Here is a 288,358-nt window from a genome sequence, read left to right on the forward strand (position 1 = left end):
AGGAACTTATTAGAAATGTAAATTTTCAAGGCCTGATGCTGACTGGTGCCAAGCAATTTGTGCCTGCAAGCCCTCCAGGTAATTTGGATGCAGGCTAATGTTTGAGAATTACTAGTATTGATATTTACCATAATTATTTAAAACTTTTTACTCTTTTTAAATATAAGATTTTAATTTACTGTTTTCTCAGAAAGAAGAAAATACATTAATAACACAAAAGAGAGAAGTTTATGTGAAGAGTAATCTAGTGCAATTCTACTATTTTTCCAGAAGCATATACCATTATGAACATGCAACATTACTTCTAGTTAGCCAATAGGAAAAATGCTCTAATGGAAGGTTAGGGAATAATTTATTCATAGGCCAGTTAATAAGACCCTGGAATGCTCTTGCCTAGAGCAAGTTTTCCAACCATATTTCCTTGTTCTGGTTTGTTCTGCTCAGAAAGGCACCTTTCTAAGACATAATTAAGACCTTTAGCCATATCATACCTTTTAACTCAGGAATGTCAGTTCTAGAAATATAGAGGAAACGAAATTATGCTCAAAGACTTTCTCCAAAGCATTGTAAATAATAAGGTTAAGGGGGACCTGAAAGCAAGTTAAATGCCCCAAAACTAAGAAATGACTCCATAAATTAGAGCATCAATAGGATGAAATATTGCCCAATCATTAAAATGATTTTCATATGAGATTTTTAAAAATATGGGGAAATGCTTACTTTATATAACATCATGTGTGTACATGTTCCCTCTGTTTCTCTGTCTCTCTTTCTCTGTCAATTGAAAAAGATAATGGGAAGCACCAAAATATTAATACTGGTTATCTGAGTAGTAGGACTCTGAGTGATTTATTTTTTTATATTTATTAGTGTTTCTAAAGTTCTCTATAATAAGAGTATACTTACTCTATTAATCAGAAGAAAACCCACAAATACAGTAATAGAGTTTCTACTCTGTGAACTAGGGTCTTTAAATAACAATCAGTATGCTTTCAGAAGACCATAAATGTGGGAGACAAGTAGATATCTTTTTCTCTCCACTCTGCACTGCTTTTTTCTCATCCCAGTCCTCCAACCTTTTTATTTCAACTTTCTTCACATCACTGTGCCATAACCCCATAACTAGACATACCAAGAAACTGAAGTGTAATTATTCAATATTTTAAACATTTAAAATTGGTTAAATAGTTTAATTTATCTTAGAACACATAAAAAGGAGGCAAAATAGCCTAATGGTTAAGAGAACAGGCTTCAAAATCAGACAAATGTAGGTTTGAATCTTAGGTTGCCACTTATAGGACCTCACACAAGTTTCAATTTCCTTAACTGTAAAATGAGAGTACCGCCCTTCTTACTAAACTCCTGCGAGGATGAAATGAGAGAATGCATATAAAGCATAAGATAGTAGTAGGCACTCAATAAAAGGTAACTGCTGTTACTGTTCTGTAGTTAATGCTACAGTTGTTTTTAGTAAACAGCCTTTAAATTTTAATTTTCCTGTGGGAAAAAAGGCTTAGTGGAGTACAATGGTTATTCACAGTCTTTTGGACTTCTCAGACCACTAAAATTTCAAAAACAATTGGGGAGACCTATATGGAGCCATCAAAATATTCTTTACAAAGTGAGAGCTATTAAAACCCACCAACAAATTTATCAGGACTACTTTTTCATATAAGAAAAAGCCCTGAACATCCCCTAAAAAAAGTGGAAGACAGCCTCAGAGTTAAAGAAATCGTTCCCAAAAAAGGACAGTTGGCAACTGCATGACAAAATTATCCTTATTTTTTTTTGTTTTGTCACATACCAGTAAACACTTAAGGACCAACACCAGTATGCAAACTGGTAGCCTGATTCTTCATCCATAAATTACGTTGCTTTATCTACCTCATGGGATATTCATTCAACAAACACTAACAACTTGCTATTAAGCAGAGGAATTCAGGATCAAATAAAGTGTATAAAAACACCATACACAGTGCCTTGTATATTACAAAGCACCATTAAAATATACAATATTTTTAAAAATAAATAAATAAATAAAATATACAATATTGTTATTACAAAAAAATACAAATACTATAAATTGATTCCTAAGAGAAAAAAAAAGTTTTCCATCCACTTGTTTTAAGGGCTTAATCATTTTCTATATTCATGCTATCACAAAAGACATTAAGGAATTATTAGAATGAAGATTTTCCATATTTTTTCTTTAGAAAATAGTCATATTTGTGATGTAGCTCATGACTCTACCATTCTCTGCCTTATGGGAACTGAGGGTGTTACTTTTCCCTCAGATGGTATGACTCTCAAGGGAAAGTTATTAAGCTAGAAATTGCTGCTATAATTACCAGATTGTAGAATCTGAATACTAAGGAAGAAAATTTAACATGATCTAAAAGTTAGGTTCAGACACAGAGCAAATTTTATTTTCTTAGTTTTGAAAGTATTATAAGATTTTCCAGTGCTAAAATTTACTTTCAAGTATGATGATCAAGAAATAACAAGACACCAAACTTAGAAATTAAACAGTTTTTAATTTTCTCTGTTGTTTCTTGATCCACTGAAAATAATTTCTCAATGCAACACATTTAGGCAGCTTTTTTGTCACTTTCTTTGGGTTCTACTTCTTTAGGCAATAATGACTCGATCTTTAGTAACAAACCTTCACTTGTTGAACTTCGAAGGAAAGCACGTACCACAAAGGGTCCTGAAAACAAAAACAAGAATCAATTTTCATTTTATTCCATAGATACCTAATGAGCAAATACAAACATACAACAAGAAACTTTATAGGACTCGTGTTATATTTTCACTTGAAAAGTACTGATATTACTGAACTATTATTTTGAATTATAACAAAGGGAAGATCGCTTCATTTCTAGAGTAGAAGACAAACTAGCTGTACCATAGTATATTAGAGATTTATAGATGAAACTACACATATTCACTAATAATTCATTTCTCTCTTTCAGAAGGTGATCACCTAGAATTTATTTCATTGCGAAGTCCACAGTAAAGGGAACAGGTGATGATATTTACATTTGATGGCAAGTTTCTAAATATTTATTTAAAACAGTCAGCGCAAATGCTAACTGTGTTACCATTTAGTAAAATTCCTTAAAAATTAAAAAGCCTTTCATAAGAACAATGTTAAGGGATCCTCAGTTAAAATGGCAAAGAGAAGATAACTACATTGCTTTTAGAGATTTACTGTTCATCATTCTACTCCTGATATAGGTTCAGAGGCTCCTATACTCAAAACAAAGTTCTCCATGAAAGAGAAGAATCTATACACATACAGTCACTAAGTACTATGGTCATATCTAGCACAACAGAATTAACAAATGTATTTATTCACCAGTGTGTTTAACTCCCAAAGAAGGTTAAACATAATGTGAGGTTGTGTTTTAATTATACACTTGGTTTATAAAATGAAACATGACAGATTCCTATAATGGTAAGCCTGTAAGTGCATAGTCAATTGAGGGTTACAGACTCTTGCTTGCTTTCAACCAGTGGAAAGAGAACACGTTTGTCTGAGGAAGGACTGTGAATGGCAGGTAATGCAGCGGGTGCCACACATGTTCCTAGCCTATGACACAGCTTCCACATCAAGTTTCACTGTTCTCCACGAATCACCCCATTTATAAATAGTGATTCTGTGGCATGATTAAAAACCTTGTTTCTTTTCTAAAATAAATAAGATTAAGAAAGCCAGCTGCTAGTACCAGTGACAAAGTGAATGGTCTGGCTTCAAAATATCATCTGTCTCATAAATGACTTTAGGTTCTGCTTAAACACTACTGTAAGTTTAAGGCAATCCGTTACAGTTTTCTTTCAAACTTTATTACATTTAATGGTAGAAATAATGTGGGAACTTATAAAGGTTTCACGATGTATTCCTTATTAATGTTAAAGAGGTCTCCTCTCCAAACAACTACAACTTCTTAATAAGATCATTAGGAATCCTTTGGAGAATTAAGTTGTATTTCTTTAATCCCTGGAAGTATTATTGTTATTGCAGTTGCATATTAACTGGATTGTTTTCTTAATATTTTACATTTTTAAAGTATCACAGAGCTACAAGGAAGTCTACCCCAGAGAACCACTTACCCAAATTCAGCGGTCTTTGCCTACAGACTTCACTGATGACTGCTTGCAGATTGGCAGCTATCTGGTCACTTGACATATCCAGCTGAAAGAAAAGGATATATAACATTAATGATGTGAAAGTGAGATGATAATACAATTTTTGGTAGCTGTATCAGTAGTTGTTCCAGACAGTGTTTTCAAATATTCAACTAGCGCAAATTATGTATTAGGAGACCCTACTGTGAAAGAAAAAAACTTCCATAACTTTTTTCAGAATACAACATTAACATGTCTTTACACGTCAAGACTTAATTACCTTTTAGAACACATTATAGCAAAGTGTTTTAAAGTTGCTCCACTTGTGATTCCTTGAATTCCAAGTAATTTCCCCACAGCATATCCTGGGGCAGAATACACCATTCCTCCCACCCTTTCCCTATCACCAAGGAATTAGTGATATTTTTTCTTCAAGTTATTTGTTTATTTTTTTAAAGAAACTAAGAAAATATTTAGAAGTTAATGCTTTCAAAAGTCCAAAATGAAACTACTTGACAACGCACATTCACGTAACATATCCCACACAGAGACATTTTCAAGATGCTATGCTAACACTCTAACTCTGCAATAACAATTATCCTGCTACTTAGTAAAAGCTACAGTAAGTAAATATATAGTGAATGAGCCCTATTCATAAAACACCTAAACCCAGCATACATCTTTGGAAAGTCCTTGAGTTTATCATTCAAATTCAGTGCATGTTATTCTTCTTAAATATACCAGTTAAAATCAGTTCTATTGCATTCCTATGTTTAGAGGATTTTGCACTTTGCCAAATGAATCCAGTTTTTAAAATTCATATAAAACTTATAATAGTGTAATTGGCAAAACTTAGACAGTAAGAGTTCAAACAAGAATTCTATTTTCCAATGACTCTTGAGACCATTGTGAGAAATGTAGTACATAACCAGAAAGAGAATTCCTCCTGAAACAAATTATTCTCATCATCATCAGACAACATTTATTTGACATTCACTTAGGCATGATGCAGTACCAAACCCTAAATGAGAAGGTTTGGGCATTACTGGAGGAATTTTCACTTTATGCCAATCCACAAGTGGGAGTTTGGAGAGAGGAAAAAAAATCAAGCAATGCTTATTCTCCTTATTAAATCCATAGAACTTATAGACTTTAAGTTGTATTGAAGTAAGTAGTTCACTGACAGACAGGGCACCTTACATTTGCTACGGTAAAAAAAAGAAAACAAAACAAAACACCAAGAGTATCAACATGTGTCCTTTCATTCCTCTCTTAATTCTCCACTTTCCCTCAAAATGTCCTCCTTTCTATTATCAACTGAAGTAACCAACACAGCTCTGAGGAGTTCCTTTACCCTTTGTAAAGACCTATACCTACCTTAGATTTGGGAGAGCAATAGATACAAGAAAAAGCAAGAGGTCCAATATATCTTCCTTGATAGTTACAAGCTATACTGTTGGACTATGTATACTAAACTTCTCAGATTTTTGTAACTGTACTTTATGCAGACTTATATTGCCACTCCTACAATAAGCTAACAACATAGGCTTTAGAAATGCAAAACAAAAAAACAAACAACAACAAGAACAAAAAGAAATGCAAAACAGATGCCTTCAATGGTTTCATTAAGTTTTAAAATATACAAATTGTTTTAAAATATAGTTTACACTTTTGTCCAAATTTTAGCACCTCTAATTATCAGTACTATGTCCTCTACTGAATCTTAACATATATTTTTAGCCATAATACCTCACTTTACTTTTTCTTTTAGATATTTTGTAAAATTATGAAAAAGATATATTTTATGGGCATAACTTTGATTACACAATTGACTACCGATGACAAGATAGCTACGTAAAAAAAAATGTATGCATGCATGCATGCATTTTATCAAAACTTGCATAGGAAATTTATTTGGGCCGACAATGATCTAGAGACAACTCAGGAAAGCAACATTTACAAGCTTCTCCATCTACATCTCAGTTGCTCTGTTCTACCAGTAGTGCTTTCCACACCGTAACATTCTGTGGCCTGACAAAGGTAAGGAGGACCATTTTGAGGGTATATTATCTGTTAGATTCTCAATAGCAGAGCATTAGACTTGGCAAAGCAGGAAAAAAGTGGGGGCGGGGGGAGTGGAACGGCTTGACCTTGAAGGCGATATTGAACTATATTGAGCACTGTATTTGTGTGTGTATATATGTGTGTATTTGAATATATAATAGTCACAACAGTACCTATGTTTAGCTAAAATGATTGTCCACCACAGGGCAAAATAGTTATTCCTTGTTCTGTAGCATAAATGCTTTTAAGAAAAGACTGATTTACTGAATCCTCCCTTCTGCTTAACATTCTTATTAATATCAGAAATAATTCCCTAAGCAGACTAGATGGAAGACTTCCCAAATATGTCAGGGTGGTGGCTCAATCGATACAGCTGAATTATACCTCTTTGCTTTAACTCTCAGATTTTCCTCTTTCTATGCAATTCCTAACCTTTGCTTTCAGTCACTCTCTACCATTACGAGAAAACTAAAAAACTGTGGTTCTTAACCATTGTTTGTCCCTTTGAGATGCAGACATATGCAGGACAAACTATAGTCATGAGAGTGTCTAAGACAGTGATTCTTAAACTTTTTTCAGGTTATCAAAACTTGCTCCAGAAAAATGCACACAGGCACACAAAAATTTTAGCCTATGCTTTTAGGGTCTTCAAGGATTCTTTGATTAAAAGAAAGGGGAAGAGAGAAGAAAGGCTCCTGAGGAAAGGGGCTCAAGTTAAAAGGGCTACACTTTGAGAACCACCAGTGTCGCTGTTTAATTCGGCTCAAATACTTTGAAGGACTAAGGACAACAGTATGGAAAAAGGATTCAACTTAATTTTCTACATTTTATAGAGGACAGAAATAAAAAAGAAAAAGCAAAGTATGTGTGCACAGTTTTTAAACAATCATATGTTCCACCTAAAGTGGCCAGCTTCTGTCACTGTAAAAGTTGTAACAGCCTCTAGATGACTGATCATCTCTAGCTGGGAACTGCAGAGAGGACTGCTGCTTTGGATAAGCACTTGTTAGAACACCTGACCTCCAAAACCCCTTCCAAGTGCAATGTTCTAGGGTTACAAAAAGGGTAGCCTGGCAATGGTTTCTGCAGGTGGGCCAATACTCAATTCCCTTGACTCCTGAAAGTCTAAACCAAGAAAAGGAAGACAAGACAGTCTGTGTATCTCCTATACAACATTAAGTAATAGTAGTAGTAGAAGTAGTAGCAGCAGCAACGGCAGCGGCAGCAGTAATAATAATAGTAATAATAATAATAATACTAGAGCAGCTCTATTTATTGGGTGCTTACTCTAAGCCAAACTCTGTTCTAAGCATTACATAGATATTCTCATTCATTTCTCCCAAGTATCCTAAAGATGGGAACCATTATCATTCCTTTTTTTTTTTTTTTTTTTTGCGGTACGCAGGCCTCTCACTGTTGTGGCCTCTCGCGTTGCGGAGCACAGACTCCGGACGCACAGGCTCAGCGGCTATGGCTCACGGGCCCAGCCGCTCCGCGGCATGTGGGATCCTCCCGGACCGGGGCACGAACCTGCGTCCCCTGCATCGGCAGGCGGACTCTTAACCACTGCGCTACCAGGGAAGCCCTATCGTTCCTCTTTTACAATTAGAAACTGAGACTTAGAAAACTCTGTAACTTATTCAAAAGCACCCACATGATAAGGAGTGGCTCAGCAGCTATGTGCATGAGCTCTAAAGGCAGAGAAATGTGACTTTGAACCCCATTTCCACCATTTACTAGCTTGTAACCCTGGACACAGCTAGTAAGTGTTGGTAATCCTTAATGAAAATTAAAGTGTCAGTTGTCTGGGAAACACAAATGAGTTGGTTATAAACTAAGGGGAGAAAAAGAGGAAACTAAGTGAAATACTGAAAGGGAAAGAATTTACATTTAAGTGGGAAAAATATGAATTTTTCTTTTCACCTAATGAATCCTTTCCTACTTTCCCAGTTTTTAGATGTTAACAGCGTACAATTCAGCAACATTTACTTGGCCTTCACTCTTTGCTGAGCAACATGCTGGGGACTAGGAACAGAAAGATGAGTAAGATACAAACCTTAACGTCAAGGAGCTCACCATCTGGTCACTAAAATACAACATGACAGGCGCTACTCTAAACAAATGAACAAAGTGCCACAAGGGTAGAGAGGAAGAATTGACTGACTTTGGCAGAGAACGCTTCACAAAGGTTATATTTAAATTGAGTCTTAAAGGATGAAGAATTCTGAAGGACAAAGAGGATCTTCTAGGCAGATGGAGCAGCAAGAGGTAATGTGAGAACAGGTGGATCATGTGACCAGAAGGCAGCTCACTATATCTAGCCCAGGGTTGCAAACTCAAATGGCTACAGTGGCCACAGCAGGTAACATGCATGATTGAAGAGGACTGGGTTTGAGTGCATATGCATACAGGACCCACGGGACACAGGCTGTGCATAGGTGGAGAGCACTGCTCCATAGGGAAGAGGCAGCAGCCATTGAGTGCTAACAGAATGTTACACTGAGGGCTCTGAGGCCGGTTTATCAGAACTCTTGACTGGTGAAGAACAACCAGAAATCTGGATTTCTATGTGACATTATCTAGTGTTTAAATGCTGAATCAATAAAACAAAACAAGTCTGGGGGCCAAACTCAGCCGGTAAGCTGCCAATTTGTAACTCTAGACTTCAAGCTGCATCACTGAAAATAACAGGAAATCCTGAATTTGAACTTGACATAGTGATTTGACACTAAATTATAAAAAGATTTGAATGTAAAGCTAAGATTTTAGAACATATTCTGTCAACAGTGAGAAGCTACTTAATGTTTTTAAGCAGACAAATGGTATTTCTGGTTTACGTTTTAGAAAGAATTTTAGAGGAAGGGTGTAAAACAGGAGTTGGCAAACTTTCTCTGTAAATGGTCAGACAGTAAATATTTGGGGGCTTTGCAGGCCTAATGGTTTCCGTTGCAAATACTCAATTCTGCTGTTGTGGTGCAAAAGTCATCATAGACAATACATAAACAAATGACCACAGCTGCGCTTCAAGAAAACTTTACTTACAAAAACAGGTGGAGAGCTGGAAGTGGCCCACAGGCCACAGTTTGCACACCTCTGGTGTGGAAGATAGACCAAAGGATGTCTGAGAAAGTGAATGGGCAAAGGAAACCATTACTTTTTGCTAAAGCAGAAAAGATTTTTGTTTTGTAGTGTTTAACAGAAAGCTTTGTTGGGTGCTGATAGACATGGTATCCTATAATGCATCTACTATGCAGATGAGGCAAAAAAATGTTTTGTCAAGCTAAGAATTGCATTGCCATTTAAAATAAAAGTAGGAAAAATGCTTAGCAACTGTTTCAACAACTGCCGTAAATTTTATATACACACTTGAAACAAGATGTTGCATGGGGCCTTTCTGGAAGTTTCTTCAGGACTGATGACCAGGGCCTAAATCTGAAAGCAAAAAAGGCATGTAGTGCATGCCCTATATTTTACAGAAAGATGCCAACAATTAAGGCCAAAAAGTTCTCACCATAATCAACCACCATGCTAAGGAGAAGCAGGCCAAGAGGCAAGGCTCCAAGAGGCTCTTGTGTAGAGACTGGGGGCACTGCCAGAAGAAGATACTAGCTTGCTGAACATATGCTTGAAGGACATCAAATAAGTAAGAGCTGGTCACTGGCCAGAGAAGTGGCAACAACCAAAGTAGGGACAACAAATACAGGCAGATAAGACGGGGCAGTTGCCTCTTCTCCCTTATTCCCTTTGTTAAGCCTCTACCACAGAAGAGTTAGGCCTGGAACAGGGGGTAGGGAGTAGGGATTCGGTATTCAGTAGGAGTAGGGATTCAGTATTTAGAACTGAATCAAGTCACTGCAGCACTCTACAGTCTAGAGTGGGAGAAGGTGTGAGTGAAATTTTACTAAGCCCTCCCTGCTTCAGATCACGAGCTATAAAAGCCTGGTTCCAAACTGAACAAGGAAAATCTCTGGACAGCAGATCACAGTTTTGAACTGAACCTCACTGCACTTTTAATTACTGAGAGCCACTAGAGTTATGCCTGTCACCTAACATGCCTGTGCATAACAGAGAAGAAAAATTGTACATGGCACACTTGGAATCAGGGGATGGAGAAGACTATTTCATGTTTGTACTCCATTAAATTCAGACTTTTCAATAGAGCTGTACATTTACACATAGACTGTATTCTGTGCACATGAGAATTTATGTGAATTTATGTTCATAGGAATCATGGTTATAATAATGAGTGATACTGCAAACAATCTAAATGCCCAAGAAAAAGAGTAAAATTGAATAAATTAAGATATATCCACAATACAGCTATGAAAATAATACTTTGTAAGAATTTTAATGATTTCGGAGAATATTCAAGGTACAGTATTTAAGGAAAAGAGAATAGAAAAGTCAATATATGACAGCAATTACATAAAAAATAAATGCATAGTACCTTGGAAATCTCCTCCCCTTTCCTAGAGCCCTGATGATATGCCTGCCTCCTACCCCTTAAAATTCATTTACTCCCCTCCCCTGAGGGAGAAGGTGTTTTTTTTTTTTTTTTTGCGGTACGCGGGCCTCTCACTGTTGTGGCCTCTCCCGTTGCGGAGCACAGGCTCCGGACGCGCAGGCTCACAGGCCATGGCTCACGGGCCCAGCCGCTCCGCGGCATATGGGATCCTCCCGGACCGGGGCACGAACCCGTATCCCCTGCATCGGCAGGCGGACTCTCAACCACTGTGCCACCAGGGAAGCCCCAGAAGGTGTTTTTAGGGCTCGAGGCTTCCCTTTTCCATTCCTTCATCAAGGTTTCTGAATAAGGTTTCTGCTCTGCTACACACACACACAAATACATGCATAGAGAAAGAGCAGTAATGAAAAGCACTAAAATGTTACCAATTGCAATTTTAAAATAACGTTTATATTCTTATTTATGCTATTCAGTATTTTTCAAATATTATCACGTGCATGTTATCACCTGTTGATAAAAAAAAAAAACCTAGTTTTAGTTTAGCATTTTAAACTATAAAACCAGTCCTTTAAAATGCTATAAATGGGGCTTCCCTGGTAGCGCAATGGTTGAGAGTCCGCCTGCCGATGCAGGGGACATGGGTTCGGGCCCCGGTCCGGGAAAATCCCACATGCCGCAGAGCGGCTGGGCCCGTGAGCCATGGCCGCTGAGCCTGCACGTTTGGAGCCTGTGCTCCGCAACAGGAGAGGACAAAGCAGTGAGAGGCCCGCGTACCGCACACACACACAAAAAAGATACTATAAATGACAAGGCATACTTTATTTCTTCACGTTTCCCTGAAACAAAATAAAAACCATTCTCACTTTTGGTACTGAGGGATAGACCCAGACCTCCACATCCCCCCACCACCATGGGTCCTAACAGCTAATTATGTTGTTACAGGCTTATATATATATTTAATTATATTTTTTGAATTGAAAGGCAGTAAAAGTAACCTTTTTGGGGGTGTACAGTTCTATAAATTTTAACTCCTGCATATATTTGAGTAACTACTACCACAGTACTGGACACAGAATCCAAAAAATCCTTCCTCATCCCTCATGTGGCCTCTTTTAGCCACTCCTAATCCCTGGCAACTTTTCATCTCTTTAAAAATGTCATACAGGGCTTCCCTGGTGGCGCAGTGGTTGAGAGTCTGCCTGCCGATGCAGGGGACGCGGGTTCGTGCCCCGGTCCGGGAGGATCCCACATGCCACGGAGCGGCTGGGCCCGTGAGCCATGACCGCTGAGCCTGCGCGTCCGGAGCCGAGCCTGTGCTCCACAACGGGAGAGGCCACAACAGTGAGAGGCCTGCGTACCGCAAAAAAAAAAAAAAAAAAAAAAAAAAAAGTCATACAGATGGAATAATTATATGTAACCTTTGTTTTCTTTCCTCCATAATTTAAAAAAATATGGTAAAATATACATAAAATTTACCATTTTAACCATTCTGAAGTATACAGTTCAGTGGCATTAAGTACATTCACATTGTTGTACAACTCTGACCATCATCTATCTCTAGAACTCTATCTCCTGCATCTAAAAGTCTGCATCTAAAAACCCATTAAACACTAACTCCCCATTCCCTTCAACCCCCAGCCCCTGACAACTACCATTCTACTTTCTGTTTCTATGACTTTAACTGCTCTAGGTACCTCATATCACATTTGGAATCATATAATATTTGTCCTTTTGGACAAATATTTGGTGGAATCATATATTTGTCCTTTTGTGACTGGCTTATTTCATTTAGCATGATGTCTCTAAGTTTTATTCATGTTGTAGCAAGTGTCAGAATTTCCTTCCTTTTTAAGGCTGAATAATATTCTACTGTATGTACATACGCATTTTGTTTATCCGTCCAGCCTTAGATGGACACTTGGGTTGCTTCCACCATTTGGCTATTGTGAACAATGCTGCTATGAACATGGGTATACTTATACCTCTCTGAGTCCCTGCTTTCAATTCTTTGGGGCATACATCTATAAGTGGAACTGATGGATCTTATGGTAATTCTGTTTAAAGTTTTGAGGAACCGCCACACCATCTTCCACAGCAGCTGCACCACTTCACATCCCCACCAGCAATGCTCCCCATTCTCGCCAACACTAATTTCTGTTTTTTTGGTAACATCCATTTCAATAGGTGTAGTGCAGTATCTCATTTGGTTTAAATTTGCATTTTCTTGATGGCTAATGATGCTGAGCATCTTTTCATGTGTTTATTGGCTATCTGTATATCTTATTTGGAGAAATGTGTGTTCAGATACGTTGCTCACTTTATTTATCTTTTTATTATTGAGTTATAAGAATACTTTATATATTTTAGATATAAGTCTCTTATCAGGTATATATATATAGTTTGCAGATATTTTCTGCCATTCAGTGGCTTGCCATATCATTCTGTTGATAGTGTCCTGTGATGCACAAAAGTCTTGTTTTGATAAAATACAATTTATCTCTTTCGTTACCTGTGCTTTTGGTGTCAGTATTTAACCTTTTGAGACTACTTTCACTCAGGTTACAGTATGTAACCTTTTGGGACTGACCTTTTGTTGTGTCTATCAATAGTCCATACCTTTTTTTATCACTGAGTCATACTCCATTATACGGATGTACCACATTTTTTTTTTAATCCATTCACACATAGAAGGATAACTGAGGTTTTTCCATCTTTTGATGATTATCACTACAGTTCCTATAAATATTTGTGTTCAGATATTTGTGTGAACGTTAAGTTTTGATTTCACCACAAATGTTTCAACTCTATGGGAATGGAATTGGTGGACCTTACAGTAAACCTATGTTCAGCTTTACAAGACACTATCAAGCTGTTTTCTAGAGTGGCTGTACTATTTTGTATTCCAACCATCAATGTATGAGAGTTTCTCCATAATCTTGCCATTTTTTAAAAAAGTAATTTTCTGCACAATACTTCCTCCTTTCCTTTTGAGATGCTGATGATATGAAAGTTAGATCTTTGTTATCGTCCCATAGGGCCTTGATGGTCTTTTTTTTTTTCCTATCTTTCATCTCTGCTTTTTAGATTTAATAATTTTTATGATCTACCTTCAAGTTCTCTGACTCTTTCCTCTGTCACCTCCATTAATTTCATCTCCAGAAGTTAATACATAATTTTTATGAGATCCCTTTCCTAAGTACCCCACCCCTTGATATCCCCAGTACTTTCTGGTTTCCTGGGGCTCTCCTTTTCAGCACTCTGCCCAGAAAGCTGAGGTTTTATTTACATTTTGCCTCTTACTTCCTCCAACTGTTTCGGCAGTGGGAGTCAACTGGCAGGAAGACAGAGAAGATAAGAAAAGGGTACATGCCCCTACCTCTTGAGACCATAGATCCTCCAATCAGAAAGTGAGGCAACCCCATTCCTCAATTTTAGATACCTGTGTCTTCCTCTGCACCCATTGTCACTGTTAGGAGCCATGATCTCTATTTCCCAAGCCTGAGGTAAGAGGGCTTCTCCTAGAGCTCTCCTGGGGCTCTCTGCCTGCACTGATGTCTACTTCCCGGTTTCAGGCTATGTTGAGACCAGGCCATGTGACAACACAAAAGGAAAAATGGCAAACTCACCGCCAGTTTGGTGGTACTTCAAATTCTGGTCTTCCCTAATTCACCTGTTACTATTGACTTTTCAGAGTCTTCAAATAGCTGCTCCATGCATTCTGTCCAGGTTTTATAATAGGTGCACTCACTGAGAGACACAGGGTGTCATATGATTATTACACCATCTCACTTGGAACCAGAACTTCCCAGGCTTACGTTTTATATATTTATATTTTAGGGTTGGCAAACATTTTCTGTAAAGGACCAAAGAGTAAATATTTTAGGCTTGGAGGGTCACATATGATTTCTGCTGCATATTCTTTTTTTATACAACCTCTTAAAAGATCATTCTAAGCTCACAGGTGGTACAAAAACAGACCATAGAGCCATTGTTTTCCAACTCCTGTATTAGAATACATTATTTATCTCCAAGTATACAAAAATTCATGCAAAGACAAGGTGTAGTATGATTTATGCTTTACATCACTTTAACAAATCAATATCTTTACCAAAATCTATGGGTGCTATAAAGCAAAAGCAGCCTTCATCATTGCTCATGATAAAGTTGTCTGAAAAATCTGTAATTTTGTGTTACATTTAACATATTTAATAATTCATAATAGGATCTTATAGATGTTTTATTGTTTACTGTAAATACTATATTACTAAATGTTATTATTTGTTTAGAAGTATCACTAATGAAAATCACAGGGAATTATCTTTCAGATCCATTCAATTTCTTTTACAAGGATTTGGATAAAGACAGAATTCAGTAAAAGCTATCATACTTAACACTGGTTTTTAAAATAAAGCTAACAAAAGAAAGCTGTGTGTGCAGTATACTGACAATTACTTATTAACAAATGGGTTGGCAAACAAAGGAAAGCGAGTCAGTTTACTTCCCTACTGCATGTTATGTCACATATTTTTCATCATGTGTTATTCTATTGATCAATGATCATTACATTGTTGAGTTATTGCAATGAATTAAAAAGCAAAGTTAGCTGTTTCTCTCAAATGGTATGGTTTTTCTTATGCTATTATTTATATCTGATTGAAGGGGACAGTCACACTTCCAATCCCAAAAGTTCTGGGAAATTATCATCTGATTTCATGACAGTATAGATAAGAAAACTAAAAATGATAATAAACTATTTTTAATTCTAATATGCCTACTGGTAAAAACGCTGATAAAAATCCATACAATGGATATACCCTAAAATACTACAAAGACTATTCATCCCAGTTAAATAAATATACATCTCTCACAATAAAGCATCAAGCAAAATGCTGGCCCATATTGGGTCCAGGATAAACATCATTTTCTCCTCTTTCTTAGCCCCATACTTCTAGAAATCTAAGATCTACTGCCAGTCTACTTCCTTTATTTTTAATGAGAACTTAAAAAGTACAGAATTTGACTTTTATATTCTACAGTTTATTTTCCACCTTTAAACTTCCTTATCTATGACACAGTACACTGCAATACACCAAAAATAGTGCAACGAAAGAAAAGTTAATCATCAACTGGAAGAAATGGAGGAAAAGGAGGAGGGGAAGTGACAATGAGCCATGAGCCAATGAGCTGCCTCCTTGTATCAAACTATTGTTTGTATCTAACTGATATAAGCAATATTCCTTGCTTGCCACTTTCTCAACTTGTGGATCTAGATGCTTCAACATAAGGCTTCATTTTCCATGCGCTATACTACTCACATCTTGTTTAACTGAACTCCAACACATTCACTTTTCCTGTTCTAACATGTTCGCTAAAACTGAAGGCTCTGATTTCAACACAAGATTTTACTATGTTTATATTCCCTTGCCCTGAACTTGTTTATTTTTGTTACCATATACATCATCTTTTATCAGCTGGCAAGTTGAAAATATCCTTGCCACAAAACAATTCACTATTACACAAGCAAAACATAGTGATACACACCTATGAATGGACCATGTCTACAACTTTAAAAAGAGGGGGGAAAAAGCACATCAAAGACACTGCCTTTATATTAAGTATGTCAAAGATCCAAGTATATTTGAAACCCAGACAAGAAACACTAGTCAAATCAGGTCTTGGCATGATTTATCATAAACAGAAATCTGAGATGTCCTATCCTCTGTTTTTTTTTTTCTTGTAAGAAAATGGTTTGATTTGCCAATAGCATTATTATTTACAAGTCTTCAAAATCTGGATATTTACATGATTGTAAAAGGGTTCCAGTTGTTTTTCCTTTAATGCTATGATAACCATTCATGTCAAAGCTAGGCTATTACATTACATTTAAAAGATGTTCTTCAAAATTTCAATTATATTTAATGAAGTTTTTAGAAGTCTTCCTCAATCCAAATTATTTAAGAATTTATGTTCTAATTCCATATTAATACATTAAAAGAAATAGCAATAGTTTCTAAATTAAAACAGAACAAGTGGCATACACATTTTGAAAGTATAGTTTCTTTAGAATACTTTACTCTTTTATTTACTTAAGTTGATTTCACAGGATACTAGTAGGAATCTGTCTTGTGATATAAGAAAATAAATAGGAAAAGTAGGACTCCACTCACAGGAGGAATCAATGTTTCATAATAAACTTACTGACGCCACTGATTTGGAATTAGTAATAATTCAAAGACTGTCAAATATGTTTTAAAAGTTTTATGATGTAATGAATGTGAATGTAATGAATATGATGTAATGAATGTGATATAATGAATGTGAATTAAGATTACAGGAAAGGGGCTTCCCTGGTGGTGCAGTGGTTGAGAGTCTGCCTGCCGATGCAGGGGACATGGGTTCGTGGCCCGGTCCGGGAAGATCCCACATGCCGCGGAGCGGCTGGGCCTGTGAGCCATGGCCGCTGAGCCTGCGCGTCCGGAGCCTGCGCTCCACAACGGGAGAGGCCACAACAGTGAGAGGCCCACGTACCGCAAAAAAAAAAAAAAAAAATTACAGGAAAATATTTAAACATCTTTAAAGAACATTTACATTAAAAACACTGTTTAATATAAACCACTGATTTGTTAATTATATAGCATAATTAACTGAGGCAGCATCTATCAAGCAACATTTTTGGATTAGATACTCTATGTTATCAAAGTTAGTTGTATTTCATTGAAAAACTAGTCTGTGGTATTCACTTTCAACTAATTCACATTAATTTTCCCAAAAATTTAATTCGATTTTTCATGTCTTTCCAATATGTAGGTGGATGAACAAGGAAGTAGGGAAGAGTAGAGAAAAAAAAGGGATACAGAAAAAGAAAATAGAAAAGAAAAACTTCAGAGAGCTATTAAAAGAAGGAAAAAATAAAAGGAAAGAGAAAGAGGGAGGAAGGAAGAAGGAAGGGAAAAGGGAGCCTGAAAACAAGTATCAAAAACAAACTACATTAAAAAAAGAAACCTACAAATAATAACAATTATTTTTAAATCATGTCAAATAATTTTCATCAAAGTACCAGAAATGAACTACCTCTTCATCTGGAGACTGAAAAAGTAAAACCACCATGAATGTTCAAATGGGAAGGAAAATATTACAAAGCTGCTCAAAAGCCTATTATAATTATTCTTGAATTAATCCTCATCTAATCTCCTGCCTAGATGGGTGGCCAGAATTCTGAGAGCCAGGTAAGGGAAGAGGACTGGGTGGCGAGGAGGGAAGGATTTCTCAACATTCCATATACATATATTCACTTAATCTCCCTGTTTTCAATTTTCTCAACTCCTGATCTCCCCCAGTAAGAGACCTTTGTTTTAATCTTTCCCGCCATCCGCTAGCATGGGAAAGGGCAGTTACCCAAGGTCATGAAATACGTAAAAATCTTCAAGAGTTTTCAACTAATCCTATTTGAGAGGGTTCTTGCCCCATCCCCACACATACCATTAACACTCAGTTCCAGAGATATCTAGAGCCAGATCCTAGCCTTTTTAAAGATCCTGAAATTTAAATTATATTAATATTTTGGCTTTCTCCATTGCTGACTTAAGATTTGACATTTTCTAATCAGTTACTACTGTGGTATGCATTCAATCCATCTTTACCTAGAAGCCTCAGAGCACATGTTATTTTCAAGTGTCCATGTGATACTTGGAAAAAGAATATTAATCTTATACTACGGGCCACAATGAAAGTCTCAAGGAGTTTTTTAGAAGTAGAAACTAAAAAGGATGCAGTCTTCAACCATAAGGCAGTCAAACTAGAATATAGTAAAAAAAAATTTTTTTTTGCGGTATGCAGGCCTCTCACTGTTGTGGCCCCTCCCGTTGCAGAGCACAGGCTCCGGACGCGCAGGCTCACTGGCCATGGCTCACGGGCCCAGCCGCTCCGCGGCATGTGGGATCTTCCCAGACCGGGGCACGAACCCGTGTCTCCTGCATCGGCAGGCAGACTCTCAACCACTGCACCACCAGGGAAGCCCAGGAAAAGTTTTTAAAGTCAAAAATTTTTAAATACTCTCCCAAATAAGAATAAAAAGTCCCATGGCAGATTATTTAGAAAATAATGACAAGAAAACTAAATATCAAACATGTAATTAGAGGCAAATTCACAAATTTAAACTCTTATTAAGAAAAAAAAAACAACTCACAAACCTCATATAAAACTTAGAAAATTAGAAAACAACAAAACAAATCTCAAGATAATATAATAAAGAAAAAGAGCAAATCAATAATTTATAAATAGAAAAAAATAGCAATAAATTCTAAAAACTATACTAAAAAACAAAAGTACTTTAAAAAACATACACAGGATAGCACAGGGAACTATATTCAATATCCTGCAATAAACCATAATGGAAAAGAATAGGAAAAAGAATGTATATATATGTATAATGGAATCACTTTGCTGTAGAGTAGAAATTAACGTATTGTAAATCAACTATTCTTCAATAAATTTTAAAAAACATATACAGAAGAATGTCCTATTCTTAGGCTATGCATATAAAATATTTGCATATTTTATATGCAAATAAAAGTGTTATGATGAATGAAGTGCTATGATGTCTGCAACTTAATTTTAAGTGGTTTAGAAAATATAAAAGAATATCTACTATTTTCTCTAAGCAAACTACTTATCCTAGTTTTTCTAAGCAAATTGGTGAATCTAGGTGATGAGTATATAGGTGTTTGTTATACTATTCTTTCAACCTTTCCATTCATTTAAAATTTTCCAAAATAAAAAACTGAGGAAAAAGATATGCTGACATTGAGGGTATTTAAAAATAAGATCTTAAGCTCTTTCAAGTAAGAGCTTAACTAAGCTTTATTAAGCAATAAATTCCAAGAAAATGTGTAATGTTTCATTATTTTCTTACCTAAAATGTTATGAATGTGATTTAATTTCTCTTTAGATTTTCTTTTCTAAAGTGCTATGAACCAAGGAGTCCCCAATGCTCTAAGATAAAATGAAGATAGATCATCAAGATTCCTGATTTTATGGTGTTTCAGAAAATATTACAGTGAAAAGTCATTTTTAAAAGCTTGTATATACATGTATACTTGAATTACTTTGAAGTGAAAAATTAAACAGAAAAAGTTGATTGGACATGATCCTATAGAGATTTTGTAAGCATTTAAGTATAAAATATGTAGATGTTTTAATTGTGTAAATATAAAAGCTGGTATGCAGAAGTCATTCTTCTTTGTACCTATTTATTTTTAATGTTCTATAAAGTGAAATGTGAAGTAATATTTCCCTAGATAAATGGTTTTATGTGGATTTCAATCATATTCTAACTCAAATATCTGCATAAATATCAGCTTCAATAAAAAAAAAAAGAAAAAGTTGATTGGAAATATAGCAGGTCCTCAGTAAACATTCTTTTGAAAGTGTGGAAAATCCCACTAAGTTTCTGTGCTGACACCAAAGCATTTATAAAGGGGCCAAAACTACAAAAAATGATCTGAAACTGAGTAGATTTTATAGTACACCGCACCCTTTAAAAAGTCCACTGTGCATTATAACAAAAATCTACATTTTTATCCTCAAACTTTATCTAACTTTATTAATCCCAGAAGATTTCTAGTTTAGACTTGATTTGAAAATCAAAGTCTAAAACCCATGGAAACTACAGTAACTATTTCTACACATGTGAGATTCTATTGAACTGGATTCAGACATAAAAGTTAGTTGCTACTTGAAAACATATACAGAAACATGGGTCAAATTTTACAGGCTCTTTTAGGAGTGTATATAATAGGCCATGAGAGTCATAATTTATTATGGCATGAAATACTATATAGGTTAAATACATCAAATAGGCACATTCCAAATTTTCCTTTAAACTACAGTTTATGTCCTTTCTTCTTGATAAATGAAGAAAAGTCCTACAAGTCCTAATGTACCATATTTTACAGCTGTAGAATTTTTTTCCTAGTGAAAAGTTCTATCTCTTGATCTCCACCACTCTCAGCAAATGAAACCTAACAACAACACTATCACCTTTGATTTTAAAATATGTGAAGCAGTCAATATTTTTTTTTTTTTTTTTTTCTTTTTGCGGTATGCGGGCCTCTCACTGTTGTGGCCTCTCCCGTTGCGGAGCACAGGCTCCGGATGCGCAGGCCCAGCGGCCATGGCTCACGGGCCCAGCTGCTCCGCGGCATATGGGATCCTCCCAGACCGGGGCACGAACCCGTATCCCCTGCATCGGCAGGCGGACTCTCAACCACTGCGCCACCAGGGAGGCCCTGAAGCAGTCAATATTAACAAAAGTGAAAGAAGGAAGAGAGAGAACATTTTAGTTTTTGACAAATATAATGATATTATGTGTGCCTCTGTAAAATGGGAAAGTCAACATTAATAGAAACTTGGAAAGAACTTTTACCTTATAATAAAGGACAAGTTAAGAAAACCAATCAACAATGGGACTGGCTTACAATTACACTTACAAGTGATCTGGAAAAGTAGGCTGGAGGCCAAGATTCTTAAATCAAACAAGCAATCTATCAGTGAGAAAAAGCATGTTTCTGAGAGCCTCATAGCTGACATAAAATGGATTTGTGGTATGTTATAAAATACTAACAGACACCCTTTGAAAATTACTTCAAAGTCTTTATTCTGGCAGGTTTCTGCTATAATATCTGGACACTGTTTAGTTTTTTTGTGTAATGTCAAAATATACACCTGACTAAGCATTCCTATAATGAATAAAGGACAAGATTCTTAATTCTGACTCTCATTTTGTGAAATCCCAGGAATGAAAATTTTCGCTTTCAATATTACTTCTAAGGACTGTTTGAAAAGTTTAGTGTAAATTAAATTTTTATAAAATAAAATACTGATTCACCATATATAATATATATTTTTATAAGGGTGTTTAGGCTGTAACATTTCTGGAAGGACAGGATAAAACTATTAATAGGAGTTCCATAAGGAAACAATTACAGACAGATGGGATTTAGTGTTCCCTTATACATTTTTGTAAACCGCTTTAATTTAACCAAGTGAATACATTAATTTGAAAATTTTTAAATGTCAACAGGTTTATCTGGGCAGCAGAATTATAACTATGCTATTGTTTTCTAAATATTAAACTCAGATTAATCATTTGTAAATTATCTAATTACTACCTGAAATTAAACTGCTATTTAGAATATATATACTGAGACATATTATGTCTCCATTTCATTTTTTGAGAATCTGCCTTAGTTTCATTTCTATTTCGTGGAAAGAGTCATAATTTAAATTTTTAAAAAACTTAAGGTCCAGTTGAAGAAATGTGCTTTTTCTCCCCTGTAAACTTTATTTTTAGTTTTATGCTTTAAGACATTTCCCTTGAATCTGATCACTTAGCAACTCACTTTTATCCTAACCAACTTATTCTTCATGCCAAGAGAGAAAATAAATGGTGATTGCATAACAGCAATATAAGAGACTGAAAAATAAAATATTCCAATAATAGTCTGTTCTGTCAGCATGATGTTCAATATATCAATATATCATCTGAATGACATTTTCACTGATACGAGTATTTTATCTGATAGTGCGTGTAGACATAAACAATTTCATGAATATGTAAACTATAGGTACAAATGGTAGGAAAGATTAAGAAGGAAACTAATTTACCTGCAAGTAATGCGGACAAATGTTAGATACTGGCTGGCTATAAGAGCATTAGTAAAGTTCTGATATACAAAGGCAATAGTGGTTGAGTTCTAATACCCAAGATGCTAATCCTCAAGTCAGATAATTAAGAAAGATCATTCAACTGATTGTATTTATCACTTTGATACAGAATAAAACCCAGCTTAAACTACTCAAGATCAATTTCACATTACAGCAGTATTAGAACTGGATCCTGAAGCAATGCGGCAGTACAGAATTAAAACAAGGGAATTCTAGGTGATTTAACTAAACTAAAGTAAGATAGTCTCTCCCATACAGGCAAATAAAAACACAAAACTAATACATTTCACTCTCCCTCAAAACATCTTTCTAGATTAGGAGTCAGCAAAAATTTTCTCTAAAGATCCAGACAGTAAATATTTTAAGCTTTGTAGGCCACATATAATCTCTGCAAATTCTTTGTTTTGCTTGTTTTTTAAAACCATTTAAAATTGTAAAGACGATTCTTAGGTCACAGGTTATAAAAAAAAACAGGCCACAACTGGATTTGGCACATGGCCATACATCGCTTTTGACCCTGCTCTGGATAGCCCCCTTTTATCCAAAATGAGGCAGACCCTGAATGGGCATGTAATGCTGTCAGTGCCCCTTCATCTGCACACTCATTCTAAATCCAATCCTTGTATCATACAGGTGGCAACAACAGAAACAAAGCAACAACAAAAATAAACCTTTAGTATTTCCAACTATATAATAAGAATAACATCACTCGTGGAAATCGCCAACTTTTAAGGAAGATATATTACTTTGCTTTGAAATCTTTTTAAAAAAATGTTACCTCTGATAATTATAAAAATAAATATTTTTATGGAATAGTTATATTGTATTAGATACAATTGTAGACAGATTTTTATTCCTTTTTCAACAACTTTATTGAGGTATACTTGATAACTTTATAGAGGCATATTTTGCATATGATGTTATTCACCATTTTCTAATTTATAATTCAATGATTTTTTAGTATGTTTATCAACCAATACCATAAATCAGTTTTAAAACTGATGATCCCTGAGGCACATTTACTGTTAATGCCTGTTTCCTCCCAACCCCTCGCCCCAGGCAACCATTAATCTACTTTTTGTCTTTACAGTTTCACCCTTTTTTTGGACATTTCACATAAATGTGGTTTTTGCATCTGTTTTCTTTCACTAAGCATAATGTTTTTGAGGTTCATCCGCATCATAGCATGTATCCATAGTTTGTTCCTTCTTATTGCTAAACAGTATTCCAAGGGATATGTTGCACATTTTTAAAGTGTCAATTTATTAAGTTTTGACATATGTATACACTCAAACCATCACCAGTCAGGATAACAAACATGTCAATCATATCCCAAATTCCTTGTGCTCCTTTGTAACCCCTCCTCTCCACCCCATCCCAGCCACCTTGTCCCCAAGGCAACTACCAGTCTAGTTTCTGTCACTATATATTACTTTGCATTTGCCAGAATTTTACATAAATGGAATCACACAGTATGTACTCCTTCTTGTCTGGCTTCTTTCATTCAGCATGATTTTTTAAAAATTCATTCATGTTAAAGCATGCATCAATTGTTTCTTTTTATTACTGTATTAAAGAATATTTAATTGTATAGACATAACAAAGTTTGTTTATACATTCACCTGTCAATGGACACGTGAAATGTTTCTGGGTTTTGGCTATTACAAATAAATCTGATATAAGCATTTGTTTACAAATCTTTGCATAACCATATGTTTCCATTTCTCCTGAGTAAATATCTAAATGTGAAGTAGTGGGATCATACAGTAGGTAGGTATTAAACTTCTTAATCTACCAAACTGTTTGCCAAAGAGGGTGCATCATTTTACATTCCCACGGCAGCATATGAACATTCCAGTCGCTCCACATTCTCACCAACGTTGGTATGATCAGTCTTCTTAATTTTAGTTATTCCAATAGATGTGTAATGATATCTCATTGTGATTTTAATTTGTATTTCCTTAACAACTACAATAATGTTGAGCACCTTTCAATATGTTTGTCATTTGTCTGCCATGTGTTTGTCACCCCTTAGTGAGGTGTGTTCAAATCTTTTTTTTTTTTTTTTTTTTTCCAGTACGCAGGCCTCTCACTGTTGTGGCCTCTCCCATTGCGGAGCACAGGCTCCGGATGCGCAGGCTCAGCAGCCATGGCTCACGGGCCTAGCCGCTCCGCCGCATGTGGGATCCTCCCGGACCGGGGCACGAACCCACGTCCCCTGCATCGGCAGACGGACTCTCAACCACTGCGCCACCAGGGAAGCCCTGTTCAAATCTTTTGCCTTTTAAAACTGGATTGTTTTATTGTTGAGTTTTAAGAGTTCTTTATATATCGTGGATTTATCAGACAGATGATTTACAAATATTTTATCCCAATCTGCAATTTACCTTTTCATTCTCTTAACTGTATCTTTTAAAGAGAAAAAGCTTTTAATTTTTAAAAAGTACAATTTATCAATTTGTTCTTTTGTGGATCATGCTGTTGGTGTCATATCTAAGAAATTAGTCCCTGACCCAACATTTCCTTCCAGAAGTTTTATAATTTTAAGCTTTACATTTAGGTCTTTGACACATTTTGAGGTAATTATATATGGTATGAAGTGTGGATCAAAGTTCATTTTATCAGATACAGATACCTAATTGTTCCACTGCCGTTTGTTGAAAAGACTTGTTTCGCCATTAAAAATGCTTTTGCATCTTGTTTTAAATCAGTTGTCCATGTGTGTTTTGTCCTTTTTTTTTTTTTGGACTCTCTATTCTACTCCATTGATTGTTTTGTCTCTTTTGACATCAACGTCACATTGTCTTAATTCCTGTAGCTTTGTAAATCTTGAAATCAGATAGACCTCCAACTTTGTCCTTTGTTAAAGATGTTTTGGCTAGTCTAGATCCTTTGTATTTTCACATGAATTTTAGAATCATGTCAATTCTACAAAAAACCTTAATGGGATTTTGACTGAGAATGTACTGAATCTATACATTATTGTGGGGATAACTGACACCTGAACAATATTAAGTTTACTAATCCCTGAACATGATTCATTCCATCATTTATTTAGATCTTCTTTATTTAATTTCTCTCCACTATGTTTTGAAGTTTCCAGTGTATGGATCTTCCACATCTTTTGTCAGATTTATCCCTAAGTATTTCATATTTTTTAATACCACTATAAATGGCATTCCTTAGTTTTAAATTTTAATTTGTAAATGTTCATTGCTGTTATATAGAAGCAAACTGATTTCTGTATATTGATCTTGTATCCTTCAACTTACTTAACTCACTTCCTTGTTCTAGTATCTAGATCATGTCATCCTTTGAAAAATGAGTTTTACTTCTTCCTTTCTAATCTGCTGCCTCTTTTTTTTTTGCCTGACTACACCAGTTAGAATCCCTAGATTAATGCTGAACAGAAGTGGTGAGAGTGGATATCCTTATCTTGTTCCTGATCTTAGGAGGAAAGCATTCAGCCTTTCATCACTATGATATCAGCTGCTGCTTTTTCTTAGATGCCCTTTTTCTGGTTGAGGACATTAACTTCTATTCCTAGTTTTCTGAGACATTTTAGTCAGGAACAAGTGTTGGATTCCGTCAAATGTTTTCTCTGTATCTACTGAGATGATCACATGACTTTTGATTTTTAGTGTGTTAATGTGGTAAATTATAATGATTGATTGTTGAATGTTAAACTAACCTTGAATTCCTAGGATAAGCCCTACTGAGTCATGATATGCTATTCTTTTTATACATTGCTGGATTCTATTTGCTAAAGTTTAGTTTATAATTTTAATATCTACATTCATGAATGATGCTGGACTGTCATTTCCTTTGTCTGGTTTTGGTATCAAGGTAATGCTAATTGCTTTAGGTGGGAGAGTAAGTCAGGTCCCTGTTACTCCATCTTAGCCAGAAGTAGAATTCTGTCTAATAGTTATTAGGTCATTATCTCATCTACTCCTTCCTAATCTATAAAGTATATATCATTATCAACATCATTTTACATATAGGGAAAATGAGGAATGGGGGAAAACTGAGGCTCAGAGAGCAAGGTAACACAGTTCTAATCTGGAACTAGGATTTGAATCCACACGTATGAATCTAAAACCCATTCTCTTAACCTCCTACTATACTATGCTATTTAAATAGTACTCAGAAAAGATTCTCTTGAGGCACACAGATTAATTTCTTTTTCATTAAGAAAAAGCTTTATATCTCTAAAAGACCCAGGTAGTCTGGTCTGGAGCCCATGTCTTAATCACTATGGTATTTGTTAAAAATAATGAATGAGATGCCATGGTTTCTTATACACTGAGTTAGGATCTATATAAACTATTAACACTACTCAATATACTGAAAACATTACTTAAGAAAAAAGATACATCTAGGAAGAAAGAGTCTTATAAAGATAATTTACAGACCTAAACAGTCCAACTAAAACAGTAACAATAGGTGTTATCATTCTAAAATTTTATTTCATCTTTGATACCACACTGTGAAATAGATATTACTATATAAGTTTTATAGATGAGGAAATTTGAGACACAACAACATTAAGTAACTTGTTTGGGAGGAGGGGCAATATAGGAGTAAGGGGTTAAGAGGTACAAACTATTATATATAAAATAAGCTACCAGGATATATTGTACAACATGGGGAACATAAACAATATTTTATAATAACTATAAATGGATTATAACTTCTAAAATTGTGAGTCACTATATTGTACATCTGTAACTTATATAATATTGTACATCAACCATACTTCAATTAAAGAAACATTTAAAAAAAAAAGAAAAGAAACGTGTCTAAAATCTGCCATCCCTTAAGTAGCAGAACAGGTATTCAAGCCCAAGTCTCTACAGCTCTAGAATAGTCTCTTAAAATTTCTATTTGGTTTTCTGTTTGTGTTTCACATTGCAATGTTGCCATCTCTGAGAAACAAGACACACTGCCAAGGGCCTTTTGGGAACAAGGAAATTCCAACATCAGATTCAAGCAGAGCTCAACGCCAACTGAATTAGAGATAAGCTTTGATGATAATGAAGGCGAAGGGGAGTTTCCCAATCCTTGACTGGATTAAACTTGCTTTGCCCCCTTTCTAAAGCAAGTTTTCCTTCCATAAAACTAGATAAGTTCCTTTTATATATTTCTGATGATTTACAATAGGTACAGCTCAATGAGTTTGGACTACTAGTGGTGGGCTATAATGCAGAATTGCTCTCAGGAGTAGGATGGGAGGAGGAATAATAGCTCTTCAAATAACTCCAGTCATGAGGCAAGACAGGCTAAAGAGCTTGGACTCTTGCGGAGACTCCCAAGGTTTAAATACCAAGTATGCCTCATACTAGCTGTGAGACACTGGAAAAATTACTTAACCTCTTTGGGCTTCCATTCCTTTACCTATAAATTAGGGATGATAATTTACCTCTTATAGGGTTCAGGATTAAAAGAATATATGAAAAATGTCTGGAATAGTGCTAGCACTTGGTAGGCACTGTTTAAATTTGGCTAACAATATTATTATTATTCCTATAGTTACTGCACAGGAAAAAATTACATACATTAAATAGGCACGTTAGAAATTCTGTAGGATTAAGAAATATTAGCAAAAGACTATATCTTTTGAAACACAGTCCTATAAAAATCTGATTTAGCTATATTAGTGTCCCAAAAATGGCTTTGGAAATTAATTTCCAGCATCTTCTATAAGTGGGCAAACAGCTTTTAAATCACAAGCAGGGATAATCAGAAACAATTCATTAAAATAAAGCAAATTACTCAATTCCATTAAAGTAGCATTAAATACTTACTATGGACTCAGCATCATGTAATACTCTATAAGGTACATGTAAGATATAGACGCAACTCCCAAAATGCTTAAAATATTAGCAAAAATAACATAGAATAGACTAATAAGGCAAAGTACAAGTAAATGTCAGAGAGTGGCACATAACTCTAGAAAAGAAGGAATTCTAAGGCACCACTAAAATTTATGAATTCAACTCATAAAAAAATTATCTATGTATATATTTAGTGCCACTTCTAATGCTACTGACAAGGACAAGTTCAAAGGGCTGGTATGTTATAAATTATTAATGAATCACTTAAGCAAAAAATAAAAGGGGTTACTGAATAATTTTCACTATAACTTACTGTTCCTATTTTGGTCTCCAGAAAGTTCTCCCTTTCTTCATCTACCTTAATTTCATGTCCAGTTTTAAATAATTCAAGCATTTTGGGGATGTCTCGGCCAATGGAATCTGGTTATAAAAGGAGAAAATTCAAAGTTATCACTACATCTAAACAAGTAGCAAAAATTACTGAATAAGAGAAACATTCAACCAAGTTAAGATATAAAAAATGATTTGTGGCAGAGAGACTTTAGGGTGGCCCATTTCCTGGTGTTCATGCCTTTGTGTGATCCCTTCCCCTTGCATATGGATGAGAGCTGCAACGTGCTTCTAAGCAAGAGACAGTATGATTATGCATACCTGATTACATTACATAAAACTGCAATGCCTATCTTGGAGGAGTCTCTCTTCCTACTGGCTTTGAAGAAGCAAGCTACAATGTTGTGAGGTGGCATATGGAGAGAGCCATGGGTCAAGAAACTGAGATCCTCAGTCCAGAAACCTGCAAGGAACTGGATTCTGCCAAAAAGCCACATGAATCTGGAAGGGAACTTTCCCCAGTCAAGTCTCAGATAAAATCACAGCCCCAGCTGACACCTTGATTGTAGCTTTATGAGACCCTGAAGCAGAGAACCTAGCTTAGATGTATACATATTCCTGACACACAGAAGCTGAGATAGTAAATGTGTGTTGTTTTATGCCACTAAATTTGTGATATTATTGTTGTACAGTAATAAATAACTAATAAATAAGTATATACAATGATGATGCTTATACTTTAGAAACACTGATGACAAATTAAAATAAAACCTATAAAATAACCCATGATAAAAGCTGACAGTGGAGTCTTGAAATCTTTGAAGTACTTTTTACTTACCTTTGTGTGAAATTTGTCTGACCTGCCTTACCATAAAGAAGGGAAGGAACTAGAAAAGTAGCAAGATCTAGCAGTAGAAATAATACGTCAGTGAGTGGTACAATCTGGAAGCAGCTCATTGCTGCACAAATGGTTACAGAAGCTGGCAGGAAGAAAGAGTTAAGATTTGAGACTTTATTGGATTCGAATGTCACTTTGTCCTCCATTAGGGTGGAAAAAAAGATGCAACTGAATAAAGAAAGGAGAAAAAAGGAATCAAGGTAAAAACTAAGAATTTTCAAAGGATAATGGAGGAGACTCCAAACATAAACTATACCTTCCTAATCTTTAATCATTAACATTTTAACTCAAATTCAACACATAAAGATAAATATATTTTTTAGTTTTACTTTAAACTTTTTTAAAATTTGTTTTTTATTGAAGTATAGTTGAATTACAATGTTGTGTTAATTACTGCTCTACAGCAAAGTGACTCAGTTATACATATATATATATTCTTTTTCATATTCTTTTCTATTATGGTTTATCACAGGATATTGAATACAGTTCCCTGTGCTGTACAGTAGGACTTTGTTGTTTATCCATTATATATACACCAGTTTGCATCTGCTAATCCCAAACTTCCAATCCAACCCTCTCCCATCCCCCTCTCCCTTGGCAACCACCAGTCTGTTCTCTATGTCCCTGATTCTGTTTCTGTTTCACAGATAGGTTCATTTGTGTTATATTTTAGATTCCACATATAAGTGATATCATATGGTATTTGTCTTTCTCTTTCTGACTTACTTCACTTAGTATGATAATCTCTAGTTGCATACATACTTCTAATATTCCACAATACCATAACTTAACCTGAAAAAATTTCAATTTTGTACCTAGAAAGTGTAATTTATTTGGAGGGTAAGAAATACAATAAGGAACATACCACTAGAGACACACCACTCTCAGTGTGTCTCCAGCAGCTCTTCCCATGATAAGTCAATATGAAAATCTCATTATATACAGCCACTACGGAAAACAGTATGGAGGTTCCTCAAAAAACTAAAAATAGAATTACTGTATGATCCAGCAATCCCACTCCTGGGCATATATCTAGACAAAACTATAATTCAAAAAAATACATGGGGACTTCCCGGGTGGCACAGTGGTTAAGAATCTGCCTCCAAATGCAGGGGACACAGGTTCAAGCCCTGGTCCAGTAAGATCCCACATGCTGCACAGCAACTAAACCTGTGCGCCACAACTACTGAAGCCTGCATGCCCTAGAGCCCATGCTCTGCAACGAGAAGCCACCACAGTGAGAAGCCTGCACACCACAACGAAGACTAGCCCCTGCTCGCCGCAACTAGAGAAAGCCTGCGCACAGCAACGAAGACCCAACGCAGCCAAAGGGGAAAAAAAAAAAAAAACACAATAATGAGAAATCCGGTAATAATGGGAAGTGGAGATTAATATTTTATATAGGATGGTTACAGAAGGCCTCTCTGTTTAAGGTGATATTTGAATAAGAACGTGAGCCAGGCAAATTAGCAAAGAGCATTACAGACAGATGGGACGATGAGTCCAAAGACCTGAGAAGGAAGAACACGTAGTGCGTATAAAGAAGGCCAAAGAGGCCACTATGGCTGGAGTAAGGGAAATGAAGGAGAGCAACAGAACCAGCTGTAATATATCAATAATTCATCTATAATAATTATAATCATACCTAATCATCATTGGAGTCTTTCATACATAAGTAGTTTTTAAACTAACACATGAGAGAGGGAAATTTAGAAAAATTTCAAATTGGTTACCCTGCAAAAATTCCCTGTGTTTTAGCATTTTTCTTTATATAATCAAATTGTTTCAATAATGCAAGCAATACTCTGAAGTACAGCATGTCAATCTATGAGTTAAAAATAATTTACATTAGATTTCAATAATTTTATATCCATTAGTCTCAAATATGATACAATACCAACTTCCATACAGAAAGCAGTGTCCTACTCAGTAGATGTGAATACTCTTTGGACAAGTCTGCTGGAATATCCTTTTGACAAGACTCCAACTGGAGCACTGATGTTCAATCCTAAGAACTATGTGTTAAGAGGAACACACAGTAGTGGTTCCAGTTTTCTAATTATATCCCTTACCTGCCAACAACTTAGTATGCTTTAAAAGAATTCAACTATTTCCACATATGCCATTATACCTACTATGGCTTAATATGCATAATAGAAAACTGATTCCATTAAGTCTAGATATTTTTCATACTAGTATTTTTTGTTTAGTAAATGCTAAAAAATAAGATTAGGAATAAAGAAAATCAAAAAATATCAATAAGATATATCTATATTAGATATGAAAGAATTTCAGAGGGCATTTGTATTGCGGAGAAAAAAAAGCTAAGTTGACATGCAAAATGAAGGCCAATTTCTTCCAAGAAATTTTAAAAAGCAAGTTTTAAATGTTTTTTTTTTTAATGAGATAAAAAAAGAAATACTCAGAAAACAAGCTAAATGTGCACTGGAAAAATAGAGAACTTGCCTATAGTTACGTAAGCAATTAAAATAAAACAAATAAAACTGCAGCATTAAACATGCTGCAAAATGTGCACATTCAATCCAGCCAAGTTGGTTACACCCACTCCCACTAGAAAAACAAAATGTAAGATAAAATGGGAAACTAATGAGCTCAGCTGCAGGGGCTTGTTTGTTTGTTTTTTAATTCCATCCATTTGCTCAAAACGTAATTTCTGTTTTACCCTTACGTCTTTTGTTGGATGTAAGGGGAATCAAATGTTCCTAAACAAGATTCTGAATAAGCTCTAAAAATGCATAATACAAGCTTCATTTGTTCTAACGCACATCTGGTGTATTCTGTTTTCACATTTTTGACAGGTTAATCATTTGTCTTCATGTTTAAAGAACACAAATGTTTTGCCAGTGCTGTTAAGCAGATCGTGTGGGGCTGAAAAGAAAAAGTTAGGGAACGAGAAAAGTCTGCCTGGTTTTCCAAGATGATTTGTTAAGCAAATTGGGGGGGCTGGGCGGGGATAACATACCTAGGTAACTTGACCATGGTATACACAAGCTATGATTCATTATGAAAGCAGAAACAAAGCTCACTACTAAAAATAAACATTTTCAAAAGAAACTTTTCTTATCTGAAATAAAGAAATAAGTTATCTGAAAACCTTTCAGTCCCAAATTTTGCAATGAAAATGGTAATAAGAAACCTCAACGCTAAAGAAAATTGGGGCCAAAAGAGTTATTCAAAGAATGGATAAAGCAGCAAAGGTAACCAAAATTAACTTCTGTGAAAAACCAGTTAACCGTGCAAAGCAAGGAGTGAGCTGAATACAGATATATTCAGTATTCAGTTTCAGTTTTAATTGACTTTATTTAATATTGTTTGGCTTTGTTGAGCTTGAATTTAATTAGAAAAAAATATGAGAATTATTTTCAAATTCAACTGCAACTCTGGTTTAATTTTTAAAATAATGTTCAATTTCAGGTCCTACTTAGGAAAGAATGTACGTGTGCTTCCATGAAAACAAACACTACTGTACTGGAAATCCGTAATAAAAAGTGTCAAACCTCAGTTCAATATCTCAAAAGGATGTGTTATTCAATGCAGGCTATCAAGAATAAACAAAACACTGGTACAACAAAACTGAAGAGTACATTTGAATTTGCTTACAGCATAGAACATGATCCATAATTCAGATGAACATTAGTGGCTATCATGTATGAAGAATTTTCACAAGATTTTTTTTTAGCTCAACTAGAGTTAAAATTTGAAGACCAATCTACTAAAATGATTTTAAAATACTTGCTTTTACCTTATAAAATTGTATTTGAAATAACATCTATCTATAGCAGATATCCAGCACCATCTAAAAGAAACAATGTCTGCAAATGAACTTACTTTTCTTCCCAAATCTACTCCCTGTTTCCATTAATGACATCAACTTATTAGGAGAGATCCCAAGGTTTAAATCTCAGCATCATTTGACTCTTCTCTTTCTCTCTCTCAACATGTCCATTCCTAACTACTTAGTGCAAAGTCCTATTATCTTTGACATCTGTCCTCTTCACTCCAGTCTCATTATGAAGACTTTAGTTTAAACATTCCTTTATTAGTCTCTGGCGATTGCACCTGAACTGGTCTCCCTGCCTCTACTTTTGATTCATGCCAATACATCTTACAAACTCTTGCTAAATTAAAGCTCTGAAGAATCCCCCACCTTAAAAACTTCTAAGAGATTCCTGTTGAATACAGAATAAAAGTCCAAATTTATTAGGATCTTATTCAAGATTCTGCTCAACATGGCATCAATCTACCAGTACAACATATTCTCTTTCATTTCATAGGGGTACCATTCACTACAGCCAAAGAGAACTAATTGATATTTATGGGATGTAGCCGATAATTTCTAACTTACTTCAGTGTCTATGATTAACAGATTCTTTCCACTTAAAATAATATCCCCCTTAATCTGCTCACCAAATTATTCAAGGTACAGTTTAAATGTCACCCCTTCAGGGTGCCTTCTCTGATTTCCCCACCTATGTATAAATTCCTCCTCTACTGAACACCTACAGCACCTTGTGAATTTATCATATAATACTTCATACTTTATAACACGGCTATTTATGTAGCACCCTCACTTCTCTTACTAGGTTTCATAAGGGGGAAATATCCACAAGGGAAAAGTTGCTCAAGGGAAATAACTGCAGAACCATACACAGTAAGCATTCATACATATATGTTGAATGCTAACATAAATGAGCGCACATGTTATATTGATAAAGAGGTATAAAATAGTATGATGATAACATACGTACTGGGTATTATGTTCCACTAATTTAAAACTAGAATATGGCCTAAATTTAAAGATCTGGTATTATAAAGTAACTAGGTCTTCAAATTAGATTAAATCACCAGTATTAATGCCAAAGGAAAAAAATATTAAATCCATATGTTCCTATATAACCCAACACTCAAACACAAGAACATATTATTTATTCTACACATATATTAGCAATTTTGTTTTCTAACTAAACATATATATTAGAAAGTTGTTGATAGCATATTGAAATAGTAAAAGAATTCTCCCTTACTTCGAGTAAGCTTAGGAAATCTTTTTTTCAGTTTCTTCCTTAATGGATTAAGCTCCGGCATTATTTCTGGAACAGCTACATAAAAGTCTGGTTGAATTTCATCATCCAAAATCTAAAAATCAGGGGGGAAAAGATAACCTTAGATTGTATAAAAAGCTTTATCTTTCTAAAAATAAAGTCTAATGTAGCAATAATTTCCCTTATAATTTAGAAAAGAGCTATTAAGCACAATTCTTTAACCACAAGGGTCAATTGAACACATTTATCAATTATGAAAACCATCAGAAGCAAAACATTTTCTGATGTTTTCTTTTAAAAATAGCCACATCCATTAAAAACAAACAAATAAACAAACATTTAATGGGCTTAATTCTTCCATGGCGTTATGTCAGGCAAAGTGTTACAAGCTAGAACATATCACTGATGTGTACATGACTCATACAGTCCCACAAAGTTGAATTCATATGTCCATCAAAACTGAAGAAATATGTTGAAAATTTTGTAATAGATCACACGTAAAATTAATAACCACTAGCTGCCAAATCACTAGCAACTACACAGCTTTCCTAAATTTGGAGCATCAGGAGAAATGAATCTATCGTTATTTTCACAGAGAACTGAAACCAAAATTCTCTTTGCCTCCAAAAAATAAGAGGAGTGGAATAGTCAAAGACAAGTTTACTTATAGTTTATTATCCATACTCTATTTCCATTCTAAGAGCAAAGAAAATAATTTCAATTTTTAAAAGACATTTTAAATTAATTCAGGCAGGCACCCAAAGTAATTGTTTTACTCCTACAGTATACTCCATTTAAAAATTCAGTTGATTATAAAATGAAGCAACTTTTTAGAACAATACTGCCTGGACAACAAATATTTTGCCAATGATTGTTTTGCATAAAGTCTTATCACAGTATGTCATTCAAAGCCTTGGTTTGGGGTTACACACTGAACTGTAAAAACCTGGACTCTGGCAAAATTAAGTGTGATTCTGGAATTTGATCTTCCTGTTACTATTTCTTCTTTTTACAAATTCTTTACTCCCTAAACAACATACTGTGCTCCCTTAAACAATAACAACTTACTTTAAAAGAGAACTTATAACATGCCAAGCATTCTGCTAAGCATCATACATGGTTTAGTTCATAAGGTCTTTACAATAAATCTATGAAGAAAGTACTATTGACCACACATTCCAGATAAGGAAATGGAGGGCTTAAGGAGGACGAGTCAATCTTTGCACTTCTAAGAGGTAGACCCAGAACTGAAACACAGGCAGTGTGGTTCCAGAACCAGGGCTCTCATCACTAGAAACATGAACGCAGAGGCAATTTTGAAATGTCAAAGAACTGTATGTGACATTTCTACTCCAACACCTTCTAATACTGATTCTAAAACATGTTCCTTTGAATTAAATTTAAAATTATGTTTGAAAGTTATGCTATAGTTAACCTTAAGATCATATCATTGAATAATATAAAACTATATGGATGAAAATCATGCATGCTCTAGAGACAAGTAAAAATGAAACTATTTAAAAATCCCTCAGAACCAAGCATTCTTGTGATATTTCAAAAGTACTGTAATTAAAGCAAAATGAATTTAGTAAATAAAGTCTTACCTAAGAAATGACTAAAAGTTCAGTAAATTCATCCTATATTTACCTATTATAAGCACTAAGTAAAATAGTATTGATATGTAAACTAATTAAAAAATACAAGAATGTGTAAAAAAAAAATTGCAGCCATGATACTATTTACAAAACTGTACCGAATTTACTTCACAACCTGAATACCTTTTGAAAATAAAATGGATGAGTTTTAAAAGATACCAGGGGGTAATCTGCAAGAATATATTGGTTTTGATGCCTTATATAGGTGGCGTTTTTCCCTCTAATAATAGATCATCAGTGGGGCACCTAAAGAGAAATTCTGTACCTGTAATATTTTACTTACCAAATAATTTCAAAATGTACCTGGTTTCCTTATTTGGGTTACTTTTTTCAAAATATTTTATTTAATGAACTTAATGATACAGAATACTTTCTGCTCCCATACCATTTCTTTCTTGAGAAGTAACTTCTTACTTAACATTTAAGAAGTGGAGATATCTATTCAAACTAAACTGTTGCTATGACAGTTCTATAACATACTCTTATGCTTGCGGAAGAAAACAGATGGAAGGCAGTACACAAGTTTAATAAGAATAGTTAGTTCTCTGACTCCGGGGTCCAAGCTACACTCTCAAATTCCAAAGAATTTGTGGTACTGTTTATTTTTTAATATTAAAAGAATGTTAATAATCTTACTAAATTAAAATTTATGATACATCAGAGAGAATTGGGTACCACCCACTGACTTTGACCTAGAAGCTGTATGAAAGTACATCTCTTCATATTTTCCATTAGTTCTGCTCCCAAAAATCATTCTAGAGATTCCCCTTAAAAATCCAGAATCCACACCAAATTTAGAGAACTACTGGGGTAGAAAAAAACACGCTACAAGCACTGTTGTGCTTGGTCCAGTTAATGGTCCAGTTAAAACTTCCCCCAAATCGAAATCTGGATACAGGACAAAAGATAAATTTTCATATCACTTTCTCCCATTCTAAAAACAAAACAATAAGTATTCCACAGTCTAAAGGATTAGATTTAGAAGAGATTTTAGAGAATGTTAGGGAAATCTTTTGTATTTCAGAAATAACTCCCAAAATTCAACAGATGTGCCTCTTCTCCCCACGTCTTTTTTTTTTTTTTTTTTTTTTGGCCATGTGGGATCTTAGTTCCTTCGTCAGTGAAAGTGAGGAGTCCTAACCACTGGACCACCAGAAAATTCCCCTCCCCACCTCTTAAAAAAAAAAAATGTTGTCTTTGTTTCAAACGGGCTCCACAAATTCTATGTTATTTTCTTAAGGCAGGCTATATAATCATTTTTTTTGCCTCCATGCTAAGCCTACATTACTTGAACTGATGAAGTTGGGGAGGTAAAAGTTAAGAGTAACTAGAAATACCATATTATAGAGGTCAGATACTATCCTTTGTGATCTACTAAAGCAAATCACACTTTTCACTCCAAGAAAGCAAAACAAATATTTGACCTTCAAAACGTGAATAGAGATATCCATGAGTGCTACCTTTTGCGCTTCATCTCAAATCTCATATTCAAAACCAGAAAGAGTCATACTGCCCTTTCCAGCCTACCCACAGAACTCTCACAAACATATAGGAAGCAAAGAAAAAAAAATCACAATATAAATCAAGCATAGTTAATATCAGAAAGTCTGGATAGTTTTTTCTTAGCTTGATTTTGAGACTCAAAAGAGTAGGAAAAATTTCCCCTGTTCTGTAAAGCTCTACTAACCATTTATCAAAAGATATGAACAGAGTGGTTATGTTCCACATGTAATAAATCAATAGATGTCAAAGATAACAGAACAATTTCTATAACTAATGAACATGAAAACAATACTGTACCTTCTGAATCAGATTAGTTCCTCCTGCAAATGCAGCTCCATTTTCTTCTGCTATTTTTATCTCTGATGCATTCTACCAAAACACAATAGTATGAACATCAGTCTTTAAGCAAATTCAGTCTGCTTTCAAGTATTTGTCAGAAATAATACCACAGTTCAAAATAAAAACTGGTTTTTTTTACTTTTAACTGAATGTGCATCAATTTTCAACTAGATGCATCAGAGATATTACATCCAGAACAAGTTTAGTTTAGAGGTGATTAAAGTGTTTCTTGACTTAACATACGAGGAAACACATCAAAATGGCACATTAGGAACCCACCAAGTGGTCCTTAGTCTCCAATGCTATCAATACATCATCTTCCAAAAGTAAAAGATTAAAATATATTTAGTTTTGCTAATTTAAATGGAGACATTTTATCAAACCAATATACAAGAGTAAAAATTTTTTTAATTTAAGAAACGAGAACCAAAATTTAGCCTTTTGTCTGAAAATTCAAAAGAAAAATGCACAGTATTAGGGTTTTTTTTTCTATATGTTCCATTCATGTCATTTGGTTTTACTGTGAAAACATATCACTCCCTTATTTCCTCAAGTTTTGTGGCATTCCAAGAGCTATATTCTCTACTTTCCTAGGAAAAGAGTAAAGAATTTCTTCATTGAAAGTGAGACAGATAGAGAGGAATCAAAACACCTTGCAAAACAAATTCATGAACATGTTATAAACAAATGTTTATAATACAAAAAGAATGACAAAGAGCTGTATTACTACACTTGTTATCGCCTTGACTTTCTTGACTTTCCAGACTAGACCATTTTAAAAGTGTGGTGTGTATGTCTTCACAGCACTAAATGGGCCCACTGCTTTAACGTCAATGTTATTCTTGTTTGAAGAGCTTCAGTAGGAAGCAGCAGCTAGTAGGATAAATTCTATACTTCTCTTCAGTTTCTTGTGAGAAACATAATATAGTAGATGAATAATGATGAAGTTAATGTTGTGGCTTAGCTCTTTCTCAAGCTAATAACATAACCTCAAATAAGTCATCTAATTGCTTTGAGCTTCATGTGGGGAAAATAAGTCTAAAGGAATGCTAAGGTTTCCTCTAACTACTCATTCAGTTATTCTAATCATTGACTAATGTGATATGTAAAAAAAATTAAGCGATATAAAGAGTTGACAAAGGTTACTCACCCCTGTAAATACAGCAACTTTGCTGGTCTCTGAAACAAATGGGTATGGCAAACTAAGAACACTGGCAAACGGCTCCACTTTTTTCTAAATACACAACAATGGAAAAACAACTATGAAAAATTCATTCAGCTTTTCTATATCTGAAATATTCACTGGTTACACTTTAAGGCATAAGAGATTACATTTCTTTTGTAAGAAATCCTAATAAAAATCTAAATCTCTCTCCCCAGCTCCATACTCCCATGGCACTTGGCTTCTGTCTCTACATCATTCATCACAGTCTCTCACATATTAACAGATGTGTTTGCACAATCCGTATCTTCCCAAGCACCTAGTACAATGCTTTCCACGTGATGGATGCCAATAGACGTTTGCTACCCTGAATTACATTCAAAAGAGCATGGAATTTTTTTAATACCATCAAGCAGGACATGTATATAGCTATGCATATTGAACAATATCCAGCTGATCTGCTCAGTAGGTCACCCCTAATTTCCATCATTGGCTCTAAACCATCAGGTAAATCAGATGATATTAACTTTAAATCCAAGATAGATCGCCAAACCTGAAAGGCTCTTCTGAGTGGGTCTATTTTGAAATTACCTGGACCACCCACCACTTTCAGATATATTTGGGAAGCCAGTTGGAAAATCCCAAATAGATAATGGAATGCATGTGAGGCGCCCTAATACAGGTGGAGTTTCTACAGGGCCGCAGAACTAATATGTTCAGTCACTGGGTCAAGGACCTGTCTAGGCCTATGGCTCAGATCCCTTAGGGAGACATCACAGGGAAACAAGTTCTAGGCCCATAGTTTTGGTGCAGCCTTAAGGTCTGGAAGAAAGAGAAAAGGAGTTGCTCCCTAATTAAACTGATTGAAAGATTATATTTTTAGAAAAGCTTTGCACAGAGATAACCTCCTGAGATTTCTTTTCAGACAAGAAGGCACAAACTCTTAAGCACACTTTATATCAGACATGCAACTCAGTTTTACTGACTGGCATTCCTTTGCCATTAACATGTCACAACTGACTTCAGTAAATTTTTCAATGGCAAGCAATCACAATAGCATCCCCTGGGGGAATGCTGGCTTGTTTTACAAGCACTCTATCAATAACAAAAAATGTCTCAGGAAAACAACTGTACCCTTCCAATGTTATTAGTTTACAAGTGGCTTCCATTTATGAAATGAAACCTGTGGTCCTACAAGACTTCGTTATAAACTACATTAGTGGTTGACTGAGAAAGTGATTATCTTGGACAGTACAACATTTTAAAATAAAAGAACAGTAACACTATGGTATAAAATAAAATTACAACAGGGCTGGTATGAACTAAAATAAGAACTAAGAAATGAGACAGACCTTGGTTCAAATCCTAACTCCACCCCCTACTCTGTGACCTTGAGCAAGTTACCTCACTTTCTGTGTCTCAGCTTCCTCTTCTGAGATTATTATAGAATTAAATGAGCAAATGCATGCAAAGCATTTAGCACTGTGGCTGGTACATAGAAAGTTTCCAGTAAATGTTGATCATTATTATTAAACTCTTACCAAATCCTTCACTATCATCTGATTTAATCCTCACTATAACCAAATGAACTAATAAGCATTTTATCCCCCTTTACAAAGAGAGGAAAAAACTAAGATTTAGAGAGGTTAAACCAGAAGCTCAAAGAGCAGGTAACTGGTGATGCCAGGATTCTGGCCTGTACTGTAACTCGACTCTAGAGCCTATGCTCTTAAGCACTATGCTGGACTGCCTCCTTCTACATGCTTAATTAATTGTTGTCATTGAAGTTGTTAAATTGTATTCAAAACTACATATCTTCTAGTTTGACCCAAAAAAGACATTCTCGGAATAAAAATTAAAATATCATCTCCAAAAAAATCAGACTTCTTAAGTGAGAAGCTTATAAAATTTAGAGCTGTAATGGACCTCAAATCTAATCTAGTGTTTTTCCCACTTTTAGAATTTTATAAACAAGTCTTCCATGGAACTGCAATATATAAACAGACAAAGTTCTGGCTGAGATGAGAGTAAGGGGCTTGGAACTCTACCCAAACTTAGTCTCAACTTTAGGATTCTAAGGAACACATCTGAAGGCTACTAAGCTAATCCAAAGTCCTCATTTGCAGAGAAGGAACAACATACCCAGGCAGCCTAAGTCATTTTTCAAAGTTACAGCAATACCTCAATTAATTTTAACACTACTTTTATTGAAATTTATACCGGTGACTTTCAGATGAAGAGGAGATATATGTTCATCAACTCTGAAGAGTACATTCAACATTTTATTTTATATTTTGAAAATTAAGACAAACAAACATATTTTTCAACCTAAAGTTCAGAAAGAGCACAAGATTTTCTAAAAATTATTACAGGAGACAAAAATTGTTTAAATGAAGAAACAGCAATTCTTTAGACCACTGTTCACAAATAAATTTTAATTGAGTCTACATACCTTCTTCCCCAGTGTCATATCCAGTGTCAAATCAAGATAGACACCTTGCTTTGGATTAGTAAAGTCCAGAACTTGAAATTTCTTAAGTAAGTGAATAGCTTTCTCCACCTCGTATATCTGCCTTGGATATAAGCGTTTTAGGTAGACATCATCTTCAGGTTCACCTTCCATAAAGGGATATGACTTTATTTTTTCTATCTCATCTTTTTTCTCATCCGACGCTTTTTCTTTGGCACCTTTTTTTGTTTTCTTTGCAGGCCTTAAAAAAAAAATTCAAGATCAGTTATCTCAATATGTAGTCCAAGAGACTTACAAAAAAGGCAATGGGGCTTCCCTGGTGGCGCAGTGGTTGAGAGTCCGCCTGCCGATACAGGGGACGTGGGTTCGTGCCTTGGTCTGGGAAGATCCCACATGCCGCGGAGCGGCTGGGCCCGTGAGCCGTGGCCGCTGAGCCTGCGCGTCCGGAGCCTGTGCTCCGCAACGGGAGAGGCCACAACAGTGAGAGGCCCGCGTACCGCAAAAAAAAAAAAAAAAAAAAAAGGCAATGTACATTAGACCAAAAAAAGACAAAAGATAAAGTTTATTTTAATTCAAAAGCATAGATTATTTTATAGTTTTTCTAGTGCAACAAATATTAAGTGAACTTTTGAACTGTTTGCAATTGATACAAAGTTGGATAAGGCATTGATGTTGCTCTCCAGAAACTTAAGAGGAGACAGACATGCAAAGAGATAATTTCAATATGATGTGGTAAATACTTTGAGAATGTTATCAGGGCCATAGGGAAAAGACATTAACCCTGCGTAGGAGGAAGGGAAGAGTTCTGAAAGAGATGACCCCAAAATCAATTCTTGAAGGATAAGGAAGAATTAGCCCAGATATATACCCAAGAGAAATGAAAATATATGACCACACAAACACTTGTACACAAATATTCACAGCAGCATTACTCAAAAGAGTCAAAAAAGTAAAACAACCCAGATGTCCATCAACTGATGAATGGATACACAAAATGTGGTATATTCATACAGCAGAATATTAATAGGCAATGAAAGGAAATGAAGCACTGATACATGCTATAATTTGTATAAACCTTAAACACATTATGCTAAGTGAAAGAAGCCAGTCACAAAAGCACCACATGTTGTACGGTTCCATTTATTGCAAATATCAAGAATGGGCACATCTATAGAAACTGAAAGTAGATTTGGTGGTTGTCTAGGGCCAGGGGAGAGGGTTAAGGAAATGGGGAGGCACTGCTAATGGGCATGAGGTTTTGAGGGAAGATAATGAAAATGTTCTAAAACTGACTGTGGTGATGGTTGCACAACGCTGTGAATATACTAAAAACCACTGAACTGTATCCTTTATATGGGTGAATTGTTTGGTACGTAAATTATATAGCAATAAAGCTATAGAGTTGTCCAGGCAAAGAAACAATGTAATAAAAGTACTGAGGCATGATAAACAGAATGGTACATAAGGGAAGCTATTATAAGTTCTAGCTGACTAGAGCAGGGGTTGGTAAACTTTTTCTGTAAGGGATCAGAGAGCAAATATTTTATGAGCAAAAATATTTATGAGCAAAAATTTCAACTCTGCCACTGTAATGTGAAAGCAGCCACAGCCAATTCAAAAATGAATGAGTGTAGCTCTGTTCCTATAAAACTTTATTTATGAACACTGGTTTAAATTTTATAATTTTCATGTGTCACAAAATACTGTTCCTTTTTTCCTTTTTTTTTTCCAATCACTTAAAAATGTGAAAAACATTCTCAGCTCATGAAGTGTATAAAAATAGGTGGCAGGCCAGATTTTCTGGCCCACTGGCCATATTTTGCTGACTCCTGAACTAAAGGTAAAGCAAAAGGCAGGAAACAGCAGCACATGAGGCTGGCAAATCTAGATCACAGAGGGCCTCCTCTAGAAGCAATGAGAAGCCACTGAACAGGAGTGGGATCTGTATTTCAGGTAGAGTATTCTGGCTGCAATATAAGGGATGGATCTGAAGGAAGCTAGATTGGAGACAATTAAGAGACAACTCGCTCCCTCTCTTCTTAAGGAGGTATGACAGCCTGAACCAGAGCAGTGATGGTAATAGGCTGGACAGATTACAGAGAGATATTTTACAAGGTAAATATTGAAGATAGGGAAAGGGGAAAGAGAAGACTCTAGAATACTTTGTAGGGTTCTGGCTTGGGTGACTAGACATAGAGTAGTATCATTAACTAAAACCAGAAATAAAGAAAGCAAAACAGGTTTCCTGTGAGGGAGGTAGTCACAGAGATGAGCTCCGTTTGGGTAAACAGAGTTTGAGTGTGGGGTTAGTTGCATCACTGGCCCCAATTCCTTACTCCCTCTCTCTATTCAAGTCCCTCTGCTAAGTGACTCTGCAGTTCCTCCCAATTAAAAGGGTGGAGTATATTTCTCAGTGCCTTGATTTGGTCATGTGACTAGTAGACCAATAGAATAGAGCAAAAGTGAGTTTCTATGCTCTAAGCTTAAGACATAAGAGGCTTCATCTGTTTCCACTTGTAAGTTTGTATTTCTGCCATTTTCAGAAGAACAGGACCCGGGCAGCCCAAGGTGGGAGGATGCAAGAAGTGTGAAACACAGCTGCCCCACAGAGCCCCTAGATTAGACAATTCTCAGCTGACCTGCAGCAGACTCATGGATGCACAGCAAGCCCAGCCAAGGTCATCAGAGACACCCATCCAAACCTAGCTTAGATCAGCTCACCCAGAGATGTGTGGGCAATGATAATTAATTATAAGGTAGTTTGTTACATAGCAAATGCTAACAAGATGCTTACAAACTAAGAAAATATGTTCAACAGAAAATTACAGGTAAGAGTTTGAAGTTAAGAAGTCAGAGCTAGAGGTGATATATTTTCTCAGCATTAATCCAAATCACACCTTTAATCTTTTAACCATAAAAGTTTTAAATTAGTGAAATAATATTTTAGAAAGATGTCTGGGTTCTAAGGTAGACAGAATAATGGCTTCCCAAAGATGTCCGTACTTACCTGGCAAAAAGGACTCTGCAGATGGGATTAAGGTTAAAGAACTTGAGATGGGGAGATCATCCTGGACTACCCAGGTGGGCCTAAATCACACAGTCCTTGAAAGCAGAGAAACTTTCCCCTTTCTCATCCGCATCTGATAGATATGGGAGGAGACAGGAGAAATTTGAGCATGAAAGGGACTCAATATGCCATTCCTAGCTTTGAAGACGGAGGAAGGGGGAGCCATGAGCCAAGGAATACGGGTAGCCTCTTGAAGCTGGGAATGGCAAGGAAACAGATTCTCCCCTAGAGCCTCTAGAAAGGAACGAAGCTCTGATGACTCCTTGATTTTAGTCCAGTGAGATCCATGTCAGAATTCTGACCTACGGAACTGCAAGATAATAAACTTGAGTTGTTTTAAGCCACGAGGTTTGTGGTAATTTGTTACATCAGCAACAGAAAACTAATATGGGGTCCTATAAAATTTATGCAAAAGAAATGGATGACAGTCAAATGATATTTTAAAAAAGAACCTCAGAAACCAATCCAACATATAATTCCATTCTCACTTATAGCACTGGATGAATCCTTATTACCATAGCTAATAAGAGTATCCTCCCAACTAATAAGCAATTTGACCGAATAGCAGATAATGACAGTGCTTCTTTTTAATGGGACACAGGTGCCCTACCACTGGACCACTGACAAGTCTAAGTAGGTGCCCGAGTGGATGATGCGACATGTCCCAGTGGTATTTGGGAGGACACCACAAAATCCTGAAACCTTCCAAACTGGAGAAATCACATTTTATATTTAGTAAAAGAGCAGTGAGGCCAATAGAAGAAGGAGCCTAGAGAGCCTGTTTTAGTAATAAACTCTCTAAGATAAACAAAGGAATAAATATTGTAACTATAACCTACAGATTTACTTTATGTAAATGCTGATTTCACCACTATATTTTAACCATGACTGAACCTGTCCATTTAATTTGTAATTAGTAATATGAAGTTCCCAGGGGCTAAAATATGATTTTTAAAGTAATAAATATTTGCAAAACCCAATATAAGTCTGATACATAATGAGACTGAGTTGGGATATACAGCAGTTTACTTATTTATACTTTAGACCTTGTTTCACAAAATATTTGAGATGGTTCAGTCAAAATATTAAGTTAAAAATAGAACACTATTTTAGTAAAAAAAAAAAAGTACATCATTATAACACAGAGCAAATAGCACTCTAAGGAAAACACTGTCTTCCAAAATTAAAAAAAAACTGCAATTGAATAAAATCTGTCAATAATAATTAATTTTATAAACCCACCACCTGTTGTTTTCCATGATGCTCCAAAAATTGTCTGCTTTTATTCATAAGAATCACAGCCAGAAGAACTCTGTTGTTCATGCAATTATGTAAGGCCCTATCAGGAGAACTTAAATACTATGATTCTCAGAGAATAAAATAATCATATTAGAAAGGTTTTGGGGAAGGTGAGGGAGAAACATCTGGCAGTCTGAATTAGAGAGGACAGAATTTAGCTGTAGTTACCTGGGTAACTAAACCACACAGACTAAATGAGTAATAAGAGACTGTTTTCAGATAATAACTTTCTCCCTGCTTCACCTGTCTCCTACCTCCAAGAGAATGAAAGGAAAAAATAATTCCACGGTCATACCCAAATAAAACAAGATAAGAAAAAAATCAGTGTTATAATAAAGCTCACTTCAAGATCCTTGAAGATCTGTGACCCCAGAGATCCAAGTCCTTTTAAGGCTGAAGAAGCCTTTACTTTGAGGAATTGGGGTGGAGGTAGGAGGGTACACAACCTCAGTCAAACTAAACTGAACTAAACAGAACTAAAGAGAAAATGCCTAGGGCATATAACTATTAATGGAATGCCAATGTTTGGAATTCTTACTTCTCAGTGTAATCACATAAATAAAATCACAAACACCCACCTCTGATGCCGGTTTATTCATTAAACTTAAATGCAGGGACTTCCTGGTGGCGCAGTGAATAGGACTCCGCGCTCCCAATGCAGGGGGCCCAGGTTTAATCCCTGATCAGGGAACTAGATCCCACACGCGTGCCGCAACTAAAAGTTCGCGTGCCACAACTAAGGAGCCCACCTGCCACAACTAAGACCCCAAGCAACCAAATAAATAATTATAAAAAAAAAAAGCTAAATGCAGAAGTTCTGCTTATACCTAAAATGTAAAAACTGACAGAATAAAACCTAGTCAATAATAATACAAATAAAAGCTGGAAAGAGCATTAACAATGACAGAGTCAGATAAAGTCACAACTTTTCTTGAACGCGTCACAGAGCTGAGATCGTAGGGCAACCAAGTAGGTCTGAAATCTCCCCACAACCCCACTCCATATGCATATATCCAGGAGGGTCTCACCTGTAGCAGAGAATAAGAGGAAGGCAAGCAGGCAGGAAAAAAATCAGCTAAACTTTTAGCACTAACGTATAAACCCCCTGAGAGATCCAGACACGAGGGGAGTTCACACTCATTGCGTGGGCCTTTTCCACAGACCTCCACCAGGTGCTCCCGGGAAAGACGGGAGCAGGCCAGGGGACTAGGGAGCCTCCTTCAAGGGTGCAGTATGGAGAAGATCAGCTACTACAGCGGGAAAGGCAAGTAACCCTGAAGCCCTCTAGGGCACAGGTAAACACCCACTGTATGTAGGGAAACAAAAGAAGAAAAAAGCACTAGAAAGAAGAAAAAACACTAAAACTTCTATCCTCGGGGGTAGGGCAGGAAATAGTCCTGAGTGCAGTATCATCTACCAATAAAGCTATGGAAGGGCCCAGGCACTATGGCACAAGACCTCCAATAGATACATACCATGGGGGGAGGGAGAGAAATACTGAGAAAACCTCATCCCCAAGGACCAGCAACACTGGGACTACTTAAGACAATGGCTGAATTTGGAAAACACAGAATCCCTTCTGCACCCATCACTAGCCTGACAAGCACTGAGTAATAAGCAATAGCAGTCTTCTACTTGGGGAGGAGCAAGAGTATGGAGAGTGACCCCCTTCTGAGGCATAGCTGCACAGGCAAGGTTGAAAACTGGGCACGGAACAGCAACACTGAGAAAAAAAACCTTCTAGCAACCCAGCCCCCACCCTAAGCACAAGGTAACAGTACAGAAATCCGAAGCTGGTGGTGGTAACCATAGCAGTAACAAAACCAAACCCCAGCTCAACTTTTGACTGGATTGACTTAACACTGTGACAGAAGAGGCATGTCCATTTCCAGGCATAAATAGTATGTACTTTAGTCTCAACTGTTCGAACAAAATATCTAGCAGTCAATAAAATATTCTGGGATATACAAAGAAGCAAGAAAAAGAACCTGTTGTCAAGAGAGAAGCAAAACCAGAGTCAGAGATGCCACTGGCAAACCATGAGTATATACACATACACGGAGAAGAGAGGAGATTCAGAGTGACAAGAGAGAAGAGAGAAGCAAGCACAAGCCCCTCTACCCTGTCTCAGGTCCTGATAAAAAATCAGCCATGAAACAACTATTTTTTTTAGTATATTATAAAGTCAATATATTAAAAAATTAAAACCACAATTAAAATTGCGAATACTATGATTCTCATCAAGCTACTGAATAACTCATTGTTAGACACGGAAAAAATTATCTGCTAATAAATTTTCAGGTTTTTTTTAAACATGCATATTTCTTTTTTTTTTTTAATTAATTTATTTTATTTTTGGCTGTGTTGGGTCCCTGCCGCCTCGCGGGCCCTCTCCAGCTGCAGAGAGCAGGGGCTACCCCCCGCTGCGGTGCACGGGCCTCCCACTGCAGCAGCCTCTCCCGCCTCGGAGCACGGGCTCTAGGTGTGTGGGCTTCAGTAGTTGTGGCACGTGGGCTCTAGAGCACAGGCTCAGTAGTTGTGGCACACGGTCTCAGCTGCTCCGCAGCATGTGGGATCCCTCTGGACCAGGGCTTGAACCCGTGTCCCCTGCACTGGCAGACGGACCCTCAAACACTGCGCCACCAGGAAAGCCCCATGCGTATTTCTTATGCTACAGTTTTTAGGTGAGTGAAAACTCCTTTTAAAGTTGTACTGGAATATGGGGAAGACATAAAATGAGAAATTTCTATAGGATAAAAGAAAACAACACTTAAAGATAAAACATTCTCAAAGTAATTTGTCCCTAATAAACAAATAATTCCACAAAGCAGAAAGAAAAAGACAAACAGCCCAATAGAAAAATGGGCAAAAGATATAAATTAGACATACAATGAAGAAACACCAATAAAGATTGATGATATCCAGAGTTGTTAAAAATGTGGGCACTCTCACTCACTGCTGGGTAGGGATGTAAATTGGTACAACCAATACTCCTCCAAATTCTCAAAAAGAATCCAGGTACTACTCAGACTCAAAGGAAGCCTCCATTCTAGCATCATTTCTGCCTCCTCTCTCTTCATCCTATATTCAAGCTATATCATTCACTTTCATCCTTCTGCACCAGTGAAATACCTTTCTCCCAATTCCCCTGCAAAATCCTATCTATCTTTCAAGACTCAGCTCAGGGCTTCCCTGGTGGCACAGTGGTTAAGAATCTGCCTGCCAATGCAGGGGACACAGGTTCGAGCCCTGGTCTGGGAAGATCCCACATGCCGCGAAGCAACTAAGCCCGTGCACCACAACTACTGAGCCTGCGATCTAGAACCCGAGAGCCACAACTACTGAGCCCGCGTGCCACAACTACAGAAGCTTGTGTGCCTAGAGCCTGTGCTCCGCAAGGAGAAGCCACCGCAATGACAACCCTGTGCACCGCAACGAAGAGTAGCCCCACTCGCCGCAACTAGAGAAAGATCATGCTCAGTGAAGACCCAATGCAGCAAAAAATAAATAAAATAAAATAAATAAATTTATTAAAAAAAAAAAAGACCCAGCTCAAATACTTCTTGCCATATTCTCCTCCAGGAAGAATTAATTGACCTTTCATCTGTGATCCCACAGTACCTGGTCCATTCCTCTACTACAGCACTTAAGACATATTAAAGTTATAGTGCAGATATGTGCTAATTTACAATGTATAAAGAGCTCCTACTAATCAACAACAAAAAAAATAGGAATAGGACATGAACAGAAAATTCACAGTAAGGAAAATATAAATGGCTCTTAAACAGATAAAAAGATATACAACCTCAATAATAACAGTAATAAAATATAAATTAAAAACATGATGATACCATTTATTACCTATCAAATTGGCAAAGTTCAAAAATTTTGACTACATTGTATATGGGAAAATAGGCATTCTAACAATAGTTGCTGGTAAGGACATAAATTGGCAAGATCTCTATGAAGGCAATTTGGTATTACCTATCAAAATTATAAATGCACACATCTTTTGATTCAATTCTATTTCTGAGTTCATACTACAAATATATTCATAATATTTGACAAGATCTATGTACATGATTATTCAATGCAGGATCATTTGTAATAGCAAAAGGCAAATGTCTTTTGGAAAGACATTTCCAAAATGTGTTTCAATAAGGGAATGGTTAAGTAAGTTGTGGTATATTCACACAATGAAATGTTATACCCATGTTCACTGTAGCAATATATACAATAACCAAGACACGGAAGCAATCTAAGAGTCCACTAATGGAGGAATGGATAAAGAAAATGTCATATACACACACACATACACACACACACACACAGAGGAATATTATTCAGCCATAAAAAGAATGAAATCTTGCCATTTGCAACAACATGGATGGACCTTTCTCTTATGCTAAGTGAACTAAGTCGACCAAAGAGAGACAAATATCATATGATCTCACTCATATGTGTAATCTAAAAAAAAAAAAAAATGCACTTACAGATACAGAAAACAGATTGGTGATTGCTAGAGGCAGGGGGAGTAGGGTGTAGGTGAAATAGGTAAAGATGGTCAAAAGGTACAAACTTCTGGTTATAAAATAAATAAGCCATAGGGATGTAATGTACAGCATGGTGACTATAATTAATAATACTGTAATGTATATCTGAAAGTTGCTGAGAGAGTAGATCTTAATAGTTCTCACCGCACAAAAAAAATTTGTAACTCTGAATGGTGATGGACGTTAACTAGACTTACTGTAGTAAGCACTTCCCAATATATACAAATATTAAATCATTATGTTGCATACCTGAAACTAATATATGTCGATCATATCGCAATTTTAAAAAAATGACTAAACAGCTCCATCTGAAACAATCTCCAAGATACACTGTTAAGTTAGAAGCAAGGAAGTGAGATGCAGGGTGTATAGTTAGACAGGAAACTATTTTCCTCTACTCACAACAATTCTGACACTAAATGTGTGGATTTTTTTCCCCCACACCCTCCAATTATCCAACATCAGCTGGATAGCCTGTAATTCAACACAATTCTGACACTATTTGGATTAAACATCATATCCCACAAGTTAAGGGTTCTGTCCCACAAGACTGCCCCTACTTCAGATGCCAACTGCAAGTCCGGGCCTCCGGTACTTTTGGTCAACAGCTATATATCGGGGGGGCCCCAGGATCCCCCTCCTCAGGCTTCATAATTTGCTAGAATGGCTTGCAGAACTCAGACAAATGCTTACTTAACACTTACTGGTTTATTACATAAGAAACGATATGATAAAGGATACAGATGAACAGCCAGATGAATAGGTACAGGGGACAAGGTCCAGAAGGGTCTGGAGCGCAGGAGCTTGTGTCCCTGTAGGGTTTGGGTGTACCACCCTTTCAGCACATGGATGTGTTCAGCAACCCAGCAGTTCTCCAAACCCCATAGTTCAGGGATTTTTATGGAGGCTTCATCATGTAGGCATGAGCAATTATGAACGCAGTCTCTAGCCCCTCTCTCCTCCCTGGAGGATGGAAGGTAGGCCTAAAAGTTCCAAGCTTGTAATCACAGCTTGGTCTTTCTAGTGACCAGTCCCCATCCAGGAGTCGACCAAGAGTTGCCTCACTAGACAAAAAGACACTCCTATCACCCAGAAAATTAAGGGTTTTATGAGCTCTGTATCAGGAACTGGGTCAAAGACCAAATATTTTTGAAAAATGCTCCTAGCATCCCTATCACTCAGGACATCACAAGGATTTTATGAGCTCTGTGTCAGGAGCTGGTGGCAGAGCCCAATATAAATAGTTCTTATTATGTCACAGAATACTAGCTCCAACACTTACTAGCTCTGTGACCTTGGGCAAGTTACATAGTCTATTGGTTCCTTGCTTTCTGCCTCTAAAAAAGAGCATAACAATGGCCGCCACATAAGGATGCTCTAGGTATTAAATTAGTTATTGAACGTTAGTATTCAATACATGTCAAGTATTATTATAATAAGTCATGCCTCTCCTTCAGGACTACCAGGTCAAAGAAGCAGAGATGATAAAGTTTTACAACTATATATCCCTGTATGTCTTTACAGAACCAAGCATATTGGTTTTGTTTTTTTAAATTTATTTATTCTTGGCTGCATTGGGTCTTCATTGTGGTGCGTGGGCTTCTCAATGCAGTGGCCTCTCTTGTTGCGTAGCACGGGCTCCAGGCACACGGGCTTCAGTAGTTGTGGCTCAAGGCTCTACAGCACAGGCTCAGTAGTTGTGGAGCACGGGCTTAGTTGCTCCATAGCATGTGGGATCTTCCCGGCCCAGGGATTGAATCCATGTGTCCTGCACTTGCAGGAGGATTCTTAACCACTGCGCCACCAGGGAAGCCCCCCAAGCATATTGTTTTTTAATCAAAGATTTAAATGATAGCAAATGAAATAACTAAAAAAACAAAACAAAAAAACTTACCTTGTAGCAGCAGCAAAATGTCTGTTGGGCACCAGAACGTACACAGAACAAGGATAAAGAGACGTCTGAGAAGCCATCTTGGAAAGACTATGCCTTTGCTGATGTATCAAGACTTGAAAGAAAAAAAACATGTAAAATATTAATATTAATCACTACATACATAGTTTTTACATTCTCAGTGTTTTCTAAAACAAAAATATTCAACATTTGTGAGTTAACCACAATCTTTAAAAAGTGTAAAAATGGAAACTGTACTTCTTGAAACTAAAGCCAAGTAAACATATCTAATTGAAGAATTCTGTCCTAATTTATTTTTAACTTAGTCTAGTTCAGGCTCAACAAAGTATGTTAGCTCTATTATTATAGATTACAAATACGTATCCTGAATTTTTAATTTAAATTTTATTCTTCTTCGTTTTTTTTTCTTGTATAGATAATACATTCATGTTGCCCAAGGTACTTCTGAAGGATAAGAAAGTGGAGGGTACTATCTTACCAGAGGTCAAGATTGTTATAAAGCTATGGTAATTAAGACACTTTGGTATTGGCACAAGTATAGAAAAATAGACTAATGAAAAAATAAACATCCCAGCAACAAGCCCATGTACATATGGATACTGAAATATGACAGAGATGTTACTGCAAATCACTGTGCAAAGAATTCAATAAGTGGTGCTAAGGCAAGTGATTATCAACAGGGAAAAGAGTATATTTAGATCCCTGTTTCACACACACACATACACACACATGCACACACAATCAATCAAATCTAGATGGACTAAGGACTTACATGTGAATGGCAAAATTTAAAGGTTTTCAGAATATAGGAAAATATCTTTATGACCTTTGAGAAGGGAACAATTTCATAAACAAAATCCAAAAGCACTAACCAAAAAGTGACTGCGTTAGTGTTAAGAACACCTGTTTATCAAAAGATACTTTAAAGAAAGTGAAAAGACAAGCCAAAAACTGGGAGATTATAATAGTAACATACATACTGGACTAAGGATTAATATCCAGAATATATAAGATCAACCCAATTGAAAAATAAACAAAAGAGATGAATAGACTTCTAAATGAAAAGGAGATACAAATGATGCATAAACACGTAAAAAATGTACAGTCTCGGGCTTCCCTGGTGGCGCAGTGGTTGAGAGTCCGCCTGCCGATGCAGGGCACAAGGGTTCGTGCCCCGGTCCGGGAAGATCCCACATGGCCACAGAGCGGCTGGGTCTGTGAGCCATGGCCACTGAGCCTGTGCGTCTGGAGCCTGTGCTCCGCAACGGGAGAGGCCACAACAGTGAGAGGCCCACATACCGCAAAAAAAAAAACCCCAAAACCCCAAAAAACGTACAGTCTCATTAGTAATCAGGTAAATGTTAATTTCAACCACAGTAACATATCATTTTACTGTGCTACTTAAAGAGTGGTCTGTGAGCCTGTTACAGCCTATCTGTTACCAAATTAAAATTACCCCAGCATGTAAATCAAACACATCACTAAGTAAGTATATTATTTAGTGCAGCTGACAAAATTTTTTTTCCACAAGACTTTCTCAATGAAGGAAGAGTGCTTTGATCTTATTTTGGACAGGTAACAGTTTGTAGATGAGATAATTTAAGTAGCACTGTTTTACATGTAGCAAATTGGCAAAACTTTTTTTTTAAAGTCCTGTATAGCTGAAAATATCACATCAGGATAAATTTTACACATAGCAGTTAAGAGTATGAATTGGAATACCATTTTGGAAAACAATACGGCATTACCCAAAGAGGATGGGCACGCACACCTCAATGATGCAGCAATTATACTCCTGGGCATGTACCCTAGAGGAACTCCTGCACACGTGTACTAAGAGACATGCACAAGAATGATCATCACATCGTTGAAATGGCAAAACTGAAGAAAAGAACCCAAGTGTGTATCTACAGTAGGATGGATAAATAATTTGTGGTATATTCCTATAATGGAAAGCTACAGGACTGTAAAAATGAATAAACTATATGCCATATATATAGATGGATCTTACAAACATAATTTGAGCAAAAATGTCACTGGCAAAAGAATTCATTTGGTATTATTTAAATTCAAAAACATGCATAAGTAATCAATATTGTATTTAGGAGTGTGTGTGTGTGTGTGTGTGTGTGTGTGTGTGTGTGTATGTTAAAACTATACAGAAGGGGACTCCCCTGGTGGCACAGTGGTTAAGAATCCTCCTGTCAATGCAGGGACATGGGTTCGAGCCCTGGTCTGGGAAGATTCCACATGCTGTGGAGCAACTAAGCCCGTGCACCACAACTACTGAGCCCACGCACAACTACTGAGCCCACACACCACAACTACTGAAGCCCATGCATCTAGAGCCCATGCTCCACAACAAAAAAAGCCACCGCAATGAGAAGCCTGCTCACCACAACAAACAGTAGCCCCCACTCACCACAAGTAGAGAAAGCCTGCGCGCATCAACGAAGACCCAATGCAGCACCCCCCCAAAAAAAAAAACTATACAGAAAAACAATGAATAGAAATTTAGGAAAAGTGCCTTACCTCTGGGGAAGAAGCAGATCAAATAAGACAAAAGTACTTGGGCCTTTGAAGGTATTGATAATGTTCTTTTTTTTTTAAGCTTACTAGTAAGTATCCAGAATTTTAAGTTATTATTCTTTATATGTTATAAATATCTTTTGTATGTAGAAATACTAGGAAAATGTTTTTATTTAAGGATTACAAAAGAATATACAAAAGTAAAGTCTTCTTCCAACCCCTAAAACCCAGCTTCCCTCCCACGTTAGTAATTTCTTATGCATCTCTCTAGAAATATTATTTCCCTACTCTTTTATTAAATGGCAGCACACTCTACTCACTGTTCTACACCTTTATTTTTCATGTAAAGGTATTAGAGCCCATTTTCACACATATATTAGATATAGATGTACACACATTATTTAGAGATGTGTATATATAATCTCATGTACGCCTTTCACAAAGGTACATTTATACATATGTACTACAGCGATAATTTCATATCAGTTCATAAAGACTTCATCTCTTCAGAGCTGCAAAAGTACTACACTCTGTGGTTGTATCATAATCAGTGACCAGCCATTAGCCATTTATAATATTTTGCTATTATAAACAGTGCTGCAGTAAATGACCTTGTACAAACATCATTTTGCACACATACAAGTATATTCATAGGATAAATTCAAGGGAATTTGCTGGGTCAAAGGATATGAACGTTTGTAATTTTGATAAATACTGCTCTCTACAATAACAGTGCCATACACATTTCAAGCAGCAATGAAAAGGTTGCCTGTTTCCATACACTCATGCCAACATAGTATGTTACCAAACATGTTGATATTCGTCAACCTAGTAGATGAAAGATGGTATGCAGAGTTGTTTTAATTTGCATTTCCTTATGAATTAGGCTGAATATGTTTTCATGTTTGGTCATCTATATTTCTTTTCTGTTTAATTGGGCTTAAACTCAATTTTGTTTTCTTTTTTTTTTTTTTTTTTTTTTTTTTGGCTGTGCCATGTGGTTTGCAGGACATCAGTTCCCCGACCAGGGACTGAACCTGGGCCATGGCAGTGAAGGCCCAGAATCCTAACCACTAGGCCACCAGGGAACTCTCTAAACTCAACTTTTTAAATTAGTGCTCTACAGCTAGGTTTTCCGGTAAAATAACTGTTAAAATCTAATATCTTAAAATCCACTCATTATATAAACCAATAGCATGTAAACTGTAAGACTTGTCTACACATCAAATGAATTCATTTCATGAGTTAAGTTTCCAAGTGCAGGGCACTGCGCACGCAGAAGAGCTACCGAGTCCTCGCTGTGGTCTACAAGGCCCTATGTGAGCCGGCCCCTGCCTATCACTCCATACCACTCTCTTACTTGCTCACTATGAACCTTCTTTCAGATCCTTGAATCTCTAGAATCCCTCAAGTTAATTCCTCACTCAGGGCCTTTACAGTTAATGTTACATTTGACAGGGGTGCACCAGCTCCATATCTTCCCCTGGCCTACTCCTTATCATCAGCTCAAACGTCATCAAAGCCACATGCCTAACAACTCAATTTCATCTCTAATTCTAATCTTCCAAAACAAAGTTGAAGTATAAGAAAATCACCAAAACTGTGAATTCTGTGAACACATGGGTCCGACATTTGGGACAGTATAGGAAACCTGTTTATTACTGTCGCACAAAAGCCACAACCGGGGCTTTAATGGCTAGGAAAAAGAAGAGAAATAGACTAATGAGATCCAGTTCCTGACCTCCAGAGTCTCAAATTTAGTGGGCTATGCTGGTATGCAACAGTCTAAGAGGAGATTCTCCACATTTTTTTTTTTTTTTTTTTTTTTTGCGGTACGCGGGCCTCTCACTGCTGTGGCCTCTCCCGTTGCGGAGCACAGGCTCCGGACACGCAGGCTCAGAGGCCATGGCTCATGGGCCCAGCCGCTCCGCGGCACGTGGGATCATCCCAGACCGGGGCACGAACCCGTGTCCCCTGCATCGGCAGGCGGACTCTCAACCACTGCGCCACCAGGGAAGCCCAGATTCTCCACATTTTTAAAGAAGCCAGCTACCTTGAAAAATCACATATGGTAAATGAAGGAAGGGCAATTATCCACTCAAGATTTGGAAAACACTTCCAAAAAATAATTCTAATTGTACTAAACAAGAACCCCACAACCCTGGCAGGATCCTCAAAATAATAATTCTCTTGAATATATCAATTGCAACCTGCTATAAAATACTCAACCACTACTTTCAGAACCCCCAGTCATGACAACCAGAAATTAAAATTTTCAACAAAAATCAAACTGCTCCAGACTAAGAAAAAATAAACTACAAAAATACCACTACTTAAATAGCACTGCTAGGCCATGATATCTGTATTTTCAATACTTCTGTAGTCAATTTATCTGTAGTATTTTATTATATTCCTTTAATATATTTCTTCTCCTCTCACTGTTAGCAAATAACCTCACTCGCTACTTCAGAGAAAACAGAAGCCCTCAGAACTTCCTCCACTACTTAGGAACGTAACTGAATCTGCACTCATTCTCAAAAGTTATCCTCACCCCTACCTCGTGGCAATGCGATGGAAATAACTCCATCTCCTTTGCTAGCTCATTCTCTTAAACATGATCCTGAAAGGTTAGAGTTCCCCAGGGCTTCTCAACCTAACTCTATAATCCTCACTTTCCCCAGGAGATCTTATCCATCTAGTCTTTGCCTTCCCACCATAAGCACTGTAGTCCAGGCCACCATCATCTACTACATGGAATACTGCAACAGACTCCAAACTATTCTACTACTCTTGGCCCTTTCCATTTCTTTTCCACCTACTAGTAAGAGGAATGACTTAAAAACGAAATCTCGTCATACCCTTACAACACTTGGATGGCTTCACCTTGCTCTCTGAATAAAGTAAATTCTTAAAAAGGTCCTCCATGAGCTGCTTCTAACCTATTTAGCGAGCTTCATCTAATACCATTCTCTCTCATGCTTGCCACACTTCAAATACACTGGCCTCCTTTCAGTTTCTTGAACACACCATGGTTTTTACAAACTTCAGATTTTCAAATATAATCTTCCCCCCATCTGTGACATTCTCCCCTACTACTTCCCACTCCCCCTTCCAATAGCTAATTTGTAACTATCCAATGATCTTTCAGGGACTCTGCTTAAGCTACTCCTTCAGAAAAGACTTCCCTGAAGACTCAGAATAGATTAAGGTCTCTCATATACACTCTTATAACAACCTGTACTTTCCTTCACAGCACTCAGGACAACTGTAATTAAAAAAATAATTATACAATGAATGTCTGCTCTTCAATAGATGATAAGTACCATGGCCAAGGAGTGTATATAACTTTTTCACTATTCTGTTCCTAACACAAAACACAGTGTTTGGCAAATGAAGACATGATAAACATCTGTTGAATGAAAGAAGGAAATGTCAACTAATGAGAGCAAAAAACTGGATTCAAATCACTTTAATATTCATTACAACACATGGAAGAGGGGTGGCATTTTGTTGAAGATCCATGTATTCATTCACTCATTTATTTATTAGACAACGATTATGCCAATGAAACATGTGCTAGCACTGCTTTAAGTATTTAGTGAACAAAACAAATAAAATCCCTGTCCTCACGGAGCTTACATCCTACTGGGGATGGACAATACTAACAAACATAAAATGGTACTGGTAAGAGGAAACCCACTGGATAAAAGGAATTGAGAATCAAGGGGAAAGTGGGTTGCAGCTTTAAATAGGAAGGTTAAGGTAGGCCCTTTTAAAAAGGTGACATTTGAGCAAAGGCTTGAAAGAAATGAGAAAGCCGGTCATGCAAATATCTAGAGAAAGTGTTCCAGGCCCACTCCACTTGGGAGAAAAAGTCCTCCCAACAAAGGAATGTTCTTGGTGTGTTTAAGGAACAAAGAAGCCAATGTGCTACAGCACAGTGAGTGAGAAGGAGGGCAGCTGGAGAAGAACTCAGAGTGGTAAGCTGGGTGAATGGAGGTGGAAGAAGGTAGGCACAAAATGATATGGAAGACCCTAGGCCAGTGCTGTCCAATGGAAGTATAATATAAGCCACATGCATAACTTTAAATTTTCTAATAGCCACAATAAAAAAAAGGTGAAACAGAAATCAGGGAAATTAATTAATAATAAAAATTAACATATTTTATTACAGCTAATACCCCCAAATATTATCATTCCAACATGTTATCAATATAAAAAAATTATTGAGATATTTTACTTTTTCTGGTACTAAGTCCTCAAAATCTAATGCGTATTTAATACACTCAGGTTGGATTAGCCACATTTGAAGTGCTCAATTGTGGATAACAAAATGGACAGCACAGCTGTAGGCCATTCTAAGGACTTTAGATTTAGAAAAATGGGGAGGTTTTGCAGAGTTTTGAGCATAGGAGTAACATGATTTGATTTAAGTTCTTAAAGGACCAATCTGACTACTTGTTGAGAGAACACTGTAGAGAAATCTAGGTGAGAGATGGTAGTGGCTTGGAAGGTAGTTGTAGTAAAGTAGTGAGAAGAAGTCAGATTCTGGATTTATTTTGAGGGTAAAGCAGAAAAGATTTGTCAACCATTTAATGTGAAGTGTGAGAAAAAGAGGGGGAGTCAAGGATATTCTGAGGTTCTGGTCTGAGCAATTGAAAGGATGCAGTAACCATCAAATGAGATGGGGAAGACTCCAGGCGATGACAATGAATTTGATTTTAGACAAGTGTTAGGTGCTGATTAGATATACAAGTGGAGATCTAGAATAGAGAGATGAGTTTAAGAATCTAAAGTTCAGGAGAGAGTTCCTGATTGTAGATAATTTTGAGAACCATTAAGATATAGACAATAGTCAAAGCCACAAAACTTGGATGAGATCACTAAAAGAGTGAGTTTAGATACAACAGACATGAGGATGAAGGATGGAATCCTTGCTCCTGAGACATTCCAAGGTAAGAAATTGGGAGAAGAGGAGGAACCAGCAAAGTAATGTGAGAAGTGACAAGTGAGATAAAAAGAAAATTAAGAGAGTGAGACATTCTGAGAGCCATGAGAAGAAAATGTGGCAAGGAGAGAATGATAACCTTTGATTGTCCTTTTGGTTCCTTTAGTTTGTCTAACATAATGTTATTTCTGTCATACATGAAGATAGTACCATTAATCTCTTTTCAGTAAAGATATACTTTTTGGTTTGCTCACTTAGCAGTTATCAGGGTCTATTGTGATCTCTTGTCACCCCTATCTTTCAAGCAACAACTATCCCAAATAGGGAATGCTGGTGTTTACACTGAGCTTTCCTGTTACGAAGCTCAAAAAGAAGACTATGTTGCTGTTAAAAAAAAAAAAAATCAACTAATCACTGGTCTAGGAGTTAAGCTTCAGTCTTCCTCTGCCACTAAGTAGTTACATGAACTTGGCGACATACTTAACAGAATCAGTTTCTTCCTCTGTAAAATGGGGGTGTTCCTGGCTGCTGCCTCCACCCAAAAATCCACCATAATTAAATAATACGTATCACTGTACTTCAAAAACACAAAACAAAAAAATTTTAAGTATTGTACCCAAAAAGGCTTGTCATCCTAGCCAACAAACTAGACCTTATTAACTGCTGAGAAGAGTTGCTAGCAAGAAGCACCACGGCATTAGCCTCCAAATGATAAATGTTAATCCAAACTGGACAACATCTGGAATTGTTTAAGGATTGGAATTGCCTGCAACGATGTGCTCCGAAAGCACCAAGTATTCTAAGTTTATGGATGTAAGCCACTAAAATATACCACCTTTTCCATTCCAGATCTCTCTTCACGTATCAAACTCCTTTCCCCCCGCAGCCCACATCCCCAGCATCGGAGACAGAACCAAGTCTCTGCCTCGGTCCCTATGGGTGGCTGGAAAGGTGTCAATGTATACCCTCTCCCACTCCCGTCCTAGGGTGGACAGCTCCAGAAAGGAGTGAAACCTCTGATAAGGTCGTTTTTAAGTAGCAACAACCCTCTAGAGAACTTAAGAGTCCAGAAAGAGTAGAGGCTTATCGAGCCCCAGTGCAGACCTGCACCTACGAGAGTCCGGCTTGCACTGTGCAGCCACAGAAGACCCGGCGCCAGAGCTATTTTCCCCGCCAACCCAGACGAACCCTCGCTTTACCTCTACCGAGGCACCTTACAGCCGCCATGTTGACCATTCCGGATTGTGTTGACGAAATTGGTCCCACGCTTCAACTTGGAAAGAATTTACAAAGGGTTCCTACGCGGAAACGGCGGAGGGGGAAGGGATTCGAAGGAGCAAGAGGAAACGAGGTGGGACCAAAGTAAGCCTTCGAGCCGGCGCGGGAGGGCGCACCGCGCGGGTGCCCCGTGGCTGTGTCCCCGTTAGTCCTGCGTGCTGTGTAGGGCCCAGTGTTTCCTGGTTCCGGTTCGACAGTTCATCCATCTTCAGGGAAACCTGCCCTTCCTGGAAAGTACGGTCCTGTTGGCGATGCTCCAACTATTTTATTCCTTTTTATTTTTTTCTTTTTGATTCTGCAAGTGTACTCAGAACGATCATTTTATTAATAAATTGTGAGAGTACCCAGGAGAGCATGAAAAACAGAAAATCTGAATAATCTCACCAGCTTCCACCGCCACGTTTCCAGCCTCGTAAAGACTTTTAAAAATTAACCAGGGTGTCCACTACCACCAAGGGGCGTGTCCACTCACTAACCAACTCTTTTGAACTCATCGCAAGATCAGCGTGGTTTTCAGTTAATCTGAACATTAAGCAGTTCTACATTTTCCCGCTGCTGACAAACTGTGCCATTAGGATCAACTGAATAATAAAACTTGACAAATTTATATAACACTTCTAGTTTTAAAATGGCAGATCTAAGACCTACGCACAGGTTATTCTGACGGGGGCGGGGGGAATCAGTATCCTTTCCATTACGTCAAAACTGTCAGTGTAGTTTATCTAAAACAAATCTGATCACGAATTATATCACTTCCCAGTTTAATATAAAACCCTCCCGTGACTACCTCGAGCTCGCTTCTGGCCTCCGCCTACCTCCCCGGCCTCAACCCTCTGCCCGCAGCCCACCCCCATTCAACCCCATTCACACACACGGTTTCTCACCTCCAGGCTCGGTAACCTTTTTTTTTTTTAATTTTTTTTATTTAAGACTTCAACTCAGGATTTATTCACTAATGAAGCCTCCCTCTTCCCTTACCAGGCTGATTTATGGCCACCTCTTCCCGGTTTTGTACAAGGCTTACACCTGTTTTTGTTTATCTGTTTGTTTTATACAATTTTATTGAGTTATAATTCACATACCATACAATTCACCAGTCTAAATTGTACAATTCAATGGGTTTTAGTATATTTATAGAGTTGTGTGACCATCACCACAATGTTATCTGTTTTTCTCAACTAATCATCTGAGCTCTTGGGGACAGAAATCATGTCTTACTCATTTTTGTAAACTCAGCACATACTACCTGCCTGGCATATAGGAGGCTCTCAACAAATATTTGTTGAATAAGTGAATGTTATATGCACACATGAATTATTGACTCGGTTAGAATGGCAAGCTTGCAAATTTGCTTCTATGAAGCTGCCCATAGGACTGGATCAAAGTAGGATTTTCACAAATGCTTTATTTTGTATTTGTATACTGTACTCATCTACATGAAGTATAAGATTTCTAATTTATTTGCCTGCCTTGCCAACACCTAAGCAGTTACTTCAAAAGTTCCACACCCATTTATGGCTGTTATACAAAAAAAATTAGAAAAAAACTGAATCTACCTTTATAACTTTCTTTCCTGTCTCCCTCCTTACCCTTCCTCCCTTCCTTTCACAAATGCGTGAGTGCCTGCCATGTGTCAAGCAGTGTGCTTGGCTATGCACAGATATGGTGAATAAAAGAGCCGTTGCTCTCATGATACTTAAAAATGAATTTCATGTAAGGGTAAATGCCAGAATTAGAGCAAGTTCACTTAATTTATCTCAGACAAAAACCAAACATCCAGATTAGAGATTCTGGTCCTTAGACTCTACATCCCTTCCTTTTCATAGTTGGGATCAGTTGGCCCCCATGTGTGTGCTTCTTTATGTCTCCTGTTATAATAAGAGGATTTAAACATCCAATATTAGGATTTAGAGTAACATTTAATGTGCTTGTAGTAGTAGCTTTATTGAAGCAATGTCCTGTAGAGGTGCAGCTTACCTGATTGTCCACACTTTGGGCACCAGACCTTGATAGCATTAGTCAGGTGGGGCCCAGAGTCCAGTTATCTATATATAATAATATATAAAGAGGTTATTTAGCTTGAGACTTGTAAAAACCACAAAAATGCACACTCTGAGATGGGAACTCCAAGCCTCTAAATATTTAACACACAATGAGGTTCTCATTAAAGAGAAGCAATAGAGCGTTTTAGTTAAACAGTGGTGCTCTGGAGCAAAACTTCCCAGGTTTGAATCCCAGTATCATCACTTACTAGTTGTGTAACTTGGGGCAAGTTACTATACCTTTCTGGGCCTCAGTTTCCTCACCTGTGAGATAATTTACTGATAATTTACTTACTACCATACCTGGCACAGAGTAAACACTCATTAAATGTTAAATGTTGTCATTACTAAGGAACCAGGGAGAGCTCTTAACCAGAGAGGTAAAATGAATACGCTGTTCTAGTAACCTTTCTTCCAATATCTGCTTAATTCTTAATGTGATACATGCTATTCTTGTTCCTATATGTGCTAGGATGTCACCTTCTTTATATGAGAACTCATTAGTATTTTCAGAAAGTCTTTAGGCTGTGCTTGTGTACTTCCTCAAAGTTCACTTTAAAGCAACTTTTCCCAATTGATTTCTAGGAAGGTCTTTACTCTCCAGGAGTCTTGGCATCATGCCAGCTGCCTGCCTGGCTAATTTCCTTGGGAAAAGTTTCTCAATATTTGCCCAACCTTATAGTTCTCTTGATCTGTGTTCTCTGCCTTTCTCAACTATCTTCCAATTGAGCTGGAAACTCCTTTGCAAGAAGAGTCTCTTCCCATTTGTAGTTCAAGTTGAAAATGAGTACTCTGATTGGACAAAAAAAGGAACTCTATGACATTTCCTACTTCATTAGTGTGCAACAGAATCACCCAGAAGGCTTGTTAAAACTCAGACTGCTGTGCTCTACCCCCCAGAGTTTCTGATCCAGTAGGCCTGGGGCAGGGCTCATTAATTTGCATTTATAATAGGTTCCTGGGTGATGCTTATATACTAGTCTAGAGACCACACTTTAAAATCCACTTCCTATGTAATATCGTGAAACATTTACATCCATATCTATCATTAACTTGGGGAGGAGTCATTTTATTTCACAATTTTATACTCGATATAATATAAGCAATAAAAGCATGAATTTCCCCATGTGATATGTCTCTAGGACCAGACTCTACTCACTCTTATCTTCTCCTTTATACAGAAACTGCTATTCCACATCTGGATTTCAGCTCCAAAACTGTCCAGCTGTCAGCTGGGAGAATTTTCAATGTCTGCCTGTCTACCCATCTGGATTTTAAGTATTACCAACTCCTAGGTTCCCTTCCCTCCTTGTGCTTACTTTATACTCAGATTATTTTTCAATAAAGAAATCACTATCTAGAATAATAATTTCTTAGAAGATTGAAAGTTTGGTGAAGAATTGAAACTCATTTTGTCTTGTCCTTTCCATATATGGGAGTTTCTCTGTCCAACAACCCCTAGGAGATTGTTTTAATTCCAGATTGAATCAGGAGGTTTAGAACTGTCCAGTTGAATGCTGGGAAATGTTTGACAACCAGCCTTCCAGTACAAAAGACACAAATTTATAGTATTTGCCAATCTCCATGGTGTAAACATTCCCAAAATAGATGATTTCAAGCTGTCATACATCAAATCAACCAACTCACAAAATTCTGACAACCTAGCACTTGGTTCTCACATGACTACGGCACTACTGGAAGTTTCTTAGGAAAAGCCTCTGGTTACTTTTAGAAGGCCTACACTAAACCAATTCATCCTAGAGCCACACTTCTCAAACTTTAATGTGAATACAAATCATCTGAGAATCTTATTAATATGTGGATTCTAATTCAGTAGGTCTGAGGTAGAGCCTGAGATTCTTATTTCTTGTTAGAAATCTGTTGGCTCCTAAGTGATATTGAGGCTGCTAGTCCATGGACCACACTTTGAGTAGCAAGGTCCTAGAACACATCCTGGAGCAAAATTCATATTTCCATCATTAGTCCCAAACCAAAACCTTCTGAATAGGTCTCTTCCTAATACAGAGTATAAACTTAAGTGGATTCCCAAATTTCTAGGTATAAACTCCATGACCTCCATCACTCAGTGGAGATACTAGAAATATCACTAACTTCCTGCCCCGCCTACATCTGCTGCTGTTGGAAACTTTCCTCTCCCACATAAATAAAATTCCACAAGCCCCAGCTATTTGGGTCAGTGGAAACCATCTGACTCAAGGAAAATCTGTTCATACTGTAGCCAGTGATCTGGCTTGAAAAGAGAAGCTGGGCCAGTCATCCATCTCACAGAACTGGAATTGGGAAAATGAAGGGCTGAAACATTTAGGTGGGAGAACTCAAGCTGTAAGGTCATGGTGTAGATTCAAGGCTAGAGAAGCCTTGAAAGGCAAGCTGGGGTTATTAGCAAGCAGAAATGATGCCTGAGTAGAGTCACATGAAGCCAGTCAGTTTCAAGAATAGAATGGAGTGAGGATGCCTTGAAAAGCAGAAATATCATGAAGAAGAAAGAGAGCTACCCGCTTCTGAGAGGAAGATAGCAAATGCTGCCTCAGTTCCTATTTCCGTCAAGCCTGCAGTATCACTGTTCCTCTCCCTGCCTTCTTGAGAGATCCATATCTACCATACATATCCCTACAACAACTCCTGTTTTCTTGAGCTATCACCAGTGAATGTCTTTATTTTCTAAACCAGCAAACAAAGACCTAATTAAAATCATGGGGCTCTAGTTATTCTAGTGAAGATGCATGAATTGGCAGCTCTCTGTCAGAATTAGTAGCAAAGCCTTAATCATGGAATCTCAGAGTTTGAAAAGTTAGATGTATAAACCCTCTCTATGATACTCAAATTTCTGGTTACAGATGAAGGAACAGAAGCACTGAGAAGTTCAGTAACTTGCCCAATTAGTGCATAGTTGAGTTGGGATTTGAATCCAGGATGCCTGACTCCAGAGTCTATGTTTGTAACCAGCAGTATACCTGTATCACACACATATTTCTTGCTGGACATTGTGCTAAGCATGTAGTAGCTTGTTTAATTAAAGATAAAGAAACTGAGGCTCCAAAAAGTTAGTGGGTTGCCCAAGGCCACACAAGTAGTGTTCAAGCCTAACAACCCAGTCAGTGCATTTGACCATCACCCCCTCCTCCTGCTTCACTGCCACCCTGAAACTCTAGTGTTCATACATACATACACCTATGACTCAATTTTTTTTTTTTCGTGGTACACTGGCTTCTCACTGTTGTGGCCTCTCCCGTTGCGGAGCACAGGCTCCGGACGTGCAGGCTCAGCGGCCATGGCTCACGGGCCCAGCCGCTCCGCGGCATGTGGGATCCTCTCGGACCAGGGCATGAACCTGTGTCCCCTGCATCGGCAGGCAGACTCTCAACCACTGCACCACCAGGGAAGCCCTGACTCAATAGTTTTCATGACAATGTTTTACATTAGAAAATGGCCAGGTAATATCAGAGTGTGTGGAAGAAAGTAAATAATATGGAAGCACCTACACATTATTTATTTTCTTCAAAGCCAAGGGTGGAAATCACAAGCACCAACAAAACACTAATTGGAGTTAGTTTTTTTTTTTAATCTCTAATGCACGCAGAGGTAAAACTTGTTTGAAATATTTATCTAAAACATGGCAATGCATTTTTTTTAAATGTTATAAATCTGAGAAAAGTAACAATAGCAACAAAGCAATTCTCAGGAAGAGGTTTTATTTTTATAGAAGAGTGTGCAAACTCATGAGAGGAAGCAGTAAGGTTTAAAAGGATGTGACTCTTGTCCTCCCTTCTGTGCTGTGTGGCTTTATTGTTTTGTTGACTTAGAAGTGAACTTGACATTTTGTTGTTGCACTCCTTTCAGGTCCTTTCTTTTAAATTAGGTCAGACAGAGGCTGAGTTCCTTTCCAAGGTCTGACCTTAGGGACTAATAAGTGGTTAATAATCTTCTTATTAAGATTAAGTAATTATTTCTTAGTTATTTTTATCTGAAAAATATTGAATCAAATACTCCAGTATTCACCCATGTACATATAGCAGCATCTCATCTTGGTCTAAATTATTTTATTCCGTCTAACAGTTTTTCTGTTGTTGCTACTGGGTTAGCCTTTTTCTTCTTCCCATGGTTATCAGGTGGAAGAGTAGAACAGTGGTGGTGTTGGAGGGAATAGGGGATGGTATGGGAAGAAAAGAGGCTCAGAGTGGAGCAGGCTTTAATAATCAAGAAGCCACAGGTTCAGTTCAGGTTTTTGTGGCATGGCCAACCCCAGCAAGCTGTGTCCCCACCCAGTGCCTCAGTTTTTCCATCTGAAAATAGGAATGACAACATTTTTGTGGCACTTGATTCTCCACTGCAGTTCCTCAGCTCCAGTGACACCTTGTGAATGTATGCTAAATAACTATGGATAATTGTTAAGGGTTAATTTTTAATGGGTAAATAATAGATGCTCTTCTGGCTCCTCTGGGACAGATAATAGAGCTTTAACCCAAGCAAAAAACAAGAACAAAAACACAACAGGTCAAAGGGATATGCGGGGACCCAAGGGGAGGAAGTAATTAGCATTTCTGACCCATCAGGGAAAATAGATTGTATTTAGAAAAATAAATAGATTCCTCCAAAAATCAAAGGAAAATAATAATGGCTGGGCATAGAGATAAGAATGGAATTTTTTTTATATTAAACCTTTTAATTTATCTTTCCTGTTTCTTTTTATTTTATTTTATTTTTATTTATTTATGGCTGTGTTGGGTCTTCGTTTTCAGTGCGAGGGCCTTCTCTAGCTGCGGCAAGTGGGGGCCGCTCTTCATCGCGGCGTGCGGGCCTCTCACTATCGTGGCCTCTCTTGTTGCGGAGCACAGGCTCCAGACGTGCAGGCTCAGTAATTGTGGCTCACGGGCCTAGTTACTCTGCAGCATGTGGGATCTTCCCAGACCAGGGCTCAAACCCGTGTCCCCTGCATTGGCAGGCAGATTCTCAACCACTGCGCCACCAGGGAAGCCCCAAGAATGGAAATTTTATACTAAATAAAATTTCTTTTCAACTGTAATAATTTAGGTTCTAAAATATTTACTTGTAATTGCTTATCTTTCATTAGTTTGAACCATTATAACTGGCAGAAAACATGTGATTCTTCAAGAAGATACAAGAATGCATTGCCCTCCTGAACCCTCTCCGGGGTAGGGCTACAGAAGATTAGGGAGAGTAAGACATCCTGGTGCTCAAGGCTCCATTATAGGAAAAGGCCCAACCCCTTCCATGGCTGACAGTGAGGGTGGGGATTTTTGCAGGGTTACCACAATTCACCATTTACACAGCACACAGAATGGATTCAGGAAGTAGTAGCTATGTTACCGGAGGGTTCCACTTAACCCAACTGGTGTGCACCCTAAGATCCAGACACGTGTTGGACGGACAAAGGACCTGCAGTGTGTTTTTCATGGCTCTGAGGAGCAGTTCATCCTAAGGGAGGTGAGAGCATTTGAAGGCTACAGGACCAGTGTAAAGGGAAGGCAATTCTGGGTGTGTTCTTCAGGGCCCTGCTTCTACATGCTGCCTTCCAAGGATGAGCGTTAGAACCTGGGCAGGGAGGCAAAAGAAAAATATATAAAAGACATTGCACTGAGACCTCTGGGGGACCTGTGAGCACAGAACTTCTTGTCTATGGGAACCAGGTAACAGGGAGGATATCAGAGAAACTCTTCAATGCCATGTGCATTGACACACTCAGGACAGCTTTGATGGCTTTGGCACCTTTCTTACAGACAGTAACCAAAAGCAGCAGAAAAGGACAAAAACCGCTGATGCCAGGCAGTAGCAAATGTGTTTGGGAACACCCAGTGAGACACTCCCTTGTTACAATCCTTACATCCATCCAGAACGTGGGAGAGTTTGCGAGCATTTTTGGGTGAACTATAGAACAAAAAATTATTGGTCGTGTCCTAAAGGCAGAGAAATAATCAAATTCTAGTTCACCCTCAGTCTGGAAAACACCAGCTGCATGCAGAAAATCCTCTGAGAGTAAGACAAGCAAGTATGATTATATTTTTCTACAATAATGTTGCCCAATTATTTACTAGGTTTCATTTAATGTTTAATTCTCCTAAATTTTCTTTGGCCAAAGATTAGCAGGGTTTTTTCCCTTGTACCTTTCTATAAAGTATATAATTCCAGTTTATATAATAAAATATGACACACTGGACCATATACCTTAACTTACTGTTAACTGAATTAATATGAAATCCTGGTCTAATTTCCTAAATCTTATCAAGTTACCTATGACTATTTATCATATCTCTTATTCTACGAAATTAAGTATCCTTCATAGTCTACAGTAAGAAAGCATTATCACAATTCGTGGCAAAATCTGAATAAATTATGCTCACTGGCTAATCCTCCTTTGTCATTTATGTTGCCTCTTTCAAATAATTTAGTAGATTAGAAGGAAGCTTTATTTTTACAAAACTGCTCTGCCCTTATCATGTTGCCAAAAATCCACCTGCTACAAAAATGCTTCATTATCTTATACTCATTTTTTCCTGACATTGTTTCTCCTTGCTATAATCTGCTAATTATTGATAATTTCTTATTTTAAAAGAATACTGTACTGGTTATACTCTATTTGCTACCAACTATATCCTTTCTTTATTCTGTCCACCCTGCTAAGTGTATCCTTGGTGACTGACTCTTTTAAACTGTACCACCCCTGCGACTTCCCTAGTGACACAGAGGTTAAGAATCCACCTGCCAATTCAGGGGAAACGGGTCTGAGCCGGGGTCGGGAAGATCCCACATGCCACGGAACAACTAAGCCCGTGCACCACAACTACTGAGCCTGTGCTCTAGAGCCCGCAAGCCACAACTACTGAGCCCGCGTGCCACAACTACTGAAGCCCGTGAGTGTAGAGCCTGTGCTCTGCAACAAGAGAAGCCACCGCAGTGAGAAGCCCGTGCACTGAAGGAAGAGTAGCTGCCACTCGCAGCAAATAGAGAAAGCCTGTGTGCAGCAACAAAGACCCAATGCAGCCAAAAATAAATAAATTAAACTGTACCACCTCTGAGTAATACAGATACCTAGTCAATAAATAGTTGTTCCTCAGTATCTGTGGAGAATTTGTTCCAGGACCCCCCGTGGACACCAAAATCAGATGATGCTCAAGTCTCTTATACAAAATGGCGTAGTATTTGTGTATAACCTATACACAACCTCTGGTATATTTTAAATCATCTCTAGATTATTTGTAATACTTAATGCAATTTAAATGCTATGTAAATAGTTGTAAATACAATGTAAATGATATGTAAATCATTGCCAGCATGGCAATTTCAAGTTTTGCTTTTTGGAATGTTCTGAAATTTTTTTTCAAATATTTTTGATCTGCGGTTTGTTGAACACTGCATGCAGAAACCTCGAATACAGAGGGCCAACTGTATTGCTAGATCAGACTTTAACTTTTTCTGTGTGAAATACACAGAATTATATTTGTTGGTGAAAAATTTCAACACTATGCTAATAATAACAACTTCCATAGTTCAGAGGAAATGCAGGCAAGAAGTCAAACAATTCACAGCAGTCCTCTTATGGTTACTTTAGTTCTTAACTCTGTCCTAAGGTCTGTGTCTTATTGTAAGAACACCACTTTCATCTTACTTCCAAGGTACAATGCTGTACCAGTCTTTGCTGAAACTCCTTCTGTACTTAAAAGAGAAGGCCTTACCCCATGATGTACAACTCTTACAATATATAATAATACATATATAATATTTGGAGTTGTTCAGTCAAGAATAATGTCCTGGAGACTCCAACAAGTGTCCATTAGCACACTCCAAGGACCACAGAACAGTTGCCTACGACATTGGCATTATAATCTGATTCTCTTTAACTTTTCTCTCTAGTGCAAATGGCAAAAATGCCTCTTTGCTGTTTCAGTTGCCTAGCAGATAACTGTTAGATCACACACACACACACACAACTCCTAAGGGGAAGTACGAATTCTCAGAGATAATATACATTGTTAAACCAGTATTGGCCCAGAAATGTTTTTTTAATTGAACTGAAAACTAATTAAGCTAAAAAAATCTAGATTCTGTCTCTGTTGAAAATAGCCAACAGACCAAGCCATACTGGGCCCATATTTCTACATGGCCATGACCCACTGGACCTGAGAATGCATTGGACTTTTTAGTTGGGGAATCAGCTATCCATGCACCACAATCGTCACCACTCTTTATTGCCTCTCTGGACATGTCATTCATTCGAAGCATCAGCCTAGACTCTGCAGACACCTGAGTTTGCAACCTCTAATCCCACTTCTTTTAAAATTATGTCCTCTGGAGTCTGTCAGAATGAGAAATAAGGCTACTGCTGAAGAATAAACCTCTCAATGGTTGTTCTATTAGCAAAAATACCAGGGTGAAGCTTTGAAATCACCACTCATAAAAATCTGAGTAAATACTTAGATAAGGTCTGTTTGCCTTTCATATTTTAAGCAATTCGCCTAAGGGCCCTGCTATCTTAACCATGTATATTTAGTAATTATTTATACAATTTGCTACTTTTTTGTAAGTAGGTAGATGTTTCCTATCCTGACAGTGTCTTTCTCTATTTTACATACTTTTGAACACATTGGACTCTCTTAGTCAAACTGGTTTAGGTAAACTAGCTGTCAGTAAATTAGTCTGAGCTCGTCCAGCTATGTTTTTTAAATGAATGAATTCTTAAACGTTTTTTTCATTTGATTCTTGTAGTATGTTTTGTCCAGTTTGAGTTAGTTGTATATGCTGCAAAATGTAACATAGTGCTAGCAGAGACGTTTTTTATCCCCAGCCCAGAATTCTTGTTTGAAGCCTGTCCACTCCGTTCCAACCCATTTTTTAAACTTGACCTCCCGCATTATAATATAATGCAACTGAATTTATTAAATCAGTATTGTACTAAGGGTGAATGCTCTAAATGGAATCTCCATTGCTGACAAAAACTTTACACTTATTTTGAAAGTGCAAAACTTTTAAGACTAGTTTGTCATTGGGGCATCTAACAGTGTCCACTTAAACCTTGACATTGTCTAGTCACTGCTGGCTTTAAAATAATGATCAAGAAAAGATGGTCTTGTTGCATTTGTAGTACACATCCTTTTAACCAACTTTCATGTGATCAACTAACCAAGTTAATTGTACATTGAAAACAACAAAATAGTGGAGTATAACCTTAAATAATTGTGAATCACTAGATTGTACACCTGTAACTTATATAATATTGTACATCAACTATACTTCAATTAAAAGAAAAAGAAAACAAAAACCAAAAAAACCTGAACTCATAGAAAAAATAGTCTTTTCAATAAATAGTGCTAGTATAATTGAACAACTATATGTAGAAAAAATGAACCTCGATACATACCCTACACTTTACACAAGTTAACTCAAAATGGAACATAGCCCTAAATGTACAAAACAAAACTATAAAACTTCTAGAAGAAAACATAGGAGAAAATCTAGGTGACCTTGGGTTTGGAAATGAGATGTTAGGTAAAACACCAAAGGCACAATCCATGAAAGAAAAGATTGATAAATTGGACTTTATTAAAGTTTGTTTTGTGAAAGATATATTAATAGAATGAGAAGTAAGCCACAGACTGGGAGAAAATATTTGCAAGCCATGTATCTGATACAATACATACCCAAAATATGTGAAGAACTCTATTATTATTAATGATGTTAAAATGAATATTTTGATCCATAGATTTTGCTAAGTATTTTTATTATTAAAAAAAATTAGAGTTCTAGAAAAACAATTACTATACCAGAGAATAGGAACTATTTCAAGCATACATCTTAACTTTTTAGAAGTGGTAATATTTTATTTTTTGTGACAAAATTATTCTATTAAATCCAAATGAGGCAGAGGGTATAAAATAAGAAGGGGCATTGAAAAGGAAATGAAGACATAAACAGATAGTTGAATAAAAGCAGAAATAGGATTTGGAAACTAAGGAAATAATAACTAACCCTTATATAATACTTCATGGCTGGCCCTGTTCTAGGTGCTTTACATATAAAAGCATTTTATTTTATGACAGCCTGTGAGTTGAGTACTAGTATATTATGCCCATTTTGTAGGTAAGGAGATTGAGGCATAGAGTGGTATTTAAAAACATACCCAAAGTCACAAAGCTAGTAAGTAAAGGGGGTGGCAACTGAACACAAGGTTTGGCTCCAGGATATATTCTCAGCTATTATACTGTACTGCCATTGCAGCATGTGTCAAATGTCTAATATGCATAATGCATTGTATGAGACATAACCAGAAAACTAAGAGCGTTTTGCTCACAAGAAATATGCATAATGTTATACAAGGGAGAAATCTACTGCTAGCTCACTATGGGAACAAATAAGAGAAAAAGACTAAGCCCAGGTGGGGAGAATCCCAGGTTTGGAATGAAAGTAGAACTTTCATTATTAGCTTGAAGAATGTGTAAGTGTGGAAACTGATAAGGTGGTAAAAAATACTCAAAGGAGGCTGAATTTTAGGTAAATTGGTCATTAACGGCTGTCATCATTAAATAATAAGCTTTGGGAAAATTAGCTTCAGATTAATGTATTTCAGTTAACCAAGTTTAGCCAACTATTTTTGTTTTTGTTTGTTTAGATGGATTGGTTTCATATGAAAGCCTCTGGAGCACTTACTGTGAAAACAAGTGAGAGTCTGAGGGTGCGATGGATATTAGTGGATCTGTGCCCTAGGGCTGTGGGTCAGCATCTCCAGAAGTGCTGGTTAAAATACACAATAGGCTCCACCCCCTTTCAAATTCAATAGGTCTAGCATGTGACAGGAGAACTTCCATTGTTCACAAGTTCCTAGGTGATGAGATACTGCTGCTGCCTGTAGGGGACCACACTAGAAAGCCACTGCCTTAGAGGAATCTCAGACTAACTGGAAAGAAGGTTGGTATTTGTGAGGATTTCACCACTGAGTTTGCAATGGAAGGTCAACAGGGAAGGGGATTCTGGGTGCGGTTTGGCATTGGCAGGAGCAGAGACTGTCAGAGAGAATTCTGGGAAAGGAAGTGGCTTAGGAAGTTTGGAAACCAGGGAAGACTTGTGCGAGACCCACCAGAAAGAGCAGCTCTGGCCTGCTAAACTGAGTTGGTTTAATCACTGTAATCCTTGGGGATTGAGGATTTTAATAAAGACGGGAGAAACTGTAATAATTTCATCACAAAACTCCTTTGACACTCATGAAAGTGAGCGATATTTGCCACATTCCATTAAAAATGAGAATAGAACTTAATAATGTAGCAGTACTAAAAAGCAATTATTTCTAAATGATGTTTTCCCAAACAAAAGTCTACAAGTGGGCTGCATCTTTGGTACAGGGGGATTTCTATTAGACATTCTGTATTATAAACTCAAGATAAATTTTTAACGCTGTAACAATATTTTTTAAAAAGCACTTCAATTTTTTCTTCATTTCTGCTTGTAACTAATTGCCTAGGAGGGGAATACAGTTGATTTTTCTCGGCAGATTTTGACATTTAAAATAATGCGTAAGCCCAAAGGGTAGGAATTTTCATTACTAAGGTTTACTTTTAGTAAATCAAATCACTGTTTTGTATAATGTTATCCAGCAAGATTTGTTCCATATTAAGAATCAAAAGAATATTGTAAGTGGGTATTAATAATATCTCAAATATATTTAAATTTTAGTAAGGAATTAAAGCCAGCACAATAATAATATACATTTATCAGTGATTATACTGAGACATAACACTGACAAATATTTCAGAGGCAGATAAAGCTAAGAAAAAGAGTTTGGAATAGAAAAAAAACAAAAACAAATCATTTAAAGAACATTTGTGTTTCCAAATAGAACTATGAAACAATAGGGATTTTGTATCTATTAGTCGAAAGCTGTAATTCAACATTGGTGTCAGCCAACCACCTGTGTTAGTGCTTAGACTGGGATAGGTACCACGCATAACTGGCACCCACCAAGAGTGGACTGTGCTCTAAGAGTTGCATGCCACAAAGGACAACTTTTTATTTCCACAACAGTTTGTGAATGCAACTGTGAATGCCTAATTCACGTGAACAATAGATGGAAAGGAAAATGCTGTTCAGAACACGAAAGATCTAGAGAGGTAAGTATCCAAAGCCAAAGAAATTTAATAAAAATTCATATGAACATCAAAGGAAGTAGGGAAAAAAACTCATTTGTGCATACAAACAAGTTTCCCTCTATAGCTACTAGCTTAGTCCCAAAAAACTACAGGAAAAGACTCAATAAAAATGTAATAAGGGGAAAAAAAGAAAGGAAAATAGATTTAGTAAAAACTGACCTACTGCCAAAACCTTAATTTTCCCTTTCTTTTTTCAAAGTGTATCCACCAATACCATTTTTTTAGTAAGAACCATTCCAACTCAATTTTAAAATGTGAAATTCAATAAAATATAGCAAAGAAATCTCAGTATTTCAGATCCATTTTAACTTTGTTCATTCTATCCCTCTCTCTCTCTCTTCCCAGGCATAGAACACAGAGAAATTATTTTTTGCAACTGGAGAAGATGTGAGTTTGTATATTTAAAGACTGCAAAGACTTGCTAATGATGACCATAACATTTCTTATAGATAAGTTATAAACAAGCTGCTAAGCTGTACCTGCAGTAAGTAGATATTTCTTATTTGGCTTACTCTTTCATGTTTTCCTGTCAAGCATTTACTACAGCAAATGACCCACTTATTTACTGCCACGGGAAAAGAAGCATTGCAGTACTACCTCTTTGTTCTGGGGAGACAACAGGGCTCAGGGGGCCAAACAGTAGTCTGGGGAGACAGAGTCAATAGACAGAGTCAATAAACTTTAACCTGTCTTTGCCATTTCTTACCTTCGGGATCTTAAGCAAAGCATTTATTCATCCATCCATTCATTCATTTAATAACTTTTTAAAAACTCAGATAATAGCACCAGAAGAGTAGTCGTGAGGAAAACCTAATTAACTAATATCAAAGAGTTTTGTCAACATAAAATGCTTATTTAATAATTCCTTTAGAAATTGAAATATTAGATGCAAACCATTATATATAGAATGGATAAACAACAAGGTCCTACTGTATAGCACAGGGAAATATATCCAATATCCTGTGATAAACCATAATGGAGGGACTTCCCTGGTGGCGCAGTGGTTAAGAATCCACCTGCCAATGCAGAGGACACAGGTTCGAGCCCTGGTCCCGGAAGATTCCACGTGCCGTGGAGTAACAAAGCCCGTGCACCACAACTACTGAACCCGTGCTCTAGAGCCTGCAAGCCACAACTACTGAAGCCCGGGCGCCTAAAGCCCGTGCTCCGCAACAAGAGAAGCCACCACAATGAGAAGCCTGCGCACCGCAATGAAGAGTATCCCCGGCTCGCCACAACTAGAGAAAGCCCTTGCGCAACAACGAAGACCCAACGCAGCCAAAAATAAATAAATTTATTTTAAAAAAAGAAAGTAAAGAATGTTTTTTTTCAGCCTGAGAATCATACCTATTGCCTGAAATGTCTGGATGTCTGGATTACTTTTATAACAAAAGTAATATAATAATTCTAAGGTGTGTAAAGTAAAAATGGAAGGCTCTCTCCAGTAATCCCACTCCCTAGGAATAACCACTGTTAGCATGTTTATTCATCCAGCACTTTTTTTCCTATGCACTAAATTATAGTAGGTGACCCAAGAAAGTAGAAATTTCCAAAGTACTGGGAAATTTGAGAGTTAAACCTCCTCTATAATTGGTGAAAGCCCAAGAGAATCTTGTTACCCAAAGACTGCCAACACTGTGTGCCTCTCCCAGTTGATCAGTGGTCTGTTGAGTTTCCTTCCCACTCTAGTGTTTAAGTAGCAGGGTACAGGAACATATCTCTCTCTCCAACCCCTCCACAGTCCTATTGATGTCCACAAAAGTAAGAGTTGAAAACTTCAAAACAATCACAGTATCAAAATTTTGTCTTCACTTTTCACAGGGCTTTAGCTTGTCCTCTTAATGATTGCTAGACTTGAACTTCATGATACCACATATTGGATATTTCCAGCAAGGAGGCCTTTAGTATATCCCCTTTCCCAGCTTATACTCTCATTTGGATCTGAGAGACCCTCATAATTCTGGCCAAAAATGCATGTGAAAAACAGGCTAATGTTTATTCCTTCAATGAGTTTTTTTGAACACCTGCTTTAGGTCAGTGAATATTTAAGAAGGAATACCCTGAGAGGATATCAAGGCCAAACTTATCATTTTATAGGTAAAAAGTTGAGGTCCAAGAGGTGAAAAGATTCTTCCAAAATTACACATCTGGCTGGTTAAGCAGTCAACTCAGGACCTGGGTCTGTACCCAGGTTAGGGTACTATAGCAGGGAAAGAAGCTTCCAGGAGACATTAACTCCCAAAGAAAGCAAAATGAAATTTGAAAAAAACAGATAAAATTTTAAGATAAATATACAAAATACAACATTAGTTGCTTAAAAATCCTTTATGACTTCCAAGAAATTACTACTGAGAGCAGAAAAACAAAGCAATGTACAAGAGACATCAAAGGCAAGATTAACAAATTAGTCTTCTTTCTGAGTAAAACATTCTATATGCCCCATGTGAATTGCTCATAAGATGTTTTCAATCAAAAGACTTTCCAGCAGCCAGAACAAAACCCAGTATTAAATTTTAGGAGTACCTGCAGAGCCTGTTGCATTTTTTAAGCGTCATGGATCAGGCTCTTTTCTCAATTATATGAAAAACTGATGCCGGCATATTTCTGTGCTAATGCTTTCTTTGCTTTATGCCACATCTTAGTCTGCAAATGTATAATCATAGAAATAAAAGTATAATAGAAATAAGAGCTGATAGAGATTTTAATCCACATCTTGAATGACCTCACTGAATTTACTTACCTGATTTTGATATTGTTGTACTCCCTGAGTGACAAACATCCAAGTCACACTCAGAATGTAAACATAGGGTGTTAGACAACCATCTTTTTTTTTTTTTAATATGGTGCCTTTGTTGCCACTCCTTTTCTTTTCTTTTTAGTTTATTTATTTATTTATTGGCTGCGTTGGGTCTTCATTGATGAATGCGGGCTTTCTCTAGTTGTGGCCAGTGGGCTTCTCATTGCAGTGGTTTCCCTTTCTTGCACAGCACAGGCTCTAGGTGTGCAGGTTTCAGTACTTTTGGCTCACAGGCTCAGTAGTTGTGGCGCACGGGCTTTGTTGCTCCACGGCATGTGGGATCTTCCCAGATGAGGGCTCAAACCTGTGTCCCCTACATTGGCAGGTGGATTCTTAACCACTGCACCACCAGGGAAGTCCCATACAACTATCTTAAAAATAAATTTTTGGAAAGAAATTTTTTTGTTAGTTGGGAGCTGTTCTTACGTGAGAAGTACGGAAAAGAAAGAGATTTTAAAAATGTGTTTACCGGGCTTCCCTGGTGGCTCAGTAGTTGGGAGTCCGCCTGCCGATGCAGGGGACAAGGGTTCGTGCCCCGGTCTGGGAAGATCCCACATGCCGCGGAGCAGGCTGGGCCCATGAGCCATGGCCGCTGAGCCTGCGCGTCCGGAGCCTGTGCTCCGCAACAGGAGAGGCCACAACAGTGAAAGGCCCGCGTACCGCAAAAAAAACAAGAAAAGAAAAAGTGTTTATGATTGGCTGATTTGCAGTTTGCCTTTCAGAATGGCAAGCAGCTAGTGCATGAGACTTAGGTACTTATGAGACTTATAAGACTTAGTCTTATGTGACTTAGACATATACAAGACTACCGAAGACTTTTGAAGGTAATACATTTTAAGATCCTTCATATTTACTTCACTTTTAGTTTGTCATTCCCATCTAATCCTTCTATTAGAAAACTCTCTCATATAAGGGGTTAATGTCCAAAATATCTAAAGAACTCATACAACTCAATAGAAAAACAAACAATCTCTGATTAAAAAATGGGCAGGGGATCTGAATAGACATTTTCCCAAAGAAGACATATGGATGAACAACAGGTATATGAAAAGGTGCTCAACATCACTAATCATCAGGGAAATGCAAATCAAAACCACTCTCATACTTGTTAGAATGTCTACTATCAAAAAGACAAGAAATGACAAGTGTTGGTGAGGATGTGGAGAAAAAGGAACCCTTGTGCACGATTGATGGGGATGTAAATTGGTGCAGCCACTGTGGGAAACAGTATGGAAGGTCCTCCAAAAAACTGAAAATAGGACTACCATATGATCCAGCAATTCCACCTCTGGGTATTTATTTGAAGGAAATAAAAATACAAACTCAAAAAGATACCTGCACCCATGTTCATTGCAGCATTATTTAGAGTAGTCAGGACATGGAAAGAATGTAAGTGTCCATAGATGGATGAATGGTTAAGGAAGATGTGAGAATATATATATACACAAAATGGAATACTATTACCCATAAAGAAAAAGGAAATCCAGCCATTTAGGACAACATTATGTTAAGTGAAATAAGTTAGACAGAGAAAGACAAATACCATACGATCTCACTTATATGTGGAATCTAAGAAGAAAAAATAAAAACCCCCAAATTCAGAGACACAAAGAACAGATTGGTTGCCAGAGGTGGGGAGTAAGGAGTGAGGCAAAATGGGTGAAGGTGGTCAAAATGTACAAACTTCCAGTGATAAAATAAATAAGTCCTGGGTTTGTAATGTATAATATGGTGACTATAGTTAATAATACTGTATTGTATATTTGAAAGTGCTAAAAGAGGAGATTTTAAAAGTTCTCATCACAAGAAAAAAGAAAAATTTGTAACTATGTGTGATGATGGATGCTAACTAGACTTATTGTGGTGATTATCCAGCTATATATATATATGTGTGTGTGTATATAAAATCATTATGTTGTACACCTGAAACTAATGTTTTATGTCAATTATATCTCAGTTAAAAACTCTCTGATGATTTCTATTCATTTACCTTGATTTCAAGTAATTGTAGCTGCCCCATGTTGTTTCACTGATGTAAATCGTATTCCACAAAACTTCATTTGAATGAAAAGTCAGATCATTGTTCTATTCATTTAATACTATAATAGCCCCCTAACTCTCCAAAATTTTGATAATTTGTGCTAATTCATTGACATAGACAATTGGGTAAGTGTTCTCACTCTCATGCAGTCTTCAAAATATAGCTTGTTAGAGAGCTCTCTTTGGATTCAGTGCAATTATTTAGACCTATAGAGCCTGACTCCTGGGTTCCTCCAGCTCCTGTGCTTCAGGAAGCACTCTCTGCGATAGTAGTTGCTAAAGTCTGGATTCTAAAGGATGAAATGTTTTGTCCTACTAGATAACCACACAATCTATATTAATTTGCTACACAAGTGTTTAGTGAAAAATATTTCTACAATAGAGGTTGTGATTCAGAAATTTCGACATAATTAAAATCTCATTTAAACGTAAATATAAATAGCCCTATGAAATAATGTATAGCATGAAGATGTAGAAGAATCATGTTCTAAAGGTTAGAATGCTTGTATTGGAGATCTAGATCTGCTGCATATAAGCAGATCTTGTGAATTTAAAGATGTCATTTGGCATCTCTGAGTTTTCTTATCTACTAAAAATGACAGTTGTGACATAACTCTGATTTTTTCAAAACAATGTGGTTTCGGGCTTCCCTGGTGGTGCAGTGGTTGGGAGTCCGCCTGCCGATGCAGGGGACACGGGTTCATGCCCCGGTCCGGGAAGATCCCACATGCCGTGGAGCAGCGGGGCCCGTGAGCCATGGCCGCTAAGCCTGCGTGTCTGGAGCCTGTGCTCCGCAACGGGAGAGGCCACAACAGTGAGAGGCCCACGTACCGCAAAAAAAAAAAAAAACAACAATGTGGTTTTAAAGATCAAATGAGTTGCTAGTACATCAAACAGTTTTGTAAATTATAAACTGCTCTACAAAATCAGAACTCTAGTAATAAAATATTTGTTTAAAAATGCAAAGTAGTATTTCATTTTTCTTCTTTCACTAAAATTAGAAAAAACTGGAGAGGTTTAGAATGACATTATATTTTTTTGCCTTAATTCATTTTGTTGGATCTTTGCTATACAAGTCAGATAATGATTTTTATTGTCTCATCCAATTTTAATGAGGCAATATTGTTTATAATAGACAGTATGCATATGTTCACCATGAATAATTTTAACCAGCTTCTGTAATATATTATGTGTTAAGGGAGGATGGGGGAGAGAAACACACTAGGTACAGATTTTTCACTTTACGAATAAAACATTTCCTAAATATCTTCTGGAGAAAATATACAGAAGGCTATTCTACCAGAAGTTAAGAATTGCCAACTTGCAGTACAGAAAAACTTAAAAAAAAAAATGAAAAGAAACCAAACTTGAAAGATAATCAAAGAAAGCCTCCAGGGAAGTCTTTTCTCCAGTCAAGAAGGATGTGCTCAAAGCTTGCTTAAGTAAAGGGAGGAGGGAGCTATTAGAACAATAAGAATTGTTGATAGGAAAGAACATAACAATGGTGCCAAGGGAGTGAAAAAGGCAAGGAAGATGAAGCACAAAAGCACGAGTGTTCTTAAGGGAAAGAGAAGTTGAAAAATGCTTACAAAAAGAGAGAAAGGTAATGAGTTAGGGAACTTGAGACCTCCCTGAGGTTACACGTTAAAGAAAGAGTTATTTATGTCTGTGTCTATCTCCACCACTAGATTCTTAGCTCCTTAAAGCAAGATGACATACCTTATTCATACTTGTGTCTCCCAGAGCAACTAACTCAGTTCCTTGCTCATAGAAGGTACTCAGAGGGTACTGAGTTGAACCGGAGTAAAAGTTGCCGGCACTGCCGTTTAGATGCTGGCTATGAAACACAGTGATAGGCACATGGAAAGACAAAGCTCAGTAAGTATATGCTGGCTCATTATTTAATATACAAATTCTTAGTGAGCACCATGTACTAGGAAGGCTCTGAGGATACAGCAATGAGTCATATGTACTTGGATTCTGTTTTTCTTTACAAAAATATAACACCGATCTTCCAAGTTCAGCATTAGAAGAATTTCCAGATGATCAGGAGATGGTTGGACAACATGGCCCTGCCTGTTTCCCCTGCCTTTCCATGGCCATCAGAGTCTTTAAACTGATTGCCATTGAGACAGCCATGCTGAGGGTGGAGGATGGGGTGAAGAGCCACCTTTTGGCAGTCTGGTCCAAGCATGGACAAATGACCCCTTCTTCATTTTCTGTAATCCAGCTAAAATAGTTTATTAAAGATTGGAGGATTACAAAAGGTAAATAAAGCTAAATAATAGCACGAATTTGGAAAATCTGGGTTGAAGTTATACCTTGCCTCCAAAGCTCATGTGTTAACCTGGAGGGGAAAAAAGACAAAAAACACAAACAGGGCTTATCTGTGTCCGTCCTTCTTGTCTCCCATATGGGGGATCAGGGAGCCATCTTTAATAGTAATTATGAAGAGTACATTTCCAAACATTCTGACTCCTTGATCTTTGGAGATCAAATTTCATTTCATATCTGTTTTGGGCACACCCACTCAATCAAACTTTCCTGTCTGAGGACTAGCTTCTTGCCTTGACAATTATCAACAAGAAAAACCTGGTCCTTCAGACTGTACCACAACATAATAAGCTGAATATTCTCTCAAGAGATACATACAGTACAGTATAATGAGAAAGTTAGTCCATACAGTGAGGGTACTATATGCTCTAGAGTCTTCTTTCATTCCTAATTAGGGAAATGTGCTCTATATCTTTTAAAATAATAACAATATAAAGCTAAAAGTTTGTTAATTGTGTCCATATATCCCACCAAATTCCATATGCATGTCACACACAAAGAAAAAATACCCTGTATGTACACAAGTCCAAAATTTGAATCCTGAACACTTTGGCTCAAAGTACTCTGTGAGGGCTTCCCTGGTGGCGCAGTGGTTGAGAGTCCGCCTGCCGATGCAGGGAATACGGGTTCGTGCCCCGGTCCGGGAAGATCCCACATACCGCGGAGTGGCTGGGCCCGTGAGCCATGGCCGCTGAGCCTGCGCGTCCGGAGCCTGTGCTCCGCAACGGGAGGGGCCACAACAGTGAGAGGCCCGCGTACCGCAAAAAAAAAAAAAAAAGTACTCTGTGAAGGGAAGGGGACTGTAGGGAAAAGATAGAGGGGGAAAGGAAGCTACTCTTTTCAAATTCCCCGTAGTGCTAGTATAGTTCCAGCAACACACAAATACCTCATGTGTCTTAGTAACAGTTCTAGGAATTCAGCTCGTTTTATAGGTGTGGAAAACAAAATACCAAGGATCTAAGTGAGGAAGTCTATTCGTGCTTGGCTTATAATTATTGTGCTAAATTAGACTGAACTGAGCTTCATGTCATCACTCAATAGATATTTACTGTGAATTTATTAGGTACAAGCATTACGATATAACATAGTAGAAACACAGTTGCATACGTTCTCTGTCCTCAAATTACTTCCACTCTAGTAATGGAGGAAAAAAACACTCCACTAATGAGGAGGTCATTCATAACCACTGAAATAGTATTTCATATGACAATAGTCGGGGAGTGAAAGCAACCAACTAGTCATTTAAAAATGAACGGCTGGTGAGGAAAAATAAGCAATGAACATGTAATAGAATACTCCCTGGATGTGTCAGTTTGGGTTAAAAATTCTCAAGTTCCTTTAAAAATTGAATTTGCTCAGTTACATTGAGTCATTTATTCAGAGACAGCCTGAATAATAATTAGAACCAATTGTAGCAGATCCAAATCTAACACAGATCTCCACTTTAAAAGGCGGGGGAAGGAGGGACTGCGGAACAGCCTCTTGTTTCCAGAAAAGAATTGTTCCAGAAAGATCAGAAAGGAAAGGCAATTATGAAGAGAAGCTGAATCAGAAGGTAAGAAAACAATTGAACAGAAAGAGAATGGCTGCTCTAAGAAGTAATACAAACTACATCTGACAGTAAGTATATTGTTGTGGCTAAGTATATGCACTTACACATCAAAAAGACCTGGATGCGGATCCTGGCTCCCTTGAAGAAAGTTACTTGATATCTTTGAGCCTCAGGTTTCTCATCTGTAAAATGGGGAAAATAATACCTCTTACCTTAATATGGCAATTGGAAAGGTTAAATAACCAAATGCAAATAAAATGTCTGGGACATCGTGTGCTCTCAGTTGGTAAAATAATAATTATGATTGTTTAGTAATTTAAGCAGACCGTGTCCTTGAATTTAGTGAAGAGTTGGTAATCCACTCAATGGAATGTTAAGCAATCTTTAAAATACATTCTACAATAGCAATCCTTAATTAGTATGTACCCCCTCATGGGTGAGGGCATTTTGAGAATTTGTAGGGAAGGATTTTGGACATCATAATCACATGAGTAGCAGTGGGAAGTGATACTCTGGATTAGTGGACAGGGGCTGGAGATGCTAGATGTTCTGGAATCCTCGGGAAAGTTCTGCACTTAAAAGGATGCATGCCCTTGCATCCTATGTGATTTTCATATGTCCCTCTAGACATTCATGTAGGTAAAAAATCCGTGCATATGATCTGAACCGAGACCTCAACTCCATTTTACCTAAAGCATAAATGGCTTTATTCATGGTTTTTAATATAATTTTTCTAGGACTGCAGTTATTATGTAAATAACAGAAAAAAACCTATTTTGTTTTGCTTGGAATTTTACCCAGAGCAGTTCACCACCTTGGTAAAATCATGTGACTCCTGCCAGTGTCACTCCTATGACAAATCACCACATCTGTCTATCAGTCTGCTTTTGTAGTCACGACATTTGCATTCAAACTACAGGAGAAAGACAAATACCATATGATTTCACTCTTATGTGGAATATAGAAAACAAACAAACAAATAAACAAAACCAAAAATGAAACAAGTCAAACCAAACAACAACAAACATGTAGATACAGAGAACAGAGTAATGGATACCAGAGGGGAAGCGGGGGGAAGGGAAGGCGAAATGGGTAAAAGGGATCAACCGTATGGTGACAGACGGAAACTAAATTTTTGGTGGTGAGTACACTGTAGTGTACAGGTGGTGAGTACAGTGTAGTGTAGCAGAAATATAACTTTGTATACATGAAACTTATACAGTATTATAAACTAGTGTTACCGAAATAAAAAATAAATTAAAAAAAAGAAAGCTACTTATAGGTACAAACATCTAACTTTTTCACTCTGCCTTCCAATGAAGTCATGCCTGAGCATCTCATATATTATTTCATTACAAATTGCTTTGCTTTTAATTATCCTATACATCACAGCTAAGGCATTATCTTTCCTATAAATTGTTTATGTATATACAATATATTATCTATGCATTTCATCTAAGGATAATAAAGAAGGTATTACAAAATATTTGCTATGAAAGGGGAGTGTTGGGTTTGATGGGGTTGAGAACTGTGATCTAGAATTATATTTAATGTCATGAAAATATATTAACAATATAGGATCAAGTGAAAAAAGTAGATTCAAAGCATTACCTATGGATTGACCCCATTTTTATAAACAAAAAACAAACAAAATTTACAAAAACTCACACTGCCTTTCCTGTAATATCTTATGGGATCACAGCAACCCAACTGGAGAGGTCTCTTCTACGTGCTCTATAGTTCTATAGAACTTTGACCAAATAATTTTTTAATTTCAATTAGGGAATAATAGAATTGTATTGTTTTGAGTTCCCGGGAATCAGATGGGAATGAAATATGGATTCTGATGTTGGCTTTATTTTTTAAGCCAAGTCATTTAACTCTTAAAGGTCTATTTTTTAATCTGAAAACTTTAAGATACATGATCAATAACACAAGATTTCCAGCTTTCTGGTTCAATGATTCTAAAGCAAATGTTTGCTGATTACAGGTTTAGGTAGTGTTTCCCCAGTTATGCTCTACTTGGAGACATTTATGGATGTTAAGTAAATAGAGTTCTGTGGTCAATATATCAGAGAAAACACTGGGGTAAATGAAGTAAAACATGTTTCTGTAGGTAGGACTTTTCAATTTTTTTGTTAAGCTTAAGAATATTGTGAGTTTTCAAGAGAAGCAGAGTGTGTAGCATTTCCTGTATATATGTGACCACAGAATCTCCTTGGTCCCTATACCCTGAGAATCTCAAGGAAATAGTGTTCTGCATAGCAGGTGTTGGGACACACTAATTTAGGATGATATATATTTTAATATATTTTACAGAAGTTTTTATTTTCAGAAGACTGACTCCCCATGGTTAATTTTCAGAAATTATAACAAGCAATAGGGAAAACAGTTTTGTGTAGTGATTGTCTTAAATATGTCAAAATTAGAACTTTTTTTTCTTTTTTTTTTGCGGTACGCGGGCCTCTCACTGCTGTGGCCTCTCCCGTTGCGGAGCACAGGCTCCGGACGCACAGGCTCAGCGGCCATGGCTCACGGGCCCAGCTGCTCCGCGGCATGTGGGGTCTTCCCGGACCGGGGCACAAAACCGTGTCCCCTGCATCGGTAGGCGGACTCTCAACCACTGCGCCACCAGGGAAGCCCAAAATTAGAACTTTTAAGTTCAGGTTAATAGAAAGAAGGAACCGAAAAGGTTAACAAAAGAACACAAACTGTAATGTGAGATGAGCATGAGTCATTTTAGAGCTAAAAGGTGACATAGAGGCTCTCTACACATCAAAAGATTGATCTATTTCAAAAAAAAAAATCTGTCCAAGAAAAAAACAAAACAAACCAGATTTGGTGTGTCCATTCAGTCAAAATAGTTAAGTCTGAAAGTTGTTTATAGAAAAACTGCACAGTGTAGACACAGAAGGAATGTAATATTATACATGGAAAGTAGATAGGAAGAAATTAGATTATTTGAAATATTAGAAATATTGTGCTTTCTTGGCTATTTTGGGGGATTAGGCCACCAATATAGACAACCTAAATTCAAAAGTGGAGAATAATTCTAGAAAGAACACAAATAACAAGATTATCCCTGCTGCAGAAAAGAGCATTATTCCTTTAACTGATGATTATTTTAAAGGTCAGCTGGTGGAAGTTCACTGAATTTGTTTTGTGTAGGTATATCAGCAGTTGGTATTAGTTAAAAAAAACCCAGTGTTTGACATTTCAAGAGTTATTTTAGATTACATGTTTTAAATTTCAAAGTGCAAATTATTTAATGAGTGGAATATCGGTTGAAAAATTTTAACATCTAGTTTATTGGCCCTGCCATACAGTGTGCTTCTGGGCCACAGTTTACTGCACGAGATGGTTTATGAAAACCAATCTTAATAACATACCAAGTAAAACTTAATCGTGAAGGTAAGTCTACCATCAAAATAAAAACAAAACAAAACACTCAGATAATGCGTTCTAAAACCAACTTAAGGCTTAACTAACGTAGAAAGTCCTTAAGGGCAAAAACAATACAGAAGTATTTTACAGAACTATACAGAACTATTTTACAAAATAGTTAAGGGCAAAAACAATACAGAACTTAAGGGCAAAAACAATACAGAACTATTTTACCAAATAGTTATTAGGTCTCTACAGGCAAAATGTCATTGAGCTAAATTTCTGGGGGAGAAAACTGTAATCACTCTAGTCCAGGGTCCAGATTCATTGTCATTTCTTTTGAGTCAACCAGATAGTATGTGTCTTCTGATGGGAGGTAACAAGACACACCGAATGTACCTGTGTTGTAGTTGAGCCAAAAATGTTTAATTTCAATCCAATAAACTTTTGGATGTAACATTCGGTTTACAGAAAACACAGGGGGTAGTGGAACAAACTCAATGAGAACACAAGGAAGCTTTAGACAAACCAGAAAGTGTGACATTCTCCAGAACAAATGTCCTGGTTCCTTCAACAAGTCAGGGTCATAAAAAATTGACAGTGTTAGGGCTTCCCTGGTGGCGCAGTGGTTGAGAGTCCGCCTGCCGATGCAGGGGACATGGGTTCGTGCCCCGGTCTGGGAAGATCCCACATGCCGCGGAGTGGCTGGGCCCGTGAGCCATGGTCGCTGAGCCTGCGCGTCCGGAGCCTGTGCTCCACAACGGGAGAGGCCACAACAGTGAGAGGACCGTGTATCGCAAAAAAAAAAAAAAAAAAAAAAAAATTGACAGTGTTAAATAAGGAGAGAACTTAGCCATATTAACAAGATGCGAAGGGCTGCTGGGATCTAAAGTGCAGCTCCGCACTTTCTTTCTCACATCAGATGGAGAAGACTGTATTTCTAGCTCCAAGATGTTAGCTGGACATCTGGGCAGAGCTTCCTCAGTGCCTCTCATCGTGAGGACGTGGACTGCCATCCTCTCTCTGTCCCACCTGTCCCTGCCTGTCCACCATTCTCCTTCTTGCTGATCCAGCTTCTCACGTGCCGCAGGGTAAGTCAGCCAACTAGCCATTTTCATTTCTGTGGGAAAGAATCCCTGACTTGGGCCTCAGCCCAAATAGTGTAGCTAGTTCAACAGTCTCTGTAGCACAGTATGGGACATATATTTAGAGGCTATATGATAAATGTCCTTCATTGACAGGGAAATATCCCCCCAAAATGTCCTTGGTTTCTGAAAGAAATACAAAAATGCTTCACGGAATTCCCCGGCTGCCCAGTGGTTAAGACTCCCTGCTTTTATTGCAGAGGGCACCCTGTTCGATCCCTGGTTGGGGAGCTAAGATCCCACAAGCCTTGGAGTGCAGCCAAGAAGAAAAGCTTCAAATAGAATGCTTAGAGAACACGAAATATCAATTCTTCACAATCCTTCAGGGAAATTATGGTACCATGCATGCTTTCAGAGTAATGTGGCAGAGTGAAATCTTGATAAATTGTACACTGTCTTCCCACTTCTTGGTTTCTTTAGGCACTTCTACTTCTCTATTGAATGTGCTGATATTTTAATTTAAAAGTACGCAATAAAAATACAAACGAAAATAAATCCAAAGGTTGAACATCTTTATTCTTTTGGAAATTTGGAATTTCATGGAAATTTCTCATCTGAAAAATCATCCCTATAGCAATTGACTATAACTTTATCAACAGATTCACATATCAGTGTAAAGCCTGGGTTGATGTCATATAATCTTTCTCAGATTTCAATCCCTAACTCATGCTTGCCACACAGAACTGCAGGTTGCCCTGAAAAACAAGAACAAGGAAAACAATGTCCTTCCTCAGTGCTTTTAGCCAGAGAACACGGTGACATTTGGTATTTTTGGTAAAACAGTTATGTGGGTCAACCCAGGCATTAGCATGTAATCTTCTTCCATCCACCAAAAGGGTTGGTCAGGTAAAAACATTAATTTAATTTATCAGGCAATTGTAAATCCTGTGCTATTAAAGGAAGGAAGTAGGAGGAAGAAAAAAGTAAGGTAGGTGGGTAGGTTGGTTCTGGGGAACTGCTTAGGGTGTGCTGTCAGCAAGCAAGTCATTTTAGCTGATAATAAAGAAATTCATCGCAGGAAGAGAGCCAAAAGAGACCTACTTTTAAAAACCAAGTATTTGTCTTATTATAATAACATAATTACAAGACTTAATATATAGCATTTTTTGTTATTTTTATTTCTCATAATATTTTCACTTGGCTATCTTCAAGTTGTTTAGGGTATGTAATATCCTGTTTTTGTTCCCCTGTTTTTGATAGACAAAGAAGCTGTGAAATGAAAATCCTGGCAAATTGCCAAAGGTAGTAAAACTATTTAATGACAGAATTGGAAGCAGAACACATCATGCCTGCCTCCCAACCCAGTGCAAACAGATACATGTATTTCTACAAGTTTTCAGGCTATGGTTACCTAGAGATTATTTGTGAAGAGATTTATGAATTAAACACATGCTTTAAGTATTTCCAACTTGTGGTTATGTCTTTTAATTATGTCAGTGTGTTTTGTTTTTATGATTTTTTTCTTTTTTTACTTTAGATAAAATCTTATGAAAGAAAGCACAGTAGTTGCTCCTTGAAAATACCTTTGAAAAATTCAGTGTTAACACAAGTCAGCACAAACCTGTACACTATATTTATTAATTTAGTCAAGAAATATTGTCTACTCTTGTCAAGATTAACATTTACTATTTTACTTGTTTTCATGCCAACCCTGCAAGTACATATTATACTTATGTTTCAGATGAAGTTGAGCAATTTGCCTGGAATCATATAGTAAATGGCAGAGCCAGAATTTGTACCCAGAATGGTATTACTCCAAAAGCCGTAGGACTTCTACTACACCAAGTTAACATGCCAGAATCTCCTCTCTCAAAGTGCTGTGGGTGTTCAGATGGGGAGGAAGGTATATCTGGTTGGGTGAGGGATCCAGAAGGCTTTGTGAATGATGGAGCACTGGAGCTAGTGCTTGAAAGATGTGATTCTTTTGATCATGTGCAAATGAAAGGTTGAGAAGTGTAAGCCAAGAACAATGTGAACAAAGATATAGAGTGGGAAAGTCAGAGCATATGTAGAGAATAAATTTGAATGGAACCTAAAGTGAGTGAAGTGTAAATGTGCTAAATTTGGAAAGGTGTTTGAGGTTATAAAGATCCTTGAAAAAAGGGCAGTAGAGTCTTTACTACCAGTGGCTTACAAATATGGGTATGAATATAAAACACAGAGTCCTAAAATTTCAATGGTATCTGGGTTAGGAGAATGACCCTCTTAAGAGGAGTTTTTGTTTGTTTGGTTTGCAAAGAGTAATGGAGTCCTTCTACTTGACGACTGAGAATTTAAATATAGATCGTGTTTACTGACCTTTGAGAGAGAGAGAGAGAGATTAATTATTGGTTTCTAAAAACAGAGCGTGAAAGTTTTGGTGAAAGTATCTTGCTTTAATTTAGATAAATATAATTAGAAGTTTGCTAGAGTTAAAACTAGTTATGAAACTCAATACAATGCTTTAACTCTATTTCTTTGCACTCATCAACAAGCCAGTCATTGTTGGGGTGATGGATTATATATATGCTGTACCTATACTGAGGCTGCCCAGTAGTTTATTTCTGGTGTCAGTGTGTTTAACTAAAACACTATTTCCCAGCTTCCCTTTCAGCTACCTGTGTCCTGTCATTAAGTTTTGGCCAATGAAGGAACGAAATATTTTTTGGGTGGGCCTTCCAGGACAGTGCTTAGGAGTGGGGATAATTTTTGCCCTGCCAGGAAAATGGATAGGATAGTTGGGATCCCAACGGCCATAATATCCCTGATAGAAAGAAGCACCCATCCTTGCAGATGAATTAGAAAAAGTTCCTCCTCTGCATAGATGCACCACTCACTTCTTGGTTGGGTGCCTTTGCAGTAAACAGACTGCACAACCATATCAGGTGGCCCTGGTAGCCATATTGGACGATTAGGCAGGAAAGAAAAGCATGTTCTAAAGATAGCAAAGCCAAAGAGAGAAGGAGACAGGGTTCCTGCTGACAGTGGATATGCCATATCAGCCCTGAATTGACTATTTGCAGACTTATTTTATTAAAGTCAGAGAAAAATAAAATTTATTTTGTTTGTGACTATTATTTCTGATTTCTTTTACTAGCAGCTAATTGCTAGTAAATTAAGACACATGGTATGGTTTGAGAAGTGCTACTATTAATTAATGAATTAAACAAATGTTCCTTGAGCATTATGTGTCAGACACTCTGTGATGCTGTGATGTACTAGGGATAAAGACAGAGCTTGCAGTCTAGGACGTGAACGACAGATGTGTACTTACATAGATAATTGCAGTACACTGTGATAGTGTTGTTCAGTTTGCATATTGCATAAAACACCTGGTCAAGAGTCAAGTGGGGCTGTGCTCTGACAGACTGCATTCACCCAGAGGGGGGGAGGTTTTCTAGTTCACCTCCACAAATGGGATGCTTTTTTTAAAAGATTATAATTCAACCAATAATAATGCCTTATTATCATTTAGTTCAGTGATTTCCAATTTTATTTTAACAGTAGTTAGCCTTCTTTGAAAGAACTTTCATGCAGAAACACCATGTATTTGTTCAGATGTTTTGGTTGTAGAGGTCTAACTCAAATTAGTTTAGATGTAGAAGAGAATTTACTACTTAATTTAATCACACTTACTGTAATAGAGGTGAGCATGGTGTGCTAAGGAAGTACACACTAGGGCTTTTAGAGAAGGCTTTACAAAGGAAGGGATGCTTGAGCTAAATCATGAAGGGTGATTTCAAGAGGAGGACAAAATAGGAAAGAGCACACCACACTGAGGAAATACCATGTGCAAAGATACCTAAGAGAGGGCTTCCCTGGTGGCGCAGTGGTTGGGAGTCCGCCTGCCAATGCAGGGGACACGGGTTCGAGCCCTGGTCCAGGAAGATCCCACATGCCCGGAGCAGCTAGGCCTGTGCACCACAACTACTGAGCCTGCGCTCTAGAGCCCCATGAGCCACAACTACTGAGCATGCGTACTGCACCTACTGAAGCCTGCGTGCCTAGAGCCCGTGCTCTGCAACAAGAGAAGCCACTGCAATGAGGAGCCCACGGACCACAACGAAGAGTAGCCCCTGCTCGCCACAACTAGAGAAAGCCTGCGTGCAGCAACAAAAATGCAACACAGCCAAAAATAAATAAATAAAATTAATTAATTTAAAAAAAAGATACGTAAGAGAGCATGTCCTGTTTCAGAAATGGCAATAGTTCACTAAAGGCCAGGGGTGAGAGAGATGGTCAAGTGGCTGCAGGTGGTGATGGTAAGTGAGAGGCAGATCATTAAGGGACTGATATGCTTGTGAAATTGTTTTAGTTTGTAAATTACGGGAAGTCACTGAAAGATTTTAAAGAGCAGAGTCACATGAATAGCATATGTTCTTGGAGGATGCTGGGATTATACTTAGTAGGGGTACATTAATAGACAAAATGCAAAAGCTCAGGTAAGAGATGACAGGCTAACTTAAGACATTAGCAGTGCATTGGGATGGAGGGACTAGAGTAATGAAAATATTTAGTAGGTCCACTGGTAGATCATGGGGAGGATGGGAAGAAAAGTTAAGGATGCTTTCTAGGATTCTGCATTGGGTGACTATGTACATGATTACAGGGCCATTAGCATGGTGGTACCATTTTTAATGAGAGAGGGTCACACAAGGCCAGGAATAGATTTTGGAGGAAAGACAATGAGCTCAGTTTTAGACATACTAATCTTGACATATGAAGACTGCCCAAATGGAAAGACCTAGGAGGAAACTGACAATATAGATATGAATGTGTGGCAAGAACCCTAAGTTGGAGATGTAGATCTAGGAGTTATAAGCATAAAGATGGTAGTTAAAACCTGGAGATATGACTATCTAAGACTCCAAGAGTGTGCTTGGCTCCAAAAAGAAAAATATATGGAAGTCTCAAAGAGGAAAACGGGTCTATTATGGCCTCACCTTATGCCACCAACTGTCTTCTCACTAAGCAGTGTCTGAAATTGCCATTGTTGTGATTTATACTTTTAAGTTACCGTTGTATCTCTGAGTAACTGCCTCTTAAAAATACCACTGGGGAGAATTAGACTAAGATGACAGGGTAGTATAATGAAGAGAACAACTGAACTGGATATCTAGAAATATCACCCAATGACTTGCCATTGACTGCCTGGGTGATATTCAGCAAGTCACTTTGCTTTAGGTTCCTCATGTGGAAAATGAGGAAGTAAGACCAGGTGACCTTCAACGCTTGGAAGACTACAATTCAAACAATAATACTGTCCTGTTGTAGTTTAGTTCAGTAATTTTCAGACTTATTTAGCAGCAGTTAGCCTTCTTTGAAAGACCTTTCACGCAGAAACACAACGTATTAGTCAGGATGTTTGGTTGCAGAGGTCTAACTCAACTTACTTATCTGAAGAGAATTTACTAGTTAATTTAACTACAGTATGTGCAGTTGGACCCCAACGATGACTGGAACTTGACACTGGTGCACCACCAGGACTCACTCTCTACACTTCTCATCTCTGTATGATGGATTCATTCTACACAAGGCAGAATGTAGCTGCTGGCCACTCTCAAGGCTTTCTTTTTCTTTCCTTCCTTCTTGCCTCAGACTACCACTATAGTGAACTAGCCCTTCTTCCCTTAGTTCTGTCTGAAAACATTCTGGGGGAGAAGTCTGCTTGCTTTGGCTTGAGTCATATGTCCACCCTGTAGTCAAGTTGAGGGACTCTCTTGAGCTGCAACTGCCACTAGAATCACCTGTTTACAGTACAGAAAGGAATAGTTTCCCCAAAGGAAAGGAGCATGGTTCATGGAAAAAGGAAAATTCTAATGCAATTAGATGGTTAATATGTAAAACAGAGGCTTTCTAGTTGAGATCCACCTATCTGGTCCTCTCTGTGTACCCTAGGTGGCTTCTGAAGCATAACTCTGAAGGCTCCATGAAGATCACTGGAGTACAACATTAAAATAATTGATTTTATTGATTGGCTAGTATGCCAGGTGCCTCCAAATCCTTGAAAAATTGTAGCGCTAGATCTTTATTTGTGGTGGTGGTACTTACCTTCTAGAACATTTCTGGAATGTAGGGAAGTACTGGAAAGAATGGTGCTGATGTAGATGGGGTTGGAGTGGAGATTCTGAATGTTCTCAAGGGACTTGAGACTGGGAGTGTAGAAAGAAGAGGCAGGAGGACACCAAAATGAACTTTGCCTACTTTGTCATTTTATCTAGGACAAGCGTATCATATGGCACACTATTAAAAATGGTGGAAAATGTTTATCTTTGGCCAAGAGAGTGGAATTGTCCTTGGTGTCATCCACAGTCGTTCTAGAGAAAGGAACAAATGGGAGGTTGATGGAAACAGAGAGTTGATGGACTGGAAGAGGGGTGGAGGCAATGAGTAAAGGCACCTTTCTAGGATGAATATACCCATGGTATATTGGTACCTCAAAAAATATTAGAAATGGGGATAGAGGGGGAGAGAGGAAGAGGAATAAGATGAGTAAAGATGGGAAGTTGGAGAGGAATGTAGTTCAGTAAAAGGTAGAATATGTCATTGGAATATAGTCTGGAGGCCCTGTTAGGAGGTCTGGGAAGTAAAAATTCAAGATCATATTGATTAATACCTATTTAAAAGTTGTACTAATGAATATCAGGTAAATTACACTTAATTATTTTATTAATTATACATTACTAAATAATTTAAATGTAACACTTTTTTTGAAAAGCTTTGTAGCTATTAGTATAAAAGTGTGTACTAAAATCAGTAAAATCAAATTTGTTTCTCTATAAAATAGTAATAAAGTTCTTAAATTACAAAATTTAAATCTTTGCCTTTTGAGCAAGCTGCTCAACAGAATTTCAGAAAACAGACAAAGGAACATAGTTACAAGGGATCTTATAAGTCTAGCTACCTGTGCTACCAACAGAAAAAACATGGAGAGATCAGATTTTCTCAGATAAAATATTAATTGCTAATTTGGAAAAGATACAGGTGGTCACTAGAACATCAAGTACTTTTTTTTTTTGAGAAGTAATGAAACAATTCTGTAATAAAGCGAATAAACATAAGTGTTTTCAGAACAAGTTGTACCTACACAGTGCTGCTATTAAACCATTTTGGTCAAAAAGGCCTTACATAAGCCAGAAGTTTTTACTTCGATAAATCACTTCTTTAAAGAGATATTTTCTTATTGAGTTATTTTTTAATTTTTAATTTTTTTTAGTATATGCCTCTTTCTCTTTCAGTTCCCTAAAAATGCGATGTTCAAAATCAGCTCTCTACTTTTTTTCTATACTTTCTCTTTCATAGAATTGTTTTTTTTACTCTTAATTTAAAAATTGCAATATCTGTCAAACATGAAAAAGTCCCATGAAATAAGCTATCAAAATCAAGTTACTATTCTGTTGCAAACTTTGATCTACTATAAAACTACTTTTTAAAAATGGCTTAAGTGCTACTCTTTTGTTGTTGGAATGTCTTTGAATTGGAGTCTTATGAGGGAGTTTTAAAAATATCAACAAAGACTTAATTTCTCAGCATTTGTACAGGGCCAACTATTTGAAAATTATTATTTCTTTAACGTCAGTCTCCTTGCAAATGAGAAAAATAACAAGCTATTTTTTGATGATACGGTTATACTCATTAATATATGAAAATATTCTTTTCCTGTTTTTAGTGAGTCAATCTATTTTCTATGGTGTAAAGAGAACAACCCAGAGAGTAGAGATTATTTAAACTTAACCTGCATTCAACTGACCTTTTTATAATAAAATCCACTATTCTTAACTCTGAATGTCACAATTATAATTATTCAATGGATTTGACGCATTTAGTATTTAAAATTTAAAGGCCAACAATGAACATGGCCTATATAAGCATGAGCTTCAGGACCAGCAAACCGCACCGTTTATTTGTGCTTCTTTAACATCCACAGAGGCTCTCTCCTCCTTCCTTACCCCAGTCACTACGGCTACTCAGCCTGTGAGATTGGCAGGTATCACGTGGCTCAAGTGAAATTGCTAGTGCCATCAGCTTTATCCTCCTGGGCATCATTGTGACTATTAATTTTGTGTTACCTTTCATACTTTCATTTCTGGTTTGTTCTTTGAGAATTTCCTGTTTATGGGTCTGATTCCCATACAACGACTGTGAGCTACTTAAGAATAGGGACTACGTATGCTTATTTTTGTGTCTCTGATGCTAAATACAATGTCTGGAATATAATACACCCTCCAGAGATGTTTGTTTATGGTATATGAATGAATAGCTAGGAATCTATATACCTACAGGTATTTGAAGAAGCTTAAATCTGTGAGGATATCCCATCATCTGATTTATATATTTCAGGTGTTTATTTTCCTCTTTTCTTCAACATTTGGTAGTATTTCTCCGTGGGGCAAGTGTTTCTGCGCCAAGGAGAAAAGCCGTGGCAAGATGCCACTGAGGCAGGTTTCCTATTCCGGGCTCCTGCAGTGACTTGTTTGGCTTTGTTGCTTACAAAGCCAAAGGTGATTATTCATTATATGTGAGCCTAGAATCAAGATAGTTAGGAATAAGTGGGACTTCCTCTAGGATTAAGGCCATTTTCAGACCCACTGCAGAAGCTGGTGAGGGGGTGATGTTGCTAGGGAGGGAAATGGAAACTTAACGGGGGGGGGGAAACAAAGTAGCCTGCGGTCTTCTATGTCTTGAGGGGCTTCTCCAATTACTCACTCACACTTCCGGGTGACAAAGATGAAAATGATGCAGTTGTTCTTCTGGTAGACTCTTTCATTAACTGATCAGTTCTGGCTAAATGATGATTTGCATTTTTACCGCAACTTTCCCCCCCAAGAGATGAAGGCCTTTTACGTTCAATAATAGGGCCTAAGATTAACTGCAACCAACACCATGTGCTTGGTGTGCTAAACAACACCCCTGCGGGGAGGGGGTGGAAATCCTGAACACTGCTAATATACCCTTGACCAACACTAGTAAGTACGCAAGCCCAGGGCATGCGTTGGGAAAGAGATTATGCAAAACTGCAACAGCACTATTCTGCCTCTAGAGCTGGTATAATTTGTTTTTGGACTGCTCGTGGTAAAAGCTGAAGCTGACCCACGAAAACAAAATTAAACCCCATAAACTTCAGATGTCAAGGCCACATTCGCCAAGTAAACATTACTATTCCTAGTTTACATTTTGCCGTTTTCATTCTGTAACTGGCACGGCCAAACAAATGTATTTCTACTGTGAGAGGGGAGACTCACAAAATAAACAGGATGGGATTATCGTAGAGCGTCACAGGTTCTTTTATGTACCCCTCGCTATGTAACTTACAGGAGTTACACGTTAAAAAAAAAAAAAATTAAACCACTGAAGGTGTCAGGAAACATTTTCTTCCTTCAGGTCACTTCCTTCACCTCACCTGGCGTCCCATTCGCCACTCAGACCAGCGCTGGGCTTCGCGGTCAGGCCGCCTCCGGCGAGCGGGCAGTAAACAGCGCCAAGTCCAGGCACGAACACCGGGGGAGGCGGGATCACCAGTGTCTTCCCGCCACCCCCCATGGCTTTGCGGCTGTGGCTTTTTGATAACCTACCAGCCTCTCCGGCTCTGCTCGTCACTCAAGCCAAGAAAAGCGAGTAAGGAAACAGCAAGGGTAAAAGAGAAAATGGGTAAAAGAGCTGGCAGCCGCGCGCGCACGCGCACCACGACCCAACGCGGCGCCCCGGGGGTGGGGCCAAGGCGCGGCGCTGGAGATCCGCCTCCTTCCCCTCACCCCACCCCTCCGCGCCTGGGAGTGACTGACTCTCGCCAGCCCCTCCACGTCAATCAACCCTCCTCCTTCTCGCACTCTCTGCACCTTCTTATTAATCTCAATACCGATAACGCGCGGACGCCTCTCCCCCGGCCCTCGGGGGTGTGAACGTGTGTGAGCGAGAGCGGAGGCACCGAAAGCTGGCGTCTCTGTGCAGCAGCCTCGGCTCCAACAGCAGCAGGCGCAGCAGCAACCCCCGCAGCGGCGGCAGCCCCGGCGCCAGGAGGCCAAGGCCAAGGCCAGGCTCTGTGCGGCTCTCCGAGTAATAGCCGCTGCTCCGGCGGCTGCGGGGGCGCAGCTTCCTCCAGCAGGGCCCTTCGCGTCGGCGGCCGCGGCCGCGGGGCCTCTCCTGCGAGCCCAGGGTCACCGTCCCCGAAGCCCGGCGGCGCGGCCCCCTCCCAGCCCCCCACCCCTCTCCTTCTCGCTCCCCTCAGCCGCCCTCCTCGCCGCCGCCTCTGCCTTTCCTCGGCGGCCCGGCCCGGCCCGCCCGCCCCGCGTCCCCTCCGGCCGGTGCCTCTTCCCCCGGCGGGCTGCCTGCATGTCTTTGCTGCCCTCAGCCCCGCCGCCACCGCCGCCGCCGCCTCCCCCGCCGCCGCAGCACCAGCACCAGCAGCAGCCGCCCCGCCGCCGCCGCCGCCGCCGCCGCCCGGACCCCGGCGCGCTGAATGCAGGTGAGGAGGGGGCGCAGGCCCTCTGCGACCCCAGGCCCGGGCGCCCTGCGCGCCCGCCCGCGAGCCGGGATCCGGGCCCTGCCCGCCGCCGCCGCCGCGGATTCCCTTCGGGGCGGGCGGTAGCGAGGCCCGCCAGTGGGTGTTTGTGTTTGCGTCTGCGGCCGCAGCTCCGGAGGGGAAGCATCTGTGGGGGCCTGGTGCGCGCGCCCGCGCGCGTGTTTGTGTGTGTGTTTCCCCTGCCGCGGGGAAATGGCTGCTGTTGCTCCTTCTGGGCCAGAGGAAGAGAATGAGGTAGAGTGTTTTTGTGCCTCCGAGTAGGATCGAGAGTGTTGGGAAGAGGAGCACGTCCCCGGGGAAATGAGGTGGGAGAAGGACAGATGTGCCTGGGGGTGTGCGAGTTGGGACTTCGGCGGGCGGGGAGGCGGCCTGAGGACCCACAGCGAGTGGGTGTGTGTCGGGTGCGGGGATGACCCGCGTCTCTGTCTGAAGCGGCGAAGGTTCCGGGGTGTGCGTGCGTGTGTGTGTGTGTGTTTGGGGGGGGGGTGGCCCGCGCCCAGGCCCGGACTCTGGGGGCGGGTTCCGTGTGTTCGGGACCCCCGAGTGGTGTGTCCCTCCCCCTTTGTGGCCGAGGCTCCGGAGCGTCGCAGGTGAGAGATGCTCCGCGGGGGCCGGAGAGGTTGAGTGTGTGTTCCGCACACACACAGCAGCGGGGCTCGGGAGCTGTGGGTCGGGGCCGCGCCGCTGTTCCCGGGGCCGCGGCAGGAAGCGCGCCGGCCTGCAGCGCGGCCTAACCGCCTCGGCGTCCGCCCGCCCGCCGGCCTGCCTCCCGCCAGCCTCCCCGAACGTCTCCCGGGGCGCCGGGCCCGCGCGGGCCCAGGGCGCTGCCTAGGGCCTGGGCAGGTGAGGGTCGGAGGCGGGACGCACCGATCGTCGTCGCCTTGGCCGCCCCCGCGTCTCCTGAGGAGAGGCGAAGGCATATTTTGGCGTTCCAACCGCAAGCTCTACCCCCTGGCCGGCGGTGGGACCCGAGGGAAAGTGAATCAAAGCAGTAAATCTCGAGAAGACGCGGTGTCGAGATCCCTTCTTTTCATCCGTTCCTTAAGGCTGTGTGGAGGGACTGAGTACATATTTTCAGCTTTTTTTTCGTTGCAAATACTTTTTCGTTGATAATACTTACGCATTTTTTTTAAGATAAAATTTTTCTCGGAGGGGCGGGGGAAGAAATGGAAGCTGGCTTCCCTGCCCTGTGGTGTTGGTAGGATTGGATAGATTTCGTGCATTTGAAATTGTTTTATCCTGCCTCCTAGGGGGAAAGGGGTGTACACGCCGAGCTGAGGAGGCAGGTGAGGAAGAGGAAGTTACTGGAGCTGTCATCCTCCTTAGCACAGCCGGCTCTTCAGCTTAGGCTGTTTAGATGAATTGTGTTCAGGGAGTTTAGCTGAGCCGTTTGTACACATGGGAAGCACAGTACTATATTTTAGGAGATACTACCTTATTGCTTCTAGTTATCTTAGTTGTCAGTCAAGATAGTCACGTACAAACAAGTTTTCCCTCACAGTATCCAAAACCTAGATCAGGCAGCCTGTATGGTCTACTCCAAGTGTGTGCTCTTCGAAGGCTATTTTGAGAGTAGTTTAAGCAGGACGCAACTGTAGAGGTAAATCTGCTGTCAGTAGGCATACAGTGCATTTCAGAACCAATTATAAATGGTATTTGGATGATTATTTGCTCTTTACTTTATCTACTCCACCCTCTATTTGCGTCTAGTTAGCTCATCTAGCTAAAACCCTATGGATGAAGTCGTCATACAGATTCCATCCTTGCAGGCCATGCTGCATAATGGTCAGAGATTGCTCCTTTCTGAACCTGGTCTCACAAAGAAATGTTTCCTACTGTTCACTGGGAAGTGAGCAAAAGAGCAGCAGGGGTGGAGAGCTGTTTTCTATGAACACTACTGGAAAAACAACACATGTTCAGTGGAAAAAGGACTTGTTTTAGGGACCTCAAAACTCTGGCTGTGCCACTTTTCTTAGCTGTTTTACCTTAGGCAAGGTACCTAATGTCTGTAAGTCTGTTTTCTCATAGGTAACAAGGAGATAAGGTTGTCCTGAGGATAAATTGAAAAAACATATGTTTGGCACATAGTAGCTGCTTAGTTAAATACTAGTTCTTCCTCTTGCAGCCCTGACTGTAGGCATTGAAAAACATGTATAAGTTCAAATACTTACTGGATTACTGAGAGAAATATTATGTCACCTTAAGTTAAAAATCAAGACAACAGAACATTTGAGTCCTTTTATATGCATAAAGTATATATAAACAATGTTAATATTTTAGAAGTCCTTTTTCCTTGAACTGACTGTCATTAAAATAGCCTAGTGTACCAGTTTATAGAGACTATCTAGTCATACTTGATTTGTTTTCATATTTTCGAAAAGGCCATCTTTCAGTTTCATTACTGTTTTTGTGAGTTCTTGCTATGTAGCCCTGGAAAAAATTGTTTAAGCTATGTATAGCACATATATGTTCCAATACAATCAAACATCAAAAAGGATCAAGGACCTAGAGTTTATTCATATAGATCCACAAAGTATAAGTGCCACAGAATTGCTATGTAATTGTTTTAGTTCATGTTGACTGATTCTGGAGAAAACAAAAACTTTTGGAATATTTTCCTGAGTGGAAGCAAAAATCGTCTATCAACTTTCAGTAATTTTCCATTTTTATTATTCTGTGTGGAGTGGTAAGTGGGCTGTTCATTTAATTTTAATTGTATTGTGCTGGAAAAAATAATGGTGTGGAGTTTAAGGTAAAGACAACAGAAAGGTTAAATAAAGCGTTTTTCCTTTTTTTTCTTTTTTCTCCTTTTTTTTTTTTGGTGACGGCAGGGTGAAGATGATGTGGGAGGAGTTTCATTGTTTAAGTTTGTAATGTCTCTGTTTACTAACACCAGGTTTCCTTAGGCCTTATATCATTATTATATCAGCAATGTTAAGCTTAACAAAAAAAAACCTAGTAAAGCACTAAAATTTCAACACATTTTTTTATTGTTGTTGTTGCGATTCGCGGCCCTCTCCCGTTGCGGAGTACAGGCTCCGGACGCGCAGGCTCAGGGCTCACGGGCCCAGTCGCTCCGCGGCATGTGGGATCTTCCCGGGCCAGGGCACGAACCCGTGTCCCCTGCATCGGCAGGCGGACTCTCAACCACTGCGCTACCAGGGAAGCCCTCAACACATTTTTGAAGTATTTTTGTGAAGGATAGGAGGGAGAACTTTATTAGAATGCAAAATGTCATGGTTTTGTTAAAGTGTATCTGTTATGGGTGTATGTGCATTTACAGTGAACAGAATTATCTGCCATATGGTTATATTGAAAGGAAGAATTCTTAACTTAAAAACTATGTGATAATTTTTAATACTTTAAAAACAATAAAATGGAAGTGAAATTTGCCCTTAACTAGGTAATTTTCATTAGACATTATGAATTATGGTATTTTAAAACACTTTGTAACTTTTTTTTAATTGGGAGAATTGAGGAAGACATTTTTCTGTAATAATCATGAAAACAGGTGATACTGAAACAATATGTTAAAATATGTGAACAGTGAAATTTATTGCTAACAGTGGACTCCTCTTGCAGTAAAATCAAGGTGGAAAATTGTTTAGGTTTTAAAATTTAATGTTACTTAAGTGGCCTTTTAAACAATCTTTCCAAAATATCCCTTATAAATGTCTTTAATTAGGGGGAATTGAAATACTTAAGATTTATGCATGTTTTACTTTGGGTAATGCTAATTAGGGTAATAAATATACTCCAAAATTTCAGTGGCTTAACACATGTAAGTTTGTATTTTGCTCACATAACAGTCCAGTGCAGGTGCTCCTCGTTAGCAGGCTTGTGGCTTACCTCCATGTGGTAGTTGAGGAACCCAGATGCCCTACATCTTATGTCTCCACCATTCCCTGGAGCCTTGGAGCCCTGCCTGTTACCCACAGGACATTTCTTAAACCCCAAAGACAAACATCTGCCCACATTTCATTGGTGATAATTTGTCACAGAGCCTTATTTGAATGCAAGGGGGACGGGAATGTAGTCCCTGGGAGGTGGGCAGCTTGGGGCATTTCATGATGTTATTTTAGATGGTAGCATATATTTGTGAAATTATGTCCGAAAGGTAAATTATAATACTAAAAATTGCTTTCCATCTTCAAAGCGTAAAATTGTGTGAAGGGGTGGGGAGTAGTGGGAAGAGAAGGGAAGGAGTAAGAGCCACAGGAGGAGAAGAAGGACTTTTCTTCCAAGGTGGGTTTGAATGACAAGTAAACGTCAGCAGCTATTTAAAGATACAGATTTTACAAAGACCATTACCATTGGATTTTATAACCTTTAGTGGGTCTCTCCTTTGCTATCTAGTTATTGATTGCCGTTGTGGTCTACTGGGTTCTGGCTGTTTAAGTTATTTCTCTTTGTACTTTGAAATCAGTTGACTTTGAATTTCAGTTTCTGAGGTATAGTTTCATGGGAAACATATTTTTAAATTTTCTTTTTTCTTTTGGGATAGAGCATTATTATTATTATTGTTTTAAAATATCATTTAGATGGACCTGACTGTGTTTTAGTGTTTTCTGTTGCTGTTTTTTGTAATTCTAAAGTCATTATAATTAATATTTGTGAGGCTTAACCCAGAAAGAACAATAAAATCATCAGGTAAACAACAAAGGCTCAATTATTAACTTGTGTTCATGTTTCATGATGAAAATACTACAACTTTCTTTGACCACCTGTACTAATACTGAACCATAATACATTAATTTTATTTATGGACTTCAATTTTAATTGAATTGCAACTTACTCTTTTACTGCCTAGGATTATTGTAATGTGAAACCTCAGCTCTGGGTATACTTTTATTTGTCTTTATTCTGAACAGTTTGGTTAGGAATCTGGGGAGTTTTATATATGTCTGTATTCTCCAAAAGGAAGATTTTTGAGTAGTCTGGCTAACTTCTCCATGTTAAGTATTTCTAACGTTTTGCATTTTGAAAATTAAAAACCCTATTTGAGAGCCTATTCTGTACCCATTATTATACTTCGTTCTAAAAAGAAAGAAGTAGAAGAGACCCTTGTGAAGCTTATAGCTTATGAATAAGGGAAATAAAGCATATAATTTAGTTATTTCAAAACAATAAATGAACAAGTGCGAGTCACTACAATATAAACTGTTTACAGACATTCTGAGAGGGAGTAACGTAAAGTGGAATGGTGGGTGGGCCAGGGACTACTCAAAGTTGAGAGATTTGTTTTGGTAACAGCTTTTTTGAGATATAATTCACTTATAGAAGTAGCCCATTTAAAAAATATCTCAGTAGTGTTTAGTATATTCAATTTGTGCAGCCTTCACCAAAATTTATAGAACATTTTAGTCACCTGAAATATAAATCCTGTATTCTTTTGAGTTATCACTCATTCTTCCATACCCCTAATTATAGGTAATCACTGATCTACTTGTATTTCCATATGAATTTTAGGATTAGCTTATCAATTTCTGCAAAGAAGCCAGCTAGAATTTTGATAGGAATTGTGTTGTCTGTAGATAATTTGGGGAGCGTCGCCATCTTGACAGTATTAAATGAGTTTTCCTATTTATGAACGTGGGATCTTCCCATATATTTAGATTTTTAATTTCTTTTGACAGTGTTTTGTAGTCTTCAAAGTTTTACACTTTTTTTTGTTGCATTTACTCTTAAATATTATATTCTTTTATGCTGTTGTAAATAGAACTGTTTTCTTAATTTCATTTTTGGGCTGCCCATTGCAAGTATGAAAAGAATACAACTGACTTTCATGTATTGATCTTGTATTCTGCAACCTTTTTTTTTTTTTTTTTTTTTTGTGGCATGCGGGCCTCCAGCTGCCGCGGCTTCTCCCGCCGCGGAGCACAGGCTCTGGACGCGTAGGCCCAGCGGCCATGGCCCACAGGCCCAGCTGCCCCGCAACACGCGAGATCCTCCCGACCGGGGCACGAACCCGCGTCCCCCGCATCGGCAGGCGGACTCTCAACCACTGTGCCACCAGGGAAGCTCGTATTTTGCAACCTTGCTGAACTTGTTTATTAGTTCTAATAGTTTTTTAAATGAATTCCATCTGCTTTTCTGTATAACAAGGATCATGTCACCTGTAAATAAGTATAGTTTTTCTTCTTTTCCAATCTGGATGCATTTTATTTCATTTTCTTGCCTAATTGCCCTGGCTAAACATTGTTGAAAAGCAGTGTCAAGAGCAGATATTCTTGTCTTGTTCCTGATCTTGGTGGGGGGAAGCATTCAGTCTTCCACTATTAACTATGTTATTAGCTAATGGGGTTTTCATAGATGCTGTTTATCAGGTTGAGGAAGTTCCCTTCTGTTCCTAGTTTGTTGAGTGTTTTTATCATGAAAGGGTGTTAAGGTTGAGTTTTGAGGGAAGTATGAAATATGAATTAGAAAAGTGAAGATGCTAAGTCCAGTGATACGTGGCAGATAATGATGCTTAACTTGTTTGAGAAAGAGGGGCTAGCTTTCCCCCCACCTCTTTTTCCCTCTCCCTTCTTTTCTCTCTTCCCTACCCCTTTCATGATCTCTAATTGTCTTCCCATTAATCCCTATACACATTTGGAGGGCCCTTAATCCTTTACTGAAAATTTTCTGAATAATTCGGGTTTTTTGATCAGTGGAGAATATTGTTTCTTTTGAAACACATTAATTAAAAACAGTGTGGAGAATTTTTTTTTTTTTTTTTTTTAGTTTGATAGCTAGGTTGGAGGGGGACAGAGGAAGCAGAGAGAAACTAAATCATAAATGAAGTACTAAACATAGAGTTAACAAGAAGGGAACAAACCTCTGTGATAAAAAGTGTATGGTTAATGAAGAATTCCATGTTTACTTTGAACCTGGCTGTCACCTGACCTTTTTCCCAAAACATTTCAGCATCAATGGTTTTGCTTTTGTAAGTTTTCTGCATAGTTTTCTAAAAAGTTTAATAGATTTCTTAGGAAATTTTGCTCTGCAAGGTAAGTTTATGATGCACTTGATGTGGTGATTATCCTTCATTTACTTTTTGAAATTTTAATTACACAATTGCATGCAACTGCATTCTGATTAGGTAATTTAAAAAAAATTAATCATTTATTTTTGACAGAGTTGGGTCTGTTGCTGTGTGTGGGCTTTCTCTAGTTGCGGCGAGTAGGAGCTACTCTTCATTGCGGTGCACGGGCTTATCACTGCGGTGGCTTCTCTTGTTGGGGAGCACGGGCTCTAGGTGTGCGGGCTTCAGTAGTTGTGGCTCACGGGCTCTAGAGTGCAGGCTCAGTAGTTGTGGCGCACAGGCTTAGTTGCTCCGCGGCATGTGGGATCTTCCGGGACCAGGGCTCAAACTCGTATCCCCTGCATTGGCAGGCGGATTCTTAACCACTGCGATACCAGGGAAGCCCCATGATTAGGTAATGTTAAAAAAAAATATTTCTGTGTTTCATGTTATGTCTCAGAAATCAAATACTTTGGGTTTAGCCAAGAATCTTTCTGTTCACAAGGCAAAAATTGATAAGTAGTAACAGAATTTTGTTTTGTATCCTCTTTTGTAGCAGGATTATTACTTTTCATTAATTTTTTTCAGCCTACTTTAAAATCTCATTATAGATAAAAATTTATTTCTAATTTTTTGAAGAAATAAGTAGTTCACTTTGCTGTGTGAGAGACTCATCATTCATGCTGAATAGACAGATGCCTGGTAATTGTGGTCTTTCATATTTTCCTTTATTAACAATAGAAATTGGTGACACAAAATAGAAGTTACAACACTTTATCTTTCTTAATAGTCATCTTTTGCAGAGAGAACCTCTCTCTGTAATCTTATAGTTTAGAATCTTTTTACTTTTCTCTCCCCAAATTACTTAGATTCCCTAAATGAGTAAAATAGTTCAGAGTTATATAATACCAGTTACAAATACTGATAAGAGAATAGAACTAAATTTAGGATATACCAACCTTAATGTCTTTCTATACACAGACTTTGCTGGGATCTTTACATATATATCCATAGCTCTTTGATCATAATGTTTATATTTAAACAAAACCAAAAAACTGACAAGGTATGTTCTGCTATAGTTCATATGTAGTGCAATCTGCTGCAAAATCTACATATAAATTCATGAAATAATATATTGTGAATTATGTACAGAATGATAACCTTGAAATAATAAGAATTTGAATCACCCAAAGTATATCTAACCTATTAATAAATATTTATTAAGCTTCTACTGGCTATAAACTGTTAAATTCAGGGTTCTGGGGAATAAAAAGAAGTTCAGAATATAGTCTTTTATACCCGGAAGTGGAACTAATATTTATCAGACTACTGAGTACTAAGGACTGTGAAAGCCATCACCTTCCCTTTTATAAATATGTAATCAAAATTAGTGTTCAGAAAAGTCCTGTGAATTAGACAGTGTGATTCTCATTTTCTAGCTGGTTAAGAATGTGAGTCTTTGATCCTTCACTTTCTAGCTCTTGGGAAACTCATTTAACTTTTCCATGCTTCAGTTTCCTCATCTGTAATAGGGAGATAGTAATTACTAATCCTTATCCTACAGGGTTGTTGCGAGGGTTAAATGAAGTAATGCCTGTAAAGTGCTTAAAACAGTATGTGGCATGTCTGAAGTAAAAAAGCAAAACAAAACTAAAAAACGCAATATATGTTAGCTGTTACTGTTTCTTATTGTTAGGAGCCATACAAGTTAAATAACAAATCTTAAATATTGATCAAACTAATATTTAAAACAAGATCTGTTTGACTCCAAAATATTTACTCTTATACTACTTACACTTATAGGGGATTTAAGCCTGGATAAATAGCAAGCAAGTGAAGGCAGAATATGCTAAGTGACAAAGAACATTAAGTGCTGTACCATATAGCAGAGTACATATGGGGTTGTAGCCTACAGGGATAAAGAGAGGAGGTGGAAGTTGATCTCACCTTTATAGTTAGGAGGAGGAAAGGAAAAGTTAATGGATTACTGCAGCATTCTCCTTGCTTGTTTCCCAACATCCATTATTCCTGCTTTAACTTCTTTTTCTTTGTAGGCATTGTCACCAGAGAAATCCTTTTAAAATTCTTTCAATATTGCTTAAATTCCCTACTTAAAATCCTTAATAATGTTACTGTTTTTTGGTTGCCTATTATGTGCTTAAGGGTAGGAGTTGGTAAGATTTTCATGTAAAGGGCCGTATAGTAAATGTTTTGGCTTTGTGGGTCATGTAAGATTTCTGTTCTATATCGTTGTTGTTGTTTGTTAAATAAACAATCCTTAAAAGATGTAAAACCATTCATTGCTGGCAAACCAAGATATAGTTTGCTGACCCCTGTGCTAGGAGATTTACATGAATTAACTTATTGTTAGAATCCTGGCAAAATTGATATTATTAATTCCTATTTTATAGTTGAGGAAACTGAAGCTTAGAGAGGCGAATTTGATGAAAGTCACATAGCAAGTAAATGACACAAGAGATTGAATTCAGATTTAGGTTATGGGAATTCCTCAACTTGTATACTTCCCAGTGTACCCGGCTGCTGCTTATTGCTTTTAGAATAAAACGGAGCTTTCATAGCATTATATGTAATGTCCATCATGTTATTGGCCTCTTGTACCTTTCCAGCTTTATCATTTATTACTCCTCCTCTTTCAAACATATTCTCTAACCTAGCCAACTGAGTGACTTATATATAGCGTAGTGTGTGCTTTATACATGCCTATAATACCTTATACTCTACGACATCACTGACTTTCTTGACTTTCTTAATAACTCACCTTAGACTCTCCCTACTCCAGGAAACCTTGCCTCACACTTCCAGGCTTTGCTTTATGCTTTTTCTCTGCGTTCCCCTAGCATCCTGTGCATTCCCCTTTTATGGCATTTACTTTTATGACATTTACCAGGCTGTATTGTGTTTACCTGGTTCATGTCTCTGCTTTCTTGTTAGACTGAGATTTTTAAGGGCAGAGATATACTAAATGTTTAGTATATTTTAGGGGCTTAGTAACTGTTTATTAAATGAATGAATGAATCAAATGGCATTGCAGATGGTAGAAATTACATCAGCAGATATGTAGTAGCAGAAAGGTATGAGTCCAAATCAATAGAACTAGAAATGAAAAAGGAGAAATAAAAACTAACGCTGCAGAAATACAAAGGATCATGAGAGATTACTACAAACAACTATATGCCAATAAAATGGCCAACCTGGAAGAAATGGACAAATTCTTAGAAAAGCACAACCTTCCGAGACTGAACCAGGAAGAAATAGAAAATATAAACAGACCAATCACAAGCACTGAAATTGAGACTGTGATTAAAAATCTTCCAACAAACAAAAGCCCAGGACCAGATGGCTTCACAGGCAAATTCTATCAAACTTTTAGAGAAGAGCTAACACCTATCCTTCTCAAACTCTTCCAAAATATAGTAGAGGGAGGAACACTCCTCAACTAATTCTACGAGGCCACCATCACCCTGATACCAAAACCAGACAAAGATGTCACAAAGAAAGAAAACTACAGGCCAATATCACTGATTAACATAGATGCAAAAATCCTCAACAAAATACTAGCAAACAGAATCCAATAGCACATTAAAAGGATCTACACCATGATCAAGTGGGGTTTATCCCAGGAATGCAAGGATTCTTCAGTATACTCAAATCAGTCATGATACACCATATTAACAAACTGAAGGAGAAAAACCATATGATCATCTCGATAGATGCAGAAAAAGCTTCTGACAAACTTCAACATCCATTTATGATAAAAGTCCTCTAGTAAGTAGGTATAGAGGGAACTTTCCTCAACATAATAAAGGCCATATATGACAAACCCACAGCCCCCATGGTTCTCAGTGGTGAAAAACTGAAACCATTTCCTCTAAGATCAGGAACAAGATAAGCTTGTCCACTCTCACCATTATTATTCAACATAGTTATGGAAGTTTTAGCCACAGCAATCAGAGAAGAAAAAGAAATAAAAGGAGTCCAAATCGGAAAAGAGAAGTAAAACTGTCACTATTTGAAGATGACATGATGCTATACATAGAGAATCCTAAAGATGCTACCAGAAAACTACTAGAGCTAATCAATGAATTTGGTAAAGTTGCAGGATACAAAATTAATGCACAGAAATCTCTTGTATTCCTATACACTAATGATGAAAAATCTGAGAGAGAAATTAAGGAGACACTCCCATTTACTATTGCAACAAAAAGAATAATACCTACGAATAAACCTACCTAGAGAGACAAAAGACGTGTGTGTATGCAGAAAACTATAAGACAGTGATGAAAGAAATTAAAGGTGATAACGAACAGATGGAGAGATATACCATGTTCTTGGATTGGAAGAATCAACATTGTGGAAATGACTATACTACTGAAAGCAATCTACAGATTCAGTGCAATCCTGGTCAAACTGCCAATGGCATTTTTCATAGAACTAGAACAAAAAAATTTCACAATTTGTATGGAAACACAAAAGATCCCGAATAGCCAAAGCAATCTTGAGAAAGAAAAACGGAGCTGGAGGAATCAGGCTCCTGGGCTTCAGACTGTACTACAAAACTACAGTAATCAAGACAGTATGGTACTGGCACAAAAACAGAAATATAGATCAGTAGAAAAGGATAGAAAGCCCAGAGATAAACCCATGCACATATGGTCACCTTATTTTTGATAAAGGAGGCAAGAATATACAATGGAAAAAAGACAGCCTCTTCAATAAGTGGTGCTGGGAAAACTGGACAGCTACATGTAAAAGAATGAAATTAGAACACTCCCTAATACCATATACAAAAATAAACTCAAAATGGATTAAATACCTAAATGTAAGGCCAGATACTATAGAACTCTTAGAGGAAAACATAGGCAGAACACTCTATGACATAACTCACAGCAAGATCCTTTTGGACCCACCTCCTAGAGAAATGGAAATAAAAACAAAAATAAACAAATGGGACCTAATGAAACTTGAAAGCTTTTGCACAGCAAAGGAAACCGTAAACAAGATGAAAAGACAACCCTCAGAATGGGAGAAAGTATTTGCAACTGAAGCAACTGACAAAGGATTAATCTCTAAAATTTATAAGCAGCTCATGCAGCTCAATATCAAAGAAACAAACAACCCAATCCAAAAATAGGCAGAAAGGACAGGAATAAAGACGCAGAAGTAGAGAATGGGCTTTAGGACACAGGGAGGGGGAGGGGGACGGGTAAGCTGGGACGAAGTGAGAGAGTGGCATGGACTTATATATACTACCAAATGTAAGATAGATAGCTAGTGGGAAGCAGCCGCATAGCACAGGGAGATCAGCTCAGTGTTTTGTGACCACCTAGAGGGGTGGGATAGGGAGGGTGGGAGGGAGATGCAAGAGGGAGGAGATACGGGGATATATGTATATGTATAGCTGATTCACTTTGTTATAAATCAGAAACTAACACACCATTGTGAAGCAGTTGTACTCCAGTAAAGATGCTTAAAAAAAAAAGTGGGCAGAAGACCTAAATAGACATTTCCCCAAAGAAGATATACCGATTGCCACCAAACACATGAAAGGATGCTCAACATCACTAATCATTAGAGAAATGCAAATCAAAACTACAGTGAGGTATCATCTCACACCAGTGAGAATGGCCATCATCAAAAATCTACAAACAAATGCTGGAGAGGGTGTGGAGAAAAGGGAACCCTGTTGCACCTTTGGTGGGAATGTAAATTGATACAGCCACTATGGAGAACAGTATGGAGTTTCCTTAAAAAACTAAAAGTAGAACTACTATACGACCCAGCAATCCTACTACTGGGCATATACCCTGAGATAACCATAATTCAAAAAGAGTCATGTACCCCAATGTTCATTGCAGCTGTATTTACAGTAGCCAGGACATGGAAGCAACCTAAATGTCCATTGACAGATGAATGGATAAAGAAGATGTGGCACATATATACAGTGGAATATTACTCAGCCATAAAAAGAAATGAAATTGAGTTATTTGTAGTGAGGTGGATGGACCTAGAGTCTGCCATACCGAGTGAAGTAAGTTAGAAAGAGAAAAATACCGTATGCTAACACATATATGTGGAATCTAAAAAAAAAAAAAAAAAAAAAGAGCTTCTGATGAACCTAAGGGCAGGACAGGAATAAAGACACTGATGTAGAGAATGGACTTGAGGACACGGGGAGCAGGAAGGGTAAGCTGGGACGACGTGAGAGAGTGGCATGGACATATATACACTAGCAAATGTAAAGTAGCTAGCTAGCGGGAAGCAGCTGCATAGCATGGGGAGATCAACACAGTGCTTTGTGACCACCTCGAGGGGTAGGATAGGGAGGGTGGGAGGGAGACGCAAGAGGGAGGAGATATGGGGATATATGTATATGTATAGCTGATTCACTTTGTTATAAAGCAGAAACTAACACACCATTGTAAAGTAATTATACCCCAATAAAGATGTTTTGAAAAGAAAAATAAAAGGTATGAGTCCAGATTCAAGGAGGAGTGGGACATTAATATCTGGTTAACTTCCAGAGCTTCAGTGGGAACAAGGAGCTGATAAGGCAAATTGGAGCATGATTATTATGGAGGGGTTTGAATGAGGAATTTGTCTTATTCTAGGTTTAATTCTAGAGCACCAAGTGTTTTTTTTACATCTGTAAATTGGGGTTCTCTTAGTAATACCTGAATTTTATGTCATAATATTGTCTAGATGATATTTTATGGGACATGGCTGTATAATTGTTTTGATTAATAGTTATTAATAGTTATTTCAGATATGGCTCTAGAATCAAGTAATTATCAATACTACTATTAAAGACTTTGGGAGCATTGAGTGATTTTGAGAGGCTGGTGGCAGTTTGGAAATAATTAAGTTTAATCTGGTTGAGGTATGCAGAATCAGTTGTGGAGATCAGTGTGGGAGGAGGGAGTCTCTTTCTTAAATAATTAAAATTAAAATATGAAGTGGTAAGTCAGGAGAGAGATGTGTCAATTGGGATAGAAAAGAAAGCTTTTAAGTGACATCTGTGGTTGAATATGAAGGAAGAAGTCAAAGATAACTGAAAAATCAGAAGGAGGATATAATTTGGGGAAGCAAATTATGAATTTTGTATTAGACAAATTGATTAAAATTGGAATTATTTCTATTTTTGCCTGAATTTAGGCACTACTTACTTTATGCCTGAATACCCTCAGGATTGGTTTTCCCTTCCTCCCTCTAATGCATGGATGTTATGTTTGGATATGGGTGGATGTTTGATTGTATGGACTCTTTGGCAGTCTGGAGAAGTCTGTGGAGCCTTTTTGGAATAATGATTTTTAGTGAATGAAATAAATAAGATTAAAAAGGAATGTGTTATTTTGAAATACATGTAAACAATTTGTAAAGATTAATATATATATACCCTTTTATTAATGCACTTAGAGAACAAGATCTAGCAGTGAGTCTATAATAACTACCATAATTTTAAAGTAATATATATGTAGATGATATTTTGAGGTATCTGTAACAACTGTAATGTGATGTGAAATACAACTTGTTAGTGACAAAAAGCACAGGTGCTGCTAATATTATTATGGTAGGTTGTCTACGTCTAATTGAAAGAGATACTAAATTTTAATCAGAGGTTAGTGGAACTAGGGATATAATTTTTTTTCCTTTACAAATTTATAGATTCCTTGAGGTTTATGGACCTTAGGTTAATAATCTTTGCTGTATTGTCTCCTGGTTTCTGTCTACTATGCGTATTTTTGTCATATTATTCTCCTTTTCTTTGCAGATGGTAATATTTTTTCATGTCTGCTTTGGAAATAATTATGTGCTCTTTGTGTAAAAAAAATGATGCTTAAAGAGCATAATTTTCTGGTTATCCTATCTCATGGAGATCAAGACTGTTAGTCGTATATACTCTATATATAGTACCATTATCTGTTTCTGGGCAAGATGAACTTATATAACTACATAAACATACATAAATAGAATCATACTATATGCACTGTTTTTTTTTTTTTTTTTTTTTTTTGCGGTACGCGGGCCTCTCACTGTTGTGGCCTCTCCCGTTGAGGAACACGGGCTCCGGATGCAAGGCTCAGCGGCCATGGCTCACGGGCCTAGCCGCTCCGCGGCATGTGGGATCTTCCCGGACCGGGGCACAAACCCACGTCCCCTGCATCGGCAGGCAGACTCTCAACCACTGCGCCACAAGGGAAGCCCTATGCACCGTTTTTTAAACTTGCTTTTTGATTTAACAACATATTATTGGCGTTTTTTCTATCACTGGATATGTTTCATGCTTTAAAAAATTTATGGCTTAAAAAAAATTGAGATGTATATCACATAACACAAAATTTGCCATTTTAAAGTGTACCCTTCAGTGGTTTTAGTGTTTTCACTGTGTTGTGAACCACCACTACTATCTAATTCCAGAACATTTCCATCAACCTCAAAGAAATCTCATACCTATTAGCAGTTCCAGTTTGCCCATTCCTTCATCTGGCAACTACCAATCTACTTTCTGTCTCTATGAATTTGCCTATTCTAAGCATTTAATATAAATGGAAACACACAGTGTGTGACCTTTTGTGTCTGGCTTCTTTCACTTAGCATGTTTTCGAGATTATGCCATGTTGAAGCAAGAAACACTACTTCATTTCTTTTTATGGCTGAATAATATGCCACTGTATGGATATACCATATGTTATCTGTTCATAGCTGATGAACATTTGGGTTGTTTCCACTTTATGGCTGTTATAAATAATTCTGCTATGAATATTCATGTAACGGTTTTTGTGTGGACATAAATTTTCACTTCTCCTGAGTATATACCTAGCAGTAGAATTACTGGATCATCTGATAGTTCTCTGTTTAACTTTTTGAGCAACTGACAGACTTTTCCACAGCAGCTGCATCATTTTACATTTCTGTTTATCATGCTTTTTAATGACTGAATTGTAGTCCATTTTATTGATGTGCTATATAATTCAGTCTGCTATTGATTGGCAAATAATTGATTTCCTTATTTTCTGCAATTATCAACACTAATGCAATGAAAAGACTCATATATACACCTTTGCACACTGTTTTAAAGGGTAAGTTTCTAGAAGTGGACTTGCTGGATTAAAATGATTACACATTCAAAATTTTGATATCTTGTCAGGTTGCCCTTTAGAGATATATAAAATTATACCCCTACCAGTTGTGCAGTGGATGTCTATTTCCCCACACCCTTTCACATTATTAATCTTTGCCTTTTGATAATAGTCATGTATTTTTAAATTTTTTCTATTATTTGATGATTAAACATTTTTTTCACTTTTTTTAGTCATTGTATTTATTCTTTTGTGATTTGCCTTATCATGACCTTTAACCCCAATTTTCTCCTTGAGATGTTTACATTTATTTCTTATCAATTTGTAAAAGCTGTTTGTATTTTAGAAGCATTACCTCATTGTCTATTATAAATATTACAGAGACTTTTTGTTACACTTTCCTCTTTTGACTTTATGACTTTGCTCTTTGCCTTACACACATTAAAATTTTTTTATATAGTTTATTCTGTCATTCTTTTTTTTTGTATGGTCTTTACCTTGCTTTAAGCTTTTTCCACTCCAGAATTACAAGATGATTATTCTTCATTTTCTTCTAGAAATGTCTAAAATTAAACTTGTTATGGTTTAGTAGAAGCAGCTTGGATTTTGTAGTTGGATTTACCTATGTTTAAATTCTGATCCAGTCACTTATTAGCTGTGAGGTGTTGGATGTTTCACACCTTCTCTGTACTTCAGCTTCCTCATTGGTAAAATAGCAATTAATAATAGTTTATATTTTTAGCAAAATTAAATATATAATGCATGCAAATAGTCTAGCACAGTATCTGGACACAGACTGGGCATTCAATACATGTTTTCTTCTCTCCCCCATTTATAAACTCTATCTTCCTTCAGCCTACTTAAAATCTGATTCAGAAGATAAGGAGGGAAAGTTTCAAGAAAAGAGGGTGGCCCTCAGTTTTTAAAACCAGAGAAGCCATACAGAATGAGTACTGACTTAAAAGGGGATTGAAAATCAATTTAGTAATTTGAAGCCATGTATGTTTAATAAGAACATTTTTTATTAGAGTGGTAAGAGAGACAGCCATATTTTAATAGGATGAGGACTATGTAAAACCATGCAACATACCTGAAGGATGATATTCACATATGCAACGTGTATCCATCAATATTAATAATATCTTTGAGAAATAGTTGTAACTCTTCCTTTTTCTCTCATTGGTAGAATGTTGGTAAAAGGATAGGATTAGCAGTACTAATACACATATAGTATATATTGTGTGTATAAATTGTACACAAACTTAGGTCATTTTTACTATTATTAGTTTACAAATTACAGTACTTGTAGCACATTGCACGATTAATCATCAACTTGGTCAAGAACTATTGCTCCATTCAAATTTTATTCTTAGTAGCTCTTTTATTGAATTTACACACATTTCTTCATTAAACTACAGTTATTTGTAAACACTGTTAAATATTCTTTGTGGAAAGCAACTTTAAATACATTTTAGAAAAAGATGGGAAATACACAAATGTTTACAATATAATCATTGTTTACCTTTTGCTTATCTTTCCTAGACTATAAGGTGTTTAGGGCAAGGAACATAGTTCTAATAATTAAAGGTAATGGAATTTTGATAAATGTTTATAAAGCATTACATTTTCTTTCTTTTTTTTTTTTTTTTGCGGTACACGGGCCTCCCACTGCTGTGGCCTCTCCCGTTGCGGAGCACATGCTCCAGACGTGCAGGCTCAGCGGCCATGGCTCACGGGCCCAGCCGCTCCGTGGCATGTGGTATCTTCCCGGACCGGGGTGCGAAGCCGTGTCCCCGGCATTGGCAGGCGGACTCTCAACCACTGCGCCACCAGGGAAGCCCCTACATTTTCTTTTAGTCTTTTTGTAAAACAACCTCAAAATAAAGTTTTTAAAAATTGTTAATAAAACAATTCACTCTTCTCAAATGGAGAAATAACAGACATGCATTATGTGCAACTGGGTTTTAGAAAATGATATCAAATTTTATTCCTTGATTCTGTGATTCTGGGTAACTGCCTATTGTTCCTAGTATGTTGTAAGTATGCTGTCCTCATTTTATCAGCCTCAAAACAAGAAGAAGGAAATTCTGTATTGGTTAGCTCAGGAGGAAGGCAGCGAGTTTAAGTAAAAAAACAGGAAATTTGTTCCTCTGTGACCTTTGATGAGTTTGTGAATTTGGCATTTTGACTGTGGGGTTGAATTTCAGAAGACTTTTATATTTAGTTTGCTTTGTTGCTTTTGCAGAATATCTACCTGCCAAGAAAAAGTAGGAATCCAAGTTAAAGGCTCTCCTGCCTTTGTGGGAAATAATGGACAATACTCTTCCTTTTGCTGACAAAATCTGGGTATCTGTATTTTACAATGACTGGTTTTTGCTTTCACGTAGAGCCAAAGTATCCTTTTCCTGGAACCAAGCGTGACTCAAAGCCTTTGTAAGTTCTCTTTTTCTTTATCCTTTTAAGCAACTATTTTAGGAACTGTTTTAAAGCTGACACCCCTTCCCTTCAAACCTTTTCCACTCAGCACAAAGCACCACCTTATTGGCAGTCATTTGTATGAGTAGAGTGGGTACTCTCCTTAGGCATTTATTCATGTCAAAAAGTTAAGGATTAGCTCTGTTGTTTAATACTATCTGTTTTGGATCAGCGTGAGTCTGCATTGGCCTTTCCTTTTAAATTCTTTCATAATTAAGATGCTGGCACCTAGGAACCCTTTCCTGGATGGAGCTTTTCTTTGTGGCTTATCAAGTTTTATCCCAGACAGAGTTTAGTTACTAAGGCTTTTCTGTTTTATTTCTCTCTTTTTAATGGAGACTTGTAGATTTAGATATGGTTTTTCCAAATTCTAAACCCCGGTTCTCAGATAAGTAAAACTAGGTTTAACACCTCTTTATGTATATTTTGCTATGTATATCTAACGTTGGAGCATTGTGCAATTTGGTTCAGGTCAAAAAGTATGGGACAACTATTATGATTACTGTCAGACTTTAATGTTAGTCAATAAAACGTTGTATTCAAGATTTAATTAAATTGTTTTCCCAAAGAAATAGAAAAGCTAAAATAATTAGAAAAGCTGTTCATTATGAAAAGTGTTCTTTAGTTAAATCCTTAGTTTTTTGTTGTTGTTGTTGCGGCACTCAGGCCTCTCACTGTTGTGGCCCCTCCCGTTGCGGAGCACAGGCTCCGGACGCGCAGGCTCAGTGGCCATGGCTCACGAGTCCAGCCGCTCCGCGGCATGTGGGATCTTCCCGGACCGGGGCACAAACCTGTGTCCCCTGCATCGGCAGGCGGACTCTCAACCACTGCGCCACCAGGGAAGCCCAAATTCTTAGTTTTTGATACTGCTATCATGTTCAGTTTTCTAGTAATGGAAACCAAATGTTTTTTTTTTCTTTAATAAATTATTTATTTATTTGTGGCTGCGTTGGGTCTTCAACGCAGGGGCTTTCTCTAGTTGCAGCGACCGGGGGCTACTCTTTGTTGCGGTGCGCAGGCTTCTCATTGGGGTGGCTTCTCTTGATGGGGAGCATGGGCTCTATGTGCATGGGCTTCACTAGTTGTGGCACGCGGGCTCAGTAGTTGTGGTGCACGGGCTTAGTTGCTCCGTGGCATGTGAGATCTTCCCGGACCAGGGATCGAATCCGTGTCCCCTGCATTGGCAGGCGGATTCTTAACCACTGTGCCACCAGGGAAGCCCCCCAAATGAGTTTTTGAATTAGTGTTTAAATTTTCTTGATGCAATACAACATTCATAATTTATACACAGATGATTTTTTTGCTTATGTAAACAGACTGAAGGCATTATATTTGTGAAATATTAGTGAATTATTTGATTTTACATACTGCTAGAGAGGCAGAACCTGAAATTAGAAGGTAGGAGAAAGAAAAGATGAAGTATTTTATTTTGTTATGAAGTGTTAGCATGTTACTTCAGTTTTTTTCACATTTAACACGTTGGACTGAGTCCAGTTTTTCTAGTGGATTTGTTATTTTGAGTCATAGGAACTCTCATACTCTTGACATGCTTACTTTTTTTTTTGGCTGTACCACATGGCTTTCAGGATCTTAGTTCCCTGACCAGGGATTGAACCCATGCCCCCTGCAGTGGAAGCACGGAGTCCTAACCACTGGACCATGGGAATTCCCTTGATATGCTTACTTTTTAAAGTGTGGCTTATCTAGATGATCTGTGATCCTCTTAAAACTGCCCTTGCAGCCTGTCTTAGTTTGGGTCTGAACATATTTACTCTTGACTTTCTTTACAGCAGCAAAGATCTTTTCATTTCTGGTAGGTTTGAATCAACAGACTTTGCTGTGGATTCTTGTTTACTCTTCTTTTAGATTGCACAGACAACTGATTTAGGAGAATACTTTTCTTTGGGTACTAGTTATTATTGATTAGGAAATTTAGGAGAATGCTTGCAGTAAACTTTCTGATCTTAAATTGTAGACATCTTTGTGAATAGAGTACTCTTGCTTCTGTTTTTTCCCTTCCCACTTAACTTTAGTAGGTTAACTATGGTGGAGAAGAGGAATTCGAAGGAGAATTTCCAGCAGTCAGATATAGTGACCTTTGATGATTAGTATGTTAAGGAGAATGCTGGAGAATAGACTTTGCATGTTTATCTTTGAACACGTGCCAGATGTATTGGATAGTTCCCTCTTGACTTCATAATAACGTCTTGAGTACACAACAGGGTGGAAACCTTGTTGTCATCCTGTGGCATTTTTCTTTCTTACCCTGGATATCTTACAACTGCCCTTCAAAGAGGGATGTGAGGTATATTGGAGTTAGGCTGATAGAGAATTTAGAGGACAAGCGTACAAATTTTAAAAATCACAAACCATTTTTCTTATTTATTTTGTCAGTGTCTGTATTTGTGATTGAAGTAGGAAATGAAAGAGAGGAACTGCTAATGTGAGAATTCATTAGACAAATGGGAACATTGTTCCCTGTGTTATCTCAAAGTTTATTGAATAGTAAGCTGCACTGTAATGGATGTTAAATTTGTTGTGCCTGTGTCAGAAAATTGAACTGTTTCTGAGTCAGTATGTACTCCATTCAGGTTACTGGATTCAGCATGTAAGGGTTACGATTGTAATAGGATTTGGGTATTCCTGGGTATAGTTGATGTACAATGTTGTGTTAGTTTCAGGTGTACTGCAAAGTGATTTAGGTATACGTATACATATATTCATTCTTTTTTAGATTCTTTTCTCATATAGGTTATTACAGAATATTGAGTGGAGCTCCCTGTGCTATACAGAATGTCTTTCTTGGTTATCTTATAGATAGTAGTATGTGTGTATTCAACCCAAGCTCCTGATTTCTACCCACCCCCCCATGTTTCCCCTTTGGTAACCATAAGTTTGTTCTCTATATCTGTAAGTTTGTTTCTGTTTTGTAAATAATTTCATCTGTATCTTTATTTTTAAATTAAATTCCAGATATGACTTACTTCAGTTAGTATGATAATCTCTAGGTCCATCCATGTTGCTGCAAATGGCATTATTTCATTCTTTTTTATGGCTGAGTAATATTCCAACCATAAATCGTTATCCATTGTTCTGTCCTTGGGGACATCTTCTTTATCCATTCCTCTGTCCTTGGGGTTTCTGAGGGGACTGTATATATGAAGAAAAATGAGAATTGAATTAGCAGTTCATTAATATATAGGCCTTGTGCTGGGCTGGTTTAAAATTAAGACCTGTATGGACCTCCTACTCCTCATCTCTTCTGTTTCTAGGTCAACTTTTTGAAAATCAATTTGCCTAAGAATGAGTTTGCTGAGATTAGAAAAATTAATTTCTTTCACTCAGCAAAATTATTTTGAAATTTATCTATGTTGCCATGTGTATCAATAGGTCAGTCTTTTTTTCATATTCTGTAAAGTTTTTTTATTTTAATTTTTATTCTTTTAACCTTTTTTCAAAAAAAATTGAAGTATAGTTAATTTCCAGTGTTGTATATGCTTCAGGTGTACAGCAAAGTGATTTATATACAGCAAAGTGATTTATATATATAAATTCTTTTCCATTATAGGTTATTATATGATACTGAATATAGTTCCCTGTGCTACATATATGGGGGTCTTTGTTGTTATTTGTTTTATATATAGTGGTGTGTATATGTTGATCCTAAACTCCTAATTTATCTCCCTGCTCCCCTTTCTATCCCCTTCGTTTTCTCTGTTTGTGAGTCTATTTCTGTTTTGTAAATAAGTTCATTTGTATCAGTTTTTTAGATTCCACATATAATTGATATCATATGATACTTGCCTTTCTCTGTCTGACTTAACTTAATATGATAATTTCTAGGTCCATCCATGTTGCTGCAAATGGCATTATTTCATTCTTTATTTTTTTATTAGACTATAGTTGCTTTACAGTGTTGTGTTAGTTTCTTCTGTATAGCAAAGTGAATCAGTTATACATAAACATATATCCACTCTTTTTCAGATTTCCTTCCCATTTATTTCATTCTTTCTTATGGCTGAGTAATATTCTATTGTATATATGTACCATTTCTTCTTTTTTTTAATTTTTGAATTTTATTTTATTTTTTATACAGCAGGTTCTTATTAGTTATCCATTTTATACATATTAGTGTATACATGTCAATCCCAATCTCCCAATTCATCACACCACCACCCCCGACATTTCCCCCCTTGGTGCCCATACGTTTGTTCTCTATGTCTTTGTCTCTATTTCTGCCCTGCAAACCGGTTCATCTGTACCATTTTTCTAGGTTCCACATATATGTGTTAATATACAATATTTGTTTTTCTCTTTCTGACTGACTTCACTCTGGATGACAGTCTCTAGATCCATCCAGGTCTCTACAAATGACCCAATTTCGTTCCTTTTTATGGTTGAGTAATATTCCATTGTATATCTGTGCCACATTTTCTTTATCCATTCATCTTTCGATGGGCATTTAGGTTGCTTCCATGACCTGACCATTATAAATAGTGCTGCAGTGAACATTGGGGTGCATGTGTCTTTTTGAATTATGGTTTTCTCTGGGTATATGCCCAGTAGTGGGTTTGCTGGGTCCTATGGTAGTTCTATTTTTAGTTTTTTAAGGAACCTCCATGCTGTTCTCCATAGTGGCTGTATCAGTTTACTCACCAACAGTGCAAGAAGGTTCCCTTTTCTCCACACCCTCTCCAGCATTTGTTGTTTGTAGATTTTCTGATGGTGCCCATTCTAACTGGTGTGAGGTGATATGTCACTGTAGTTTTGATTTACATTTCTCTAATAATTAGTGATGTTGAGCAGCCGTTCATGTGCCTCTTGGCCATCTGTATGTCTTCTTTGGAGAAATGTCTATTTAGGTCTTCTCTCCATTTTTGGATTGGGTTGTTAGTTTTTTTGATATTGAGCTGCATGAGCTGCTTGTAAATTTTAGAGATTAATCCTTTGTCAGTTGCTTCAGTTGTAAATATTTTCTCCCATTCTGAGGGTTGTCTTTCGTCTTGTTTATGGTTTCCTTTGCTGTGCAAAAGCTTTTAAGTTTCGTTAGTTCCCATTTGTTTATTTTTGTTTTTATTTCCATTTCTCTAGGAGGTGGGTCAAAAAGCATCTTGCTGTGATTTATGTCATGGAATGTTCTTTCTGTGTTTTCCTCTAAGTGTTTTACAGTGTCTGGCCTTATATTTAGGTCTGTAATCCATTTTGAGTTTATTTTTGTGTATGGTGTTAGGGAGTGTTCTAATTTCATTCTTTTACATGTAGCTATCCAGTTTTCCCAGCACCACTTACTGAAGAGATTGTCTTTTCTCCATTGTGTATTCTTGCCTTCTTTATAAAAGATAAGGTGACCGTATGTGTGTGGGTTTATCTATGGGCTTTCTATCCTGTTCCGTTGATCTATATTTCTGTTTTTGTGCCAGTACCATACTGTCTTGATTACTGTAGCTTTGTAGTATAGTGTGAAGTCCGGGAGCCTGATTCCTCCGGCTCTGTTGTTTTTCCCAAGACTGCTTTGGCTCTTCGGGGTCTTTTGTGTCTCCATACAAATTTTAAGATTTTTTTGTTCTAGTTCTGTAAAAAATGCCATGGTAATTTGATAGGGATTGCACTGAATCTGTAGATTGTTTTGGGTAGTGTCATTTTCACAGTATTGATTCTTCCAATCCAAGAATATGGTATCTCTCTCCATCTGTTTGTATCATCTTGAATTTCTTTCATCAGTGTCTTACAGTTTTCTGCACAGGTCTTGTCTCTCTAGGTAGGTTTATTCGTAGGTATTTTATTCTTTTTGTTGCAGTGGTAAATGGGAGTGTTTCCTTAATTTTTGTTTCAGATTTTTCATCATTAGTGTATAGGAATGCAAGAGATTTCTGTGCATTAATTTTTTATCCTGCAACTTTACCAAATTCGTTGATTCGCTCTAGTGGCATGTTTAGGATCAATTAGTATCAATTTTGTTCATCTTCTCAAAGAACCAGCTTTTTGTTTTATTGATCTTTGCTGTTGTTTTCTTTGTTTTTATTTCATTTATTTCTGCTCTGATCTTTATGATGTCTTTCCTTCTACTAACTTTGGGTTTTGTTTGTTCTTCTTTCTCTAGTTCCTTTTGGTGTCAGGTTAAATTGTTATTTGAGATTTTTCTTGTTTCTTGAGGTAGGCTTGTATTGCTATAAACTTTCCTCTTAGAACTGCGTTTGCTGCATCCTATAGGTTTTGGATCATCGTGTTTTCATTGTCATTTGTCTCGAGGTATTTTTTGATTTCCTCTTTGTTTTCTTCAGTGATCTCTTGGTTATATAGTAATGTATTCTTTAGCCTCCATGTGTTTTTTTTTTACATTTTTTTCCCTGTAATTGATTTCTAATCTCATAGCTTTGTAGTCAGAAAAGATGCTTGATATGATTTCAGTTTTTTTAAATTTACTGAGGCTTGATTTGTGACCCAAGATGTGGTCTGTCCTGGAGAATGTTCCGTGCCCACTTGAGAAGAAAGTGTAATCTGCTGTTTTTGGATGGAATGTCCTATAAATATCAATTAAATCTATCTGGTCTATTGTGTCATTTAAAGCTTCTGTTTCATTATTTATTTTCATTTTGGATGATCTGTCCATTGGTGTAAGTGAGGTGTTAAAGTCCCCCAGTATTATTGTGTTACTGTTGATTTCCTCTCTTATAGCTGTTAGCAGTTGCCTTATGTATTGAGGTGCTTGTATGTTGGGTGCATATATATCTATATTTGTTATATCGTCTTCTTGGATTGATCCCTTGATCATTATGTAGTGTCCTTCCTTGTCTGTTGTAACGTTCTTTATTTTAAAGACTGTTTTATCTGATATGAGTACTGCTACTCCAGCTTTCTTTTGATTTCCATTTACATGGAATATCTTTTTCCATCCCCTCACTTTCAGTGTGTATGTGTCCCTAGGTCTGAAGTGGGTCTCTTGTAGACAGCATATATATGGGTCTTGTTTTTGTACCCATTCAGCGAGCCTGTGTCTTTTAGTTGGAGCATTTAATGCATTCACGTTTAAGGTTATTATTATTTTTTGTGTGTGTGTGTGTGTGGTACGCGTGCCTCTCACTGTTGTGGCCTCTCCCGTTGCGGAGCACAGGCTCTGGATGCGCAGGCTCAGTGGCCATGGCTCACGGGCCCAGCCGCTCCGCAGCATGAGGTATCTTCCCAGATCGGGGACGAACCCGTGTCCCCTGCATCGGCAGGCGGACTGTCAACCACTGTGCCACCTGGGAAGCCCTAAGGTAATTATTGATATGTATGTTACTGTTACCATTTTCTTAATTGTTATTGGGTTTGTTTTTGCAGGTCCTTTTCTTCTCTTGTGTTTTCCACTTAGAGAAGTTCTTTTAGCATTTACTGTAGAGCTGGTTTGGTGGTGCTGAATTCTCTTAGTTTTGCTTGTCTATAAAGCTTTTGATTTCTCCGTTGAATCTGAATGAGATCCTTTCTGGATAGAGTAATCTTGGTTGTAGGTTCTTCCCTTTCATCACTTTAAATATCTCATGCCACTCCTTTCTGGCTTGTAGAGTAGTTGCTGAGAAATCAGCTGTTAATCTTATGGGAGTTCCTTTGTATGTTATTTGTCCTTTTTCCCTTGTTGCTTTCAATAATTTTTGTTTCTCTTTAATTTTTATCAGTTTGATTAGTATGTGTCTCGACCTGCCTGGGACTCTCTGTGCTTCCTGGACTTGGGTGGCTCTTTCCTTTCCCATGTTAGGGAAGTTTTCGACTATAATCTCTTCAAATATTTTCTTAGGTCCTTTCTCTCTGTCTTCTCTTTCTGGGACCCCTATAATGCGAACGATGCGTTTAATGTTGTCCCAGGCTGTCTTCATTTCTTTTCGTTCTCTTTTTTTAATTCTGTTCTGTGGCAGTGAATTCCACCATTCTGTCTTCCAGGTCACTTATCCATTCTTCTGCCTCAGTTATTCTGCTGTTGATTCCTTCTAGTGTAGTTTTCATTGCAGTTATTATATTGTTCACCTCTCTTTTAAAAAAATTTTTCTAGGTCTTTGTTAAACATTTCTTGCATCTTCTTGATCTTTGCCTCCATTTTTTCCCCCGAGGTCCTGTATCATCCTCACTATCATTATTCTGAATTCTTTTTCTGGAAGGTTGCCTATTTCCACTTCAGTTAGTTGTTTTTCTGGGGTTTTATCTTGTTCCTTCATCTGGTACATAGCCCTCTGCCTTTTCATCTTGCCTGTCTTTCTGTGAAAGTGGTTTTTGTTCCACAGGCTGCAGGATTGTAGTTCTTCTTGCTTCTGCTGTCTGCTCTCTTGTGGATCAGGCTATCTAAGAGGATTGTGCAAGCTTCCTGATGGGAGGGACTGGTGGTGGGTAGAGCTTGGTGTTGCTCTGGTGGGCAGAGCTCAGTAAAACTTTAATCTGCTTGTCTGCTGATGGGTGGGGCTGGGTTCCCTCCCTGTTGGTTGTTTGGCCTGAGGCGACCCAACACTGGAGCCTACCCTGCTCTTTGGGAGGGCTCACGCCAAGGAGTACTTCCCAGAACTTCTGCTTCTAGTGTCCTTATCCTCACAGTGAGCCTCACTACAACCACCCTTCGCCTCTGCAGGAGGCCCTCCAACACTATCAGGTAGGTCTGGTTCAGTCTCCTATGGGGTCACTGCTCCTTCCCCTGGGTCCTGATGTGCACACTAGAGTTTCAAATTAGAGTTGTCTCTGGATATATGTCCAGGAGTGGGATTGCTGGGTCATATGGTAGTCTATGTTTAGTTTTTTAAGGAACGTCCATACTGTTCTACATAGTGGTTGTACCAATTTACATTCCTACCAGCAGCATAGGAGGGTTCCTTTTTCTCCACACCCTCTCCAGCATTTATTATTCATAGACTTCTTGGTGATGGCCATTCTGGTTGCTGTGAGGTGATAACCTAATTGTAGTTTTGATTGGCATTTCTCTAATTATTAGCAATGTTGAGCATCTTTTCATGTGCCTGGTTGCCATCTATATGTCTTCTTTGCCAAAATATCTAGGTCTTCTGCCCATTTTTGCTTGGGTTGTTTGTTTTTTCAATATTAAGCTGTATGAGCTGTTTGTATATTTTGGAAATTAAGCCCTTGTCGGTCACAGTGTTTGTACATATTTTCTCGCAGTCCATAGGTTGTCCTTTTATTTTGTTTATGGTTTCCATTGCTTTGCAGAATCTTTTTAAGTTTAATTGGGTTTCATTTCTTTATTTTTGTTTTTATTTTCATTATTCTAGGAGGTGGATCCAAAAAAATATTGCTGTGATTTATGTCAGAGTGTTCTACCTATGTTTTCCTCTAGGAGTTTTGTAGTATCGGTCTTACATTTAGGTCTTTAATCCATTTTGAGTTTATTTTTGTGTATGGTGTTAGAGAGTGTTCTAATTTCATTCTTTCACATGTAGCTGTCCAGTTTTCCTAGCACCACTTATTGAAGAGATTGTCTTTTCTCCACTGTATATTCTTGCCTTCCTTGTTGTAGAGTAGTTGACCATAGATGCTTTGCTTTACTTCTGTGCTTTCTGTCCTGTTCCATTGATCTATATTTCTGTTTTTGTGCCAGGACCATGCCATTACTGTAGCTTTGTAATATAGTTTGAAGTCAGAAAGCGTGATTCCTCCAGCTCCGTTCTTTCTCATGATTGTTTTGGCTATTAGGGGTCTTCTGTGTTTCCATACAAATTTAATTTTTTTCTAGTTCCATAAAAAATGCACTTGGTAATTTGATAGGGATTGCATTGAACCTGTAGATTGCCTTGGGTAGTATGGTCATTTTAACAATATTGATTCTTCCAATCCAAGAACATGGTGTGTCTTTCCATCTATTGTGTCCTCTAATTTCTTTCATCAGTGTCTTATAGGTTTTGGAGTACAGGTCTTTTGCTTCCTTAGGTAGGTTTATTCCTAGGTATTTTATTCTTTTTGATGCAGTGGTAAATGGGATTGTTTTGTTAGTTTCTCTCTGGTATTTTGTTGTTTGTGTATAGAAGTGCAGCAAATTTCTGTGTATTATTTTTGTATCCAGCAACGTTACCAAAGTCATTGATGAGCTCTAGTAGTTTTCTGGTAGCATCTTTAGGATTTTCTATGTATAGCATTGTGTCATCTGCAAACAGTGAGAGTTTTACTTTTTCTTTTCCAGCTTGGGTTCCTTTTATTTCTTTGTCTTGTCTGATTGCTGTGGCTAGGACTTCCAAACCTATGTTGAATAAAAGTGCTGAGAGTGGGCATCATTGTTTTCTTCCTAATCTTAGAGGAAGTGCTTTAAGCTTTTCACTCTTGAGTATGATGTTAGCTGTGGGTTTGTCATATATGGCCTTTATTATGTTGAGGTATGTTCCTTCTATGCCCACTTTCTGAGAGTCTTTATCATAAATTGATGTTGAATTTCATCAAAAACATTTTCTGCATATATTGTTGATCATATGTTTTTTTTGTTCTTCAGTTTGTTAATATGGTGTGTCATGCTGATTGATTTGCAGATACTGAAAATCCTTGCATCCCTGGAATAAATCCCACTTGATCATGGTGTATGATCCTTTTAATTTATTGTTGGATTTAGCTTGCTAGGTGAGGGTATCTGCATTTATGTTCATCAGTGATATTGGCCTGTGATTTGTGTGTGTGTGTGTGTGTGTGTGTGTGTGTGTGTGTGTGATAGCTTTATGGCTTTGGTATCAGGGTGATAGTGGCCTCATAGAACCTTCTTCTGGAATTTTTTTTGAGATAGTTTCAGAAGGATAGATGTTAAATCTTCTGTAAATGTTTGATAGAATTCTCCTGAAGCCATCTGGTCCTGAACTTCTGTTTGTTGAGAGTTTTAAAATTACTGATTCAATCTCAGTACTGGCAATTGCTCTGTTTGTATTTTCTGTTTCTTCTTGGTTCATTCTTGGGAGCTTGTACCTTTCTAATAATTTGTCCATTTCTTCTAGGTTGTCCATTTTATTAGCATAGTAGTTGCTCATAGTAGTCTCTTATGATTCTTTGTATTTCTGTGGTGTCGGTTGTAACTTCTCCTTCTTCATTTCTGATTTTACTGATTTGGGCCCTCTCCCTTTTTTCTAGATGAATCTGGCTAAAGGTTTATCAGTTTTGTTTATCTTTTCAAAGAACCAGCTTTTAATTTCATTGGTGTTTTCCTATTGTTGTTTTAGTCTCAATTTCATTTATTTCTACACTAATTTTTATGATATCTTTCCTTCTACTAACTTTGGGTTTCCTTTCTTCTTTCTCTAGTTGCTTTAGGTTGTTTTTTTGAGGTTTTTCTTGTTTCCTGCAGTAAGCTTGTATAACTATAAACTTCCCTGTTAAAACTGCTTTTGCTGTGTCCCATAGGTTTTGGATTGTCATGTTTTTGTTTTCATTTGTCTTTAGGTATTTTCTTATTTTGTCTTTGATATTTTCAGTGATCTATGGTTGTTTTGTAGCATATTGTTTAGCCTCCACATGTTTGTGTTTTTTGCAAGTTGTGTTTATGTGTGTGTGTAGTTGATTTCTAGCCTCATAGCATTGTGGTTGGAAAAGATGCTTGATATGATTTCAGTTTTCTTAAATTTACCAAGGCTTGCTTTGTTGCCGAGTCTGTGATCTATCCTGAGAATGTTCCATGTGCACTAAATGTATTCTGTTGGTTTTGGATGGAATGCTCTATAAGTATCAATTAGGTCTATCTGGTCTAATGTGTCATTTAAGGCCTGTGTTTCCTTATTGATTTTCTGTCTGGCTAATCTATCCATTGATGTGAGTGGGGTGTTAAAGTCATCCACTATTGTTGTGTTATTGTCAATTTCTCCTTTTATGTCTGTTTACATTTGCCTTATATATTGAGGTGCTCCTCTGTTGGGTGCATATATATTTACAATTGTTATGTGTTCTTCTTGGATTGATCCTTTGATCACTATGTATTAATAGTATAGGTCATTCCTTTTTTATTGCTGAGCAGTACTTCATTTTTTGTATTTACCACATTCTATTTATTAGGCTGTTGATAGACATTTAGGTTGTTTCCAGTTTTTGGCTATTACAGATAAAACTGTCAAGAACATTTGGTTTCAATTGAGTCTTTGAGTGTACATATGTTTTAATTTTTCTTGAGTAAATATCCAGCAGTGAAATGTCTGTGTCATTTGATAGGTATGTATTTAACATGTAACTTTTTAAGAAACTGTGAAACTGTTTTCCAATGTGGTACTATTTTTCATTTTACCTGCATTGTTTGACAGTTCTTGTTGCTCCACATTCTCACCTGGTCAGTCTTTAAATTTTAGCCATTCTACTAGATGGTGTCTCATTGTGGTTTAATTTTAATTTCTCTAATGACATTGAGTATTTATCATGTGCTTATTTGCTATCCACATATCTTCTTTGGTGAAGTATATGTTAAGATGCTTTGTCCATTAAGAAAATTTTCTTATTATTGATTTTTGAGAATGCTTTGTTTATGCTGGATAATACATTTTTTTATTACACATATGATTTGCAAATATTTTCCCCAGTCTGTGGATTGATTTCTTAGTTTCCTACTAATGTTTTTCAAAGAATGAAAGTTCTTGATTTTTATGAAGTTCAACTTACCAGTTTTTTGCTTGATGGATCATGTTCTTATTCTTTTGCTTAAGAAATCTTTGCTAAACTCATGATTATGAATTTTCTCCTGTATTTTCTTCTAGATATTTTGTAACTTTAGCTTTTTTTTTTTTTTTTGCGGTACGTGGGCCTCTCACTTTTGTGGCCTCTCCTGTTGTGGAGCACAGGCTCCGGACATGCAGGCTCAGCGGCCATGGCTCATGGGCCTAGCTGCTCCGTGGCATGTGGGATCTTCCCGGACCAGGGCACGAACCTGTGTCCCCTGCATTGGCAGGCGGACTCTCAACCACTGCACCACCAGGGAAGCCCATAGCTTTTATGTTTATAGTTCTCTGTGCCTCTCTAAAATAGAGATAATGAAAAACACCTACAACTTAGAGTAGCTGTGATTACTAAGTGAATTAATAATACATGTAAGTTAATACTTGTTAGCAAATTTGAGTTAATTCTTGTATATGGTGTGAAGTAAAGTTTGAGATTCATTAGTTTGAATATGGCAATCTAATTGCTCCAGCACTACTTGTTAAAGATTATCCTTTCCCTATTGAATTGCCTTGGCATCTGTGTTTTAAATTAATTGACCATATATATGTGAATTTACTTCTAGACTCTCTATTCAGTTCTCTTCATCTATTTGTTTATCTTTATGCTAATACCGCATCGCCATGATTATTGTACCTTTATAATAACTCTTGAAATCAGATAGTATAAGTCTTCTATTTTATTTTTCCTTTTCGAAGTTATTTTGGCTGTTCTAGATCCTTAGGATTTCTATATAAATTTTAGCATAAGCTTGTCAATTTTTATAAAAACTACCTGCTGGGATTTGATTGGGATTATAGTGAATCTGTAGGTGAGTATGGGGAGAATTAACATCATAACAGTGTTGAATCTTCTTTTCTATGAGCATGCTGTATGTCTTCATTTACTTTAGCTCTAAGTTTTCTCAGCAGTGTTGTTGTTTTCAGTGTACAGGTTTTGCACATCTCTTTTTTCATATTAGTCTCTAAGTGTTGTATAATTTTTGGTGCTACTATAAATGGTATTTTAAAAATTTCAGTTTTAAAAATGCAGTTTTGGAAGGGGATATATTTGTATCATATCCTGCCACCTTGCTAAATTTATTAGTTCTAGTAGCTTTTTTTGTAGATTCTGTGGGATTTTCTACATATAAACAATTGTGTTATCTGAGAATAAAGATGGGTTTTTACTCCTCCTTCCAGTCACAATGCCTTTTATGTCTTTTTCTTGCCTGATTGCATGGGCTAGGACCATCCGTACAAAGTTGAAAAGAAGTGAAAGTAGATATCATTGCCTTGTTCCTGATCTTAGCAGGAAAGCATTCGCAGTTTCACTATTAGTATGTTTTTCATAGATGCCATTTATCAGGCTGAGTATGTTTCTTTTTATTTTTGAAATGAGAGTTTTTTTCTTTTCAAATAGAAATGGCTGTTAGATTTTTTAAAATGCATTTTGTGCCTTTGTGGAGGATTTTATGTGTGTGTATGTGTGTTTGTGTGTGTGTGTGTGTGTGTTTATTGTATATACTAGTCTAGATATAGGTGGATTATATAGATTTTTTTTTTAGTGTTAAACAACCTTGTATTTCTGGGATAATCACCACTTGCTATGCTATATCATCCTTTTGATATATTACTGGATTCAATTTGCTAAAAATTTAAAAAACATTTCATGTACTGTCTGGTTTTGGTATTAGGGTAGTGTTCATCTCAACTTTGTGGAAGAGTTTGGGTAGAATTTGTATTGTTTCTTCCTTAAAGACTAACTGTGGTTGAGAAGTACTGGACTACATATGATCTCTGTTTTCTTCTATTTCTAAAATTTACTTTTGTTCTTTTCATATAATAGGATGCATACGTTCTTATAAATAAAGAGCAGTTCCTGTGTCTTATTATTTAATGAATGAAGTTCTTTGGAGGTGGAGTGGGAAAAGTAAATTAGTTTTGCTAGGTACAGCACAGGGTAAGTTGATGTTTGATTTGGATTTTTCAGTGAAGCAGAATTGACTCCAAGGAATGGAGGATCTGTAAGTGAGGGGAAGGCAGTGGTGTGCTACAGTGGTGTGCTGGAGTTGGCTTGTGCTGGTTTGAGATGGCCAGTTGTTCATTTTTAAGGTATTTTGCAAGCCAGTTATTAAATACAGCCTATTGAAAATTAAATTATGTAACAATTAAATCATATTAGAAACAAAGATAATACTCAAAACTCATCAATTACTAATTATTTTGCTATTGTGTCTATACTCTTGAGATTATTTACTTCTGAAATACAACCTAATGCTGTGTTTACTGGGCATCCTATTGATAACTTGAAATTTGCTATTCATATGGGAGATTTACAGATAAGCAAATGCTACAAATAGAGCTTAACTTGTTAATTGTGTACTGTTAGGAAATGATGGAGCAAATATTATTAATCCAGAGTAAACTTTAATGTTCTGAGTTTGTTGTGAGTAGCACAAAAAATTAAGGAAATATTTTTTGCAGTATTAGACAACCATTATCAGCAAAGAAATTTCTCATGTTATTGACAAACAAGTAAAGTTCTGATATTTATTGTTTATCTTTTTAATGTAAATGAAATTGTTAACCGTAATTCATGTTGGAACTGCATTCATTCGTCATTTGCTACCATACGTTAGCTACAGAAACAAGAATTCAGTAACAAATGAACTAAAACATTGTGTGAGAGTCAATTGGTTACATGAAATTTACAATAATGAGTATTGTATATTTTAATGATTTTTTGTTAATTTTCTGGCACATTTTAATTTAGTGAAATTCATAACAAATTGCACACACACACTCCACATACACATCCTCACACACACACTCTTCCCCACCAGAGAGCTTATCTGTCATCGGAAATGGAACAATTCCTGTAGTTAGTTATATTGGCTGTGTCTTTCTCAGCTTCTCTGTCCAACACTCAGCAATTGATGACTACTCTTTAATACTCAAGAGAAGGCTCTAATTATTGTGAAGTTTCTCTCTGCCCTCTTGCTCTGTACTCAGACTTTTCCAGGTCCAGCGTATGAAGCAGTAACTGCGTGTTGGTTAAGACTGAGACTGTAGGACCAGACTGCTTGGGTTAAATCCCAGCTCTGCCGCCTACTAGCCATGTAACCAGAGGCAAGTTTGCCTTGCCTCTCCAAAACAGAAATAATTAAAGCACCTACAACTTAGAGTAGTTGTGATTACTAAGTGAATTAATATATGTAAAACACTGTGGATAATGTTTTCAGATGGTTGGTGCTCATTGAGTAGTAGCTATAGCCTATTTGTCTCTACGTGGAAATTGCTGAGATGCTCAGCCTTTGGTGGAATAACTATCTGCTTGTCTTAGCACCTGAAGACAACTTTAATTGGCTAGGATGTCCTTAGCCAAGAACTTAGGAATAAATGTAACTCATAATTTAACTCATAACCTTTGACTTTTTCCTTTCTATCATAAGCGGATTTTTTGCAGTAGTACTTGATTTCTCTAAACACTTGTTTAACATACACTGTACTCTGGTCTCATTTTTTGTGCAGGATTCTCAACCTTGGCACAATCGACCTTTTGAGCCAGATATTTCTTGTGTGAGGGCCTGTCCTGAGTAGGATGTTTAGCAGTATCCATGACCTCTACTCATTAGCAGCATGCCCCCCAAGTCATGACAACCAAAGATATGTCTATACATCGCCAAATGTCTCCCGAGGGGCAAAATCACACCTGGTTGAGAACTACTTTTTTAGAGGGGACTTCAGGTGTGTGCTGTGATATGAGACTGTGATTTGTTGTTTTAGTATTTCTTGGAGAGAGCCATGACGGTTTTATTACAGTGCTTATTTTTCAAGATTGCCACTAATTTTATTCAATAGATCTTTCTCATATTTTCACTTTAGCATAGCTGCTTGATTAGTTGCTGCTACTGGGATTGGTCGGTACGGTATCTCTCTTTTTTTGGTGACTGCTCAAACTGATGGCTTGAAAAAATCTTTTCTTGCCCATGTAGATGCAATGGATTTAGGCATCTAGGGAATTTTTCAATGGATAACAACAGCACCCAGGTCTAAACTTTTTTGTATGTTATTGCACTTTGTTTTCAAAAAGAAGAGATAGGAAGTCACCTGTCTTATGGTTCCACTTCTTATGCTGTGTTCAGAGGTGGCTGGGAAAACAAGTATATCCTACCCCCAAAAAGGAAATTTTTGCTTGGAGGTAGTCTGTTGTCCTTAAGCATTCATAAGTGACCTTTAAACAGGATCTTAAAAAGAAAAAGAAAAAGAAATAACAATGCAAGGTACTCTATTTGAATTAAAATTACTGAACAACTTAAGAGTAAATACAGTGTAAAGTGTTATTGGCAGTAAGTTTTTAAACATGCTTTTGAATATGATCTTTATGCTTCAGATATGTGTGCGTTTATGTACATTTTCTGGGAAGAATGTGGTTTTGAATCTATAAATTAAAAACAGCTAGTGTTTTTTAAAAATTTATTTTAATTTTATTTTTGGCTGCATTGGGTCTTTGTTGCTGTGCGTGGGCTTCCTCTAGTTGCGGTGAATGGGGGCTACTCTTTGTTGTGGGACGTGGGCTTCTTATTGTGGTGGCTTCTCTTGTTGCAGAGCACGGGCTCTGGGCATGCAGGCTTCAGTAGTTGTGGCATGCAGGCTCAGTAGTTGTGGCTCATGGGTTCTAGAGTGCAGGCTCAGTAGTTGTGGCAATGGGCTTAGTTGCTCCGCAGCATGTGGGATCTTCCTGGGTCAGGGCTCAAACCTGTGTCTGCTGCATTGGCAGGTGGAGTCTTAACCACTGCGCCACCAGGGAAGTCCCCAGCTAGTGTTTCTTTTAGATGTGGTTTGCCTTATCAGAATATTTTTCATAATACCAAATGATTTTTAAAATATCCTATATTTATAGTTTAAATAATACTAAGCAAAACAGGTTAATTTCCTTAACCAGAATATGGAAAAAAATTTAGAGAAATATTGGTGCAACAGATGAATAAACCTTAGATAAATTATATGACATAGTATACTTCTATAGTGTTAGGCTTATAATAACTAAACAATTAGGCACAAAAATGCTTGAATATACTGCTGTTCATCAAAGAAAATATGGATGTTTAAATGGGCAGTGATCTCTTTATAATACTCATTAATTATGTGAATCTAAGTATTCTTAAATTATCTTATTTGGCAGAATTTTGTTTTTCATTTTATTAGTCTTTGTATTTTACAGTATGAGCTTGTTATTTATCTTGAAATTTTTGCAGATGTCTGTAGGATATAACTTTATCAGCATTGATAATGTGCTAGGTTATTATCAGAATTATGAAAGAAATTATTTTTTTAAATGTGCAAGTTTTGCATATATCTTCAAATATATGTCAGGTGCCTTTGAAATTTTTAATTAAAAAAACTCTTTGTAAAATAACGGTGAATGCTACACACCTGTAAGAGTGGCCAAAAATCCAAAATATTGACAACACCAAATGTTGGCGAGGATTTGGAGCAACAGGAGCTCTTTTCCTTGCTGTTGGGAATGCAAATTGGTACAGCCATTTTGGAAGGAAGGCTATTTGGTAGTTTCTGATAAAACTAAATATATTCTTATCACATGATCCAGTCAGCAGTCATGCTCTTTGGTATTTACCCAAATGAATTGAAAACTTATGTCTACCTAAAAACTCATACATGGATGTTTATAGCAGCCTTTATTCATGATTGCCGGAACTCGAAAGCAACCAAGATGTCCTTCAGTAGGGGAGTGGATAAATAAACTGTAACACATCCAGACAGTGGAAATATTATTCAGTGCTAAAAAGTGATGAGCTCTCAAGCCATGAAAAGACATGAAGGAACCTTAGATGCATATTAATGAGTGAAAGAAGCAAGTCTGAAAAGGCTACATACTATATGGTTCCAACTATAGACATTCTGGAAAAGGCAAAACCATGGAGACAGTAAAAAGGTCAGTGGTTGCCAGGGGTTAGAGGAGAGGGAGGGATGAATAAGCAGGGCACAAAGTGAAAGTAGTCTGTACCGTGCTACATGGGTAGTTAATTGTCATCATACACATGTCAAATAGCCAGAATATAACAATGTAAAACAGGAAGAGTGAACCCTGTTGTAAGCTATGAACTTTGGTTGATAACGTGTCAGTGTATGTAGGTTCATTGATTATAATAACTGTTGGGGGTGGTTGTGCTGTGTGGAAACAGGAAGTAAATGAGAGCTCAGTTTTACTGTGAACCGAAAATTGCCCTAAAATTAAAGTTTATTAATAATAAAAAAGTTCTATTGTCATATTACAAGAACAATATATTGTCAATATTGAAAAGTTAGAGAATATAACTAAGAAAAATAAAAATTACTCATAATCTTATTATTCTTTTAGACTTTTTCATGCACATTGGTACAGATTTCATATGCACATTGTTTTGTTACAAAGATGGGATTATTATATATTAAATCAGTTTTTGTTTTTAGTTAGCAGTACATCTTGAATACTTTCCCACAGATTTAAATCTTCAAAAAAGTAAAAAAATATGAATTAGTGCCCTTTCACAATTGGAGAATGGGCTGTTCTGATTTTTAAAGGTGCTTTTTGCTAAATATAGATTACCATCTTTCAGGTTGGGCTACAAAAAAATAAACATGCACTCTATACTGATTATAAATGTTATTCTTTAGGATTATTTATTGTAGAATTGTAGATTGGCACAAATGTTGGGTATTAGAGAGGATCAAATAATAGAATTCTGGCTAAACCAATTTCCGTAGTATTTATATTTTGTGCATCTTTGAAAAACTGTCATTATTTGAATACCATGTGTTTTTTAAAGTAGATCATGGGATTTTAAGGTAGTTATTAAAGGAAACTTATATTAGGCTGTTATCAGTGTAAAAGAGCTACTAGTTTTATTGGAGGCTAGTTCTTAAAAGCAAAGATAACAAACAACAATGTATGTTGGTTAAAGTTAATTTTACTAAGACTGTATAGAATATATGATCTTTTAGTTACTGTTATACATATTTTTGGTCACCATTTTGGAATGACTAGCATCACTTCCTGACCATCAAAGGGAGAGTCCTTTTTCATTTATTCACTTTGGAATTGACTCCTGAGAACATGGGAGTTTATTATTTGGTGTATTATAACTTTCCCTGTTCAAAGAGAATCATGAGGAAACTGAACTGTAGAAAAAACTTTCCCCCGAAACAATTTATTTGTCTACTTCAGTTTTATGGACTTGGATTGCTGTAGCTCTCTTTAGTCCTGTATTTGATGTATCTATGTATAAAAATTAAATTATGGTCTTTCATTAAATATTAGTTTAGAAATTTTATGATATTTTTAATGTAGCCATTAAATAATAGTGTTTTTCATTAAATATGTGTTAATTTGGAAATTTTTGGAGAGAAATTTGCTGGGATAGCCTAATAAATGAAACTTTCTAAAATTATAGCCAACTATCACTAAATGGGAATTTTAAATTAAACCTTGGGGACATAAGCTTGGGATTTTGTTGCATTTCTTCTGTGGCGTAAAATCATGCTTTTAGATGGAATAATCTAAATCTGGATTTCTACCTTACATTTGTTTTCAAAACCTGAAAGAAAGGATTTACATTATTTTAGAACTAGAATATAGGCTAGTTGCTGACTCTAAAGAATCCTGAATTTAGAGCTAGTCTGCTTTAAGTGTATTCTCTCAATTTCAAAGAAGAGTATGAGTACATATTTTAGAATTGGGTCTTAGGCTAACTGGATCTGTTTACTACACTAGTCATTATAATTGTGCATGATGAAAAACTTGGGTTAAATGTGATAACAGTCAAATACCGTGCTATATGGTCTTGCTTTTATCGTGGGAAGTGATAAGAATATTTTATATTTCATATAAGTACAGGGTTTTAAATGCATTTATAATTTTTTCAGATGATTTATACATTTTTATTCATTTTTATTTTTTAATAAATTTGTAATTTAAGAATGTGACAGCTGAATCAGTAGAGGATATAGGACCTCTTGGAAGTGTGACTAGAAGAAATGCTGTTGAGCAAGAAAGAAAAAGGAAATGAATGAAGGAGGCAACCAGGATTGATAGTATCATGTTTATTATTAGAGTCTCTTTGGCTGGCAGTTTTTCATGTTAGGAAAATGTTCTGTAGGAAAGCATAAACAGATTTTTGAACTTTCCATGATCTTTCCTCTGTCCACCTATACAGCACCATCTCTCCATGCCTCCAGTGATATTTTTAGCAACCCTGAACTGCTTGTAATCCCCTTGTGCAAGCACGCGCACGTGTGTGTGTGTGTGTGTGTGTGTGTGTGTGTGTGTATTGGGTGGGGGAGTAGCAGGGGAGGGATCTTCTCTTCAAATGGCCTGGGTCATATAAACTCTGTTAGCATTTATTACTCAATGATAAAGTTGACTTATTACAACTCTTTGGCATTGTTACTAAGAGTTTGCAAAATGCTATGGATTTAACTTTTGTGATTTGATTTGTTAAAGTCAATTTATGCTCTTTTTAGGCTAATATTTATAAATGCCTTGTGGTAAAGCTAGAGATATGGAATCATATTCTGTTTATTTTCCTTTTTTATTCACTTAAGCAGTGTTTTGGATGGGAAAGCAATTTAACCCAAGTTGTTTTGCTTTACCAAGAGACATGAAGGATTAAATTATTTTGTTTCCTAAGTGTCTTTCTGATGATGATATTACGAGTAATTATAGATTAACCAGTATATGTAGTTCACATCATCACAAAAAAAAAATTCCCTTATCCTTATTATAGTCTATCCCTCCCTCCACCCCTAACCCCTGGCAACCACTTACCAGTTTTCTGTTCCCAAAGTTTTGATTATTTGTGGAATGTCATATAAATGGATTTGTATACTACATAGCTTTTTATAAAAAACTGAGATATAATTGGCACATAGCATTGTATTAGTTTTAGGTGTACAATGTAACGATTTGTTATATGTGTATATTGTGACATGACTGCACTGAGAAAGGTGTAGTTAACATCCATCACCATGCAGTTACATATTTTTGTGTGTGTGATGAGAACTTTTAAGATTTCTCTTAGCAACTTTCAAATATACAGTATTGTTAACTGTAGTTACTATGTTATACATTACATCCCCAGGACTTACTTGTAACTGGAAGTTACAAGTTTGTAACTGAAAGTTTCTACCTTTTGACTCCACCCATTTTGCCTACACCCCCACCCCCACTTCTGGCAGCCACCAATCTGTTCTCCGTATCTATGACTTTTTTTTTATTTTGGATTCCACATACAGGTGAGAGCATACAGTATTTGTCTTTCTCTGTCTGACTTACTTAGCATAATGTCTTCAAGGTCCATTTGCAAATGATAGGATTTCCTTATTTTTTTATGGCTGAATAATATTTCATTGTGTGTTTTGTGTGTGTGTGTATCACATTCTTTATTCATTTATCTGTTGATGGGCACATAAGTTGTTGCTGTGTCTTGGCTATTGTAAATAATGCTGCAGTGAACATGGGTGCAGATATCATTTCTAGATAGTGATTTTGTTTTTTTGGGATAAATACCCAGAAGTGGAGTTGCTAGATCGTATGGTAGTTACATTTTTAATTTTTTGAGGAACCTCCTTACTGTTTTCCATAGTGGCTGCACCAATTTACACTCCTACTGACAGTACACAAGGGTTCCCTTTTCTCCACATTCTCACCATTTATCTCTTGTCATTTTGATAATGGCTGTTTTAACAGGTGTGAGTTGATATCCCATTGTGGGTTTGATTTTCATTTCCCCGATGGTTAGTGACGTTGAGCCCCTTTTAATGTATCTGTTGGCCATCTGTATATCTCTTTGGAAAAATGTCTATTCAGATGCTTTGCCCATTATTTAATTGGAATTTTTTTTTTTTTTTTTTTTTTTTTTGCTATTGAGTTGTGTGAGTTCTTTATCTATTTTGGATATTAACCCCTTATTAGATACATGATTTACAAATATTTTCTCCCATTCTGTAGATTGCCTTTTCATTTTGTTGATGGTTTCCTTTACCGAGCAGAAGTGTTTTAGTTTGATGTAGTCCAATATGTTTATTTTTGCTTTTGTAGTCTTTACTTTTGTGTCAAATCCAAAAAATCATTACTGAGACCAATGTCAAGGAGTTGACCCCCTATGTTTTCTTCTAGTTTTATGGTTTCAGGTCTACATTCAAGTCTTTAATTAATTTTGAGTTGGTTTTTGTTAATTGTGTAAGATAGGGGTCCAGTTGCTTTTTTGCATGTGGCGGTTCAGTTTTCTCAACACTGGTTATTGAAGAGACTGTCCTTTCTCATTGTATATTCTTGGCTCCTTTGTTATAAATTAACTGATCATACATTTGTGGGTTTATTTTGGGGCTTTCTATTTGGTTCCATTGATCTATGTGTCTGTTTTTATGCCAAAAACATGCTATATTGACTACTGTAGCTTTGTAATATATTGTGAAATCAGGAAGTGATTTCACAGTGATGCCTCCAGCTTTGTTCTTTCTCCAGATTTCTTTGGCTCTTCTGATCTTTTGTGGTTCCGTGTACATTTTAGGATTATTTGTTCTATTTCTGTGAAAAATGGCATTGGAATTTTGATAGAGATTGCATTGAATTCTTCTAGTCCATGAGGATGGGATGTTTTTGTGTCTTTATTTTCTTTCATCAGTGTCTTACAGTTTGCAGGGTACAGGTCTTTTATCACGGTTAAATTTATTTCTAAGTATTTTATTGCTTTTGATGCAAATGTTAATGGGATTGTTTCCCTGATTTCCCTGATAGCTTGTTATTAGTGTATAGAAACACAACAGATTTTTATGTATTGATTTCGTATCCGGTAACTTTACTGAATTCATTTATTCTAATGTCTTTTGGGTTTTCTACCTATAATATCATGTCATCTGCAAACAGTTTTACTTCCTTTCTGATTTGGATCTCTTTTTATTTCATTTTCTTACCTAATTGCTCTGGCTAGGACTTCCAGTACCATGTTGAATGAAAGTGGCAGGAGTGGGCATCCTTGCCTTGTTCCTGATCTCAGAGGAAAAGCTTTCAGGTTTTCACCATTGAGTATGGGTGTCTGTTGTGAGCTTGTCATATGTGGCCTTTATTATGTTGAAGTTTACTGTATATAGTATTTTAAGTATGGCATCTTTAATTTAGCATAATGCATTTGACATTCATCCATGTTGTGTGTGTCAGTAATTCAATCATTTTTATTGCTGAGTAGTATTTCAGTGTATGGCTATTCCACAGTTTATTCATCAGTTGAAGGATATTTGTATTGTTTCCAGTTTGGGGTGACTATAAATAGACTTGCTGAAAACATTTATGTATGGGTTTTTGTATGAACATAAGCTTTAATTTTGCTTAGGTAAATACCTAGGAATGGGATTGCTGGGTTCTATAAGTGTATGTTTAATTTTATAAGAAATTACAAAACTGTTTTCTGAAGTGACAGTACCATTTTACTCTCCCATTGGTAAAATATGAGGTTGTGAGTGTGTGTGTATTAATGTTCAAATATGTATATATTTGTAAGCATACACACAAGGATATGGGGTGTGTTTGTGTGCGTGTGCATGTGTGTGTTTTCCTTGTCAGTCCTATTGTAAGTTTTCAATGTAATCATTTCTAATAGCTGTGTAGTGATATCTCATTGTGGTTTTAAGTTGCATTTCCCTAATGCCTAATGTTGACCATCTTTTCATGTGCTTATTTTCTATCTGTGTATCTTCTTTGGTGAAGTATCTGTTAAAATCTTTTGCCACTTTTTAAAAATTAGACTTTGTTATGATTTTGTTTTGAGAATTCTTTATATATTCCAGAGTGTTTTTTCATATAAGTGTTTTGCATATATTTATTCTCAATTTCTGGACATGTCTTTTCATTCATCTTTCAAGAGTAGATGTTTTAAATTTTCAAGGAATCTAGTTTATCAGTATTTTTCTTTTATGGATCATGCTTTTGTGTTCTATCAAAGAAATATTTGCCTAATCCAGGGTCACAAAGATTTTTCTCTTATGTTTTCTTTTATAAGTTTTATAGGTTTTGCTTTTACACGTAAGCTTATGATTCTTGCAAGTTAATTTTGTGTATGGTGCAAGGTGTGGATTGATGCTTATTTCTTTATTTTTGCATATGGATGTCCAGTTGTTCCAGCACCATTTGTTGAAAAAACTGTCCTTTTTCTATTGAATTACCTTTGTACCTTCATGGAAAATCTATTGACTGTATATACGTGGGTCTATTTCTAGTTTCTCAGTTATATTTCTTTCAACTATATGTGTCTGTCTTTTCATTAGTACCAAACTGTCTGGATTATCATTGCTTTCTAGTAAGGCTTGACATCAGATAGTGGGCACATCCAAGTTTATATTTCTTTCTCAAAAGTGTTTTGGCTCTTCTAGGTCCTTCCACATAAATTTTAGAATCAGCTTGTTGATTTTTAGGTGGGGAAATATTCTAAAGAAGAGATGGAAGATGACTTAAACCATTAAGGATGGATAGGAATTTGACATCATTGAAACAGATGAGAATGTATATACCAGAGGAAGTAGAAAACACAGGCTACACGAAAAAAATGGAAAGATAGAGATTTGGGGAAGAAGTCATGGTCCTGAGAAAATTGATGTTGAAATTTTTAATCTAGTCTAATTACCTCCCGTTTTCTGTAAGATAGATAGATTGTATTCACTGTTTTTAGGTAAGTGGGAGGCATTAAATACAAAAAACATTAAAGCATAGTCATTGTTAGATAGAGACTAAGACCTAATTTGGAATGATAGGACATTATGATAGAATCATAAGCTTTGGTTGTCTAAATTGATTGCTAGTGAAATAAAATGAAACTTGTCCAATAATAGCATTATTTTGGAACTTTGAAGTGCTTGGTAGATTTGTAATTCCAGGTCTTCATTTTTCCTTTTAGTATTTATTTATGTTTTATGTTGCTGCTGCTCTTTTTTCCGGTATCCCACATATGGGAAAAAATTTCTAGATATGCAGAAAAGGAGTTACATTCTTATTCTTTCTGCCTTTTTTCTCCCTCATGATAGTACTTTAATTGACAAGTAGACTAACCCTAACACTTCCCCTTTTACAGAGTCAGAAGTTATCTTTCTGGATTACTCTAAAGTTTTCTTTGGATTACCTTTATAAAGGAGTATAACAATCATTACAGTTATCTCATTTTCATTCAGAGGATTTATTGTTATATATGCCTATGCAGTGGCAATTACCTGATAAAGGGGAAAAAAAGTAGTAACAAGAAGAAATGCCAAATTCTTCGTAGAAGTATTTGAAAGTAGAATATTTTATAACTTTATTTTTCAAGTAGTGCCATGAAAATGATGTGAGCTACCTGAGGGCAATGATGCTGTTCAGCTTGTTCACTGTCAAAGTCCTAGTGCTTGGTAAAATACATTATAATTAGTACTCCTGCAGTAACTGTTTGAATAAATGTTAAACTGATCAGAAACATGAAATTCCAGAAGTCTGAAGCTTATTTTTTCCATAATGATGGGGGGCTTTACCATTGTAAAACACGGATTTTGTTTTGCTTTGTTTTTGTTTAGAATGGTGACAGATTGGGAGATATCATGAAAACTTTGAATGGATTCTTTCTGAACGTTTGCATTATCATCATCTACGGACTTGAGTTGAATATGTCATTGAAGACAAATGCCATCCAGAGGCCCTTGGTATAGAAGAGGAGTGGAAATGTGGATGAAATTGTTATTTATCTCAGGGTGTCTTCTCAGCTCTTGTGATTGCCATCAATCTTTTTTTTTTATCAGTATGATTCTACTATATGCAGTGTGATTTGCTAGGTGTTGTTTTTTATTTATTTATTTTTATTTTTATTTATTTTTTTTTTTTGCGGTACGCGGGCCTCTCCCTGCTGTGGCCTCTCCCACTGCGGAGCACAGGCTCCGGACGTGCAGGCTCAGCGGCCATGGCTCACGGGCCCAGCCGCTCCGCGGCATGTGGGATCTTCCCGGACCGGGGCACGAACCCGCGTCCCCTGCATCGGCAGGCGGACTGTCAACCACTGCGCCACCAGGGAAGCCCGGTGCTGTTTTTTAGTATCAGCTCTTGAGCTCATTTAGGGAAGGTATAGATTTTGTATGACAGTTGTAATGATTAATACTTGTGTATAGCTAAAAATACATATTGATGAGGAGATAGAAACTTCAGAAAAGCTGTAGTGCAAGGGTTATTTTGCTTTATTAAAAAAGGTAAACTTAGACATATTTTCTCAGAAAGGAAAATGGTCTTAATGATTAAGACCAGTTGGGAAGGATGGATGTTAGTCAAGGTGGGTATTCAATAAATAACAAACAATGTGTTCATAACCTTTGGAAATAAAGGTTGATAGAAGACAGGTTTATCAGAGAATATGTAAAGTGTAATAAGTCACTACATCTTGCTCTAAAATGTAAGCAGAAATATCTAATGTAGGCTTAATTTTGTCTTCTTTCAACTTTGGGAACTGTGCATCTCTGCCTAAGATTGCTTTGCAAACTACTGTTGAGACGATCACTTAATATTTCTATGGATATAAGTGCATGTCTACTGGCTTGTACTTTAGGTTTGGATTCATTGAGTTAGAAGTCTCTGGTTCATTATGAAGCACTCTTCGGTGGTTGTAGCATTCTCTCTTTCTTATTCTAAGTTCTAAATGAAATAGTATTAATTGTGCTGAACTGTAGACTGAGATAAAATGATCTTAAATTTAGAGAAGGTGGTGGGAGGAAAGCTGTGGTTTAACACCATAAGGACTTAACATCTTTATATGTACTATAGAGCCTGCTGTTTTTTTTTTTAATAAGATGCTTCAGATGACCAGAATTAGCAGAAGTTTAGTTCTGGCCTTTAACAGTTTGCTCTGATTTGGCTCAGATTATTATTATTCGGGGATGTGGCAGGGAGGAGTTATTTTGCATTATTTTCCTAGCCCCAAATATAAAACCTGAGATTTGGGATTCCTTGGCAATAGTGTATTTGGGCGTAACTCATATATATATTTTGTAACATGCTATTCACTGAACACGATGCTATGTAGGTATCTTGTATTTTATTTACAGTTTTGGAAACTCCAAGGTAAATTTTTTAAGGCAAAGTAGCCCTAGTGTTACATACAGTGTTGCTTTGCAGCTAAAAAAAGATTGGAATACATTTTTCATGAAGTCAGTATTTTACAGGTTTACGTGTGAAGTTTTTGCTTAATTCTACAGAAGACTGAGAACTAAACTAATGAAAATCTTCACTATATGTAGTAATTAATCATCCTTCAGTGACAGAGATTAAGACTTGTTTACTTTCAGGATAGTTCATAGAAACTAAGAAGTAGGAGATAATCAGGCTGTTTTTCCAGGACTGATGGTTGCTCTCAGAAATTTTGCCCTAGAATCTGAGGGGGCTGCGTTGGTGATAAAATGAGATTCAAGGAGTGGAGTAGAGAGGATGGTAGGTTCAAAGAAGCTTATGTAGTTAGTATTTGGGGAGCTATGTGAAGTATTTTTCAGAGTGTCAAAATGGGGTTTGAAGACTGGAAGTTAAAAAGGCTGTGTTGTGAAGGGGCTTTTAGTTTACTTTGTTACATGATCAGGATCCCCAATATAAATTAGGTTGACATAATGGGAGGATCCTTTGGGAACTGATGTAAGATCCTGCGGAAATTAGAAACTCTTGGAAAAACAATTTAAAAACCTGCCTCTTCATCAATTTGATAAAGAATATAGGAAAAGGAAATTAGCTGCTAGGCTTTACAAAATAAAACATGTCAATCCAGTATTTAAGCCTTGGACTGACCTATATCTTAGACTGTTGAGAAAGCACATCAACAGTGTCACATTTAGAGATTTAAATTACATTTGAATTATTATTTTATATATTAAGTTACAATGAAATAGGTTTTTATGGTGTGTTTCCAGGATGGAAGGTTGATGCTGAGGAACTGAGAGGGAAGATAAAGCTGAATAGGAGTATTCAATAATACCAGTTTCCTAAATTTGAGCTAAGTTTTTAGTAGCATGTTTGAAAACCTGATGTTTGGGACAGTAGTGATCACCAGATCTATAGACTACTAAATTACTTAGTTAATGCAAATGAAAAATGTTTTAACTTCAGTTAGACTATCCAAATTTAGTTTCATTTTGAAGGATTAAGTGACTTGTATTTTTTTTTTTTTTTTTTTTTTTTTTTTTTTTTTTTTTTGCGGTATGCGGGCCTCTCACTGTTGTGGCCTCTCCCGTTGCGGAGCACAGGCTCCGGATGCGCAGGCCCAGCGGCCATGGCTCACGGGCCCAGCCGCTCCGCGGTATATGGGATCCTCCCAGACCGGGGCACGAACCCGTATCCCCTGCATCGGCAGGCGGACTCTCAACCACTGCGCCACCAGGGAGGCCCTGACTTGTATTTTTATTGACTTCCTAATCAAATCCAAAGGAGACCTATGACCCCTAATATAACAGTATTAATATTACTTTGGTTTTTACATATTATAGACACTGGTAAACGTTTTATGGATATGTTTTGCAGGAACAGATTTTATAAATTTTATTGGACTTACAAAGATGGAGACTTATGAAAAATTAAAAAAAAAAGGAAATATAGTTCTTACATAGTAGCTGTTTTAGAGATTAGCATTAGTGGGCCAGAAGAGATGATGATTATTAATCTCCTATCTAGATTTTGTAAATATTTAGGGAAATTGAACATGTGGATTAATGAGCATTTCATGAGATTAACTTTTAGAAGAGCATTGACTGTTAACTGGGAAAGGTGAGAGGAAGATGGTAGTTTTTAGGATTATAAAGCATATATGATCATTCCACAAATACATATTCAGTGCCTACTATGTGGTAGGAACTGTATAGAGTTATAAAAAGGATATTCCTCCACACAGGAACAACTTATTGTCCCCTTAAATAACACACTGTCTAGTGGGAGCCATGATTAAAACTGCCAAATTAAGTTGACCTATGCACTATATTTTATAAAAATGATTTAAAATTAATGAAACATATGTTTTGCAAATGTCACAGTCTTAGTTTTTTATCCATCTCATTGTAGATGATGGATTTGTAGCATGTCTTTGGATCTGAATCTGTTTGATTTGGTTTTGCTTAACTTGTGTTTTTGTAGAATCCTATATTAGTGTGCAGGAGTACCCACAGAGACACATGTACCTTATGGTGCATAGTAGAAATTCTGAAAACCTTGTTACCTGAAAATTTTATATTCAGAAATACTTTACATAGGCCAAAAGTGGTAAAAATCAAGTTTTTCCCCTGAGGAAAATGATCATACTCTTTGTGCTGTGTGAAGATCCGGGACATTTATGGAAAATAAAATATGTTTCAATATCACCCAGTTGTGTGATAAGGTTAGAGCAGAAGAGCTTAACCTGGAAATTTGGAAGCTAATTACTGTTAACAGATGGAAAAATCTGGAAAACTTTCTCTTTGCCCCTTTTAGTAAATAGGAAGGAATGACTGTTTTTCCTTCCACAATATGAGGACAAATTATGGTATGGGAAATTTTGATTGTATTCTTTTCTAGCTTTGATTCCTTGATACATGATAGATACTTCCTATTTTTCTTTGTTCTCTTTATGTAACAAATTTCAGACCATCCGAAAGTAACTCTTCCATTGAGATAGAACTTCTAAACTACTTAGAAACACTCCCAGTTTTAGGCAGTTGGTTTTCGTGTGTGTATGTATGTCTCTGTGTTAAAATATGAGCAAAGAACAAACTATAAATACTATGAGGATGCTTACTGATAGCATGCAGGAGTTTAATTAGGTTCAGGATTTTGTAATTTGCTATTCTTGTTAGATCTGAATGGGATTTCATTTTCTGCCAATTACCGAGCAGTAACTCTTGTATTAGACCTCTTGAATGATTACTTTTATGGCCATTTGTCATCTGATTCATTCATTGCATCCTTGAGGAGTTTATGTCTAGCTGGTTATCACTGATGATTGTTCAGTGATTATTTTGGCAGTTAACTGAAGAAAACTGTATAATATTAGTTTCAATTAAGGTGGCCATGTAACTCATTATCCAAATTGGACACTTTTGGGAGTGAAGAAGTGATATCAATAATTACCTAAGAATAACAGATATAAACCAAGACTGGTCCATGCAAACCAAGATACATGATAATCTTAATTAGATGCTTTTGATTGCAAGTAACAGAAAACATAAACTAGTAGTTTAAACAATAAGTAAAATAGATTGACTTGTGTATCCAAAAAGCCCAGTATTTGAGAGTGCTACAGGTGTGGTTTGGTGAGGACTCTGGCTTTGTTTCTCTGTTTTCTTGTCTTTGACTGCTATGGCTGGCTTCCCTTATAGTTGGATGATTGCCAACAATAGCTGGGGCTATATTCTTTTTCATTTATGACCAGCAGGAGAGAGAAGCCTGCTCCTCCCATAAACATAAAATTAGTCTTAAGCCTAGTGATTATTAGATATTTCTGAACTAACCTCTGTGACAAGGGGAATGTCATGTGCTGATTGTCTTAGATATGGAATATCTGAATATCACTGAGACAAGGAGGATAGGATTACTCTGATTCTCTTAGGCCAGTCAGAATCCATTCAGGAAACTTGCATAGGGTCAGTCTGTCTTGGGAAGCAAGGCAGCTAAATGAAGGGGAAAGGGTGCAATGGATGTTTGGGAAGCAACCACCATGTTTTCTAAGTCCAGTGTCCCTGCTTCTTTGCATTTTTCCTGAGGCATCTGTTACTGAGTACCTGCAATAGCCTAGCATACTTTAGATGTGTTTTCCTTCTAATGAGAATTTACTAGTAGCCTGGCAAGGGGGGAGAAGAAGAAAACTTACCATCTCATTTTTCTTTCTCTCTTTTTTTCTATTAGATTATAATTGTTGATTTTTTTTTCCCTTACAGACTAATAGGGATGCCAAAGGAAAAATATGATCCTCCAGATCCTCGCAGAATTTATACCATCATGTCAGCAGAGGAGGTAGCCAATGGGAAAAAATCTCACTGGGCAGAATTAGAAATCTCGGGTGAGTGGAATCTGAAACATTTAATTTGGGCTATAATGGCAATGATGAACAAGAGTTGAGTGTTACACTTATTTCTTTGCTGTACATTTTTAACTAGATGAATTAATTGAGAAAATACAAGATGCTGAGGCATTAATATTTAACTTATTGATTTATCTGTGACTAAATATCTTTGTTCCCATTCTTTCTTTTGAGATTAATACTGTGGGCCACAGTTGGCATCTAAAATTGAAGGCATTGGGAGTTCCGTTTCTAAGTAAAACTAGGTTCTTTGATATAATAGGTTTTGTTTTGGCTATTGCAGAGTAATCATTTTTGAAACTTGATATCTTTGCCATCCTCCTATCATCCCATTGTTGGTAGAATGGGAAACCTAGAAGCTATCTGTTTATTCTATAAATTACATGTTTAGGAGTTGTTAAAATAGAATCTGATTCCTAAACACTCATAACCAGTCTAATAGTGAGAAAAACATCAGACAAACCAAAGGACATTCCACAAAATTCCTAGCTAGTAATCCTCAAAATTGTCAAGGTCATGAAAAACAAGGAAAGACTGTGAAACTGTCACAGATGAGAGAAGACTAAGGAGACTAAGACTAGATGACTAAATGCAAAAAATATGATCTTCCAGATCCTCGAACAAAAAGGTGTAAAAACTAGTGAAATCAAATAAAGTCTATAAATTAGTTAATATTGACACGACGTACCAATCTTGGTTTCCTAGTTTTGACAAATGTGCCATGGTAATATAAGATGCTGGTACTAGGGGCAACTGGATGAGGTGGATATAGGAACTGTATCATCTTGCTAGCTTTTCTGTAAATCTAAAATTATCACAAACTTAAAAGTTTATTAAAGGGCTTCCCTGGTGGCGCAGTGGTTGAGAGTCCGCCTGCCGATGCAGGGGACGCGGGTTCGTGCCCCTGTCCGGGAGGATCCCACATGCCGCGGAGCGGCTGGGCCCGTGAGCCATGGCCGCTGGGCCTGCGCGTCCAGAGCCTGTGCTCCGCAACGGGAGAGGCCACAACAGTGAGAGGCCCGCATAATGCAAAAAAAAAAAAAAAAAAAAAAAAAGTTTATTAAAAATAAAATATAAGTACAGTTTTTCTTTTATGAATTGATACAATACAGATTATATTTAGAATGTAATTTTTTCCCCAGTAGGCTTTCATTTGGAAGAGTTAAACCCACATTATGGTGTCAATAGCAAGAAATACCTGTATCTTTAGCTAAAAGGTGGTGGTTAGGTGATTGATAATTTAAAAAAAAATGAATATGAGCAAATCCTATTAGGCTAACCCAGGGTTTCTCAACTTGGCACTATTGACACTTAGGGCTGGACAGTTCTTTGTGGTTTGGAGTGGTTGTGTGCATGTCGGACGTTTAGCAGCATTCCTGGCCTCTACCCACTAGATGCCGGTAGCACCCCTCTAGTTTTTTTTTTTTTTTTTTTTTTGCGGCACGCGGGCCTCTCACTGCTGTGGCCTCTCCCACTGCGGAGCACAGGCTCCGGACGCGCAGGCTCAGTGGCCATGGCTCACGGGCCCCGCCGCTTCGCGGCATGTGGGATCCTCCCGGACCTGGGCACGAACCCGTGTCCCCTACACCGGCAGGCAGACTCCCAACCACTGCGCCACCAGGGAAGCCCACCCCTCTAGTTTTGACAACCAAAAATGTCTCTGGATTGCTAAAGTCCCTTAGGGAGCAGTACTGCCCCTGGTTGAGAACCACTCGGTTAAACCTTGGGTAAAACTAAAATAAGTTTCTTTTTTACTAGAGCCTCTTTTCACTTGAAAACTTTGTTTCCTATTAAAACGCAAAATCCTAATTGGCACTTTAAGCCTGATTATAGACAGCATGAAGGAACCTGTGAACCGTGAACAGAAGATCTAAGTTCGAGTCTACTGCTTGATAGCCATATGAAAAATAACATTTCCCTATTGAGACTTTTTGCCCTCTCTACCTTCCACTGCTCTTTTAATCAATATCTGTTAGCATTTTACTTTGGTGAAGTTTTCAAAGTCTCTTCATATAAGTTTATTGTTAAGATAACATCACATTTTACAGGAGCTGAAGCTATGTGATTTGTTTAGGCTTATATGGCTAATAAATGGTAAAAATCAGGACTGTGAACCCAGTCTTCTTTTTCCAGTACATGTTCTACCATAGCTGTCAGATGTTGACTGATAGGTAAAGCTTAATGAGTGATTATTTCCTTGAGTATGTTGCAGTTAAATGCAAAATCTTAAACCAGAGTTATTAATGTATAATTGAAATATGAGAAGGCTGGGGAAGATGTCTCCTTTGGGAGTAAAATGGTTTTCCCGGTGGCTAATCTAAGGTTGGTTCTAAATCATAGCAATTACTCCTGTCTATTTAAAGTTTGTAGACTAATTCAGGCCCTAGATATAGATAAACCTTGCACTATTAATTTTCACGAAGTATGTGAGAAGTGCTTTTGTGAGGATCATAACTTAAAGAGAAAAAATTCAGGACTGTTCTACTGCAAAAGCTCAATTCAGCCCCATGCTTTCTCCTGGAGACCATGTGATCACCCTGACTCCACGGGTCTCCTCAGTGTGCCACATCTTGTTTAATACATGGTAGATTCATGAGAAAGAATGGTTGTCAGGGAAAAGTGGCATGAAATTAAAGAAGGACCAGGTGTGTTTGGAAGCAATCAAGTAGCATTAAATACAAAGTTAAAATGCCAGAGTTACAATATCTGTATGTATTTGCGGGCTCTTCTCCCACTTTTTAGACCTTGTAGTTCAGTCTTTGTCTTGGGCCTAGAAGTTTAATGCATCAATATTTTGCCTTTTAGGTAGAGTGCGGAGCTTAAGTACATCACTTTGGTCATTGACACACTTGACAGCACTGCACCTAAATGACAATTACCTTAGTCGCATTCCACCTGATATTGCCAAGCTTCATAATCTGGTTTACCTGGATCTGTCATCCAATAAACTCAGAAGTTTACCAGCAGAACTAGGAAACATGGTGTCTCTCAGGTGAGGAAATATAAATGTGACTCACTGTATAAAATTCTAAATTTACCAAATAAGAATATTATGGGAGGTTACTCATCTTACAGTAGGATTTCCATATGTATGTGAAGGTTAAATGATATAAATTGTCTAAGCAGAGTGCTTGAGTTGGGCTCCATTGAATGCTTCTTTTCCTTTCTTCCTTTAAATTTGGAGGTTTCTGGCTCTAGAAATGTGCTTGTATTACCAGTTTCTTTTGACAGACTTGAGGTGGGATGGCGCTAAAACACCTAAGTCTCGCTTTACACTCAAGTGACAAATCTCATCAGAATTAATTGGGGCTAGACTAGTCTAGACTAATGAGAAATAATTAGGAAAATGATTTGCTTATAAGTAAAGCTTTTAGGATCATATCTATTTTATAAGGCAAGGTATGCTTATATATTACAACTCCTTAAGGAAATCTTAAAACCTGATAATAAATGGATTTATTTCTAGTCTTTCAGGATTCTTTAAGAATTTCTTCATAAGAGAAAATTTTATAGGAATCTTGAGACCTTGTATAAATGTTCCCGATGAAAACAAGGATTGCTTTTCTACCTTATCTGCTGAATAGGAATGTTAAAAAATTGCTATCACATGTTGAAAATTAAATATTTAATATCATTTAAAAATCTTGTTCTTTGACATCCCCTTACTCTGTGTTTTTGTTGTTTTTTAAACTTTTTAGTCATTTATTTTATACCTTTTGGTCATTAATTAATTACAAGGGCTGTTTATTTTTTCTGTAGTCTGCCCCAAATTTCACAATCATAAATCAGATCTTACCTGTGCTATCCTATTTATACTATCCTATGCTTTATTTTTAATGTTTATACTCTGTGTCAATGATTGTTGTATCTTGAAGTGATAATAGTTGTATTGTTATAAAAATTGATACAGGGAATTGGCTACTATAGTTAAATCCTGAAGTTTATTTTAAAAAGATTACTTTTTTCTATGAATGAGACTAGGTTCAAGGATATCTGCTGCCTTTGGGTACATAAAATATGTGTCACTCTGATTTGCATCTGAGAGGCATTTTGGATGAGAGAGAAAAGGGATCATATTTAGCCTAAGAATGACATACAGTTCCTATACCTTTAACTTTAATCTGTGCTAGCGAATGAGTAAATCATAGAAACACTGTTAATAATTGTGGCAGTTATAACATTTTTGGATGAATGTAGAGAAATATACCCTGAATGTAGACATCACTCATGTTATGTTAATAGGCAGGTTAAGAACAACGACTGTAGGTATTAATAAAGTTTGATATATTAAACTAAAACAGTTTTTGTGTTTGTTTTTTTTTTTAAAAAACAGGGAATTGCTTTTAAATAACAATCTGTTACGGGTTTTGCCTTATGAACTTGGTCGGCTCTTCCAGCTACAAACTCTAGGTTTGAAAGGTGAGTGATTTTTAAAAAATGATAGCATTAGCACTCAGGATTGAGGCTTTCTTAGCCTTTTAAAGACCATTTTGGTTACAATTAGGCCAGGTTTTAGTATAATTTCGAGAATGTAACTATACATTACTCTTGAAAGAAAAGTGGTTCTTCTCAAATTGAGCTTCATGATTTCAACAAACTGCCATCATTTTAACAAACTTGTATGGGGGAAATTTTGGTTTTTTTTGTTTTGTTTTGTTTTTATATTTTACTGAAATTTCTTAGAGGAGATAGTTTAAATTAACACTTAGCACTGTAGTTTTTTTCCCATTTAAAAAAAAATTAAAAACAATGATGTAACATAATAAATTTTAACCTCAGCCAGAATGTCTGGTTTTGATAGAGTAGATAGCATTGGCATATTAGGTTTATAAGAGGGAAAACATTACAGTAAAAATGAGCTATATCTAATAAGTGTAGTTATTATAAATAGTGTATTAATCCAAAATGCATGTTCCTCTGATGATATCGTCTCAGTTTGGAATGAAAGTCATACTCAAATCACATAAATACTGAGATGTGTATATTTTTCTCTTATAGCATAGCATAAGAAGAAGGGTTTATTTTGAATGCAGAGGACTAAATACAGATTTACTCTATTGGTTAAACATTTTCTGTGCTACTGAGGAGTGAACATTAATCAAACACATAAAATATACACTTTCATATGTTGTATTTTCCTTCTTCAAAGACTACTGAGTCTCGTGAACGTGTTCTGTTTGTGTTTGCTTAAGTCATATAATGGAGCATTAAGAAAGAAGCTTGAATTAAGAGTGGTAAGATTGCTGACATTATTTGTTGAAATGACAAAAGTGGTGTTAGGCTTCCTTATACAGTTAACCCTTCGTAAGTTGGATAATTATATGAATGGTCTAACTCTTGTGATTTTAGGTTCTTTGTAGGAATTTACTGATGCTTTTTATCATGTATGAAGTAGACATACGGGGAATACTTTTTTTTTTTTGCATTACGCTGGCCTCTCACTGCTGTGGCCTCTCCCGTTGTGGAGCACAGGCTCCAGACGCGCAGGCCCAGCGGCCATGGCTCACGGGCCCAGCCGCTCCGCGGCATGTGGGATCTTCCCGGAACGGGGCACGAACCCATGTCCCCTGCATCGGCAGGTGGACTCTCAACCACTATGCCACCAGGGAAGCCCGCGGGAATACTTTTTATCTAAAGTATTTTCTTGAGGATTAACCTAAGGCATTTGAAATTTAACTGTTGGAACATTACACCTTATTCTCTATGTGCTAACTCTTATTCTTGTAAATGTAGCTGAAACAGCCATCCAGCTAGAGTTGGAATGGGGGCAGGTCTGTTCGTTCCTATTAAAAAGTATGGAATGGTTGTCATTTTTTATAATCTTAGATTTCAGAATTCACACTTTTCATACTGATTATAATAAATTGTATATTTTTTGTCTCCAAGGATAACCATTGTTTCTTACTTTCAACATCAATCAGAACAGCTGTTTTCCTCCTCCTAATCTTGATGGAGAGCATGTCAATGACAAATGAATACCTTGGTATTGAACCCAGTTGGACTTACCCTTCATACCACATAACATTCCTGGAAAAGCAAATATTATATATCTTACTGTTTCATAACTCTCTTCCATGTTATCTCATATAGAGACATGTTCTCAGAAAATTTATGCTTGGTATCAACTGAATGAATCTTTCTGAATATCCTTTATCTCCTGGGTTCTTCATTCTGTTTTACTAGTTAAAATGTTAGTCTTCCAAACTACTGTCTTTGATTGGACTTTGATTCTAGTGTCCCTTGTCTACTGATGATTCACATTTGTTAAAAATCTCACTTTAGACTTTCAAATCAGGCACCAGCTCTGCTTTACCAGCTGTAACTTAGCTTTGTCCGTGCCTCTGGATAAATTCCTTTTCATTAAACTTCAATTTAAATTCAATATAAATACCTATGTGCAGCCCTTCCTGTTCTGTGAGAATCTGTTTTTCTGGCAGTGCTATTTTATGTTCAGGTGATCAATACAGAAGAGCAGAAACCTTTTGGAAATGAAAGAAAGCCAGAGCCCTCCCTGCCTTCTTTCAAAACTTTAAGGTGGTAAAAACAGGATTGATTTTATGAAGGAACTGAAGGAATAAAATGTTCCCAGTGAATGGTAGCTTTATATTCTTAGGAAGGTAAAACTTGAAATAATTTCTTAATCAGTTTTAATAACCACATAGTGGTACTTTGTGTCCAAAAAAAAGGGGGAGGGAGTAGAATGGAGCACTTAAAATAGCACTGTGATATATTTAAAAGAAACAATGAAAATGGATTGCCTCTAAGATTCCATTTTGTCTTGAAACTAGAAAAAGGAGTGCCTTTCTTCCATTTCCTGTCTTCTTCTGAAACATAGATACTGAAATTTTGATAATGAATTTGATCATCCTGGCTCAACAAGTTAATTTTTAGAAATGCTATTTTGAGACTTGAGGAGTATGTGTGGTGGGTAGGGTATTTGAAGAGTTAGGATAAGAAGGCCAATTTAAAAACTACAAACATGGCCAGTCCAGGAAGTTGGAAATGTTCTTTTAAGTCACTTAAAAGAAAAATCCAAACTGTATTAGTTTTATGGAAGAAAAGGTGTAAGTGAAAGCAATTCTCATATAGTTATTTTGAAATAATTTAGAATTCATGTCCTAACGTATAAAGCAATAGTTTCTCTGACATAGGACCAAACAGTTGTCCTCAGGCATTAAACATTGATGTCCCCAAATAATAAAAACTTTAGAACTTCAATAATTGTGAAGATTTCTAGCTTCCTTCTAAGAATTACTTATCTCCCTTAAAATACAATGGACCATGGCAGTTGAAGATTCTTTTACTATGTAAACTTTTTAATTCATGAAATATATCATAATATACAAAGAGTAACATTTTAAAGAAAATAATAAAATAAATAACTACACACCCATTATCTAACGTTCTCAGTCCCTTTTTAAAAAATGCATTTAAAAATCCGATTGCCACTCATATAGGAGGCAGAGTACTTTCTTCTGTATTATATAATGAGCTTCTGGAAATCAGTAAATAAAAGACAGTCTATTAGAGAGCATATTAATAATTCATATAAGAGGATTTACAAATGGCTCTAAAATTAGAAAGTTGATCAACCTTATATAATAATAACAATGCAAATTGAAACTATACTCAATTTTTACCTATCAGATTGGATGAATTCCAAAAATTTGATAAAATAACTGTTGATGAGATTATTGGGAAATAGGCACAATGAAACCTTGTTGGTGTAGATCCCCTGTATCTTTTAAGTTTCCTGTGTGCCTTTTCTTGATTACATCTTCATCACTTCTCCCAGAGGTTATTACTGTCCTAAATTCTGTTAGTTTTCTTTCGGTCATCCAACAGGTATTGATGAACACATACTATGTGCCAGATACTGAGCTTATGTATGTATCTGTTAAGGGTGTTTTAACCTTTATATAAATGGAATCCTACTGAATGTAATTTTCTGTGACTTGGTTTTATTTGACTTTATGTATTTACCATTCATACATTCATGCATGCGTGTAATTGTAGTTAATCTGTTTCATTGCTGTGTTGTATTCTGTTATATGAATATGCTGTAATTCATTCTACTATAGATATTTAGATTGTTTCCACCTTTTTTTGACTACTATAAGCAATGTAGCCATGAACATTCTTGTGCATGTCTCCTGATAGAGTTCGTAGGAATGGAATTGTTGGGTTATGGAAAGAAGCTTATACATTCTTAGCTTTATTAGATAATGCCATCATATTTTACAAAGTAGCTGTACTAAAATATACTCCCGAAAGTAGTACAGTTGCCATTTTTCTGTCTTCTTCCCAACACTTACTTAGTATTGTCAGATTTTTAAAGTTTTGCCAGTTATTAAGTCTGAAACAGTTTCTAGTCCTACTCTTAATTTACATTTTCCTAATTGATAATAAAACTGAGAATCTTTTCATATATGTATTGGCCACGTTTCTTCTCTGAAATTGCTATTGATATCTTTTGCTTATTTTCACTTGGAATTTTTAACTTTTGTCTATTTTGTATTGTAAGTGTCTTCTTCCACTCTGGCTTTTCTTTCTGTTTTCTTTGTTGGTATTGTTTAATGAATAGATTTGATTTTTTTTATTGTAGTTGATCTAAAATTCTTTTCTTTTGTGACTAGTGCATCTTATGTTTTATTAAAGAAATCCTGCCCTACCCCAGTCATAGATAGTTTTTTCTATATTATCTCTTAAAAGTTGTTGTAGGGCTTCCCTGGTGGCTCAGTGGTTGAGAGTCCGCCTGCCGATGCAGGGGACACGGGTTCGTGCCCCGGTCTGGGAAGATCCCACATGCCGCGGAGCGGCTGGGCCCGTGAGCCATGGCCGCTGGGCCTGCGCGTCCGGAGCCTGTGCCCCGCAGCGGGAGGGGCCACAGCAGTGAGAGGCCCACGTACCACAAAAAAAAAACCCAAAAACAAAAAAGTTGTTGTAAAGTTTTGCTTTTCATAGTTAATTCTTTCATTCATTTGGAGTTGATTTTTTAATATGGTATGAGAGGTCTAATTTTGGGAGGGATCTCATTTTGTCTTTTCCTTGTGAATAACCAGTTGTCTCAACATCATTTAGTGACTAGTTTTCCCTTTTCCCACTGATCAGCAAAGTCACCTCTCTCATATATCAGCAATGTGTAGTAGGCCTGTTTTGGGATCTCCATTCTCTATACCCAGTAGTCAGTTTGTCTAACCTTGCACTGATTACTACATTGTCATAATTGTTACTATGGCTTTATATTAAGATTTGATACCTCTTTTGGGAAGTCCCTTTACATTTTACTTTTGCAATGTCTTGGCAGTTTGGGTGCCTTGAATCTTCCTCATACATAAGAAATAGCTTGTTAAGTTTCACAAAAAATGCTGTTGGGACTTTGGAACTGCATTGAATGTCTGGATCAATTTAAGAAAAATTGACATGTTAATTATATGGAGTCTTCCTATCCATGAATTCGTGCATTCTCCCCATTTATTTAGATCTTATTTAATGTCTTTGAATAAAATTTTATAACTTTCTGCACACCGTTCAGGCATATCTTTTGTAGATTTGTTTCTAGATACTTTATAAGTTTTTTTGTTCCTCTTACAAACCATGTCTTTTTAAAGTTGCTTTTTCTGCCTGTTTGCTGTTGGGTATACGAATTACCATTAAAAAGAACAAAGATCTTATAGTAAGCCTTCTTGCCTAAATTCTCATTCTTCCTAAAAGTTGGTCTACAAGTTCTTTAGGTATTGTATGCAGATAATGATTTCATCTGCTGATAAAGACTTTGTTCCTTTCAAATTCTTATAATTTCTTTTCCTTGTTGTAATGTACTGGCATGTTTAATACAATATTGAATAGAAGCATTAATACTGGGCATGCTTCTAATCACAATTTTAAAGGAAATGTTTCTAATATTTTTCCATTAAGAATATTTGCTCTATATTTTTGGTAAAAAGCTTTTAGGTTCTAGAAGTTTCCTTCTGTTTCTACTTTGCTAATCCTTATTCGGGTGCTGAATTTTATTAAATGCTTTTCTTCATCTATTGAGATGATTACATTATTTTCTCATTTCATATATTGAAGTGGTAAATTATATGTAAGTGTCCCCCAACCTGCCCCTTTAAACCACACTTGCATTCCTGAGGTAAACCCAACTTGGTGCTTTTATACACTGCTGGATTTATTTTGATAGTGTTTGTCAAGAACTGTTAAGGCTCTGAGATTTTACCCTATTACAAGCTAATAAGTTAGCCAATTATTGCTTCATGGATAATGGTAGAAGACATGAGACTCTTGGGTCAGAGACAAAGAACGTTATCACTCAAGCAACAAGGTGGACCCAGACACATGCTGTATACACAAAGAGTTTGCATTGCAACTGAGTAATCTAAGTCCAAAGGTGCAGCACTTTTCAAGCAAGCATCAAATATTGTAGCTAGCTGCAAAAAAAAACAAAACAAAAGAACTAATCCTGCTTCTCCAGGGGTACAAAGAGTTATATGGAAGTATCGCTCTGGTTGCCTTGACCTGTTTAGTTCCCTATTTAACTAGCTATAGAAACTGCTCAGTATCAAGAGACAGATAAGTCTCAGAATCTGTTGCACTCACAAAGAATGAAGTGGGGGAAGCACAGGGACCCTGACGGACTGCCTTTCACAATAACTTTTTAAAGGAATTTTTCATGTATGTTCATGAATAAGATAGACATGTGTTCTTACTGTTCTTACTCAGTTTTCTCAAAGAGTTTGTATAATATTGAATTAATCTGTTCCCTGAAATTTTGGTGGAACAAGACTATAAAACTGCCATTGCCTGGTGGAACTATCACCTCAATGTATTTGTAGTTATAAGAATCATTGAGTCTTTCTAATTGCTGATGAGTCAGTTTTTTTGGACTGTATCTGTAATATTGGAATTTTTCAGCTTTTTAAAGTTTTCAAATTTGCATAAAAATGCTCATAATATTCTCTTGATATATTTTGAGACTCTTTTGTTTATATTACCCCCTTCTTCATTAGTAAGATTATTTGTGCTTTCTATCTTTTTTTCTGATTTAGTCTCCCCAGAGATTTATCAGTTATGTTCTTTTCAGTGAGTCAATATTGGCTTTTATTTTTTAAAAACTGGTTTGTTTCTGTTTTTCTTTATTCTGTTTTGTTTGGATTTATTGTAGTTCCTTTGCTTTTTTCTGTTTTTAAGTTGGATATATGGCTTATTCATATTTAGATTTCCTTATTTTCAAATAAATATAAGCAGTTAAGACCATAAATTTTTTTGGCAAGACTATAAATTTATTTGGCATCCCATGATTTTGATATTCTCATCATTTTTGCCTAAGTATTATTAATATAGGTTATCATATCTTCTTTGACTCATCAGTTATTTAAAATTTCCATGTACTTGTGATTTTAAATTTACCTTTCTTTATTGTTAACTTTAAACTTAATTGCATTATAGGCAGTTAGGGTAACCTGTATGAACCAGGTCTTTTACATTTGCTGATTCCTGCTTTATGGGCTAGTATGTGATCAATTTTTATAAATGTTTTACTACATCTGAAAAGAGTATTGTTTCTCTAATTGTTAGGTACAGATCTATATGTTTCTCCATTAGATCAAATTTGTTAGCTGTGTTCCTCGTATTTTCTGTATCTTTATAAATTTTTGACTGTTTGCTCTTTTAATAATTAAGGTGTATATGCTAAAATTTCCATTTAAATGCTGAATTTGTTCATTTCCCCATGTAGTTCAGTCAGCTTTTGCTTATAGCCTTTGAGTTTATTTTATTAGGTATACCAACTATGCCTATATATTGCTATAACTTCTGGTAAATTGAACCTGATATTAGGTCATGAGCCTCCTGTTAGGGTTTTCATCTTACAGTCTTTTTTGTCTCATATTATAGCTATGCAAGTTTTCTTTTGGTTAATGTTTGTATAATACATCTTTTTTCCTTTGTTTACTTTCATCCTTTCTGTGTACTTATGCTTAGGTGTGTCTCTTACAAAAAGTATATAACTGGTCTTTGTTTTCAATCCAGTCTGACTTTATTTTAATGTGTGGGTTCAGACCAATTGCCTTACCTCTATTGCAATTATTGATATTTTTGTCTGGTTGCCATCCTACTTTTTGATTCTATTCTTTGTGTGATTTTTTGTTTTCTTTTTGCCTTTCTAAAAACAGATTTTTTTCCCCCTTGTTTGTTTCTTGATCTATATACTTCTGTTGGTGTGGGATTTGTACATTCTATTTCTGGACTCTCAGTGGTCACTCTTGAAATTATACCTTGAATATATTTTTGAAAAATTAAATTTTTAGCAACTTTTTTACTGAACTATATGTATGTAGTAAAATTGACCTCTTTGTTGACAGACATTCACATTTGGTGAATGTTGACAGATGTATGCAGTTGCATAACCACCACTACAGTTGAGAAATAGAACTGTTCTATCACCCTCCAAAATTCATTTGTGTTCATTGAAGTCAACACCTTCTCCCACTCTTAGCCCTTGGCAACTACTTTTCCAGAATGTCATATATGGAAACATAGTATGTAGCTTTTTGAGTCTGGATTCTTTCATTTAACATAATGTATTTGAGGTTCATCCATCTTGTTGTGTATCTCAGTAGCTCATTTCTGTTGCCGAGTAGTATCCGATTGTGTGGATATACCACCGATTTTTATCTGTTCACAAGTTGAAGGGCATTTGGGTTGTTTCCAGTTATGAGTGATTAGGAATAAAGGCACTGTAAACATTTGTATAGATTTCTGTGTGAAGTAAGTTTTATTTTACTTGGGTAAATACCTAGGACTGGAACTGCCAGGTGGTATGGTAAATGTATGTTGGACTTCATAAGAAACTGCCAGACTGTTTGTCTAATAACCCAACATAGTGGATTTATCATTTTGTATTCCTGCCAAAAATATGAGAGAGTTTTAGATGGCTGTGCATCCTTGTCAGTACTTCTTGGTATTATCAAATTTTTTTAAAATTTTTCATTCTAGTAGGATGTAATATCTCATTGTGGTTTAGCTTGTCATTTCTCTAATGCGTAATTATACTTTTCATGTGTTTATTTGCCATCTGTATGTCTTCATTGGTGAAGGAAGTGTTTATTCACATTTTTTGCCTAGTTTTATTATTGAGTTGCTTTTTTTCTAGTTACTGAGATTTTGAGAGTTTATTATATGTTTTGGATTCAAGTCCTTTTTTTTTTTTTTTTTTTTTTTTTGCGGTACGCGGGCCTCTCACTGTTGTGGCCTCTCCTGTTGCGGAGCACAGGCTCAGTGGCCATGGCTCATGGGCCTAGCCGCTCCGTGGCATGTGGGATCTTCCCAGACTGGGGCATGAACCTGTGTCTCCTGCATTGGCAGGCGGACTCTCAACCACTGCGCCACCAGGGAAGCCCTCAAGTCCTTTTTAAAGTATGTTTTGCAGATATTTTCTCCCAATCTGTGGCTTGTGTGTTTATTTTCTTTATAGGGCCTTTTAAAGAGCAATTTTCCATTTTGATGCGGTCCCATTTATCACTTGTTTTCATCTATGGATTATGTCTTTGGTGCATTTACCAAATACACCGAAGATGTATTTACCTCACCCAAGTACATCTAAGATGTATCTACCTCACCCAAGTGCATGAAGATTTTCTTCTAGAAATTTTATAATTAGGTTTTTCATATAGGTCTGTGGTCTGTTTTAAGTTAATTTTTGTAAATATGGTACAAAGTTTGTTCTTTTGCATATGTACATCCAGTCATTCCAGCACTATTTGTTGAAAAGATTATGCTTTCCACATGGATTTTCTTGCAACTTTGTCAAAATTCATTAGACCCAAATTTATGTGGTTGGGTCTACTGCTAGATATATAAACTGTCCACTGATCTATGCCAATACCAAAATGTTTGATTGCTGCAGCTTTGTGGTAAGCCCTGAGATTATATAGTATGTGTTCTCCAACTCTGTAGTTATTTTTCAAAATTGTGTTGACACCTCTAAATGCTTTGCATTTCCATATAAGTTTTAGAATCAGATTATGATTTTTGCAAAATGTCCTGCTAGAATTTTTATTTAAATTGTATTCTATATGTAGATCAGTTTGGAGGAAGAACCAGTTTGTTAATCTTGAGACTTAATACTGAGTCTTCCAATCTATGAATACAGTGTACCTCTCTATTTACGCAGGTCTTCTTTATTTTTTTGATGTTTTGTAGTTTTCATCATGCAGATCTTGCAAATATTTTGCTAGATTTACATATTGTTGCTGGATTTGCTACTTATTTGATATTTGATGCTATTGTAAATGATACTACTTTTAAAATTTCCAGTTATTCATTGATTTTGTAGAATTAAAACACAATTCATTTAAACGTATATTGACCTTATCCCTTGCAACATTTGTAAACTTATTACTTCTAGAAACTTTTACAACCTTTTAATCTGTGAATAGAGACCTTTTCATTTCTTCCTTTCCTTATTTTTTGCCTTATCACACTGGCAAGGACAATATTAAATAGAAGTGATGACAGTGCATGTCCTTGCCCTGTTCTTAACTTTAGGGAGAAAGCGTTCAGTCTTTCACCATGAATTATATCAACTGCAAGTTTTTTGGTAGATGCTTTTTCAGGTTAAATAAATTTTCCTTCTATTTCTTCACTTTTGATGAGGATTTTTGTCATTGATGCAAGTTGACTTTGGTCAGATACTTTCTCTGCAACTGTTGAAATGATCATAACTTCTTTACTTTGTTTATATGCTGATTTACATTGGTGGTTTTTCATTAATAATCAGACTTCTGTCAAGAGGTAGAGCTCACCTTCTATTCCCATTTTAAATGCCACTTAGCCATAATGTATTTTGTTTTTAATATATTACTAGATTTGATTTGCTAGTATTTTGTTGAGGATTCATACATTTATGATTGTAAGGCATTCTGTAGTATTTTTTTTACAATGTTTTTGTCTAGCTTGATAAGGATACTATTGACTTTGTAAAATGAGTTGGAAAGTGTTACTAACACTTCTATTTTCTTGAAGCATTTCCATTTGTATTATTTCTTTCTTATATTATTGGTAGTATTTTCCAGTAAAACTATACGGGCCTGAAATTTTCTTTGTTGAAAAGTTTTTAACTACTAATTCAGTTTCTTTCATTGATATAAGACATTGAGGTTATCCCTGTCTTAGTGTAGCTACTTCAGCTCTCTTTTGGTTACTGTTTGCATGTCATACCTTTTTCGGTGCTTTTACTTTCTATCTATTTATGTCTTTGATCTATAGTGTCTCTCTTCTGGATAGCATATAGTGAATCATGTTTATTTATTCGTTCTGCTAATCTCTGCCTTTTAATCAGAGTTTAATCCACTTACATTTAATGTGTTTGCTGATAAAGTAGGATTCATGTCAGTCATTTTGCTATTTGTTTTCTGTATGTGTTATGTCCTTTTTGTTCCACTGTTCCTCAATTAATGCCTTCTCTTGTGCTAAATGGATATTTTCCAGTGTACAGTTTAATTCCCTTGTTTCTTTTACTATATTATTTTGAGTTATTTTCTTAGTGGTTACCCTGAGGATTACAATTAACATCTTAGTTTATAGCAATCTAATTTGGATCAATGGCAATTTAGTTTCAATAATATAAGAGAACTTTGCACCTGTAACTCCATTCACTTCTCTTTTATGCTGTTATCATTACAAATGTCATCTTTTTATATTGTGTGCCCATTGACATAGATTTATAATTATTGCTGTATGCAGTTATCTCATACCAGGAGAAAAAAATTAAAAACAAAAATTACATTTGTACTGTCTTTTATATGTGCTATGTAGAGTACCTTTACTGGTACTCTTGATTTTTCATATGGATTCAAGTTACTGTTCTGTGTCCTTTCATTTCAGCTAGAGGAATCTCGTTAGTATTTCCTGTAAGGTTGGTCTGCTAGTGAGGAACTGTTTATATGGGAATGTCTTACTATCCCCTTTATTTTTGAAGGATATTTTTGCTGGATATAGAATTCCTGGTTGATAGTTTTATTTATTTATTTATTTATTTATTTATTTAGTTTCTGCTTTATAACAAAGTGAATCAGTCATACATATACATCTGTTCCCACATCCCTTCCCTCATGCATCTCCCTCCCTCCCACCCTCCCCATCCCACCCCTCCAGGCGGTCACAAAGCACCGAGCTGATCTCCCTGTGCTCTGCGGCTGCTTCCCACTATCTATCTACCTTACGTTCGGTAGTGTATATATGTCCATGCCTCTCTTTTGTTTTGTCACAGCTTACCCTTCCCCCTCCCCATATCCTCAAGTCCATTCTCAAGTAGGTCTGTGTATTTATTCCTGTTTTACCCCTAGGTTCTTCATGACATTTTTTTAAAATTCCATATAAATGTGTTAGCATACGGTATTTGTCTTTCTCTTTCTGACTTACTTCACTCTGTATGACAGACTCTAGGTCTATCCACCTCATTACAAATAGCTCAGTTTCGTTTCTTTTTATGGCTGAGTAATATTCCATTGTATATATGTGCCACATCTTCTTTATCCATTCATCTGATGATGGACACTTAGGTTGTTTCCATCTGCGGGCTATTGTGAATAGAGCTGCAATGAACATTTTGGTACATGACTCTTTTTTTTTTTTTTTTGTGGTATGTGGGCCTCTCACTGTTGTGGCCTCTCCCATTGTGGAGCACAGGCTCCGGACACGCAGGCTCTACCGCCATGGCTCACAGGCCCAGCTGCTCCGCAGCATGTGGGATCTTCCCGGACTGGGGCACAAACCCATGTCCCCTGCATCGGCAGGTGGACTCTCAACCACTGGGCCACCAGGGAAGCCCCATGACTCTTTTGGAATTATGGTTTTCTCAGGGTATATGCCCAGTAGTGGGATTGCTGGGTCATATGGTAGTTCTATTTGTAGTTTTTTTAAGGAACCTCCAAACCGTTCTCCATAGTGGCTGTACCAATTCACATTCCCACCAGCAGTGCAAGAATGTTCCCATTTCTCCACACCCTCTCCAGCATTTATTGTTTCTAGATATTTTGATGATGGCCATTCTGACTGGTGTGAGATGATATCTCATTGTAGTTTTGATTTGCATTTCTCTAATGATTAATAATGTTGAGCATTCTTTCATGTGTTTGTCGGCAGTCTGTATATCTTCTTTGGAGAAATGTCTGTTTAGGTCTTCTGCCCATTTTTGGAATGGGTTGTTTGTTTCTTTGTTATTGAGCTGCATGAGCTGTTTATAAATTTTGGAGATTAATCCTTTGTCAGTTGCTTCATTTGCAAATATTTTCTCCCATTCTGAGGGTTGTCTTTTGGTCTTGTTTATGGTTTCCTTTGCTGTGCAAAAGCTTTCAACTTTCCTAGGTCCCATTTGTTTATTTTTGTTTTTATTTCCATTTCTCTAGGAGGTGGGTCAAAAAGGATCTTGCTGTGATTTATCTCATAGAGTGTCCTGCCTATGTTTTCCTCTAAGAGTTTGATAGTTTCTGGCCTTACATTTAAGTCTTTAATCCATTTTGAGCTTACTTTTGTGTTTGGTGTTAGGGAGTGGTCTAATCTCATACTTTCACATGTCCCTGTCCAGTTTTCCCAGCACCACTTATTGAAGAGGCTGTCCTTTCTCCACTATACATTCCTGCCTCCTTTATCAAACATAAGTTGACCATATGTGTGTGGGTTTATCTCTGGGCTTTCTCTCCTGTTCCATTGATCTATCTTTCTGTTTTTGTGCCAGTACCACACTGTCTTGATTACTGTAGCTTTGTAGGATAGTCTGAAGTCAGGGACCTGATTCCTCCAGCTTCGTTTTTCGTTCTCAAGATTTCTTTGGCTGTTCGGGGTCTTTTGCATTTCCAAACAAATTTTGAAACTTTTTGTTCTAGTTCTGTGAAAAATACCAGTGGTAGTTTGATAGGGATTGCATTGAATCTGTAGATTACTTTGGGTAGTAGAGTCATTTTCACAATATTGATTCTTCCAATCCAGGAACATGGTATATCTCTCCATCTATTTGTATCATCTTTAATTTCTTTCATCAGTGTCTTATAATTTTCTGCATACAGGTCTTTTGTCTCCTTAGGTAGGTTTATTCCTAGATATTTTATTCTTTTTGTTGCAATGGTAAATGGGAGTGTTTTCTTGATTTCACTTTCAGATTTTTCATCATTAGTGCAGAGGAATGCCAGAGATTTCTGTGCATTAATTTTGTATCCTGCTACTTTACCAAATTCATTGATTAGCTCTAGTAGTTTTCTGGTAGCATCTTTAGGATTCTCTATGTATAGTATCATGTCATCTGCAAACAGTGACAGCTTTACTTCTTCTTTTCCAATTTGGATTCCTTTTATTTCCTTTTCTTCTCTGATTGCTGTGGCTAAAACTTCCAAAACTAAGTTGAATAAGAGTGGTGAGAGTGGGCAGCCTTGTCTTGTTCTGGATCTTAGTGGAAATGATTTCAGTTTTTCACCATTGAGGACAATGTTGGATGTGGGTTTGTCATATATGGCCTTTATTATGTTGAGGAAAGTTCCCTCTATGCCTACTTTCTGCAGGGTTTTTATCATAAATGGGTGTTGAATTTTGTCGAAAGCTTTCTCTGCATCTGTTGAGATGATCATATGGTTTTTCTCCTTCAATTTGTTAATATGGTGTATCACGTTGATTGATTTGTGTATATTGAAGAATCCTTGCATTCCTGGAATAAACCCCACTTGATCATGGTGTATGATCCTTTTAATGTGCTGTTGGATTCTGTTTGCTAGTATTTTTGTTGAGGATTTTTGCATCTATGTTCATCAGTGATATTGGCCTGTAGTTTTCTTTCTCTGTGACATCCTTGCCTGTTTTTGGTATCAAGGTGATGATGGCCTCGTAGATTGAGTTTGGGAGTGTTCCTCTCTCTGCTATATTTTGGAAGAGTTTGAGAAGTATGGTTGTTAGCTCTTCTCTAAATGTTTGATAGAATTCGCCTGTGAAGCCATCTGGTCCTGGGCTTTTGTTTGTTGGAAGATTTTTAACCACAGTTTCAATTTCAGTGCTTGTGATTGGTCTATTCATATTTTCTATTTCTTCCTGATTCAGTTTTGGCAGGTTGTGCATTTCTAAGAATTTGTCCATTTCTTCCAGGTTGTCCATTTTATTGGCATAGAGTTGCTTATAGTAATCTCTCATGATCTTTTGTATTTCTGCAGTGTCAGTTGTTACTTCTCCTTTTTCATTTCTGATTCGATTGATTTCAGTCTTCTACCTTTTTTTCTTGATGAGTCTGGCTAATGGTTTATCAATTTTGTTTATCTTCTCAAAGAACCAGCTTTTAGTTTTATTGATCTTTGCTGTCATTTCCTTCATTTCTTTTCCATTTATTTCTGATCTGTTCTTTATGATTTCTTTCCTTCTGCTAACTTTGGGGGATTTTTGTTCTTCTTTCTCTAATTACTTTAGGTGCAGGGTCAGGTTGTTTACTCGAGATGTTTCCTGTTTCTTAAGGTGGGATTGTATTGCTATGAACTTCCCCCTTAGAACTGCTTTTGCTGCGTCCCATAGGTTTTGGGTCGTCGTGTCTCCATTGTCATTTGTTTCTAGGTATTTTTTTATTTCCTCTTTGATTTCTTCAGTGATCACTTCATTATTGAGTAGTGTATTGTTTAGCCTCCATGTGTTTGTATTTTTTACAGATCTTTTCCTGTAATTGATATCTAGTCTCATAGCATTGTTGGCAGAAAAGATACTTGATACAATTTCAATTTTCTTAAATTTACCAAGGCTTGATTTGTGACCCAAGATATGCTCTATCCTAGAGAATGTTCCATGAGCACTTGAGAAAAAAAGTGTATTCTGTTGTTTTTGGATGGAATGTCCTACAAATATCAATTAAGTCCATCTTGTTTAATGTATCATTTAAACCTTGTGTTTCCTTATTTATTTTCATTTTGGATGATCTGTCCATTGGTGAAAGTGGGGTGTTAAAGTCCCCTACTATGATTGTGTTACTGTCCATTTCCCCTTTTATGGCTGTTAGTATTTGCCTTATGTATTGAGGTGCTCCTATGTTGGGTGCATAAATATTTACAATTGCTATATCTTCTTCTTGGATCGATCCCTTGATCATTATGTAGTGTCCTTCTTTGTCTCTTCTAATAGTCTTTATTTTAAAGTCTATTTTGTCTGATATAAGAATTGCTACTCCAGCTTTCTTTTGATTTCCATTTGCATGGAATATCTTTTTCCATCCCTACTTTCAATCTGTATGTGTCTCTAGGTCTGAAGTGGGTCTCTTGTAGACAGCATATATATGGGTCTTGTTTTTGTATCCATTCAGCCAATCTGTGTCTTTTGGTGGGAGCATTTAGTCCATTTACATTTAAGGTAATTATCGATATGTATGTTCCTATTCCCATTTCCTTAATTGTTTTGGGTTCGTTATTGTAGGTGTTTTCCTTCTCTTGTGTTTTTTGCCTAGAGAATTTCCTTCAGTATTTGTTGTAAAGCTGGTTTGGTGGTGCTGAACTCTCTCAGCTTTTGCTTGTCTGTAAACGTTTTAATTTCTCCATCAAATCTGAATGAGATCCTTGCTGGGTAGAGTAATCTTGGTTGCAGGTTTCTCTCCTTCATCACTTTAAATGTCCTGCCACTCTCTTCTGGCTTTTAGAGTTTCTGCTGAGAGATCAGCTGTTATCCTGATGAGGATTCCCTTGTGTGTTATTTGTTGCTTTTCCCTTGCTGCTTTTAATATGTGTTCTTTGTATTTAATTTTTTCCAGTTTGATTAATATGTGTCTTGGCGTATTTCTCCTTGCATTTATTCTGTATGGGAGTGTCTGTGTCTCCTGGACTTGATTAACTATTTCCTTCCCCATATTAGGGAAGTTTTCAACTATAATCTCTTCAAATATTTTCTCAGTCCCTTTCTTTTACTCTTCTTCTTCTGGAACTCCTACAATTCGAATGTTGGTGCGTTTAATGTTGTACCAGAGGTCTCTGAGACTGTCCTCAGTTCTTTTCATTCTGTTTTCTTTATTCTGCTCTGCAGCAGTTATTTCCAATATTTTATCTTCCACATCACTTATCCATTCTTCTTCCTCAGTTATTCTGCTATTGATCCCATCTAGAGTATTTTTCATTTCATTTATTGTGTTTTTAATCGATGCTTGATTCATCTTTAGTTCTTCTAGGTCATTGTTAAATGTTTCTTGCATTTTGTCTATTCTATTTCCAAGATTTTGGATCATCTTTACTATCATTATTCTGAATTCTTTTTCAGGTAGACTGCCTATTTCCTCTTCATTTGTTAGGTCTGGTGGGTTTTTATCTTGCTCCTTCACCTGCTGTGTGTTTTTCTGTCTTCTCATTTTGCTTATGTTACTGTGTTTGGGGTCTCCTTTTTGCAGGCTGCAGGTTCATAGTTCCTGTTGTTTTTGGTGTCTGTCCCCAGTGGCTAAGGTTGTTTCAGTAGGTTGTGTAGGCTTCCTGGTGGAGGGGACTAGTGCCTGTGTTCTGGTGGATGAGCCTCGATCTTGTCTTTCTGGTGGACAGGTCCACGTCTGGTGGTGTGTTTTGGGGTGTCTGTGGCCTTATTATGTTTTTAAGCAGCCTGTCTGCTAATGGGTGGCGTTGTGTTCCTGTCTTTCTAGTTGCTTGGCATAGGGTGGCCAGCACTGTAGCTTGCTGGTCATTGAGTGAAGCTGGGTGCTGGTGTTGAGATGGAGATATCTGGGAGATTTTCGCCGTTTGATTTTATGTGGAGTTGGGAGGTCCCTTGTGGACACATGTCCTGAAGTTGGCTCTCCCACCTCAGAGGCACAGCAATGACTCCTGGCTGCAGCAGCACGGGCCTTTCATCCACCCGGCTCAGAATAAAAGGGAGAAAAATTATAAAGAATGAATTAGTAGAAGAAAGAAAGAAAGACAGAGAGAGAGAGAGAGAAAGAAATGAGGGAGTGAGGGAGGAAAGAAAGGAGGGAGGGAGGAAGGAAAGAAAGAAAGGGAGGGGTGGAGGGAGGGAGGGAGGAAGTAGGGAAGGTAGGAAAAAGAGAAGATAAAGTAAGATAGAATAAATTATGATAAAATATAATAGCGTTATTAAAATAAAATATAATTATTAAAAAAAATTAAAAGAAAAAACGGACGGATAGAACCCTGGGACAAATGGTGTAAGCAAAGCTATATAGACAAAATCTCACACAGAAGCATACACATACACTTTCACAAAAAGAGAACAAGGGAAAAAAATCATAAATCTTGCTCTCAAAGTCCACCTCCTCAATTTGGGATGAGCCGTTGTCTGTTCATGTATTCCACAGATGCAGGGTACATCAAGTTGATTGTGGAGCTTTAATCCGGTGCTTTTGAGGCTGCTGGGAGAGATTTCCCTTTCTCTTCTTTATTCTCGCAGCTCCCGGGTCTCAGCTTTGGATTTGGCCCCGCCTCTGCTTGTAGGTCGCCGGAGGGCGTCTGTTCTTCGCTCAGACAGGACGGGGGTAAAGGAGCAGCTGCTTAGGGGGCTCTGGCTCACTCAGGCCTGGGGGAGGGAGGGGTACGGAGTGCGGGGACAGCCTGCGGCGGCAGAGGCCGGCGTGACCTTGCACCAGCCGGAGGCGCGCCGTGTGTTCTCCCAGGGAAGCCGTCCCTGCCCCGGCAGTGGCGGGCTGCACAGGTTCCCCGGAAAGGGGGCGTGGACAGTGACCTGCGCTCGCACACAGGTCTCTTGGCAGCGGCAACAGCAGCCCCAGCGTCCCACGCCCGTCTTTGGGGTCCGCGTTTTTAGCCGCAGCTCGCGCCCATCTCTGGAGCTCCTTTAAGCAGCGCTCTTAATCCCCTCTCCTCGCGCACCAGGAAACAAAGAGGGAAGAAAAAGTCTCTTGCCTCTTCGGCAGCTCCAGACTTTTTCCCGGACTCCCTCCAGGCTAGCCGTGGTGCACTAACCCCTTCAGGCTCTCTTCCTGCCGCCAACCCCTGTCCTCTCACCGTGCTGCGAATGAAACCTGAAACCTGAGCCTCAGCTCCCAGCCCCGCCCGCCCCGGCGGGTGAGCAGACGAGCCTCTCGGGCTGGTGAGTGCCGGCCCGCACCGATCCTCTGTGCGGGAATCTCCCCGCTTTGCCCTCCGCACCTCTGTTGCTGCGCTCTCCTCCGCTACTCCGAAGCTTTCCCCCTCCGCCACCCGCAGTTTCCGCCTGTGAAGGGGTTTCCTAGTGTGTGGAAACCTTTCCTCCTTCACGGCTCCCTCCCACTGGTGCAGGTCCCGTCCCTATCCTTTTGTCTCTGTTTATTCTTGTTTCTTTTGCCCTACCCAGGTACGTGGGGAGTTTCTTGCCTTTTGGGGGGTCTGATGTCTTCTGCCAGTGTTCAGTAGGTGTTCTGTAAGAGTTGTTCCACGTGTAGATGAATTTCTGATGTACCTGTGGGGAGGAAGGTGATCTCCGCATCTTACTCTTCCGCCATCTTCCCTGACTCCTCCCTTCATCACTTTAAATATGTCCTGCCAGTCCCTTCTGGCTTGCAGAGTTTCTGCTGAAAGATCAGCTGTTTACCTGATGGGGATACCCTTGTGTGTTATTTGTTGCTTTTCCCTTGCTGCTTTTAATATGTGTTCTTTGTATTTAATTTTTGCCAGTTTGATTAATATGTGTCTTGGCATATTTCTCCTTGGATTTATTCTGTATGGGACTGTCTGTGTCTCCTGGACTTGATTAACTACTTCCTTTCCCATATTAGGGAAGTTTTCAACTATAATCTCTTCAAATATTTTCTCGGTTCCTTTCATTTTCTCTTTTTCTTCTGGAACCCCTATAATTCGAATGTTGGTGTGTTTAATGTTGTCCCAGAGGTCTCTGAAACTGTCCACAGTTATTTTCATTCTTTTTTCTTTCTTCTGCTCTGCAGTAGTTATTTCCACTATTTTATCTTCCAGGTCACTTATCCGTTCTTCTCCCTCAGTTATTCTGCTATTGATCCTATCTAGAGTATTTTAAATTTCATTTATTTTGTTGTTCATCGTTGCTTGTTTCCTGTTTAGTTCTTCTAGGTCATTGTTAAATGTTTCTTGCATTTTGTCTATTCTATTTCCAAGATTTTGGATCATCTTTACTATCATTATTCTGAATTCTTTTTCAGGTAGACTGCCTATTTCCTCTTCATTTGCTAGGTCTGGTGGGTTTTTATCTTGCCCCTTCGCCTGCTGTGTGTTTTTCTGTCTTCTCATTTTGCTTATGTTACTGTGTTTGGGGTCTCCTTTTTGCAGGCTGCAGGTTCGTTGTTCCTGTTGTTTTTGGTGTCTGTCCCCAGTGGCTAAGGTTGTTTCAGTGGGTTGTGTAGGCTTCCTGGTGGGGGGGACTAGTGCCTGTGTTCTGGTGGCTGAGGCTGGATCTTGTCTTTCTTCTGTGCCATTTTTGCTGTTCTCTATCCATTTCTTTTTGAGGTGTGGTAGTTTCTGTCTTTGAAGGAACTTATTCATTTCTTCTGAGTTGTTGAATTTATGCACATAAATATTTTTTAATATTCTCTATCCTTTTAATGTATCAAGGGTTGTTCCGTCTTTCATTCTTGATGTGTATAGTTTGTGTCTTTTTGTCCGGTCAAAGAGAGGTTTGTCAATTTTATTGCCTCTTTCAAAGTACCATCTTTTGAGTTCAGTAGTAATCTGTTGTTTTCCTATTTTAGATTTTATAGATTTTGGCTCTTTATTAGCTCCTTCCTTTTGGTTTCTTTGGGGGTATATTTGCTCTTCTTTTTTTTAGATTCTTAATATGGAGGTTAGGTCACTGATGTTAGATTTTTCTTTTCTAATATAAGCATTAGATACTATAAATTTTCCTCTAAACACTGATTTAGTTGTATCAAAGTACTTGGGGATTTTCCAGATGTCTGTCTGTTTTCAATTTCTAGTTTTGTTATGGTCCGATAGTATGCTTTGTGTGATTTCATTTTATTTAAATATGTTATAGTTTGTTTCCTGGCCCAGAGTATGGTGTCTCTTGGTGAATATTCATGTGTACTCGAAAAGAAAGTATATCTTCTTGTTTTTGAGTAGAGTATTATATAGATATCTGTTAGTTGTTTGAGTGTTGTTAGGGTCTTCTTCATCTTTATTGATTTTCTGTCTACTTTTTATATTGGTGCCTGGTAGAGGAGTATTAAGGTCTCAAATACCATCTTGCAACTCTTTAGAGATATTATTCTATTGTATTGTTACTGTTACTGTACTGTATTCTGTTGTTGTTAATGAATTTTGTTGACATTCTCATATTTTTTTCTTTAGAAGTAATTGATCCTTTTTCCCTATCTGGTTTTAAAGTCTTGTATTTGCCATTAGCATTCTCTAGTTTGCAGTACAACGTAAAATGAAAGTTTTCTTAAACTTCTTTGTATATGTTGAGCTTCTTGTATCGGTTTATTCAATTTTTAAAAAGTTAGCTTTTGAAAGTTTGCAGCCTTTTTCTTTTTGAATATTGCCTCTCTCATTTCTCCTCTCTCTCTAATCCCCTTCTGGCTAGGAGTCAGAATGTGTTTACTATTTATTCCATCTTGTGTGTCAGAGTCTAAAATTTCCTCTCATGTCCTTGTTTTTGTCACCTCTGTTATCCTTGGGTTTTTCCAGAGACTCTTTATCTAGGATCTGAGGCTTGCAGTTCTTGAGCTCTAACCCTCTGTTATATAGGAGCTCTATTGATGTGATGAAGTGTGAAGGAGAGGAAGAGTCCTCTAGTCCTATGATTAGGTCTCAGTCTTTTGGTGAGTCTGAGTTGGGTATCCTTCCTCCCCACACACTAGAGGGGGCTGAAGTGGGATAAGAGAAGTATTGGGTTGGTTAGGCTTTGGTAAAACCCCACTTAGTTGTACTCTGGTAAAATGGTTTCCCTTGTGGGCAGAATTGGTTGAGGAGAACATTACTTTCCCTCTCCCCTAACAGAAGCACAGGGTTTTTTTTCTCCAGTCTTTATAGTGGGAACCCATTAGAACCCCGGGGAGTAAAATGCAGCAAAGTGTGGGGCCCTGCTTGTGTTCAGGACAGCAGTTTGCCTTGTGACCTCAGTTGTGGTGGTGGGAGTGACAACTTCCAGTCTCTTTACACGTCAGACCAGAAACCAAAGTACTGTTCTCTCTTTCTAGAGCTCCAATTAAATGTATATTAAGATTTCTTGTTCTCACTCCCATATTTTTGTCTCATATTTTCTATTTTCTTGATGCTCAGTGATGCATTCTGGGTAATTTCTTTGAATATAGTTTTCTTGTTCACTTATTTTATTTTCAGCTGTATGTCATCTACTGCCTAACTCACTCATGGTTTTTTCCCCTAGTACTTTATTGAATTATAATTACATACGGTAAAATACCCAAATACTTAAGTATGCTGCTGGACTAATTTTGACAAAAGTAACTGCTTAACTCAAGATGTAGAACATTTCCATCAACCCAGGAAGTTTCTTTTTCCCACTTTCAAGTCAGTTGGAAGCTGCTAACCAGATTTTCACCATAGTTGTACTATTTTACACTTTCACCAGCAACTTCTGAGAGTTCCAGATACTTCACATTCTTTCTAACCACTTCGTTGGTCATTGCGTTTTAATTTTAGCTATTCTGATTGGTGTGTGTTGCATTAAAGATTTTGTTTTAATAATTAGAAACATCATTTCTGAAAGTTCTACAATTTTTGTTTTTTTCAAATCTGTTTGCTAGACTATTTTTTGCATGCTTATCTTAATAAATACTGCCTTTATTTCTTAAGAGAATATATAGACTGTTAACAGTAGTTTGTTTTTTGAAATTTGATAAATCTGTACTCTCAGTATTCAGATACCCCTGATCACTGTCATAAAAAAAATTCTTATTTCCCTCTACATTTCATTAACTCATCTTGGTAATGATAGGTTTTCTTTTCACTTGAAATACCTTCCTTTTCTCCATGTGTAGTATAAATATTCGAACTAGGAAGACCCTCCTTTTTTATATCACTCATTCTTTCTCATACAAGTCTGTTTTTCTTTCAGTTAGAGTATTAACTTCAAAGATAAATGTAGAACCTATGGGTTACTTAAGGGTGCCAAGTTTTGATATTACTTCAGAACTGACCAAGATTAATATGTGTATGTGTGTGTGTGTGTGTGTATGTATGTATGTATGTATATATGTGATTTTGACACACACAAATTATATAGGTATACAGTATAAACTGAAATCTGGCAAGAAATAATTCTTTTGAAGTTTTTCTTTATGACTTTCTCAACAAAGAGTATTTAGTTCCTACGATTTCTTTAAATTTATGTAACAGATTAAGTACAGTAAAATTCACTTTAGAAAATTAGTATTTTGTTTTATAGTGTACATTTGTTTTGTCTTTAAATTGTAACTCTTACAGATTTTATTTTTCTCTCTGTCTTTAGGCAATCCTTTATCACAGGATATTCTCAATTTATACCAGGACCCAGATGGAACCCGAAAGCTACTGAACTTCATGCTTGACAATCTTGCAGGTAAATATTAATGACAAAGCAGTAAACTCTACAGATATTACCGTTAGCTAATAGATCACATGTTGCTTAAGAGCTTCTGACCATTTTTTTTTAGTTGTTGTTATTATTATTTTTAAAAATTTTTATTGGAGGCATCTGACCATTGTTTTATAACTGCTTATAGGATTGAAGTTCCTGACATTAGTATACTCCATGGTAGTGGGACATTCTTCTTTTGACATACTGAGTGCTTTATGTTAGGATCTTTAGTTACATTATCTTGTTGAATATTTTTAGGAACCTAGGAGGTAGGAATTTTTACTGGCATTATACAGATGCAAATTCTGAGATTCAGAGAGTAAAGTAATTTACCTAAGTACACAGCTGATTAATGCCAGAGCTGTGAACTCAAGATTGTCTTGCTCTTAATCACAAAGATACATAGTTATCAATTGTTTGAATTTGATGCAGAATGTTTGGAACCCACATATTGTGCACATTTTTCCTGAATGAAATGACTTGTTTGATTCACTACACATCTGTGGAAATTTTGAAAGCAAGATTTTAATTAAGAACACCAGATTTATCTGATCAAAATAGTGTTATTCCAAATGAAAAATTTTTAATGTAAGAAAGCTATTAAGTATTTGACTTAAAACTTTTTTGTTTGTTTAAACACTCAAGATACATTTAAAAGAATGGAGATGCTACTAAATTCAGATATTTTTCTTGGAATAATGCCTTTCTAAAATACAGAATCTTGAAACAGAGCTAGAGAAATCTAGATCTCAGTAGAGGCCATCATCACAATATTTTGGCTGTTCTCTTTTTAATTGTATCATAGAAGACACCCACCTACATACAAAATTTAAAAAAAATCATAAGATTTACAAAAAGGTGAAATCAAATTAATGTTATTTAAAAGTTTTTTGGTTGATTGATGAGAGAGAGATAACAAACTTATTAGAGAAGTCCTTTTAGTAAGAAATTAAGAATATGTGGCTGTTAAGTTGTATACAAAGCACGTGTATGTTTTTTCCTTCTTGTTTAAAAATGAAGTATCTCTTGTCTCTATGGATATAGCCTCATGTGTATGTTATTTCCTTCTTGTTTAAAAATTAAGTATCTCTTGTTTCTATGGATATAGCCTGTTGACCCAGCCATATGGCATGTGTGGTGTGTGTGTGTAATTTTTAAGGAGTTTTTCATGTGTTTTAGATATAAGCTGTTTGTTGATACATATGTTGCAAATACCTTTTCTGGTGCTCTTGTTGCTTTTTCACTCTCTTAATTTGTCTCTTGATGAACAGAAAAAATTTAACATACTCTGCTTTATTGATCTTTCTAGTGTGGTACTGCTTTTGTGTTCTCTTTAAGAATTTTTCTCTAGCTCAAGCTCATGAATGTATTCTCCTATGTTAGTATCTAAAAACTCCATTTTCTACATGCAACACTTAGAGCTATAGTCTTCCCAGAATTGAGTTTGTGTAACACAGGAGTCAGTTTTTCCATGTGTGTATTAAATTAACCTTTAGCCATTTATTGAAAAGACTGTCCTTTCATTACTGTTTTTTTTTGTGCCATCTTTGTCATGAATCATCAATGTTTGTATGGTATTTCTAGATTCTCTATTTTTTGTTCTCTTCCACTAGTCTTTACGGCAGTATAACATTGTTGTTAATTATGGCAGTTTTATAAAATGTTTTGAGATACAGTAGAGTAAGTCTTCCCTCTTGATTTGATTATAAAGTTTTGGCTAGTTTTGGCCCCATGCTTCTTTTGCCTTGTATTTTCATTAAAATTGCTAGAAACAGCTTTTCAAATTTCTCCCCTCCCCCAAGTGTGGGGATTTTGATTGGGGATACAGTTGACTCTTGAACAGCACAGGTTTGAACCGCACGGGTCCACTTATATGCAGATTTTTTTTTCAATGAACAGTACTGTAGGATCCATGTTTGGTTGAATCTGTGGATGTGGAACCGTGGATATGAAGGGCTGACTGTAAGGTTATATGCAAATTTTTGACTGTATAGGAGTCAGGACCCCTAACCCCTGTATTGTTCAAGGGTCAACTGTAGATTGCTTTGGAAAGAACTGACATGTTTACAACACTGGGTTTTCTAATCTTAACAGTGTAGAATATTCTTTTATTTATTGTGCCTTCTCTAATTTATCTCATTATTTAGTTTTAGGTTTCTGTGTATTGGTCTTGTGCATTTTTTATTACATTTATTCTAGGTATTGACTTTTTTGATGCTTTTATAGTCTTTTTGAAAATAAATAGTATCTTAATGGATGTTGCTGGTTTGTAGAGTGCAGTTGAGTTTTGTATACTTCTTGGTATTCCCACCTTGCTGAACACTTGCTAAATATGTATTCAACCACTTTGCTCAATTCTTTTTAATCCTAATGAATTTTAATGCCAATTTATGCAATCATATCATCTGTAAATTCTACTTTTAATATTATTTTTCTAATTCTTATATCTTTTATTCTTTTTCTTTATTGCACTTGCTAAGACCACCAGTAAACTGCTAACTAAAAGTGGTGATAATGGGTATCATTGTCTAATTTCATAGTTTATTAGCTTTTAATAATTTATGATTAAGTAGGATGTTCACTGTAGTTTTTTTTTTTTTTTTTTTTTTTTTTTTTTTTTTTTTTGTGGTACACGGGCCTCTCACTGTTGTGGCCTCTCCCGTTGCGGAGAACAGGCTCTGGACGTGCAGGCTCAGCGGCTATGGCTCATGGGCCCAGCCGCTCTGCGGCATGTGGGATCCTCGCGGATCGGGGCATGAACCCGCGTCCCCTGCAACGGCAGGTGGACTCTCAACCACTGCACCCCCAGGGAAGCCCATTCACTGTAATTTTTATATTGATAGTTTAATCAGATTAAGGATTTTCTTCTATTCCTAGTTTGCTAAGAGTCTGTTATTTTTTTATTTTTTATTTTTTTTGCTGTACGCGGGCCTCTCACTGTTGTGGCCTCTCCCGTTGTGGAGCACAGGCTCTGGATGCACAGGCTAAGCGGCCATGGCTCACGGGCCTAGCCGCTCCGCGGCATGTGGGATTTTCCCGGACCAGGGCACGAACCCGTGTCCCCTGCATCAGCAGGCGGACTCTCAACCACTGCGCCACCAGGGAAGCCCTGTTATTTTTTAACATGAATAAATGTTGAGTTTTATCAAATGCTTTTTTTCTATTAAGATGAGTATAAAATTTTTGTCCTTTATTCTGTTAATTTTGTAATTGCATTGATGGTTTTTCATATTACCACCTTTGTATTACTGGAATAAGCCCAAGTAACTTGTAATATATTATTATTCTTTTTATATATCCCTATTTCTGTTTGCTGATATTTTACTTAGGATTTTTTGCATGTGTGTTTGAGTGAGACTGACCAGTAATTTTTCTTGTCAAGTTTTGATATAAAGGTTATGTTGGCCTCATTAAAGTTTTGGGGGATTATTTTCTCATTTTCTGTTATTTAGAAGAGTTTATTTAAGATTGGTATTCTTTCTTTCTTAAATATTTGGTAGAATACATCTGAGCCTGGGGCTCCTTTGTAGGCAGTTTCATTTACTGATTTAATTTCTTTAATAACTATAATACTCGTCTGATTTTCCATTTCTCTTTTTATCAGTTTCTGAAAGATTTTTGGTAATTTGAATATTTTATCTAATTTTTCAAATTTATTGGCATACAGTTCAGAATATCTTTTTATGAGGTTTTAATGTCCATTTAATGTATTGTGATGTCTCTTTTCCATTCCAGATACTAGTTGTTGGTGTTGCCTCTATTTATTTCATGAATAGTCTTGTCCAGGGATTTATCAATATTTTCTTTGAAGAAAAGAACCAATTTTTAGCTTTTTTGGTCATCTCTCTCATACTTTTTTTTTCACTATCAGTAATTTCTTATCTTTATTATTTCCTTCTGCTTTCTTTGGGTTTCATTTGCTTTTTTCTTTCTAACTTCTTATAACACCTAAATCTGTCACTTTTAGACATTTTTTTCTCTGATGTATTCATTAATAAATCTCCCTCTAAACATGACTTTTAGCTATATCCTGCAAGTTTTAATTTGTATAATTTTCATTATCATTCAGTTCAGCATATTTTCTCCAAGCTCTCATTTCTTCTTTGACTGATGAGTCATTTAGAAGTTTACTTTTTTTATTTTTAGGGGAGTTTTTCTAGTTTTCTTTGTCATTGATTCCTAGCTTAATTCCATTGTGGTCAAGGAACGTACTCTGATTTCAATTCTAAAAATATGTTATATATTAGCCAGCTTATGCTTAATTACTTTTTATAAATGTTAAATATGTACTTAAAAAGAATGCAAATTCTATAGTTGTTTGGTACAGCAATCTATGTATATTAAAGTTTGCTAATTTGAATGTGTTATATATACTTAATGATTACTTTGTTTTTATTCATTACTAATAGAGCTATGTTAAAATCTCCCACTTTGATTACAGATTTGTTTATTTCTTCTTGTAGTTCTTACAACTTTTAATTACATATATTGAGGATATATTTTCATGTGTTTCATCTTTCTGGTTATTTGAAACTTTTATCATTATGCTGTTCTTATTACTTTCATATTAATTAGCTACATGAAAAAAATATAGCTGCGTGAGTTCTGTTTTGGTTAGAATTTGCACCGTATGTCTTTTTCTGTTTTTTTTCTGTGTTAAACCTTTCTGTATCCCTATATCTTAGTAGTTTCTTCTGCCTTCTTATTTCGGGTTTATTTTGTTCTTTTTCTTGTTCGAAGTAACAATTTAGATTGTCAATTTGAAATATTTCCTCATTTTCAATGTAAGGAAGTAGCACTATACACTATAATTTCCCTCTCAGAACTACTTTAGCTGCATTCCATACATTTTTATATGTTGTATTTTCATTTTTATTCTTTCCAGTGTATTTTTTTTTTTTTTTTTTTTTGTGGTACGCGGGCCTCTCACTGTTGTGGCCTCTCCCGCTGCTGAGCACAGGCTCCAGACGCGCAGGCTCAGCGGCCATGGCTCACGAGCCTAGCCGCATGTGGGATCTTCCCGGACCGGGGCACGAACCCGTGTCCCCTGCATCGGCAGGCGGACTCTCAACCACTGCGCCACCAGGGAAGCCCTCTGTCCAGTGTATTTTTTAAAAAATTTCCTCTGAGTCTTCCTCTTTGACTCATGGATTATTTAGAAATATGTTACTTAATTTCCTGTTGTCTGTTACTAACTTTTTGTTTGATTCCAGTTTGGGACCAGTTGGGAAACATTCCGTATTATTTCAATTCTTTTAAATTTCTTGAGGTTTGTTTTATTGTCTATCTTGGTGAATGTTCCATGAGTGCTTGAAAAAAGTATATATTTTGTGGTTTGTTGGGTGGAGTATTCTACACATGCAAATCAGGTCATGCCGGTTGCTGGTGGTATTTAATTCCTCTATATTTTTTGTAACTTTCTATCTAGTAGTCTTACCAGATGTTATAGTGCTGAAATTGCCAACCATAGTTGTGGATTTGTCTGTTTCTCCTTTCAGCTTAGTCAGTCTTTGCTTCATGTATTTTGAAGTGGTGTTGTTTGATGTATACATATGTAGGATTGCTACATCTTCTTGATGAATTGAACTTTTTATCATTGTGTAATAACCTCCCTTGTTCCTAGTATCTTTTTTGCTCTTACGTCTACTTTATCTGATGTTAACATAACCACTCTGCTTTTTTTTGGTTTGTTTAATGTTTACATACTCTTAGATTCAGCTTCACTATGTGTATGTGAAGTGAATTTCTTGTATTAGTGTACAGTTGACTTATATGTCATGATTTTTATCTACTCTGCCAAGATTCCACTCATTTAATTTGTGTATTTATTAGACCATGTACATTTAAAATAATTATTGATATGTAGAACTTGAATCAGCCATTTTGATACTTGTATTCTGTTTGTTTCCTTTGTTTCTCCTTCATTTATCTTTTCTTGGTTTCTTGTGGGTTACTTAAACATTTTTTTAGGATTCCATATTATTTTATTTATCCTTTTTTAGAGTATATTGTCTTGTATAGTTTTGTTAGTTATTACTTTAGATATCACAATATACATATGTAGCACAGTCTATTGATAATGGTGTCTTATCACTTTAAGTGAATTGTTGATGCCCTACTTCCATTTGTGTCCCTTCACCTTCCCCACTTTTTAAAAAAAATATATTTATTTATTTATTTATTTATGGATGTGTTGGGTCTTGTTTCTGTGCATGAGCTTTCTCTAGTTGTGGCAAGCGGGGGCCACTCTTCATCGCGGTGCGTGGGCCTCTCACTATCGCGGCCTCTGTTGTTGCAGAGCACAGGCTCCAGACGCGCAGGCTCAGTAATTGTGGCTCACGGGCCCAGTTGCTCCGTGGCATGTGGGATCCTCCCAGACCAGGGCTCAAACCCGTGTCCCCTGCATTAGCAGGCAGATTCTCAACCACTGCGCCACCAGGGAAGCCCCACACCCTCCCCACTTTTAAAATATTATTGTCCCTAGTATTTCCTCTACCTGTACTAAGTACCACACAGGCGTCACAATTTTTGCTTCAGCCATCAGATACGATTTAAGAAGCTTATGTGGAGAAGGTTAATCTGTTATATTTATCCTTAATATTAGTCATTCTCTGTTCCTTCCATTTTGATGTTCCATTTCTTCTGTTATGTTCTTTCTGTTTAGAGAGCTTCCTCTAGTAATTCTTTAAGGGCTGGTCTGCTAGCAACAAAGTCTTGTAGTTTTCCTTTGATAACATCTTTATTTTTCCTTGATTTATGAAGGAATGTTCTGCTGGACACAGAATTTGAGGTTGACAGTTCTTTCCTTTTAGCACTTTATCACTTCCTCTGGCACCATGGTTTTAGAAAAGAAACTTATTGTTCCCCTTTAGGTAATGTGTCATTTCTCTGAGCTTTTTGGGATTTTTGTCTTTAATTTTTAGCAGTTTCATTATGATGTGGTTTGGTGTGGCTTACTTTGGTTTTATTGTTTGAAGTTTGCAAATCTTCTTAAACTTGTAGATTTATGTTATTTATTAAATTTGAGAATTTTTAGTCATTATCTCTTAGAATTCTTTTAAGTCTACATTCTCTTTCTGAACTCTGATGATATGAATCTTAGATCTTCTCTTATAGTCCCACAGGTTCCTCAAGCTCTGTTCTTTTTTTTTTTCAGATTTCTTTTTATTGTTCCTGTTGAGTAAATTCTCTTGATTTGTTCTCAAATTCAATCATTTTATCTTTTGTTATCATTATTATTGTGCCCTTCCACTTCTTTCCTTAGGTTTTCTGTTTTTTCAGTTTTCAAGAGAATTTGTAATTACTTTTTGTAGCAGCTCTATGATGGCTGCTCTAAAATTTCTGTCAGATAATTTCAACATCTGAATCATCTCTGTGTTGTTGTCTGTTGGTAGTCTTTTCTCACTTAAGTTGTGATTTTCCTCGTGTTTGGTATGACCAGTGATTTTCAATTGTGCCCTGGATATTTTGAATATTCTGTTAGGAGATTCATGACCTTTTAAAAACCTCAATAGCAGGCAGCCAATTTAGGTTTAGCATGTGGGTTCTGTTGGTCCTCCCAGGCTCAGCTGGCACCCTCTCTGTGGGGAGACCAGGCCCAATGCTGCCGGCCACTGGGAGGTGTGGGAAATCAGAACTTTCCTTGCATGCCTCACCACCCTGGGTCTATTCCTGGTGGCTTCAGGGCTGTCTTGCACTTAGTGTGGCATGTGTGGGAGATAAAAATGGGAGAATTGTTTTTATCACATTATAGGTATGATGCTGAAAGACGTATTAAGATGTCAACTGCTGTTCTTCTCTTCATAATGAGAATAGACTTACCTTCAATTTTGATCCAAATCCTCGTGCTGTGTCTAGGACCATATAGATTTATCTATTAAACAGTCTTTATATGATTTGATAGTTGGCCCATATAACTCTGTATTCCTCTCCTTTGTCATATCATTGGCTATGCAATTTTATCTTTGAAAAAAGTCAATTTTAAGTATGTGCCACACATGAGTATATTATTCTCCTTGTAAGAAATACTTAAATTCCGATTAAGACTAGATTTTCCTTTGACCACTACCTTTAATTCCAGTCCCCTCCGTGTAAGTAAACACACTTGTAAGTTGGGTGTGTATCCTTGTAGACATGTCTATAGACATTACATATAAAAATTATACCAGTAGAAATTTTATGGTATTACTTGGCGTGTGTGTTTTAAATTTTTTTCTAATAAAATGTATCCTATTATTATAATGTATCTTATTATTTAATTAAAATGTATCATATATTTTTCTACTTTTTTCTCATTCAACAGTATTTCTTATATACCTTTCCACTTTAGCACACACGTTATCTTTTTTCTTTTAAACTGTAGCATAGACTTCTGTGAAATGGATAATAACCATTTACCATTGTTTTTGCTATTACAAACAATGGCATAATGAATATCCATTTGAATGCTGCTTTAAGCAGATAGGGCTGATCCCAAGAAATAGAATTGCTGGGTCACAGGAACATGAATGTTTTAAATTTTAAAAGATGGTGTCAGTTTGTCCTCCCAGATAGCTGTACCAATTTGTATTCCCACCAGTTGTACATGCAAGTATCTGTTTCTTATCACCTTCACCAACACTGATATTAGTAAACTTAAAAATATTTTTTGTCAATCTGGATAAAGACATGCTATCTCATTTTTTAATGTTTCCTGGTTACTGGTGAGATAGAGTGTCTCTTCCTATGTTTTTGTTCTTTGGTTGTTGTTGGGGAATATTATACGTTTTACTTACACTGATATATTGTGCTGTATCAGTTAAGATATGGGAAGCGTCAGAATGTTGACATCACCTTACTTGTCTTATTTTGATACTTTTTGTGCTTTCTGAATTTTTAACTATTTGCTAATAAGGATCCCAGCAGCTAAAAAGTTCCTTGTTTACTCTTCATTATATTTATATAATGAGCTTTCCATTTTTTGAGATAGTTGCCAAGATTCTGGCATGGCACTCCTAGCAGGCATGATTATTTTCCAGGATTCAATGTGTTGAACCAGCTGGATGGTTTGTTTGTCATCTTATGATGACCTTCATATGGCTGTGCAAAATAACGTTCATTTCACTTTGTGAAAAGCATGGCTGCTAAAACAGGCATCCTTTAGGTAGACTTCAGAACATCAAAATGATTAGTAAAGTGAAACTTTTTTAAAGGTCTTGGATACTGTGGTCAAAATTTCTGTGGCTGGATGATGATGGAGTGTTTTTGTTTTAAAGGAATACATTTCTTATCCACTAATTCCCTGGGTAAATCTGCAAACTCTAATCAAATTGTTCTGTAACTGCAAATGTGTTTAAAAGGGAGAAGAAAAAGAGGAAGTTAAATCTTAACTTAGTAATTTTCTTTCATCTGATAGTTTGGTAACATTTAGTTCCATAGTATTGACAATCATATCTGAGCAGTTAATGTTTAACCAGTGCCTTCCTTTTTTCTGTATAATGTAGCTCCAATCTCTTGCTTTACATTGACCTTATGAGAGAAAGAGTAAAATTAGGAAATGAAAGCCCTGTTAGAAAATTCAGTAATTTTTATTATGCATGCATATTTGTTTTTTTCTATTTTAAAAATATTTGAATATTTTATTCATCAGTGTGTTGAAACTTCACATAGCTTTGATTTTCCAGCTGGGAACAAGGCTGGGTCAACACAATTTATATGTGTAATTAAGACATAACATCTTACTTAAGTTTTTTTTTTTTAAACATCTTTATTGGAGTATAATTGCTTTACAATGTTGTGTTAGTTTCTGCTGTATAACAAAGTGAATCAGCTATATGTGTACATATATCCCCATGTCCCCTCCCTTTTGTGTCTCCCTCCCACCCTCCCTATCCCACCCCTCTAGGTGGTCACAAAGCACCCAGCTGATCTCCCTGTGCGATGCAGCTACTTCCCACTAGCTATCTGTTTTACATTTGGTAGTGTATATATGTCAGTTCTACTCTCTCATTTCGTCCCAGCTTACCCTTCCCCCTCCCCGTGTCCTCAGCTGCATTCTCTGTGTCTGCGTCTTTATTCCTGTCCTGCCTTTAGACACTATAAAACTCTTAGAGGAACACATAGGCAGAACACTCTGTGACATAAATCACAGCAAGATCCTTTTTGACCCACCTCCTGGGGAAATGGAAATAAAAATAAAAATAAACAAATGGGACCTAATGAAACTTAAAAGCTTTTGCATAGCAAAGGAAACCATAAACAAGGCAAAAAGATAACCCTCAGAATGGGCGAAAATATTTGTAAACAAGCAACTGACAAAGGATTAATCTCCAAAATATACAAGCAGCTCATGCAGCTCAATATCAAAAAAAACAAACAACCCAATCCAAAAATGGGCAGAAGACCTAAATAGATATTTCTCCAAAGAAGATACACAGATTGCCAACAAACACATGAAAGGATGCTCAACATCACTAATCATTGGAGAAATGCAAATCAAAACTACAGTGAGGTATCACCTCACACCGGTCAGAATGGCCATCATCAAAAAATCTACAAACAATAAATGTTGGAGAGGGTGTGGAGAAAAGGGAACCCTCTTGCACTGTTAGTGGGTGTAAATTGATGCAGCCGCTATGGAGAACAGTATAGAGGTTCCTTAAAAAACTAAAAACAGAACTACCATATAACCCAGCAATCCCACTACTGGGCATATACCCTGAGAAAACCATAATTCAAAAAGAGTCAGGTACCACAGTATTCATTGCAGCACTATTTACAATAGCCAGGACATGGAAGCAGCCTTAGTTAAGGTTTTAAATAGGTACTTTTTAATAAATACTGTGTAAGTATAAATGCCACTACTGAATTTCCTCATGTTCTTTTTGGATATTAGTTACATGTTTTATGAAGAACTGTTCGTCAACTTCCTTCAGCTTCTAAATCTTCATTATATTTCAGTACTATATTTTTAAGTCAGTTTGTGGGGCATTATAGCTGAAGAGAAAACAGAAGCTGATTTGACATTATAAAGCAAATGATACTGATTTTAGAAAGACATGAAAATATGTTTAAAAGAATATACGTTTTTTCCAGTTCATCCAGAGCAGCTTCCTCCGAGGCCATGGATTACATTAAAAGAACGAGACCAAATTCTGCCATCAGGTAAATAGTTTTTCTTATTCTTCCTTGACTATTTTCAGATATACTTGAAATGCCATTTGGGCTTTGTGATAAAATTGACAGGCCTTCATTTTACCTCCCCTAAGTAGATGCGTTTAAAAAGACTGATCAGTAGACTTAAAAGTCTACCCTAAGGCTTATGTACAGGGATCTCATACCTTTCACAATGATGCAGCTCTTGGTTTTAAAATTAGTTCTTGTAATAGAGCTTTCCAAATGGCATCTTCACATAGGGTTTGGTGATTTAAGAAAAATGATTAGTAATGAATTTTCTTCTGAAAAATTTTAAACTACTTAGATACTTTATCTTTCTTGAGTGGGTAGGCTGATAACGCTTGTAGAAGAATAATTTAGACTGAGTTCAATTTACTGTATTGGAAACAAAATATGATACCAGGCCAAGGGTATAGAAATGATATAGGGTGAAGATTTGAGCAGCTTAATTATATGATTTAGCATTTCTAGAACTGCAGTAATGTAGGAAATATAAACCTTTATCTTTTGGTGCAGACCAATGATGAGTTGACATTTATAGGGCTTCTTACTGCTTACTAGACATTTTATGATTGGGAATTCTGCTTAAAATAAGTTGTTACGAATTAATATTCCTCTTAATCACAAGTGATAGTTTTCATGATACCTAATTTTGTTTTAAAAATGAAAATTTTACTGTTTTAATATGAATACTGATACTTAATTTTAAAGGGTAAACCACAGAATTTATTATGTACTCTTACAACAATATAAAGGCCGTCTTTTTTTTTTTTTTTTTTAATTTAAGGTAAGAAGTGGAAGGATTCAGAAAAAATCATTTGCTTAGTTATCGGGAGATGTGGGAAGTGTAACGTGTTCATGGTTCTATTTATATTTTAATAACACTGAGAAATATCATATCAGTACATTTCTGTATCTTCTAGAGGTAATAATTTTAAAACCACCACACTCTGGAGCCATAGTATCAGCCTGTTCTACGAGGTACTGTATCAGTGTTATCAAGAATAACACTTCTGTTATCAGGATTCACATTGATGGTCTGAGTAAAATGAATACGTCAGTTTTTTTACAGAGCCTCAAGTTAGGCAGATTTATTTTATGTTTAGCCTTCCTTAATGTGTAATTAATTGTTCCCTTTCTGGTATTAAAATGATATTAAAAACACCATTTTCTAGTTCTTCAAAGTAATCCCTTTCTGAGCACGAGTTAACATAATCTGGAAGAAGATCTTTCCTAATATCACATACCTTCATTTCCATTAAGAAGAGGAACAACAGAAACAAATTTTCATTAGTTGTTGAATTCTCAAGTAATGTGTTCTTGGGTTTTCCTTTTTGAACAACCACTATGGAGTTTTCTTGGGATGTCTGACTTCTGGGAGTAGAATCAGTGCTACAAAAAAAAAAAAAAAAGATATTAAAAATGCCTTTTACTTCTGATGCATAGGCAGATGTGTATAATAACTAACAATGGTTAAGGGTGATTTATAGCCACAAAACTATAATGGTAATTAAACTATGTAAGAATTAATCCCAGATAGTGAAAAGAGGTACCAGTATACAAAATGGCCACCATTCAGATTTCCAGGGGACCGTTGAACTAAGTTTCTCTTAATACCTTTCCCATCATCTGACTTTGAATCAACTTCAATCAAGTGTTACTTCATTCTTGGATTCCTCACCTTTTATTAAGTACTTGATTCTCAACTGTGTCTGCCCATTATAATCACCTGGGAAGCTGTTTAAAAATATTAATACCCAAATCCTAATATACTAACTTAATTAGTCTGGAGTAAGGCGCTGAGTATCAGCATTTTTTAAAAAAAGTTCTACAAACTGATTCTAATGGACAGCCAGGATAGAGCATTAATGATAAAAATCAGGGCTTTTCAAACTGGTGTGCATGTGCATATGAATCACCTGGGGATTTTGTTAAATTGCAGGTTCCAATTCATTAAGTCTTTGTGAAGCCAGAAATTCTTCAGTACTGAGTTCCTAGGTGATAACTGATGCTGCTGGTACTTAGAGCACATTTTTGAGTAGCAGGGATACAAGCTGTGTTTTCCTATTAGTTTGCTTGTAGTCCTTTTATAGGCATTTTAAAATGAGAATTTAGTTTTAGAAATGAACATTTGATTTGGTAAAAAAGGATTCTCTTATGACTGAACTTTGTAGTCCATATTCTTCTGGCTTAGAGCAGTGAGAGCAGTAAGAGGCCTAAAAAAGTATTAAGTATGGATATTTTGTTAATACAAGTTAATGAAATTAGAGCCTTTTAATGAGAAAAATTAAAATTTACTTTTATTCCATTTATAGAGAAAAGTTTTGCTCAGTAAATTATGTGCAAAAAATGTCATTCTGATTTAAAAGTTGAATTTTTATTTATTAAAATATTCTTAAAAAATCACAAATATGAAGTATTAGTCTAATTCTCGTAAAAGAACTTTGGTGTGATGGATTCCAGTGAAGTTTTATAGGTATAGTTTAATGGAATCTTGCCCAAGGCATTTCACGATGATGATATTTGGGGTATGTTTATGTGGCATGTGTGTTTCTATAGGTGTATATGTGATATTACTTTGGAAAACATTGCCTAATTTTCTCCCTTTTGTCTGTTGTTTTTTTCTCCCACTTCTTAGCATCATTCACGGTTATGTGTTACAATGTGTTATGTGATAAATACGCCACCCGGCAGCTATATGGCTATTGCCCATCCTGGGCATTAAACTGGGAATACAGGAAAAAGGGAATTATGGAAGAAATTGTTAACTGTGATGCAGATATCATTAGTCTTCAGGTAACATATAGAAATTAAGTTGTCTTTAACTTAAAGGTGAACCTAAAAATTATAGAAGATCTTACTTTTGGGAGAGTTCCTGTGTTCGAAGGACAACCCAAAGCAATTATTTTCTCTCCTCTTTAAAAAAAAAGGATAATTGTAATAAGCACCTCAGATATTTCTACAGTGAAACTGTTTTGCTAAGTATAGCCACCAACTTATACTCATTTACTGTTTTCTTACGTGAAAGTAATCGCACCACACTATTCATGCTAATTCATTTTATGAACAAATCATTGGTCTTGCCGAAAGAGAAAACTGCAGAATATTGCATCTCTAAGGTTTATAAATTTAACTTATAATGGGATCTGTAAAACAGAATTACTTGCCCACCGTTGTTCTTTAATGATAAACTTTTTTTTTTTTGATGTGGATCATTTTTAAAGTCTTTATTGAATTTGTTACAGTGTTGCTTCTGTTTTGGTTTTTTTGGCCAGGAGGCATGCGGGATCTTAGTTCCCTGAATAGGGATCCCACCCAGGGATCGTACCCACACCCCTTGCATTGGAAGGTGAAGTTTTAATCACTGGACCGCCAGGGAAGTCCCAGTGCTAAACATTTTAAACATTTAAAAATATTGTACTATAAATCATGCATTTTTGCCTTATTTTAAAAGCAACCTCAGAAATCTAGATACTTTATAATGAATTTAACTGACAAAGTACCTTTCCATTGAAATACTTGTCTTATTGCTTCTTTTCAACACTCAGCTAATGAATGGCCAAGAAGGTTTATGCGTAGTTTTTAGTACTTTTTCCTTAGCAACTTTCAAAGCATATTAAATGCTTAAAGGTATTTAAAAATTTTAAGTGTTATAATGTCATACCTCATTTTCAGCATAGCTTACGAAGAAAGCTGTTACTTTTTATAATTTTTTTGTACTAGAACAGCTTGATTATTTATATTTGTATTATTATCCGTGGTTCATTTGACTTCCTAGGAAATAACAAGAAGTCTTCAGAAATTAAATTTTCTTTTAAACACTGACAACTGACACAAAATTGGGGGGAGGAGGAGGCAAATAACTGTAGGCTTGTTGTAGTTACTTAATTGTCCTCCTTTTGATTCAGAAGTAAAGTGTAGTATGAAGTATAAAAAGCATCATAATTTTAAAAATATGTTCTTATTATAGTAAGAACATATTTAAAGTGATATTATAAAGTGTTCATTCTAGAGAAGTTGGAAATTTTGAAAAAATATAAAGAATAATGGAGGGAAACACCTAATCCCATATCCCAAATATAGTTGCTGGGTTAAAACTTCTGAAGTATTTCTTGTACACTTTAAAAAAAATTCACTTGCCTATTTATTTACAGATATGTACAGATATGTTTTCAAAATAGAGATCACACTATTGATGTATTTTGTACCTTGTTTATTGCACTTAATATACTTTCTATGTTACTAAAATTCCTCAAAGCCAATTATATGAATATATATTAATTGATTTAGCATTTTTCCTACTGTTGGACATTCAGGCTGTTTATGTTTTCACTGTTACAAAATCATGTTGTGTTGAGCATTAGCATACATAAGTCATTATCTTCACACTTGATTATTTCATTTGGAAAGATTTGTTAAAAATATGTTATGGGTCTAACTTAATAATTACGACTTTAACACAGACCATTGGATTATTGGTACTCAGGTACCTAAAAATTCCTTAAGTAGAATTTTTTGTTGGTAGATCTTAAGCTTTTCACTCTTGAGTATCATTTCTTTCTACCACAGTTGAGAAATTTGAAATAATTTTTTAAATTACCTCTTTTTAATATAAAATTTGCTATTCCATATCACCTAATCTATAATATGACCAACTTTCAATTGTTCATTTACCAGTTGAGGAAGTGAAGTATAGTGGAATGAATTCTAAATTGGGAGTCAGGAGACTTGGGACCAACTACCTGTGTGAGCATGAGAAAATCACGTTACTTTCTGGTTCTCTTAGGTTTTAACAAGCTGCCATTGTCAAATGGTGGCTGCTATCAATAAGGTAAGGTACTTAGATAATATTTTTTAAGTGAAGTATTTTAACTTGGTCACACCTTACTCACAATGCTGCACGTTTTTATATCTTAGTTTTCCTCTGTCATGTCAATGATAATGTTTCTTTCGTCTCAGGAAGTGGAAACAGAGCAATACTTCACGCTCTTTCTGCCGGCATTGAAGGAGCGTGGATATGATGGATTTTTTTCTCCAAAGTCACGTGCCAAAATCATGTCTGAGCAGGAGAGAAAGCATGTGGATGGTTGTGCAATATTCTTCAAAACAGAAAAGTGAGTTAAGGAAATGAAGCATAATAGTGTACTTATTTCTTTAATTACCACACATTTGAAATTGTCTTTGGTTTGACCCTGAAATAGGCAGGTAATATAAAAGTTTAAAACTACTGGTAATGTTTTATTTCTTAGGCTGTGTATTGAAAATAAGAATGTTTACTGTATTATTCTTTATGCTTTTTTTGCCAAATTACATGAAAAATATTAAAGAGTATATACTTGAATATGATACTGTATTTATATATATATTTTCATGAAGTACAATATTAGTTTCTGTGTAAAAAAGAAAGTAGACTTTTTTTGGTAGTTGATGTTTTTCAGAATCATTCATTTTATGAACTTTTCATCTTTTTTTTTTTTTTTTTTTGCGGTATGTGGGCCTCTCACTGTTGTGGCCTCTCCCGTTGCGGAGCACAGGCTCCGGACGCACAGGCCCAGCGGCCATGGCTCACGGGCCCAGCCACTCCGCGGCATGTGGGATCTTCCCAGCCCGGGACACAAACCCGTTTCCCCTGCATCGGCAGGCGGACTCTCAACCACTGCGCCACCAGGGAAGCCCGAACTTCTCATCTTTTAAAATTAACATTCTATATGTTTATTTAGTCATTCATTCACTAAATGTTTACTGAGCATTTGCTTTGTGACAGATGCTGTGCTAGTCACAATAGTCTCAAAGACATACAGTTTCTATCCCACTCAGAGCTCTAGTAGGAAAATCACAATCTAATATGGTATATATGAGATGGAGATATGCAAGGATAGATAAGGGAGGACATGCACAGAGCTTATGGAGGTAGGGCGTTAAAGGATTGACTGAGACAGGACAATGGAAAGTGGTCATGACCTGAAATGGAAAACAGAAAACATGACCTTTGTTTTTTCAGGGCTGTAATATAGTTGATGAAAATACAGTCAAAGATAAGAAGATGATGACTGCTTATTAAAATACATGAACAATCTTGTAGAGACCTCTGTGCTTTAGTATTCTTGAGTTTAAAATGGAAAAGAGTATCTGTTCAGAGTTAGTGACAAGAATTAAAGGAGATAATGAATGGATAGGTACTTCATAAATCATTAAGTGTCCTGGAAATATTTATATTATTGTCATATTTCTCTGTTTCTGTAATCCTTTGCAATATTAGTATTTCTCTCTTACTGGGTTTATGATGTTGTGCGCATTGGATTTAGGAACTGCATTTCCTACTTGAGGGTGCAGAGCTGTAACACACTTAGAAGGCTATCTCTCCCTTTTTTTTTTTTTTTTTTGGTTTGGAATTGTGAAGAGTTTATTATGTGACTCTTTTTTCATTCCTTTATTTATCTATTTATTTTTATTTATTTTTATTGAAGTATAGTTGATTTAAAATAAAGTAAGTTATACATACATACATTCTTTTTTATATTCTTTTTCATTATGGTTTACCACAGAATATTGAATATAGTTCTCTGTGCTGTACAGTAGGACCTTGTTTATCCATTCTATATATATAACAGTTTGCATCTACTAACCCCAAACTCCAAATCCATCTCTCCCCCACTGCCCCTCCCCCTTTCCATTTCCCCTGGGCAACCACAAGTCTGTTCTCTATGTCTGTAAGTCTATTTCTGTTCATAGATAGGTTCATTTGTGTCATATTTTAGATTCCACATATAAGTGATATCATATGGTATTTGTCTTTCTCTTTTTGACTTATTTCACTTAGTATGATAATCTTTAAGTCCATCCATGTTGCTGCAAATGGCATTATTTCATAGAAGGCTATCTCTTTTTTTTTTTTTCTCTCATTTTTTTTTATTAGTTTCTGCTTTATAACAAAGTGAATCAGTCATACATATACATCTGTTCCCACATCCCTTCCCTCATGCATCTCCCTCCCTCCCACCCTCCCCATCCCACCCCTCCAGGCAGTCACAAAGCACCGAGCTGATCTCCCTGTGCTATGCGGCTGCTTCCCACTATCTATCTACCTTACGTTTGGTAGTGTATATATGTCCATGCCTCTCTTTCGCTTTGTCACAGCTTACCCTTCCCCCTCCCCATATCCTCAAGTCCATTCTCAAGTAGGTCTGTGTCTTTATTCCCGTTTTACCCCTAGGTTCTTCATGACATTTTTTTTTTTTAATTCTGTATATGTGTGTTAGCATACGGTATTTGTCTTTCTCTTTCTGACTTACTTCACTCTGTATGACAGACTCTAGGTCTATCCACCTCATTACAAATAGCTCAGTTTCGTTTCTTTTTATGGCTGAGTAATATTCCATTGTATATATGTGCCACATCTTCTTTATCCATTAATCATCAGAGAAATGCAAATCAAAACTACAATGAGATATCATCTCACACCAGTCAGAATGGCCATCATCAATAAATCTAGAAACAATAAATGCTGGAGAGGGTGTGGAGAAAAGGGAACACTCTTGCACTGCTGGTGGGAATGTGAATTGGTACAGCCACTATGGAGAACAGTATGGAGGTTCCTTAAAAAACTAAAAATAGAACTACCATATGACCCAGAAATCCCACTACTAGGCATATACCCTGAGAAAACCATAATTCAAAAAGAGACATGTACCAAAATGTTCATTGCAGCTCTATTCACAATAGCCCGGAGCTGGAAACAACCTAAGTGTCCATCATCAGAAGGCTATCTCTTGAACACTGGCTGAGTGACTAGATGGTTAGAGGCAGATTCCTTTGGTTATCATCCTGAGGAAAAGAGAGAAGTATATTTTTGCCTCATAAAGGCTGCCAGTTTTACAGTGGAAAATTTGAAGGAACCTCCAATGGAAGACTGAAATATATGGATTCTCATAGCGATTGTATCCTGTAGTTAATAACTTAGGTTTGATACATTAGATAGGGAATCATCTACTAAACGCCTGTGACTATTTTCCTGTATTTTCCTGTTTGGTGCCTGTTATAACAAATCATTTCAATGTTTTTATTGATACAAGCCTATTTATTACCAGCATGGCATGTTCTTTTAAGTAAATGAATTAAGTGAATTTGAAAGCTATTTGAACCCCTTCTTCTCACTTATTTGTACCTACTTTCATATCTTTTCTGTGACTTTTTAATAGAGATTTTTCATTTGTTTAATAATTAGTATATGGCCCTGAAGTATTTGAGGTCAGAATATGCTAAATTCTTCTAGTGGGTTGGTGATTTTTTTTTTTTTTTACAAATTTTAGAATAACAATAGCTATTACTTTCATAGTGTTTACGTGTCCGCCATTTTCTTTTATTTATACTGATTATCTTATTTAATTTTTAAAGCAATCCTCAGAGGTAGGAATAGAGCTATTTCCTCATTTTTATAGATGAGGAAACCAAGACATAGAGATTATCTGGCTTCACAGTCAATGCTTTTAACCACTGTACTAAACTGCATCTTTAGATTTTTTTTAATATTTATTATTTTTTTAATTGAAGTATAGTTGATTTACAATGTTGTGTTAGTTTCAGGTGTGCAACAAAGTGATTCCATTTTACATATATATATATTTTTCCAGATTCTTATATAGGTTATTACAAAATATTGAGTATTGCTCCCTGTGCTATATAGTATGTCCTTGTTGTTTATCTTTAGACTTATTGTTTCAGCTTCCAATATCACTTGTACCTCTTAAAAGGTTACCTCATTTGGGAAATACTGCCTTTAATTTGATATTTGTTACCAGTATTCACACACAAATTTCCTTGAAACACCATAATTAAAAAAAGAATTACTGATAACATTGAGACATGTAACATCAATCTGTTTTTCCATTTGCCATTGTTTCTTTCTGAAAGATGATAATACATAAATTTTTTTTCATTCCCTTCACAGTTTTGAGAGGAAAATCTAAAATGCCTTGATAATTTACTAGAGGTAATTAAGATTTTGAACTAACAATTGTCTAGGAAACTTTAAACAACCAAGTATTTGAAAATTGATACTTGAATTATTAAAAATGCTGTAAATTAATTGAGATAAATACATAGGAAATACTTAGATGCATCATTTGCACTTCTTTCCTTCTTCAACTTTTTGCCTAAATAGTAACATGGATCCAGCAACAGATGAAGACCTTCAGTGTGATATGTTGTTAAATTCCACCTGTTTTGAACAGTGCCAAATAACTTGCTGATGTCATGTTATCTATCCAATGCCAAACTATTTGGAATTTAACACAAAGTATACTATGCTGCATTTCTTCTACTCCTTCTTCAGATTGGAGAAATGATGCAGTGCAAAGAAAAGACTGTTTTGAAGCTGGGTGGTTCTCCTGCTTATGTAGCTGTATAATCTTGAATGAGCCACTTACACTTTCTGGGCTTATTTTCTCATTTGTACATATTTATGTATTACCTTGTAAGAGAATTTATATGATTTACAAAACTAACAGTTAAAAGATAGCTGTAGAAGAGTGCTTCAATTCTCTGTACTCATTCTCAAGGTCTTAATCTTCTAAAACCAGAGTATCAGATAATTTCTCATCTTCATTGATGAAATTTTTTTCCCTTCATGGAAAACAGTGGTACAGATGGGTAACAATAAATGGAAACTATAATAATCACTATTTTTAGCAAAATATTATAATAAAAATCTCTTATCCATCGTGATGGAAGGATAGTATATTGCTTAGTAATGGCTGGGACACAGACCATTATTCAGAGAATTAGAATACATTATATTTTATATTGTATACATTATACTTTATATTGTATTCATTCTAGTTTAATCTTTGGGGATTCAGAAGGCACTTCAAGATTTGGTAGCACCTTTTGGTCATTATGAACATCAATTTTTTGGGTAATTAGGTGCATAAAGATACCAGAAAATAGAAATTTGGGTTGATAAGATGCCAGAAATCACCTTTTCTTTGTCCTTTATCTTAATAAGTGTTTTTTTCAGTGCAAAATATTTTATAAAACAGACATATACATATAGGCCTGTATTTTGTGTGTGTGTGTGTAAGAAGAGACTGTTATTATAGATAAGTTTTTTAGAGTCAGAAAGTTACTCTTTCCCATGTTTTGTCCTATAGACTAAACAGTTAGTAGAAATGGAGCCTTGGAGCCCGATACACAATTTGAAGAAATCCAAAATGTTGAAAAATGGAGCTGAAATCAGATCTAGATACTAGACTTACTTGCTTTTCCTGAGGTTAGCAATTCTGATCTGATCATGCTTTGTTTCAAATCAGTGAGAAAGGGAAAGATGAAAACAGCAGTTTTAGAACAGTGTGACCATTACACTGTGAAGAGGCAGTCTCTTCCAATAGGACTGGGAACTAGGTTGTCATGGTGCTTGGTCCTTACTGTATTGCCTCTGCTGTCTGTCTCAGAGGTACCAGGTAAGTCCAAGTCCTTGTTTTTCCTTCTATATGACAGGTGGTTTTGTGGTTGAGAAGAGGTCATTCAGAGGTTATAGTGTTGTCCCAAAATGACCTATTGTGTCTTACTAGTTTCTCAGTTACTAATTTTTTCTGTCATAGGTGGTGGTTGTGTTTAGAATTTTAAAATCTGAGATTGTGGTTTCTGGTTTCCAGTGTTAGCTTTCCCATTAATTTAATCTGAAACAAAAAATTATTGCTCTATGCCAGTTTCCTTTACCTTTCCAATATGGATAATAATAACTGTTCTGCCTAACTTCAGAGGTTTCCTATGGGGCTAAAATGATCAAGAATGTGAAAGTGCTTTTAGTGGTTAAAAGAGTTGTACAAATATAGGTAGGATGGCGAATATCCATTTTTCTTCCCTATTTATCTCACTCTCTAAGCTTACCTTTTCTAGCAAATTGTTTTCTGGCACTCCCATGATTACTTGAAAGGACCTAAGAACACATTTTATAGCATCTTATGCTGAATATACAATAAAAACTTCTGTTTGGTTTAGGTTTAAGAGTGAGTTTAATGTGATCAGAAAGGGTCATAGTTAACAGAAAGTAGAAGCAGAGTGAAGGTTATTTGGTTGTAGGTAGGAGGGGAGAAAGTAAGAAGTAGTATTGTTCTAAAGTAGTATGGATAGAATATGGATAACTATTTTTTACTATTTTATAAATGTATTATAAATATAGTATAAAATAAACACAAACACAAGATAAGTTATAGGAGATTATAACTCCCTGTACTGGTGCTAGAAATCTCATTTTCTAAAAGCAGAGTCTCTGAAAAGTTCTTATGGTTCAAGAAGTATATCTATGCTCTTATTTAATTCTCACTGGAAATAAGGAATTTTCTTTTCCTTAGTTCTCAACTATCTCTTTGGTTCTTCACCTACTGGTGAGGCTGAAATAATAAAATTGAGCGTATAACTCTGACCCTTTTAGTATCTCTAAGCCCCAAGGAGGGAGGTGTAAGTTATAATGACATGTGCTCTATTTAGGAAAACTGGTTTTATTTTTCTGAACTTTTTGAAGCCAAAGACATTAAAAAGCAGGTACCTCAAGAAGATTGGGAAGTTTCAAAAGTCAAAACTAGGACAATACAATTATAAATTATACTAACAATGAGGAAGAAAGTTGGAGGGAGAAAGTTGGAGGGGTAGTTGGAGGCATCTAATGAACTGGATTGTTCAGGATTCGTTTTAAAGGAGTGTTTTTTGTTTTGGGTTTTTTTTTTTCTTTTTGATTAAAAAAGTCAATAACCAAGTATGTATTAAAAAAAGAGTTTATGAACCTATGTTCTTTGCCATGAAAATTAAGAAAAAGGGAAAATTGGGTGAAAGTGTTAAGGCAACGAGGAGGGTATTTTAAACAACATATGCACTGTAAAGGGGTATACCTACGTGGATTGTGCCATCACTAATTGGCAATCAAGAAAAAACCAGAGGTATGCAACTTCTATTTTGCTTTCATGGTCTCTGTTGAGGAGAATTATTTTCAAAGTGGAAAGACTAAGACCAGGTAAGGAGGAGATTGGCAAACCAAGAAGAGATTGGTAAGCCAAGAGAATCACTAAAGTGCCTTAACTAGTGAAGTTTCCATATCAATATAATTATATCCCATGCCCCCATAGTATTAAAATATCTTGCCAAAGTATGATTAGAGGAGTATTGGGTTGGCCACAAAGTTCGTTCGGGTTTTTTCCATAAGATGTTACAGAAAAACTCAAACGGACTTTGTGGCCAACCCAATAGATGGCATGAATATTGGTTTATAGGAAAAGTCCTAATATACTGGGGAGAAATAAACCACCTCATTTTTCAAAAAATTGGCGAGCCTCGGTTTTCCTCATCTTTGTAATGGTAATAGTAATACTGTCTGTTGCAATTTGAGTTCTCCAGAAAGAAGACTCCAAGTTACTTTGGTGTTTAGGAATTTATTAAGGATCAACAACTGTGGAAAGGAAGGGGGAAAAGCAGAAATGAGCATAGAGAGTAGAGCTGTGTTGCAGACCCGGACAGCCTCAGCTGACCCCACCCTGTAGCTTCAGAGCTGAAATGGCCTGTGAGAGTTAACCCAGGAGGGACCAAAATCCCCAGACCTTTATCTTTTGTTTTTGATCTGTAATTGGATACGTGCCACTCCCAGAAGTACTTGACCTTGGTGAGGCAGCTCTCTGCAATTGGAGCAATTCCTGAAGGATTGATGAGGGATCTGGGCAGCATCTCTTCATGTCCACCCCTTTGCAAAGTTTTAACAAACTTTAGGACTAATATGTATGAAGTACCTATCATAGGTCTTGATACAAAGTAGATCCTCAATAACGGACCCCTTATTTTTTTTTATTATTTGTACTGTCCTATTGAGAATTTTGATTATTTAAGAGAAGACATATGTATACATATAAGATTTATAAAAACTGAAAAGCTGGCAGGGATATTTAATCTTTTGGAAAAACAGAATGTAGTTTCCAAGTATCCTTAATATCTGAATGGGTGAACTAATGGGCAGAAGCTCATGAAATGATACTCAACAGAAATAAAGTCTGCTACTCTTAGATTATTAAAGGAAAAGAAAGAGGAAGAGGTAAAATTATTTGAGAGCACAGAAGAATATTTATATGCAAAAAAGTTCATTATTAAACTAAATGTTAATTACTATAACTAACGGCATTAGTTATAATAGCTCATATCAGAAGTAAATGTTCAACACAGAATAGTTCAGTTATGGTGAATCTGTATAGTGGACTATAATGCAATCATAAAAATTGATTTTTGAAACATATAGTATTTTATAGGGAAACATCCATGGTAGAATGTTCATTAATATAGACCTAGAGTATTATTCTAATTGTATAAAAAATGTTTGTGTGCACGTACATGGAGAAAAGTCTGGGGAAATATATTGACTTGTTGATGGGGGTGTTAGATTGCAAGTGACTTGAAATTTTCTTTATATTTTTAACTCATTCCAAAATCTCTATAATAAACATATGTAACTTAATAAAATCATTTTTTCACTTGTTTGTTTTTAAGCATCTATAAATGCAGAACTGAAGAGACCTGGTTTAAGAGCTAAAAGAACCAGAAAGTTTTAGATATATATTAGTACTTATTTGGCTTATAAATAACATGGCTGTCCCCAAGTGCAATTTCAGTCTTTATTAACAAAAATACAGTCCAAAATGAGGAAGGCAGTAGTTCATTTTTGCCCAGTTCTAGGTACTGCACCTTTGGGTGAACTTGAGTTTTTCAAGTGAACAGCTGTTTTATACCATATATCATAAAAAGAATTGATGATTTCTTTTCTGGAGAAGACTTTGGGATGATATTTAAAGTAGTGTTCAAATGGAAAAGAAATTCTATATTCCTGTAAAGAAATGATGTAGATCTAGTTTTGATGGAAGAAAGATACAGGGAAACAAATTTTAGTTAGGGAAGACAGTTCTACTAATTAGATATTCTCTAATAATTAGACAATTCTAATAATTAGATATATTAGTTCTAATAATTAGATATTAGATATGTGGGGGGGAGAATATCTAATTATTAGAACCCCTACCAAATAATAGCCTGACTTTGGTAGAAGAAAAATATTCCAATATTAAAAATAAAACTATTAAATAGGATTTTCAAACTTTCCTACAGAACCCTAGGTTCCTATATATAAGCCTTAAGAGTTAATATTTACAAGATATTTCAAAAATTAAATACAAATAATTAAACCGTAATTTAAAAATAACATGTTCACTCAGATGTTTCAAATATCAAATTTTAACACTTTGGAAATTGATAACATGTTCCTGATACGCTGTTTAGTTGACTTGTTGTAGACCTCTGAATTGAGTTTTTGCCTGCTTGCTTTTTCTGAGTTCAAAGTCAGTTATTTACCACTTGTATCTGTGTGTCTGTGTGAATCAGGATTTTTATTATTAATACTGTGTAACCAAAACAGAATAGAGAAATAAACTGGGTAATGAGACTGATATGACTATAATTATTATCTATACCCTCTGATTTCAAACTTTTATAATCATCAAAACAGATTCATCATTCATGATTGATTTATTTAAACATAATACTGCCTTTATCTGTTTTATATATAAGAATCTTACCAGAAATTGTTTGAAAAAGGTATTCCACTGCTTAAAGACATTTTTTAAAGTCTGATATGGAGGATGATCAATTATATCTGTAGAACTTATTTTGAATCTGCCTATTTCTCTTTATTTCTCTTGCCTTAGCCTAAGCCACCATCATCTGTCATCCAAACAACCTCAGAAACTTTCTGATTGTTCTCATAATTCCTGAACTTCGGCTCCTGTAATTCATTCTCTACAATGCAGCTGCAGTGATCTTAAAAAATATAAATCAAATAATAACATATCCTTGCTTAGAACCTATTCAGTCAGTCTTCTTCCTCTTAATCTCCAACACCATTTCTACCCTTCCATTCCTTTCTAACCTATAAACATACAAAGTTGTTTGCTGACCCAGGACCTTCCTCTTCTCCTCTATCTGGAATGCTCTTGATTCCATTCTTCACCTTGGTAGTTCCTCATCCTTCATGTTTCAGTTTAAATATCCCCTCTTTAAGGTAGAGGATGGAAACTACACTCCCTTTAATCACTCTGGCTTAGGAGTAGGCACAAGACCTGACCTTTTATTCTTCTCAGCGCATCTGAGACATTCAGAATTGGAGCAAGGAAAGGAGTATTATTTCATCTAGCAGTGCCCTGCAACACAGTAAGATGTTAGTCAGTATTTTTGAAGGAATGTGTGCAGGCTTCTCTTTCAAAGCTAGGAGGAAGATGGGGTGGGGACATTTTATAAGAGCAAAGATGTCTTTTCTCCACTTAAAACCTAGTGAAAGGTAGACAGTATATTTAGTAGGTTTTGGTTGTTTATAAATACTTCACAAACTTAATAAAACTAGGCTGACCGAGGTTTAATGGCTTGACCAAAGTCATACTGCTATTAAATGACAGTGCTAGACTCAATTCTATTAAATCCTACAATGCTACAATACCTACTTTGGCACTAAGGAAAGGAAATATTAGTGCAGATGCAGAAGCTGTAATCACAGCGAGAGCCATTCCTCATCTTATAGAATCTTTCTTTCTGTTCACTTACATTCACCTAATTCCAGCTTTCTAGTAAAAGCCAGATGGAAAAATCGGCTTCGACTTAGCCGAGATAAGGGTGTGTCCCTGCATTTTCTTGACAGATTTCTTGATGTGGTGAGAATAAAACTGCAAACAGGGTAGGTAGATTTTATTCTGTTCTTATTTTTTTAAACATCTTTATTGGAGTATAATTGCTTTACATTGTTGTGTTAGTTTCTGCTGTATAACAAAGTGAATCAGCTATACGTATACATATATCCCCATATCCCCTCCCTCTTGCTGTTCTTATTAATCTGCTGACTTAGTTAAGGTTGTGTTCACCTTTGAATACCAGAAAATCCCAGCAGTAGCTTAAAGAAGTAGGAGGAGAGTAATTTTCTCACACAAGAAGTCCAAAAATGGCAGTCCAGAACTGGTTCAGCTGCTTCTCCATTCAGAGTGGGCTGTCTTTTACCCTCCTGTTTCTCACCACAGGGGCAGAGATATAAAGGCTAAAGGAATACACACATACACATACATGCACACACACCATCTTTGCTAGGTGGCACTTCCAAGAAAGTTTCTACAGTAATCACACCTTTTTCCTCTCGTTGGCCAGAACTATATCACAAGCCCCCTTGCAGCTAGAAAGTCACTAGGGAGACAATGAGTAGCATCTATATCTTGTGCTCCCTTCATTTAATGGCTTTTAGCATGATAGTCCAAGTATCTAATATCATAATACTAATGCATTGTACCTTTTAGATTTACATTGGTGCAGAAGCATACAGTGGAATTTAACCAAGTGGCAATGGCTAATTCAGATGGATCCGAAGCTATGCTGAACAGAGTGATGACAAAAGATAATATTGGTGTCGCTGTGGTATTAGAGGTCCACAAAGAACTATTTGGAGCAGGTGAGTGCAGTTTAAAATATTCTTACAAAAAATAAACACCATCTCAAGTGCAACGAGTCTTGCTGATATTTATTGCATAGTTATTTTCTTTTGAGGAAAGTTAAGGGAGACAGGCTGGAAAATAGCACTAATTCTGTAAAGCATCATCTATATCTTGGAATATTACTTGCCAGGTAATCTGTAAAAAGAAAAGTCTTTACTGTGCCATTAATTCCAAAAGGTTATTTGAAATAAGAATAGTTTTAAGCTGAATTTGGAAATTATGATGATTTGGTTCTCCTTTTAGCCATATTTTTAGCTCCTTGACTGAGAAATCTTTTGTCTTTAAGGTTAAGTACTTGGCACATTTTCTCTAATTTCTTTGTTATATCTCAGTCATTGTCAGGGTAAGAGCGGCATCTTTTATCTACCTGGTACTTTTGTTTTCCACTTTAGATATTTATAGCTTCCTTCAAAGTAAGAAACTCATTATGTACGTTGCATATCCAGACCTTTTTATCCCCTCTCTACTGCCTGCCTTTCAGCATTTCATTGTTTACTTAACTATATTTTCAGTAAGAGCAAGGAGAAGGTGTCAAGACCATATCAGGGCTTTTATTTAAAATTTTTTTTCTTTACTTACTACCCGTAGAAGAAAAGATTTTTGCCTTAAGTACTGATTGAATTATTCAGACCATGCATATCTGTCAGCCCTCCTTTTCTCACTGTTCTACAGTTTATCCATCATCAAAGACAATCAGTCTTTGATATGAGATTTTAAATTCCTTCTTCATTTTTAGCCTCTCCATTTTTACTGACTTTTATGTCCTTTCCAGTCTCATTCTTCTCAGAAGTTTGGTACCTTTTTTTCTGGTAATGCGAACATTGAATTACTTTTAGAGTTTTACTCTCCTTTCAATTTGCAGAAGAGTAATTACAAATTATATAGTTAAAACTTTCACATTCTGAAATACCTCTCTCTTATACTCCTGGAAGAGTAATTTAATATTATAGAAGGTGCTTATGGCCTTTCTGAAGGGGCAAGTTTTTAATATTTAGTATAGTGAACATTTAATCTACAGCCAAAAGTGACACTGTAAAACTCCTAGGGAAAGAAGAGAGCTTAGAGAATGATCGGATTGCTTTAAAAATGACCATTTCTGTCACATATGAAAGATACTTCAGTTATTTGTTTACTCAACATTAAAGATAATTATAGCTTGGTAAGACAGAAACTTTACCAAAATAGTAGACTACGAAAATCAGGTCTTTCTGCAGAGTTTTTATTTTTAATAGAAAATGTTAAGAGATACTTATAGAAATTCTATAGAAAAATTAATTTTGTATGTATCTAATATTCCAACAGTACAAAAGTATATAGAGTAAAACGTGAGAGTCTCTTCATCTTATTCATACCCTCTCGGAGTAACTCTTATTCATTCTTTACACATTACTAACATATATGTGTATAGTTTTATTTAAATGGCATTGTACCATGCATATTGAGTTTTGAGCCTTAAAAACTTTATGGACACTTTTTTTCCTCTGTCAGTACATGTTAACTGAGTTGAATTTTCACAGTTTGCCCTTTCAGAGGTGCTTATGGCCTCTTTGAAAGGGCAAGTTTTTTAATGTGTTATCCTCATCCACCATGTTAATATTTATTTTGACAGAATTATAAGACAGTATTTTAGGGGAAAAAATAACCTTAGAGATTTTATGGTTGAATACCTCATGAGGTATTCAACTGAACACCAGAATGGCTAAGTGATTAGAAATAAAGGTTAGTAATTAGTAATAAAGCCAAGTCTGAAACCCATGTCCAGACTTTGAGAGCACACTACTCCCTAATTCTCAATTTTTAAATTACTTCTTTTGGGTGTGTGGTATGAATTTGTTTTGGTAGCAGATTCATAGCAAATTCACTGCCTTACTTTATTTTGTATAGGTTAATATAATGTTACTGCCTTTTACTGCTGACCCTGTCACTGATGTGCTTAGGAAATGCAAGGTGAATAAGTACTGGGCAGTAGGAAGAACTTAAATTAAGGTTTAGGTGATTCAAATAACTGAAAACCTACCTCACTAGGTTATTGTGATATTTAAATGACAGAGATATTTAAACTGCTTGTTTACACTAAGCTCAGCAAATCAAGGAACTATAACTAAATGTTGGTTACATCACAGTATGGTTCCTAACTTGGGTAGAGAGCAGGAGTTGGCAAACTTTTTCTGTAAAGGGCCAGGTTGTTAATAGTTTAGGCTCTGATGGCCACATATGACCTCTATCACAGTCTTCTAAAAAATGTTTGGTAGAATCTTTAAAAATGTAAAACCAGCCTTAGCTCATGCAGGTTGTACAAAAACAAGTGGTCGGCCAGACTTAGCCCATGGGCTGCAGTTTGTCGACCCCCACGTTGGGATTACCAGAATCTCAGTACTTTAGCTTCTAAGAACTACTTTATGAGATAAAGGGGAAAATATAAATGAATGGAAAAGAATAAAGAAGTGGTTATGGGTTTGGAGGAGAAAACCTTAGGATACTGCTTTTTTGATACATAAAGTATAATCTTAACCTTTGTTTCCCTAATGCTTAAATTTAGGTATGAAGCCTATTCATGCTGCAGACAAACAGCTGCTTATAGTGGCAAATGCCCACATGCATTGGGACCCAGAGTATTCTGATGTGAAACTCATTCAGACCATGATGTTTGTCTCAGAGGTTAAAAACATTCTGGAGAAAGCCTCAAGTAGGCCTGGCAGCCCAACTGCAGATCCTAATTCCATCCCGCTGGTGCTATGTGCAGATCTTAACTCATTGCCAGATTCAGGTATTTATAACATCATTTCCTCTTTGCTTTCAGTTTTGTTTTTATTTCTAGTTGAAAGGTCAGTTAGCTCTTAACTTTTGAGTAGAGACTTTTTTTCTAAATTAGAGAGTGTATCAGTAAGAATCCCAGGAATGGGACATGGAGTAATTGAGGAGAGTTTATTTAGTTTAAGCTATTTCCAAAGATGTGTGCAGGGTTAGGGACACAAAACAATGAGTGATGCAGTACCCTGCCACTAGGGGAGTTAGGGACCCTTCACCACCTGTACACCTAAGGGGGAAAAGTGGTGGGAGCTGTTATCAGAACTTGGAAAAAATAGTTACGAAGAGAGGGCCATGTAATAGGAGCGATGGATTTGAATTGGGATGCGATCAATCCCTTGCAGACTGACAAGACGGGAATATATATCCCTGCCTCACTCTGCTACTGTCCTCTGATCTCTCGCCACTGCTGTCCATTGACCAAATCCAACTAGAAGCTAGAGCGGGGAGGGGTTTGCAGTTGATGCAAGTAAAGGTCAGCCTCCTGCTGCACAGAATGCAGTGGAGAAGGGTGACCTGAAGAAGCAACCAGAAAATATTCAGCACAGGTAGCTATCTAGTTTAATAATGTTGGCAACCTTTAAGTGAATTCATTGGATGATGCTTGAATTCTGATATTAGGTGCAGAAGAGTAATCAAAATTATCTTAGGATTTCACATTTCTCCTTGAGCTCCACTTAACTACTTTATGTCCTAACTTAAATTATTTTAGATCTTTGTAAAAAATCAGTTCTGCACTTAGATATTAAAACTCAAATTTAAAACATAGTATCACGGTTTTGCTATTACTGAGGCATATTCTAAATTTTGTATATTTTCAATAAGCTACTTTAAATGTGTAAAATAACCACTCAAGAATAAATATGACATAACCCAAATGCCAACAATTGTACTATTAATAAAAGTCTCAAATCTAGAAAACACCTTTGCTTTTTCTCCTTAGCAAATAAATGCCGAAATCATCCTTTCACAAATGTTTGTATTCAGCCCCTAGGCCCATTGACACCTTAAGCATATCCTCCTTTTTTAATCCTTTTCTTTTTTTGAGTAAATTGCTCTCAAGCACAGGTTTCCTCCATCTCATTTGATTTGGTTAAGCCAATGAGCTATCATTTGGCATCACAGCATGCTGAGTTGACTCAAGCCAGACTGTCAGGGCTGGATCCTGGTTCTGCCACTTAGGAGCTGTGCAATCTATGGCTAAGTTCCTCATTTTTAAATAAAGGGATAATCATTTTATCCACCTCATAGAGTTGTTTGTAAGGTTTAAGTGTGTAAGGCGCTTACAACAGTGCCTGGCATGTAGTAACTGCTAGATAAATGATAGCTTCTTTTCAGCTATTCACAATACTGATGTTGTGCTCATCATCATTATATATGTTGCTGTCATTCCTGATCACAAATAGAAAGAGGTGACTGACAGACTTTAGTAATCATCATTGTCATAAGAAGGGTTGTGGTAATTTTTTCATGTTTACTTATTCAGTGGAAGTGGTGAGCTTCTTCTGAATGCCTCTACTCTCTTCAGCTTTTTAGACACATCTAATATTTTTGACCAAGTAGTATACCTACAGCATATAATGTACTGTTTAGTGTCACTGTAGCTCAAAACAAAGAATGATGTTGCCTAGCTGAAGCTAGACATTTCAGTGTTGAAGATGCAAAATCTATTTTTATTGTCAATGATTTAAAATTTTTTTTATTATGTATGCTATATTTTACATATTCCAGAAGTTGTTGATTGACTGCATAGAATGGTGAAATGCTAAAGAGATAGTGCTTTGCAGTAACATTCTAAAAATACTTAGGGTCAAGATCCTCCTAGTGAATGCCATCCTAGACCCTGGGAATCATCTTCAGCTTGAAGAACCATTAAGAAAACTGAAGATATTTCTGGGTGATCAGGATATTTTGCTCTGGAGTAGGCAAATACACCTCAGTTTGATGGAACTGTATGAAACTGCTGATATTTGATTTTTTTAGCATCAACAACAAAAAGGCAGTTTCATATGTAAAAGTAAATATTCAGTGTAATAAAACCACTCTGAACTTGGTGCATGCACCTGGCAACAGATTTTGCCCATGAAGTCTTCTATAAGGTCTAAATGCTAAATGGTAGTGTTTCTTCCTTCTTTATTCTACTAGGTGTTGTGGAATATTTAAGCAATGGAGGAGTAGCTGACAACCATAAAGACTTCAAGGAACTAAGGTACAATGAGTGTCTTATGAACTTCAGCTGCAATGGAAAGAATGGAAGCTCAGAAGGGAGAATCACACATGGCTTCCAACTGAAGAGCGCTTATGAAAATAACTTGATGCCTTACACCAATTACACCTTTGATTTCAAAGTGAGTGACAGCCTCTGGGTTGGCATAGAAATTATGTCAGATACAAACATGTGACAAGAAAGATACGTGTTATTTATGCTTAATAGTATAATCTTCAGGATTTTTTTACATTCTCAAAATGTCTTGGCTAAGTGTGCACGTAATGTAAGAACGTTTCTTAGGTTTTGTGGTGGTTATTGTTTTTTGTTTTTTTTTAATTTTATTTTTTTATTTTTTTATTAGTTTCTGCTTTATAACAAAGTGAATCAGTCATACATATACATCTGTTCCCACATCCCTTCCCTCATGCATCTCCCTCCCCCCACCCCTCCAGGCGGTCACAAAGCACCGAGCTGATCTCCCTGTGCTCTGTGGCTGCTTCCCACTATCTATCTACCTTACGTTTGGTGGTGTATATATGTCCATGCCTCTCTTTCGCTTTGTCACAGCTTACCCTTCCCCCTCCCCATATCCTCAAGTCCATTCTCAAGTAGGTCTGTGTCTTTATTCCCGTTTTACCCCTAGGTTCTTCATGACTTTTTTTTTTTTTTTAATTCCATATATATGTGTTAGCATACGGTATTTGTCTTTCTCTTTCTGACTTACTTCACTCTGTATGACAGACTCTAGGTCTATTATGGTGGTTATTGTTGACTTGAGAATTCTCTTTGAACCCTTATTTGTTCAGATTTCAAATAACCATGATAATAGCAAAAAATTCCAAAATACTTTACTATGTGTGTGCCAGGCACTGTTCAAAAGCACTTTATATTTATTAATATAGTTAATCTTCACTTGTCCATACCATCCCTAACTTTCAATAAGGATCCAAATAATAAGCAACCTGATATAGCTACATTCATCTTGAATGAATTTGTAGAGTATTCCCTCAAAATTTTCTTAGTACTTTCCATTGATATCTTATTTATCTTAAAATTTTCCAGGTTTCTTTGTGAGATGGGTTAGAGAAAGTTGTGCTTAGGGTCTATTTTATATCCATGTTGTCATACTAATCAATGCCCAGGCAGTAGATCATTCCAGCTTAGTAAAAGGACAAGAAAGATTTTTTTTTTGCAAAATAAGACAAAAAAAATTAGAGGGCCAGTTGTACAAAACGAGTTGTTCTTTTGAAACATTGATTGGTAGTGATTTTCTGTAGTCAGTCCCTTTCCCTTTGCCAGTTTTCTAATCACTCTGCCTGTAGCTCTTCTATTGTAACTTTGTTTGACTTTCTGGCATTTCAGGCATCTATCCTAAAGTCTTATACTATCCTGAAAAAATGCAGATGTTAGAAAGTGGTTAGGAGTTAAGAATCCTAGATGGGGAATTTAATAAAATACCAAAGGAAATTTATGAATTGGGCTCTTACACATCTCTGATAACCTTTTTCCATATTCAGTGCTTGTTAGCCCCTTTCCAAGAAAGAGATAGTAGGAAGAAGAAAGGAAATTTGTGTGCTTATGTTATTGGTCAGTTTTTGTAATCAAGAAGTGGAAAAGATTGTTTAGAAGTTGAATCTAATTTTAGTATTTTTGCTGTTAGAGTAGAAAATACTATTCAGAGATGATTGATTTTGTTCAGATCACTCATATGCAGTAATGTGCTGGTAAATATTTAATAATCAGCTTTCTGAGAAAAAAAAGAAGCCCAAGTTTGTAGTGTTTGCTGATTTCTGTGGTACATGTACTCCCACTGTAGTAGATTTCAAGCTCCCAACGTCATACCATTGAACACAGAGTTGAGATGAAGTGCTAAGAAAGCAAGTACTAGCTGACTCTATCACACCACGGCTTCTTGTGTAAGCTTAAAGGAAAACCTCGGGACTTAATGATACACAGATTACTGTAGGTTAAATCCTATACAGTGGTATATAATACAGCTCTGCCAGCATAGCACAACCCAGAAAACCTAAAATAAAGTTCCTTAAAATAAGTGTTCAGTAATTCTACAACTCTTACTGTTCTTTTGGTTTGTGTATAGGTAAAAAGACCAAATCATTTCTACCTTAACTAGGCTTTTATAAAGGTTACTTTTACCTTATCCACAAAGTAAATATTAGGGAAATAACGTTTAGAATATTAATCTAAGCGATCTTCCTCGATCATCTGAGTTGTTTTCAAATCTTTTGTTGATGTTTCTTCAAAAGAACTTACATGTATTAATAAGTGAATAAAAGAATCTTATTGAACCATTTATATTGTCTAAAGAAGTACAGTTAAAGAACCAAAAGTGGGCCTCCCTGGTGGCGCAGTGGTTGAGAGTCCGCCTGCCGATGCAGGGGATACGGGTTCGTGCCCCGGTCTGGGAGGATCCCATATGCCGCGGAGCGGCTGGGCCCGTGAGCCATGGCCGCTGGGCCTGCGCGTCCGGAGCCTGTGCTCCGCAGTGGGAGAGGCCACAACAGTGAGAGGCCCGCATACTGCAAAAAGAAAAAGAAAAAAAAAGAACCAAAAGTGCATGGCTCAGAGAGTGTTTGATGTTTGCATATGTAGGATAGGATGAGAAAGGGCAGAACTATAAATCCGTGTGAGAGAGGCATGAATGGGGAGGATAAATACGTTGGCTGGCTGGGTAGATGGATGGGAGGGTGGAATAGGATGGAAAAGAAGGATGATCAGAGAACAAACTAAGGGCATACCTGACTAGAGAGAATTAAGCTTTTGGTCCAAGTAGCAGACAATAAACTTTTCAATTTCATACAAAGCATTTTATGGAATTAGTGCTGTGCCAATATTGAAGGCAGTTGGTAAAAAAGGATAGGTAACATCAAATGTAAAAATGTCATGTGATTAGCATTAAATACAGATCAAAGTATAGTATTCTGCCATTGTATCAATGGAGTACTGTTAAATTTTGTTTACTTGGCTTAGCATTTTTTACTTTCTTGGTTCTTGAATAAATTAGAAATGTAGAAACGTGGTATTTAGAACTCAGAGTCATTTAATCTAGAACTGATTTGGAATGACTTGAAGGGTAAGCAGTTAGGAGAATTACTTGTAGGCAAGGTATCTTAGTGAGTTTAGGTTGCCATAGCAGAATGCCATAAACTGTGTGGCTTATAAAACAACAGAAATTTATTTCTCACAGTTCTGGAGGCTTGAAGTGTAAGATCAAGTGCCATCATGGTCAGGTTCTAATAAGGGTCCTCTTCTGGGTTGCAGACAGCTGTTTTCTCATTGCATCCTCACATGGTGGAGCGAGAGCTCTCTGGGGTCTCTTTTTGTAGAGCACTAATCCCATTCATGAGGGTTCCATCTTATGACCTAATCACCTGCCAAAAGCCCCACCCCCTTATACCATCAAGTTAGGGGTTAGGATTTCAACATAGAAATTTGGAGGGAACACAAACATTCAGTTCATAACATCAGATAAGTTGAATAAACAGCCTAATTCAAACTTGCCGCTGCTTTCACCATCACCTGCCCCCCCTCCTGCCCCATGCCAATCTAAGGGTGTGTCTGAACCATTTAATGAAAAGAGGAAGGACAGTTTTCCTATTATGTCAAGTAGTAAATCTTTCTGTTACACATTGTGAAATTTAGTGTATAATTTTCTCACATTCTTTTACAAAACAAAGCTTAGCATAATGTTACCTCATAAACTATTTTCATTGTTTTTACTTTTTTCTCATATACACTTCTATAGACTTACCTATAGACTTTACTAATATAAAGACTTTTCCCACCTTTTTATGGTCTTTTAAAAAAGAAACAGTTTGAATCAGAAAAGGTTAAGAATCGTTAGTCTATAACCTTCTTTGTGAATATGATACAGTGTACAAGTATACCTACATATGTATAAATACTTGGGTGAGTTCAGACATGAACTTGCTAAGGATTTTGATAAGAGCTTTTACTCTGGATGTTTCAAACCAAGAAAACAGTTACAAGTGATATCTCCAGTTCTTACTTTCTGCAATGTTTAACATCTTTATTGGGGCCTATGTTTGCAAAGGATTCTCTAACTCTAGTAGCTAATGTGCATAATGATACTTTATAATAAAGTGATAAGATATAAGAGGTTTTATTCAACATAACTAATTGAAAATGTTTTGTTTGTGTTTTTGTTTAAAACACAAATGTTTTAAATGTGTTTGCTAAAGCAAAGGGTGGTCTCATAAAAGAAAGTAAAACCACTGAAACTCTTGTCAACCCTTTTCCTAAAATGTCACTGCAAAACTAGGCATTAGCCAAAATGAAGGGATAAAAATACACTGCGCTAATATTTCTTGACTATTTGGACTTGGAGCATTAATGGCAGAAAGTACTCCCCTGGATTCACGTAGGTTCCTTAATCTGTGGTAAAGTAAGGTTAAAGTATCTAATGTTGAATAAGGCCCTCTCCCTCAAAAGAACTGTTTTGTTGTTTTGGTCTTGGTCATGTCAAAATCAGCAAACTAAGGTAATTGTTTCTGAAATTTCACAGTATAATTTTTTTCATTGAATTCTTTTTTTTTCTTTTAATAAAGTAGCCCATTTCACTGTGATACCATTTAAAAATATTAGCTAGAACTCACTGTGTATAGTATTTATGAATAGGTATTTCCAGGTGTGGAACTCTTTCTTCATACTTGGGCTCAGGCTCTCTTGATGTGGGAAGGAAAAATTCTGACTTCACACTCTTGCATACCTAACCTGGGGCAAAAAAAGCACACTAGTTTTGAAACTTACTGATCAGATAAACCGAATCATCTAGCTCTGAGAGATACAACTGAATACATAGATAGGTCTTTAGTGAATGTTTTTTGCTGAGGTACTGTTATGCAGCAAGGAATCCAGAATTTATAGTACACCAGGATTTGTGAAAATGAATATTCTAAACTTAAGAACAGATTAGAATGATTAAATGTGTGCAGTATTTTGTATATATGTATAAAATTTGGGAAAGCTGAACTAGGATTAGCAAATCTGAAAACATGCTTTACAGTGGCTTCATTCAGATGTGTTTGATTGATGTACAAATAACTGAATATCATACTAGTTATCATTAACAGAATTATTCTTGTCATAACTTTTCATTAACTTTGTATATGTTTGTATAAATATTCTGATTTTCTGTTTACTGTAACAGAGTCAGTGCAGTTTCCATATTGCTTATACTGATAAATTAGATTTCACTGACCCAAGCAAGCCAGTTCTAAAGATGCCTAGACATGATTTGGTGTGCTGGCTTCTCAGTTTGCTTACCACTTATGCACATGTGCAAGGCTTTATGATTCCACTAGGGTACTGTGTTTCCCTGTCCAGCCACCTTTATTTCATGTAATACCCATTCAAGATTTGAGCTCTATTTGACCCATTGTGAAGACAGCAGGTGTACCAGAAATACAGGTTACTCAGGTATTTGGCTTTTACAAATTATGAATTGTTCTTTTATATATCTTAAGTTTTTCTTTTATCTAAGCATATATTTTTCTTTTTTTCCCAACTCCCAATCTCTTTTCAGGGCGTGATTGACTACATTTTCTATTCCAAGACTCATATGAACGTGCTTGGTGTCCTGGGGCCTTTAGATCCTCAATGGCTGGTTGAGAACAACATCACTGGGTGTCCACACCCTCACATCCCTTCAGACCACTTCTCACTGTTAACACAACTTGAACTCCACCCTCCACTCCTGCCTCTTGTCAATGGTGTTCACTTGCCTAATCGGAGGTAGTGGAGTACTGCCCCGCAAAGACGGGGATCTGTTACTATGGACCTGTACAGTTGTAAATCAAAGTATGTAGGAGTGAAGTATGGCCATCCTTAAGCTGCTTCTTCAGGTTCCTTTCATTATGTGTTTGCTATAAGATTTTGTACAATTTTGTGCATATTGGTATCATTTGGCACTAGGGCTGGAACCAAAGTAGTATCACTCTCTTTCCAAATTTTTAATTTAACATGTTTTTAAGTTGGACCTTCTTCATATTATATTAGGAGTCAGCATTCAGAATTGATAACTCACCAATTCAAGGCCCAACAACAGGGATTTGTTTTTCCAGAACAAATACTTTCTTTTGAATGGTTTCAAGTGAGCCAACCATTTTTCATTTTTGTGAAAGGCAGTTTTAAAAAACTATAAATATAAGACTTTAAACTGAATGATGGCATGCCTTGCAGGAAACTGCCTTGAATTTCTGTTTTCCATGATAACAAACTGATTTTTGGCTCTCCAGTCATTTGCACATTAACAAAGCACTTAAATTTGCTAGATCTGTACATAAACTAGCCATAATGAGAAAAACTGAGAAATGAAAGGTGATTGCACAATATGCTTTCAAAATCAAGCATTTAACAGCACACAACCATTTGTTAGGCAAGTGCTGGTTGGTTTTTTTTATTTGTTTGTTTTGTTTTTTGAGGAATCATTCTGTATTTTGTTCCCCTATTAATTATAACCTTACTAGAAGTATTAATTCTAAGCCTGTCTCTTCAGTTTCTTTATAGGAAAACAACGGGTAATTTCTACTGCCACACATCTTGAAAATAGAATTTTGTCTATTTAGGATGCCCACAAAATTAGTGTCCAGTATTTTTTATTGTTTTCATCCACCCTTTTCTGCCTGGTTGTGCTGGAAAAAACAGACATTATATGATCTGTATCATTTTTGCTGTTATGGTCAAATGTTTAAAAAATAACTACTGAATGAAAAGGCCCTGATCAAAGTTTTAGAAGAAGAAAGCTACAAATATTCCATGTGTTTCCCAGAGTAGGTCAAGTGGTTGTTGGTTTTGGCTTTTTGAGGTGACAGTGGAAAGGATTTGGGAGAGAGAGAGAACAGGGAGTAGTTGAAAACCTTGGATCATTTTTCCTGACTCTAGTTGCCAAATGGCCATTATATGCTTTTAATCTTTGTTTCCGTTGTCTGTCAGGGTTGAATTAAGAAGCTACTGGTTTATTCCCAACTGTTGATGCTCTTTAGATATGTTAGAATCCTTTTTTCGCCCAGGAGGGGCCAGTTGAAAATCTGTGACTCAAGAGGCAGTGATTGAAATACCGTTTAAATGGGGGAAAAATTGGTTGGCTACTTGATGTTAATTATGGCACAGTAACAGGAAAAGGTTGTGTCTGTGTTTTTAAGTTTTTCTTTATTCTGCTTTTTTGCTGCTATAAGAGTTTTCTGAAATTTATATTTTAAACTTTTCATGCACTTTACTGTTTCTAGTCTCAAAATGTGATATTTTTAATAAACAAGAAACTTTCCATTATGTGAATGAAATTTTAAAAGAAAATAGCCTATATTTGTGTTTCACTAATATATAAAATACAGGTCAAATTTAAATTATTTAATTAGTTTTAAATATATACAATTTGTCTCCTCTTTCAAACCTGACATCTTAGGCTGTTTTATTAGTCTTAAATGATGCATTTCCTGTGGTCATTTTATACTAATTTCTTCCATAGTAAATTAATCAGGCTACATAATATGATATTTCCCCTGAAGGGTAATTTTAGTGTGACGAGGGAGGTGGGTTGATGTAATGTCATATATGGGATTGCATCAGAAGGGTTCTGTAAAGCCTAAACTCCCTTTTAAAAGTGCCTAGTGATAGAGGCGTTGTTTGTCATCTATTATAATTGGAATGTTATTGTAGTTGAGTGAAGTTTGATGTAAATAAAGTATTCTTTTAAAGATGTCAAGATATCAGAATAAACAAAATAAACAAAGAAACAACCCTTAAGATGACAGATTTTCCTCAATGTGCAGGTATCCCTTCTTATATACCTCAAGCATTCAACATCTAGCCATGCAAATTGATTACATAGTACTGGAAAGTAGAATAGCATGAAAAACTTAATTTTGTGGACATTACCTTTTTTTGTAATCAGCTACTGTATGTTTTATTTTAAATCTTTTGTTTTGGGTGGGTTTTCTGCTCTGGAGGTATATGCACTAACAAAACATTTTCCTCCTTTCATCTACGCATGTTAATTAGCAATGTGAGCAATATTTCTTACCATACTTCACTCCCAATATTTTTTGAGATGTTTGTATAAAATGGAATTTAAAGTTCACTTATGATTGTATATGAACCACAGAGGAGCCCATTTATTAATAAAAAACTTTTTTAATAGTTAAATGTAGAGGGAAAAATAAAAAAATTGGGAAACATTGTAAACAGCTTAAGTTTATTTTGTGTATGATTGAGGCACTCTGTTGCAGGAAGGTGTGTAATTGGGTTCTCTCTGCTTCCAAATGCACTCTTTCAAACCATTCATTATCCTGTGTACTTTTAATGTGGTTTTAGTAAATGTTGGCAGTAGCTCTGTTAAAGTAGGTAATTGTGTTATGTTTTGGGTGGCAAACACACTTGGGGCATGGTAACCCAAATTTCATGTGCACGGTTTCCCTTTAGCCCACTGCCCAAATTTCACACACCCTTCACCCTTTGTTCCCTTTGTAAAAGGAGTGGTATCTGTTTTGAGCTGCCAATTCAGATGATCAGAAATGCTGCTCTCCTCAGTATTGTCTTGTTAAAAACACATGCCATTTGGACCTTTGGCATGGAAAGCCAAAAGGAAGAGGTGAATGACATATGGTATATATTCAGTGAAAGTAAAATATTTATGCTCATGTACTTTCTGGTTCTCAGAATAAGTTAATAAGCTTTATGCCATGGGGCTGCTGCATATTTTATCTGAAGATAAGAGAAAATTTGGGCATTTTTAGATTGTGATAATATTTTTTTTAACTGTTAAATATGATTTCTGATATTTTTCTAAGAACTGGAGTGTTCTTTAAATTTATTGAAACAGTGCTGTTTGAGGAGGGGAAAACTACACTGTTTGGCATTACAACAGTCATACAGTGCATGTCGTCACCCACTCTCTCAGGCATCAGTATCCGCCTCATAGCTTTACACATTTTGATGGGGAGTCTTGCAGCATCCTCAGGACTGACATCTGGGAAAGGCTCAAATCCACTTACTGCTCCTTGCTTGTTGACTTTGTTTTAAAATATTGTGCCTGGTGTCAACTTTTAAGCAACAGCACTGCCTAAAAGCAAGCAGAGAACAGAATCCCAGCACCATTCTATAGGCAACTTTTTAGAATACAAATATAGTAAATCTGTTCAAGATTTATGATGTTTTATGTAAAAAAATTTTTGTACAACGTAGCTGAATATTTTTGTTTCATTTCTTTGATGTAAGGCGTGTGAACGTTCGTTTGAATATCACATGTTAAAGTCAGGTATGGCACAATGGGTTCTGAGACCAGCTTTTCCTCCCTCCCATTTGCCTTGTTCCGAGCTCTTTCTTTTCAAATTACTTTTCTGATATTCATAGGCAAATATTTAATTTTACTAATAAGCATCCTGTTGTGAATGTATTAAAGAAGCCACTGTGTTTTAGTGTTGTAGTTTGCAGAAATATAAAACTTCATTTCTTATTTGTCCCTATTTGGTGTTTTAAAGTTACCTATTAAATCACAGAGAAGCAAGGGAGAAAGTTGAAAGATATCCCGAAGGCTCATATCACTTGATTTTACGGTGGGTTGTATTAGAATTGAGGATGTGACACATTAAAACTGGAACATGGGCAATCATATGGTGTTCCATTTTAAAATTGTATCTCCTAAGTATATACCATTAAATGGGTGAAAGATTAAGTTTGTATTTGCATTTCCAAGAGTTTCTAAAAATTACTAGTGCCATGTATACTTTCAAATCAAATAGCAAAGAATAGAGAAAGCACAAGAAAAAAAAAAAGGTTAAATGTGTTCTTCAATAGAACCAGAGGCATATGGTTCTTCATTCCCAATCCAAGGCTAGATTTTCTAGCAATAAAAATTGACTGTATCCCCAGTACTTACTTCTTTGTTTCTGAGGTCTTATATTCTAAGTTTCTGAGGGATTTTAATAGCTTTGTAAAATGCACTGACTGATCAGTAGCTTCAGTCACAGAAAACGTCATCAGATTCTGATAATTTTGGCAGGCCCTGAGAATAATGGTTTCAAAGCAAGCAAAGACTTTAGTGCACATTTTCAAAATAGTACTCATATATACTTACATTTTGACAGAAATGTGAATTCTCACATTTGTAAGGTAGTCTTCCTCTTCTACCTGTCCTCCCCCTTTAAAAAAAAACACCTTTCTAATGCGTAGAAGATTTGCTTAACCTTTTCCTTCTGAACTGTATCATGTTTGTAGAACTCTGTGAATTATTGGTACACATATTAACTAGGGAAATTAGAATATTTTTCTAAGCCAGGAGCTTTAAAGTTTTGAATTTGTAGACAGATGAGAACTTTTATACTTATGGTTGCCTTGAGTGATTGTAATTTTTTAACAGCATCATGATTACTAAATTTGAATTTAAACCTAAGTAAATAAGTTCATCTTAACCTGGTTTATTTACCAAAGTTGTAATCTGTTTAAGAACAGGATGCCAAGAGCATCTTGTGTTTTACAACATGATACATCTTCATTGTGTGTCACCTTAAAGCTTAAAAGAAAAAAGAAGTTTCCTATACCTATACTGCAGGGTGTTCTGAACAAGATCCACAGAAAGAAAAAGGTAGTTCTTTTCAGGAAGGTGGTAAGGGAGAACATGCATGTTTCTTGTTTTTAACCAAATGCCTTGTGTAAGTTTCTCTGTTAAATCACAAGTTCTATAAGAAATAGGGAAATACCAGGAAAAGCAAGCTTTATTAGCCTAGTTAGTAATTTCTTTTGGCATAAGTTTGTTTGGTTAGACTTGGTTATTCTTGGAACCAAAGGAAAACAAGCATGTTGAGGTTTTACTCAACAAACATTATGACATCAAAGTAATGGAATTTTAAGTAAAATAATTTTCACTTTCAAAGCATGTGAAATAAGGACATTTCTGCATATTAAATGTTAATTTTCTGTGGCAGTGGTATAAAATTTAGTAGCATTGTATTGACACGAGAAATTGTGTCATCAGAAATAAATCACATTATGAAGAGTGTTTGCAAATGCCAAGTGATATGAGTCTTTTGGCACAGTAGCATTGGATATATTCAGCTTCCAGAAACTTTCAGAAGGCATAGTTTGGCGCCTACTAGTTGTTTTGTTACAACAGTCTCTCCAAATTTAGAAAATTTCCATATTTGTATGTCTGTCACTTTTAACTCGAAAGCATAAGAATCATGGTAGCCCTCTCAGAAGTGGTCCTTTCTTGCTCATTTCAGTTTTATGTTAATTTCTCATTACTGATATATGACTATGTCCTTTCAAGTTATCAATGGTTATATTGTACCACGTTTGTTTAATTAGTTAACTAACTCACACAATTGGCTCAGCGTTGATGTGTCAAACAATGGCTTTGCTTCTCACTGAACAGGCTTAGTTTCCCGCTACTTGTTTAAATCTTGATGCAGTAAGTGATGCAGTAGTCTGGGTGTGTATTTATTCAGAAACTGTACTGTCCTTTCTCTGTGCTTAATTTGCTTAAAATATATTTCCTTACCTTTGAAATTCTTGAGCGGTGCTCTGCCAGGTTTTGGGGGTGTGGCTTGGATGGCTGTGTTACTGCACACTGGGTGTGGAATTGTTCAGTGTTGTGAGTGGCAAATTTCTTAAACACCAGCAGCACTGAGAAGTGCACTATGGGCATTCGTACAGTTGTCCACATGCAAGCAATTCTTTCATCTAGGAGAAGCTGAGGAGTAGGATTCGTTAGAGTACTTAGTATATTTTGAGAGGGATGAATGTTTCACCTTTGGGTTTTGTTGTCTTGAGTGGAGTGGGGCGGCATGGAGGGAGGTGGGTTTTGTTTGGGGTTTTTTGGAGAGTGTGTATGTACCTTTTCTCTCTGAAAGGGCCAGGGTGTTGGTCAAATTCACCGTGGATTAATTTATTTTTTTTTCTATTGTGATTTCTTTCAACCATAAAACAAGTGCCAACTAATTGTCCATGAGATGACTGACTCTTCCACTCAGTTTACCATTTGAATAGGGAAGGGCTCATTTATTTTAATTTCTTGGCATTAAATTAATCTCCATTGTTTTGCATACATTTGAGTCATTCTGTGGCCTCTAAAGTGTTTTTGTAACTAATTTAATGGTTGGAAAGCAAAGCACATGAGTTTAAAACTGAGCAAGAAGTTTTGGTAATTTTTTTCCTTGCAAACTTGGTAGTTTCTGTTGATGCTATTCCAAAACAGATTCTACTGTTTTAGGTTGTGTATTTACTTTGCTTTTGTCCTAAGAAAAAGCCAAGCCCTAAATCAATTTGTTATTGTGTTCTAATAATCAGTTTAAAATCTGAGATGTTCTTTCTTTTTTTTAAATCAGAAGATTTAATGAAGTGCCATGTAATTGTAGGTTACTAGTGTTTAATGTTTGATAGACTGGTTCTGTGGTGTTCTAATCATTTAACACTCTGTCATCCCCGGAGAAAGTGGTTCTACTCTTACGGAACACATTCTCTCTGACAAAATCACCAGCTGCTTTATTTTTCTATTTATTACGGTTAAACAGTTGATGAGATCTGTATCTTGACCAAACTGCTCAGCTGAGATGTTTTTCACAATAGACACTGTACAAAATATGCGTGCAAAAGGACACAGTTGGGTGGTAGTATTTTTTCATTAATGTGAACATTGACTAAACAAAGCAGTCCTGCCTTTTAAATCTTGTGGCAGCTCAGGAGGGAGGTGCTTAAGAACCTTAACTACTATGTCAGATGACAAAATACTTTTTTCCATTTTGGAGATTGGGTACTGCTCACACATGATGTATAGGGCTAAATATATGCTTGTTTCCTCGCACCTGTGTACTTCCCCTTCTCTCCCTCCCGTTCCTTCCCCTGTAGGCAATAAATGGCCATTTTGCAACTGCATACCTTTGTCTTGGTTTTTTACTCTTTATGTGTGCAGTTTAAGGGTCTGCTTTAAGGTCAGCATATCTCTTCTAAAGTGAAGTTGGGAGCCAAGGTCAGGCAAAAATTTCAAATTCATACTACATTTTTTTTTCCTGGTGAAAACTACTTAACACTTTGTTTAGAATAGATTTGGAAGATAGTCATAGTTATGAGACTTGCTTTGGCTGAAGAAATCTGAGCAGAGGGCCATGTGTCACTTCTGAGTGGGGCTCTAAGAGCCAGTGTGCAATTTGTCATATTCCCTTTTCTTGCCTTGATGATCATAGAAACGTATGTTGAGATCAAACCTCTCATCCTAGATCCTTGAGTAATGATGAACAGAGCTCCCCTGCTGAACTACATAGGACATGTAGTGTGAGTGAAAAACAACCGCCAAATCTCAGTGTCTTAATTCAGTAAACGTTTGTTATTACAACAAAATCTAGCCGGTACTGACTGATAGACAACCATCAGACAGATCTGCCGAGTTACCAGTATTGACCAATCTCTTGGCAGGTGAACCTGCGAAGACTTAGAGTAAATTCATTCAACAGACATTTAAGTATCTGCTATGAACAAGATGGACAGGTTCCCCATCCTCCAAGAATTCACTTTCCAAATCCTCTTTTATTTATGGTTAAGGAGAAAATAGTGAAGTGTTTTAGTTAAAGGTATCTTAAATCTTAGAATCTTGGAAGAGGAGCGGGAAAGGCACACAGTGAAATAATTAGGAATTCTGAAAACTATGTTTAGGGATATTCAGTAGAAAAATGATATTAACACATGGTGTGATTGGGACCAGATTACTTTTGAATGAATAATTCAATATTATTATTGAGTGAAACATAATAATAAACTGAATTGCCCAGTTTAACAAGTGTTTAGGGAAGATACTGACAGATTATTTTGGAACAGATTGCTAAGAACATCAAATCTCTAGGCTGAAAGCTCAGTGCCTACTGATTTGTCTTTTCTACTAAGGACCCATTGTGAGCCTGTCACTGACCCTGAGGACCATCTCTTTACAGAGGCCTTGATGTTGGCCAGCATTTTGGAAGTCCTCCAAAAGTAGAATCACTCATCTCTGAAGTGGATCTTGAAGGGACCAGGTTTCAGGATACTGCCTTACTAAGAAGACACACAGGGCAATCAAGACATTCACCAGGTGACCTTGCATTCCACCATGTGATCTTGGGCAAAACACATCCTCATTGGTAAAATGAATATAAGAAACTAAATCCCATGAAAGGGTTCTCTCAAAAAGCAGACACCAAGACAAGGGCTTGCAGGCAGTGGGTTTATTTGAAGAAGTGATCCCAAGAAAACAGAGTAGGGCACTAGGAAGAATGAAACAGGGAAGGAGGGAAAGCCAAGTCAAGGATGCACTGTTGAGCTAATCCTCTGTGGGCAACTGGGGCGTAAACCTGCCACTGACCCTCTGAAGAGCTGAATGGAATGCACCTCAAAATTGTCTTCATGAGGGGTAGAAGAGGAGAGGATTTGTTTTGGAGTCCTATCTCCCATGAGGCAAGGGTTGCTCCATGGGTGTTAATTCCTTTTCCTATCCATGTTTGTACACCTATCAAATCCACTAAGCAGGTTCCTGCAGGTATCCCATACAATAATAGTGGAGAAATGGGGTGGGAGATGGTGCAGAAAGCGAGAAACATTTGGTGGAGCTGAGGCTACAATTAATATATGATTAATGTCATCCTCCCTCTTCCATCATGCATTCCACATCTAGCTTTGCACCACCACATCAGTAGTCTAGGTTGCTTCCCTAACGTTGGGTGACCCAGACCTTCATCCCAACAAGATGTATTATGCTTGTTGGGCCATTGGTAAACAGTCTGCTAACCCATCCCTGGGCATGAAATTACCAAGAGCCGCCCAGTGAATCCCGTGGATTCCAGACATGCTTCTTCCTGCCTCCCATTTTGTAGTAGTAGCACCCGTACTTTCTCATGGCAGTATAGTGAACCTTTAACACTAGCATGGTGAGCCCCACATGGCCCCTTCGTGGGGGCAACCTACATCCAGTGCCTGGGCAGTGTGGGCGTGAAGGCCTGGTCTCAGTCCACACCTCAGCAACTCTGAAGGGCCAACCCACCAGATGTTCAGAGTTCCCCATGGTGCCTCTGTTGAGACTTCACTGTAACCCAACTTCTCCCTTGGTCCAGTTCTAATTCCTTTCACGGGGTGTGATTCTGAGAGCACTTCCTAAAGTAATAAGTTTCCTGAACACTAATCTCCGTCTCAGAGTATGCATCCCAAGGAACAGGACCTGCCACACCAAGTTTTAAGGAGTCATGCCAGAAGCATATTAGGACTGCCTCCAGGACTCCCTGCTAAGACTTTAAATTTTGAATCACTAGAGAGTGCCACTGTGTCAATAAATTGTTTCTTATGTACTCTTACTGAGGTCTCTCTGGCCCAGTGCTTTCAAAATCCACTTCCACATGTTTCTCCAGTTCCTGGTCATAATGTTAGCCCAGGTCTTATAATTCTTTGGGAAAGTTGTTTTCTTTTGGTGTATTCCTCTGCACAGGCTGTGCTGTGATGTTTCCAGGGGGAAGGGCACCAACCCTTTACATTTTCTGGAAGTCACTTCAGCCCGAGGGGGAGGGGCTTGCAACAATGAGGGGAGGTGCAATAGCACTGGCTGCCTCTTACTTTGTTTGCACCTTTGTGTTTTGTTTATTTTTTAACATCTTTATTGGAGTATAATTGCTTTACAGTGTTGTGTTAGTTTCTGCTGTATAACAAAGTGAATCAGATATACGTATACATATATCCCCATGTCTCCTCCCTCTTGCTTCTCCCTTCCACCCTCCCTATCCCACCCCTCTAGGTGGTCACAAAGCACCCAGCTGATCTCCCTGTGTTTGCACCTTTGTGATCAGAGGCAGCAGTTGGCAGTCAGAGCACAGATCCCCAATATTTGGAGAACTGGGTTCTGTTTGCTCACCCTGCCTCCTGCAAGCTGTGTGCTGGCTGCTCCAGGAACAGGTGCACAGCTGCCTGCCATGTGGCTGGGGGTGGGGTAGCTGCTACTATGCTAAGAGCTGACACTGGCCAAAATTAATCCCGATTTACCTTCCAAGCCTTCCCCTGGAAGTTTCAAGTCTTCAGTAGACTCCAGAGTTCTCAGATAGATTGTGCCAATGTAATTGTTGTCTAGGTGGGGAGGCAGATTCCTGGTGCTTTCTACTCTGCCATCTTCCTAGAACCCTTCTTCACGTCTAACCATTTTTAGTGTCAATACAAGCACAACCTAATGCTGCTATGTAACAGGACGCCAGTGTCGTTTGCACGAATATGCTCCTGTCACAGATGTATTTCTTAATACTTTGGCAAAAGAATGTCTTCTGGACCCTTCAAGGTGAGGGTATAGTTGGGAGCAGCTAAGCAGTTTGTACATTTTGAACCCGTTCCAGAGTCTCATCTCTAGGATTCTCCAGATGCCTTTGCCTATGCCTGTGCTACCCACTGTGGTAGCCACTAGCCTCATGTGGTTGTTGAGCACTTGAAATGATAGTTTAAAAAAATATTAGATTAAAATATGGATCCTAGAAAGCTAGGAATTACATATGTGGCTCATATTTGTGTCTGATAGTTCTTCAATGTGCCAAACACGTTCTGCCATCTTTGCCTCACATGTTTTTGGCATTATTTTACTAATCTAACAGGGTTAGTCCCACCCCCCGGTGCTTCAATCAACACATTTAATCCTGAATCCCAGGCAGGTGTACCCATTTCAATACATTCACACTGATTCAGCCTTCTGAATTTCATTCTTCTGAATAGTGTTAGAATATATTCTGCTGTGGTCTGAATGATCATGTCACCTAGAACTCATACGTTTAAATCTTAACCCACAAAGTTCGTGATATTAAGAGGTGGCGCCTTTGGAAGGGGCTTAAGCCATGAAGTTGGATGCCTCATGAATTGGATTAGTGCATTATAAAAAAGGCTCCAGAGAGATCCTTTGTCTCTTCACCATGTGACAACACAGCAAGAATGTGCCATCTATGAACTAGGAAGAGGGCCCTCACCAGAAGGTGACCACACTGGTGCCTTGATCTTGTTTTTGTTTGTTTGTCTTTTTAGGCCACACCACGTGGCTTGCAGGATGTTAGTTCCCTGACTAGGGGTCGATCTCGTGTTCCCTGCAGTGGAAGCATGGAGGCCCAACCACTGGATGACCAGGGAAGTCCCTGGTGCCTTGATCTTGGATTTCCAGTCTCCAGAACTGTCAGAAATTTCTGTAGTTTATAAGCTACCAGTCTGTGGTATTTTGTTATAGCAGCCTGAATGGACTAAGACATATTCCTATACATGTTTTCAAGACTTCTTTCAATACAAACTGACAAAATTCTGCAACTCCTTTGGTGTATTTGCTGTCTTTCACTGGAGCACGTCCTGTAGCAGCTTTTCCATCTGGGCTATGTTGGGATAGAACTTTTGTTATGAAGCTAGAGACAATGATGGATGGTTAGAATGGGTTCTATGGAGAATAAGCATCCTCTTCTCCGGCAAATGCCACAAGTGAAGTCATGCAAAGGTTTTATGCAAGTGAAGGTTGGTTGCCTTGGGTGGGATGTTAAATTGACAAATTGACAGGGGGCGAACTACTTCTGCTAGCTAGGAAGATTCAGGAGTTGGAAAGTTCAGAGTTTGCAGCCTCATCTCTGCACAAATGTTACCATCCAAAGTCTCAGTGAAATGCTCCTCTGCATCCAGAACCCTTATCTTAGCATAAAATAACTAATAGGACTATACATTTAAGTAATGTTGCAACTTTTTCAATCTATATTATCAGCCATGTCTGCCCTGTGACTACAGGGCAATGGAATGTGGCTACGAAGCCTAAGTAAGGTTTTATGTTAAAAGTTTAAGGTGTTAGGTTTATCTTTTTCTTTGTGTATACTCTTCAGAGCAATCAGAGGCATCCATACTATCTAATAATTCTTGTTAATCATGATTATTATCATAATGGTCAAGTGCATCAGTTACTTGGCCAAAGCGTTGTCTTAACCCTGTACTAGTCTCAAGAAACCACAGCTTATTAAGTAATCATGATGCTACTGCATGCCACAACTTACTGGTGTTCATTTATTGCCTATAAAGAGGTCTTCACTGCATTCCTGGTCAAACAGATAACAACCCAATCTCAGGGTTCCGTGTTGAATATCAGTTTCCTGCAGCCATTCCTGATACCAAGAGCTGTATCAGTAAGGAGCCATTCAGAAAAATAGAAACCACTTTGGGCATTGCAAACAGAAGAAATTTCGTGCAGGGGATTGGTTACAGGAAATGGAAGAACTGGGAAGCCAAATAAGAAGGTATTGAGACAATCTTAAAAATTTTGGAAAAGCAGGAAACTGCTACTACTACTCTGGTGGATGGAATGTAGGGAAGACAGAGTGCTACCAGGGCTCAGAAGCTGAGCCATCTACTGGGAGCCGGAACCTCTCAGTGGCTGTCTTGTGAGATCTGAAATATATAGGAATGATTATCCCATGGGAACTGGTGTTATGGAGGGAACATAGCCAATGCCAGAGATGCCACTAAAGCAGAGAAGGAGAGGGTAAAATACCCTGACTACTTCTCTCTCCCACTCCTAAGTAATCCAGCAAGGCTTCCCATTTGCCAAACCTACTGAGAAACCACTTGTGAAGGGACCCTGGGAAATGTAGATCCTGAGATACAGGCAGAACTAGGGAAGAATGGGAATGAATCTGAGAGCAAGCAGGCAAATGACCAGCACAAGAAGTATATCCCTTTTTTGTAATTATGTACACACTTGGTGCTGTAGGTAGATTCATAGAGATGATACAGTACAGACTTTGCTTCAGAAAAGCTTGAAAACATATGGCTATATTTGTATGTCATTAGTAGTAACAGCATGAATGCCAGATGAATCTTATGTCATCCTAGCATTATTTTCTGGTAGGGCTATCTACATATTTTTTATATATAGAAGAAATCACCATAAATATCATCTTATGAGAGGCATGAAATTACTTGAAGTAGCAAGCTTTTAAATACGATTCTAAGTACTTTCCTTATTTTGACTACTTTATTCAATATTTACTTTATTCAATATTTTATTTAATAGAGAAAATTAAGAAAACCCAAAGAACAACACACACCTTCCCTTCCATAAGCTTGGCTTTCTTTAGTAATTTGCAACTACATAGCCAAGGTGATTTGTCTAAATTTAGTAGACCACAAATGATGTGTCAAAATGAGGTACTAAACATATGGAGAGGAAATAGTATGGAGAATCCTGCTGTGAGATATTTATTTCTGTGGAAACTTTAATCTTTATTTTTAGTATTTCCACATCTATGAAGTATTCTATGAGGGGAAAAAAGGGAACTCTTTTGTTTTAAGAGTCTTATTCTAAGCCAAAAATACTCTTGCCAAACTTTTTGCTTATACCCTTGATGGTTTGTCAACTGTATCTACCAAACATCAGATAAGTTTGGAAAGTTTACATTCTATACCAGGTTTAAAAAAGAAAGACTTTATGTTTTGACTATGTGAATTCTCTACCCTGTGATTAGGAAGTTAGATTCAGGCATTGACCCAATGATCCACGTAACAGCTTCCATTTTGTTCCCCCATAAGAGGGAGGAAAGATTTGCTAGAGAGGCTGACAGCATGAGAATTTGCTACTTCTTTTAACCCTCCAGATTGGGTTTCTCCTCAACACAACTGGCCAAGCAGTTGTTTCTGAACAGTCTTGGATGCTCTCCACATGACCAGGTTTTCAGTTGTATATAGTAATTCCTTCCATTAGAACCAAGGGGATATCTTTGGCAATCACCACAAACATCTGACTTGACAAACTTGCCACATACAAACTACGTGACACTGAATACTGGATTCAATCTGAAGATGGCAAAAGACAAATGTTTCTTCTACTGTCCTGATGCAGGCCAGCTCGTAGGCATACTTCTGGGAAAAAAAAAAAAGGGCATGGAGCCATTAAGAAATGTGTAGGCTAAGTGAGGTATGTGAGAGGATACAAAAAATTAGGTTCCTTTTGCAACTTCCCATTTTTAAAGGGTGGAGCAGCTTTTATCATCTTTGCACAGTGCCCTCAATAAAATGTTTATTGAATGAATTCATTAAAGAAGACTTAGAAATATGACAGCCCTTCAAATGTTTGAAAACTGTTATCATATGGGAGAGGAATTATTGAGCCTCTCTTTAATAGCCACCCTCTGTTCTTAGTTTTCCTCCCTTTAAAGACACACAGAACAATAAACGGGAGAGTTTTTAAATTATTAGAAGTATTTAAAAACAGACCACATAGAGATTTCCTTGCTACTAGTTCTGGAAACACCATAGAAGAAAATATGGTTTCTGTAGACAGTAAGTCTAGATGACCACTAATTGGCCTCCCAACTCTGGCATTTAGACTCATAGAATCTTCCATTTTCATTATCATTCAGATAATTATGTTCATAGTCATTAATAAAAATGTCTTTGAAGTATGCAAAGAATTAAAATATAACTGGGACTGAAAGAAATGTAATGGCCAATTTATTTATTTATTTATGTAGTTCAACTGTTAACTGGACATAATTAAGCCTCTTTCATTCTGTAGAATGTTCATTTGATTCCATTACCTTCTCATCTTGAAAGAGAAGACAAAAGAAAGGGAAATAACAAATTTGACAGTGAAGGAAAGGAATATTCTTGTTGTTTCCCTCTTCTCTCACTCACTCTTTAGACCCTCTGGACCTGGAGAGAAGCAGCTTAGTGGAGTAGTGGGTCCAGAAATCCAGAGGTGGTCGGCCAACTCCCAGACATCAAATCAGTGACCTTGGTCCTTATTTCCCTCAACCTTTCTGTCACATTCACTCATGATAAGCATCCATTTCTTCTTAAAAATTCCATTCTCTTGGCCTTTGTGAACCTTCAGAAGAGTTGAAAAAGACTCAGGAAAAATTATTTCTTCCCTGTTGGTCCTTTTCTTTCTCTCTCCACTACCCGTGAATTATTCCAAGCATCAGCCCTCGTGCTTCCTTTCCTTTTCATTATTCCATCCATAGATGACTCCCTAACGTCTAACTCTACCCCAATCTCTTTCTTTATTTTCAGTCCTCTATTTCTGACTGCCTCTGTGAACTTCTTGGGCACACGAACTTCACTATATTCCAAATTAAATGAATCTCTCCATCACTTGTCCTGTTCCTCCTCTTGGTTTCTTAGTTAAGGTGAGTAAAAGATCCCAGTCAGGAGTAGGCCAAGGTTTGGGGAGCCATGGAAAGCAAGAGGTCAGTGAGAAACATTACAGATGTAAGACCAGTAGGACTTGATAAGTACTATCTTTCTCTTCTCTATTTTATTAAGTACAAATCTATTATTACTAATTTAAATTGTAGAAAAAGTCATTGATAGTCTCTTTTATTACTGTGCTGTTTTATAGTTTTATTTGTAAAAGACTTCTAAAAGTTCAATACTAAACTTGGTCTGCCAACTCCTAGTGCTTTAGGCTTTTAAGTTTCTCAGATTCCACTGCTCCCATTTTGTAGATATTTGGGAACTTAATCTCCACAGTTGGGAGGTGGTGTATATGTGTGCATGCTATCATAGATTATGAGCAATGAAAAAATAATCAAGTGTGGGGTTTCATGAAAATGGAAAACTTATCAAAGAATTGATTAAATCTATACTTCCTTGTCCCTCTCCTCTGCATACTTCCTCCTCAAATCCAAGCCACATTGGATGGGCTTTGTTACTGGCCTATACGGAATGTCTTTTTTACTCTAATGTTATCTAGGGGTATTCCTCTGACCTGATTACATTCTGGATACAAGTGAAACAACTGGAAATGGCTCTTTGTTTGACAGGGCTGAACTGTGTTTTAAACATCTGCTGTCTAAATGCATATTAAAGAAGCTTCTCCAAGTAAATGTCATTGTCTATCTGTGGAAAATACTCAGCTGTCTGGAGGGACAAGTGTTATGTCATATGAGCTCTCAGTGTCTCTTCCTATCCTGAAAACAAACACAGGAGAAAGGAATAACAAATCCTTTCAGCATACATGCCAAAGGTCTGAGAGTGCCTTATTATAGTACAGTTGTTAAAAGCATGTATAATATTTGTCTTTTTGCCAGAATTAGGCAATTAGTATACAAAATTCTGATCTTGTCTGAAACTGCAGTGGTGGGACTATCATCTCTAGTGGAATTGTGAACTCATGGGCCACCAGTTTTTCTCTAGTGACAGTGCCCTGTGTATTTTCAGGGATGCAAGGAGGAGCATCTTGGTGAAAAAATGAAATGGGAGAAATGTTTGCTCTGATTCGCTTTTCTGTTCCCCTTATCTGAGACTCAGGTGCAAAAAAGAGGGTCTGGGATGACTTTGGGAAGAAAAAGAAGAAAGAAGAGAATTGAAAGGGTTGATTTTTTTTTTTTATGGTGGTAGTGTTGAAAAATTGGTAGTAGAAAAAAGAGTTCTAGGAACTGGAGGAAACAATAAAAGTGGTTTAGCTCACCTGTTAGCTGTGGGTTTATGCTGGTTAACATGCTATACCTATAGCAGAGCTATCATATTGCATTGATTTGTTATTACTATGAATATGTAAAAGTGCTTTTTAAACTAACAGAAGTTCTCTTTTTATATTTTTAAGAATATTGGTGCAGGAAAAAATGGATGAAAATACATCAAAATGTTTACTAGGTTTTAATTCATTTTTATATCCTACTTCTTTTCCACTTAACATTATAACTTAAGCATTTCTCCAGGTTAATAAATATAACTTCAAAACCACAGAATATTATAAAGCCATTCAAAATGTTTTGGTTGTGCTTTCATAGGGTTGAATTTTGTATTTAATGAACATATAAATTGCTTCTAATACTTTGCTATTATATATCGCTGAGACTAACATAAATGTACTAAAATTTTACATTTTCAATATCAAAACTTACTTTGCCAACATTTAGAATGATTGGAATTGCAGAGGAGCATTAAGATATTATGTGGCTCAGACCTAGCCCCATGTGAAACTTGGGTATCTAATCCACCTCCACCATTACAACCCAGGGAGCCAGGGGTTAAAACTCCCAGCAGATGGTGCTGCTGATATTGATGCTGCTGACTGAGCATCCCAGGAATTTAAATACTTGCTTAAACAGGGTTAATACATGGAAGACAGCTGGTCTGTGGCAGAATTAGAGGTCAGGAGGTTAGTCACATTTCCCTAAACAGAGAGGACACACCAGTCAGGATCAGTGAAAGCAAGTTAGGGAAAGGAAAAAGCAGAGGGGTTCTATTTAAGGGAGCAATTGAATGAGAGGATAGATGGTACTAGGGTAGAACAGAATCACCACATACCGAGGGAGGAGGATGAGAAAATGAAGGAAGACTGAGACAGGCATGGCGGAACACGGGCCCACATCCTCCATGCTTGAGATGAGGAGAGAGATCACATCTCCAGCCCATTTCCCAACTTCAAGTTTCATTGACCTATAGTTTCACCAGTATGTGGATGTGAGTTAGCAGAGCTTTGATCTTGCCAGGCTGTTAGACATTTAACTTGGCTAATTTGCTCTGTAAGAGGACACAGTGGGATGTTACCAAGTTGGAAGAAGCTATTAATGTCTTGGAATTAAAATCTCATCAAGGACAGTGACTAACATCTATTGCAATCCAAATTCTGCAAATGCCTTGAGGGTCTGTTCTTTGTGGAATACTGTGATAGAAGTTTAAGGGTTTGAAGTGGAAAAAAAGTAAGACAGTCTCGGCTCTCAGGTAGTTTACTAAGTAATACGTGGATGGTGGATGGAGGAATTCGATGTGATGATGACTGTAATACTGAGTTCACTAAGAAAACTGGTACAGAGAAAGTGGTAGGGGCTTCAGAAGTGAGAGAAAGGATTGATAAGGAACGCTGAATTTTTATGACTGATATAGGAAAATATTAACAAAGATGTAGAAGGCCATTATAAGTGAAAGAATCACATAAAGAAAGGCACCTAGGGACGGTTTCCACTTCCTCCCCCACCCTTGTCCCCCCCACCCCACACACACGGATGGGTGCACATACTTCATCTTAAAGTACTCTGAGCTCTCTTTGTGGAATAAATAAATCTATTCTCAACTTCAATTTCTGGCATTAAATAGTGTTCCAAAATATATTTTGAATATTTGAAGACCCAGTTTTTATATGGCCTACAGAATGATACAAGGAAAGACCACGGGCTTTAATACTAGAGAGATTGGAGTTTAAATTTCTATACATTTTCTAGTAGTGTGAGCTTGAATAAGTTACTCAATCTCTCTGAGCACTTCTATTATCTCTAAAAATGGATAACATAAGAATGGACTTTGCAAAGTTGTTTTAAGAATTAAATAGGAAAACTTGTTAATATACTTGCTTGATAAGAACTGCTTTCCTCGCCTTCACTTCTGTAAGGCACCCTCCTCCTGACCAGGTCTGTGCTCCCTGCCTCCTTGATCACACTAGAGGGCGACATTATCCCATCCAAGGCTTCCAGGAGTGAAAGCCTTCTCAGCAGACATGACTTTTCTAAATGCCTCAGCAAGTGAGGAAGCAGAAACTCTGTGTTCCAGAATATGAATAGGGCAGTAAGAGAGAAACTGTGGAAGAACTTTGGAGCAGCTGCTGTGTCCCTCTGTGGGCAACACCTGTGTATGAAGACATCCTCAGAAGGCACCATTCCAGCATCTATTTCTGCCAGCTGGGTTGGGAGGACTTCTGGTGCTACTAGAGCAACAGACCCTTAGACTGGGCATCTAAATGACCCGCTTGATTGCTACTAGAAAACCACTGTGCTTGTATGGTATCTCTAAAAAGCCTGCTGGAACTTGTTTGCTGGAGAGTCAGACCTGTGTTGACAATGTGTTCTAGTTTGCTTGGGACAGTCCTGGTTTATGCCTGGCATAATTATTAATAGTGCCCCTTTTACTCTCAGTGTCGCAGTTTGGCGAATAAGTTACGTGGCCACCCTACTCCAAATATTAGGAGGGGTACTTACTAATAGTGTGGGTCTGACCAAGCAAGGGTCCTAAGGTCTGGTTAAGACCATGCATGGGCATTAGAGTCAGAAAGTGACAGATATATCTGGGTTAAAATTCCTGCTTTGTGTGTCACTGGCAAGTTATTTAACCTTTCTAAGCCTCAGTTTTCTGATGTATACATTAGAGATAATAACAGGACACAAATGCATTGTACGTTTTAATCCTCCTAATTAAAGTGCTTACCAGAATCTCTGGCATGTAGCAATAATGGTAAGCTATCCTTGTTATTTTTAAGATTCACTGTAACATTCAGGCTCTCTTCTGAATTCAAGGGGATTTAAGCTGTATTGGTTGAAGAAGAGGAGGAAATTGATGACCAGAGTAAAATGAATTGCTCAAGGTCACAAGAGAATTATTGAGTTGCCCAAGATCAGAGCCAGATGAGCACTAGTTTCTCAGAACTCCATGTCCGGTGCACCAAGGTGGTTGCTGTTTCTACAGAGACCATTCAAGGTTAAAAATGTGACCTAGTTTCTGTCCTGCAGCTTTAGCAAATACTGGACACAATATTATTCTGGAGCTTAGAGGACAGTAGACATTTGACTACTTCATTTTTAAAATTTTACTGCAAATGTCTCAAACATATGAAAGAATAGAGAATCTATAAAAACTCTACAGAAAGTAGGCATTGAGGGAACTTACCTCAACATAATAAAGGCCACATATGACAAACCCACAGCCAACATCATTCTCAATGGTGAAAACCTGAAACCATTTCCTCTAAAATCAGGAAAGAGACAAGGATGCCCACTCTCACCACTATTATTCAACATAGTTTTGGAAGTTTTAGCCACAGCAATCAGAGAAGAAAAAGAAAGAAAATGAATAGAAATCAGAAAAGACATTATGTTGTCACTGTTTGCAGATGATATGATAGTATACATAGAGAATCCTAAAGATGCTACCAGAAAACTACTAGAGCAAATCAATGAATTCAGTAAGGTAGCAGGATACAAAATTAATGCACAGAAATCTCTTGCATTCCTATACACTAATGATGAAAAATCTGAAAGAGAAATTAAGGTAACACTCCCATTTACCATTGCAACAAAAAGAATGAACTACCTAGGAGAAAACCTACCTGGAGAGACAAAAGACCTGTATGCAGAAAACTATAAGACACTGATGAAAGAAAGATGATCCAAACACAGATATACCATGTTCTTGGATTGGAAGAATCAACATTGTGAAAATGAATATACTACCCAAAGCAATCTACAGATTCAGTGCAATGCCTATCAAACTACCAATGGCATTTTTCACAGAACTAGAACAAAAAATTTCACAATTTGTATGGAAACACAAAAGATCCCGAATAGCCAAAGCAATCTTGAGAAAGAAAAATGGAGCTGGAGGAATGAGGCTCCCTGACTTCAGACTATACTACAAAGCTACAGTAATCAAGACAGTATGGTACTGGCACAAAAACAGAAATAGAGATCAATGGAACAGGATAGAAAGCCCAGAGATAAACCTACGCACATATGGTCACCTTATCTTTGATAAAGGAAGCAAGAATATACAATGGAGAAAAGACAGCCTCTTCAATAAGTTGTGCTGGGAAAACTGGACAGCTACATGTAAAAGAATGAAATTAGAACACTTCCCAACACCATACACAAAAATAAACTCAAAATGGATTAAAGACCTAAATATAAGGCCAGACACTACAAAACTCTTAGAGGAAAACATAGGAAGAACACTTTTTGACATAAATCACAGCAGGATCCTTTTTGACCCACCTCTTAGAGAAATGGAAATAAAAACAAAAATAAATGAGACCTAGGGAAACTTAAAAGCGTTTGCACAGCAAAGGAAAACATAAACAAGATGAAAAGACAACCCTCAGAATGGGAGAAAATATTTGCAACTGAAGCAACTGACAAAGGACTAATCTCTAAAATTTACAAGCAGCTCATGCAGCTCAACATCAAAGAAACAAACAACCCAATCCAAAAATGGGCAGAGTACCTAAATAGATATTTCCTCAAAGAAGATATACAGATTGCCAACAAACACATGAAAGGATGTTCAATATCACTATTCATTAGAGAAATGCAAATCAGAACTACAATGAGGTATCACCTCACACTGGTCAGAATGGCCATCATCAAAAAATCCACAAACAATAAATGCTGGAGAGGGTGTGGAGAAAAGGGAACCCTCTTGCACTGTTGGTGGGAAGTAAATTGATACAGTCACTATGGAGAACAGTATGGAGGTTCCTTAAAAAACTAAAAATAGAACTACCGTATGACCCAGCTATCCCACTACTGGGCATATACCCTGAGAAAACCATAATTCAAAAAGAGCCATGTACCACAATGTTCATTGCAGTTCTATTTATAAAAGCCAGGACATGGAAGCAACCTAAGTGTCCATCAACAGATGAATGGATAAAGAAGATGTGGCACATATATACAATGGAATATTACTCAGCCATAAAAAGAAATGAAATTGAGTTAGTTGTAGTGAGGTGGATGGACCTAGAGTCTTTCATACAGAGTGAAGTAAGAGAAAAACAAATACCATATGCTAACACATATATATAGAATCTAAAAAAAAAAACAAAAGAAATGGTTCTGATGAACGTAGGGGCAGGACAGGAATAAAGACGCAGACGTAGAGAATGGACTTGAGGACATGGGGAGGAGGAAGGGTAAGCTGGGACGAAGTGAGAGCATGGCATGGACATATATACACTACCAAATGTAAAATAGATAGCTAGTGGGAAGCAGCTGCATTGCACGGGCAGATCAGCTCGGTGCTTTGTGACCACCTAGAGGGGTGAAATAGGGAGGATGCGAGGGCGATGCAAGAGGGAGGGGATATGGGGATACATGTATACATCAGTGAAGCTGATTCACTTTGTTATACAGCAGAAACTAACACAACATTGTAAAGCAATTATACGCCAATAAAGATGTTAAACAAACAAAAAAAAAGTATAGAGAATCTGGTAATGAACACCAGTGTATGTACCTCTATCAAATCTTAACATTATGCTCTATCTGTTCAAGCCCTTCTTTCAAAGACGTTAAATGTCATAAATGTAATTAAGACCTTCTATGCACTCCTTTATACAAGCCTCTTCTCTTATTTATTACATAGTATTATTTAACATGTTTTAAACCTTAAGTGGTATCATACATATCTCGTTGCAACTTTTTTGTTTTGCCTAATATATTTTTGGGATTTATCCATGCTCATAAGTACTATATAGCATACCATTATATGAATAGTCTACAATTCATTATCCATTTTCCTCTTTATGGACATTTTGGTTGGTTCTTGGTTCTCAGTTTTCACATACATGAGACTTTCTGTAGGGATTATAGACAGAAGTGGAGTTGCATGGTCTTAGGATATGAGGATATTCAATTTGACTCAATTTTGCCAAATTTTGCCAAAGATTACCAGAAGTTTTCCTGACTGGTTGTTTCTATTTCCACTGTATTAAAATTGTTTTCCCAGATGAAAATATATTACAAGCATACCTCGGCGGTAATTCAGGTTTGATTCGATACCACAAATATCACAATAATGCAAGGCACCCAAGTTTTTTGGTTTCCCAGTGTGTATAAAAAGTGATATTTACACTATACTATAGTCTATTAAGTATGCAATGGCATTGTATCTAAAAAAACAATGTACATACCTTAATTAAAAAATAGTTTATTGATAAAAAATGCTAACCATCATCTGACAATGCAAGGTTGCCACAAACCTTCAATTTCTAAAAAATGCAATATCTGCAAAGTGCGATAAAGCAAAGTGCAATAAAATGTGGTATGCATGTATTTATTTTTAAAAGAAGAATCCAAGTTATTCCAGCAACCAAGTAACAGAACAATTATGCTACTTGTAAAGCGTATGTACTTCTAAGTAATGGGGAAATGAATATGTATTAGTTGCCTACTATGTGTCATGCCCTATGCCAGGTGAATTACATTTATTGCTTCAAATGCTTTTCAGTTAATTCCATTACTGTCAGTCACCAAATCCTCTTAATCCTACCTCAAAAACATCTCCTAAATTCATCCCTTCCACAATTTCTTTAAGAAGTTTTTGCAAAAGTATAGATGACGCCAGCTGAGTCATACCAACTCTGCCCTTGCCAATCCATCCTTTGCAGTTGGAAGAATTATTTTTCTAAAAACACAAATGGGATCTTGTCACTCACTGCTGTGGAAACTTTTTAGAGATTTTTCCATTGACTAGAGGATAAACTTCCCACTTTTTGGATGGGGTCAGATTTTGAAAGGCCTTGCACAACATTGGACCTTTCCAGCCTCACCTTCTTCCTACCCCTTCAGCCCTTATTTCCCTGCCACAGCAGATGGACTAGTTCCCCAGATAAGCCATGCCCTTTTCAAACTGGGGAAGAGCACACACAAAGTCATGGAAGTTTGAATATTTCCCCCACCTCAGGCAGATTTATCATAAAACACAGATCTGAGTGATTCATTCTCTGGAGTAGGTTGGGGAGGAGTGTTGGAGATGGCTTGCTTCAGATTACTTGAATGACTCAGCTATGTGTCATTGGTAGGGAAACTGTATAACATAACATAACCTATGTATAACATATAACTTAACTGGGACACTTTTTTAAAAAATTGTGGTAAAAAACATAGAACAAAATTTACTCTCTTAACCATTTTTAAGTGTACAGTACAATAGTATAAACTCTATGCAAAACCAAAAACTCTGTACTCACTGAACAGAAACTCCCCTTTTCTTCCTCCCCGTAGTTCCTGGCAACCACAATTCTATTTTTTGTTTCTAAAAGTTCAACTATTTTACATACCTCATAGGGAATTATGTAATATCTGTCTTCATATGACTGGCTTATTTCACAAAATAAGCAAAATAAGAGGTTTGCTGTGGGTTTTTCATATATGGCTTTTATTCTGTTGAGGTAGTTTCCTTCTACTTTGTTGAGTGTTTTTATCATGAAAGGGTGTTACATTTCGTAAGTGCTTTTTCTGCATCAATTGAGATGATCATGTGGCCTTTCCCTCTTCATTCTATTAATGTGGTGTATTACATTGATTGATTTTTGTATATTGAAGCATCCTTGCATTCCAGGATCGTAGTAATAAATCTCATCTCATTCCAGGATCGTAATAAATCTCTTTTAATGTGCTGTTGAGTTCAGTTTGCTAGTATTTTGTTGAGGATTTTCACATCAATATTCATCAGGGGTATTGGTCTGAATTTTTCTTTTCTTATAGTATCTTTGTCTGGCCTTGGTATGTTGGCCTCATAAAATGTGTTTAGAAGTGCTCCCTTCTTTTTAATATTTAGAAGAATTTGAGAAGGATTAGTTTAATTCTTCTTTAAATGTTTGGTAGACTTCTCCAGTAAGCTATCAAGTCCAGGGCTTTTCTTTGTTGGGAGGTTTTTTTTTTTTATTTTTTTATTTTTTATTTTTTATTTTTTTTTCTATTCTTTTTGCGGTATGCGGGCCTCTCACTGTTGTGGCCTCTCCCGTTGCGGAGCACAGGCTCCGGATGCGCAGGCCCAGCGGCCGTGGCTCACGGGCCCAGCCGCTCCGCGGCATATGGGATCCTCCCAGACCGGGGCACGAACCCGTATCCCCTGCATCGGCAGGCGGACTCTCAACCACTGCGCCACCAGGGAGGCCCTGTTGGGAGGTTTTTGATTAATGATTCAGTCTCCCTACTAGTCTGTTCAGATTTTTTATTTCTTCCTGATTCTGTCTCAGTAGGTTGTATGTTTCTAGGAATTTATTCATTTTTTTTCTAGATTGTTTAATTTGCTGACATATAATTGTTCATAGTAGTCTTTTATAATCCTTTTTATTTTTGTGGCATAAGTTGAAACATCTCATCACCCATTTCTGATTTGTGTTGCCTTCTCTCTTTTTTCTTAATCTAGCTAAGAATCTGTCAATTTTGTTTATCTTTTCAAAAACCAGCTCTTAGTTTTATTGAATTTTTTTCTATTCTTTATTTCATTTATTTTGGCTCTAATCTTTTTGTGTGTGTGTGTGTGTGTGGTACGTGGGCCTCTCACTGTTGTGGCCTCTCCCGTTGCGGAGCACAGGCTCCAGATGCGCAGGCTCAGTGGCCATGGCTCACGGGCCCAGCTGCTCCATGGCATGTGGGATCTTCCCGGACCGGGGCACGAACCCGTGTCCCCTGCCTCGGCAGGCGGACTCTTATCCACTGCACCACCAGGGAAGTCCTGGCTCTAATCTTTATTATTTCCTTCTTTTTGCTAACTGTGGGCTTAGTTTGTTCTACTTTTTCTATTTCCTTGAGGTGTAAAGTAAGGTTATTAAGTGGAGATCTTTCTTCTTTAATGTAGGCATTTACTAACGATAAACTTAGTGCTGCTATTGCTGCATCCTGGAAGTTTTGATATGTTGTATTATCATTTCCATTCATCACATGATATTTTCTAATTTCCCTCGAGATTTCTTCTTTAACCCATTTGTTGTTCAAGAGTGTGTTGTTTAATTACCAAATATTTGCGAATTTTCCAGTTTTTATTTTGCTATTGAATTCTAATATTATTCCATTTTGAAAGGAAAAGATACTTAGTATTTCAATCTTCTTAAATTTGTTAAGACTTTTTTGTGGCCTAACATGTGCTCTATCCTATAGAATGTTCCATGTATCCTTGAGAAGAATTTGTGTTCTGCCATTGTTGAACAGAATTTTGTGTATATCTGTTAGGTACAGTTGGTCTCTAGTATTGTGTAAGTCCTCTGTTTCCCCTTACTGATCTTCTGTCTGGTTGGTCTATCCATTATTGAAAGTGGGGTGTGGAATCTACTATTTTTATTGTGTTGCTGCCTATTTCTTCCTTCGTTTCTCTCAATGTTTGCTTCACATATTGGAGTGCTCTGATGTTAGTGCATATATATTTATAATTATTAAATCTTCCTCATGAATTGACCTTTTATAATTACATAATGTCCTTCTTTATCTCTTGTGACAGTTTTTGACTTAAAACCTCTGCTGACATAATTATTACCACCCCGGCTCTCTTCTGGTTACCATTTGCGTGGACTATCTTTTTCTATCCTTTCACTTTCAGCCTATGTGTGTCCTTACATCTAAAGTGAGTCTCTTGTAGACAGCATATAGTTGGATCTTTTTTTAAAATCCATTTTAGTCATTTGATGTCTTTTGATTTGGGACGTTTAATCCATTTATATGTAAAGTACTGATAGGGAAGGACTTACTGTTGCCATTTTGTTAATTTTTTCTTTATGTCTTATTTCTCTCTCAGTGTCTTCCTTTGTGTTTGGTTGGTTTTTTTACAGTGCAGACTGTGATTCTGTTCTCATTCTCTAGGTATTTTCTTACCATGGAGATTATCTGAAACATTTTATAGTATAACAATCTATTTTTTAAATTGAAATATAGTTGATTTATAATATTATGTTAGTTTCAGGTGTACAACATAGTGATTCAAAATTTTTATACATTATATTTAAAATTATAATAAAATACTATATTCCCTATAATGTGCAATATGTTCTTGTAACTTATTTATTCTATACATAGTAGTTTGTATCTCTAAATCCCTTACCGCTATCTAGACCCTTCCCCCTTTCCTCTCCCCACTGGTAACCACAAGTTTGTTCTCTGTATCTGTGAGTCTGTTTCTGTTTTGTTATATTCATTCATGTTATTTTTTAGATTCCACATATAAGATAATACAGAATATTTGTCTTCTATGACTTATTTCACAAAGCATAATACACTCTAGGTCCATCCATGTTGTTGCAAATGGCAGAATTTCATTATTTTTTAAGACTGACTATTATTTCATTGCATGTATATATATACCACGTCTTTATTCATTCATCTGTTGATGGACACTTATGTTGCTACCATACCTTAGCTATTGTAAATAACACTGCTATGAACATTGGGGTGCATGTATCTTTTCGAATTAATGTTGTTGTTTTCTTTGAATATATACCCAAGAGTGGAGTTGCTGGGTCATATGGTAGTTCTATTTTCAGTATTTTGAGGAAACCCCATGCTGTTTTCCATGGTGACTGTACCAATTCACATTCCCACCAGCAGTGTACAAGTGTTCCCTTTTCTCCACACCCTCACCAACACTTGTTATTTGTAGACTTTTTTTTTTATTTTTTTGCAGTATGCGGGCCTCTCACTGTTGTGGCCTCTCCCGTTGCGGAGCACAGGCTCCGGACACACAGGCTCAGCGGCCATGGCTCACGGGCCCAGCCGCTCCGCGGCATGTGGGATCTTCCCGGACTGGGGCACGAACCCGTGTCCCCTGCATCGGCAGGCGGACTCTCAACCACTGCGCCACCAGGGAAGCCCTATTTGTAGAATTTTTGATGATAACCATTCTGACAAGTGTGAGGTGATAATCTCACTGTGGCTTTGATTTGCATTTCTCTGATGATTAGTGATGTTGAGCATCTTTTCATGTGCCTGTTGGCCAGCTGTGTGTCTTCTTTGGGAAAAAATGTCTATTCAGGTCTTCTGCCCATTAAAAAAAATCAGGTTGTTTGTGTTTTTGATGTTGAGTTATATGAGCTGTTTATATATTTTGGATATTAAACCCTTATTAATCATATCATTTGCAAATTTTTCCTCTCATTGAGTAGGTTGTCTTTTTGTTTTGTTGACGGTTTCCTTTGCTGTGCAAAAGCATTTACATTTAGTTAGGTCCCATTTATTTATTTTTGCTTTTGTCTCCTTTGCCTTAGGAAACAGGTGCAAAAAATATTGCTATGATTTACATCAAAGAGTGTTCTGCCTATATTTTCTTCAAGGAGTTTTGTAGTTTCTGGTCTTACACTTGGTCTTTAATCCATTTTGATTTTATTTTTGTATATGGTGTGAACAAAGGTTCTAATTTCATTCTTTTACATGTAGCTGTCCAGTTTTCCCAGCACCACTTATTGAAGAGACTGTCTTTTCTCCATTGTATATCCTTGCCTCCTTTGTTGTAGGTTAGTTGAGCGTAGGTGTGTAGGTTTATTGCTGGGCTTTCTATCCTCTTCCATTGATCTCTACATCTGTTTTTTGTGCCAGTACCATACTGCTTTGATAACTGGAGCTTTGGAGTATAGTCTGATAGTTATAGGTCAACACACATGAACCCCGTGGTAATCAAAAACCAAAAACCTACAATAGATACACAAAAACAAGACATAAAGGAACACAAGCATATCACTAAGGGATCCATCAAACCACAAGGGAAGAAACTAAGAGAAGAAGAAATGAACAGAAAAGAACTACCAAAACATCCAGAAAATAAGTAACAAAATGGCAATAAGTACATACCTATCAATAATCCCACAATTTGTTTAGCCTTTCTAATAAATTTCTACTATTTATTTTCAGTGTTGGCTATTATGAAAAATGCTTTTATGAACACTGTTGTGCCTTTGGGGTGCTTATGTACTCATTTTTGTTGAATATACACCTAAGAGTAAAATCAGTGTCATATGGTGGGCATGTGTTCAGCTCTAATAGATACTGCAAAACAGATACTTTGCATCTGGATTGCTCAGACTCTGTTTCCTGCGCACATTTCACATATGTTTCATCTGTAATTTCCCACATTTCCTCTCTGGAGGCCCAGAAGTTTCAGGCATCTCACAGGCTGGGGCATGGGCCACTGCATAATTAGCTGATATACTGACCATTGAAAGCCTCAGCGTGGAATATTTCCTTTCTTTCATCTCTCTGTAGGGAAGGGGTAAGCTTGATTAGTATCCACTGAAACTCAGGAAGTGGGGAGTGATGGGCAAGAGAATTGCTGGTAATTAAGAGAGCATCTGGAGACTGACATTTCCTTTCATAGTTCAATGTACTCTTGCTACTAGACTTGTTGACCTGTTCCTCCTGCCCAAGAAGGGTAAAGATCAGGAAAGGGGTCTGAGAGGACATAAGGTTTGGTAACATCAAGCCAGGTAGAAAATTTGTGTTTCCAGATAGGTACAGAAAATGAATTTTGCCCATTCCTGTACACTCCAGAATTGGGACCATGGAGCAGAGTTGGAGTGGCAGGCTTGGTGTTCCAGGAGCATGTACATCAGAGGAGTACAGTTTGAGGCCACCAGCTGGAAGATATGGCTGAATCTCCCAAGGGACCACTAAACCTAGGCAAGTTACTTGGGATAAATTCCTCATCAGTGAACTTGTTGGGCACTGGTTCTCATTACCATGTCTATGGGCAGCAAGCATGATCAGTAGAGATGACCGGGCGAAAGGGAACATCAGCATCACCTGGTCTGTCCCATAAGCAGATGTCTTTTTCTCTTATCACTCTGGGCTTTTAAGGAGGGAAACTTCAAGGAAGGAGGGGTGTGGTGTGAAAGATCCAATCACATTCCACCTCTACCCACCTAAGCTGTAAGTCAGCTTGCAAGGTAGGAAAGGGGAGCCTCTATCAAACGTGATTGAAATTTAAAAAGAAAGAGAACCGAGTCCTAATAACAAAAGACATCCTGTTTTAACAACTGAAAGGGACAGAACTGGGATGATATTAGGGGTCCTGCTACCCAGTAAAAAGGAGGATTAACAGAGCAGAATTGAAAACATTTACTGGAAAAATAAAACAGTTCTGTGTTTATACCTAAGTTGTTGAAACTGCTCAGTCAAATTAGTTACATAGTCTGACATAAATTACTTGGTTAATGTCATCTTGCATCAAGAGGCATGGCCTACATCTGTTTTGGCCCCCATTATATTCATGTGCTCAGCACAGGGCCTGGGACATAGCAGATATTGTTTCAGTATTTGCTGAATAAGCAGCATGAATGATCTGTTTTTCTCATTACCGTATTTTCGCCTTCTAAATTAAAAAAACTGCACACACTTCTAATGATAATTAAACTCTTTCTGAAAGCAATCTTCCATGAAAGCATAATACCAAATTATTCAATTTGCAACATCTTTTGAAAAAATCTAGCTTTGTTTTCTAAAATCAAAGAAGTGGTTAAATTTTAGAGATCCTGCTTTTTAGTTGGAAAGTAGTATTAGTCAATCTGCAACTATAATTTATTAGCTAAATTAAGAAAAACTGAACAGAAAAGTGTGGTTAGCAAATTAAACAAATACTTTATTCTATATGTCTACAAGCTTCTTTCCAAATTTGTTCACTTTGCAATGGAGAGCAGATTGGGTTATTAAGAGTTACTACACAGAGTTGAATTTCATGGTATTTTTATTACACTGAGAAATATTTTTTTCCAAGAAAATCCAATTATTAGTGTCATGAATAACAGTAGGTTTCAGCCAGCAGCAGAATGGGCAATACAATGGGCCAGGGTGATGCTATTATCTGTTTAAGTCCTGTGTGACCTTGGGGGTGAGGAATACTATTTGGGACTTTTAATTACTAAGACACTAACAGAAGCTTGTCCTACAATTATATTTATAAGGTAGTTCTATGGCATGAACTCAAGGACATTATTACAGCAAGGTTCATAACAAGTCATTTATATTCATTTTATTTCATAATCTACTAGGGACCTACACTGGAACAAAAAAGCAGCATTTCTCTTATTAAATTTTTAATTAACTTCATTTTAGAACAATATGGGTATAGAGAGTTCCCATATACCCCACATCCAGTTTCCCTATTATTAATATCTTATATTAGTATGGTACATTTGCTATAATGAATGAATCAATATTGATGCATTATTATTAGCTTAAATCTGTAATTGACTCAGATTTCCTTAGTTTTTTACCTAATATCCTTTTTCTGTCCCAAGATGACATTCAGGACACCACATTACGTATAGTTGTCATTCTATTTAGCCTTCTCTTGGCTGTGACAGTTTCTCAAACTCTCCTTGTTTTTGATGACCTTGACACTTCTGAGGAGTATTCATCAGATACTTTGCAGAATGTTCCCCATGTGGGATTTTTCTGATTTTTTTTTATCATGGCTAGACTGGAGTTATATGTTTTGGGGAAGAAGGCCCCAGAGATAAAGCCCATTCTCATTACATCATATCAAGGGTACATACTATCAACATGGCTTATCACTGTTGATGTTGACTACCTGCTTGGTGATAGTTTATCAGCTTTCTTTACTATAAAGACACTCCGTCTCCCCCTTTCTATACTGTTCTCTTTGGAAGGAAGTCAGATGAACCTACTTTTGAGAGCAGCTCAAATTTCTCTGAAATGCCAGTTCTATTTTAATTTTATTCTGGCATTAGTTTCTGTACTGTGTCATACATAGGTATGCATGAAGGCACATGTGTAAATACACAACTTCCCTCCTTCTCTCTTATTTTTACATAAAGAAATCCAAAAAGGTCTACACAAAGAGGTCTCAAAATTCAAAATCCAGGCTGCCAACAACAAGATCTTTTCTCTATACCAGAAGTTTATCAGGGACTATAGACTGAAACCATAGATTTGAAAAGGAATTGTTTAAAATTCAGGTACATTCAGAGATGAAACTCAGACATGAAACAATCTGCTAGCCCTTTAAAACAAATTTTTTATTAGCCCTTTTTTGATAGACTTTTGATGAGATGATAGCAAAATATGGATCCAGTACTCCTTTTTGTTAAGGAATAAGGGACCTACAAGAGCTCAGCTTAGATCTCTGTAAAGATTAGCTGTTCCTTTTTTACAGTAGCCCCAGGGATTTGACCTGCTGGCCTCTACTTCCATTTGGAAGCTGGGTTAAGCTCCCAGTCAGTCTCGGGGGGAGAGAAATATATCAATAATTTCCTCCCATTGTACATCTTCAAAGGAGGATAAAAAATAAAAAATAGTATTAACAATAAGAAATAGCAGTGGGGGGAGGAGCTTCAAGATGGCGGAGGAGTAAGACATGAGGATCACCTTCCTCCCCACAAATACATCAGAAATACATCTACATGTGGAACAACTCCTACAGAACACCTACTGAACGCTGGCAGAAGACCTCAGACCTCCCAAAAGGCAAGAAACTCCCCACGTACCTGGGTAGGGCAAAAGAAAAAAGAATAAACAGAGACGAAAGAATAGGGATGGCACCTGCACCAGTGGGAGGGAGCCGTGAAGGAGGAAAGGTTTCCACACACTAGGGAGGCCCTTGGTGGGCAGAGACTGAGGGTGGCGGAGGGGGGAAGCTTCAGAGCCACGGAGGAGAGCACAGCCACAAGGGTGCGGAGGGCAAAGTGGAGAGATTCCCGCACAGAGGATCGGTGCCGACCAGCACTCACCAGCCCGAGAGGCTGGTCTGCTCACCCGCTGGGGCGGATGGGGGCTGGGAGCTGAGGCTTGGGCTTCAGTCGGATCACAGGGAGAGGACTGGGGTTGGCTGTGTGAACACAGCCTGCAGGGGGTTAGTGTGCCACAGCTGGCCGGGAGGGAGTCCAGGAAAAAGTCTGGAGCTGCCGAAGAGGCAACATACATTTTCTTGCCTCTTTGTCTCCTGGTGCGCCAGGAGAGGGGATTCAGAGCATTGCTTAAAGGAGCTCCAGAGACGGGCGTGAGCCACGGCTATCAGCGCGGACCCCAGAGACGGACATGAGATGCTAAGGCTGCTGCTACAGCAACCAAGAAGCCTGTGTGCAACCACAGGTCACTATCCACACCCACCTCCCAGGAGCCTGTGCAGCCCGCCACTGCCAGGGTCCCGTGATCCAGGAACAACTTCCCCGGGAGAACGCATGGCGTGCCTCAGGCTCGTGCAACGTCATGTTGGCCTCTGCTGCCGCAGGCTCACCCCGCATCCATACCCCTCCCTCCCGCCAGCCTGAGTGAGCCAGAGCCACCAAATCAGCGGCTCCTTTAACCCCGTCCTGTCTGAGCAAAGAACAGATGCCTTCAGGCGACCTACACGCAGAGGCGGGTCCAAATCCAAAGCTGAGCCCCAGGAGCTGTGCGAACAAAGAAGAGAAAGGGAACTTTCTCCCAGCAAACTCAGGAGCAGCGGATTAAATCTCCACAATCAACTTGATGTACCCTGCATCTGTGGAATACCTGAATAGACAACGAATCATCCCAAATTGAGGAGGTGGACTTTGGGAACGATGATATATATGTTTTTCCCCTTTTTTCTCTTTTTGTGAGTGTGTATGTGTATGTTTCTGTGTGTGATTTTGTCTGTAGAGCTTTGTTTTTACCATTTGTCCTAGGGTTCTGTCTGTTTTTTTTTTCTTTTACTTAAAATTTTTTTTCTTAATAATTATTTTTTATTTTAATAACTTTATTTTATTTTACTTTATTTTATTTTATCATCTTCTTCCTTTCTTTTTTTTCTCCCTTTTATTCTGAGCCGTGTGAAGGACAGGCCCTTGGTGCTCCAGCCAGGCATCAGGGCTGTGCCAATGAGGTGGGAGAGCCAAGTTCAGGACACTGTTCCACAAGAGACCTCCCACATCCAAGTCATATCAAATGGCAAAAATCTCCCAGAGATCTCCATCTCAACGCCAAGACCCAGCTCCACTCAACGACCAACAAGCTACAGTGAGGACACCCTATGCAAAACAGCTAGCAAGACAGGAACACAACCCCATAAAATCAGACTACCTAAAATCATAATAAGGCCACAGACACCCCAAAACACACCACCAGACATGGACCTGCCCACCAGAAAGACAAGATACAGCCTCATCCACCAGAACACAGGCACTAGTCCCCTCCACCAGGAAGCCTACACAACCCACTGAACAAACCTAAGCCACTGGGGACAGACACCAAAAACAACGGAAACTACGAACCTGCAGTCTGCGAAAAGGAGACCCCAAACACAGTAAGTTAAGCAAAATGAGAAGACAAAGAAACATACAACAGATGAAGGAGCAAGGTAAAAACCCACCAGACCTAACAAATGAAGAGGAAATAGGCAGTCTACCTGAAAAAGAATTCAGAATAATGATAGTAAAGATGATCCAAAATCCTGGAAATAGAATAGACAAAATGCAAGAAACGTTTAACAAGGACCTAGAAGAATTAAAGAGCAAAAAACAGAGATGAACAACGCAATAAATGAAATTAAAAATTCTCTAGAAGGGATCAATAGCAGAATAACTGAGGCAGAAGAACGGATAAGTGACCTGGAAGATAAAATAGTGGAAATAACTACTGCAGAGCAGAATAAAGAAAAAAGAATGAAAAGAATAGAGGACAGTCTCAGAGACCTCTGGGACAACATTAAACACACCAACATTCGAATTATAAGGGTCCCAGAAGAAGAAGAGAAAAAGAAAGGGACTGAGAAAATATTTGAAGAGATTACAGTTGAAACATTCCCTAATATGGGAAAGGAAATAGTTATTCAAGTCCAGGAAGCACAGAGTGTCCCATGCAGGGAAAATCCAAAGAGAAACAGGCCAAGACACATATTAATAAAACTATCAAAAATTAAATACAAAAAACAAATATTAAAAGCAGCAAGGGAAAAACAACAAATAACACGCAAGGTAATCCCCATAACGTTAACAGCTGATCTTTCAGCAGAAACTCTGCAAGCCAGAAGGGACTGGCAGGACATATTTAAAGTGATGAAACAGAAAAACCTACAACCAAGATTACTCTATCCAGCAAGGATCTCATTCCGATTTGACAGCGAAATTAAAAGCATTACAGACAAGCAAAAGCTAAGAGAATTCAGAACCACCAAACCAGCTTTACAACAAATGCTAAAGGAACTTCTCTAGGCAGGAAACACAAGAGAAGGAGAAGACCTATAATAATAAACCCAAAACAATTAAGAAAATGGTAATAGGAACATACATATTGATAATTACCTTAAATGTAAATGGATTAAATGCTCCAACCAAAAGACATAGACTAGCAGAATGGATACAGAAACAAGACCCGTATATATGCTGTTTACAAGAGACCCACTTCAGACCTAGGGACACATACACACTAAAAGTGAGGGGATGGAAAAAGATATTCCATGCAAATGGAAACCAAAAGAAAGCTGGAGTAGCAATTCTCATATTACACAAAATAGACATTAAAACAAAGACTATTACAGGAGACAAAGAAGGACACTACATAATAATCAAGGGATCAATCCAAGAAGAAGATATAACAATTGTAAATATTTATGCACCCAACATAGGAGCACCTCAATACATGAGGCAACTGCTAACAGCTCTAAAAGAGGAAATGGACAGTAACACAATCATAATAGGGGACTTTAACACCCCACTTTCACCAATGGACAGATCATCCAAAATGAAAATAAATAAGGAAACACAAGGTTTAAATGATACATTAAACAAGATGGACTTAATTGATATTTGTAGGACATTCCATCCAAAAACAACAGAATACACTTTTTTTCTCAAGTGCTCATGGAACATTCTCTAGGATAGAGCATATCTTGGGTCACAAATCAAGCCTTGGTAAATTTAAGAAAATTGAAATTGTATCAAGTATCTTTTCTGACCACAATGCTATGAGACTAGATATTAATTACAGGAAAAATATCAGTAAGAAATACAAAAACATGGAGGCTAAACAACACACTACTTAGTAACCAAGAGATCACTGAAGAAATCAAAGAGTAAATCAAAAAATACCTAGAAACAAATGACAATGAAAACACAACGACCCAAAACCTATGGGATGCAGCAAAAGCAGTTCTAAGAGGGAAGTTTATAGCTATACAAGCCTACCTTAAGAAACAAGAAATATCTTAAATAAACAACCTAACCTTACACCTAAAGCAATTAGAGAGAGAAGAACAAAAACATCCCAAAGTTAGCAGAAGGAAAGAAATCATAAAGATCAGATCAGAAATAAATGAAAAAGAAATGAAGGAAATGATAGCAAAGATCAATGAAACTAAAAGCTGGTTCTTTGAGAAGATAAACAAAATTGATAAACCATTAGCCAGACTCATCAAGAAAAAAAGGGAGAAGACTCAAATCAATAGAATTAGAAATGAAAAAGGAGAAGTAACAACTGACACTGCAGAAATACAAAAGATCATGAGAGATTACTACAAGCAACTCTATGCCAATAAAATGGACAACCTGGAAGAAATGGACAAATTCTTAGAAATGCACAACTTTCCGAGACTGAACCAGGAAGAAATAGACAATATGAACAGACCAATTCCAAGCACTGAAATTGAAACTGTGATTAAAAATCTTCCAACAAAAAAAGCCCAGGACCAGATGGCTTCACAGGTGAATTCTATCAAACATTTAGAGACGAGCTAACACCTATCCTTCTCAAACTCTTCCAAATTATAGCAGAGGGAGGAACACTCCCCAACTCATTTTACGAGGCCACCATCACTCTGATACCAAAACCAGACCAAGATGTCACGAAAATAGAAAACAGGCCAATATCACTGGTGAACATAGATGCAAAAATCCTCAACAAAATACTAGCAAACAGAATCCAGTAGCACATTAAATGGATCATACACTATGATCAAGTGGGGCTTATCCCAGGAATGCTAGGATTCTTCAATATACTCAGATCAATCACTGTGATACACCATATTAACAAATTGAAGGAGGAAAACCATATGATCATCTCAATAGATGCAGAGAAAGATTTTGACAAAATTGAACACCCATTTATGATAGAAACTCTCCAGAAAGTAGGCATAGAGGGAACTTTCCTCAACATAATAAAGGCCATATATGACAAACCCACAGCCAACATCGTCCTCAATGGTGAAAAGCTGAAACCATTTCCACTAAGATCAGGAAGAAGACTAGGTTGCCAACTCTCAGCACTATTATTCAACATAGTTTCGGAAGATTTAGCCATAGCAATCAGAGAAGAGAATGAAAGAAAAGAATCAAAAATGGAAAAGAAGAAGTAAAGCTGTCACTGTTTGCAGATGACATGATACTATACATAGAGAATCCTAAGGATGCTACCAGAAAACTACTAGAGCTAATAAATTAATTTGCTAAAGTAGCAGATTACAAAATTAATGCACAGAAATCTCTGGCATTCCTATACATTAATGATGAAAAATCTGAAAGGGAAATTAAGGAAACACTCCCATTTACCATTGCAACAAAAAGAATAAAATATCTAGGAATAAACCTACCTAAGGAGATGAAAGACCTGTATGCAGAAAATTATTAGACACTGATGAAAGAAATTAAAATGATACAAACAGATGGAGAGATATACCATATTCTTGGATTGGAAGAATCAACATTGTGAAAATGACTCTACTACCCAAAGTAATCTACAGATTCAGTGCAATGCCTATTTAAACTACCACTGGCATTTTTCACAGAACTAGAACAAAAAATTTCACAATTTGTATGGAAACACAAAAGACCCCGAATAGCCAAAGTGATGTTGAGAACGAAAAACGGAGCTGGAGGAATCAGGCTCCCTGACTTCAGACTATACTACAAAGCTACATTAATCAAGACAGTATGGCACTGGCACAAAAGCAGAAATATAGATCAATGGAACAGGATAAAAAGCCCAGAGATAAACCCATGCATATATGGTCCCCTTATCTTTGATAAAGGAGGCAAGGATATAGAGTGGAGAAAAGACAGCCTCTTCAATAAGTTGTGCTGGGAAAACTGGACAGCTACATGTAAAACAATGAAATTAGAACACTCCCTAACACCATACACAAAAAGAAACTCAAAATGGATTACAGACCTAAATGTAAGGCCAGTCACCATTCAAACTCTTAGAGGAAAACATAGGCAGAACACTCTATGACATAAATCACAGCAAGATCCTTTTTGACCCACATCCTAGAGAAATGGAAATAAAAACAAAAATAGACAAATGGGACCTAATGAAACTTAAAGGCTTTTGCACAGCAGAGGAGACCATAAAGAAGATGAAAAGACAACCCTCAGAATGGGAGAAAATATTTGCCACTGAAGCAACTGACAAAGGATTAATCTCCAAAACATACAAGCAACTCATGCAGCTTAACATCGAAAAAACAAACAACCCAATCCAAAAATGGGCAGAAGACCTAAATAGACATTTCCCCAAAGAAGATATACAGATTTCCAACAAACACATGAAAGAATGCTCAATATCACTAAGCATTAGAGAAATGCAAATCAAAACTACAATGCGCTATCATCTCACACTGGTCAGAATGGCCATCATCAAAAAATCTACAAACAACAAATGCTGGAGAGTGTGTGGAGAAAAGGGAACCCTCTTGCACTGTTGGTGGGAATGTAAATTGATACAGCCACTATGGAGAACAGTATGGAGGTTCCTTAAAAAACTACAAATAGAGCTACCGTATGACCCAGCAATCCCACTACTGGACATATACCCTGAGAAAACCATAATTCAAAAAGAGTCATGTAGCAAAATGTTCATTGTAGCTCTATTTACAATAGCTGGGACATGGAAGCAACCTAAGTGTACATCAACAGATAAATGGATAAAGAAGATGTGGCACATATATACAATGGAATATTACTCAGCCATACAAAGGAACGAAACTGAGTTATTTTTAGTGAGGTGGATGGATCTAGAGACTGTCATACAGAGTGAAGTAAGTCAGAAGGAGAAGAACAAAAGCGTTTGCTGACACATATATATGGAATCTAAAAAAAAAAAAAAAGGTCAGAAGAACCTAGGGGCAAGATGGGAATAAAGATGTAGACCTACTAGAGAATGGACCTGAGGATACGGGGAGGGGGAAGGGTAAACTGGAACAAAGTGGGAGAGTGGCACGGACGTATATACACTACCAAACGTAAAAATAGATAGCTAGTGGGAAGCAGCAGCATAGCACAGGGAGATCAGCTTGGTGCTTTGCGACCACCTAGAGGAGTGGGATGGGGGGTGGGATGGAGGGAGATGCAAGAGGGAAGAGATATGGGGACATATGTGTATGTATAACTGATACACGTTGTTGTAGAGCAGAAACTGACACACCATTGTAAAGCAATTATACTCTAATAAAGATTTTAAAAATAAATAAATAAAATAAAATAAAATAAAGAAATAGCAGTGAAAAATCCCCCCAAAACACTAATATTTGTTCGCCTTCACTGGAATGGAGGTATTTATATCCTTTTGTAGCCACATTTCCAAAATTCCAATTAGCAGACTATCTTAGTCCTTTTTTTTTTTTTTTTTTTTTTTTCTTTTTGCGGTATGCGGGCCTCTCACTGTTGTGGCCTCTCCCGTTGTGGAGCACAGGCTCCGGATGCGCAGGCCCAGCGGCCATGGCTCACGGGCCCAGCCGCTCCGCGGCATATGGGATCCTCCCAGACCGGGGCACGAACCCGTATCCCCTGCATCGGCAGGCGGACTCTCAACCACTGCGCCACCAGGGAGGCCCTCTTAGTCCATTTTTAAGAATCTACTCTGGATTAAGTTCTGATTCAAGCTCCTTATTACTTAGCTCAGTATAACTAGATGCAGTAGTAATGCACATGTTCTGAGGGTCTCTTCAATTTTATCTTTGGGAATGGGCCCTTCAGTTTTTGGTCTCTAATCACTTGGGTAAGGAAAGAAATTTGCTTTGGACTTTCAGCCCTTAGCTTTGGGCTATTTGAGTTGATTCCGAGTCATTTTCTTCATGCCTCCTGGAAGTTTCAGCAGAACTTGCTACTAAACATCCTTCCTTCTTTTTTGATATTTCATTGATAAAAATGAACTAGTAGAGAGCAAATGATTGATGATAATTGAGAAAAGGAATTCTATGTGACATTCTATAGGACAAATGGATTCAGCATTCATAAATTTTGTGGGGGACAGCCCTTAAAGAAAAAAATGAAGTGACTTATTCTTCTGATACAGGAAGAACTGAGAAGAGTATAGCATAACACTGTCCAATAGAAATAATATCCAAAAAATTATCATTTCAAAAGGTAATCAATATAAAATTGTTAATGAATTATTTTACATTCTTTTTTTCTTTCTAAGTCTTTGAAATTCAGTGTAAGTTGACCCTTGAACAACAAGGGTTTGAACTGTGTGGGTCACTTATACATGGATTTTTTTTCAGCAGTAGATACCATAGTGCTGTATGATCATGGTCGGTTGAATCTGCAGATGCCAAACTGTGCATAGGGAGGAACCTTGCACACGCAGAGGGCCCACTATAAGCTATATCCAGATTTTTGACTGTGTGGAGAATTGGCACCCCTAGCCCCGTGTTCTTCAAGGATTAACTCTATTTTACACTGACAGCACATCTTAATTCAGATGCTACATTTTCAATGGTTAAAGTGAAACAGTCCAACTAAAACGAATACATGTGTTCAGCAGAAAATATCTTACACTGCTTTAGTTTTTACATTTAAATTAATTAAAAGTAAGTAAAAATTAAAAATTTAGCTCCTCAGTTAAGCTAGACATTTTTCAAGTACTCAGTAGCCACAAGTAGCTTGTGGCCACCATATTGGTATACATGCAGGTATAGATTAAGTTACAGAGCACTTTTAAATCAGAGGATGAGAGTTCATAAAGGTGGTCTCTACCATCAATGCAAAACAGAGATCAAAAGTCCTGGTTGAGGGCCTATGTAAACTTAAAAACTTCTGCACACCAAAGAAAGCCATCGACAAAACAAAAAGACAACCTATGGAATGGGAGAAAATATTTTCAAATGGTGTTACCAACAAGGGGTTAATATCCAACATATAAATACACACACACATACACACACACACACACACACACACACATACAATGGAATATTAGCCATAAAAAAGAATGAAATTTCACCATTTGCAGCAACATGGATGGACCTACAGAATATTATGCTTTGTGAAATAAGTCAGACAGAGAAAGAGAAATACTGTATGGCTATTACTTATATACGGAATCTAAAAAATAATACAAATGAATGTATAAGCAAAACAGACTCACAGATAGAGAAAACAGACTAGTGGTTACCAAAGGGGAAAGGGAAGGAGGGAGGGACATATTCGTGGTATGGGATTAACAGATGCAAACTACTACGTAAAAAATAGATAAGCAATAAGGATATATTGTATAGCACAGAGAATTATAGCCATTATCTTGTAATAACTTTTAAGGGAATATAATCTGCAAAAATACTCAATCACTATGCTGTACACCTGAAACTAATATGATATTTTATATCAACTATACTTCAATTTAAAAACATCCTGATTGAGAGTTAGAGAAAAGTCTGCTGGTTTATGGCAAGGCCTTGATGTAGCTAGAGGGTTAACCATGTGCTAGAATTTATTACTGTGGTTGTGAGGTTATCCTGGCAGCTCTGGGCAATCCAGGAGCAGGAAAAATAGCACATAGCTGGATTTTCTAAAAGTCGGGAATTCTTAAGGTTTGGTAGGAGGTCAAGGGGCTAAGTGAATCTAGGAGGAAGGTATAGCAAAGTTGAGATCATAGACCAGGATGTGAGGAATTGACTGAAATGAGGCAGTTACCTCATCAATCAGGTAAATGGGAGAGTGTGAAGGGACAAGAGGGGTAAGGAGAGCACAGTGCAGGCTCAGGATTGGGAAAACATTAAGAGTTCTGGACCAGAGAATATGGTTGGAGAGAGGATTTTCATCATCTGATACTACAACAGGATGTTAAAATGGGCTCTTCTGTTTCAGTCAAAACAAAAGGTGTCAAGTGTCCCCTTTCACTATCTAAACTCCTCTAAGTGACCCTAGAACAGAGGTCAGCAAACTAAGGCCCATGGACCAAATCTGGCCACCACTTGTTTTTGTAATGAAAGTTTTGTTGGAACACAGCCATGTTCATTCATTTATGTTTTGTCTATGACTGCTTTCGTACTACAGTGGCTGAGTTGAGGAGTTGCAGCAGAGACTATAGAGACTACAAAGCCTGAAACCTTTACTGTCTGCTTCTTGACACAAAGTTTGCTGACCCCTGATTTAGCCATGCGCTACACCATCTATGAAGGACTTGCAAAGAGGGTGGTTCTAATCCGACTCTCCCACCAGTAGCCCATTAGCAGCTTCTTAAGAGGAGGCTAAGAATTCACAATCTCTCAGATACAGTAAGGATTCCTTTGGAGAATTAGTGTGCTACATCTCCATGGGGCAAAGCAGAGAGATGCTTTCCCCATCCTCATTCTCAAACTGAAGCCAAGAGACGGAGACTTCAGAAGAATCACTTGAGAGCTTAACATATGCTTCCTGAAATTGGGATGACACAGGGACTGGTTCCTGAGTCATTCCTGAAAAAAAGGTCTAGAAGAGAAAGACTTGTTAGAGGGTGAATGGCATTAGAGTAAGGAGAGGACCACAGCAGCAATGATATGGACCTGATATAGCAACTGCTCTCCCCTCCTCTTCCTTATCCTCCTTCTTCACAGCTTTATTTTAGCAGAAAAGTCACCCTTTTAAAGTCTGTAACTCAGTGTATTTTAATATATTTACAGAGTCGTGGAACAATTATCATTTTCTAATTGTGGAATATTTTCATTTCCACTAAAAGAGACCCTGTACCCATTAAGAGTCACTCCCCATTCCTCCTACCCCACTGCCCTAGTCAATCTCTAATCTACTTTCTGCCTCTATAGATATGCCTATTTGGGGCATTTCATATAAGTGGGATTACACCAGCAGTCCCCAGCCTTTTTGGCACCAGGGACTGGTTTCATGGAATACAATTTTTCCACGGACGTGGAGGTGAGGGGAGGGTGTAGTTCAGGTGGTAATGTGAGCGATGGGGAGCGGCAGATGAAGCTTTGCTCGCTCACCCGCTGCTCACCTCCTGCTGTGCAGCCTGGTTCCTAACAGGCTGAGGACCGGTAGTGGTCTACAGCCTGTGGGACCCCTGGATTACACAATATATTGCCTTTTTTGGGGGGGTATGGCTTCTTTTACTTAGCATAATATTTTTAAGTTTCATCTATGTCATAGCATGAATCAGTGCTTCATGACATTTTATGGCCAAATAATGTTCCATTGTATGGATATACCATTTTTAATCCATTCATCAGTTGAGGGACATTTGGGCTACTTCTACTCTTTTGACATTATCAGTAATGTTGCTAGGAACATTTGTGTTACAAGTTTTTGTTTAAATGCCTGTTTTCAATTCTCTTGAGTATATAGCCGGGGGTGAAATTGCTGAGTTATATGTAATTCTATGTTCATCTTTTTGGGGAGCTTCCAGACTGTTCTGCTGTACCATTATACATTCTACCAACAATGAGAATGTAGTATATGAGAGCTCCAACTTCTCTACATCTTCGCCAACACTCATTATTTTCTACCTTTTTAAAATTATAGCTACCCTAGTGACTTTATCCTTAGTATAAAGTGTCATATGGTTGTGGTTTTGATTTTCATTACACTAATATTATTGACGTTGGGCATCTTTTCATGTGTTTACTGGCAATTTATATATTTTCTTTAAAGATATTTATTCAAATCCCTTTGTCCATTTTAAAAAATAGATCATTTGTCTTGTTATTGTTAAGCTATGGGTAGCTGTTTTTGAGTTGTCTTAAAGAATCTCTGCCATACAGGCCTCCTGTGAAGAGTGGGAAGGTCATACTAGCAAAGATCACCAGAAGTTAGGAACAGAGCTATGCCATGTGTGACAATCCAGGAGGAGACATCAGCCTTGCTCAAAGAATGTAAATGAGTCTCCTAAAAACTCATAAAACACTAAAAGAAAAAGAGCCAGAATTGAGGCATGCAACACAGAGATTTCAGTGGCATCAGTGTCAGATTTCTCCTTTTCCTTAAATCTTTCCCTTCTATCCCCTTCATTTTCCCAAGGGATTAGAATGAGTGGCTAATTAACCTGTGATGGAAAGGAATAGGTAGAGTAACTTGACAGAGAGGAAGGGAAACACTTGAACGGACTGAGAGACTGAAGTGTTGATTTAGATTTAATTGAACTTTTTACTAAGTCAAAGATGGAGTTATTTATTAATAGCTGGGAATAGAGTAATCAGAGAAAACATGGGATCTGCTTGAAATTTCATTCAGGAGGGCAAAGACTGAAAAAGCTCAATGGAGTCAAAGGCAGCTGTGTGAAAATAAACATTAAGCTAGTTTATAATGTCACCCCTACTGAGTCCAGCTTGTTTGATAGGCCAATTACAAGATCTTTGACCTAGTCAGCACCCAATATAAACCTCTAAGGCATGACTGTGTTTGCATGTGTGGTAGGGAGGTACCATGTTGGAGTGGATTAGGAAATCAGAGAAGAGGAAAAGTCTGAAGCTGGGAGGCCAGGATGTTGGTTGGACAGTCAACTTTGATACTCTACTCCATCTCTGGTAGGAAATGCAGTAGGAATGAAAACTGTGAGCTTGGCATCAATGAAGCTGAGAGTTGGCCCTGGAGGCTGAAATGACAGTGGTAGGAATGTTGGAAGAATCCTGTATGAGCAGAGTAAGTGGGATTATTGATAAAATGTTTAGTGCTATGGTCTGGAAACGGCAGTGAGGAGTATGTCAGCCACATCTCTTGGCTTGGGTTTAGATTGGGTTTGGAGAAAGTCTCTCACTAATTGAGAGATTTGAGAAGAAAGAGGAAATATGTGGACAGTTAATGGAGTTTGGGAAGGAACAATGAAAGAAGCCAGCAAGGGTCAGTAATGGGAAGAAGCAAGAGTAAGAGACAAGTTCCAGGCTGGGTAAGGCTGAGGGGATAGCAAAAGCAGGATCTGGAGAGGTTCCCATGGAGGGGCCAATGAGTCTATCGATGAAGGAGATGTGGGAGGGAGCAGGCAGACAAGGGAACTGGGAACAATGGAGCTGTTGACAGAACTGTTTGGTCCTAAATTTCCATTGTAAATTTGATGGTGTCATCAACCTGGTCTTATGAATGATGACCCCATTAAGTTGAAACCCCAAATACCAATGCTAAGACGAACTTGGGGTTTCTTTGACCAGTGTTTTTTTTTTTTCTATTGTGAAATTCTTCAATTTGAAAAGGGGACTTTCCAGTGGAAATAATAGACTATAAATTGTTTACTTGGCAAAGCATCATTAGACTAAGCTAAGGACCTTCATATACAGTGATATGATAATAGAAGTTTACCTGCCAAGTGCTTTCAGAATGAGGTGGTAGGGAAATTTTTCCTGACTTGCAAAGCAAAGAAAATGTTCTGAAAGATACTGAATTTTATATTTAAAGGAGAACACAGCCATGGAAAAGTAGGAGCAAAAATGTTGAACAGTTAACGAATAAACTGGGAGGGAATCAAGCAAAAAGCTGAGTCAGAATAGTTTGAAGTTGTTAGCCAAAGATTTATTCTTAACATTGGAACAAATAGAAAAAATCTTTTCAGGGCTGCTTTGCTTAGATTTATTGTCCCCATTTTCCTTCCAGGGTGTATTTAGTGCTGAAAGGGAACAGAGAGAAAAAAGGAGTGGGGAGTGATAATTAAAGCACAAGAGTACTTAGATGATATGTTACCAAATACATAGGAAGTTTATAATAGTTTGCTTCTGCTGCATTTTAAGTTTTATTTTTTCCAATCAAAGTGTACTTACTGAATCTTGATCTTGCATCTAGCACTGCACAAAGTGCTATGCATGATACAGTAAAGGAATAGGCATGATTCTTACCTTTATAGAGCTTACACGCTCTTAGGAAAATAAGACTAACCACATGAGGTGCCACAAAGAGAGAACAATACAAGTGGCTTTGAAATAAATTACTTAATTGAATATAATCATGCATATTGATGGAAATGACAGATAACACTTTCATGGTTAAAGCAACTGCTAGATTGAATACCATGGAGAATGCATCTTGCAAGATGCTATTTCATAACAGCTGCAAAAAAAATTGCCCTTGACTACATCTGCTAAGTCCATATTATAACTCAAGCAAAGGTAGGCAATCCATCAGAGTAGTTTGGTCCATGGAACAGTAGTATCTTAAGATGCCTTGAGAAAAATGATTCTATGGTCAAATTTGAGAAATAGGGCATACCATGTCTCCTTCTTGGAAAATGATAGTAATATTTGCATATTAATGGCTCTGAGAAATCCTGCAAGCAAAGAACTCATGTTAATACTGTATAACCCTACACATCCCAAACTTACATGACTCTAGAACACTCTTTATTTATAATTGCTGAACCCACTTTGGCAAGTGCTGTGTTAAAGGATACACACGAGATATTCAGGATCTGATGACTTGGAAAAGCAAAGTGAAACAAATTTGCACCTGGACAAGGGTTTTATTTATCAGTATTTTTAATAAAAGCCAAGGATCTAGTGGCCTAACCTCTGCATAGAGTCACAGGAAATGAAAACACAAATAAGACTCTTGAGGAATAATATAGACTTTCCTATGGGGGTTTATACAGCATACCACATAGACATCTTCCCAATTATTTCCTCTAATCATTCTTTCCATTTCCTAAATGTCTACATTCATCCAGCCATTAAATATCTCTCCTGTTCTATTCATATACATGTTTTTTCCACCATATTGCTGCTCAAGCCTGTCTTCTTCCTTCTTCACTCTCACTCTTTTTCGACCCACCTTCCAGCTAACAGTGACTGCCAAGGCTTCAGTCCCCACCTGCTCGCCATACTATTCCTCTGTGGGGCACAGGTAGAACACAGAAGCTCCAGTCCTTTGTTTCTGTTGTTCTCCACGGGATATAAGGAGAACTCCTTGACATTCCTCTTCTCCCATTTACTCTCAAAGCTTTTCTTTGGAAGTTTTATAATAGAGCATTTTTAGTGATGAGTTCCACTACCAAAGTCAACATTCCTAATTGTATTGAATGTCCCTGAAGATATCTTTATTTTTTTTAAGTAGTGCTAACAGGTCTCTTTGTGAATGGACTTAGGTCTGCTAACCAGCGAATTGCCAAGGAATGTCTACAAAATGTTGCCAGATTCATATCTATAAAACAGCTTCTATTCTGCATTTAAACTTAGAAAGGATTTCCCCATTCCACTTCAACAAAGATGGCAAGCTAACCAGAAGAGTTACCCCCTCACTCAAACTTAGCCCTGTGGAAGCCACAGAAGTAGAAGAAAGTCAACAAAGCTGAAAAATTAAGGTAAAACTATAAAGGTAGTTGAGTCCTGGTGTAGAACATAATGGTACCCCAGAATGGAAGAGGATCTAGTGCCTTTGATGCAGAAAGGCCAGGGAAAAGCTTTATAATCCATGCCCTTTTTTTTCTACCAACTTGGTCTTGAAAGGAAGAGCAAACCCAATGATAGGATGATATCAGAACAGTATTCCAGTTTGATTGGAAGGAAAACGGAATAGCAAATATACCACAGACCCTCAGCCTCTGGACATTTCCTCACCCTGACCTCACCTTCTATATCCTGAGACCATGTGGGGTGAAAGATGCTTATTAGAGACAACCTATTAAACCTGACTTCATATAATGTATATACAAATTAAATGATTGAAATAGAAAACAGTAATAGAGATTAATCCCAAAATGCATGCAATTTGAAAAATAAATGAATGAGCTGGGTGATGAAATCAAGAAATTACTCCATAAAGTATCAGACAGAGATAAAGAGTTAGAAAATATGAGAGAAAAAATTAAGAAGATCATAGTAGTTATGTAAACATCTGTTTTATTGTAGAACTAGAAAGAGAGTAAAATATATATATATACAAAGAAGAGAAAATATCTGAGGAGATAATGACCAAAATTTCCCCAGATTTAAAGAAAGTGAAAGGCCTCATGACAGTGTTTTTTCCTAGAAGTCCTTAGGTACATTATATTGTGAAATTTTTTATTTTTCAGCCACACCACATGGCTTATGGGACCTTAGTTTCCCAACCAGGGATTGAACCCAGGCCACGGCAGTGAAAGCATGGAGTCCTAACCATTGGACTGCCAGGGAATTCCCATGAAATTTTAAAAATCAAAGATAAAAAACAAATTCTCAAAACCTCAAGAGATAAAGGCCTCCTACTAAGAACCACGAATAAGAATTACACCAAACACATATTGGAGACAAAAAAATATTTCAAATTAGTAAATGAAAAGTATGCTGAAGCCACAATTTTATAACCAGCTAATCTATCATTTAAGTTTAGAGTGAAATAAAGAATTTTCAAGTATTCATGTATTTCCAAAGTTTACCCTCTTTATAACAGTTTTAGAGGGTTTACTGTTACCTATAGCAAGAAAAATGTAGATTATTGAGTTAACCTGACAAAAATGCACAACACCTTTAAAAAGAGCAATTAAAAATCATGTAGGTGACAGAGGAATACTGGCATAAATGCAGAAGCATTCCATATTCTTGGATAGGGCAAGATAATATTATAAAGATTTTTTTAAATTGAAGTATAGTTGATATACAATGTTGTGTTAGTTTCAAGTGTATAGCAAAGTGATTCAGAATTATATTCTTTTTCAGATTCTATTCCATTATAGGTTACTACAAGATATTGAATATAGTCCCCTATGCTATACAGTAGGTCCTTGTTGTTTTTCTATTTTATATATAGTAATGTGTATCTGTTAATCTCAAACTCCTAATTTATCTCTCCTCCCCCCAAACCCTATTTCCCCTTTGGTAACCATAAGTTTGCTTTCTATGTCTCTGAGTCTGTTTCTGTTTTGTAAATAAGTTCATTTGTATCATATTTTTAGATTCTACATATCAGTGATATCATATGATATTTGTCTTTCTCTGTCTGACTTACTTCATTTAGTATGTATTATAAAGATTTAATTCTCTCTACAGTGATTGATAAACCCAGTGCAATTCCAATTAAAAGTCTAGCAAGTTTATTTGAGAAAATTAACAAATTTATCTTAAAATTTGGAAAAATCAAGATCCATGAAAGTTGCTAAGCCAACTCTGGAAAATATGACAGATAGTAGGAATATTTAAATCTGTATTCATAAAAACAGTGAAAGAGTCTAATGAAACAAAATAGAGAGGAAAGAATATAATGAAAGAATAAAGTCCAGAAATATTGCATATTGAGTATTTATGTGATAAATGTAACTTCACAATCAGTGAGGGAAATTACAGGATGTTTCCAAATGAATTTGGAAACAGTAGCTCACTATGTAGAGAAAAAATTGGATATCAGCCTTACACCGCATAAAGGTGAACCCCAGAAGGATTAAAGACATAAATATGGGATTTCCCTGGTGGTCCAGTGGTTAGGGCTTGACACTTTCACTGCTGTGGCCCGGGTTCAATCCCTGGTTGGGGAACTAAGATCCCACAAGCCACGCAGTGCTGCCAAAACAAACAAACAAATAAACAAAAGAGACATAAATGTGAAATAAAACCATAGAGCTAATAGTTGAAGGCACAGGAGAATATTTTTGTAATTTTTGGAATAGGAAAGACCTTTTAAAACAAGGGCCTAAAAGCATAAACTGTAGGGTAAAATGTTGATGGAACTGAGCTTATCAACTGTTCCTGGAAGGACATCACAGACAAAGTTCACAGAGAAAAGATTGGGTTCATACAGTCAGTGGAAGCCATCCACCAAGGGCATCGATCAGAGTGAGGAAGGGTGGAGATTAAATGTGGAGGAACAGTATCCAGCACACCTCTTTTCTGCATTTTCCTTTGTTCTCTTATATATGTACACATATATATGTCAATGTAATTTATTATTATAGAAATTTGAATAATGGTGATTTTTCCTTTTTTTTTTTTTTACAATTTTTGTGGCAGCTATAGAGTATGCCAATGATATCAGCAATTTAGACAGCAGCCGTGATCAGATCTCTCCTAGTGACATTACTTTGGAGTCACAAATCTCAGCTTTGTAGGTTCAAAAATTATCTGATCAGTGTAACCCACGGGCATTCAGTCTTTTGAGAACAGGTTCTTTCTAACCAAGAGACTGACCTGATAGCCAGAATGCCTCTTTATTTTTTAAAGATTATGAAAGGGATCATGTACTTTGTACTATCATTGATCATTCACTGTCCATACCAGTGGATTGGTTTTCAGTGATTGAAATATTCATGTTACTCTCCTGAGCAGTATATTTCAAGTATCAGCGTACCTGGAATGTCAAAATGGGTGTTAGTAGAGGGGGATTCCATATAGGCCTGACAAACCCTTCTCTGGTGATCTAAAGCCTTTTCCCCAGATCAGAGTTTCTCTCCTGTGGACGGTGCTGGAGAGATAAGTTCTAGGAAATGCTGCCTCCCTGACTCTCATTTGTCTGTTTCCAGGTTAATCTCATTTCTTCTGTTAAAGTATCTGTCATTTGGAAACATACATGTCCTAAGCTGTTCAGTCTGGGCAGAAAATGGGGGTCACTGCAATAATAAACAAGGTTGCTTGGCTTAGCTCTCCCGCCTACTGTGGGATCTCCTGCCCTCTTCTGCGTCTCTCTGACTTATTGCAAATTTCCTGCCCTGTCTTCTGAGAGTTCCCAGGATACCACTCACAAAAGCTCATGAATAAATTCTTGCAGCTTCCACTGACCTCTGAGGTCACTACCATCCCGAAACTAAGGGTGGCCATCCACAGCACTGATGTCTGCACTAGGAGTGCTGCCCCTTGCTCAAAAGCTGCTTCCCACTGCTGCTGAGTTAGCTGGCACCTCTCAGCCACAGGTACACTTGGGATCATGCTAAGCCCATCATGTATAGCCCTCCCGCTGCCCCCAGAAGTTGGCTTGCTGGTGTCATTGCAGTGCCCTTGACATTGGCCACCTTCTGTTACACTCCGACTCCAGGTTATGCTGGATCAGTGCTGTCCTTCACTGAATCCAAGTGAATTTCTGACTCCCACGCCTACCCTGTTCCCAAAGTAACACAGCCTTGGGCTTCTAACATTGCACACCGAGACATTGACAAACAGCTCTCAAGTGTTGACATGAGTCCAAGGAATCTGGGTCAGAGAACAAATTCAAGGGCTCAGACATGAGTTCCCCTTCACGCCAAAGACTGATAAATTGTTATTGAACAAAATGTGTGTCTTGATTCTGTGCGTCCTTAAAATGGGTTTTTTTCCTAGAAGCTCCTTCTTTAGCAGAAAGTCAACATATATCTGAACAAGCCTGAATATGGGTTTAGTCTCAGCTGGGACCACCCCATTCTTCATCTTCACTCCCCCTCCCCAGTAAATACACATATCCTGATATGTCAGTAGTTTTCTGGAAAACATTTTATGGAGAATTCTGAATCACAATTTCATCTATTCTGTCAATTTTACTGGGAAAGCCCTGCCTTTTATTCCCATATACCTTTCTAATCATATTTTTGTTTTTTGCATTTTTCCAATTAATAATATAATAATTCTTAATGTTGTTAATAGTTTTGTGACAGTTCTTTTCAATGGCTACATAATACTTCATCAAATAGTTGTGGAATGCTATACCTACCATCTCCCTATTACTGAACATTTGTATTGCTCTGTTGGGTTGCGTGTTAGGATAAGCTATGTTTATAGCAATGAACAACTGCAAAACAGAAGTTTTTTAGGAGACAAGGGTTTATTTCTTGCTAATGCAAAGTCATCTGTAAATCTAGACGGCTCTTCAGGGTACCTATTTTCCAGTAATGGTTCAGCTATCTAAGCTGCTTTGACCCTCTGATTTTTCTCTCTGAATAAGGAGCTTCTTCTGCATCCATAGAGGAATGGAGAAGAGCGTTGGAGAGTTCAAGTGGGCTTTCACTTTCATAGCCCAGAAGTAATGCACATTCGCTTCCTTCACAGCCCATTGGTCAGAACTAGTCACCTGCCCCTCCCTGACTACAAGGGGACTGAGCACATGTGGAACCAACAGACCAGGGTGTTGAACATGGAGTGAACTGAAGGACTAGGGGGCTGAGTATGGAGGAAGCTAATGTACTATTTGGTAAGCATTACTGTCTTTGCCACATGTTGTTTATAAGACCCTTTTTTTAGACTTTAATATTTGCATTTATTTTTTTCCAACTTTATTGAGATATAATTGACATATAACATTGTATAAGTTTAAGGTGTACAATGTATTGATTTGATTGACTTATGTTGCAAAAGGATTACCACCATAACATTAGCTAACACCTCCATCCCATCACATAATTACCATTTCTTTTTTGTGGTAAGAACATTTAAGATGTACTTGCTCAGCAACTTTCTGGTATATAGTACAGTATTATTAGCTACAGTCACCATGCTGTTCCCAGAACTTGTTAATCGTATAGCTAGAAATATGTGCCTTTTAACTAATATCTTTCCATTTTCCCATCCCCCAGGCCCTGGGTAACCAGCACTCGATTCTCTGTTTCTATGAGTTTGGCTTTTTTCAGATTTGACATATAAGTGATATCATATAGTATTTGTCTTTCTCTGTTTGACTTATTTCACTTAGCACAATGTCCTCTATGTTCATCCATATTGTCACAAATGGCAGGATTTCCCTTTTTTCATGGCTGAATAATATTTCATACAATAATAATAATAATTTTATATGTATCTATCTCACACCTTTTTTTAAAATTTTATTGATGTATGGTTGATTTACAATGTTGTATTAATTTCTGCTATACAGTAAAGTATATATTCTTATCCATTATGGTTTGTCACAGGATATTGAATATAGTTCCCTATACAGTAGGACCTTGTTGTTTATCCATTCTATATGTAATTGTTTGAATCTGCTAACCCCAAACTCCCAATCCTTCCCTCTCCCACCCCCTTAGCAACCACACGTCTCTTCTCTATGTCTGTATCTCACATCTTTATTCACTTATCTGTTGATGGACATTTGGGTAGTTTCCGTATCTTGGCTATTGTGAATAATGCTGCAATAAATATGGGGGTGCAGATATCTCTTCAAGATCCTGTTTTCACTTCCTTCGGTTATATACCCAGAAGTAAGATGGCTGGATCATATGGTAGTTCTATTTTTAATTTCTTGAGGACCCTCCATACTGCTTTCCACAGTGGCTGTACCAATTTACATTCCTACCAGCAGTGTACAGGGGTTCCCTTTCCTCTATGCCCTTGCTTACACTTGTTATCTCTTGTCTTTTTGATGATAGCCATTCTGACAGGTGTGAGGCGATACTGTGGTTTTGATTTGAATTTCCCTAATTAGTGATGTTGAGCATCTTTTTAGGTACTATTGGCCATTGGTGTATCTTCTTTGGAAAAATGTCTGTTCAATTCCTCTGCCTATTTTTTAATCATATTTTTAGGGGGCTATTGTGTTGTATGGGTTTTTTACATATTTTGAATATTTACCCTTTATCAGATATATGACTTGCAAATATTTTCTCCCATTCTGTAGGCTGCCTTTTCATTTTGTTGACTGTTTCTTCTGCTGTGCAGAAGCTTTTTAGTTTGATGTAGTTCCACTTGTTTATCTTTGCTTTTGTTGCTTGTGCTTTTGGTGTATACAACCATTTTGGACAACATTTGACAGCAGTTGAGATTTCAAAACAGTTCTTTAGGGTCCAGGGAGAAAAGAAAACAACAATAATAAAACAAAGCAAAGTGGAATAACAGGATAGATTTTTCATGAAGCTCTATAGAGTCCTTAACTCCAGGGTATTAACCCCTCTAAGATTTTATGAAATGCTATTTTAGGGAAAATTGAGGTTAAGAATGATCTCAGATGCTTTATTTCCTTAGATTCAGTTTTTACTGGGGTCATTTCCTTGTGGATATTAAATAAATAGCCTCTCTCCACACAGGACTGCTTAGTTGTCACACTTTTTCTAAAGCTTCTTCTAACAGGCTGTGAAAGGATAGAAATGATACCAAAGTAAGGAAAATGACCTTTTGTTCGAATTGGCTTTACATGGTGGAAAAATTAATTGAAAATTAAAAAAACAAATGTTAATTTTTTTTCCAAGAAGAAAAGCTTATGGGCTGTTTTGTTTAAAGTTGAATGGCTAGACACTTTTTCTAAATTGTCCAAGTGCTGTATACCATTGAGGAGAGTACAAAGTGCTTCTCATATTCATTCTCTCCTTTTTCTCAATAGAAGATTTACCTTTATTTTCTTCTAGTTTTATTGAGATAAATTGACATACAGCACTCTATAAGTAAGGTGTAACAACATAATGATTTGACTTACATGCATTATGAAATGATGACCACAATAAGTTTAGAGAACATCCATCATTTCATATGAACACAAAATAAAAGATAAAGAAAAATATGTTTTCCTTGTGATGAGAACTCAGGATTTACTCTCTTAACAGCTTTCATATATAACACACAGCAGTGTTCATTACATTTATCATGTTGTACATGACATCCCTAGTATTTAATTATCTTATAACTGCAAGTTTGTACCTTTTGACCACCTTCCTCACCATACAAAGATACTACAATATTATTGACTATATTCCCCATGGTGTACATTTCATCCCCATGATTCATTTATTTTGTAACTGGAAGTTTGTACCTCTTAATTTCCCTCACCCATTTCACTCATCACCTCATCCTACTCTTCCCCTCTGGCAACAACCTGTCTGTTCTCTGTATCTATGATTCTGATTCTGTTTCATATGTTTGTTCATTTGTTTAGTTTTTTTAGATTCCACATATGGTAAGATCATATGGTACTTGTCTTTCTCTGTCTGACTTATTTCACTAAGCATAATATCCTCTATGCCCATCCATGTTATCACAAAAGGCAAGATTTTATTCTTTTATATGGCTGAAAAATATTCCATTGTATATATATATACCACATCTTCTTTATCCATTCACCTAGCGATGGGCAGTTAGGTTGCTTCCATATCTTGGCTATTGTGAATAGTGCTGCAATAGAACCCCAACTTTTAGTTGATAACCTAGCTAGCCACTTAGTTAAAATACTGATTTGTAGCTAGATTTGATGAAATGACTAAAATCTGGCCAACGGTATATAAATGGAATTTCTGGTAAGTCACCTGAAAGGTTGCTCAAATGCTTTTTTTCCATCCTCTAATCTGTTGTTGGGAACATGGACATATCGGCTGGATATTCATCCCCACATTGGATTATGAGAATGAAGGCAACAGCTTAGGATGGCATAGATGAAGCTTGAAGGAGCCTGAGTTTCTGACAACCATTAAGGTGCTATATAAGCTTGAGACCATCAACTTCTGGATTGGTTTTATGTGAGAGAGAAAGAAACATTTAACTCTCTTGAATTACTGTTTTTATGATGTCTATTATTCAGTCAAACCTAATCATAACTGATACAAATACTGAGATTAGTTTCTATGTTTAACATAGAAAATAAAAAGTTGAGAATTGCCTTCGTTTTTTTTTTTTAATTAAAGGGTGTGTGGCAGAAAGATATCTTCAGCTTCTAAAAAGTAAACTCATATTTTAAAAAAATAAATCTAGACTTCTACCTGACATCTAGCACAAAATTCAATTTGAGATGACTCGAAGGCCTAAACGTAAAAGCTAACTATCAAGTTTTAGGAGAAAGCACAGGAAAATTCTCTGTGATTTTAGAGTAGGAAACGATTTCTTAGATGGTACAAAGAAAGTAACAACTAGAAAAAGAAAATAAATTTCCAAGTACTTGGGTTTTTTTGACAATACAAAATTTTCCATTTATTCATAATTTATAGATATATCAAATCTTGTGTTGTACACCTGAAACTAATATGTTATATGTTAATTATATGTCAGTAAAAATAAATTAAAAAAAAAAAGCGGGCTTAATGCAAATTCATAACTAAAAAAAAATTCTCCATTTAAGAAAGGTCTAAGCCTAGGGGATGCTTTGTTTCATTTTCACACAGAATTCCATTCCTCGGGTGTCCCACTCATCCTCAGTCTGTTGAACAGCAGGGAGTATGTCTGGACAATCCCTCTAGAGGACCAGTGCCAAAGTACTGACTCCTAGTTGGCCTCACTTCTGGTTCTTAGTTTCTTGGACAAGGGATAGGGTGAACTGGGGAAGAGGCTAAAAGCTAAGCAGGAGCCTCTCCTACCTGGGCAGTTCTGCTTAGGAGTCTAAGAACAATAAGCTGAGCAGCCAGGCAGCTTCCTCCCACCTGCTGAGGCTAGAGATGAATCAAAATTCAAAGAAGGCTTGGATAAGACGATCATGCCTGGCAAAGCGAGGAATCAGCAGGGCAGAAGCCTGAGTCCACAGACTCAGGGCAGAGCCAGCTTCTAACCCTAGATCCAAACCAGGACACACAGCTACCCCTAGGGCAAGCCAAGTGGAGGGACAGGCTGGAGGAACCATGTGGACACTGCAGATGCTAGTCACAGCCACAGGCCTGTGGTTTCCCTTTTTTCCACACATGTCTAGCCTCCTAGGCTGGGGAGGGAGGTTTAAGAATGTATTGATCTCCTGCAGGTGCTAATGGCACTTGGTCCACTCATCAGTTTTTGGATTTGCTCCAGCACCTGACTGATTATCCATCTCCTTGGGACCCCTCAGTGTAGCAGCCTCTGGTAAGACCTCAGCTGTTCAGGGTGGAAGAGCTGCCTATACATGCCAGTTCTTACCCTACCTATGACAGGATCACAAAGACGGCCCCTGTCTCATTGAAGGTGTTGGAGTTATTGCTGCTCCCTAGAGCTGTGTCGCTGGGCATGGTGCCCTTGGGCCGGATGTGGGGCTTCAGGCAGTAGAGCTCCCAGCACTCATTGCCCATCTGCGCCCCGGCTTGACCCATGTGGATGGAGATACTCGCGGATTCCTCCAGTGGCCCCAGCTCCCTCTCACTATGGTTGTCCCAATAGGTGAAGATTGCAGAGGGTCTTTGACTGCAGACATGCTGCGAGTCTCTAGCAATACCACAAATCTCCTGAGTACATGTATTTTTCTTAAACCTTTAATGTTATTGTGTAATAATTTCACAAAGGAAATCTGTGCTATAAAACTCCATTTTCATGCCATGGCATCTAACAGAAATTCCTCATAGAATCCTATATGTGGACAGTGGTTCCAGGGTTGTTGCTGTGCTCCCCTTATTTTGTAATGGGTCCTCCATTTCAATGGGAATTTCAAAGGGCATGGGAGAGAAGAGTCTAGCTTCCATATTGCCTGACACTCTATTGTGTTTTACCAACGTGCTTTAAACATTATTTTTCCTCCAGAATTTCTAATTCTGCAGAGCGGCACACTGTGACTTTAAAGAATTTAATCCAGATGTTTCAAGCACTCTCAGAATGAAAAGTGTGATATGAATATTGAATTAAAGCTCAAGAAACACAGATATTAACTGTCATTTTTCAAGAATGATTAATAATATGGGAAAATATTTATGAATATAATATGAGAAAAGCAGCACACAGTGTACTGTCTTAGGGCAAGTCACTCAAATCTCTCCAATCATATTTTTTTCCCATGAAAAGAATGTTTATGAAAATTTAAATATAGAGATATTTATCATCCTGTCTCTTCTACAACAGCACCATGAAAAGTTCAGAAGAAAGAAAATTGCTCTAGAATTGTTTACTTAATGGGCACTCCACAATGTCTGGATCCAGCTGTAAATCTATTCCTCCCTAGTGTCCTACCTTTTTGAATAAGAAGGTGTAGATTGTGGTGGTTAAGAGGCTCTAGAGCCATACTGCCTGGGTTTAAATACTGGTTTAGGGACTCCCCTGGTGGCACAGTGGTTAAGAATCCACCTGCCAATGCAGGGGACATGGGTTCAATCCCTGGTCCGGAAAGATCACACATGCCACGGAGCAACTAAGCCCATGTTCCACAACTACTGAGCCTGTGCTCTAGAGCCTGCGTGCCACAACTACTGAGTCCATACACTCTAGGGCCCACCTGCTGCAACTACTGAAGCCCACGCGCCTAGAGCCCATGCTCTGCAACAAGAGAAGCCACTACAATGAGAAGCCTGCCCATCGCAATGAAGAGTAGCCCCTGCTCGCTGCAACTAGAGAAAGCCCGTGCACAGCAACAAAGACACAAAGTGGCCAAAAATAAATTTTAAAAATAAATAAACAAACAAACAAACAAATACTGGCTTAACTATTTACTTGTAGGAAATCCTTTGCAAATTATTTTGCTCTTAACTTTAAATTATTTAAGCTTAAATCCTGAGATAACTCACGTGTCAAATAGGGGTGATAGTAGAACTTTCCTCCGAGGGTTGTTTTAAGAATCAAATGAGTGTATGCAAAACATTTAGAATAATGTGTGGAACATAATAAACTCTGAATAAACATTAAATTTAAAATAATAATAACTGCCCATTCATGCATCTTTATGAAGCTCTAGTTCAGCAGCTTCTAAAATGGGTCCCCATGATCCCTGCCTCTTCTTATTCATGCTCATGTGTAATCCCCTTCCCTCAGTGTGGGTTGGACTGAGAGGCTTGCTTAAGTTACCCAGGTTCATTTTGCCCAATGCGCAACAAGCCTAAATTCTGAGATACCGAGGTTCACAGTAAAGAGAGGGTTTATTCACAAGGCAGGCAAGCGAGGAGATGGCAGAACTCATCTCAGATCTGCCTCTCTGAAAGCAAGAAGCTCAGGGATTTTATGGGATAAAGAATAAAGAAGCAGGGCGGTCTGAGGTGTGGTGAGTGTGGGGAGGAGTGGGGAAAGGTGACTGGAAAAAGAAGCGATAATCATTGTTCTGGGCAGGTGTAACTAAGCTACAGGCCTCTGCATGTTAAAAAATGGAGGCACTTAGCACGATCTGAGGGTGGAGTTTTCAGCCCTCTGACATCAAAAAGTCACTAAGTGAACACTTGCACATGCCCAGCTGGAAGGTAGGTAGTCCTATCCAATCTTTGTTTTTTGTTTTTTGTTTTTGTTTTTTGCGGTACGCGGGCCTTTCACTGTTGTGGCCTCTCCCGTTGCGGAGCACAGGCTCCGGACGCGCAGGCTCAGTGGCCATGGCTCACGGGCCCAGCCGCTCTGCGGCATGTGGGATCTTCCCGGACCGGGGCACGAACCCGTGTCCCCTGCATCGGCAGGCGTACTCTCAACCACTGCGCCAACAGGGGAGCCCAGTCCTATCCAATCTTAACCAGCTCAGCTCGAACTAGACACAGCTGACTCCAAGTTCCTGGAAAACAACAGACAAACATCTTATTGTTTAGGTTACATGCCACTTGGAGAACATGCAAGTCTTAAAACTACCTTGATTAGTGAACGCAAATGAAATGGGTTTGACTAATGATTACTCACGGTTTCGCTTATGATTAATAGAATATGGAAAAAGTGATGGGCTGTCACATCCGAGATACGGACATAAAAGACAGTGACTTCTGTCTGCTCACACTCCCTCTCTCTCTGACTCTTTCCTCTTGCTCATTCTGATAAAGCAAACTGCCATTGTGAGCTGCCCTATGGAGAGTCCCATGTGGCAAGACACTGGGTGTCCTCTGGCCAACAGCCTGCCAGGAACTGAATCCTGCTAACAAACATGTAAGTGAGCTGAGAAGAGGGTTCTTCCCTATTCAAGTCTTGAGATGATTGAAGCTCCTCTGATGCCTTCGATGGAGGCTTGTGAGAGACACTGAGCCAGAGGACCCAGCTAAGCTGCACCTGGATTCATGACCCAGGAACCCAGTAACTTGCTATTTTAACCCACTAAGTTTGGTATAATTTGTTATGTGGTGTTACATAGCCAATACATATCTTGCTACTAGAAGTGGGGTGCCTTTGTAACAAATACTTAAAAATTTCAGAGTTGCTTTGGAACCAGGCAGTGGGAGGAAGCTGGAAAGATCTTGAGGAGCATGATATAGGAAGCTTAAGTCACCTTGAGCAACCTGGCAGTGGAAATCCAGACCTTGAGGATGCTGCCTGTGAGGGTTCAAAAGGAAGTGAGAAACGTGTTACTGGAAACCGGAGGAAGGGGAATCCTTGTTATGTATTGTCAGAAATCTTAGCAAAACTGTCAACTGTCATCTGCACTTAGATGGAAAGCAGGAAAAGTGCCGAATGAACTTGGTAATTTAGCTAAGGAGGTTTCCAAGAGTGTGGAAGGTGCTGCCTAGTTTCTTCTTGATGCTCATAATGAAATGCAAGAGGAGAGAGAGAACTTGAGGGAAGGACTGTTAAATAGAAAGAAGCCTGAACTTGAAAGTTTTGAAAACTCTTCTCCTCTCTAGAGAACAAAAAATGCTAAAATTAAGAAATGACCTCTGGGGGCTTCCCTGGTGACACAGTGGTTGAGAGTCCACCTGCCGATGCAGGGGACACGGGTTCGTGCCCCGGACCGGGAAGATCCCACATGCCGCGGAGCGGCTGGGCCCGTGAGCCATGGCCACTGAGCCTGCACATCCGGAGCCTGTGCTCCACAATGGGAGAGGCCACAACAGTGAGAGGCCCGCGTACTGCAAAAAAAAAAAAAAAAAAAAGAAATGACCTCTGAGTACTATCAGGAAAATGTGGTCTAGAGATAAAGCCAAAGGAGTAGCTGTACAACATTTTATTCAGACCCCAGAAAGATCAAAGGATCAGGTTATTTAGTCCACAAAGGGCCCTTTGAAGATATTAAAGACACATCTCACAAATCTTCTCAAACAATAGGGAACAAGGGAAACTTAGAATGTGGGCTCTCATTCTTCTCAGCAGGAGCCCAGCATAGAGAAGAGCTGATCTAGAAGAGATTTATGGATGTGACACGTGTCTAACGGTGTGAACCCCAATGAATTGCACAGAAGTCCCACAAACTTTTTGAGAAAACTATATAAACAGAAACACTGCTAGCTTGGATTGAAAGGGACAGAGACAGGACAGAATGGAAAGAGGCCACTAAGCCTCCAAAATTCTACTGGCAAGAAGAAGGCTGAGAAAATTATTCAACCACAAACAAGTGCTACCTTTCATGAAAAAGTAAGGATGACTCAGAGGGTGGAACAGCCTACAGAATAGAGCTGAGAGCCCTGGAGAATTATTCCCAGGCCTTGAAAACAAAGGGAGGAGCTTTCAGCATTCCCTCTGTTGGATTTCAGAATTGCTATGGGCAGTAACTCCTTTGTGTATCCCATTTCCCACTTTTTGAGTAAGAGTTTCTGTAGCAATTGCCCTATGCCTGCATGATCATTGTATTTTGGGTGTATGTGACATAGATAACTATCTCTTTAGTTTCACAGATCTGTAGATTGAGAGGAACAGTACTCAAAGTAGCTGTATTTAAGGAGATACACCCAAGGAGACTCATCCACACCTGGACCTTATTTAGATGAGAAGATTATAGATCTCTGCCATAATCTGTCCAGCTAGCTGTTCTCTTTTATATTCTCATTTACTTAAGCATTTATTGAGTGCGTACTGTTTATGAGTCACTGAGTTACATGCAGGGTATTCAAAGTTAAATAAGACATGGTTCCTTAATTCTAGTGGAAAAGACAGAGGTAAACACAAGTTACCACTGTGAAGAAATAAGTACTACATAGTGATATACGCAACATGCAATGGGAGCAGAATGGTAGCATCTAAATCAGAGAAGCCAGAGAAGGAGTCCTGATGAGGGGATAGCTGAGCCAAGTCCTGAAGGACAGGTAGAAGTGATTTGGGTTGAACTGTACGAAATTACCATTTTTATAGTTCAGAAATTGTTAATTTAATATGGTCCAACCTGATAGGTAGGTCAGGAGTATTCTAAACAGAGGATCTTCCAGTTGAAAATGATAAATGGAGCACAAATAGATTTAACAACTGGAATTTTTCTCCAAGGACAGGTTAGTCATTCCTGCTTTTTTCCACTGTATGTTACTGGCTTGGTGGCTTGAAATGTTTCCTCCCCAGACTTTAGAGCAGATATTGAGTGAAATGGCTGAGAGACCCACGTGGGAGTAAGTCAGGGTGAGTTTTGTCCACCTGTATTATCGTCACTTTGATGTTGATAGGAGACACTTGGGTGCTCTCTGTACCCAGGCAGCACATTTGTCCTGGGAGGGAGAACAGTTCGAAGGAAAAGCAGCTGTCAGGGGGAAGCTGATGAATATGCCATTACCCTAAATCCATCATGTTTTTGCATGCCACAGTCATCAGCCAGCTGCCAATAATTCCATCCATGGTATGGTTGCAGAAAAGCTGAAGGTGGATGAAATGCTGATCATTGGGTTTCACCAGTTATTTAGAATGTGAATCACAAGTGGATTTGCACTAATGATATTTTTAGAGTGGCTTTGTATAATTTTCATTGAATATTTTGTGTATTGACTCTTCACCTTGTTAACAGCTTGGTTTGACTAAAGAAAAATGTAATGAGCATACTGGGGGTTTTTTGTTTTTCATTTTTTGCTTGGGAGTAGTTAAATAAATAAAGGAAAATTGATGGGTTCATTAAAAAAAAGTGAGAAAAAATGCAGGTAACAAGAGGACATATATACAACAAATGGGAACTATGATAACAAAAATATTTGGAACTACTGACCAAGGGGAGAAAAAGCTGTAGCTGCCTTTGTTCACTGGGGAAGATGGATTCCCAGTGCTTTGGGGGCTGAGCCCATAGATTTCAAGGCTGAACAACGTCCCTCTTTTTCTCACTCTGCCTTTTAAAAAAATTTTCAACTTTATTTGGCCAATGTGTTCAATTCCAATATTGTGGTAGAAAAGCCTGAAGAACTGTCAACATTTGATTTGGCTCAAGCATCCTTGGCCGTCTCGCAACCTGGAAATGGAGTGCCTTGGTTCTGCCTGACACAGGCCTCAGGCCTCACTAGAAGTCATAGAGCAAGAGGAGCCTGGCTCCGAGAGGGAAGGGGAACTTCCCAGCCTGTCCTGGGCCCCAGCAGACAAGCACCACCCCTCTTCCAGTTGTGCTGTGGCCCATCCTTCAACAGAGACTGAAATCTTCAACTTCCACTAAAATGCTATTAAAAACGTTTTAAAAAGTAAAAAACCCAAGAGCAAAGATGCTGAGAGGAAAAGGAAGCTATATAACAAATTGACAAGTGATAACTGACTTAGTGGACCAGAGAAAGTAGAATCTTCTTTAAAAGCTAATTCATATATATGGAATCTAAAAAAAAAAAAAAAAATGGTACTGATGAACCTAGTTGCAGGGCAGGAATAAAGAGGTAGACATAGAGAATGGACTTGATGACATGGGGTGGGAGGGGGAAGCTGGGGTGAAGAGTAGCATCGACATATATACACTACTGAATGTAAAATAGTTGGCTGGTGGGAAGCAGCAGCATAGCACAGGGAGATCAGCTTGGTGCTTTGCGATGATCTAGAGGGCTGGGATAGGGAGGACGGGAGGGAGGCTCAAGTGGGAGGAGATATGGGGACATGTGTATGCATATGGCTGATTCACTTTGTGTGTGACAGAAACTAACACAGTATTGTGAAGCAATTATACTCCAATAAAGATCTATTTAAAAAAAGAAAAGAAAAAAAGAGGAAACCCTGAAGAGGGACAATTCATTCCATAAAACCTCACACAATAGTTGTGGGAAGAGACTCACATCAAGGCGTGACATCATATTTCTGAACCCTGAGTCGAATGGGAGATCTCTAAACTTCTCAGAGAGAAAAATAATGGGTCATATACAAATGAACAGTAATTAGAATTATATCAAATTTACTCATACCAACACTGGAGGCTGGAAAAAAAGAGCAATGTCTTTAAATTTGAGGAAAATAATAATTCCAACCTATAATTTGATACTCATGCAACCAATCAAACAATTAAGTCATTTTTAGATCTCAAAATCTCAAAAAAAAAATTCCTTCCTTTTTAGAAAGCTATCAGAGAGTGTGCTCCAACAAAAGAAGGGAGTAGCTGGTGGATCCAACATGGGAAGGGGTGAAGGAAGAGCCTAGAATGACAGCTGTGCACCAACCAGTCTAGATTAGAACAGGAAAGATGTCACCAAGAAAAAGGTGAAATGATTATCAGATGTGTTTGAAATTATTGAATGGAGACCAATATTTTCTTAGGGAGTTTGTAAATTAATAAATGATAGGTATATAGAAAACCAAGAAAATGAATTTAAAAGGACAATCAAAACAGGGAATCAAAACAGGACCAAAACCATAATCAAAGAATCTATGTGGACCTTTTGTGATTAATATTTAAAGTCAAAATAATATAAACATTAAATATAAAGCTAGCCAAATGTTATAACTAATTAGGAGGATCCAGGATACTGTAAATGTGTGTGTGTGTGTGTGTGTGTGTGTGTGAAAAGCTACATCTTTATCATATAATTGGAAGTCAAATAATAATATTAAAACCTGAAAAAAATCAAGAACTAACAGTACAAGCATGTTATTTAGAAATATGGAGCCAAATAAGAGAAGACATGATAAGAGTAAATTTTGGTCATTTCTGGGGAATGAGATTCAAGGGTGAGAAAGATGGAGCCAGAAACTTTCTTTCTTATATGTCTTGTAGAACTATTTTACTTTTCTAAACCATATACATTTTAAAGTTTGAAAATAAAACAAAGGTAATCCCAATCAGAAGGAACAGGTTTACATAAAATGTTCTAACTTCTCCAAGGAACTGTCCCATGCCTGTAATAGAAGTTAGATGAGGGAGTTAGAGGAGGTGACAAAGTCAGGAGTCCCATCATATAGGGCCATCTGCGGAGCTAAGCACTTTGGACTTTATCTTGAAAGATATGAAGATGCTGCCAAAGATCTTAAACATGGGAGTGACATGGTCACGATGATTTCAGAAAGGTCAGTCATCAAGAGTCAATGGGGCTTCCCTGGTGGCGCAGTGGTTGAGAGTCTGCCTGCCAATGCAGGGGACACGGGTTCGTGCCCCGGTCTGGGAAGATCCCATGTGCCACGGAGCGGCTGGGCCCGTGAGCCACGGCCGCTGAGCCTGCATGTCCGGAGCCTGTGCTCCACAACGGGAGAGGCCACGAGTGAGAGGCCCGCGTACCGCAAAAAATAAAAAAAAAAAGAGTCAATGAAAGAAAATGACTATTGGCCCCATGTTCTCAATGGAAAATGTACGGTGTTTGAGAGAGATGATTCCTTAGAATGGGGCTATCGGTGTCCTCAGGTGATTGTTGAGAGGTTGGCTGAGTGGGTAGTGCTGTGGAAAGCAGCAACACTAAAACCGAGTTCTCCTGTGGGAAGTTTATATTCTCACTTTGGTAGAAATATTCTGGTGTTCTCACCTGAAATGGGTTCATGGTTTTGTTTGTTTGTTTTGTTATGTTTTGTTTCATTTCATTTTGTTTTGTATAACCTCTGCTCAGAGATCCAGGCCAACCTTACTGACATCATTAGCTGTGGTTTGGAAGATGAACATATGACGATCAGACAGGCAGCATCTCCTGTCATCTTGTAGTCATCTCAGTGACAAGTGATGTGGCTGCTGCAGGAGAAATGGAAGAACAGGTAGATATGAGAATCTGAGGAGGCATATTTTGTAAGACCTGATGATTGATCAGAAGTCAGTGTTGAAAGTCACTGAGACTTGGAATATAGACTTTGAAATAATTGATGGGGTCCTGGCTGCAAACAGTAGCAGCAGGGTCTGGCTATCTTAAGCCAATAAGGAGTTTACTACAAGGACCTTGGTGGCTAACAGAATCTGGAGGAGGGTAGGGAATGAGAGTTGGAGGACTGGGAGGAACCAAAAAGCTCTACTAGTACAAAAAAGTAGGGAGCACAAGAGCCTTGTATCAGGAAGACTGTGGCCAGGAGGCCACCACTGTTACCATAGGATCATGTCAACACTCACTGCCACCATCTCTAGATACCAACTGAGCTGCCCAGAGTAAACCCTAAGCATCCCTTCATCTCTGTGTCTCTCATCAGACTCATAGTCCTGGGCAAGAGTGTCTGATCTCTTAATCCTGGGTCACCTGCCCCTGATCCACAGCTGCAGGCAATGGGAACTGGAGGATTTTCTACTTCAGATTCCATAATTGAAGGAAGAAGGGCACTCACTGGAATACTATACTGTGTGTGTGTGTGTGTGTGTGTGTGTGTGTGTGTGTGTGTGTGTGTGTTTGGGGCAGGGGGGTTGCTGGGTGATGTTCAACCAAGACAAACCTGACAAATGCCCAGGTTTTGAAGTAAAGCTAGGGATCTGGAACTATAGTTAACAAGGTATTTCAGTATCCAGTTGGTGGGGCTCCATGCCAATTAACTCAAACCCTTGGCTAACTCATAACTCCTGGTAACTCAGACCCTTTGTCTGGGTTTAGGTCTCTTTGCTCTGAGTTTCTTGGTCTGGGTCAGTGGGCCTGGCCTCAGCTGATCATCCTGACTTGTCTTCTTGCCTGTGTATTCTCTGCCTTAGCTCACCTCTCTGGATGTAGCTTCTCATCCTCTTGGTTAAAGGTGTCCACTGGCCTAGATTCTGCACCCTCATTGCTTTTAGACTGTCTAGGCTGTATGCTGCTCAAACTGGAATATCAGACTTTCTTGTTAATATGTGACTATCCCTCTTATTTAACATTGTAGAAAAATTTCCCCATGGGACAACATAATTGTTCCTTCTCTGTCTTTTAAAAGTGGATACTTTCAAGTTTTGAATACCTATACCCAATTTCAAAAGGCCACACAGACATAGTTATGATCAATAGTTTCCTTAGAGGACTTTACTCCTAACTGAATATTTAGAAGCAATATGAAAATAACTGTTTAAAATGTTACGTAATTCGGGCTTCCCTGGTGGCACAGTGGTTGAGAGTCCGCCTGCCGATGCAGGGGACACGGGTTCGTGCCCCGGACCGGGAAGATCCCACATGCCGCGGAGCGGCTGGGCCCGTGAGCCATGGCCGCTGAGCCTGCGCATCCGGAGCCTGTGCTCTGCAACGGGAGAGGCCACGACAGTGAGAGGCCCGCGTACCACAAAAAAAAATAATAATAATAAAATAAAATAAAACGTTACATAATTCATCGCATATTTATCCAATGTGCATATGTTATTCAATGAAGATATGGTTTGATTTCCAAATAACAAAACGTTCAGAATAGTATGAGGACAGACAGATACTGGGTGTCTGAGTTGATTATTCTACCTTACTTTAGGTAAGTGGTCTCACAGATATTTTCCTATTTTACCATGGTTAGTGTATTTCTTCCATCTAGGTGACAGAGTACCAAATGCTTTATCTGTGTCACTCAGCCATGTCGTTAAACCATTCTTTCATGAAATCAGCATTGTAGACCCCATTTACAGGTAGAGAGGCAGGGACAAAGCCTCCAATTTTGAGGGTTAAATCAAGGTTGAATAGCCCCAATGCAATGTACAGTCACCAAATCAGTCACATAATCTCTGAGGACAACCAAACAATTCTCTTGAATTTTTAAAAAGAAGAACTTGGAAAAAGAGCCTTCTATTCAGCTGAATCTATAAATCTCTTGTATCATCCTAGATTGAATCATGCCTGCCCTGCCACTTCTAAGGAAGGCACAGCAAAAACACCACTTCCCTTTATCTCTTGTGAACAAAGGTAAGAGTGGACTCAGTGTCAGCCCTGCACAGGTAAAATCAGTGCAGAGAGATTCTGCTCACTGGCTTCAAAGCCCTGAAACAGGGAGGATTCTCAATGGGAACCAGAGGGAAGTAATTCGTCAGGAACAATGGTACTCTCAGGACAATCGTTCCGAATCTTAAAATGGAAAAATTGGCCAGAGTGACATACAACTGATATTTTAGTAATGACAGTTAAAATAATTGTCTCCTATAATTCTGAACATGAGAACTCTTATTAGAAATGAAAAACAGTGTGAGTGGCAGGTAGGGTGACAGCCCAGTATGTGTGTGTGTGTGTGTGTGTGTGTATATATATATATATATATATACACAAATTAATTAAGCACATAATGCTTAAATTATGTTAGAAATCCATAAAGCTATAAAAATTAGAAAATATAAGCAAATAAACAAATAAATATATACATACTAATTGTGATAGGTGCTATGAAGGGAATGAACAGGGATGAGGCCTGTTGGCTGGCTCTACACTGCATGGTTACCTAGGAGACTTGATCTTCTATTACAAGCACTTCTACTCTCCAGGCTCCATCTCTTTACAACACACTCTTATATCTCCATGCCTTTGCACAAGTTCTTTCCTCTGCCTGAAATGTCATTTTCTCTTATATTCACAAGTATAAACACCACTTACTCTTCAAAGCCCAGCAGATTTTTCCTTGTCCACATAGAGTCAAGCTGTCCTCTCGAGCCTGCTGTCACAGCTCTTGTTACATGTTGCCTGGCATTATAGTTACTTCCCAGTAACTATATGATACTTATATGAAATGATATATATGAAACTATATGAAATGATGAGCAGCACATGAGTTGGGACTGGGTTTTCCTAATCTATATTTCCCCTAGTCCCATAAGGAGGAGTTCAGTAATGCTTGGCTGCGATATCCAAGGCCACTGAGTTCAGATGAGGAAACTATGAGTTATAACTATGAGTATGATTTGCTCGGTCTCTCAATTGCTCATGGACATGCCCTCAGCTACCTCAAATAGGTGAGTCAGATTTGCTGCTGATGCTTCAGTGGGGAAAGATGGCAGAAAAGGTGTGCTGGGTGTCTTCAAACTCTTGGGCATAATGCCTCAAAATCTTGGAAAAATGGAGATGCTGAAGTTTGGCAGACGAAGTAGGGAAGGAGTAAATAAGGCTGCTTAGGCTGGCCTATCCAAAAACTGTCAACTGATTGTTTTAAAAACCACACATCCCCATTATAATAAATTACCCAATTTTCAGTCCTGGCCCCTGTGGTTCCAGGAAACACCTAGAAAAGACATGACTCATCATTATACCTCTATAGTATTTTCAATATCATCATCTGAACCTCAGGAAAATGATTCTGGAGCTAAGTCATTGCACTGAGGAAAGTAAGACTGAAGGGGAAATTATGGACCAATATTAACTACATGAAAGTAGAATCTACTTACTTAGTGGTGTGATATTTTAGAGGCCCCCCCAAAGTCTTCCTACATCTTCTATCAATGCCTAAAATTTTAGATTTTTACTGATGATGACAATAATAATTATAATATTCAATATCTGGAAGATAAAGCTTTACACTTTATGTTGTTCTGTTAATTTGAACGTGCTTTGAAATGAGGTGGAACAAATTACTTGGAATCTTTCATCAAGAGCACACTATTTTGTTCAGAAGACATTTCCTGATAAGCCATTTGAGATAGAAACAAAGATTTGAAGAAGGTCCAAGTGTGGACAGAGTTTCCCACTCCAGGACATGAGGAGAATTTTTTCTAATTGTTCTAAGAATTAAAGGGAAGAATAAGGTGAATCAGAAGCTGAGAGACAGTGGAGCTAGGCTCAAATATGTTGCCTGAAGTTCAACTGCTATGCAGGTCTAATTGTTTATTGAATCTGTAGAAATTTACACTCAGAATTTTTGGCACAGGAAAGATTAAACATGTCTCCTATTCTGAATTTTAAGTAAATAAATGCTCAGAAACAATGCAAGTTTTATAACTATTTTCATGTGCTGTAATCAAGTGATTGGGTGTGGTTTTGAGCAGTTATTTACTTACTCAAAGTTTTCTGTGTGACTATAGCTGAACCATGTGTGAAAACTCTGAGAAATAATCTTTTCCTATGCCAAAGAAACTTAGAAGATCAAACAGATTATGTCACCAAAATGGAACTCCACATCAATGAATATTGAAATATTGAAAAAGGGAAAAACGGTTGGAAATGAGAAGAGTGAACCAGCCAGTGGCTAGTCAAGTCGAAGTCTAGGATCATAACGTCAAGGTGGTGAGGTACAATATTGGAAATATTACTGAAGTGAGCTGGGATTAATCTGGATGCTGTGCACCTGGCCTAAGACTTGCGTTAACAGCAAGCTGCCTGTGATGCAAATCAGATCCTCGTGCTCACAGTGGGGGAATAGCAGACACGTGTTGTCTGCACAGCATCTCTCTCTCTCTCTCTCTCTCTCTCTCTCTCTCTCTCTCTCTCTCTCTCTCTCTCTTTCTCTCTGGGGAGGTACGTTGATCACGTGCCTCTTAATCACCACATCAGAGCCTCTTGCCCTCAGCTGTCTCTGGTTCTGGTTCTGCATGGGCTCCAACTGACTTCACATGGGAGCAATCTGACTTCCAGGCTTCTGCCTGGCTTCCTGCTAGCACTGTGCGCCTCTACCTTGCACCCTTGAGTTACATAGCACAAAAGAAATTGCCTTTCATAGCTAAGCTAAAAAAGTTTTATTTCTCAGTACTGAGAGTACTGGCTGACACAAGGGAGAAGATGTGGAGTGTCAGGTCCATTAAAAATATGCTGTCTAAATCCTCACCCAAATCTGAGAAGAGGATATTATCCATTCCATCATCTGGATGGAGAAACTGAGACCCTGCAAAGGTAAGTAGTTGGGCCAGGGTCACATGGCTCTTAAATAACAGAACCAGAATTTGAACCAGGTCTAACTCTTAACTCATTATCATCCCCAAACAGCTGGTTGCTTCTCAAATACTGATGAAATAAGTGACTTAAATTGAATGTGTGGGTTTTTTAAAAATAAGGATAAAATATTTCTCCAATATAATAAAATTCAACTTTACAAAGAGTGAAGAGTGACCCAGTAGTAACAAAAAATAGTTGTGTGGTAGCAGCAAGAATGGAGAAGAAGTGAAGCTGGAGTGAGTCCGGAAATGTGAGTTTCAACCCTGTTTCTGCCCCTCATTCGCTAAGTAGCCTCAGGTAAGTCCCTTAAAGTCATAGAATTCAGAAAGAGACCTCAGATTACGTTTTGTTGAATCTGCTTGCTTACCCCTTAGGAAACTGGTACTCCAAGAGTTTCAGATGAAGCTTAGCCAGCATTGTGGCAGAGAGTGGTGGTGTCCCTTGGAAATATTAGTGCCTAAGGTGATTAATTTTAGGAGGCAGAGTTTGTGCCCTCAGACCTTCTGCAACCACACTCTGGTCTTTTCCTCTTAACCTCCTTCTACTCTCAGACTTACTTTGTTGTGCAATTCTGTACCCCCAGGGAATTTTTTTTTCTAATTCCATCTGGTAAGTACTAATTCAGACTTCCCTTTCATGCTTTCATTCCCCAAAATGAGTTTTGTTGAATATGACCCTTTCAGATACATTAACAAAGAAGTAGAATAGCAAACATCTATATAATTTCACTCTATGCCTCACAGTTTGTGAATGTATATATGATATAATATATATTATATCTGGATATTTATATTATTATAATTATTATATAATACATATTCATGCTTTTGGTCCTCATAACAAGCTTATGAGGATAATGCTATTATTACACCATTTCATAGGAAACTAAGGTATAGAGAATCGTTAAGGAATTGCTTAAGATGGTGCAGCTGACAAGTCATCCGAGGGCTGGGGCCCTTCCTTTTGGCTGGGCCAAGGATATTATATGTGGCTTAGCTTTTTTCAGGCCTTATTTATAATCTGTGAAATGGGATGCAAACAAAATTTTTTTAATTTCTCTGCCTTGTAGTAATGGTAGATACACTGTGGTGTCTGAAATATGTAATTCATCCTGTATTTTCTCTAATGTTTACTTTTTGAACTAAGCTTTCTCGGAACTTCTCTCTTGCTGACTCTTATAATCAGTAGGCAACCAGTGGGCAAAGTAATGATGGAGACATTGCAAAGATTTGATTCACAAACTCTATTAATTAATTAACTAATTAAACAGAGTTGTGTGTCTTCCTCTTCATTGGCTATTCCAACTTTAGGTTCAGGTGACAGAAAGAACATTGAATGTGGAAGCATGACCCATTTTGGCTCTGATTCTACTCTGACATCTGCTAGTTCCATGACCTTGGCAAGGCTATTAATTAGCTTGGGTTACTCATTCCTCATCTGGAAAATGAGATAACTTGGTTGGATGACTTCTTCTGTATGTCTCGACTTTGAGAGTCTGTGATTCCTTCATGTTTCCTTACCCCACTTAAGATCAACCTCTAAGTATTTCAGTTTCTAGTGAGAAAGGTTAATAAGGGGAAGGAAACATTGCACAGGATAGGGTGAGCCCAAGACCGAAAATGATGGATAGCTTGGTTGAAGTTATACGTCTCAACACACTGTGGTATATTGACTTTCATTTTTCTCCCCTATACAAGAGTTCCTGTGAAAAAGATCCTCAACCCGAAAAAAACAATGCTAGCTGCTCATTTAACTCATGTTGAAGCATAAAGGAAAAAGTCCCAATTAGGGAGCTGCTTTACCATCATCTCAGTGAAACAGGACAATACTATATTGTCATAATTTTTTTCATGGTGAAAAGACTTCCAGGGCTTCTTCTGTTCACCATAGAGAACCTAGAATCAGTATCACTGGCAAACAGGAGTGGAATGTTAATAATTACAGCTGAACACTAACCAAATATGCGGTGGTCAAATCTTCAGATTCACAGAGTAGTTTATTTTGTTTTGTTTCTCAAACAATAAACAAACACATTAGAAATGTAATTTCCAGCCAGGTCTCATCCAAAACCATTTTGTTCTTGTTTTTATAACCAGTTCTCAGAGAACAGATACCACTTTCCCCCAAAGGCATGTACACACACAGTGTAGAGTATAATTGCACTGAATGTTAATTTAAAATTCTCTTAGCCCTTCAAACAATAATATTAACTACCCTCATGAAAAATTGGTCATGCCACCTTTCTTCAAAGTGAGAAAGGATGCAATGAGGCAGGGATAGGAAACTTCTGCCTGTAGCCATGTGTGCTTAAGGGTATGCTGGCCAAACTGCCATTTAAGGATAAAGGCAACTGACGTTTTAGACATGTAAGAAATCATGAATTAATGTTCCCAGGGGCCTTATCTTAAGAAATCTACTGTAGGACAAACTTCAGTCAACCAAAAGGTAACTGGAAAAAGGACTGGCAAAGCAATTTTTTGTACTATTGCTACTGCTAAAGGAAGTTTGTAAGAAAGTTTGTGCTGTTCTGAGCTACCTCTAAAAAGCATAAGAAATCTGTCTGCTGTCATACTGACAATGACAGTGATGATGTCCATGTTGTCACAATATTCCTGGTAGCTTA

General features: G+C 37.3%; 2 protein-coding genes across 10 annotated transcripts; one reads left to right on the plus strand and one right to left on the minus strand.

Moving 5' to 3' along the window:
- Positions 1 to 2,514: 2,514 nt before the first annotated feature.
- Positions 2,515 to 84,302, minus strand: MRPL1 (mitochondrial ribosomal protein L1). Of its 3 annotated transcripts, none has more exons than XM_082632608.1 (9): positions 84,267 to 84,302; positions 52,452 to 52,563; positions 41,621 to 41,879; positions 39,157 to 39,240; positions 37,965 to 38,036; positions 34,492 to 34,603; positions 28,532 to 28,638; positions 4,114 to 4,195; positions 2,515 to 2,707 (listed from the first exon to the last, which is right to left on the minus strand). In XM_082632608.1, exons 1-9 carry the CDS (start codon positions 84,268 to 84,270, stop codon positions 2,589 to 2,591), a joined length of 951 nt encoding a protein of 316 aa, XP_082488734.1. In that variant the 5' UTR covers positions 84,271 to 84,302; the 3' UTR covers positions 2,515 to 2,588. The 3 variants fall into 3 exon arrangements, with proteins under 3 accessions (XP_082488734.1, XP_082488733.1, XP_082488735.1); XM_082632607.1 differs by lacking the exon at positions 84,267 to 84,302 and adding an exon at positions 61,146 to 61,472; XM_082632609.1 differs by lacking the exons at positions 2,515 to 2,707; positions 4,114 to 4,195; positions 84,267 to 84,302 and adding exons at positions 14,298 to 14,510; positions 61,146 to 61,476.
- A 13,658-nt stretch (positions 84,303 to 97,960) lies between these two features.
- CNOT6L (CCR4-NOT transcription complex subunit 6 like) lies at positions 97,961 to 222,580 on the plus strand. 7 transcript variants are annotated; one of them, XM_082632553.1, is made up of 13 exons: positions 97,961 to 98,285; positions 149,325 to 149,446; positions 152,273 to 152,459; positions 153,801 to 153,886; positions 176,846 to 176,935; positions 188,027 to 188,095; positions 190,746 to 190,903; positions 193,067 to 193,221; positions 203,742 to 203,855; positions 204,463 to 204,614; positions 207,197 to 207,424; positions 209,611 to 209,813; positions 215,238 to 222,580. In XM_082632553.1, exons 1-13 carry the CDS (start codon positions 98,209 to 98,211, stop codon positions 215,448 to 215,450), a joined length of 1,854 nt encoding a protein of 617 aa, XP_082488679.1. In that variant the 5' UTR covers positions 97,961 to 98,208; the 3' UTR covers positions 215,451 to 222,580. The 7 variants fall into 7 exon arrangements, with proteins under 7 accessions (XP_082488679.1, XP_082488678.1, XP_082488674.1 ...); XM_082632552.1 differs by lacking the exons at positions 97,961 to 98,285; positions 203,742 to 203,855 and adding an exon at positions 99,052 to 99,132; XM_082632548.1 differs by lacking the exons at positions 97,961 to 98,285; positions 203,742 to 203,855 and adding an exon at positions 99,339 to 99,423.
- The last annotated feature ends 65,778 nt before the right edge of the window (positions 222,581 to 288,358 follow it).

This window comes from Mesoplodon mirus, assembly GCF_964341445.2.
Source record: "Mesoplodon mirus genome assembly, chromosome: 2".
Classification (NCBI taxonomy): Eukaryota; Metazoa; Chordata; class Mammalia; order Artiodactyla; family Ziphiidae; genus Mesoplodon; species Mesoplodon mirus.

Coding starts and splice junctions, on each gene's coding strand:
- CNOT6L (XM_082632553.1), top strand. CDS start 98,209: ATGGCTTTGCGGCTGTGGCTTTTTGATAACCTACCAGCCTCTCCGGCT. Junction 190,904..193,066: donor CAGATATCATTAGTCTTCAG/GTAACATATAGA, acceptor CTTTCGTCTCAG/GAAGTGGAAACAGAGCAATA. Junction 204,615..207,196: donor CAAAGAACTATTTGGAGCAG/GTGAGTGCAGTT, acceptor GCTTAAATTTAG/GTATGAAGCCTATTCATGCT.
- MRPL1 (XM_082632607.1), bottom strand. CDS start 61,182: ATGGTCAACATGGCGGCTGTAAGGTGCCTCGGTAGAG. Junction 41,880..52,451: donor CATTTTGCTGCTGCTACAAG/GTAAGTTTTTTT, acceptor TTTTTTTTTAAG/GCCTGCAAAGAAAACAAAAA. Junction 38,037..39,156: donor AAGTTGCTGTATTTACAGGG/GTGAGTAACCTT, acceptor GTGTTTTGGTAG/AATGCATCAGAGATAAAAAT.